The sequence below is a fragment of the Mustela lutreola genome, chromosome 3, assembly GCF_030435805.1.
Source record: "Mustela lutreola isolate mMusLut2 chromosome 3, mMusLut2.pri, whole genome shotgun sequence".
NCBI lineage: Eukaryota > Metazoa > Chordata > Mammalia > Carnivora > Mustelidae > Mustela > Mustela lutreola.
Window position 1 is genome coordinate 145,646,158 of NC_081292.1, and position 288,358 is coordinate 145,934,515.

At 40.6% G+C, this 288,358-nt stretch overlaps 2 protein-coding genes and 2 pseudogenes across 3 annotated transcripts; 1 reads left to right on the forward strand and 3 right to left on the reverse strand.

Moving 5' to 3' along the window:
* The first annotated feature begins 35,242 nt into the window (after positions 1 to 35,242).
* On the forward strand, positions 35,243 to 235,996 carry LRP2 (LDL receptor related protein 2). Its single transcript, XM_059167105.1, has 79 exons — positions 35,243 to 35,477; positions 73,300 to 73,413; positions 75,596 to 75,718; positions 83,025 to 83,141; positions 96,521 to 96,631; positions 96,964 to 97,077; positions 98,478 to 98,594; positions 100,008 to 100,160; positions 101,527 to 101,646; positions 107,641 to 107,769; positions 109,593 to 109,762; positions 111,329 to 111,546; positions 112,624 to 112,830; positions 114,857 to 115,059; positions 116,893 to 117,033; positions 118,712 to 118,915; positions 125,783 to 125,975; positions 127,600 to 127,725; positions 128,777 to 128,907; positions 131,464 to 131,601; positions 131,987 to 132,268; positions 133,734 to 133,973; positions 135,145 to 135,264; positions 135,378 to 135,494; positions 137,476 to 137,853; positions 139,064 to 139,312; positions 140,686 to 140,897; positions 141,645 to 141,829; positions 142,860 to 143,088; positions 144,378 to 144,555; positions 146,617 to 146,742; positions 152,011 to 152,177; positions 153,264 to 153,407; positions 157,479 to 157,588; positions 159,549 to 159,726; positions 163,019 to 163,232; positions 164,324 to 164,557; positions 166,614 to 166,802; positions 168,476 to 169,396; positions 169,529 to 169,694; positions 170,027 to 170,185; positions 171,258 to 171,547; positions 172,292 to 172,495; positions 173,403 to 173,645; positions 178,036 to 178,161; positions 179,447 to 179,566; positions 182,131 to 182,262; positions 183,647 to 183,848; positions 186,500 to 186,795; positions 187,853 to 188,369; positions 188,872 to 189,024; positions 189,539 to 189,709; positions 190,979 to 191,202; positions 193,793 to 193,970; positions 196,136 to 196,332; positions 197,031 to 197,276; positions 197,968 to 198,090; positions 199,094 to 199,213; positions 200,529 to 200,645; positions 201,352 to 201,468; positions 202,319 to 202,456; positions 203,941 to 204,063; positions 207,045 to 207,173; positions 211,914 to 212,045; positions 213,160 to 213,291; positions 215,010 to 215,153; positions 216,632 to 216,797; positions 218,431 to 218,559; positions 219,741 to 219,961; positions 220,708 to 220,884; positions 223,271 to 223,390; positions 225,635 to 225,725; positions 226,545 to 226,612; positions 226,801 to 226,918; positions 227,429 to 227,558; positions 228,629 to 228,730; positions 230,278 to 230,385; positions 234,129 to 234,200; positions 234,390 to 235,996. The coding sequence occupies exons 1-79, from the start codon at positions 35,387 to 35,389 to the stop codon at positions 234,546 to 234,548; spliced, it is 13,953 nt and encodes a 4,650-aa protein (XP_059023088.1). The 5' UTR covers positions 35,243 to 35,386; the 3' UTR covers positions 234,549 to 235,996.
* Positions 39,594 to 40,299, reverse strand: LOC131827126 (transcription factor BTF3-like; annotated as a pseudogene).
* LOC131827713 (large ribosomal subunit protein eL8-like) lies at positions 176,708 to 177,554 on the reverse strand (annotated as a pseudogene).
* A 30,057-nt stretch (positions 235,997 to 266,053) lies between the features above and the next one.
* Positions 266,054 to 286,362, reverse strand: DHRS9 (dehydrogenase/reductase 9). 2 transcript variants are annotated; one of them, XM_059167107.1, is made up of 5 exons: positions 286,202 to 286,362; positions 274,929 to 275,302; positions 273,331 to 273,589; positions 269,503 to 269,666; positions 266,054 to 266,706 (listed from the first exon to the last, which is right to left on the reverse strand). In XM_059167107.1, the coding sequence occupies exons 2-5, from the start codon at positions 275,239 to 275,241 to the stop codon at positions 266,483 to 266,485; spliced, it is 960 nt and encodes a 319-aa protein (XP_059023090.1). In that variant the 5' UTR covers positions 275,242 to 275,302; positions 286,202 to 286,362; the 3' UTR covers positions 266,054 to 266,482. The 2 variants fall into 2 exon arrangements, with proteins under 2 accessions (XP_059023090.1, XP_059023089.1); XM_059167106.1 differs by having other exon boundaries at positions 274,929 to 275,309.
* Between the last annotated feature and the right edge of the window lie 1,996 nt (positions 286,363 to 288,358).

The window sequence follows — 288,358 nt, forward strand, 5'->3', positions numbered from 1 at the left end:
TTCTTTAAGTCGTTATTTTAGGGAGATAATAGGGTACTGTGTGTGTTGCAACTAAGGCAGGCTTAGATGTGAAACATGCTGGAACCTCAGGAACATGGGCTGGCAAGAAACAAAAGCTGGCATTGAGATGAGACAGAAATGAAAGTGTGCTGGGTCTAAAGGGTGTAGCAATATGAGCTTGTCAGGCAGTTAGGGAATTGAGGTACATATATGTGTAGCAGAGTGCTTCTGTGGGCTCTAATATGTGCTCTACTTAGTAAGTAAGTCTAGAAGCAGGAGGCTGTGTGTGTCAAGCCAGTGGTTCCTGGCAGGACCCCTGCAAGATTATAATAAAAAGGATCCAGAATCTAGGGATAGATTAGGCAGGAACTAGGCAGGAAATCATGATGTGAAATATTTTAGATTTGGAGCCAGACTCAAATGGTTACCCAGGCATTTTCCCTTCTTAGCTGTGTGACATTAGCAAGTTACTTAAGCTCTCTGAGTCTCAATTTCTGTACAGTGGAATAAGAATCACCACCTCACAGATTATTGTAGGGATTGGAAATGCCACCTGTAAAACACCCAGCACAGTAGTAGATCCACAATATGGCATTCATTCTTAATTGGTTAGGATATCAGTCCTAGTAAGGGATGAGAGCTCAAAACAGTTGAACCTAGGCAGATGCTCAGTCTTAAGGACTGAGATGACTTGGTTAGGGAGAAGTCAGGTCAGAAATGCTGTGACCTGGCTGTCTGGGATTCCAAGGCTCCTTCCAAGCAAACCATACATCTTTTCTACAGGCTGAAGGGCCTGGGGCTGCTGATAAAGAAGGGCTCAAAATGGGCTGAGGACAAGGGCCAGCCCATGTCATGGTCAGAGGACAAAAAGGGCAATCAGTGAAGGCAGAAATGTCAATTATTTTTGTTGGCAAAACCTGTAGCCTAGTGGAATTGTCTATGGTCTTGTCTCTAAAGGGACCAGATCTTTCTTTTGGTCTGGGAAGATACCGAATTCTCGTGCGCGCACGTGTGTGTGTTGCAATTTTACTGTTGCAGGAGGAGAGGGCATTAGCAACAACGATTGTTATTCATGGGATCCTTTCACTAACTTGTATTATCATTTATTGCATGCTATCCTTGTAATAAGTGTGAATATTATCATTTTTGCTTAATACATGAGGAAAACAAGATATAGGGTGATCAAGTGATTTGTTCACATCCCATTTGGAACTAGAATCTAAGTAGCATTGCTTCTAGATCAAAGCTTTTCCCCTTGTAGAGATCTAAAAAGATGTTTTGGAGGGATTTTTGGCACTGGTAATTTACAGGACATATTTTCCTCTCTAACTTGTGTGTGTGTTTGTGTGTGTGTGTGTGTGTGTGTGTTTTAAGCTGTATAATGAGAGTAGATTAGTAATTGTACCTTTAATTGTAACTCTATTTAGATTACAGGTGGGTACAATTTATGGGGAATTTTATGGCAGAATTTAAATTGCCAATCCCAGAGAAAACTTTCCTGACAGCACACTTTTTGAGGTAGTTAACAGCTCAGTAAAGAGAACAGGATTGTTCTGGATTTGTCTGTAGCTAGCCGGGTCCCAGACTTAAAAATCTGGTTTTGGACTGTGTCTTCCTAGCATTAGTGGCCTAAGTGACCTTTTGAAAGCTTCTTTCACCTCTAAGGAATACTAATACTGTGTGCCAAGCACTGTGTTTTATGGACAGTCTCATTTGTGGGTATAATCATGTCTTTGATGGAAGAGGATCTGGAGCCTCAAAGAGATTTGCCAAGGCCGCACCAGCCATAAATGGAAGAGCAGTTTCCAATGCAGGAAAGGATTGGGTCTTCAAAGCCCTTGCTTGTTGCACTGTGCCAGATCACCAATCAGTTAGTTTCTGTCCTCTTTACTGGTGAGAAAACTGTTAGGGTAACGTTCTCCAGAGCAGCAGGGGTAGGGGGGTGTCCCCCTCCCAGGTATGTGCAAAACACTCCATTGTGAAATGAAAAGAATGTCTCCACTTTGACTGGTATTTATCTCATACTTTAAGCATGTTTTAATTCGGGCATATTTTATAGTGTCCGTAAGTCATCATTGTATGTCTCTATGATTTATAAGTAATTTACATATATCATGTATGGAGGTTTATAGGATATGAAGTACACCTGTTTCTTCCTAGAAGGAGAAAAGTTTGGAGAGCCCTGGTTTTCAACTTAATTTAAATGCTTGATTTAAAAAGTGATTGTGAGGGTAAATAGGCCATAAAATAATTGTGTAATAGAAATCCACTTGTAAATATATTATTTAGATTATTTGATCTTTTGGGTTATTTATACTTTCAGCTTATCTAGGGCCACTGTTCACCTGCAGCAAAACAGGTAGCTGGAAAATTGATTCAAGGAGAGATAACCTGCTTCACATGGGTTTGACTTTAGTCACCTTGCTGTTTCTGGTATTCTGATAGTAATAATAGATATTGTTACATGTTTACTGTGCCAGCTACCATGACAAGTATTTTAAGTTGTATCTCATTTAATCCTCACAACAGCCCTGCAAGGCAAGATTAATAGCTCTATTTTATAGATAAGGGATTTGAAGTTCAGCAAAACTCTTAGACTTGCCCAAATTACCTTGCTAAAATTTGCACTTTGATATTTCTGACTCTTAAATTCACAGTTCTCTTGTGTGGTAATCTGTGTTAAACACGTCATATGTATTTGCTAAAATATTAACTTCCTAAAAATCAAGTTTTTTTTCTTTCTCTTCTTTAGAACCATTAAAATGGATACCACAATACACATCTTACCTAAACTGTATCACAAAACTGCTAAAGTGCTCATGAAGAGATTCCTCTACAAAATTATATATTTTATGCATTTTAAAAATCCTTCTCTTTAAATAGAGGTACAATTCAACTTTGATAGGGCTCCCTAATTAGCATATTTTTAAACAATTATGTCACCCTCAAGATTTCAAAATTAAAAACATTAATGTTTAAAAAATCATTAATGTTTAATTATATAAGTAACTTACTAATCAGAATAGGTATTTTTGCTATTTGATACAGAAAAAGTTAAGGACATAAATTATCTTGTTGTCTAATTAGGTTTGCTATATAATTCTAATTTGTTCCATTAGTTCCTACTAGAAATTGAATACATTGTTTTGTCAGATGAGGGCAAATTGCTTTTCTTTCTTTAGTTGGAGTATACTTTACATTGGTGTCAGGTGTACAACTTAGTGATTGGACAAGTCTATATGTGATACTATGCTCACCACAAGTGTGGCTACCATATGTCATACATACAGATGACATACATGATGTCATCTGTACATCATATGATACATCATACAATACAATACATCATACAATACATACATACATCATACATCTGTTACAATACCATTGACTATATTCTCTATCCTGTGCCTTTCATCCCTAAGACTTATTAATTCCGTAATTGGAAGACTGTACCTCTCACTCCCCTTCACCCTTTTGCCCATCCCTACACCCTCTTTCTCATTTGGTTTTTAATGTTAGGTATAAAAATGCAACAACAGGGCGCCTGGGTGGCTCAGTGGGTTAAGCCGCTGCCTTCGGCTCGGGTCATGATCTCAGGGTCCTGGGATCGAGTCCCGTATCGGGCTCTCTGCTCAGCAGGGAGCCTGCTTCCCTCTCTCTCTGCCTGCCTCTCCGTCTACTTGTGATTTCTCTCTGTCAAGTAAATAAATAAAATCTTTAAAAAAAAAAAATGCAACAACAAAAAGAGGATATAAAAATAAATCTATTAATTATGTAGGAAATAAGACTAATTTAATCTGGCTTTATAAGTTACAATACACTCTCAATAAACAAGTCATAGATTTCAATAACATTTTCAAATGAAAACAGATAAAGGGAGATTTTAGAAAATGGCAATTTACACAGAGAATTTCAGTGGAAAAAAAGGACAGGATTAAATTTGGCCACTGGGTGTCAATCTTGATCCATATTCACAAGCAGTTAGGGAAAAAGAAATAAATCTTTAATGACTTCAGATTTTCTTTGTAATTCTCCATCCAGAGAGTAAGGGGAACAATTTTATTTAATAACTAACACAATAACACGCTTTCTCTTTCACCACCATGAAGATTTTAATCTTCAGAAAATCGAAGGAGAAAATAAAGACTAAAAGCAAAAGAAGCAGGTTTATTGAAAATGGACTGACATTTGCACTTTTAAAATCTTCTTGGGCTAAGCTTGACTAGCTGTGTAAGACCTCTTTGGGTGATTTCATTTCTGCAGGGTACTTTGTGTGAAATTTCAAAGTTCTATTGGTCAAATATTGGTCTGAAAAATACAGCTCTCAATTAAATGTTGCATTTTATTTCATGAATACCTTTTCAAACCAGAAAAAAGATAAAACTACAAAAGGCATAGAGTGTATAGGTGGGTATCTCAGTCCACTGATCCCCTTATCTTTACCTTCCAATGTATCCTTCTAGAATTTAGACATATGTATGAATACAAAAGCATTTATGTATATGTACCTTCTCCCTTCTTAAAAAATATGCAAATGGCACAGTATACACATGAAATTCTGAAATTTTGATTTTTTAAAATGTTTTGATAATGTATCTTGGCAGTTGCTTCATATCAGTCAACATAGATCTGCTTCATTTTGAATTGAGAACATCCTTTTAAAAATATAATAGTGCTCTGATGTTCTCATGTCTTAGGATTTTAAAAGTGGCACCGAAGGCAAGAATTCGGTCACACATGCCAATCCAGATTAGGGGAAATGGAGCGCAGAGAAGTTGGACTTCCTTACCTCTGATGGTGTGCAAGTCTTTGATGCACCTTCTCCTCCTCCTTCTAAACCCATCCAACAACTGAGAACATACCATTGACTTCTGTCTATCTTACACTCCCTGATAAATCTCCTTAGAAGCTCGTGGTTCACTTAAGCCAAGCCAGGGCCATATTATGGCCCCTAAGACAAACCGTAGCAATGTTAGGGCCCAGAATAAAATATACCATAAAATTGGATAAAGTTAGGTATTTGTGACTAACATTTTGAGAACCTCATTTGGACAGAGACAATGCAGCTTGATTTCATGCATTTCTGAGCTACTGACTTGGATTGTGCATATTTTCATTTGTTTGAATTTAGCAGTTTGAGACTTAACTCTGTCATAAACAGAAAGGTCTCAGGTGAGTCTCTGTTATTATTGCGGGTGTCTGTGGTCCCCAAATTTATCCTTCCATGATGTTGAACTGAAACCGAAACCATTCTGGACAAAATACCAGTAATCTTTCTGAAACCAGTGCAATCATCACATGCTGAGATACAACTTCAAAGAGTAGCGAATGATCCCTAACTTTCTGGAGTTACTGCATTCTGCTGTGGGATTCAACATCCCCTCCCATTCCAAGCACTGTGGGAGGCTGTACCCAGGGTTTGAACTCATTTGGGTTTGAGCTCTTTTAGAATATTGCTCATAACTTTTGGAATCCTGAGGCATTAGAGATGCCCTGAGGGTTAAGTGCCAGGAGATACCTGTTACCAAGCTCGGTTCTCTTTCTCAGCATTGAGAAATGCTGAGTAAATGGCTCTTTGAAAAACCTCAGGGCTTTACTATTCTACCAACAGTGTGAAACAGGCCCTTTGGAGTGTCTGCGATATTTCCTTCTAAGAACTAGGAGACATGGTTGGTGCTTGTGTTCAGAGGGGAGTGCTGCAAGTTTTTTGCCCTGTTAGGATGTTCAGAGATTGCTCTTGATTTGTAGCGAAGTCCCTGCTCAGAAGGTTCTTTAACACATTGGCTGGGAATGACTTAAAGTTAGGGCTGCCTAGCAGGTTGATCTGTAGGCCTCTGGGAGCAGTATTTCAATGCCCCTTTAGAATCTTGTGGCTCTTACTAGGGCCTTGAGAGCATTAATGCAGCTTTGGAAAGGATCTCATACAGAGGAGGAAGGCCAGAGCTGCCAACAGCACAAAAAAGAGTGGCTGTATTTCCTTGCCTCCCAGGCCTTCACCACCAATGATCCAGAAGAGTGAATTCCCTTCCTGGTACTTGCGCCGAGGAACTTTGGCCTCTACTTTTGCCTTTGGCTGCTAACTGCTGCCAAACCCAGGGTCAGGCTGGCCTTTCATAAAGGCACATGTGGGATTTAATGCCATTTCTTATGTGTTGTTGGGGTAGGTACTAACAGGGTTTTCATCTGTGAAACACAAACGATAATGATGTCTGTGGAAATAAACGAGAGGATGTATGTAAACAGGCTGATGCAAGGTCAGTTTGTTGTGAGCACCCAGATGGCGGCCACTAATATTAGGAGAGAAGGTTGCTTTAGTGACTCCCGGAATAGGGTGATTTTAGTTGTTCCTTGTCTTCGAAAGGTCCTGCTCTCCTGACTCTCTGATATGTGAAATTCTGTAGCCAGATATTCACTCCTTAACATCAAAATGTCTTGGTCAGTGTAAACACTTCTGTGAGAGAGCATATTCAGGCTTGGCAGCCATTTACACATTACAGGGAATAAATTAATCTTAATAACAGGTTTTGATAGGGAGAGATAAGGGCACTGAGCACTTTGGGAAAGAGAAGAAGTTTTCACTGAGTAGAGAAAAAGCAAAGATTATCAAGACTCAGGACACTATAGGTAATTTCTATGTAGGGCTCTCTTATTTTCTTGAATTCTGTGTCCCTTTGGGAAGAAATGACCCATAAGTATTTAGTCCCATGGTTCCTTCTTTTTGTTTGTTTGTTTTAAGATTTTATTTATTTATTTGACAGACAGAGATCACAAGTAGGCAGAGAGGCAGACAGAGAGAGAGGAAGGGAAGCAGGCTCCCCGCCGAGCAGAGAGCCCAATGCGGGGCTTGATCCCAGGAACCCGGGACTATGACCTGAGCCGAAGGCGGAGGCTTTAACCCACTGAGCCACCCAGGTACCCCCTCCTTCTTTTTGTTATTAATCACTCATTAACTTCTTTGCTTAACTCAAAGTAAGACTGGAACCAGCATGAGAGCAGGGACCCTATATGTGTTCTTATCCATGTATACTGCCATAGTGCCATGATAAATAATTCTCTTTGAAGTAAGGTAAAAAGGCACAGTATTTTATAAACCTCTCTCTATAAAATTATAAGTTATGTATATAATTATATACAATTGAATTAAAGTATGTATTTATAGTCATATATAATTGAATACATGTTCAACTGAAAGTATATGAACATATTTGAATATACACACACACAAACACTTGAAATTGATACGTCATTGAAAGTGTATATCCATATTTCCGTTCTATTGAATATATTCTTTCAGAAGAGATCTTATATCTTTTCTAGTTAAATGTACTTACTTTACGAAGAGGAATTAAAGGGCCGAAGTGGAAAGTTATTCCCTCTAGATTTCACCACTAATTAGTGGCAGAGCCAGGATGAAATCTGGGGTTCTTTGTTCCAGAATGGTATTTACTATGTAGTACTCAGAGCAGCTGAGCAGTCAATGAATGCTTAAGATAGCTAGATTGGTTCAATACATATGTGCAGATTTTATCTGGAGCCAAGTACTCAAAAAGACATAATTTAAGTTCATTAAAATATATACTTATTAAAATGAACCTATGTGGTTAGAAATCAGAACAGTGGTTACCCTTCGGGGAAGAGAGTGACCAAAAGGGTCGTGAGGGGAGCTTCTGGGATGTTAATGATCTGACTCTTGATCTGGTGCTGGCTACATAGATTAATTTATGAAAAATTCATCAAACTGTATACTTAGTGATTTGTGTATATATTTTACTCTTTTAATTTAAAAATTTTACTTAGAGGGATGTAGATTGGCTAGCTGCCATCTATATGTAAGACCCTGAATAATATGTTTTACGGATGTTAAAGTAAGAGTTGAAGCAAGTAGTGATGGGGCAGGGGTTCACCTCTGCCTCCACCTCTGTCTTTCATTCTCTCCTGGTTTCTCCAAAATAAGCAAATTTGTTTAAGAAATGTCACAGATAAACATCTATCCTGCGGGTATTGCCCGAATTATATGGAAAAATACTGGGCGTGTAGGTTTGTGATTATTGCCAGGGGCCCAGGGTTAGAAATGCCTGTCTCCTGTTTGGTCACTCTATAACCTTTTTATGTGCCCTTATCTGATGTTCTTTCCACCCCAGGCAGTTAAGAGGATGATCATTTTTCCTTTGGGCTTTCCAAGGACGTTGCTCGGAGATGGAGGCGGGTGACAGATACACAGCCATGAGCTGAACTGAGCTATTTCAGATGTTCTGCCTGTTTCTACACTTCTGTTCCTCTTCGCTGTGCAAGGCAGGTCCAAGCATATTTTTCATGAATGTTAGCACAGAAGGGAGTGGGAATTAATGGGTTTTTATCAAGAAATAGGAGGAGGAAGTGGCTGAATGCTATTGATGTAAAACTGACTATAACCTGCCACCTATTTCTCATCCTTTGATCTTTTGCCATGATTTTCACCTTTAAAAGTTTTATTTAAGGCTTTGCCTTAAATAAAGAATGCCATGGAAATATGGCATTCTTATAGGCCCACTGGCGCAAGTACAGCTCTTGCAGTTTTATAGATTTTTAAAATCTAAATTAATTATAGAAAATCTGGGCCATTTTATATTTAGCATAGCTAACAGCGTTCTATAAATATAGTAATAGCTGTCCCAAGGTTCTGTATTCCCATTCATTAGCCACTTTTTTTTTTTTTTTTTTAGATATGACTACGCACCATAGGAAGCTGCTCTTTTTCTTTGCATCCAAAGTTGCTAAAAAATTCTTTTGAAGTGCAAATTCCTTTGATTTCACTCTCCCTTTTTGGTTGAAATAAGAAAAACATTAATTTAAAAAAGTATATATGCCAATTTTAGCAATGAAAAATGTTCTCCGTACATAATCTGAAGCATTCAGAAATAGGAAGACCCTTGTCAACATTTTAACTTGGTTCATATAAGCATTCACTACCTTTGGCTCTCTCTTTTTTTTTTCCAGCTTTATTACAGTATAACTGACAAGTAAAACTGAAAGATATTTAAACTTTACAATGTGATGATTTGATATACTAGACATTTAAAAAATATTCCCTCCATGGAGTTCATTATTACATCCCTCACCTCATGTATTAATCTTTTTTTTAAGAACATTTAAATTATACTCAGTGGATTTCAGTTATACAATACAGTGTTATCAACTAAAATGATCATGTTCTACATTGAATCATTACATCCTCAGACCTTATTCATCTTATAACTGAAAGTTTGTATTCTTTTACCAAACACTCCCTATTTCTCTTATGCCCCAGCCCCGGGCACCCACTTTTCTGCTTTGTCTTAATGAGTTTGGCTCTTTTTTGGATTCCACATATAAATGATTTCATGCAGTATTTGTCTTTCTCTGTCTGGCTTATTGCACTTAGCATAGTGTTTGAATCCCTACTTAAGGTGTGCTAAAATTCCTAGGTCTCAGCTCCGTGCATCTCAAGCCAGACCAAAGATACCTATGAGTAAATAAAAAGACAGAAGTTCAAAGAGTAAACATTTGAATTAAGGCTGTTTAAAATTCAGATTTTACAAAATATTTGCTATATAGTTGCTCACATAGTTCAGCAATTCCACTTCTGGTCAACTCAAGATGTATCAAGCTCCATGTTGGGCATTACACAAAATAAGGACTTTCAGAGTTGCATTTCTGTAGAAGGGAGGTCATTCTCGACTTGAGAATGAAATCTTTGCATTAAATATAAATCCAAAGAGAAAATGGATCTCGGAAACTAATTTTGTTCTGCACTTTTAGTCTTTCAGTACATATTATTTGAAAGCCATGTCTTCATGAATGTAAGGCTGCATCCATGATAATTGAAATTACAAAGCTTCAAACACATTCACTCTTTTAAAAATTATATAAGCTGAAAGGGGAAAACAAGAAGAGACAAATGAAAATATTATAGTTACTAATGTGAATGTTGTTGAAAATGAAGTGGAGACACAGAGTATTGGCTCAGTATTTATTTTGAGGCCCAGAGATTAATTTTTTTTCCCAATTGGGTGATAATGGGAAACTTCTTTTAAAAATTTTGTGCTTAGAAGCACATCCATTGAAAGATTCTGGCACTTCTACTCCCATCTACATCCACATTCCAACCCTATCTCTAGTTCAGAGATCTGAGAGTCAGAGTTAAAGAGAGATTTTAGAAAATAGGTTTTTTTTTTTCTTTTTTGCTGTAATTCAACCTGAGGGCTTTTCATTTAAGTTGTTGTTCCTGGGGGAAAACAAAAACCTACCACCAAACCTGATAATGCTCTCTTGGCTGGCTGCAGATAAGAGAGTTTTTACCATAAAGGAATGAGTTGATTTGGATTTGGCTTAACATTACTCCAGTGAATTTGTTGTCAAAGGAGATATGCATGAATTTAATATAATTTCCAGTAACTGGTACACAACATTTTTATATGTTTACCCTTGCTGTCAAGGAATAAAATCTGATTTAAGATCACTAAAGGTTATATCATATACATATATGATATGTATATGTATATATATCTCCAATTAAGTAATGAGCTGTTTTTCTACTACCATATACTTGTGGGCATTATTCCTTTCTCTTACTGTGTAGATTAGAAAGCCATTTACTTTTACCTAAATCAGCAAATGTCTATCAGCAATTAAAATGTAAGAATACTGAACAAGTCTTCCTTTTCTCCCTGAATCATGGTACACATAGTTTAGCCTGTGCATATTGTCCCATGTAGTGTTCTTTTTTTTTTATTAAAAAAATTTTTTTACTTCTTTATGTAGTGTTCTTTAAAAACAAGTACATGTCGGGGGCGCCTGGATGGCTCAGTGGGTTAAAGCCTCTGCCTTTGGCTAGGGTCATGATCCCAGGGTCCTGGGATTGAGCCCCGCATCGGGCTCTCTGCTCAGTAGGGAGCCTGCTTCTCTCTCTCCCTCTGCCTGTCTCTCTGCCTACTTGTGATCTGTCAAATAAATAAATAAAATCTTTAAAAAAAAAAAAAAAAGTACATGTGGGGCACCTGGCTGGTTAAGTTGGTTAAACGCCTGCCTTCAGCGCAGGTTGTGATCTCTCAGGGTCATGGGATCAAGCCACGAATCGGGCTCTTCTTTCAGCAGTGAGTCTGCCTCTCCCTCTGTGCTCTCTCTTGCTTTCGCTCTCTCTTAAATAAATAAATAAATACAATCTTTTAAAAAAAATAAATAAAAAGCACATTTATTGCCAACATTTGAAAATTGGGTGTTTTTCATAAAAATCCAGATTACTGGCTTCTGTTATAAAATTAGGGGCTGGGGTAATACTAGGAATTACTTTTTTCAAGACAATGATTGACTGAAGCTGAAGAGTAGCCAAGTTATACACTGTGGAACAACGTGTTTTTTTCTTAAATATGACCCATATTAACTTATTTGTGTTACCAGCCTGGGCCCTGTAGACTTTGAGTTTGAGACTCCTGTTTGAGGGAGGAATTGGATTAGGTTAGATAAGAGTTTAAAGAGGGCAAAGGATATTTGGTGCTGCTGTACAGAAAGCCCGAATGACCCTAGAGCTTCATTACTGAGTCTAGACTTTGGTTCAGACAGATGTAGTCCCAGTCTTGCCTTGCCATTTCCTATATCTTGCAACTTGGGGCAAATTCCTTAAATATCCCTAAACTGCTTCCTCTTATGTAAATGGAACTAATAATATCTAATAATCACTGTTAGAGTGATTATTTCCAAAAGTCTGGCAAATCAATAAATCCCCTAGCTATTTTTAAGAAATTGTTTACAGACCATTTACTAAAATTCTGAGAAAGGTGGTACATTTTCATATTTTAGTTGCTCATCTAAATATTATCTATGTTATCTGATTATCACTTTTAATCTCCAAGTTAGAATTTTATTTTTTAAAAAGATTTTACTTTTAACTAATCTCTGCACTCAACATGGAGCTCAAACTCACAACCCTGAGATCAAGAGTCAAATTGTCTATCAACTGAGCCAGCCAGGTGCCCCTCCAAGTTAGAATTTTAAACCATTTCCCCTGCAATATAATTCTTTCCAGAGAATCGTAGTGATGGCTTTTAGGCTGAATAAAGCTTTCTACATTGTTTGGCTAGATTTCTGTATTCACAATAGCCATGCTTAAAAGTCAGCATGCAGTGAAAGTCATTGTAACTTCAAAGGTCATTCCTAGAATGGATAATAAGAGAAATGTTAAAAACAAGACAAAACAAAACAAAACCCGAAAATAAACTCACAGGAAAGGGGTAAGGATCCTTTGTATGTGTGTATGCAGAAAAGGGTTAAATCAATTTTCCTGGACTAGAAAAATAGACTTGACCTAGGAAAAAACCCTTTCATAGGTACATATTTTACAAAGGAAACTTATTATTGCTAACATTCATGGAACTATTCTTATTCTTGCTGGCTGCAGTGAACTGAGCCTTCACTTATTTAAGTGAGAGAGAGATGATGTTGGGGCAAGTGGTTAGTCAACTCTCCAGCAAGGGAAGTGTTTAGTTAACACTCTAGCAAGTCTATCCTAAACATGGCTAAGAGTATCTACAACAGTATAAAACATACTTGAAATGCCCTTCATACTTTATATAGCATATCTCACTTGGTTATAACAAATATCTCTGAGACAGATGTTATTATTATTTCCACTTTATGGATTAGTAAAGGAACCGAAAATAGGAATGAGTTTTTCCTAACAACTTATCATGTTGTTTTGATATTCAAAAGAATATTGAATCTATTTCTGAATTCTTGTTTGACAAGGTCAATAAACAATTCAGTAAAAATCACTCACCTGCTGTTGGTTTGCATAAGAACTTTGGCCTTATGGATATGATGGGGAGGGTTGGGTCTTTGGACTATAGTGGTCACCATTATCAATCTACTTTTTTTGCTATCTGATGCCTCTGTCACAACCTGGACCTTCACTGTTTGGTTCCAGGTAGACCATTGAGCAATCCTTTCCTGAGGCCCTCTCTAATTTCTGCAGACTTGGCCATGGAGATCCCCACTGCTGTTCCAAAGCTCTTGTCTTCCACAGGCATCCCTCTACCCAACCACCTCCTTCAACATCTGAACTACTGCAGAGAAGCTAGTGGAGGTTTCCCTTCCTCATAGAACTCCATCCGTCTCCCAGTCTTGTAAGAATCAAATACCTGGGACTCCAAACAGATCTTCTCTTTTCCTTGGAAGCATAGAAGCCTTAATTTCATTTCCTTGCATGGGCCAAGCCTTCGCAAAAGAAAGCTTAGGAAACACACAAAACACTATTATCTCTCCTGAGGCAAAGGAACCTAAAACTCAAACACAAAGACTTGGCTGTATTTCTAGACTAGAAAAAGGGATCATTTTTTTTTCCTTTTCTTTTTTGTTGATGAATTCACAGCAACCCAAAAGACAGAGATGAATGATTTATAATTCACACTGGTGCAATATTAGAAAGCTTCCAAAGCAAGTGAGACTGCTTTCTGGATGCTTCTGTTTTCATCAAGATTAATCCATTGACCCTAATGAATTTTGATATTTCATGAGTCAAAAAAAAAAAAAAAAAAGAAGAAGAAGAAGAAGAAGAAAGAAAGAGAAAAGACATCTTCGGTGAAGATATTTGAAATTAGACACTATATTAGTTCTTTGATATGTAAAGACAATACTACTTAGCTCTTAATGAAGCTCTTTTAAAACAGCTGACTTTTCACAGACAATTCTTTTTTTAAAATTTTTAATTTTTAGGGACGCCTGGGTGGCTCAGTTGGTTAAGCAGCTGCCTTCAGCTCAGGTCATGATCCCAGCGTCCTGGGATCGAGTCCCATATCGGGCTCCTTGCTCGGCAGGGAACCTGCTTCTCCCTCTGCCTCTGCCTGCCATTCTGTCTGCCTGTGCTCGCTCTCTCCCCCTCTCTCTCTGATAAATAAATAAAATTAAAAAAAAAAAGAGTCTAAATTTTTAATTTTTAATTTTTTATAAACATAAAATATATTTTTATCCCCAGGGGTACAGGTCTGTGAATCGCCAGGTTTACACACTTCACAGCACTCACCAAAGCACATACCCTCCCCAATGTCCATAACCCCACCCCCCTTCTCCCAACTCCCCTCCCCCCAGCAACCCTCAGTTTGTTTTGTGAGATTAAGAGTCATTTATGGTTTGTCTCCCTCCCAATCCCATCTTGTTTCATTTATTCTTCTCCTACCCCCTTAAGCCCTCATGTTGCATCACCACTTCCTCATATCTGGGAGATCATGTGGTAGTTGTCTTTCTCTGCTTGACTTATTTCGCTAAGCATGATACGCTCTAGTTCCATCCACGTTGTCGCAAATGGCAAAATTTCATTTCTTTTGATGGTTGCATGGTATTCCATTGTGTATATATACCACATCTTCTTTATCCATTCATCTGTTGATGGACATCTAGGGTCTTTCCATAGTTTGGCTATTGTGGACATTGCTGCTATAAACATTCGGGTGCATGTGCCCCTTTGGATCACTACGTTTGTATCTTTAGGGTAAATACCCAGTAGTGCAATTGCTGGGTCATAGGGCAGTTCTATTTTCAACATTTTGAGGAACCTCCATGTTGTTTTCCAGAGTGGCTACACCAGCTTGCATTCTCCCCAACAGTGTAGGAGGGTTCCTCTTTCTCTGCATCCTCGCCAGCATCTGTCATTTCCTGACTTGTTAATTTTATCCATTTTGACTGGTGTGAGGTGATATCTCATTGTGTTTTTGATTTGTATTTCCCTGATGCCGAGTGATATGGAGCACTTTTTCATGTGTCTGTTGGCCATCTGGATGTCTTCTTTGCAGAAATGTCTGTTCATGTCCTCTGCCCATTTCTTGATTGGATTATTTGTTCTTTGGGTGTTGAGTTTGCTAAGTTCTTTATAGATTTTGGATACTAGTCCTTTATCTGATATTTCCTCTGCAAATATCTTCTCCCATTCTGTCAGTTGTCTTTTGGTTTTGTTAACTGTTTCCTTTGCTGTGCAAAAGCTTTTGATCTTGACGAAGTCCCAGTAGTTCATTTTTGCCCTTGCTTCCCTTGCCTTTGGCGATGTTCCTAGGAAGATGTTGCTGCGGCTGAGGTCGAAGAGGTTGCTGCCTGTGTTCTCCTCAAGGATTTTGATGGATTCCTTTCTCACATTGAGGTCCTTCATCCATTTTGAGTCTATTTTCTTTTCTTTTCTTTTTTTTTTTTAAAGATTTTTTATTTATTTATCAGAGAGAGAGAGGGGGAGAGAGCGAGCACACAGACAGAATGGCAGGCAGAGGCAGAGGGAGAAGCAGGCTGGCTCCCTGCCGAGCAAGGAGCCCGATGTGGGACTCGATCCCAGGACGCTGGGATCATGACCTGAGCCGAAGGCAGCTGCTTAACCAACTGAGCCACCCAGGCGTCCCTTGAGTCTATTTTCATGTGTGGTGTAAGGAAATGGTCCAATTTCATTTTCCTGCATGTGGCTGCCCAATTTTCCCAACACCATTTATTGAAGAGGCTTCACAGACAATTCTTAAACAACAATCAGCCCCTATTCCCATCCCCCTTTTAGCTTTGTTTTTATGACATTTCTTGAGTACTGAAAGTTAGTGGTTTTTGTCATTGATTCTTTTTCTTTTTAACTTTTTTTTATAAGATTTTGTTTATTTATTTGACAGAGATCACAAGTAGGCAGAGAGGCCAGCAGAGAGAGAGGAGGAAGCAGGCTCCCTGCTGAGCAGAGAGCCCACTGCGGGGCTCCATCCCAGGACTCTGAGATTATGACCAGAGCCAAAGGCAGAGGCTTTTACCCACTGAGCCACCCAGGCGCTCATGTCATTGATTCTTAATAGTCACATATCCAACTTCTGAGCCAGAGGAATATCTTTAATCAACAAGGGCTTACAGATTTATGGGGACTCTTGGATGACCTGAGGGTATTTTTGGCCCCACTCTCAGCTATAAATATAATTCAGACAATCGGTAGCTCGACTATGCAGTAATAAGTAGAGACCTCTCATAACACAGTTCTAGCTTCCTCATCCTTCTTGCAAATTACAAGGGCAGGCCTTTTCTGAGGTTGATGTTCCCATCTCGTTAAGGACCTCAATAGGTTCTGATGAATGGTGGTGAGAAAAGAAGGTGCACAGAAATGGCAGTTTACACTATATGGTGAAAAATGGGGGGCCGTTAATAGAATGAGCCCTGGGGAAGACTGAGGACTCTGACAGGAAGAGAAGAATGAGTCTGTTCTATCTCTGAGGAACTCAAACAGGAGCGCCATTAATACTGAGTAGAGATGGGATTTGAAGCAAGGCAGTGTAGGTCTTGATTGTGACGGTTGCCTGTGATCGGCTCATCAGCTTTATCACTGGGAGGATCTGGGGGAGCTTGCTGAGAATGTTTCTGTAACCCCCGTAAGGCTTCCCTGTGAAGTTCTGGCAGCGTATGGCTAAGCAAAGCTTGTCCACGAAGCCCCCAGTGCTCTGAATGCCTATAAGGGCAGCCGCAAGAGCTCAACATTTCCTTCTCTGACCTCCCCCATGGTTTATCAAGTAAAACAGTTACCTTAATCATCTCAAGTTCCAAAGGTTGGAACTTTGCTTTTCCCTAAGAGATGATTTTCTGAGAAGATTCTTAACTAAACAAACACCTTGGTGAAGGGGTAAAAAATTGACTACTTAGTGACCATCCATCCAGGGGGCTCAGGACCTTTGGATTACTGACACAGTTCATCTACTTTGGCAGTCATATAGGATTTCCAGGGACAAGCACATTTTTACAGTCTTTTGAGCCACCAGATATGCGGTTGTAGACTTGAGATATTAAAAAACAGGTACAAAATTCTGGGGCATTTTTTTGGGTCCAGTGACACATCTGAAGAACACATTCATAAAAGTTCATGTCTGTTTTGTTCAAATTACCAATAATGTGGCTGTTTACTAATCCAATGTAAGTCCTTCTATTTCTTGGAATATACATTTATTTTTTAGCACACTTTGCTCTACACTGAATTCCACTGCAATACACTGAATTCCAGAGAAGAGTGTGGAGTCAGAATTAAAATGCTACTGTATTTAAAATTTGATGTTTGTGACTGTTAATGATTGTAATAAAGAGGGAGCAACCCCTAGACTATTCACATTCTTCCTTCCCAGTAATTCCTTCCGGTTATAGAGTTGGACTGTCTTATCTGCAAAGCCTTTTTTGACTGCACACTCTTCCCTTTGTTTGGAATTTTCTTTCCTAAATGATCACTTATGGAAACCCTTTGCCATTCTTTTTTTTTTTTTTTTTTTTTTTTTAAAGATTTTATTTATTTATTTGTAAGAGAGAGAGAGAGTGAGAGCGAGCACAGGCAGACAGAGTGGAAGGCAGAGTCAGAGGGAGAAGCAGGCTCCCTGCGGAGCAAGTAGCCCGATGTGGGACTCGATCCCAGGACGCTGGGATCATGACCTGAGCCGAAGGCAGCTGCTCAACCAACTGAGCCACCCAGGCGTCCCAACCCTTTGCCATTCTTCAAGGACCAGTTTGAAAGCTCCTTCTGTCCTGATATCTTCTTTGATCACCCTCCTCCTTTGCAAGCTCCCTGAAATCAGCCCCTGGTGGGTGTCACTCACAGGGTGTTTACCCCAGCCTGCCTGAACTTGCTGCTGTTTCCCTATGCATTTCATGTCACTTCCCAGAGCAGGGGGTTGGCAAGGTCTTTCTGTAAATGGCCATAGAGTAAATACTTTAGTCTGTGTGGGCAACGTGTTCTCTGTCAGAGCTACTCAACTCGAGCACTGTAGAGTGAAAACAGCCACAGGTAGTATGTAAATGAACTAGTGTTCTAATGAACTTGATTCTTGGACACTGACATTTGAATTACACCTAATTTTCACATGTCATGACATACTGTTTCCCTTCTGATTTTTTTTTCAACCATATCAAATTGTAAAAAATTGGGACGCCTGGGTGGCTCAGTTGGTTAAGCGGCTGCCTTCGGCTCGGGTCATGATCCCGGCGTCCTGGGATCGAGTCCCACATCGGCCTCCTTGCTCAGCGGGGAGCCTGCTTCTCCCTCTGCCTCTGCCTGCCATTCTGTCTGCCTGTGCTCCCTCTCTCTCTCTCTCTCTGACGAATAAATAAAATCTTAAAAAAAAAAATTGTAAAAAATTCTCCTTAGCTTCTGTGCTATACAAAAGCAGGCATCTGGTAGCTCTGGCCTGCAGTTTGAATCTGTACAAGATTGTTAGTCCCTGGAAAGCAAAGACAACAACATTAGACAGTTTTGTGTCCATCTCATACAACGCTTGCCATAAAAGCTTTCAGTAGCCAAGTCTGTATTATTTACAGAATTAATGTGGAATAAAAGAAGGCACATCTACATCATTGAAAAAAATCAGAAAACTTGCATGGTTTTGTGACCATTTCATTTATTCTCTTATTCTCTCAGCTACAAGGAAGTGTGGAGAAAAAAAAAGTGATCGATTTTGCTCATGCAACTTGGCAGAAGCAGAGTAAAATGCCAAAATACAGTACATAAAGGGCCCCATGGGTAATGTGGCAATCACTTCACCCTAAGGTTTATTAAAAAAAGAAACAGCACTGAGTTCATTTGGAGTATGCATGCTTTAAATTACACACTGGCTTTTGAAAAGTGGATGTGGAGGCGTTTTTATCAGTGTGCAGAAAAAGAGCAAGAAATGCTCTTGAAAACATTATGCATAGTGAGGCCCCTCAGGAGGATAAAAACTAGAGTGCCTACCTGGCTTAGTTGATAGAGCATGTGACTCTAGATCTTGGGGTTGTGAGTTCAAGCCCCATGTTGTGCATGGATCGTACTTTTATTTTTTTTTTATTTTTTATTTTTTTAATATTTTTATTTTTTTTATATTTTATTTATTTATTTGACAGAGAGAGAGATCACAAGTAGGCGGAGAGTCAGGCAGAGAGAGAGAGAGAGAGAGAGGGGGAAGCAGGCTCCCCGCCGAGCAGAGAGCCCGATGCGGGGCTCGATCCCAGGACACTGAGATCATGACCTGAGCCGAAGGCAGTGGCTTAATCCACTGAGCCACCCAGGCGCCCCTGGATCGTACTTTTAAAAAAATTAAATGTAAGGAGGACAAAAGCACAGAAAGCTCTGAGATACTTTTCAGTATATGTTGATTGCCACATAGATTTTTACAAAAAGCTAGTAGAGTAAACTGGCTCTCTATTGTTGGCTTTTCATTTCTTTTTCTCTTATTGACTTTTTAAAAATTGTAGTAAAATATATTTAATGTAAAGTTTACCAATTTTAGTAACTTAAAGTGTACAATTCAGTGACAGTAAGTACATTCACAGGGTTATACAACCAATACCACTATCCGTTGCCAGAATTTATCATTCCAAACAGAAACTCTGTACATGTTAAGCAATAACCCCGCATTCCCCTCTCCCCACAGACCGTAGTAAAGGCCATTCTGTTTTATGTCTCTCTGAATTTGACTTCTGTATGTAGGCATCTCATATATATGGATTCATATAGTATTTGTCCTTTTGTGTCTGACTTATTTTACTAAGCATACTGTTTTCAAGGTTTGTCCATATTATAGCATGTATCAAAACTACATTCCTTTCGGGGTGCCTTAGTGCAGAGTCTGATTGAGACACTCTCTTCCTCTGCCTCCCCCACCCCGCCCCAGCTCTCTCTCTCTCTCTCTTTCTCTCTTAAATAAATAAATAAATCTTAAAAACAAACAAACAAACAAACAAACCTTTTTTTTTGTGGCTGAATAATATTCCATCATATGTATATATCACATTTTGTTTTTTCATTCATCTGTTGATGGACACTTGGATTATTTCCACTTTGGGGTATTGTAAATAATACGGAAGCGAACACTGGCATACAAGCATTTGTTTGAGTCTCTGTTTTCAGTGTTTTTGGTTATATCCAGGAAGGGAATTGCTGGTTGTATTACATTTCTATGTTCGACTTTTGACAAAACACCATACATAGTATTTTCCACAGTGGCTAGGTTGTTTTATATTCCTGCCATCAATATACTAAAGTTCTGATTTCTCCACATTGTTAATTTCTGGGTTTTGGGTGTTTTGTTTTGTTTTAATTATGATCATCCTACTATGTATTGAAGTGGTATCCCATTGCGGTTTTGTTTTTCTTTCCCCTAATGACTAATGACATTGAGCATCTTTTCATGTGCTTTTTGGATATTTGAATATCTTCTTTGGAGACACATCTATTTGTGTTCTCGGCCTATTTTTGAGTTGCTAGTTGTCTTTTTGTTGTAGAATTGTAGGGGTTCTTTATATATTCTTTATCACATGTATGATTTGCAAATATTTTTTCCTATTCTGTGGGTTGTCTGTTCACTCTGTTGACTGTGTTCTTTGATGTACAGAAGTTAAAAAAGTTTTTTTAATTGAAGTATAGTTGACCTATGGTATATTAGTTTCAGGTGTGCAACATAATGATTTAACAGTTCTATGCTTACCACTATAAGGGTAGTTACCATCTGTCATATATGTTATTATAATATCATTGACTAGATTCCTTATGCTGTACTTTTCATCCCCATGACTATTTACTTTCATTTATAAAATAAATAAGAAATTTCAAAATTTTTGATGAAGTCCACTTTATCTATTTTTTCTTTTGTTGCTTGTGCTATTGGTGTCATATATTATTTTATTTTATTGTTACTTTTTAAAGATCTAGGTGGTAAAGCACTTTTATAACAGATCTTTTAAAAAATATTTTATTTATTTATTCATGAGAGACAGAGAGAGAGAGAACTGGATTCCAGGAGCCTGGGATCATGACCTAAGCAGAAGGCAGATGCCTAACCAACTGGGCCACCCAGGCATCTCTCCATATGAATTTGAGGGTTGACTTTTTCATTTCTGTGAAAAATATCAGTGGGATTTTGGTAGGATTACATGGAATCTGAGGATTAATTTGGGAAGTCTAGCCATTTTAACAATATTAAATCTTCCAGTCCATGATGTCTTTCCATTTATTCTTGTCTTTTTAAGTTTGTTTCAACAGTGTCTTGTAGTTTTCTTTTTTTTCTTAAAGATTTTATTTGTTTATTTACTTATTTATTTATTTAGTGCAAACAGGGGGAGGGACAGGGGAAGAGGGAGAGAGAGAATCTCACAGACTGCCTACTGAGTGCAGAGCCTACTGTGTGGCTTAATGCCACAACCCTGAGATCATGGCCTGAGCAGAAATCAAGAGTTGGACACTTAACCAACTTAGCCATGCAGGCACCCCTGTAGTTTTCAATGTACAAATGATTTGTCCCCTCTTAGTTAAGTGTATTTTTTTAATTTATTCTTTTTGATGCTATTATAAGTAGAATTGTTTTCTTATTATTTTTGGATTATTCTTTATTATTATTTCTTTTTATTAATTTTATTATTTATTTAATTTATTTTAATTTATTATTATTTCTATATATTCTTTATTATTATTTTTTATTATTTTGGATTGTTCATTGCTAGTGTACAGAAATACAAATATCTTTAAGTGTTGACTTTGTAGCCTGCAGCATTGCTGAAATCACTTATTAGCTCTGTGTGTGCATGCTCATGCACGAGTGTTATTCTTTTTTTTTTTTTTTTTAAATTTTATTTATTTATCAGAGAGAGAGAGGGGGAGAGAGCAAGCACAGGCAGACAGAATGGCAGGCAGAGGCAGAGGGAGAAGCAGGCTCCCTGCTGAGCAAGGAGCCCGATGTGGGACTCGATCCCAGGACGCTGGGATCATGACCTGAGCCGAAGGCAGCTGCTTAGCCAACTGAGCCACCCAGGCGTCCCACGAGTGTTATTCTTTAGGGTTTTCTTTTTTTTTTTTTTTTTAAGATTTTATTTATTTATTTGAGAGAGAGACAGTGAGAGAGAGCATGAGTGAGGAGAAGGTCAGAGAGCGAAGCAGACTCCCCATGGAGCTAGGAGCCCGATGTGGGACTCGATCCCAGGATTCCGGGACCATGACCTGAGCCGAAGGCAGTCATCCAACCAACTGAGCCACCCAGGGGTCCCTCTTTAAGGTTTTCTATATACAAGATCATGTCATCTTTGAACAGATAATTTTTCTTCTTCCTTTCCAATTTGGATGCTTCTTATTTCTTGCCTAACTGTGTTAGTCAGAACTTCCAGTACTATGTTAAATAAAAATGGTGCGAATGGGCATCTTCGTTTTGTTCCTAGTCTCAGAGGAAAAGTTCTCACTTTTTTCACCACCAAGTATGATATTAGCTGTGGAGTTTTCATATATGATCTTTATCATGTTGAGGAAATTTTCTCCTACTCTAGTGTATTGAGTACTTTTCCAATCATGAAAAATTGTTGGATTTTGTCAAACTCTTTTTCTGCACCAATTGTGATTATTATGTGGTTTTTATCACTCATTTTACTAAGGTGATGTATTACATTAATTAATTTTTATATGTTAAGCCACTCTTGCATTCCAAGGATAAATCCCATTTGGTCATAGTGTGTAATTCTCTTATTATGTTGCTGAGTTCAGTTTGCTAATATTTTGTTGAAGAATTTTACATCAACATTTATAATGGATATTGGTCTATACTTTTCCTTTCTTATAGTGTCTTTGGTTTTTATGTCAAGGTAATTCTGGCTTCATAGAATTAGTTAGGAAATGTTTCCTCCTATTCAATATTCTTGGGAGAGTTTGAAAATGATTGGTGGTAATTTTTCTTTAAACGTTTAGTAGAGGGGCACCTGCGTGACTCAGTGGATTAAAGCCTCTACCTTTGGCTCAGGTCATGATCTCAGATTCCTGCGATCGAGCCCTGCATCGGGCTCTCTGCTTGGCGGGGAGCCTGCTTCCCTTCCTCTCTGCCTCTCTGCCTACTTGTGATCTCTGTCTGTCAAATTTAAAAAAAAATAAAATAAACGTTTGTTTGATTTCACAAGTGAAGTTGTCTGGTTCTGGGCTTTTCCTTGTTGGAAAGTTTTTTTTTTTTTTTTTAAAGATTTTATTTATTTATTTGACAGAGAGAGATCACAAGTAGGCAGAGAGGCAGGCAGAGAGAGAGAGGAGGAAGCAGGCTCACTGCTGAGCAGAGAGCCCGATGTGGGACTCGATCCCAGGACCCTGAGATCATGACCTGAGCCGAAGGCAGCGGCTTAACCCACTGAGCCACCCAGGCGCCCCGAGTTTTTTTTTTTTTTTTTTAAAGATTTTATCTATTTATTTGACAGAGAGAGATTACAAGTAGGCAGAGAGAGAGAGGAGGAAGCAGGCTCCCTGCTGAGCAGAGAGCCCGATGCGGGACTTGATCCCAGGACCCCGAGATCATAACCTGAGCCGAAGACAGCGGCTTAACCCACTGAGCCACCCAGGCGCCCTGTTGGAAAGTTTTTTATTACTGATTCAATTGCTTTTTTAAAAAAAGATTTTATTTATTTATTTGACAGAGAGAAAGGCAGTGAGAGAGGGAACACAAGCAGGGGGAGTGGGAGAGGGAGAAGCAGGCTTCTTGCTGAGCAGGGAGCCTGATGCAGGGGACTTGATTCCAGGACCCTGGGATACTGACCTGAGCCGAAGGCAGAAGCTTAACAACTGAGCTACCCAGGCGCCCCACTAAAAGGGTTTTATGAAAAACAAATGAACTTGTTTGGGGTGCCTTGGTCGCTCAGTGGGTTAAGGCCTCTGCCTTTGGCTTAAGTCATGATCCCAGAGTCCTGGGATGGAGCCGCACATCCGGTTCTCTGCTCGGGGGAAGCGTCTTTCCTCCTCTCTCTCTGCCTACTTGTGATCTCTGTCTGTCAAATAAATAAATAAAATAAAAAAAAATGAACTTGTTTTATTAATTTTAATTTGTAGGGCCCTATTTATAATACCCTTTCTCTTCTGTTGTAAGCAATTACCTAATTGTTGGTTGAAATAACTATGTGAACAAGAAGGTACAGGCACCTGGGTGACACAGCCCAAGACTTTTGGTTTCAGCACTGGTCATGATCTCAAGGTCATGAGATTAAGCCCTGCCTAGCACTCTGCACTCAGCCCAGAGTCTGCTTGGGATTCTTTTTCTCCCTCTCTCTTTCTCCCCTCAAATAAATAAGTAAATCTTAAAAAAAAAAAAAAAAAAAAAAAAAAGAAGGTATAGTAGAGAGAAGCCTTCCCTTGACTGGTGAGTGAAGATAGGAGCCCAGATGAAAACCAGCCAACTCTGAGGCAGCAGAGGCAAAGGCACTCAGGTATGGAGAACCCCCTTCTCTTTATCTGCCCACTGGAAGAGGCTGTGTTGGAAGAAAAGAATTTGCAGTTCTCTTTTCCAAAACCTGCATTACCAAGGTAACCTTTCCTTTACAAAGGAAAACCTCCGATTTTCCCATTTGAGAAATAGTGAGGATTTTTATTTTAAAGAGTTGTATAAGTAATAAAGAACTTATTCTTTAAAGAAGTTTTTTAAACAGAAAGAATTTTCAGTTTAAAATTAGATTTAAAACTGAAAGAATTGTTCGGTTTTAAAGAACAATTCTTGGTGCTCTTCTTTTTTTTTTTTTTTTTTTTTTTTTTTTTTCTTCTTGGTGCTCTTCTATCAAAAAGTTTTCTGTCTCTTTACCCACAATTACGAAGATCACTGGGATGAGATGGGATCAGGGGCAATGTCCCTTTGCAACTCACCCTCTCAAACATTATTAATGGTAGGTTTTATTTTATTATAATTTTTTTTCAATTTAGGGAACTTTAGCTGATTTGGGGGGATGGGTAAGCAAAGGTCATTGCAATGTGTTTCTTTCCAACGTGTTTCTCCCATCAGCTATCTGCTTCCATGTCACAAAATTCAAGTGGACTTCATCCAAATATAGCCAGTGACAGTGTAATTTATAATGGATATGGGGAAAAGTAAATGGCCTTTCATAAGATTTCAAAAAGACCATATATAATTGCTATGCTTTTACTATAATTAAAAAAATTTTATTTGCCTATTTTTCCTTTCAGTTTGAAATATTTCTAGACTTAAATATTATTTTAAAGTTATCGCCTTTATGATGACCAAATGTACATATTCTGGAGCATAAGTACATTTTTACTTATACCTTTTCTGGTATTTTATCCAACTGTTGTCTAATAATATATTCAAATATAGTGTGTTTTTATTTTTGTGACATATTTGTTAATAAAGTGGTTCCTGTTAAAACAGGAAGAGAGTATACTACAATTATTAGGCAAGACATCTTATGCATTGAATTGAAAAATTAGAATTTTGGAAAACTTTATCTGCCTTTGGGAATGTGATAGCTTAATTATACTCAAAGACTTTTTTGTGTGTGTGTGATGAGTTTTGTGGTAATTTTAACCAATGTGATTTAAAACATTCTATAATGAAATACATCAATATTTAGAAGAGCTGTATAACAGTGAACTAATATTTTTCAAATGACTAGAGTATAATGTTACCAAATCCATTCAAAGTTAAAGACCAGTAGATTTTATATAATTGAGGGTGGGACGTTCATTGATATGGTTTCAAATTCCTTATTGTACTTAACTCTTAGAAACACCTTGTTGAGTTTTGGTGTAGTATCATAGAATAGTTACAATTATATATGAAGAATATATTTTATTTTATTTTTTTTTAAAGATTTTATTTATTTATCGGGGGGGGGGGGAGAGAGCGAGCACAGGCAGACAGAATGGCAGGCAGAGGCAGAGGGAGAAGCAGGCTCCCTGCTGAGCAAGGAGCCTGATGTGGGACTTGATCCCAGGACGCTGGGATCATGACCTGAGCTGAAGGCAGCTGCTTAACCAACTGAGCCACCCAGGCGTCCCGAAGAATATATTTTAAATTTTAAAATTTGAAATAACTGTTTAAAGGCATTCGAGAATAACAGCACATTAATCATTTGAGAAAACAAAATCCAAGAAAGGGAAACACTTGAGAAGGCTGGAAATTTTCTGCTACTTTTTTCCTTATAGCATTTCCAGTTTGTAAGCTCAATTGATCTGAGAAGTCTGATATAAAGTGGATGCTAACATGTTAAGAGTTTAATGAGAGCTTTTAGGAATATCCTGCTGCTGCTGAGATACACTGGAGTTCCGAGCCACTAAGAAGTAGTATCCTGGAAAATGCTCAATATTTTCTATTGAGATATTTAAAGAGGTTCAGGCTAGCAGTAGGACAAACCAGGACTAGTTCAGACCTTATAAAGACTGAAATCCAGTCTTGAGACCTCTCATTCTGGTTAGATCAAAGATTTACCCCTATCCTAACTGCCTACTTGAAGGAAAATAAATTCTCTTTGGAAGAGAAAGCATCATCTATAGCTTACACAATTTGTTATACTCACATGTATTCAATTAAAATTTGCCAGGCATACCAGGAGCTAGGATGAAATGACTGAAAAATAAAAAAGATAAACAACTGATAGTTTTAAATCTTTTTTTTTTTTTTTTTAAAGATTTTTTTATTTATTTATTTGTCAGAGAGAGAGAGAGAGTACAGGCGGACAGAATGGTAGGCAGAGGGAGAAGCAGGCTCCCCGCCGAGCAAGGAGCCCGATGCGGGACTCGATCCCAGGACGCTGGGATCACGACCCGAGCCGAAGGCAGCTGCTTAACCAACTGAGCCACCCAGGCGTCCCAACAACTGATAGTTTTAAAAGATATGATCCATATATTAGAGATGACAAAATAGACAATTTCATGTGAAAGCAGGGCTCTTTTTTTGTTTTTTAAAGATTTATTTATTTGACAGAGAGAAATTACAAGTACACTGAGAGGCAGGCAGAGAGAGAGAGAGAGAGAGAAGGAAGCAGGCTCCCTGCTGAGCAGAGAGCCCGATGTGGGACTTGATCCCAGGACCCTGAGATCATGACCTGAGCCGAAGGCAGCGGCTTAACCCACTGAGCCACCCAGGCGCCCCGAAAGCAGGGCTCTTGAAAAAAGATTTGTATGGAAATTCTGGAACTGAAAACATAACAATGGAAATAAAAAATGTAATAAATGAGCTTGACAGTATATAAAATCCAAAGTCACCAGGAAGAAGAAAATAGTGAAGAAAAGCGAAGATATAAAAAAAAATGCAAAACAGAAATAAAAATATAACTGATTCAAAAACAAACCCAAAGTTGGCTCTTTTAAAAGACCAGCAAAATTGGCAAAACTAATAAGGAAAAAAAAGAAAAAGGAGGAAATAATCAGTACAGTAATAAAAAGAGGAATAATACTACAAATCCTGCAGATTCCAAAAAAGATAAGAGGATATAATGAACACATTTATGCCAATATATTTGAAAATATGGATGAAATGGAAAAATTCCTAGAAAAGCAAAATTGCCAACACTGACACAGAGAAAATAGAAAAATCATTCCCTTGGTGGCATAGTGATTATATTGGACCCTTTATATATGGCGGGAGAAGCGATTTGTTCTTTCTAGAATCCACTGACACACAGAATGTGGGTTTTGTCTGCCTTCTCACAGTGCTTCTCTCAGCATCATAAGGCTTACAAAATGCCAGATTTACTAACGTGGGATCTTGAATAGTGATGTCTTCAAAACAAGCAACTTATTTACAAGTGAAGGGGGTTTGATACTGGGTATTTGACCTTGGAATAAGCTTTAGTTTTATTACACAGATTGTCCGTGACTTATGATTATGTGACTTACGATTTTTCAATTTTATGATGGTAGAAATAGATATGCATTCAGTTAAACTGTATTTCAGATTTTGAATTTTGATTTTTTTTTTCCTGAGCTAATGTATGTAGTATGATGCTCTTATGATGCTGGGAAGTGGAAGCTTCAGCTCCCAGTCAGCCTCAGCTCCCAGCCAGCCACAGGACGCTGAGGGTAAACAACTGATTCATTCACATGCCGTATTTGATACTTTATTGCAAAATGGATGTTGCATTAGATGATTTTGACCAACTATAGGCTAATGTAAGTGTTCTGAGCATGTTTAAGGTAGGCTAGACTAAACTATGCTGTTAAGTAGGTTAGATGTACTAAATGCATTTTCGATTTAGGTTATTTTCAACTTTCGATGGGTTTATCAGGAGGACATAACCCCATAATAAGTTGAAGAAGATATGTTTACCTTATCACACAGGAGGAGCTACCTTAATAGTATAATAGAATGATCTATTAAATTTTGATTTAAATTACCAGCTCAAGGACAAAACTGTGGGGTGGGAATATTATCTTCTAGGATGTAGTATGTGGCAGATATATGATGCTCTGTCCCCACAGGGTGGAAGAAAAACTGGTGTCTCTCATCATCACCTTAAGAATTTGCTGACAAGAATGTCATTTAGGTTCTGCTGATTACTAGATGGAATGATTCTACCAGGGGACACAGTAAAAGTACCACAGAACACTAGAGTATGACAGCTGCCTGGTCACTTGACTCCTTATACAGGCTTCATCTTACCTTATACTGGAATCATTATGCTTCTGGTGTCCTTGGCATATCTTTTACTTTGTGCCCCAGAGCTTTTCCATTGCTGTAGACTCTGGTGCATTCAGCAAGCACATGCCTACCCCAGGTGACAGGGAAGGTAATGCCCCTGATGATAACTTTTTTTTTTTTTTTGAGAGAGAGAGTGTGAGAGAGCATGTGTGCGTGCACAGGGGGAGAAGGGCAGAGAGAGAAGAGAGAGAATCTCAAGCAAACTCCATGCCCTGTGTGATCTCATGGCCCTGAGATCATGACCTGAGCCGAGATCAAGAGTCTGACAAGTGAAGGGGGTTTGATACTGGGTATTTAACTAACTGTGCCATCCACATCCCCCCGCCTGATGATAACTCTTAACCAACAGGGTATGGAAGCTAAAGGATAAACACTTCTCTCGGTTGATCCATGTGGATTATTCTGAGACTCATTCTAAATTCTCCCTAGAGGATCTTGGGATAACTAAGTGCCAGATACTACAGTGGTGACACCAATACAGCACACCCTGAGGATGCTTCCTATAGTGGACAGGATCTCAAGAAGAAGTTGCATCTTGTAATGTCTCATTTGAGTGGAATGCCAGAAGCCAAATGCAGAGTTTATGGTGTCCTATGCCATTCATTCCTTCATTCATCAAACATTTATTGAGGGCCTGCTATGTATCAGGTCCAGTGCTAGGTTCTGGGGATTTGGTGATAGAGACAAATCCAGCTCCTTTAATGGGGATCCTGGTTGAATTCTGGTACAGTCCCCAAACTTTTGTAAACTGAAGACTGGATTTACATATAATTATGTTCCTGAGTCCTGACTTTATATAGGCCTTTTCTTCATGCAAATACTGCTTCTTAGCACATATTTTTCTACAACCTCCAGCCCTTTCACAATCTCTGAGATAAGAGATGGACTGTGGGACTGATGGAATTGTATTGAAATTCTGGCTCTCAAGAGTCATTATCCAGGCAGATGTTTTTCACTGACCTTTACCTGCAGGAATTGCTCCCAAGAGAGAGGAATTCAAAAGCAGTGAGGCTAACCATTTTGACGTGGCTGCTGTATTCCTAGCCTTCCTCACAAGGCCCTGTGAGGTCCCCCTGCACAGACTCTTGCCTCTGGGACTTAATGAGAACATTTACATATGATCAAGTCTTTAACTCCTAACATTTTCAGCAGAGTCCTAATTTTACTGAACGTTTTTATTTAGTCGGTGAGACTTGCTAGATTCCCTGTTGTTTCTTTCAAGCTCTGCCAAGACTTTTCACGTGACTGTATTTGCAAATCAGGAGGATTCTCCTGTCTTAGTCTATCTGGTGTCTCCATGTTTGTTTTGGATACCATGGTTCCGGCATTCATTGTCCCTTTAGATCTTGCTGTAGCTTTCCTGGCCCTGGCTACCTACAGGCAGGCTTATGGCTTCAGGACTTGGTGGGGGAGGGTCATCAATACAATGTTCTTCCCTTTTGGATTGCAGTTACTACATCAGAAGCATACTGGTAGGCAAACTACCTTAAGATGTCTTTTTGGTGCTTTTTGATGGTTTCATTCTGGCTCTGTTTTGCATGTGGCAGAGATCCACTCAAGCTGCAAGCAAAAGGATGATTATTTCAAGGGTATACTAGGTTAGGAGCTAGAACTGGAGTCAGGAATTTAGGCAGCTTCACGAGCCTCTGCCTATCTCTCTCCTAGGCCTCTTAATCTCACCCTCGAGGCTGGGAAAGCAGATAATAAGTTTGAGGAACTAAGAGGAGGCCAGTGTGTCTAGACTGTCATATGAGAGTCAAGAGATTGCCAGGGGCCAGATCATGCAGAGGCTTGTAGATTATGCTAAAAATTTTGAATTTTATTCCAGAATAATGTGAAAACTACCAAAATGTTATAACCAAGTGATCGATGCAGTCTGCATGACTGCGATATATTATTCTGGTTGCAGAGGGAAAAGCTTTGAGGCAATCATGGGAATACAAGTGGGATTAAAGCTGGGTGAGGGAAATAAAGAGAGCTATGAGGACATGTGGAAGGGACCCCTAAGTCACTATCGGGGGTTTTGGAAGTCTTCCTGGAAGAAGAGATATTTTAGATGAGATTGGAAAGTTGAATAGGAATTAACCAGATGAAGGAATGAAGGGAAAGCATGTTCTAGACATAGGGAATAATAAGAGTAAACACAGGAGGCAAGAGAGGAACTGTTGATGTGGAACTTCAGATTTTTCAGTTTCTCAAACTTAAAAGTAAGTCACTTGATTTTAATATAATTTCAAACTCACATCAAAGTGGCGAGAATAGGGCAGGAAACTCCCACATACTTGTGGCCCATTTGTGCTCTCTATTTGTACACATGCACACACACACCTTTTTTTTTTTCCTGAATTATTTCTCTCTCACATGCACACACACACATTTTTTTCCTGAATTATTTCAGAGTAAGTTGCAAAATCGTATTTCTGTACCCCCCAGTACTATAGGATATATTTTCTAAGAACAAAGACCTTCTCTTTCCTAACCAATGTCAGACAACTTAACACAACGGGATACTATTAGTATCTATAGTCCATATTGAAATGCCTCTGCTTTTCCCAATAGTGTCCTTCAGAGCTATTTTCCCCCAGTCCAAGTCCAACCCAAGGCCATGTGTTGCATTTAATTGTCATACTTCTAAAAAATTCTTCAGTCTTTGTCTTTCATGACCTTGCCATTTTTGAAGAATACAAGTTGGTTATTTTATAGAATTCCCACCCCCCATTGGGTTTGTCCGATGCTTGCTTATGGTTAAGTTACACATTTTTGTCAATAATACCATGAGGCATCTGCCATATTTACCAAGTTTCTAGCTTCTGTAATCTTAAAATGCTTTTACATCTGCCCTGCAGGGATATGCTAGATACACCTTGTTCTGGACAACCTGATAATATGACCCAGTCACCTTGCCTTGACCTCCTTACTGCCTCCCTCCTTTGAGAGTTGGCCCAAGGGAGGGCTTTTCAAATACAAACTGGTCAATCCTAAGCCAGTTTACACTGTTCCTTCCAGCTGGAACCACAGTAAAGGTGCTTGTGCACTTTTCCCTCCTCTCTCTGGGAGGGTTCACTCACTTCTGTGGCCCCCCAGTGGTGTGACCTGTATTCCCTCTCTTGGGGATCTGTAAGTATAATAAATGATCTTTCCAGTGGCAGCCATCTCCTAATCTATTGACCTTACTATACCTAAATAGTAATAAAACCTATTAAGATACCTGCCAGATTCCTCCATGTTTCTTACTACTTTCTCTTTTCAATCAAGAAATAATTTGTAGAGAGATACTTTAAGCTTTTTTTAAAAAAAGATTATTTATTTATTTATTTATTTATTTAACAGAGAGAGAGAGAGAGATCACAAGTAGGCAGAGAGGCAGGCAGAGAGAGAGAAGGGGAAGCAGGCTCCCTGCTGAGCAGAGACCGCCCCCCCCCCATGTGGGGCTCTATCCCAGGACTCCGGGATCATGATCCAAGCCGAAGGCAGAGGCCCAACCCACTGAGCCACCCAGGCACCCCACTTCAAGCTTTTTTGACTGAGATCTATATAGGGTTGACACAGCACACAACACACACACACACACACAGACGCGTGCGCTAGACAGGAGTTTTATAAAACAATACATATCCTTTCCACATGGAAGTTTCTATTTAATTTGAAAATAATTCTTGTCTAAACTACTAAATTGATTTCTTACTCTCTAATTAGTAATGACCTCTGTTTGAAAGCACTAGTCTAATGTAAATATCACTTTGGATCATCTCATTGCAGAATGGAAAAGAGATGGACAGATGGTAGGGGCTAAAACTGACAACAAGGAACTTGGGAAGACTCTTGCCACAATTCAGGTGTGAGAGTCTAGGTTGCTGCGGGCAGTGAAGTTCAGAGAAATGGGTGGGCTTGAGAGAGAATAAAGTGGATTTAAGTTTACAGAAGGTCATGATTGATTGCATATAGGAGTAAGGAAGAGGGAGGGGTCAAAATGACCATTCAGGCCTTGGCCCCTGGGCTGGAGGGTGGTGCCTTTTTCTGAGATAAGGAATAAGGAAGGTTTGTGGTTCAGGCTCCCTGTGTTGAGTTTGAGGTATTAAGGACAATGGATTGGAGCTGTTCGGTGGGCAGATGGCTCTACCTCTCTTAGGAAGCAAATCTGGGCCGGATTAATAGAAAACTGAAGTTGAATTTTACTCAAGCAGATTTTACAACTTCATACCCACTGTAGGAAGCACAAGTTGGTTCAACACAGGAACAAATGCTCTGAAAACATTTTTAGTAGTTTGTTGTTGATGCGGAAGTAAAATAAATATACACAAGTAAAAAATGTAACAAAGTAAATTACATACATTTACTAGGATAAATTTCACTTTTCAGCACTTTCCTCTGTCTCTGGTTAACTGTAAAGTCTTTTATGCATTTATGTAGAGTGAAATGCAAACACTCGTGCAGTATATAGAAAAAGTCTGGCTTAAATCACAACTTTGCTAACTTGGGTTTTCCCAGATTCTGGTCCTTAGATTTAATCCTCCAAAACTAGCAGCAAGTTTTCTCAGGTATGGATCGCAGATAAAGAGGCGCATGGTACGGGCTGCAGAAGATGCTTGTTTTCAAGAGACATGCGTTTGAGGTTGAATCTCATTGAAAAAAAAATAAGATTTTTCCAGTAGAAAAGAGTGTGGATGTGCGAATTTACATCCACAGTGCTGGGAATAAGGGACCGGACTCCGTCAGTGGACCCTCATTCCCAAGCCCACCCTTTATCTGCTCCCCTCCCTCGCGTTCTCCCTCCATTCTTCCCCTCTTCACCCGCGTTATTCTGGGATTAACGGCGGGGTCGGCCTCAGACACAAGCGCAGCTGGCTCCTACGGTCAGCCTGAGCCCTGCTGTGCAACCACGTCAGGAATTCCAGTAAGTTGGCAACACTGGAGCACAAAGACAACAACAATGAGGAAAACCCTTCAGTGCAGAAAGGAATGTTTGGAACCCGGGCTGCTACAGTGAAAGGACACACACACACACACACACACACACACACACAACACTCACGCCCGCACGCCGGCGCTCACCCTCTTGCACTCTCACGAGACCACGAGCGCATTGGGAGCCGCCCAGCCCCTCCCGCGCAAGCCTCCCCCGCGCCCGCCGCAGGTCTTTGTAACCCGCGGTGCGGGGACGCTCATTGACTATGCAGCGCGGCCTGGGCGGGCGTCGGAGCCGCCTGACCCCGGCGCGGTCTTGTACCACCGCCCCGGCCGCCCGGAACCGGCATAAATCAGTCGCAGAGACTGAAGTGCCCCTTCTCGCCCCCTCGCCTCTTCCCTCCTCCCACCCGCTTCATCCTCTACACTTCCAGACCTCTCTGCCCCTCAGTCCCCAATCCTGTCTCCTCCTCGGCGCCGGACAGGGCTGGTGTAGTGCTGGGGAGGCAGGTAACCTGCCAGTGACTCCGGTCAGAGCAGAGCACTCTGGATTTCCAAATCCAGAAATCTCGGAAAGCAAGCCGCGAAGTAACTGTCGCCCTTTCGCACAGCTCTGCTTTTTTTTTTTTTTTTTTTAAGTCTAAGTTTTCTCTCTCTGCGTCTATGTCTGTTTCTTTTTTTGTCTTTCTAAAGTAATACCTGTCTTCCCCCACCCTCTTCCCCGCAAAGCTTCATCAATCACCAAAGCCCATGGAAGGTACGCGCGATCCGTACTTTCAGGGGTCGGTCAGCAGAGCCCCAGACGGTCGGTGCTCCAGGACAAGGGGTGGCAGTAACGGGCAGGTTCTCGCCCCTGGAAAGGGCGAGGCGGTGGGCCCCTGCACAGGTCTAAGCGCGCCCAGGACTGTCGCCTCTGCTGTTACGGCCCCTCTGGCTGGGGGAAAGGACTCCTGTGGTCCTGCTGCCGAGTTAATCCAGAGCCCGGGACCTTAGATCTGGGGGCGACACCGGTCCGAGAACGGCCCCTTCTCACAGACAGGTATCCCAGGACAAAGAGATAAGTTGCATCATCCTCCCCCTTTTTTTCTGTCGGCTCTAGCGTCACGTACGGTCCTAGGACGATGTTCTGAGGGTGAGTGTAAGGTTCATTCGAAGGGCTCTTGGGGGCCGGAGCCCCCGGCAATCCGTCTAACGCTGCCTTATAGGAGGGAGCTGTAGGGCTTTCTGAAAGCACAGAGCACCCCATCTCAGCGTCTCAACTCTATGGGAGATACCAGGCTTTCCGAGAAGCCTAGGGATTTCAGGTGGAATGGTCACAAATCTCTCCAGGAGCTCTCATTCCGTTCATTTCCTTTTCCCTTCCCTTCCATCTCTTATTTTTTCTTCCTTTTAAAAGACTATCAGTGGCAGATTTTTCCCGCGGACTGCCTTGCAAACTTCGGTGCGGAGGCAAATCCCACAGAGAGGCTAGGGCAGAGCACGCCTGTGCCTGTGTCGGGCAAGTGTTCCCATGTGAGTGTGAGACTGCGAGGAGTGTGTAAATGTAGGATGTGTAACTGAAAAGTGTGCGTGCACATGTCAGTGTTTGTGTGAGTGTGGACTACGCGCACGCGTGTCTTAGGAATGTGTGTGCCGGCGCGCCTGTGAGCGTCCGAGGCCGTCAGGTTGTGTGACAGTGAGGAGTTGGACTGCGTGTGTGAGGCTGTATGAGGACGAGTGTGAGGCCGCGCGCGGGCGTGTGAGAACGGTGCATGTGTGAGCGCACGTGTGTTCGAGTCCCTACTCCTCCCCGCGCTGCAAAGTGCAGGGGGCGGGCCCGGCGGCAGGGGGCCTGCCCCGCTGGATTCCCGCATGCTAGTTCCGGGGCGGTCGGGTCTCCAGGACTTTATGCACGATCTGGAGGGTGGGGACTAGCGCGGCTAGAAAACGGGATGCCTCGGCGCCCGGCTCGGCTTTTCCCCACTAGGAGCCTGCCGAGGTGCAGGCCTCCGGGAGCGCGCGCTAGCAGAGGCGCGGCGGGTGCTGTGTGTTACGCGCGCCCACCTTCTGGGGAAGGAACCGCAAGGCCCGGGCCGCGGATGGTCGCGGGGATGGAGCGCGGGGCGGCGGCGGTGGCGTGCGCGTTGCTGCTGGCTTTTGCCGCCTGCCTGGGGCGGGCCAGGGGCCAAGGTAAGCGCTCACTGTCCGGAATTCCGCGCGGAGCTCCGGACTTCAACCGGCAGTGGCAGGGGTCGGGTCCGTAAGCGCACTGAGGGGACCGCGGCCGGACAGGGGCCAGGGCAGGGCGGCGGCACTGGAGCGGCTCCCGGCGGGGCGCTCAGGTTGCTCAGCGAGGGGCGAACTGGAGCACCCCTCCTTCGTCCGCCCGGCAACTGAGCAGCCGCAAACTTGAGAAAGTAGCTCCGCCGGTTTCGGTGACAGCGCACAGACGGGGACCCCGTCTTTGTTCCCACGGGACTTTCTCCCGACCCTCCCGAAAGCACTCCGCAGTTGGAACCCGGAGACTAAGGTTCTCCCAGCCAGTGCGCAGTCTGCCTCCCATACTGATTTTGTTTCTGGGTGCCTGCGGGGCTTCGCCGCGGTTCTCCGTGCGCGGTGTTCCACCTGCAGCGCTCAGCCGGGGAGATCCCTTGGCGGGCTAGAGCACTCCCCCCTTCTCCTCAGCGAAACTTGGTCCCACGTTGACCCTCAAGAGACCGCATCTCGATACAGATCATTTACGAGCCGAGATAAGGCCCGGAGGCGGGATTGGCCGAGAGAACAGCAGATATACTGGGGCATTTTCTTTGAAGGGTTTTCCTTTTCAACTGGGAGGTGGGGGCTTTTGTGTTGATGAATGAGGCCCCGTCTGTGCGGCCAGAGATTTGAGGGCTCGGATGGAGAAAGTTTCTGGGATGAAGCACTTAAAATTTCTCTCAGGTTGCTAGAGTTTACATTTTTACAGATACAGGCAGAGAAGAAAGGGAGGAAGAAGTGGAGGGGATAAAAACAGTAAGGGGGAAGAGGAGAGAGAAGACAAGTAGGAATGAAAAGGGAGAGAAGGAAGGGAGAGAGGGAATTTGAAGACAGATAGAAAGTAGCGCGCGGACTGGGGTGGGGGTGGGGGGTGGGGGAGACCGACCAGGGATGAATGGGAAGGGCGAGGAGGAGGCAGGGGAACCCGCGAGCTCTCTCCAGGCTTTGCGTTGCTAGGTAGCAGCCCGGAGCTGCGTGTGACCGACCACCAGACAGACAGAACGGACGCGGCTGCCTCCGCAGGGACTAATCTGTCTGTGGGGACGGGAGAGTTCTCCCCCCCACTTCTTTCGCCTCCTGCTCCTTCCCTCCCGTCGGACAACTTAATTGCTCTACAATGAAAATGAAACCCCTATTGTTGTAGGATTAGCCAAAGCAATAAATTGATTTCCCTGGATCACATATTGGGGTTGACGGGTAGGGACTGTAGAAGCCCCCATTTACGAAGGAGAGGGAAAAGCCTGTGGATGGGCCATGGCATGTATTCAAATGGTTAATCTGCTTTCTTTCCTCAATTCTTAGTGTAAGCTCCTTAGAGGGAATCAACTAAGTAATTATACAGCAACTCCTAGCAGTACCCATTTCAGACTTCCTGAGAAGAAGTTTGGAAACGCCAACAAACCTCACTGGTGTTGTAAAAATCTTTGGAAAGGGAGGGGAGGCAGGGGGAGACTTAATAATAATTCTTGTTTTGAACACCTTTTCTCAGTGTTGTTAACACAGAAAGAGGATTTATTATTATTGTGGTGGGTTTGCCGCAGTGCTTAGGGTGATAACATCTTACGTCCTAAATATAGTCTTAGGATTTACTATATGCTCCTGTCGGTGCCTGGCAAAAAGAAATCTTGTCGGGGTTCATCTGGGATACATCTGGATTGTCCCTGTATAATCAAACAGATACTTTATCCCCTGGGTTGATGGTTTAGTCACCAAATAAACTATTTACTCTTCTTAGTAGGTTACATCCATACGTCTTCTTTAATAATATTATGTACAGTAAGAGTTAACATATCATAAACATACATATGTGGCAGACCCTGTTCTTAGTGCTTTATACTTACTGATATTTAATCTTTATAATGATGCTTTGATATCAGTATTCTTAAAATCCCTATTTTACTAATGGGAAATGGAGGCACTGGGCAATGAAGTAATTTGTCCCAGGTCATACTGTGGGCAGAGTTGTGAGGCCAGTCCAAGAGAGGGTATAATTTCACTGCTTATATAGTATGCGACTCTCTCCTCTATTTCCCTCTTTTCTTTTGTACTAAAAATGTCATGCTCCCTAGGTTACTACCCATATGTAAGGTTTCTGAAGAAACTGACTGGCATTTTATGTCTTTGCCACAGAAGGTAAAATCTACCTGCTTTGCCATAACAAATTTTTTCAGAAATTCTTTTCAGGTTTCTATCACTTTATCCCAGGAGTCCTCATTCTCAGTCTTCCTACTTGTCCTCGGAATATCCTCAGCCTGGAAGGTTAAGGAGATTTCTAGATTCCTGTTGTATTGACACTGTTCAGATAGAGTGTGATGACCTTGTAAATGTCCTTATACCACATTTTAGGTAAGCTCTTCCTGCAAGGTTTGCATCATTAGATCTTGGAAAAGAACTCTGGGTATTTTATGGTTAGTCTTTAGAAAAATTATAGCATATCTATAGCTAAGATTATTTGTGTATTCATATTTTGCATAATGCTTTGAAGAAAAGTTTGGAGACCCTGACGGAGCTCTGGGGCCAAGCTGACAGGATTTCAGCAATGGCTCTCTCCACCTTCTGGCTGTGTGACCTTGGGGAAGTCAGGAAACTTGCATGGCTCAGATTGCTGATCTGCCAAATTGATGGGATAACAGGAGGAATCTGTTCTGTGGCATTTATTAACATAAAGAGATAAAAGGGCGGAACATGTAAGGCCTATAGACAATGATCGTAACTAGCAGCTATTATATTGACCAATACTAAAGGTAACTTTTTGGGAGGGGGATTACTATTCATATTTCTAATCTCTCAATGTGCATAAGGAAGTCTTAGGCATGTTTCACTAACATTTATTTGAGGAATTCCCAGCTCTCAGGATACGACTGGAAGGTTTTTTGAGAAAATGGTATTGATCTTAAAGTTACATTCTTTCCTCCAATAGAGGCTTGGTTATGCCTTTTACAGTTAGTATCAGCTTTATGACAATTACATCTTCAGGTGAAGTTTACATATTTGAAAGGATTCTGGGGCCGGTAATAAGCATGCAACATTTTGTGTCTGCAACATTTTGCTTCTATTACATCTCTGATACCACTGCTGCTTTTACTTCCCAACAGTTGGCTTTTTTCCCCCTCTGCTTGAAGTTCTTACTGTCCAGTTTTTATAGGGCTTCTGCTCAAACTCCCTGATGCAATCTTGTGCCTGTCCTGTTCTAATAGAAACTTACACTTTTACAGATGGAGGAAATTTTAGCTATCAGCTGGTCTACTTGGATTATTTTATAGATAAGCAACTAAACCCTGGAGGGAAGAAGAAGGGGCTGAATGGAGTGAAAGGGGGGTGGTGAAGCCCTTCACCTAAGGGCATGTTGCCAAGGTTAGAACTAAGATCTAAACCCGTCTCCTCTTTGTGACCTCCTAATTGATCATTTTTAGATACACGTGCTTGGACTGTCCTCAGCCTGGTTGGTTGAGGAGGCCTGTAGATTGCTTTTCTGTTGATTCTGACCTGACATACGAGGAAAGTGTGATGAAAAGATCACCTTGGTCAATCCCTCTTAAAAAAATTGGATGGGTCACATATCTCAGTTCTAAGAGAAATCTCAAGTCTAAGAGGATAGGTTACTATAGCCATGTCTTTTCATCTTGGTCCAGAATTTATTCCAAGTTGGTGTTCCAGCTTCCAAAGACCATATCTGTAGATCTATTTTTCAAAAATCTTGGGTCATCAAAGCATATTCCTAGGTTTTCAGGTTTCGTAGTATAGACTGCTACATGAATAGGTTTTTAGTCTTAATTCATGGTAATTGATCATTGTCCATGTTCTCTAAGCAGGTACTCTAAGAACACTGACAGGTTTTATTTTATTAAAAAAAAGTATTTAATAAAAAAATTTACAATAATGGTGTCAAGTTCTAAGAACCCCCTGGCCAGGATCTCACCAATGTTAGAAAGATTTGACCTGTTTCAGCCTGAGTTTTAAAATGGTCAGATTGGTGGTTGTTCTGAAATATCAAGAGACATTTCTTTCTTTCTTTTTTTTTTTCCCCTAAAGAACTTTATTAATCTTGATTCAAACTTTATCCCTAGACTTCTTCAGCTTAATTAGCTACAAAGAATGAATTGTATATAAGCAAAAACTGAAAAGAGCTGCAGTGTCCAAGGGGCTTAGGCTTAAAAATATTAGAGATCTAGATTTTATCAGATCCATGCACAAAATTTTAAAGAGCAGTCATAATATAAAATAGCGGCTCCCAGTAACTTCTTTAAGTTTTATCTTCTTCAGAAGTTGACCCAATTCAGTTTGCTTCATTCTTGGAAGCTTCATCAAAATTCTCCACAAGATCTGGAACTTCATCATCCTCCTCTCCAGTAGCAAGTGGTGCTTTTCCATCCACAGATTGTTTGGGCAGAGCTTCAGCCAGTCATCTTCAGCTAGTTAGACTGTCTGCACCAAGTTGGTTTAAGATACAGGGTAGCATTTCTGTCAGCTGCTTTGTCTCAGCATGGCCTGTAATGGTGAAAGTGTTCGCTGCCAGCAGTGCCTGAACTTTGGGGTTGTTAAAGTGGATCACTGTTCCTTGGTTTGTGAACATATTCACTTCTTCAGAACCAGAGATACTGTTTACCCCTAACTTCTTTAAGGAGAACTGAAGTTTATCATCTGCTGTAGCTGTTCTATGAACCACCTTCTTTTGGTGAGCAGTTCTTTTCCCACCAATGCACACTTGTGCTTGCAGTTTGGTGAGTTTCTCCTGGTTCGTGATAGTTTCTTTCATCTTGTTGGAGTGGAAATGGGACCATGTTGGGGGACGAGGGGTTGATGCTCAGGGGGTCTCCTGGCAGACCAGCTGAGATTAGGTGCACATATCTGGGGATGCAAGTGGCAGCTCCAGAGACATTTCTTTGATGCTTCATGTGTTCTGTTGGGGTCCATGGAAATGTTTCCTAAGCAATTTTTTCACAATCTCAGCATTGTGAAATGAAGTGGGAAGAGTGTGAGATTTTAGAGTTAGAAGATCTGGGTTTGAATCCTGACTCTGCCGTTTACTATGTGGGAAATTCAGGACAATACTCAACTGTTCAGGTCAGTTTTCTTATTTGTAAAATGGGCACATATCTACCTTAAAGGGCAGTTATGTCAATTAAGTGAGATTAGTGTGAAATGTTTTACAGATTGTGAGGTCTCACATATATATTTCTATCCATCTTTATTAACCTCTTCAAGAATTTAACTGTTTTTCAAATTTGAGAAGAAGATAATGTAGTATCTTGTGGGTTTGTTTTTGTTTTTTTTGTGTGTGTGTGTTTTTTTTTTGTTGTTGTTTTTTTTTTTTTTTTTTTTTTTTTTAAGATTTTATTTATTTGACAGATCACAAGCAGGCAGAGAGAGAGGAAGGGAAGCAGGCTCCCTGCTGAGCAGAGAGCCCCATGCGGGGCTCGATCCCAGGACCCTGGGATCATGACCCGAGCCGAAGGCAGAGGCTTTAACCCACTGAGCCACCCAGGCGCCCCTGTTGTTGTTTTTAATACAGGTGGCTCTTTGCATCTGTGCATGCTGGTTTATCATTTTATTTTATTTATTTATTATTTATTTATTTATTTATTTTTTAAAGATTTTATTTATTTATTTGACAGAGAGAAATCACAAGTAGATGGAGAGGCATGCAGAGAGAGAGAGAGAGGGAAGCAGGCTCCCTGCTGAGCAGAGAGCCCGATGCGGGACTCGATCCCAGGACCCTGAGATCATGACCTGAGCCGAAGGCAGCGGCTTAACCCACTGAGCCAGCCAGGCGCCCCTATTTTATTTTTTTAAAGATTTAATTTATTTATTTGACAGAGAGAGAGAGAGAGAGATCACAAGTAGGCAGAGAGGCAGGCGGAGAGAGAGGGGGAAGCAGGCTCCCTGCTGAGCAAAGAGCCCGATGTGGGGCTTGATCCCAGGACCTTGAGATCATGACCTGAGCCGAAGGCAGAGGCTTAACCCACTGAGCCACCCAGGCACCCCTGGTTTATCTTAGTGGCCACAACTTGACATATTAGTCTAGACACTTAGGTTTGTAAATGACAGAACTCTAAACTGCTTGGAGCCAAAAGGAAGTTTATTGAAATACGTAATTGAAAAGGTAAAGCTCTTAGATTGAACTGTATGGGATTGCTGTTTTTCTAGACAGCCGAATATTGGCAATTTCTTTTGACTCAACATAATATAAAATGGGGGCTCAGACTATGTCAGGCTGATTTGTTTTCACTATCTCCTAACTCTGGGATGACTCTGTTCTCGAATGTTTTCTTTGCTGTTCTAAGATGGTTGTCAGTGGCTCCTGGAGCCGCATCCTTTCATGGAATGACCACTAGGGAAAAGCAAGAGTTTTTGTCTTAATTGTTCCCAGCAAAAGTCTTCGTTGCATCTTGGACTCTTAGGTTCTCCTTGGAGAACCAATCACTGTATCTATGGTATGAAGTGTGGTCATGGCTTAGGCTTGGATATGTGCTTGGTCCCAGAAGTCATGCACTAAGGTTGGACTGTAAAGGGAAATTGGGGAGAGTGACCAGGTGACCAGAGGCTGGGCTCCAAAAACAACACGTGTCTAGGACACCTCATCAGGTATAACCAACTGATGTTATTTTTCATGTAGTTTTTTTTTTTTAAATTTATTTATTTGACAGACAGATCACAAGTGGGTAGAGAGGCAGGCAGAGACAGACAGAGGGGGAAGCAGGCTCCTGAGCAGAGAGCCGGATGCGGGGCTCGGCTCGATCCCAGAACCCTGGGATCATGACCCGAGCTGAAGGCAGAGGCTTTAACCCACTGAGCCACCCAGGCGCCCCTGATGTTATTTTTATTTTATACATGAGGGCAGACTTACAAGGCTATAGAAATTTCTCAAGAGCACACTGTCTTGGGATAACTCAGTGAATTGAAAGGGGAAAAGTATTGAAAATATTAAGGCAAAAGACATAATGCTCTGTGTTCCTGTGATCATGTTACAGCTTTAAGTTTAGGAGAACAGGGGAAAGAAGGACTTTTAGAAGGTTTACCTGTAGAGGTTTACTTGTAGCTTAAAGTAGTGTTACTTGGAGCAGAACTTGTGGTGGACAGGAAAGTTCTGGAAAATAAACTTAAAGAGCAGAGTACAGGAGCTCTTGAGTCCACTGTGTGATTTCATTTTTCAGTGAATCCTAGGCCCTTTCTCCTTTCCCAACTAACTCTGCTCTCTTGTTTATATTCTTAAGACTTTGTCCCTTTTGCAGGCAGGAGGCCTTGGCTATGAGAATGGGGTGGAAAGAGAGGAGAGGAGGGTCTGGAGACATACTGAAATGCTTCTATGGAGACAGAATACATCTTGGTGCAAATCCAAGGGTCTTTAGCATTTAACCTAAGGACTGCTTCTTTAAATGGTAGAGCAGGTGTCTTTCACACCTCCTTGGATTAATTCAGAAATGCCAAATAGATGAATTCCATGCCAGTGGTTATTTTGCTGGTCTTTTAAGTTTTATTTCTGATAGCACGGGCTGAGAAACATTATCATTCAAAAAGTAAGATATGGGTACTTTTGACTTAGGACCGTGCCAAAACACAGTGTAAGGAAATAATAAGTCTCTCCAAGAAAGGTGACAAGTTAGACAATGAAGTTTCATGTTGAAAGCTCTATGCTTTTAGTCATTAGCCCTCAGGTCATGCCTGACTCCCAAGGTTATTGGGAACAGGGAGAAATGAATGAAAGGAGGAAATGTAATTACCATTCTGTGCATTGAAAAGTTAAGCCACTGTTACCATGGATACAATGGCTTGTTTATTGTCCAGATCTCCAGATCCAGGTTTGTAAGCAATCCTAGAGGTCTCCTTTAAGTTTATGTACTATCAGTCAGTAACAGATGAAGATTCTTTCTTAGTAACTTTGACAATAAGTCTTGACTCACTGATTTACTGATTGACATTAAGTAACAACATACCTACTTTTGACTGCCCAGCAGGTGTTAAGGAAGCATGAAAAAGGGGAAGAAGACAGTAAACTACAATTCTGTTATGCTAGACTTTCTTGAATTCCTATATAGAAACATCCTGTCCTATCTGTCAGATTTGCTTGCCACTTTGGGCCCAGTTTTTGGTTTTTATCTTATTAACAAGGAGAAGCTTGGTCGAATAAAGGCTGAAAAATCAAAATAATTTGTTTCATAGGAAAATCTTCAAATAAAGTTGAATTAAGAATGGAGGTTGTTGTTATTGCTATTGTTGTTGTTGTTTTTTAATCTGAAATATGTCAGTCTTTTTTTTTTTTTTTTTAAAGATTTTATTTATTTGATAGAGAGAAATCACAAGTAGACGGAGAGGCAGACAGAGAGAGAGAGGGGAAGCAGGCTCCCTGCTGAGCAGAGAGCCCGATGCGGGACTCGACCCCAGGACCCTGAGATCATGACCTGAGCCGAAGGCAGCGGCTTAACCCACTGAGCCACCCAGGTGCCCTGAAATATGTCAGTCTTAACCACGATATAATCTCATTAAAGGAGAGGAGAAAATGTCAACATGTGCTTCGACACTGGTTTTAATTTTGATGTGAGGAAGGGTGTGGAGGATACTCTTTTCGTTGTGAGAAACCAGAAACTGAAAACCCACCTCAAACTGAGTTAAACAATAAAGGGTATTTATTGGCTCATGTTAACTAGAAAATTCTGAGGCAGAGTGGGGTTCAGGTGTGGGGCATTCAGGGCTCCAGTTCTCTTTCTTTGTGTTTTTCTTGACTCCACTCTCTTCTAGGTTTCAGCTTTGTTTTCAGTCTGGCTTCCCTATTATTATCATAGCTGCCAGAGCAAATGGGGCTACATGTTGTCTGGATCATATCTAAGGGCAGTTCACCTGTGAGATTTTGGTTATGTTCGCAAAAGCATTATTTCATAACAGCTTACGGAATGCTCTAACTTCTAGAGACCCTAGATAGAAGTCAGTCAGCTCTCACAATCACCTAGGGAGCTTTGAATCTAGGCCAAAACCCATACTTACTAAAGCAGGAGGATGGACATGTTTTTAAAGAGTTTCTGGTTGATTCTGAGGACAGACAATTTGGGAACAACTGATCTAGGTAGCCTTTCATTTTTTAGGTTTGTAACTAAAGGTATACTAATGTGCCACTGAAAATTTCTTCCAGTGGCAATTAAGGACACTTTGTTAAATCCGTGTTTTCTTTTGGGTGGGATGTTACAAGGTAGCTACAGTAAGAAGGGAAACTAGTCTTTCATACCTAGAGCCTCCCCCATTCCTGGGCATCTCCTTTCCTGGCTGACATGACTGCTGCTCCCTAGAGCCTCTGTTTGTGTCTTAATTGTGTTCTTTGCTCTTTCCCTGGACACCCTTGAAGTCCTTCCTCGCACTCTAAGAACCTTAGATTCTTTTAGATGAACGGCGGCGGTTGGAGGTCTTCTAACCCTTTCTTACCCAAATCAGACAGATTTCTCTATAACCACTGTAATCGCTCTTCAATTTATCCCAGAGTATCCCAACAGAGTCTGCTGGTGTCTAAAGCAGCCATCTATCCAATGGTTGGAATGTGAGTGTCAGAAAACCTTGTAGCTTGTTTCTTTTATATCCTAAGCCCAATTCTTTGTTGACCCCACTGGGACTTAGAGTCGGTGATCCTACCACGTCTATGCTATCCCTCAAATCCTGCATTTTATTTATTTCCTCGGCTTACATTTTTATGACTCATCATTAACATCACTTCCTTGCCTAGAAGGTCCCCTTGTCTTGCTCTCCTGTGCTCTGCAAAAGCCCAGTCCTGGTTAAATCTAATATTCAACATCTGCATTGCTGTAGCTAAATGTGGCAGGAGAAAAACACAAAACTGTGTTGACTGGTCTCACGATAAATTTATGAAACTAATTTCAACCTCAGACTTGCTTCCTGGCTAGGACATTTGCTTTCCTACTTCCTTACATCTCTCTCTTCAACCTTGCAACACCACCTGCTCAGATGACATTGCTTCTTATAAATGTGAAAGTAGAAGCAGCCAAAGGAGAATTCCACAAGCTCCCATAACTCAGCCATCATCACCTGCATGCATTCTGTCCATCTATTCTATCTTCCCGCCCGTTACTGTGGATGAAGTTTTCCATGCTCTGAAGTTCAAGCCATTTATTCATGTTTTAGATTGAATTCCATCTCATCTCACTAATTGTCTCTTCTCTTTGACCCACATTCCTTTCTGTCACCCTGTTTTCTTTGTTGAACTTTATGGCAAAATTCCTTCCCAGATTTGTCCATATCCACTATAATTTCTTCCTCCAGTTTTTCTCAAATCCCATACCATTCAAGTTTTAGCTCTCACTTTTGATAGATAACATCTTTCGCCATGGTCACTAATGATCCCCATGTCGTTAAATCCCAATAATCCATTCTCAGTTCTTGTTTTATTTAACTGATCAACAGCATCAGACACAGTGTATCCTGCTTTCCTTCGCAAAACATGGAATTTGGCTTTTAAACTATATTCTCTTGGTTTCCATCTTTCCTTGCTTGCCTCTGCTTGCTGTCTTTCTGGTATCTCACGCTTGTTCCTGTCCATCTCCCTGATTACTTTTCATCTCTATCTACCCTGCTTCTTTGGAAACTCATCCTGTCTCATGGTTTTATCATCTGTATGTTGACAACTTCTAAATTTATGACTCTCATCCAGACCAGTACCCTGTATCCAGACCCATATATACAACTGCGTATTTGACATATCCACCTGGCTGCCTAATAGTCGTCTTAGATTATACCTAAAACTGAACTCCTGATCTTCACTAATGCCCTAAACCTGCTTTCTACATAGACGTTTCCATCTTAGTAAATAGCTGCCCCATGCTCAGGCTAATTCCAAACCTTGGACTCTGGTTTAACTCATCTTTTTCTTTTATGCCTCACATCCAGTTCATCGGAAAATCCCATTGTTTTCATCTTCAGAATGTATCTGGAATCCATTCACCTTTCACCATGCTGATCCAAGTCACAGTCAGCTCTTACTTAGATTATTGCAACAGCTTCCTTACTGATCACCCTGATTTCCTTCTGTCCCTCTTCTGTCTACTCTCAGCACCTGTTCAGAACATCAGTTAGATCATGTTACTCCTCTGCTCAAAAGCCCCAGTAGCTTCTGTGACACACAAACTGGGTTGTTCAGAAACAGATGCTGATGTTTATTACGATCATTACTTTTGAAGGGAAAGGAAGAAGCAGGAATAGCAGAGGAAGAAGTGAAACTGGAGAAGGCTGCAGTCTCAACCTTGTGGGAAATCTGGAGCAAGGGTTGGCTCTGAGTGTTCTGAGAACACTCAGAGTGTACTGCAGAAGGCTGAAATGGCCTTCTGCAGTTACTAGATGTGGCCTCCCCCTATAAGGGCATAACCTTGGACAAGGTGCCCTTCTGTAACTGAGGTGGACCCCAGCGGAGCTGAGTGAATGTAGAAAGTTCTTGAAGGGGACTTTGGATGACCCAGCTCTGGGTCTTTGTTTCTTCCCATCTCATAGAGTCAAGAGTTCAAATCCTTAGAGTGACCTACAATTCCCTAACCATCTATCCTTCACATCAGTTCCCTGACCTCACCTCTTCTCTTCTCCCTCACTCACAGTGCTCTAGGCATGGAGATAATTCTTGCTTCCCACCCTCCCCCCCAACATAGCGCGTTCCTTACTTACAGCTTCTATACTAACTTTTCCTCTTTCTGAACCCTCTTGCCTCAAATTGTGCATGACCTGCTCCTTGCCTCTTCCAGGTGTTTGCTTGTAGGTCACCTTCTCTGTGTGGTTTTCTCCAGTCTTTCCTGATTAACTCTCTTCACCATCTGACATAATGTATGTAATTTACTTGTTTACGGATTTACTTTTGTATTTCCTTCTCTAATAACTCAATTTCATGAGGTCAGGAACTTTTTTTTTAATATCTCTTTTGTTCATTCTTTTATTCCTAGTATCCAGAATAGGGATAAATAAATATAAGTTGAACAAATGGATAAATGCCATCATGGACTCTATGAAGGGGCATTGTCAGCTCCTGGCCATGTCCCTGGTATTGTCAGCCCTTAATTCCCCCAGGCTCCTGGGGGCCCCATCAGAGACCCAATGGAGAAAAAAAAAATGCTATCTCCATCAAAACAAGTGGCTTAGCAACGCTGTTTCTCTCCATTTGACTCTTCCCTTTCCTCCGCCTTGCTGACCCCCAACTACTGATGATTCCAATTCATTTGAGAGTAGCTGTGCAGCAGTCTAACTTTTCTAACTTTCACTTAGACACTTGGTTACCCTGTGAGAGTCTCCTGTACACACAGAATGGGTCATGCTAGTTTTAGAACAGATTTGATACAGTAACTTTTACACAAAGATAAGCCAAAGTTTTTAGACATTATGTTAGTGGACTGTCATTCTGTGTTTAAACAACACAAAAGAAAGCTGTCTGAGACCACAGCACAGTGAAAACAGCCTTGATCAGACAAAAGGGCCTCTGAAGAGGGGAGTGATTTCCCAACTCAGGGAGGCAGCATGGACTACTGTGGAAAGAACATTGCATGTCAAGCCAGGACATTCATGGGCCTTGTTCCTGATGAATGAAGGAAAAATGAGCTCAACCAAAAAAGGCTCAGACTGCTGAAAAATGCCCATGGCTGCTTGTCCTGTGGGCACAACCTTTCTCATTCCAGATCCCATTCTTTTGAGGACTCCATATGCAACCATGACCAAGTAAGTTAGAGGCAGAGGAATGGCTCAGTTACATCCCTGAATGGGTAGTGAAATTGCAGGAATGAGCTAAAACAATTATGGATAAATATTTTGGAGTGCTTACGTGTCTTTCACTGTCCGAAGGGTTTTATAGGTATTAATTTACCTACTTTGCCATTAACAGTCTGAATTTATGGATAAAGGGTCAAGGCAAAGACAGGTGTGATAATTTACTTAACGCCTCCAGTTACTAAGTGGTGGAACCAACTTTTGAGCCTAAAGCCTTTATTCTTAGATATTGTGACTGTGGATAAGTTGGAGCAAGTAGAAGATAGTGCCTCTGTACACAAGCAAACAAAGCCTCTTTTAATGGTTCATATTATATTAAGACGATGTCATTTCAGATGCTGCTACCTTTGCAACCCAGATGTGGACATTTCTTGCTACTTTGGCAGTCATTCATTCAATACATGTTGATCAAGTGTTATGCTTCAGGCATGATGTAACTAGTTATATATTGCAGGATAGAGAAGAGAGCCTGGGTGGCTCAGTCAAGTATCTGATTTTGGCTCAGGTCACGATCTCAGGGTTGTGAGATCAAGCCCCACGTGGGGCTCAGTGCTGGACATGGAGCTTGCTTAAGAGTCTCTCTTTCTCTCTCTTCCTCTGCCCCTGCCTCCTGCTTGCTTGCTTTCTCCAAAAAAAAAAAAAAAAAATTCCTGTGACATAGGCCTGTCCAAAAGATCTTACTGTTCAGAAGAGTATGTTTCTAGTTAAACCTACTTCTTCCTCTATACTCTTTAGGTACCCCTTGATTTTTTCCTGCTGGCTTCCTCCTCTGCTACCATTTCTTATCTAGTAATATTCTATTCTCTGTAATTACTTGTCTTTTAACTCAAAAGATGACACCCAATTAGTTCTGTACTAACTTCCTTTTAGGGGTGGCAGTGAAGTACAGAGTTAAAGGTTGTTGTTTTTTAATATGGATGGAAAAAATTCTTACTAAGTTCTTTTATTCAAATCCTAGAAGAAAGGAATGAACAACCAAGTGAGAATGGAGTCTTTCTGTGTCTGAGGAGGCTGCTCCTGTAGAGATGCGGAAAGCATTTGCCTGTGGCTGGAGGTGCTGAAAGGTCTCTCGGTCCCCAAGCATCTCTCACCCTGGCCAAAGACATCTACTCAGGCACCGTTACAACCAGTCCTTTGGAATAAGACATTGTTTCCCCCTGAAACTCTTCTTTATTTTTATTTAAAAAAAATTTTTTTTTTTTTTTAGATTTTATGTATTTATTTGACAGAGATCACAAGTAGGCAGAGAGGTGGGCAGAGAGAGTGGGGGAAGCAGACTCCCTGCTGAGCAGAGAGCCCGATGTGGGGCTCAATCCCAGGATCCTGAGATCATGACCTGAGCTGAAGGTAGAGGCTGAGCCCACTGAGCAACCCAGGTGCCCCTGAAACCCTTCTTTAAAATGCAAAAATGTTTATACCTATAGGTAAAGCCTTGGTTTAGATAGCAATGCACTGTCAAAGTTTTCTAGAGCAAGGTTCAGTGAGAATGAGACCCAAAGCTAGTACATTATGATGTGGGAGAAAGAAAGGAAGAAGCTGTCAGAAGGTGAGAGATAAAGTCTTGAAAGGGAGTCAACTTCATCTCATAATTGGGTTGCCTAAATCACCTTTTCTAGAGAAAAAAAATATTATTGCTTGTGCCTTTTCTTAGGACGACTGTATGGAGATTTCTGCTGTCAGTCTGTAAAATGGATTTCAAAGATAGAACTTCTTAACTTCTAGTATGGTTCTCCTTCCTCAAGGTAGCTCTAGTTGAAATAGGATTGTTAGGAAGAAAGGAGAGGTTGACCCTAAAAACAGAGCTGTAAGACTCTCTTAGTCAGTCATTCCTTAGTGATCCATCAGTGTCAGGTAAGATGGAGAGGAGGCCTTTGGGTTTAACGTGCATGGTAGTTCTACTTTTTGTAGACAGCATGATGACTGCTGATAGGAAATTCTGGTTTTGCTCTTAGTATGCAATCAATAAAAAGAATTTGCAAATGAGTGAGGTAAAATACAGAATTTTTTTCAAGTCAAATTGCCAAATAGTTAATTTTTATGTACCAAAACTGAATTTTTTTTTTTCCAGCTCACTTCTGCCATAAAAATTTACCTCTTTCTAATATTTGGTGCAGTGAGGTGTTGAAAGAATTTGCAAAGTAATCATTGGAGGCTGAGATTCTGGAGAAAAACAAAATTCATGGTTTAAAAATTGAATGTACTAACTGGAAGACAGTGGAAGTTAGAAGATTCTTGCTGTAAATAATTAAACCCAGCAGTGCAGACAAGAGAAAGCGTGGGACTCAAGCCAAGGAGGGTGCATCTTATATTGAATGCATTCACTTCCTTGTAAGGGAAATCAAAGAGCTCTTTAATAGTTGTTGCTGATTGTGAATATGTGCAACAAAATCCTACTGTAATCCAGATTTATTTTTCAAATACTTGGCAGTGATGGAAGGAATGAAAAAGTGAAGGAAGGGGAACGTTGTTTATGAAGGCCCTTGCACTCTTTCACTTGACCGAGTGCAAGCATGATTTGTCACCGTGACCTGGGACTTTGGTTCCCTCCAGAGCCCTCTTGTGCTGTGGGTGCATTGACAGATCAAAGACAATTGGCTTTTTTAAAGATTTTTTTATTTTTCCGAGACAGGCAGTGGATCTACTAATTGAGGACTGGGTAGCCACAAGACTCAAGGGATGTATTCTTTCTGATCTTCTCTAACAATGTTGGCTTTCTTAGATTCCTCCCCATCTCCTTTTTATTGAGGCATTTGGGGTGAGTGGTTGGCCTTAATTTTTCTATCTGTAAAAAGGGGAATAAGGTTTCCCAGTTCTCACAGAAGTAGGCTTGAATATTGGCATTATGAAGTGCTTTGCTTTATTTTATTTAAAAAATTTACATAGACTAAAATGGACTTTGTGTAGTATACAGTTTTATCAGTTTTCTGCATGGATGTATTTGTGTAACCATAACCACAATCAAGATTAGAACAGCTCAGTAAGGGACGCCTGGGTGGCTCAGTTGGTTAGGCAGCTGCTCAGGTCATGATCTTAGGGTCCTGGGATCAAGTCCTGCATCGGACTCCTTAGTCAGCCGGGAGCTTCTCTCTCTCTCCCTCTGCCTGCTGCTCCCCCTGCTTGTGCTCTCTCTCTCTCTCTCTCTGTCCAATAAATAAACAATCTTCAAAACAAACAAACAAACAAACAAAAACCAAACAGCTCAGTAAAACCCTGCTCTCCTCCACCCCTCCTTTCCCTCACACAGTTTTTGTGGTCACGCCCTCCAAATAAGTTTTGAAGTTAGTTTTTTGAAAACTCACTTCTCATATGAAAGTTTCAGTTGCTGTTGCTTTGTTTATTTTTATTCAAAAAGTGTTCTTAGTTCATTTTTGAAATAATTCAAATGTCATGGATGGTAAAGTTGCAAGGCTGCTTTTTCTTTATTATAAAAGGAAAAAAACTCTGGAAAGATGGCAATTCTTTCAGTATACCTATATAAACACACACACACCCAAACTTGGCTTGTTGCTAGATTGGAATCTGCAAAGAAAACATGCTCAAGAACTCTCCCTTGAAGAGGGGTACAGAGGTTTATTTTTTATTTAACGGTTTACCCCTTGACACCTGGGAAATGATTAGTTGATGTTTTCAAAGAAGATTAAGTCAGTGTGGTTAATTAACTGTGGTAATCAGGTGACTAAAATCAATTAACTCCTTGTTAACAATTTCCATCAATTTTGTAAATAAATGGCAAAATGTACTCTTGAGATTAAAGGCTGTTTTTCTGATTTATTTTATTGATGACAAATTAGAGATTTTCTCCTTCTCATCTCTTTTCCTCCCTGCCCACCTTACTTTTACAAATGAGAACTCTCAAGGTAGCTATAGTTTGAGAGGAACATACCGGGGTATCTCTTAATACATGGTTTAAAGAATAGTTAGGCTGAAGGACAGCTTTGCTCCTTCATCTTAGCAGATTTTGAAAGAATCATTTAGGGAAATGAAACTTATAAGTAAATGTGTATATAGTAACATTAAGGGAGAATGCAAATAGCAAATGATCAAACTCACTTTAGGATAAGCTCTTACTTTTAAGTTCTTTAATGTTTTATTTTCTTTCCTTTTTCTAACTTAAAACTGATAGGTATAATAAGATGAAAAACTTTGGCTTTTAGCTAGAAGTAACCATTAATGGATATCTTAGGTGCTCTAATATTTAAAGGGAATTTATAAAAAACACTGGGATTTATCAGTTGTATTAGTCTGTAAAACTTGATTGCAGTTTTATTTTTTTTACTTTTTATTTTTTTTAAAGATTTTATTTATTTATTTGACAGAGAGAGATCACAAGTAGGCAGAGAGGCAGTCAGAGAGAGAGAGAGGAGGAAGCAGGCTCCCTGCTGAGCAGAGAGCCCGATGCGGGACTCGATCCCAGCACCCTGAGATCATGACCTGAGCCGAAGGCAGCGGCTTAACCCACTGAGCCACCCAGGCACCCCTTGATTGCAGTTTTAAAATATCATAGAAATATACAACTAAATGTTGTTTTTAGACTCTTTGTAATTGAAAATTTTCTTCCCCGCTTACATGATTTTGTTGGTGTGGGTCTCCAGTGAAGCAAATGAGCTGGCACATTAAAAAATGGTTCCCCCAGGACTTAAAATATGCCATCACAGTTTCTGAAAGGCATTGAACAGTCTGGGGATTTGTACGGTAGGACGGATGATTTAGTGTTGCTTAGGATCGCTTCAAAAAGGAATATTTGGCATCTTGAATAACTTCTGAGGAATTAGTGTATATTTTTAAAACTTCTGTCTTAAAATAACCCACATTTTATGATGAGAAAATTCTTACAGTTTCCTTGAAGGTGTAGAAGGTAGCCTAAATTTGGGGATGAACCGAAGCCAGTGATAAAAACTTAAAGCCAAAGTAAAACTTTGGGCAGCCCTCTGGCCATACCCCCACTGCCCCTTGTCCACCTACTCAAGGATTCTTAATCTCAAGGGCCTACCCTGGACATGGTTAACCTGCAGCCAAATCCTTTCCGGTGCTAGGACACTGCTTGGAGTTGGAGTTCAGATCATTAACTTGATCACTTTCCAGATGTGCACCCCTGGACCACTTGATCTCTGTGAGCTTCAGTTTCCTTAGACTCTGCAGTAGGTATTAGTGATTTCTACCCTTCAGGCTCCTGAGAATAGTTAAAAGATGTTGTGAACATGTAAGGTCTTGGCACTTGGTGAGCATTCAGTAAACATTTGGCCCCACAGGGAACCTGGTGTGAAATCATTCATAGTTGACCAGCTCTTGGTTAGGTCAGTGCCGCAGAACAGTGACCATGCTGTGGTCTTTTGAAATAAAGGAACCACTTGTCAAATAATCTATCCAAATAACTTGCTGGGGAGAAATATAGCCCCCCCCTTTTTTTTTTCAAAGTAGGGGAAACTATGAGACAAGGAAGCATTAGAAGACAGGCCTTAGAACCTGTCTTTCTACCCCAAGAACATTTTGTTCTTCACTTCTCAGGTCTTCAAAGCACCGACCTAAAATGTCATGTTATGGAAAATTCCAGACTTCTGAAAGGATGCAGTATTTCCATTTCATGTGTTCTGTATCTGCTTCCTGTAAACCTGGTCCCATGCAGAGTTTACACAGGTGGAGAAAACATGTTAAATTTTTGTGCCACAATGACGGCAACAGGTGCTATAATAGAGGTTTGGGAGCACAGGAAAGGAGTGATGAAGGCAAGTAGACCTCAGGGGGCCAAGAGATCACAAAGATTGCTCTTTGAACTGAGTCTTGAGGAGGGTGCGTCCGCAGGAGATGGAAGAGTGGATCTGGTGAGACTTTGGAGGACTTTCTATGTCACGAAGTTTGGTGCCTTTGAAGAAATGTAAGGTGTAAGGTGGGAAGTGCAGCGATCTGGCTTTGTTTTGTAAAGATGATGCTTGCTGCAACGAGGGAAGGCATATCAACCAGCTAAGTTAAAGGACAGATGGTGAGAGTGGAACTAAACTTGTGGACCAGGATGGGATGAGAAAGGTAGAGAACCACCATGGAATATAGAGAAAGCTTTTATTGGTGGCTCTTTTTGATAATTCCTATTATTTGTTTTAGAAGTTGAGATGCCTTATCTATAGGAATATTAGACATATCTTTTCAATGTATATGCATGTTATATACATTCATAACTACCCCCCATGTCTTTTTTTTTTTTAGATTTTATTTATTTGACAGAGAGAGAGACAGTGAGAAAGGGAGCACAAGAAGGAGGATGGACGGGGGGCAGAAACAGGCTCCCCACTGAGCAGGGAGCCCAACATGGGCTCGATCCCAAGACCTTGAGGGATCATGACCTGAGCTGAAAGCAGAGACTTAACAACTGGGCCACCCAGGCACCCCTGAATCCCTGTGTCTTAAGCAGTTCTAGCTTATTGGCCATCTGGGCCTGCTGTGTATGTCTTAGGTTTAGCTCATTGATTCCTGGTTGGTACAGCTCCCTTAGGGAGCATCTGGAAATGTGTAGCCTTTTTTTTGGGGGGGGGGGTGTCATCATAATGCCTGAGTATCACTGCTCGTAGCGTTTAGAGGATTAGAGGACAGGAATGCTAAATCAGATGTTATATATAGGACAGTTCCATGCTACTAGGAGCTGGCTAGCCTTGAATGCCAATGTCTCTGTGAGGGTCATTGTCTGTATTGAGGGTCCATCTTGGTTGACAGCTAGTGAAGGAAGGCATAATACTACTACTAAGAGCTGACATTTATTGAAACCTACTATATGCTTGTGATATAGTCAGCATAGCTTTAGTGTTCTAGTCCAGGGAGGTTCTATCCCCATTTACAAATGAGCAAACCGAGGCTCTGGATCTTACATGCTTAACTGTAATAGTCTATTAATTCAACATGCCTTACTCTCTCAATTCTGTAACTTTTATTGACTACGTACTCAATACAATCAATCAATCAATTATAGGAGGAAAAGGAGAAATACATCTGTATTGTGTGCTTATCGTTTATTAAATCTCAGAATACGTCTCTTGGAAACATTTATCTAACTTAGTAGAATATGGGCAAAGTATCACCTCTGAGTGTTTTTTTAAAATATGGAAAATACTTGATCACATTTACGGGTTAGGAGAAAACTCTTCATGAGAAACTCTTACTTGATGGCCAAGCAGTTGGTGCTCTATAGATGTCTTGTGAATTGAACTGATTCCGTGGAGGCACTAAGTGGCTTTAGAGGGTAATATGATCTTGCAGATTTGTTTTTTTTACTTCACATAAGAGGGAATCTGCTTCAGGCACTCAAGATCTTCGTAATTTGAAGGCATATGTCAGTGATATAGGATGAAGGATGTGTCTCTTTCTTGGACATGCCTTCCACCTTCTGGCCTCTGTGGCCATTTCAGCTTGTTTCATCTGCCAGGCGTGCCCTCCCCTCGACCTGCGTATCATAGCTTCTATGCTCCTTCCTCCACAGGGCCTTCCTCCATCTCATCTGAATGTTCTCTAAACCTCTCTTATCATCGTACAGTGAATTACAATTATTTATGTGTGTATTTTATTGCTTCTTCTAGAATAGGACCACTAATGCTGAGTTATGCCTGCCTCCTCTGGTATCCTGTGTCTGGCACAAAGCCACATGGAAGCAGGAACTCAAGAAGGCTTTGTTTTAGTGGAAAGTCAAAAAAGCCACATGAGCATAGTAAAGGGACTCCGTCACCGAGGGAAGGTGATAGGACTGTTGTTGTAGAGATTTTGTTTGGCTTGAACAAGACAAAAACGTTTGTTCCTCTCATACCTAACTAGTAGCAGAAGGCTGGTTTGGTACTCCTGTGGTCTTCCTGTTCCACCATCCTGTGGTGGTGGCATCCATCCCTAAGGTCACCTCATTGTCCGAAACAGCTGCTGTAGCCACAGCCATCCTAGCTCCATGCTAGTGGAAATGGAGGAGCAGAAGGAAGGGTGTGCTTTCTGTGTTTAAAGGAGACTTCCTAGAAGTCCCGTACAATCCTGCTGCTTACATTTCATCTCATTGATTAAGACTTCTAGTCTTGATCGTGACCACAGTTAAAACTGACTGCACTTTGCTGAGGTCTGGGCAATGTAGCTAAAAAACCTTGTTCACCTGAATCAAATGGAGATTCTGTTTCTGAAGAGGAAGGGGAGTGAATCCTGGGGTAGGCTACTTTGGTCCAGGTGACACTGAGCATCTGTTCAGCTTTGCAGATCGCATTTTGGGAGGGACATAAGACTATTTCAACTGAATTTGGAGGAGAGAAACAAGGATGATGAGAGAACTGGAAACTATTCATAGGAGGAATGATGGAAAAACTGGGGCTGTTTCTTTTGGAGAGCAGAATCAAGGGAACAATGGTTAGCGCTCTCTAAATATTTGAAGGACGATGATGTGGATAAGCCTACTTTAAAATCATTCTAGGGGATAAGAGGGAAAATTGCAGTCACATAGCATGCTCCAACAGAATGTTGGAATTCAACTTTAAGGTCTTTTTTAACCTTCAGCCTTACACAGTAGAGATCTATTACTGTGTTATATGCATCCATGAGTCTCTGATTTTGCGGCCAGAAATACTCGTGTTCTCTGGTTTCTTTACACCAGAATCCCCCTTTCTTAATGGTTGTAGTGCTGATACAGCCAGCGGTATATGTATGATGAAAAGCTAAGGATTTTCCCTCTTGTCACACGTGGCCTCTGTTTCCTTCACGCTTGACTTTTTTCAAAATGTCATTGAGTCAGAAACGATTTCCACACTGTAGGCAAAATGAGAATTTTTAGATTGTAGACACTTAAAATGAGGGTTTAGTAGTTCCATATTGTGTAACTCCATCATTCAAGAAATATTGTCACTGTCAACTTCTTTGGACTGAGATATCTGTGTATAGGCATGTGGTATTGAGTTAATAAACAGGATTTCTTTTTTTAAATTATTGCTAAACATTTTAAGTACCCCTAAAATGTAATTGTTGAAATGTCTTAAAAACAGTTACTATCAACCAGAGAAATAAGCTTGCAGAGAGTTAATTTATTTCACTAAGTAGTAATGTATTTTTCAAAGTGCATGGAATAGATGTGTGCCTGAAAACTTGCCTATCTTTGTGATTTAAGTTCTATTTCTCTAGTTCAGGTTCATTTTGAATACGTTTTTTCTTCCGGTATAAAAGCCACCCAGGCACCCCAGGAGAGAGTGTAATTTAAAAATAAAACTGATAATTTAGTAATAAGATAATATTTAAACTTTTGTATTAGATCTGATTTTTAAAAATTTAGCTATTATAATCAGGTTAGTTTTAAAAAGATTCTCAAAATGGGTTGCAGCTATGAATATGGATATGCTAGAGTATAAACAATTGTGTATGAAACAGAAACTATAAAATTCCAAGGGAGACAGTACAGGGTTTTTTTTTTTTTTTTTAAGTTTTAATTTATTTATTTGACAGAGAAAGATCACAAGTAGGCAGAGAGAGAGAGAGAGAGAGAGGGAAGCAGGCTCCCCGCTGAGCAGAGAGCCCGATGCGAGACTCGATTCCAGGACCCTGAGATCATGACCTGAGCCGAAGGCAGAGGTTTAACCCACTGAGCCACCCAGGTGCCCCGAAAATACAGAGTTTAAAGGATCAGAAAACACTTGCCTGAAACTATAACAATCACGAACATTTGTTGAACATTTAGTAACGTGCCACGCTCATACTCCTTTCTCTATCTCCATATTAACCTTACGAAAAGAGCTCTTATTATCCCATTTTTAGATGAGGAAACTGAGGCATAGATACTTAATAACATGCCGGCCACAGTGTTGGTAAAGAGAGCATACACAGGCTGTACAACACCAGGGCCTTAACCTCTGGAATGTTTCTTGGCTTCTAAACAATCTTCCCTTCCTCCCTCCTTTTTTACAGTACTATTATCAAGCGCACTGCTCTCTGGTTATTCAGGCTTTGTCTCTTAACCTTCTATGGAATAGCTGTTACCTTTTAGACACACTGTGTTGGATGGAAGAAAGGAAATATACTTAGATTTTATTCCTTCGTCAGCCAGTTTTGTAACGCTGGGCCTCCCTGTGTGTACGTATGTGTATGTGTGGGTACATGGACATGTGCACATATATTCCCCATTGGTGGAATTGGTAAATCGTGCATTTCTAGTAGGAGTTCTTTGAGTTACAAATAGTAGAGTAAGGGGTTTCAGTTTACAAAAGAATCCAAACAGCAGTATTTCAATAAATCATGCTCATTTGTTATCTGAGTCTCTCTAGGCCTTTGGAGTCATTGCTTTTGTAATATTTCTTTAGGACCTTTTTCTTTTTTTCTTTTTTTTTTTTTTAAAGATTTATTTATTTGTCAGAGAGAGAGCGAGCGAGAGCGAGCACAGGCAGACACAGGGGAAGGCAGAGTCAGAGGGAGAAGCAGGCTCCCTGCGGAGCAAGGAGCCCGATGTGGGACTTGATCCCAGGACGCTGGGATCATGACCTGAGCTGAAGGCAGCTGCTAAACCAACTGAGCCACCCAGGCGTCCCAGGACCTTTTTCTTTAGCCAGAGTAATTGAAGACACATTTACTGATGCAAAGATGTCACCAAATTCTCCTGGGAAGCCCTTTGACTGTATTTTAACTGGCCTGTGCATTTATGGAGAAATGCTGTCTCACTGCTGAGAATTTTGGCACCAGCAAAGATGGCGGCGGACACGTACCACCACCTGTGTGGTACGATATTAGGAGTCCTGATAAGATACTTTATCCTCCAAAAATCTGCCCCACCAAGCTGGTGAGGAAGGTATTTGTGCATTAGAGAATACTTAAAATGCCACAATTAGAAAATTCATTCCTTCGAGGGCTTCCTACTTTCTGCTGAGAGTGCAAATACCCACGGAAGGGCTTTAAAAATCACTTAAACTTTGCTGTTAATAAGTCACTGGGAGCAGATTTTGGGGTCAGGGTCGAGAACCATGAAAGCTCTAGCCATGTTATGGGAACCCAAGGGACGGAGAAGGAAAGGATTTCTAGAACAAGAGTGCGGGAAATGAAGCAGAGGTTGGGCCATTGAGTTAGATAAGGCCCTAATTGCCTCATTCCTGGACTATCAGAAGAGCCTTTCAAGTTTAAGTTGCTTTTCCCCCTTTGTAACTTTACCCACTGAGTTTAGTGAAGTGTTGAGTGCCCTTAGTAAACAGTGAACAGAACCCTGCACGCGGAAGAACTGGCTTTGCCTCGTTTCTGGCTGGAGATGGGATAGCTGTTTTGGTTTGCTTGAAGAGAGCCAAATTGTTGTGGGCTTGTCTTTAGTGTGGTGTCCCGACAGCTGTTAAGTTGACTCCTTAAGAGCACACAGATTCTGTGAGGTGGAGGGTACTTAGGAAGGTGATAAGGTCTGAGGGAAGCCTAAGGCTGGGGTCATGACACCACGATATTTTACTCTTTTTTTTTTTTTTTTGGAAGGGTCAGATACTTAGGTTTACATAAAGCCCTTCCCATTGAACTGGAAGGTAACAACTTTATCATCTTAAGTTTTCTGTGAATGCAATATAAAGGCACAAATTATTTTAGTCAGTGTGTTTGCATTTTGAAGCATTTCTCTATTATACAGGAGAAAGTCTAGAGAACTAGGATAATGAGTATTTCAATACTTTTAAGAAAAATTTAAAAGATCTTTCTTTCAAATTTAGGACGTAGAAAATTTCTGAACCTTCTTAATGGAAAGCTTTTTAGTTTAGTTTCAGTTGGTTAAAATCCTGAATTTATTTACATCTTCCATTTCTTTATGTCCACATATAGATGCAAAAACTGAGGTCAGTAGGAAAGTTGTATGACTGACTCTAAAAAGATAGTTCAGGGGCGCCTGGGTGGCTCAGTGGGTTGGAGCCTCTGCCTTCGGCTCGGGTCATGGTTCCGGGGTCCTGGGATGGAGCCTCGCGTCGGGCTCTCTGCTCAGTGGGGAGCCTGCTTCCTCCTCTTTCCCTGCCTGCCTCTCTGCCTACTTGTGATCTCTGTCTGTCAAATAAATAATAAAAAAAAAGATAGTTCAATGTGTAGTACAATGATTCAAGGTTCACTGTGTGGAAGCCTTTATATTTATCATCTAGTGGGTTTATATGTATGTGTTTGTGTGTTGAGATGATAACCTTAATAGTATTCCACATACAAATTCCAGAGACTCACCGGAACCAGTGATTTTATAATAGAAGAAATAATAAAAAACGTTCATTGTTGGAAAATAGAAAGATGCATAAAGAGAATCAGTGGCAGGCTTGGTTTTGGGTCTACCTTGACCTTTATTTCCTAGAATAAATCTTGATTTTCAGTCTTGTCCTTGACTCCAGACTGGGCCAGTGGATATTTGTTCTTGTGCAGGAAGCCAGGCAACCACTGTCCAGCCTTGCTCTCAGTGCTGAGCTTCCTACAAGCAAGGTGGGTCAGGGTTTGGAATGTTTCTCTCCATCAGAACAAACAGCTCTTATCTGGTGGAGGTATTGATCCCCGAGTATTTTATTGCTTAGACTTTTAGAATGTTCAAGTTGGATGATGGGTCAGAGTACCCAAGGGGGAACCAGCCCTCATGGAAGGACTGCTGTACCTCTAGCATTGTGCTGGTGGTTTACAGGGACCTCTGTAGTCCTCACCAGAACCTGATTTGCAGGTAAGAAATTTTGCAGGTAAAGGAACTGTGTATCAGAGAGTTTAAATCCAAGTCCACCAAGCTCAGCCAGTTAAGCAACAAATATTTATTGAGTGAAGAGTCAATAGTCAATGAGACAAATAGTTCCTACCCTCACAGAATTTAGAGTGATGTGAATACAGTCAGTACTATTGCAAGGGTTGACACCCATGTGTGTCTCTTGGCTCTTAATCTAGTATTTTCTTTATTAATACCTTATTTTAGCTCTTTCTGGTAAAATCTGAATTTCTTATTAAATTTAATTGAAATATTTTTTAATTATCTTAGTATCTTAGGACTCATTCTGTATATCGGCTCATTCATTCATTGCCTCAGGACTGTAACCATAGATACCCGATTTCTAGAATTGAGACAGACAACTAAAAACTGTTAACTATTATTATTATTTTTTACCAAATCCCTAATACCAGTTTATTTTTTTGTGATTAATATAGACAAAATTCCAATAAGTGATGGATTTAATTACTTGTGTGTCAGTAAAGGTTTTGTTGTATATATTCTCTAGTGTAGCTTATTACTGGAACCATTACTTTTTTCCAGCATTAAAATTCTAAGATTTGGGGCGCCTGGGTGGCTCAGTGGGTTAAGCCGCTGCCTTCGGCTCGGGTCATGATCTCAGGGTCCTGGGATCGAGTCCCGCATCGGGCTCTCTGCTCAGCAGGAGCCTGCTTCCTCCTCTCTCTCTGCCTGCCTCTCTGCCTACTTGTGATCTCTCTCTATCAAATAAATAAATAAAATCTTTAAAAAAAATAAAAAAAAATAAAATTCTAAGATTTTATTTTAATGCATAGTTAAAAATTTATAATGACAGTAGCCTTTTTTTTTTTACTGTCATTACTTAACAGTATTTATCATACAGATTAGGTAAAATCTTAGGAAATAGCTCCACATTGTTTTTCCTGCTTCTGACAAACATCACAGATGGACTTAAGCTGCTCTTAATATTATTTAAGCTACTCTTAATATTAGGACATTATAAATTCACCATATGTAATCAGAAACCCAGACACCATTTTATTACACACGAGTATCAGTTGGAGACAATATAATAATGCTGATTCTGTGTCAATAAGCTATTGAGTTGTTTCAAGTCATCATAATCACATAATAACACAAAGTGATGACATTTATAGAGCCTGAAAGTGATTTGGAGATCTGTCAATGCTCCTTGAGCCCAGGCATGACAAACTAGGGCCAGGGGACTGCTAGCATAACAGATAACCTGCTAGTGAGGCATGTCTTCAAGTTCTTTTTGCTCAGTCTTTAAGATCAGTATAGCAGAGGAGACAGGATATTTAGTTCATTCAAACATGCAAGTCTTGGGGCACCTGGGTGGCTCAGTGGGTTAAGTCTCTGCCTTTGGCTCAGGTCATGATCTCAGGGTCCTGGGTCCTGGGTCCTGGGATCCCAGGGTCCTGGGATCAAGCCCTGCGTCGGGCTCTCTGCTTGGCAGGGAGCCTGCTCTCCCCTCCCCCCCACGTCTGCCTCTCTGCCTACTTGTGATCTCTTTCTGTCAAATAAATAAATAAGATCTTTAAAAACAACAACAACAACATGAAAGAAAGTCTTTGCAAATGTAATGGATCCTATTTTATAGATTGCCAAGTTAACAAACTCAGCTCTACCTTTGACTCTGTGTAGGGAGACCGAAATCATGGTTCTGTTGTATTAGCAAATCTTATAATAAAAATTACAAATTTTGATTTGTGGAATCAGATGTTCTTGTTTTTAGCCTTTTTTGGGGTAAGTGGTGCGGAGTACTTTTTTCGCTTCAGAGTAGTGCTGGATGTAAATGTAATGTTTTATATAACGTGGGGTCCCATCCTTTACTGACTAAACAGAGAATGACCCAAACATACACATAGGCTCCCAAGGATTTGGGGTTGACTTTGAATCTTTCTGGTCTCTCACGCCAGGTCAATAAGGGAGATGATTGTTGAATTGTTAATTAGATCAGAAGAAACAGTGATAAATAGCGGGATCCATTATCAAAGTCCACAAATCATCAAGATTTCAAGCCTTTATCATTTTTTGGTAATCATCTTGGATTTACCCATGTATTATTCTAATGCCTCACATATTGTTTATTTATTGAGCAGCATCTGGGTACTAGCAGGTACTTTACTGCGCATTAGGATTACCGAGGTATTTATTCCTTCCACTAGAAACTCACAGTTTAAAATAAGGGCTCTGTTGATGGTAGAATCTTTTATTTATTTATTTTTTTAAAGATTTATTTATTTATTTGACAGAGAGATCACAAGTTAGGCAGAGAGGCAGGCAGAGACAGAGGAGGAAGCAGGCTCCCAGCCGAGCAGAGAGCCCGGTGTGGGGCTCTATCCCAGGACCCTGAGATCATGACCTGAGCCGAAAGCAGAGTCTCAAACCACTGAGCCACACCCAGGCGCCCTGACGGTAGAATCGTCATCGAATCCTGCCACCTTGCCATCACTCTTCTTTTGGTCACTTAATCTCATCTACTTCTGTTTAATTTTCGTGTATCAGGTTATGGTGGGAGGATTTTGAACATCTGCTTATAAACTTCTTTCTGAGCTATAACTTGTCATTAGAAAGGGAAAAAAAACAAAAATATTGTGTAAAACCAATTAAAAATATGTTTTTATTAAAAATGTTAACTTCAGTTTAGCAGATGATTAATTAACAGCACTTCTTGCCCAAGAACAGGCTTTTAAATTAATTGGTAGAATTATTTTTACATTCTTGATTTTCACTATTTAAGAGTTTAAGAAAATTCTTTTTGTCAGAGATCATACATGCCCATAGCTACGTCATCCCTCTGTGTACCTCAACTGGTCTCCTAACACATGAACTGTGATGAAAGTCAGTGTTTGTGTAAGTAACAATGTAATGAGCCTTATAGAAGCATCAACATTCCAGATCATAGTTGTCAACATACTTGCTTATTGACCTGGAAACATTGGTTACTTCAGAGTAACCTTTATATAAACTGATCTTTGCTTTCTGAAAGTTTACACATTTAGAATGAGAGGTAATTTAGGTCCTAGCATGAAATTTGTGACCTATAAATCCACTTAGCAATCATGTACTAGTCCAGTCGGGGTTTGGGCCATAACTAAATAAGAACGAGTTACCATTTTGTATCAAATTGAGATTAGGGTGCAAGATGCTAGGTCTTGTTAAGTTCAGTGACTGGACACTGTTTTTTTTTAAAGATTTTATTTATTTATTTGACAGAGATCACAAGTAGGCAGAGAGACAGGCAGAGAGAGAGGAAGGGAAGCTGGCTCCCTGCTGATCAGAGAGCTGGATGCGGGATTCGATCCCGAGACCCTGAGATCATGACCTGAGCCGAAGGCAGAGGCTTTAACCCACTGAGCCACCCAGGCACCCCTGGACACTGATTGTTAACCTTAACACCTCCCCTTGATGTTCCTAAGTAACATGGAATAAGGGAGGAGGAGTAGAGTAAGGTGTTGGTATGATTCAGTCAAGACTGATGTAATTGTTACAACTGATTCAGTCTGTGACTTAGAGAATCACCAGTTGAGAATCAGTTTCTCCTTCTGCTGCTAATTGTCACAATTTCCAGTATCAAATGCCATTGTTCATTTGATAACCTGGTGATCTCATCTGCTTGTTAAAATGAGCCAGTGGACATCGATGTTTGCGGCTTTAACACATATGTATCAATCTGATTTATGGTTCAACACTTGGACCTAATGAATCAGAAAAACCCGGATTCCCTGATACGATGCTGTCTGTAAACACTGCGTTTGGGTTGAGAGCAGGTCTGTCGCACCCTTTATAAGCCTTAGGCGGGAAAGCTGCCTGCTCGCACATGTGCGTAGTCCCTTAACTTCTCACAAGGGCTTGTTTTCTTTCTTAGTGTTTGATTCCATTCAGCCAATTTCCAGTAATTTACATTTGCTAGTCGTGAAGCCATATAGGAGTACTTTGGGCTGTTGGGGTTGGAAATCAGTGCTTAAATCAGGGTGATTTATAGTTTTTGTACAGGGCCTGTTAAATTATTAAGTGCTGAAAGGTGTTTTACTCTTTTCTTATGTATAGTTTGATTCATTAGTTCCTTATTTACCCGAGAGCAGGTGACTTAAATTTTCTTCTGTTTGGATAGTGTTCTCGATAGCGTCCTGTAAGTGTTGCTCTTTGGCCAGTAAAGAGGTAGATAACCAGTCAGGCCCTTCGGAGGGAGTGGGGATGAAGGTCTTGGGCTTAGTTTTCCTCCACGTGGAGGAGTCGTCCCTCCACAGCAACCTCAGTGTCTTAGCTGATAGAGAAAGCATTACATGAATTATTTGGGGAAGTACAGAAAAGACTAACACAAACACAGCGTCCGGATTTTGGTACTGGCTGACAAGTTTTCATGGCTGAGTGTTCTTGGTAAAAACTTGGCAATTCTTTTGAATGTTTTAGGCATTCATGGGCTTGCCAGTTTATTTTGTAGTTAGCAATTTTAAGTGTGTGTGGCAGGGGTTGGGAGAGGACAATGGAAGAAATTATTTCTTGTTATGATCAGTGTACCGGTGGGAAGAGTTTGCCCCATAAAGCAGGTGGGTCAGTGACTTTGTTTTTCATGACCATGATCCTTTTACATTAATGAACTGCTTCAGGCTTTCAGATTTTTGGCTTGTTTTTTTTTTTTTTTTTTCCTGTGGGACTCCCCCTCCACCCCTGAAGGGTAAGCCTGTGGACACATTGTGGAGCATTCCAGGGGGAAGCAGGCCTCCCTGGAACTGAGATTCTTTATCACACTCCCAGGGGAGTTCGTTTCAAGTTGGTGGTACTAGGAGCTGCGGCATGATATTGCCCAATCCCAGGCTCCCTTATTGCTGGGTGGGAGGGAGTGGGATTGCTGTTTAAGAAATTTTTATTATCTTTAGGAGGGAAGAATTTATTATAGGGGTTTTCTTAGAAGATCTCTTTCATGTGGGTTAAGATGTTTTGAGCTCTGAATCTCCAAGCTGCTTACAGATTCTAAGTTGTTCTCAACCGGGGGTGGTACCACCACTCTCCAGGGATGTTTGGATACGTGTGTGGCTGTTCTCTGCTGTCACAGTGTCCCAGGCAAGGGCACTACTGCCATTCCACATATGGGGGCCAGAGATGCTATACATCCTGCTTTGCCCAGGGCAGTTAAGTTACTCTAAATGCCAGCTGTGTCCTCTCCAGACCCCCCCGAGAAGTCTGGTTTTATTTGTAAGCCTTTGCAGTGCTGATCCAGAGTCTGGTTGTCAGGACAGGAGGGGCTCAGTGAAAATGAAGTGGAATGTGAGAGACCAGGGGGAAGGAGAAGAAGGCAGGTCGCTCGTGTTTACGTGAAAATGGGGAATTGTTAGAACAGGTGGAAACAATTTCCCACTTCTCAGATTGAGAGGCTACTCTGATGGCATGTCACATTATTCTGCAGGCTTTCAGTCATTGAAAAGGAACTTTTTTTTTTTTTTTTGAGGATTTTATTTATATGACAGAGATCACAAGTAGGCAGAGAGGCAGGCAGAGAGAGACGAAGAAGCAGGCTCCCCACTGAGCAGAGAGCCCCATGCGGGGCTTGATCCCAGGACCCTGAGATCATGACCCGAGCTGAAGGCAGAGGCTTTAACCCACTGAGCCACCCAAGCGCCCTGAAAAGGAACTTTTTAAAAATTATGCAGCAGTTTTTAAGATCAGCTGTCTTGGAGGCTGACTGATTTCTTTAGGCTGGCTGCTCAGAAATATTCAGCTTGGTGGGGAAAGGACACTAGGGTACCTTGGGTGTACCTGTAGAACCTGCTGGTCATTTGTCATGCAAGTGGACTAGGCCTGGGACCACTGGAGGGACTGCAAGATGAGACCCGTCATTGCTAGCAGCTTTTTTTTTTTTTTCTCTAAGACTGATTTATTTATTGGAGAGCGAGAGCATGTGCGTGCATGTGATCAGGGAGAGGGGTAGAAAGAGAGGGAGAGAATCTGAAGCAGACTCCCTGCTTAGCAGAGAGCTGGTCACCGGACTTGACGTGAGGCTTGATCTGATGACCCTGAGATCGTGACCTTGAGATGGTAACCTGAGCCAGAATCAAATCAAGAGTCAGAAGCTTAACCAACTGAGCCACCCAGGTGCCCCATCTGGTAGCAACCTCTTAGTGAATCACTGACCAGCTTACTCAACTGAGCTCATTCATACTATGTGTACAGACTCAGTTTCTCGGGAATGAAGTGGAGCCCCAAGCCGTTTTCATGACCAGAGTTTGTATCCTCAGGCTTAACGTTTACCCAGAGCCACTGGTGAACTCTAAGCTTTCTTAGAGTCAACCCACTCTTTTGCTTCATATTTATGGTACTTTATTCTCCATCTCTCCAACCAGGTCCTCCACTCACAAAAGGTTCCTTGCACTTGTCCTGCAGAGGCCTGCCCCTTAGGCCCTCACCTGTGCTGGGCTTTTCTCAAATTGTTCCGACCCTAAACAAAGCGCTGGTCCCTCTTCTTTGCTTATCCTGCTCATCCACAATGGCCCAGTGCGGTTTTACCCTCCATCCGGAGCCTTCTCTAATTACTCCAGCTTGTGATGGTAGTTTTTTTTCTCCTTGAGACCAGTTAATTCTTTCTGTCTGTGCTGCTTATTTGGAACCAAATCATCTATAATCTTATGGCACGGCTTCAGAGCCTGACTACCAAGGTCTGAATCCCTATTCCTCTGCTTACTAGTTAGTTGAGAGATTTGGTCAAGCCTCAGGCTCCTCATCTGTGAAATGGGGCTATTAATACTAGTCCACAGAGTTGTGGGATTATAATGAAGAAATTTTTGAAAACACTTAAAATACATGGCTAACTTATATAATAACTTCCGTCCTCAATAAATTTGTAAGCTCTGTTAAAAAAAAAAAAAAAAGGACCATATCTTTCTTTGTTTCTTCCACAGGCCCTAGAACCATGTTTTGCTCATAGTAGGTATACATGTTTTTCTATGGCTTTAGTGAATCTGACATCATATGCTTTCGTTTTTTTTTTTTAAGCTGCACTTAAGTGATGTGTGTACATGATCACTCATCAAGTGGCTTCATGAGTTTTGCTTCAAAGTCCTTGAATTCTTGAAATGTGTCCTTAATGTTGGTTTGCTCTAATCAGACATCAGGGCTCTGAGATAATAATTTGGGGAAAAACAGTCAACTCAGTGGTTTGTAAACTGGCTTAAAGAAAAAGAAAAAAAGAACTCTGGCCTCCTGTGTGACAATCTTTTAGGAAAACCGGGCAGCTAGAATGTTGTGCAGAAAGAGAGGTTTGCTGCATATGTCTTGCTTGGGTTCCATCAGTTGGTCTTGCCGCCCATCAGTCTGGTTGATGGTTGATACGCTTGGCTATCATGACTGCAGTGTGAAGTTTGGGAAAAAAGCAAGTGACTCTCAGTCTTTGAAGGGAAAAAGGCATTGTGGGTATGGATAAGGTGTGAGAATTGTACGGAATCTTCACCCAACTTATAAACATCAAAAGTATGTCAAGGCAATAAAAATCAAGTACAGAAAAAGTGAAGTAAGAATTACGGATGAATTAAGGAATTGCCTCTTGCATTTGCTTTTTTGAGCTCAGTGAAGGTAGGACTATTAAAATGTCATGTAATTGAACATGACACATCTTAAAAAAGGCACATGCGCTCCTCAGGTAGACCAACTGTCTGGAAGGACCAGCACATGTTAAGAGGATCTAATGGGAAAATAGGATTTGCCATAGAAATTACCTTACTCTGTTAACTTTGGACAATGTTTCATTGACTATGACTTGCCTTTCCCTTTAGAGAAAAGAATTTATGAGAGAAGAAAAGAAACTCAGCTAGAAAAGGGTAAAAGAATCAAACCTTTCACTATGACCCAATATTTTTCTTTTTCTTTTTTAAACTTTTGGGGCATTCCTTTTTCAAAGTAATTTCAAATTATTCCAGATTTTATTTTCCTTTCTGTGGATTTAAGATAGCAAACAAAGTCTTAATAAAGTATTACTGTTTGCCTTGACGGTTTTATCTATGTAATGGTTTTATCTATATAATGATACCAAGAGGCTGAATTTTATGAAGAGAAATTTTCATTATCTGATGAATATGTGTTGACTATCCGCATGTGCCTAGCACTGTGCTATGGGCTATGAAGAATACAGAAGTAGTGTACTTAATTCAGTACTGTTACCTGCACTGGAAAAATGAATGACTTCCTCCTTCCTCTAGGCATTAATGGTTTCTTTAATATCTTAACACATTCTTAGATCAGGAAGCTTGGGATATGCTATTTATGCTAGGATTACTCTCGTTTTTCTCCATTTTGGGGCTTTAATATGTTTGGAAAACAAGTTTATTCCTGTGTCTAGTATAATTTTTCTTGAAGATTGAACCTCTTTTTTTTTTTTTTTAAATTTCCCTGGGTTGCTTTTGATTGCAGCAAATTTTCCTAAGCCCAAGAATTATTATGTGCAATCTTAGTTGCCAGGTAGACTACTCTTCTCCAACTGAATTATATGAGCATATGGGATGAGATGGATTCCACACCAGCCAAGTTCATGAATTCAGTTAATGTGGATAGCATCTTTGGAAAATATTTTTACATTTATTCTTGAGCTTGGTGAAATCCTTTCTTTTTCTTTCTCTTTTTGTTTCTTTGGTGTAAGGGGACACAGAGCAGTGGTCATTACAGCACAGATACCAGAACTAGAACTGTTAGGTCCAAAGCTTGGCTGTGCATGTTTGCTGTTTGATCTTGGGCAAGTTACTGAACTGCTCTGTGTCTCAGGTTCTTTGTGTGTATAGTGTTCATAATAATGACATCTATCTCATAGGGTTTTTGTGGAAGTCAAATGACTTGAAGTTTTCCAGGTGCTTAGAATGGTGCATGCCATTTATGTGCCCCATGAGTATTCTTCATCTTTGTACCATCTGTTTTGATTCTTAGAAAAGGCCAGGGCTGGTGCTGGGAAAGTAAGTAGGGTGTTCATTTGTCTTAATGGTTTCTTGTCAATGCCTTCCTGGTTCTTAACAATATATACATATTAGGGTGGGGGTTGTGAAGAGGGGGAGAGAGAGGGAGAGAGAGAGAGAGGAGAGCCAGAGGTAGAGAGAGAATCTTAAGCAAGCTCCACTCCCAGCATGTAGCCAGATGCAAGGCTTGATCTCACAACCGTGAGATCATGACCCAAGCTGAAATCAAGAGCTGGACGCTTAACTGAGCCACCCAGGCACCCCTTACTTAACAAAAGATTTTTTATTTCAGTGTGGATTATGATGTTTTCCTCCTTGGCTCTTACTAGAGGGAAACTATTTTAAAGTTCTGAAAGTTATTCTTTGCAAAATTACCTCTAGGTTAAAACTGGATGGATTGGATATAGATGTTTAGAGAACACTTGTTGAAAAATAATTTTCATTTTGCTCTATTTAGATTTTTTATTTTCCTCCATAAACTGTTTAGCTCCAGTGTGTGAATCCCTTTCCCTGCTTTTTTGGATTTCAAATTATTAAACTGTAAGGAGTAGATAGCTTTGGTGGGGTTAGGAATAAAGGCTACTTATTTAAAGCAAAACAAAACAAATACGGGGCATACAGATCAAGTGAAATCAGGGCCACCTGCAATTGTTATCAGACCTGACCCAGAGCTTTTCACTAGTAATTTGCTTTTAAATAGCACATACTCCCTTTGTAATAAAATGAATGACAGGCTTCTGACACAAGTGGAGCATTTTGCTTGATTGCTGGGAGGCCACCCAGCAATGATGAAGCATTGGTTTGTTTTTTCTGGAGAGGTATTTCCAAACAATAGTCATTTGGGAGTTATAACAGGCGTGGAAGGGAATATTGAAAAGGTGAATTTGACAGATGAATTATCATGGATCTGTTGATAAATTGAGTAAATCCAGCTTGATATATTATTGTAGATAATTGATTTGGGAGATGAAATGTGAAAAAACACTAACGAGGAAGAGTTAATTAAAAAATTTCCCCCATCAACTTTATTTTTTTATGTGTTTTATGTAATTGGCTTTGAAGTGATGTAAAAAATGACTTCTGGGTATCAATTTTGTGTTCTTTTTATGATGTGTTTAACTTCATACTTTAGGAAAAATAAAATCTGACTTGTAATAAAAGTTGCTTAAGAATTGTATTTATTTTATAACAGGCAATAGATTGTTTTGAGAAGTTATTTTCTTCTCTCTACTCAGTTTCTAAGTTTATGTTTTTCTTTTTTTCATAGCAATATGAAACTTTTTGTAAGTAGACTGACCTTTAGATTGGTACAGTTTTTCAGCCAGATATTATTTGATACTAAGGGAGACAAATGTACTGAACTTACAAATGTATTACGTTGAATTACTAACAATAGACCTAATTGATAAAAATGATTTAATATATGTTGTGTTAATAGCTAAACCTCCAAAGCCCCTAATCTCCCATGGAAATATTGCTTTGTAGAACAAAATCCAATGAGAAGTTCTGGGATTCCAGAGTGAATTTGTACATTCCTTAGGGGCATTTTTGCAAGGGAGGTTGTTGTGTTTTGAAGGTAGTTGATAAGAGACCTGCACCACCAACCCCAGACCTGCACCACCAACCACCATCGTGCATTAGTCTCTACAAGGTATTTGGGTGTATGTATTCCTGTACCACTCGGTACCACCATTTAGCCACGGGAAGTTTCTGACCATTTGCAGCATACATTATAAATCAGGATGTCACTACCAGACAATCAGATTTGAACATTCCATGAACAAAGGAGCCTATATCCCCTAGGAATAGATCACTTAACTGTGTTTATGTCATGCTGTTGATATGCCTGCATTTACACAAGTCAGGATAGCACATTGTTTATTTACTTTAGGAGTAGATAATTGATTTGTCTATTTACCTAATTTTGGGTTAATTAGCCAATAACTGAAATAGGTAATTTAGCACGATTGCTTAAAATACATAGGGGAAAATAAGTGTATTCTTCCAACCCCTAGATGACTCCTCTACCACCTTGGGCTTGTGAAGGAATGATTTTGAGTCTTCTCCAAGTTGGGCTGATGTTGGCTGCTCTCTTTAAAACAGTTTCCTACTTGGCACATAATACATGGGGAAGTCGCTGGTAAATATTGGGGAAACTCAGAGGATTTCCAACTCTCGAATTAGTCCTCTGGGGGACCTGGGAAAATTGCTGGATATATTGGTTGAATGAAATAAAAGTATTTAAGTTAGGTTCTCTTTCTGGTCTCACTATGGTCTCACTAGGAGATATCACTGCTACTTGGGAATGTAGTAACTTTGGGGGCCAAATTTGTACACTCTGGTTGGGTGCAGAGATTTTTCTTTTATTTTTTTTTTTGGCTTTAAAATTTTTTGTTTGTTTGCAGAGATGAACTGAGAGATCTGGCATCTTACAGAGTAGTTAAACAAAACGCCAAAATACTGGTCTAAATCTAAGAAAAAAGAGCCATAATTGCTATATATTATTAAGTATTAAAAAGGCACTTAAAAAAATAAAGGTCAGGGAACTGAAAGAAATAAAAATGCACAGTCAAGCAAATGAAAATTACTCACGATGTTATCAATCAGAGATAACCAGTTAACATTCCAGTCTTTTCCTACACTTTTTTCTCAACATGTAACTCTGTTCTAGGTAAAGTTATATATCCTCATCTTTGTTACATATTATAAATATTTATCTAAATCACTTAAAAGTACTACATAACCATTTTAATGAGTTCTTAATATGTCAAAATAAAGATACAAGAAAATTTTAATCCTTTCCTTATTATTGAACATCTAGAAAGTTTGCAACTTACTGTGATGTTGTGATTAAAAACTCCAGACATAAATCTTTGTCTAATTCACTGATTAGTTCCTTAGGAGGGGGGGGGGAATATCTAAAAACAGAGGAACTAAAGGGGATGCCTGGGTGGCTTAGTCAGTTTAATTAAGCATCTGCCTTTGGCTCAGGTCATGATCCCAGGGTCTGGGATCAAGTCCCTCATCCAGCTCCTTGCTCAGCAAGGAGCCTCCTTCTCCCTTTTCCTGCTTGTGCACTCTGTCTTTCTGATAAATAAATAAATAAATACATAAAATCTTTAAAAATAAAGGGACTAAGAATAAGCAAGATATATGCTGTCAAATTTCTTTTTAGATTGATTACATCTAGGTACACTCTGTAGTCAGCTGTGTACAGAAATGACCTCTTCCCGCAGACCCTAAAATGGATAAAATAATAATCATTATAAAAACATTTTCCTGATTTTGTAAACAATTCACATTCCTTTGATGACTAATTCATTGCATAGTTTTTCATTTTATAAAACATTTGTATTTCTTTGGTTAAATATCTGTGTGGGTAAGTTTTTCAACTGGTTTTCTTTTGCTTGTGAAGTTGCAGAATGTGGAAGTGAGCATTTCCGCTGTGAAGATGGGCAGTGTATCTCTGCATCCTGGAGATGTGATGGGACCAAAGACTGCTTAGATGATTCGGATGAATTTGGCTGCCGTAAGTGAGGAGGGGCTCTTTTCAAATAACAGAAGTACTTCCTGGTGAATTCAGCTGTATCAAAGGCAAAGAACTGTGCCTTTAGTGATAGATAGATTTGGGACTGGGCTTAAGTCTTTTGAGATCTCTGTGGTTGAAGAGAACTGATGGCATTAAGCATTCCATTAGTTCCTTTTGAGGGAGGGGTTCAATTCACATCAGTTTCTCTCTTACCCATGACCTTGACCATGGCCATGACCATGACCATGACAGGAAACAAATTTGTGAGTAGTTTTCTGAAGCCTATAAGCCTGTTTCAGATTATTCACTCTGGAAATTTTGTGGACCAACTGTGATTTGTAATGCAAGGAGGAGTCTGGTTTTGTATAAAGGATGTAGTATAATTTAGGTAAATTGCACAAAAAGATCACAGAAGAGGCTAGTGTGATTTTAGGTTTAAAAAAATTATAGTTCTCATAACTGGAGGAAACGGACTGAGGGCTGCTGGAGGGGAGGGGCTGGGAGAGATGGGGTAACAGGGTGATGGGCATTAAGGAGGGCATGTGATATAATAAGCACTGGGTGTTGTAGATGAATCACTGAACTCTACCTCTGAAACTAGTAATACATTATATGTTAATTAGTTGAATGTAAATAAAATAAAATCTAAGAAGAATGAAATCCATTGAACTTTTCAGAACCTCAAAAATTATAGTTAAAAGCATAGTAGTATTATAAACCCAAAGTTTAATGAAAAAAATCACTTTTTTTAAAAAAGATTTTATTTATTTATTTGACAGAGATCACGAGTAGGCAGAGAGGCAGACAGAGAGAGAGAGAGAGGAGGAAGCAGGCTCCTGCTGAGCAGAGAGCCCGATGCGGGACTTGATCCCAGGACCCCGAGATCATGACCTGAGCCGAAGGCAGCGGCTTAACCCACTGAGCCACCCAGGCGCCCTGAAAAAATCACTTTTACATGTATTTCTTCATTTAGTTCTCTTAATATTCCGGGGTAGGTTTCAGATTAGGAAACAAAGGTATAGTGAAGTTAATTCATCCATTGAAGGCTTCTTTCCTGCACAAATCCCAGCCCTTAATATCTGTTGCTTTCTCAGCTTGCTGTATGTGATTAGTTGTAGTCCTGTAATTTCTTTCATTCTGATTTTGTGAAAGACAAGGGTTATCATCCAACACTCAAGAAATCAGGTGAAAAATTTATTAGTTTTGAATTGTTGGTCATCTAGTGGACAACGGAACAAACTCTGGTGTGTCGTTTGGATCATGATGCATTTGAAAATGAGAGAAGGATGAGGAATAGGTCTGTACAGTACTTCTCAAACTTCCATGCACAAATTGAGTGCCTGGGGATCTTGTTAAAGTGCAAGTTTTGCATCCATGTTTGGAGTGGGACCCGAGAGTCTGCATTTCTACAAGCTCCCACGTGATGCTAGTGCTGCCAGTCTGTGAATCACATTTTGAGCAAGGGAATAGCTCTATTTGTAGAGACATGGTTATGTGTTATCCATTCACTTCCTCTGGGCTTCCCAGGTTCATTTTTAGGTTAAATACTAAGAGCAGAAAAGCAAGAAATGCGTATTCTGGGATAGAGGAATAAATGAATAGGTATACAAACATTACTTTAGAAATTGTTAATGTAATAACTATGTTCCGTAATAATGACCATAACAATGGTGCCAATGACAGTAGAGATAGCAACTAACATTATACTGCACTTCCACGTTTATTATTTAACTGATTTTTTATAGCAAAGAATGAGACAAATATAGTTCCCATTTTACGGTGTGTACATGGAAGCTCAAACTGCCAAAGATCATAAGGCAAGAAAATTGTAGAAATAATAATTATTCAATTCAAAACATTTCACATAATTTAACAATAACTCATGGTTAATTTTTATTTAAATTTAATATAGTTTGTCATAGCTTTGTATGGATATGTTTTGGCTTTTTGTTTTATTCTTTGTAGTTGTGTGTTGCTTTGGATTGTCAGTTTGTTGTGAGGCCATTGCTGAGATTATTTGGCATTGAATGCAAGAGTCCACAGATTCTTGCAGGGGATTGTTTATTATATATAGCAAATAGATTAAGCTGGAGTTAACATAGATTCTTTTGAAATAAACACTGCTTGTTGGCATAGTAGGGTGACTGTTCGACATAATGAGTCCTTTTCTTAATTTTTTTAGCTCCCCCTTCTTGCAAGTCGAACCAGTTCCTGTGTCAGGGTGAAGGTCTGTGCATCCCTAACCTCTGGGAGTGTGACGGTGACCAGGACTGTGAAGATGGCTCAGATGAACATCAGCATTGTCGTAAGTGTTTATAAGAGGGATTTTGTTTTGGCCTCCTAGACACCTAAAATCTAACCTGTTATAAAAGCAATAACAATGGGATGATTTAAAAATGCTGAGTTGGAATTTAATCGACAGAAGAACCTATGCTGCCGTCGCACTCAGGGTTAGAGGATACTGAGAGTCTGAATGTGCCGAGGAGTTATAAACGTACCCCAGCTGTTTGGAAATAGGATAGGTTCCCAATATATATATATTTTTAAAAACTTTATTTATTTATTTGACAGAGAGAGATTACAAGTAGACAGAGATAACAAGCTGAGCAGAGAGCTGGATGCGGGCCTCGATCCCAGGACCCTGAGATCATGACCTGAGCTGAAGGCAGTGGCTTAACCCACTGAGCCACCCAGACGCCCAGGTTCCCAATATTAAATTAAGATTGTGTTACATTCAATAAAGAGACAAAACATTTCATGGTATCTATAGGTGGGGTCTTCCTTTGTGTGGTTGGCAGTGGGATGGATCCTTTTGCTCCTGCAGTGCACTCTCCATTAAAATCTCTCCATTCTGCCTCAGTGTTAAACTATCTTCTTGGTGATCAAGTGGAAGTGGAGCTAGTACTAGGTCTGTTGGAGGCAGTGTTGGTTATTGCTTCAGGGACTGCTGGTAGAGTCTGCATAGGATGAGCCGCAATGAGAAGGAATGGTAGCCATCGGGATGACCTGGGCAGTTGCTGCATTCCGGGGCACTGAGGAGGTTTAGGGCAGCAAACTGGGAGAAACTCTTAAATTCTGATTCCTTTGGGCTCAGACTGGAAAAGGATTTGACATGGGCGTAAATAACTTGGATGAGAGAGTCATCTTGGGGAAGCATTGTGAGAAATAAGCCATGTGTATCATTCTTTTGCTTTCTCTGTTAAGGATATTTATATAATTTAAAATTATTCTGTATCAATGGGGATGTTTTTAGATGCAAAGAATTAAAAACACTACTCCAAAAAGTTAAGCAAAAGGAGAATTTATTATCTCACACAGTAAGAAACCTAAATCTAGTGTTGTTTCAGGGTTGATTAATTCCCAGTTTCAGTAACATCAGCCAGTTTTTCTCCCACTTTTCTGCTCTGCCTTCTTCAGTCGGCTGGCTTTCTGTGATTGCGTGAAGGCTGTGGAAGTCCTGGATTTTACATCCCTCTAATTCTAATCTGAATATCTAGAAGAGAGAATATGATATCCTTCCTCCATGTATATTTTTAAATGATACTCCCCTCCCCAACAAAAAAGAAGACCCCCAAATAAAAAAACCAAAGCCCTTTTTAGAAGTCTAGGTTGGACTGAGGTGGAAATTGGAGAGAAGATAGCACTCTGTCAGGAACCACCTCAGGCTCTTGACCCCAATTGTCCTGTGAAGGAGTCCAACTCGTCATTGTGTGGTGTTTACCTTTGAGCCTACTGCACATTCTGTTACAGTACATGCACACCCCACAAAATCATGGACACTTGTTTTCACTTTGTGTTGATTTTTAAGATGTCAGCCAAGATCCTGTTGGCATTTTTATAGTAATTGCTGACAAAGATCAAAGAAGAAACATGTTTTTGATGACTGCTTCATGTGAGAACTTGTTCAGTTGTTATGTGACTAGCAGTGGAGATTCTGTCGCCTTAAGTAGGGCCTGGATACATTTATAAAAGCTTGGAATTTAGCCCAGGCCTTTGGACTCCAGCATTGAGTGTGAACTCTTTTCAGTCAGGCCGAGGGTCTTTTGAGGAAGAGACTAGAAATCCCCAAAATACCCATGAGTTCGACTTTGATTTAAACCTAAAATGAAAACTGTATGATTAAGCAGCCTGTTAGGGCTTGTCAGTAGTGGTCAGGGGGTCTTTCAGCAAAGGGATGGTGATATTTGGGACAAAATGTTGAAGGGGAAACTAGCAAATTATGTAGGGCAGTGGAGGTGACAAATGACAGTTCCGAGGAAGGCATGGGCAGGAGCTAATCAAGGCCAATCAGGAGCATGGCATGTCCAGATGAGGTCCGGTTGTGTGTCAGGATGTGAGGTAGAATGGCGAAAAGAGAGACCCGATCTGAAAGAGGGAGATGGGGCATGGTATCTCAGAAATACTGACCAGTGGAATCGAAATTGTCAGGCATAGTAGGGCAACGGAAAAAAAACCTGTGTTTGTAGGAAACAATTTTCCTACCCCCTCAGTGGTCCTCCTGGGAAGAAGGGATCATCTGCAGATAGTGAGTACTCAGTGGGAACAGGATGGGGCTAGATCGTGAATGTCAGGAGAGCAGTGACTATGCTTTATTTAGATTGCATCTTTAAGACTTGTTATTTTGTCTAGCGGATAGTAGGTTCTTGATGGGTACTGAATGAATTAATGAATGATGGGTTACTTATCGTTTGGCTAGATAGGCCATTTTGGTTCCATTTTTCTCTTGCTTCCCACACAAAGTAGGAAGAAAGCTGAACTGTAGATAGTGATACTATGTAGTGGATGACCCCTTGCTAATAATAATACTTTTCAGAGGGGATACAGATTCCTAAGTTAGGACAACTTGGAATAAAGATATTTGGGAGTAGAGATGGAGAAAACTTGATGGCAGTAATTTATAAGCAATGTTACATACCACTTTAAATGACTGTGGATTTCCTGAGATAAATCTTGCATTTTTTTTTAAAGATTTTATTTATTTATTTGACAGAGAGAGAGATCACAGTAGACAGAGACACAGGCAGAGAGGCAGGCAGAGAGAGAGAGAGGGAAGCAGGCTCCCTGCTGAGCAGAGAGCTGGATGCGGGCCTCCATCCCAGGACCCTGAGATCATGACCTGAGATGAAGGCAGCGGCTTAACCCACTGAGCCACCCAGGTGCCCCAAATCTTGCATTTTTTAAAAGAAGATTTTGTATTTATTTGGGAGAGAGAATGAGAATGACTGTGGGAAGGTGTAGAGGGAGAAGGGCTTGATTCCAGGACCCTAGGATCGTGACCTAGCTGAAGGCACATGCTTAACTGACTGAGCCACCCAGGTGCCCCTAATTCTTGCATTTAAATTTTTTTTTTTTTTTTTAATTTGACAGATCACAAGCAGGCAGAGAGGCAGGCAGAGAGAGAGGTAAAGCAGGCTCCCCGCTGAGCAGGGAGCTCGATGTGGGGCTCCATCCCAGGATGCTGGGGTCATGACCTGAGCCGAAGGCAGAGGCTTTAACCCACAGAGCCACCCAGGCGCCCCATAATTTTTGCATTTTTAATGATAGAAAATTCTTCATTAGACATCCGTTAGCTACAAAATATGCCACTGCTGTATTCACTAAGGTCACTAGAGAACTCCTGATTATCAAGCAGAGTGTATACTTTTTCCTTTTTCATCATTGGATGAACTTTTCTGTTGCATTTGACTCTGGCAATCACTCTCTCCTTCTTGACACTAGTACCTTGACTGTCGTGACTCCTCACTCTCCAGTTCTTTCCTGAACTGCTTTGATCTGCTACCAAATCTGTGAGTATGGCTGTTACTTAGAGCTGTGCACTTAGCAGCTCTTCTTACTCTCCACTTTTCCAGGATAATTTCAACCAATCTTACGATTTCAGTGACTCTGGATAGGCTGATGTTACCCAAATCTATGCTTATGACCTAGATTTCTTGCCCTCACTTCAGTCTTGCATATTCTTGTATAGCTACCTGTTGGAGATCCTCAGGATTCTTCAAGTTCAAGTGTCCAAAGGAGTTAATCATCTTCTCCCCTGGCCTGGTTTTTCCTTCTATATTTTCTGGTCTACGTGAATTATCTTTTCATAGAAATTAACTTCAGAAAATACAACATCAGCCTCAAACTATTAGAAGTAGGCAGATCTAAGCCATTTTCCTTGTTAATCTGGAATATTATAAAACATATTTCATAATGAAGGCATCTTATTGGAGGAAATATAAAGATGGCTGTCAGTGACATTAAAGATGTAATCAGTTAGCATGGAAAGGATATCCTAATCCCTTAGGCACCCGAGCTAGAAATTTGGAATTATTCTTCATTCTTTTACCCATATTTAGTCACCAACTCTGGCCTAACATCTCTAAAAGTTCACCTCTCTCCTATTTTTATCATTACTGCCAGCAATCTTTTTTTTTTAAAGATTTTATTTTTTTGACAGAGAGAGAGAGGAAACACAAGTAGAGAGAGGGAACGCTCAGCGGGGAGGCTGGTGCAGAGCTCCATCCCAGGACCCTGGGATCATGACCTGAGCCAAAGGCAGACGCTTCATGACTGAGCCAGCCTGGTGCCCCATTGTCAGTTATCTCTTATCTGGGCGACTTCAACAGCCTATGGATTGGCCTCCCTGCCTCTAACCCTGTGCCTTCTCGGGTTCTCCCTGACAATGATGCTAGAAAGATTTGACTAAATCCCTAAAACATTTTTGTGTGTATCACCTCAAGAAGAAACCTCCAACTCCCTAACTTGGTTTATGGTGGCTTCTAAGCTACAGCTGGTGCTTACTTTTCCATGTCTATCACTTGGCCTTTCATGCCTTGAAATTTCCATGTGGGGTCACGTCAGTGCTCGTAGTTCCCATGGGCATGTCATGCAGAGTCCCTCTTTGAGCTCTGTGCATGCTGCCTGAATGCTCGTTGCTGGAGAGTCCTTTCCCCCTTTTGACCTAGCTAACCTAGCCGCCTCTCCTGTAGGACCCAGGTACGGTGTTACCTCTTAAAGACACTGTCCCTCTTCATGCTCTTATCTCAGAGTGAATTAGGCGCTCCTCCCTGATCCTTCTATAATTAATTCCTTGGATGCCCGTACTTCACTTTCATCATTGTTTTCTCATTAAGTCTTTGAAGTGTTTTCTAGAAAATAATGAGCTCCTTGAGGGTAGGGACTGTGCCTCATTCACCATTGTATTCCCATTGTAGGTATACTTTGTGGTGTGTAATAGGCCCTCAGTAGATGTTTATGTAACGAGTAAGTGACTCCTAGCCTCAGACTGGTTGATGGATCCATATAATTTTAATTTATCATTTCTCTATGTTTGAATGAGCTTTTATTTTTTATTTTTTTAAAAGATTTTATTTATTTATTTGATAGAGAGAAATCACAAGTAGATGGAGAGGCAGACAGAGAGAGAGAGAGAGAGAGAGGGAAGCAGGCTCCCTGCTGAGCAGAGAGCCCGATACGGGTCTCGATCCCAGGACCCTGAGACCATGAACTGAGCTGAAGGCAGCAGCTAAACCCACCGAGCCACCCAGGCACCCTTGAATGAGCTTTTATTTTTAAAAGATTTTATTATTTATTTATCAGAGAGAGAGAGAGAGCACAGACAGACAGAATGGCAGGCGGAGGCAGAGGGAGAAGCAGGCTCCCTGCTGAGCAAGGAGCCTGACGCGGGACTTGATCCCAGGATGCTGGGATCATGACCCGAGCTGAAGGCAGCTGCTTAACCAACTGAGCCACCCAGGCGTCCCATTGAATGAGCCTTTAGTTACTCCCTCCTAAACTTACCCTTTGAAAGTGTAAGCACAAAGTATAGAATTACTTTGGGCTTCAGTTTAAGAAGAAAGCCAAGAGACTTCAAATAATATTGGCACTTGATTTAGTTTTTCTTCATATTTTGTTTGAAAAGCTGTTTGGGAATAAAAAAAAAGTTCTTTAATTTTATGTGGAAATTGGCAATATACACTTAAGTATTATAGGGGCATTTTATGAGGAAGTATCCATCTTTTAGCCTTACTTAGATAAAACTGCGTCTACTCGGGGCAGAATCCAGATATGTAAGTGACTTCTAGAAAAGTTGCTCCATCCTAGTTTTATTAATACAAGGTACTGGGAGAAAATACGAAGTTGCACTGTCAAAGTGTCAGAAGTTGACTAGAAAAAATCTTGTTTGCTATTAAAGAATTACATAACAATTTATAATGAACTAATTTTATTAAACAAAGAAGGAATGAAATGACACGAAAGGTATAATCAGTTAAGCGTGGGAAAGGGTGCTAATTATGGATAGTTTTTAATGTCTTACTTATCACATGGTAACCTTTATATGTTTGAATCTTCAAGTATCAACTCTAAAGCGGTGATTGATTATCCACCTGTCTTTTACAAAGGTTTTTCTTAGAGTTAGATGATGGCATACCACTTAACTCATGCTTAATTTCACCAGAAAACCAAATTTTTTTTTTTTCAGAAAAACAAATTTTGCTGAACTTGAGTATCATTTCTCTTTAGAAGTATAGGAAACTGTGTAAAAATTCAGGGGAAAAAAATTTTACTTCCATTCGATGATTGTAATTTTTTTTCAGTGGAACACATTTTCCCCATTCCCCAAATCCCATGATAATTCCTGCCCTGGGCTCACAGAACAGCATTCACATGATGCTTGTACACTCAATTCCTTAGATGTGATCTGTTTTATCCAGAGGCAAATTTGTTAAACTACCGATGACTTGCTTTTGCGTAGTGTGATCAACATAGGATAAAAACAGGCTAGTTAAAGTTGTTTATAGAAGTGATGCACCTTCAATGTAGAAAGTACTCTAAAGACTACTAAAGTACTCTAAAGAGTACTAAAGAGATTTTTAGTACTCTAAAGAGTTCTAAAGAGTAGAGAGAACTCTAAAGAAAAAAATCACCCATATTTTTATCACTCAGAAATAATCACTGTTATAACCCTTTGGCATATATCCTTTTTGTTTAAACAAGTGGGGAATCTTACTGATCCCCAGCTCCTACATATATATGCAAATTTTTTCATTCCTTTTATCATATAGATTATTGTATTCTCAACACATGTTGATAATATAATTGTCTACACTAACATGCCTAAGTGTTGATGGGATTCCATGAGCATTTTTTTAAAAAAGATTTTATTTATGTATTTTAGAAAGAGTGAGAATGAGAGTGAGAGAGAGCACATGTATGCATGGGTGAGCCTGAGTGGGCGGTGGGGGGCGGGGGGAGAAAAAGGAGAAGGAGAGAAACAAACTCCCCTCTGAGTGTGCCCTCTGAGTATGGAGTCCCTGCTTTGGGGCTCAGTTTCAGGAGTCTGAGATCATGACCTGAGCCAGAATCAAGAGTTAGATGTTCGACCAACTGAGCTACCCAGGTGCCCCAATTCTGTGAGCATTTTAATAGTATCCTGATGATACCTTTACTTTTGCATTGTGAGCTGTCTACCTTGGTGTAGCTGGGTAACCTGCTTCCTGAGCCTATGAATTTTATGCTCAATATATTCTCCTGCCTTTGCTTTCACATTTCCTCACTCATCTTTGGTAAATGTCAGTGGATTGGTCTGTCTTTGGCAGTAATTATAAAGTAATATCTTTTCCCTTTCACAGCTGGGAGAACATGCTCAAGCCATCAAATTACATGCTCCAATGGTGAATGTATCCCAAACGAATACAGGTGCGACCACGTCACAGACTGCTCAGATGGAACTGACGAGAAAGACTGCCGTGAGTCCCTTACAGTCTTTGCACTGTATTTGCTTTCCCCCTTTGTCCCTTTGGCATTTTAATCAATTTGTTAGATTTGTTGATGGACAGAAATGCCTACAATATGCCTCTTGTTATTGAAATCTCTTGGCAGATTCTTTTGTGGATTAGAGGTGATCTTCTGATAGGAGGCTATTTTTAGCAAGACATTGTAAGTGTGTCCTGCCTTAGCACATCAAATTTCTGTATTTTTTTGAAGTAAGGGACTTTTAACATTAACATAGAATCCTGAGAGGTCACCGAATACATTGAATATAAGATCCAGTTTTGTCAGTTTGGGTTTTTAAAAAAATTATGATGGTGAATTTCTGGGTAAAACGTCTCATTAATTTTTCTGCTCTTACGGACTCAGCAATTTTTCAGTTTGGAAAACAGTTACATTTTGAAAATGGCGTTCTCCATTGGCGGCTTATTACATCAGTTTGCAGCTGATCACCACAAGATAAGGCATAGAAATCCCAGTATTCTATGGTCTAATGTTGAGATTTTTATCATAACCAAAATACGAGAATGCAGTCATGGTGTACCATGAACATCTTAAGTTTTAAGTAAGGAGTAATCTGTCCCTCTTGAGATTTATGGGGAATTATTAGATTACAAGAATATAGAAATGATTCTACTGTGTCAGTAGACCTTGTAGTCAGTCTAATCGAGGTCCATCAGTCCTGTGGTCCATCTATGTCTTTAGCTTCAGACATACCTAGTTTTGCTTAAAAGCCCTTGCAAACATATCACTTACAAGTTTATCCAGAACTCCCTTGAGTTTTTATGCATTTTTTCCCTGAATTTCATTTGACAGGCTGCATTTCATAAGTTTACCATGAGCTGAGTGATGTTACTTTCTTTTGCTCTTAAATTTGTGCTTCAAGCTTAGGGAGTTGTCTTAATATTTGGTATTCCAGTAATCAGTGGCTAGACTTTGTGTACCTCAGAAAACTTGATCACAAACTTCTTAGTTATTATGTCTCCCACTGAGATTTTAGTTTTAATTCATCCTTACGGGACACCTCCTCTACTGTTTGGTCATTTTGATTTGATTTAGTTTTCTGGCCTGTTCCTAAATTTCTTCCTTTGGTTCAAATGGTTTATTTTGTTTCCTTTTTTTTTTTTTTTTAAAGATTTTATTTATTTATTTGACAGAGATCACAAGTAGGCAGAGAGGCAGGCAGAGAGAGAGAGAGAGAGAGGGAAGCAGGCTTCCTGCAGAGCAGGGAGCCCGATGCGGGGCTCGATCCCAGGACCCTGAGATCATGACCCGAGCCGAAGGCAGCAGCCCAAACCACTGAGCCACCCAGGCGCCCCTATTTTAAGTTTCTTGATGAGAAGACCATCTTCTGTATATTTTGTTCCATTTCTCAGTCAGGTGCTATGCCCTTGGGAGGGAGCTAACATAAACTGGTTATGAGCAAATCATTCCACTATACTGTTCAAACTGTACTCTTCATGGAAGAAATACTAGTATATGTGAAAAGGAAAGGTCTGGGTCCAAACAGGTCCAGATTCATGTTGGATCCACATCATTATCACAGAATGCATTTTATTTTACTTTTTTAAAGATTTTATTTATTGAGACAGAGAGAGAGAGTGAGTGAGAGAGAGAGCACTAGGAGGAGTGGGGAGGGGTAGAGGCCAACTCCCCGCTGAGCAGGGAGTATGATCTGAGTTGAAGGCAGTCACTTAAGCAGCTGAACCACCCAGGCACCCCAGCACATGGAGCAGTTTAAGAAACACCTCTTCTCCTTCATGCTTTCTTTCTTTGAGTCTATTTTCCTTTGAGAGGACACTGTGCAATTTGTCTTTGTGTCTCTATTTCCCAGCAGAATTGCTGGTACAGTTGTATAATTTCCAACTTAAATGTTCTCTCGGAGAGAGATTATGTTGCCTCTAATTTGGGTCTCTTTTCTTTTTTTAAGATTTTATTTATTTATTTGACCAAGAGAGAGAGACTGCAAGAGAGGGAACACAAACAGGGGTAGTAGGAGAGGGAGAAGCAGGCTTCCTGCTGAGTAAGGAGCCCAATGTTGGGCTCGATCCCAGGACCCTGGGATCTAAGCTGACCTAAGCTGAAGGCAGGTGCTTAACAATGGAGCCACCGAGGCGCCCCAGGTCTCTTTTCTTTTTTCCTTCCTTCCTTCCTTCCTTTTTAAGCTTTTATTTATTTGACAGAGAGAGAAATAACACACAGGTAGGCAGAAAGGCAGGCAGAGAGAGGGGGGGGGCAGCAGGCTCCCCATGGAGCAGAGAGTCTGACAGGCGCTCCATGCCAGGACCCTGAGATCATGACCTGAGCCGAAGGCAGAGGTTTAACCCACTGAGCCACCCAGGTGCCTCCCCCCACCTTTTCACTTTGAAAATTTAGACTTAGTACTGGCTGTTATAAAGATGGTAGTGTCTGTCTGGATGTCACAAAATAACAAGTCCATGAGTCAAGGCCTCTCAGTACTTTGTAAAGCAAACAATAGGTTCTTCATTGTGGCAAGTGAAAAAATTATTTTTGATTAATAATAGTTGGGTTGCCTGGGTGGCTCAGTGCGTTAAAGCCTCTGCCTTCGGCTTGGGTCATGATCCCAGGGTCCTGGGATCAAACCCCGCATCAGGCTCTCTGCTCAGTTGGGAGCCTGCTTCCTCCTCTCTCTCTCTGCCTGCCTCTCTGCCTACTTGTAATCTCTGTCTGTGAAATAAAATAAAAACAAAATCTTTAAAAAAAAATAGCGATGGTTCACATATTTTATAGTATTTTATAAACTGCTAAGTGTTATATGAATTTTGGTTATTATTCTTAATTAGGTTCCTCAATGAGGACAATAGGGCAGGTGTTAGTATACTCTCACAAATAAAGAAACGGAGACTGAAAAGAGCAGAATGGCTCGTTCAAGGTTGTACAATGTGTGGCAGTGCTAGGGCTAAATCCAGCTTCTGGTTCCAAGTCTGGTGATCGCTTTTCATGAAGGACTTTATTTACAAAAGGAGAAAGTTCTAGCTTTTGCAAGTTTAAGAGAGAACCAGAGGCTGTGCCACAAGCCAACAGTCTGTGTCTTTATCCCTAATTTACAAGTGGATAAAAATGAGTGCTTTATTGGAAATGCAATGGGAATGAAGGAAATACTACTTTGGGGAAAATAAAAGGCAGCTGAAACAGACTGTTTGGATTTATTCCATGTGAACACCCTGCAGCCAAGTCTAAAGTCACCAGTACAACTGCCCCACGGCTTTGCCAATAGACCTTCCGGAAAAAAGCTGGCAGTGTATGAGTATGCCAGCAGCTGGTATAGAAAGGAATGAAGAAAAGGAAGTGAGTGAGCTTTATAAAATATCTGAGCAGGAATTTTTAATCAAGTTTTTATTTGTTTTTTTTTTTAATCAAGTTTTTATTTGTTTTTTTTTTTAAGTACAAGGAATAGGTGAAACAAGGATTTGTTATTAAGGAAAGAGAGCCAGATTTAGATGATAGTTAATTGCTCCTAGAATCCTACAAGTCATGAATCCTTCAGGACTCATAACCCTGAGATGAATCTGACACATGTAAATGGGTTTTATAATGAAGTATTCTTTCCTGTTTCTCTTCGCCTTGTTTATTTATCACTATGTGTTACTGATGCAGGAATACCAAAAAAAGTCTAACCAATCAGGAAACTAAGAAAAGAATCTTCATACTTCTTTGTGCTTTGATCTCCTGGCCACAGCCAGTTTGGGACAAGAAAGAAATGAATGGCCCGGGTCAAAGTCTTCAGAAAGTGCTAATATAGAGAGACAGATTGGCCTCATTTTGTTTTCCCTCTTTGTTCGGAACACTTGTGGAAAATGGGGAGGGAAATTGCCATGCACTGGGCACCAGTCCCTGGTTTGTACGATTTTTACATTAATACCACAAGGTGGGTGTGATGACCATCTCTTTTACAGAGATTATAAAGATTGTCAAGAATCAAGTGTGGAGGAGCCAGGCTTTTAACCTAGGTGTAAACCCTATGCTCATGCTTTTGTAATACTTTCTTTAGTAATGGGAGTTTACAGAGTATTTTTGCCTGAATTACTGTTGAAAGCCTTTTATTTTGGAAGGTTTTAAACAAAATCAAAAGGCAGGGTGAATTGTAAGATCAACTCCTTTGTACTCATCACTCAAGTTATATCAGTTACCAACTCTTAGCTAATTTTGTCTTATCTATAAAACTCTCTATTCTGGGATGCCTGCGTGGCTCAGTTGGTTAAGCAGCTGCCTTTGGCTCAGGTCATGATCCCAGCGTCCTGGGATCGAGTCCCACATCGGGCTCCTTGCTCAGCAGGGAGCCTGCTTCTCCCTCTGCCTCTGCCTGCCATTCTGTCTGCCTGTGCTCTCTCTCTCCCCCTCTCTCTCTCTGATAAGTAAATAAAATCTTAAAAAAAAAAAACAAAAAACCTCTCTATTCTTCTCCCCATTATTTTGAAGCAATTCTCACAAATCACCTTAATTTTATCTTTAAATGATTATTTATCTCCAAACATACGGACGAAAACCTAGCATAACATGACAATCTCATGACCATACCTAAAAGTTAACAACTGTTCTTTAAAATAATTAATTTTTAAAATTTCCCCAGTGGCTTGTTATTTTTTATAGTATTTTAAATCAAAGTCCAAATAAAATTTATGCATGGGAGTTAGTTGCTGTCTTTAGACTTGAAAGTTTGCCTTCCATTTCTGTTTTTAACTCCTTGCAATGTTTTTGTTGAAAAAAAACAAGCTACTTGTCCTGAGTTTCCCACAGTCTGGGGTTTGCTCATTGCAACCCTTGATGTCCTTGAACATGTTTATCTGTCCCTTATATTTTTTGGAAATTGGTAGCTAGATCTAGAGCAAGGTTTGTCAGCCTTGTTGCCCATGGCATAGGGGCCAGATAATTCTTTACCACCAGGCGGTGTCTAACACATTGTATAATGTATAACCGTAACGCTGTCTTCTGTCCACTAGAAACCAGCAGTCCTCCCATTTATGACAATCAAAAATGTCTCCAGACAAGGCTAAATGTCCTCTGGGAGCCAAATCTCCCACCACTGCTCCAGCTGAAAGTAACATTGGTTTAGAGGCTTGAAAATGCAAGGATTTCTCCCTCTCTCTCTCTGTGTGGAGGGGCAGAAATACTTTGAATATAGGCACATACTTCCACTGGGAGGCACATAATGTCTAACTCAGCCATTGAGGATGGTTGTTAAGACTCCTTTGGTCATAGAGATACTTAGCTATTTTAAACATCCCTTCAGGTATCTAGTAGCTGTTTATTAGTTTTAAATTGGAATGTTAGAATATGTCTCACATCATTTTTGTGAGACATGACACTTTATTCTGTATTCTGTTGTTTCTGTGTCCTGATACATGGGGAACATTACTGGTACACAAATGTACGATCAGCCTATGAGGGTGACTTTCATTTTTCTATTGCTCAGAAATTAGGTTGTCTATAGGAAGGGGTCTAAATATATTAGCCACCTAGAAACCACTTAAATATAGGAATGGTGTTGGAAAAACTCCAAAGAAGGACTTAATTCTTTTCCCCCAATACTTGAAAGGATCAGGAAGCTTAACCCTATCGTTCATAGTCCTGCCTGTCAGATCAGACCCCTAGGTTATAGTGCCTACCCTTTCAAGCTTCTAAGATCAAGGTCTTGAGCTCCAGCATAGAGCACCTTGTGTCTGTCGCAGGCATTCCTTGAACAGAACAAAGAGGAGTGTGTAAGAGTTCTCTCAGAGAGGTAGGGGGATGGGAAGGAAGAGAATGGGTGAGACTGCCAGGAGGGCAAGCATAGTGAGAGCCCTCTGAAAAGATTATCCTTGAGATAAATTTTGGGTCGTATGAAAGCTGCTTTTATTACGTGTGATCTTTTTGTCTGCTCTGTTCCTAAATGCATAGGATATTTTCAGTTATTCTCGTGTTTGAGAACTATTTCTAAATGTGTAGATGTGAATGGGTGTGCGTGTACATATATATTATAAAAAGCTGTGAAACAGGTAAAAGTTCATTTTCCCCAAGTTATTTTATACTTCAGTCCAGCCATCTCTAAAATGGTCCCTACTATGAAATAGCTTGTCAATTAATTTTTTCCCCCAAAGAACAGGAGATTCAAAACTGCAGTCCATTTTACTTCTAATGGGATTAGCATCAAGGAAAAACCACTCATGCGGAGTCCAAGATAAACATCAGAACAATGCAGCAATTATGGGTCATTCAGTTAATATATTGCAGTGACTTTCGGTTGCTCAAAAATTGTACAGTTTCTTCCAGTTAAGCGAAGAGATTATTTTGCTTTTATCAAGTACCACATTAGAGTGATTTTGGTGTGAGTAAAACTATAGCTAATTATCACTGGTTTGCAGTCCTTCTCTTTTGATACTTCGGAAGGCCAGAGAAAGGGTAAATAAAATCCCTGTTAACAATGAAGGCTTTCTGGCTGGTAATCAGCAGTATTTGGTCTGCCTGCAACTAGGGCTGCTTTGTCTGTGAAGTTTTATTTCTATTGACTTTCTGTTCTTTAGAATTCACACATTTGCCTTTATATATCTAATTGCTGAAAACTCCAGACGGGGAAACAGAGGAATAAAGAGTCATTCTGTGGACCAGGATGGCTTGTGAAGAATGTGCTTTTCCTCAAACTCAGTTACACATTTATGCTGCCCAGGAAGCCTTGCTCCCCCTTGTCCTCTCTGTACCGCAGGTGAGAAAGCAGAAGCAGGGAGACTGACCCTGTCTTATCTATCATATCATGTCCCACATGTACCTTTCTAGTGTTCTTACAGTTCAGGTAGAAGTCAGAGCCCAGAAACCTTCAGGAAACAGAAGTTTCCTGTTTAGATCCCCATCATACAAGCACATTGTTTATTCAGAGACCCTAAGGCCCCTCTCAGCTGTTGCCCAACTTCTTGGCCCCCTTGTATAACCAAGTTCCATAGAGTTGTCTTTAATATCCCTGTCTCCCGTTTCCTCTCCTTTTTCTTTCTTGGACTCACTGAAAACAGCCCTTGGCCACCAGTCTCCTGAACGCATTCCTGGCAATGCACCTTTGCCACCAGTGACCTTCGCTTCACTAACCCTAGGGGCTCCTGTTAAACCCTCACCTTATCAGAGAGGGACTCCTTTGTCATGCTTATCATTCTGCCCTGCTGTATTTTCGTAACATTTTTCTCTATGGGACATTTATTTTAATGTCTGTCCTTCCACTCTCCCAGAGAAAATGTTGGTTCCATGAGAGCAGGGATTTGATGCAGTTCGTCACTTCTCTGGGACCTCGTACTCCTGTAGGCGTGCACTAATTATTTGTTGAATAGAACATTTTTTAAAAAGCTGTGGGAATTTCTGCTTCACTCATACTTACCTCTTCAGCCAGTTCTTAGCAAAGTGTCAAGGAAGGTGGATTTCAATAAATATATGTTGGGTAGAATGAAATCCTATTGAAAAGGAAGGTAGTGCTCTGTAGGATAACTGGTTTTTAGCACAATGGCTTTCACCCAGCAATGATTTGCCAGTGAGTCCTAATCTATCTGGAACCCGGTTCCTGGTAGGAGAACTGAGCCACACCATTTCTTTTTCTTTCTTTCTTTCTTTCTTTCTTTCTTTCTTTTTCTTTTCTTTTTTTTTTTTTTTTTAAATTAACATACAATGTATTATTTGCCCCAGGCATACAGGTCTGTGAATCTTCAGGCTTACACATTTCACAGCACTCACATAGCACATACCCTCCCCAAAGTCCATAACCCAGCCACCCTATCCCTACCTCCCCACCTCCCAGCAACTCTTAGTTTGTTTTGTGAGATTAAGAGTCTCTTATGGTTTGTCTTCCTCCCAATCCCATCTTGTTCCATTTTTTTCCTTTCCTACCCCCCCAAACCCCCAACCCCCTGCTCTGCCTCTCAGCTTCCTCATATCAGGGAGATCACATGATAATTTTCTTTCTCTGATTGACTTATTTTGCTTAGCGTAATACCATCTAGTTCCATCCTTGTCCTTGCAAATAGCAAGATTTTTGTTGTTTTTGATGGCTGCATAGTATTCCATTGTATATATATACCACATCTTCTTTATCCATTCATCTGTTGATGGACATCTAGGTTCTTTACATAGTTTGGCTATTGTGGACATTGCTGCTATAAACATTTGGGTGCACATGTCCCTTCGGATCACTACGTTTGTATCTTTAGAATAAATACTCAGGAGTACAATTGCTAGGTCGTAGGGTAGCTCTATTTTCAACTTTTTGAGGAACCTCCATACTTTTCTCCAGAGTGGCTGCACCAGTTTGCATTCCCACCAACGGTGTAGGAAGGGTCCCCTTTCTCCACATCTTCTCCAACGTCCATTATTTCCTGACTTGTTTATTTTAGTCATTCTGACTGGTATGAGGTGATAGCTCACTGTGGTTTGGATTTGTATTTCCCTGATTGAGCCACACCATTTCTGGTTATGGTTTCAAAGTGGCCACCCTCATAAGTCCGTGGGGCAGGTAGTCTTCCTCATGTTCAAATTTGCTTGTTCGTTCTGCCTAGATGAGTCATGCAAGTAACATAGGGAAGAGATAGGTGTTGTGTACCCCGAATGAAAACCCACAGTCTCATAGTTCCTTTCTAGAACCAGTACCACTAAGTCTGGTGCACATTATAAACATTCGCTCACCCATGAGAAGACACCATACTTCTTTGCCCTATTCCTTGGAGGGTATGGTACACAATTTTCCATCCATTTTGTTGTTCAGTTGCTCTTATATTAGGGCTAAAGTACGATTTTTATTATTTTTTTAAGAATTTAGAACTATAGGGGCGCCTGGGTGGCTCAGTGAGTTAAAGCCTCTACCTTTGGCCCAGGTCATGATCTAGAGTCCCACATCGGGCTCTCTGCTCAGCAGGGAGCCTGCTTCCTCCTCTCTCTCTGCCTGCCTCTCTGCCTGCTTGTGATCTCTGTCTGTCAAATAAGTAAATTAAAAAAAAAAAAAAAAGAAGTTAGAACTACATAAGTCTTTGCAGATTTGGGTGGTAGTTCTGTGCATGGGAAGGAGGAGGTAGTGTAGTTCAAAATCTTTGCAGAATGTGCCTCTGAGGCACATTTCTAATTTCGGTGTAAATCAGGTCCCTGTGGATAGAGAGGAGATAGGGATTTGGGACTTAAGACCTAGCAGTTCAAAGAAAGCAGGGTAAGGAAAACTAGATAACTTAATGCGTTTCCTTTTTTTGGCTTGGGTTCCTCAAAGTGGCGTAATCTATCCTTGCTGTTAGTCCAATTATTGTAGCCCTTGGGATGACTGTGTTTGCTTTTTGTTCCTAAGGTGTTGAATGGCTATTTCCATTTTATAAATCTTACTATGTCTATGCCTTTAACTGAAAGCCATTCAAAATTATTTTTGGGAAGAGACTTTTCTCTTGAAAGATGCTTTACTCTTGTTCTCTTGTATATTACTATAGTTCCTTGGTGCTAGTCTGTGATGGCACTCACTTCAGGGACTTGAATTTGACTGGGAGGGACTAGAGTGGATCCCCTGCTATTTTGTGGTCTGTTTTTTGGTACTGACTCTCTTGTTTGTTCTGGTCCTCCCAGAAAGCTCTGTTTCCCAGCAGAGAGGTTCACGGAATTCCTAGACCATACCAGGCTAAAGTCCTTTGTAGACTATAGCATAAATCCAAGTTGGTCTCACCTCTCCAGACCCCGAAAGAGGAATGGGAAACTAAATGGAAAAAGGGAAAACTTTGTTTTTTTCTCTTGCTTTATTTCTCTTTCTTTTTAAGCTACATTTTTTTTAAGAGTTTCTATTTCCTTACATTCAATTTCCTTTTGTTTCTGTAACTTTTTTTTTTTTTTACATGCATTGTGTAACCAGATTGCCTGAATTTGAATTCTGACTCTCCAATTTACTGGTTGCCAGAACTTTTTAAAATTACTTAACCTCAGAAAGACACGTATATGAAATCTATAAAATGAGAGTAATAGTACCGACCTCAGAGGGCCGTTATAAGGATGAAAGGGGTTCATATACACTGAGTACTTAGAAAATTTCTGGCACATAGTTTTCAATATATATTATTGATGACTGTTATTGTCATTGCTTATTTTTGTGGCTAGTACCTGCAGGTAAGTGCTGGTTGCCACACTGGCAGACTTTTTTTGGCAAATCATTCTTTCACAGGATTAGCGCTCCTTAGACCCAGAGTAACTTAAAAGGATGAGGCTAGGACCTTGTAAAGTCTCGGGTATCTCAAGCAGGACTTTTATCAGTAATTTCTGGTTTTCCTTTAAATCTTGGCTTAAGTTTCATAATCTACCTTCTAGATGCCTTCCCTTTCTTTGTAATCACTTTGTCGTCTTTTCTATATGCTTTTTGGCCGTTTTGCTGAGTTCTCAGCATAGAATGTATTTAAAGACTTCTTGTCAAGATAATAGAGAAGTAGTGTTAATATTTATATCTTGCTTTGCTGTGAATGATTTCCATTCTGGAAGGTCCACGAGGTCTTCAAGTCATTATGTCCTCCTCGGTTATCTAAACAGAATTATGGCATGGAACTTTCTTGCTCCAAATAAAGTCATTAGTAGAGAAAAAAATCTTTAAAATCTTCAAGCATTTGTCTTGTATGTATATTTATGGGAATTTCCCAACTTGGGGGAACAAATATATACATTTGGAATGTGGAGAAAGTAAGGAAAGGAGAGGGAAGAGATGGTATGAGCAAGTGTGTTCTTGCATTTAGATGAAAGTTTAGAGTTCTGGGGCTAATTAATAGTTACCTGTCAATCTTTCCATTGAGACAGAACTTAGAAGAGCAAGTTTCTCTGTTTGTGTGTGTGTGTGTGTGTGTGTGTGTGTGTGTGTGTGTGTATTATCTCTTCTGTTACGCTTCTCTTTACTTAAACTCTTTCAGGACATTTCACCTACCTGATGGATTTGCTGCATGGGAAAAGGTTTACAAGGTTAGACTCTGACCTCCTCAGCAAATAAACCAAAAAAGATTTTAGTTATCTCCCAATCCCAAGGTATTATGACTTCTTATTTCCTGGGGTAGATGAAAACTCATTAACCATTTTGTAATAGAAATCTTTGAGGGAAATAGAATCTGTTCATTTCTTATTTTGCTTAGTGTGAATGATGTGGAACCATTTCCTCTGTGAACCCTTTGGAGAGTTCCAAATATTTTCAGTATTTAGTCAAGTCAGGTAACTCCATGCAGTGTTTCCTATGGGCATATACCTGAGTTAACTACATGTAGAAGAGACCAGAAAGCTTGTAGGAGTTGAGGCAGGTCCTTCTTTGGCTGATTGAGAAGAGATTCATTATCAGCGTGGACAGAGACAAGAAAGCTATTTGCTCCTCATTCCGGGTGTCTAACTGCTGACCTCTGACCATAACAATACTCTCCCTGATGACACCAAGCTGGCCTTGTCGTTTGTTGGGGGGAATGAGGCGTGTCAGTAAACTTTTATCCTGTCAGTGGATACTGCTGTGGTTCTTCCCTTCTCAGTTTTATGGCACTGGCTTTCAAAAAGCAGAATGGGGAGAACAAGCGATCCACTTCGTGTATTTGTCCCAGATCCTTTGTATCTACCGTAATAACCTCAAATGAGGTAGTCAGCATCCACGCTCAAATAAATTTTCCTCTATACACAGATACCTTACCTACTGCAAAGATGGTTTTTTCTAAGATCTCTCTCCTGCTTGCTTCTGCTCTTTAAAGGCTAGACAGCATACTGACTCTAGGAGCTATCTGGCTCATGGGGGAGGGTGACTGCTGGCCAGACTCCACTGGTCTCTTGCATCTCTTGAAGTGAGAATTCATAAACAGAGTTGTGTGACCCTTTGAAGGCACATTTGTAATGCATACCATCTCAGTGATGAAAAGACAGCAATAACCCTCAGCACTAGCTGGTTCTTGGACTTTTAAAAAATAAAATTCAGAAAAAATTTAAAATCTTCATCAGCTATTTTTAAATGCATTCCATTTTAATATATGATTGACTAAATATAACTGGCAGTTTAGGTATTTAAAGACATAGTCCAGTTGAACTTCTGGAGATGAGAATAATTGGGCTGCTTCTTTAAGTATACAAAAAAATGGAAAAGTATCATTTGAGAGTCCATCTTTTAGTAAAGTGTGAGTTAACACAGTACAAGTTTAACATATTTTCAGCACAGAATTTTTTATGCACTGCTCCTACTTGAATGCATATTTGAGACTTTCCAAGAAATTACCCTCTGTGTCTGTGAAACCTCAAAGTAGGTTCTTCAGTGCAAAATTGAGCCTTGAAAGTGAGACTGTACTGTCTAGTTTTTGAGACCTTTTCCTTTTCCTCAGGTAAAGAGGAATTTGAAGATTTATGAGAATCGTTATGAGAACAATCTTGAATGACAAGAAAAATCGGGCCAAGAAAGTATCAATTTGTGAGGAGGAGGATGTTAAACACCATAAAAGGCAGAACTTAAAATATTTTGAAAGCTTTTTAACTAAAAAGTTCATCTGTGATAAGTCAGTAACAGTATCTAACATTTCAAGAGTACCTTGAGTAATGGCATCCATTCCCCACACTAAGGCTTGGGGACTCTAAAGTGGGTAGGACAGGATCCTAGATCTTTAGAGGATGTCATGTGTGGTGGGGGAAACATAAACAACCAACAGAATGAAGCCTTTATTTGGGATCATGAGAGATACCCACTTCAAGTCTGGGGACCCATGAGGGCAGGACTTGAAAGGACATCCTGATTTTTCCACTGCCACTTAGAAAACCCGAGTTAAGCATCTGTTTGGTAGCATATATGTATAATGTGCTAACAGTTATTGGTGCTTTTGAGAATGCTTTAAGAGAAATGGTCTTTTGAGGTCCTTCTACCCTGTGAAGTGAATTACCCAAATGTATGGATAAAGAAGTGGTCACCGAGAGGATAAGCAGCTTGAGTAAGAATAAACAGGAACTAAGTGCTGCCCCAGGTCCCAGCCTTCCTGACCTACAAGCCTGTTTACTTTCTACAGCCCTCTAGCAAAAGAAACAGCCCTTCATTTCTCAAAGCACGTGTGGTGGTACACTGGCTTCCTGCGATGTTATCTGCATTATGTAAAAGAAGGTTCCCTTTGGAAATAAGTTAAATTCCTTCTCATTCCTCAGCTCTGAGCTCATAGGTCACTTCTTCAAGGAGACTTCCCTGGGCTCCAGTCTCCCTCCACTATGCATTCTCCTAGAACTCCCTGCTTCCCGCATTAGCATACCACCCCCTTTGTAATTTTGCAAAAGGGTCATGTTCAATATATGCTCTGCATTCAGTGTCTCGCATGTAGCAATCACTTAAGAAGTGTGTGCAGAAGAAATGTCTTTATTTAAGATTTGTGTGCTGTTTCCATTCTTTTAGACTACCAGACGTGTGAACAGCTCACTTGTGCCAATGGAGCCTGCTATAACAGCAGTCAGAAATGTGATGGGAAAGTTGACTGCAGAGACTTCTCTGATGAAAACAATTGCAGTAAGTAATGTGTACAGATCGTGCGGTGGTGTGCTGGGGCTTACTCATGCTGGCAGGTTCCACAGCCTCTTGCCGAATTTGCGTTCAGTGAATTCATGTTGGTAGCTTGAAGTCAGCCGCGGTGGGAGTATTTGCACCATGGAAATTGGCAAACACTCCCAAGTCAGGGCCTTTTTGTTCCTGGAGGATTGGTGGTTAAACATTTACCAGCATGCTGCTGCATAATAAAAATCGCTTTTCAAGCTTGAGATAGAAATCTTCCCGGGAAATGAAATGACTGCAGTGGAACTGAACTTCTCTTTCTGCTCTCCCTTGCTACCCTTGTGACACAGCTAAGGTATGTGCATACCACGAGTTCCAGTGCGACAGTGGGGTGTGCCTTCCTCACTCCTACGTCTGTGACCATTATCTGGACTGCGAAGATGGCAGCGATGAGCATTCTTGTAGTACGGTGATTTCCTTACACTGGGTTCGGTTGCTAGGAGTCCTCCTGTTGTTACTTTCTGACGACTGTACTACTCTTTTTGAACAAAAGGGTCACTATGTCTGATGGCAGATGGAGCCAGAAGATCATTTAGGGCCCGTGGCATGAGCTTCAGTAGCGAAGCGAGACCTGGACTCCTTTACTGTCCAAGAGTGTGGAAAGTTGAAGGATTGCTGATGGATAGTGTGCTTTTTTTTTTTTCCTTAGACCACAATGGGACAGGGTGAATTGTGTCACTCGGCTCTCAAATTACCCATACTTCAGGAATGGGTCTGATAACCTTGATAGGAGAGTGAGAGAAGGACTTGGAAGGGAGGGGAAGTTCCCTAAGATATGTGGTCCCAGCTCTCCCCTTTACTTTGAAATTTCTTTTCTTTTTTTTTTTTTTTAAAGATTTTATTTATTTATCAGAGAGAGAGCGAGCGAGCACAGGCAGACAGAATGGCAGGCAGAGGCAGAGGGAGAAGCAGGCTCCCTGACGAGCAAGGAGCCCGATGTGGGACTTGATCCCAGGACGCTGGGATCATGACCTGAGCCGAAGGCAGCTGCTTAACCAACTGAGCCACCCAGGCGTCCCTACTTTGAAATTTCTTACCACACTGAAATGGGAGGGATAGGCAAGTCAGTGTGGTTACAGATGGCTTTCGTTGCCTCTGCTTTTTAACTCTGACCCAACTTTTTTTTCCCCGCAAGTCGTTGCCTGCAATGCAGCCCACCTCTCACTGTTGCCAGCTCTGGACTCATTTTGCTGGAATCCGTAGTTTGAAGTCTCTTTGAGAGAGTTTTACTAATTTCACAAAATTAGTTGGCACCTTTTTGTGGTCATTTATTTACTAGTATATTATGATTTGTCACCACACCCGTTTTGATTGGTTGGCACCTCTGCCTTGTTAAATATTTTCAACATCACTCTGAACTTTTTATGAGCCATGCCTGATTTCCCTTCTAGCCCCTGGGCTTTTTTCAGTGAGAGTATTAGAGAGAATGTGACAACATGGAATGGGTGACTCAGAAGCGTTTGGTTGTGGATAGCAGTTCACTGCTTGTGATAAAGTAAGGGCGCGCTGGGCATCGCCATGCCTGAGGCACGTTTATCAGTCTGTGTTCTTGTGTCAGCCTACAGCAGACCACCTTGTTTGTGATCTTGAGAAGAGCGTAGACAGGCACCTGAGTTTATTTCCTCGACCCACAGGTGCTGTTCTATTTTCTTCCTTTTCTCCCCTTCTTTGTCCTTCTCCTCCCCCTTTTCTTTCCCACGTCTTTCTGTTAAGATACTTGACAGAAGTTTAGGCCGTGAGGTGAACTCTTTGATTTTTCCCAAGCAGTTTTTGTCTTTGGAGTGCAGCTGTTGTTTCTTTCCAGGCTATGAGACCTGCAGAGGCAACCAGTTCACTTGCCACAGCGGCTACTGCATTAGTCAAAATGCGGTTTGTGACGGAGAGAACGACTGTAAGGATAACAGCGATGAAAACGGATGCGGTAAGGAGGAGAGATTCTGACTGAAAAGCATTTTCTTTTTCTCTCTCTGCCTCTTTTTTAAAAGTATTACTTATTTGTCAGAGAGAGACAGAGAGACAGAGAGAGAGAGGGAGAAAGCGCAAGCAGGGGGAGTGGCAGGAAGAGGGAGAAGCAGGCTCCCCTTTGAGCAAGAAGCCCAGTGTGGGACTTGATCCCAGGACTCTGGGATCATGACCTGAGCAGAAGGTAGACATTTAACCAACTGAGCTACCCAGGCATCCCTGAAAAGCATTTTCTTAAAGTGTTTTCCAGAACTTGTATTCCTACTTCCCTTGTTAATTTCTATCTGTGTGGATTATCTATGTTAAAAATTATCTATGGATTGGCTGTAGGTTAATTAACTTGGTGGGGAAGAAGGAGGTGACTTCACCAGCTTTTCTTAAAAAGACAGTGAACTCAATTACAGTATGAAATATAATCTCTTCCTCTTACCAATGAAGTAGAGTAGGTGGGGCAGTCTGTCTGCCTTCTACAATACATGTTGACTTATTTTACTCAGAACATGTGAGGAAGAAGTAGGGACTGGTAGTTGCTGGAAAGGCAGCTACTCAGGGAATTGTTTCAAGATTCTCTGAGAAGGAAATTCCAATAGTATCACCTCCTTCACCAGTAGTGCCTTGAACAGTTCAGAAGTTCCTAATACTCACACCCTAAAGCAAGTATAGTAATGGGAGTGATGCTTGGGGAAAATCCATTGGTATTGGTTGTCCAAGAAGTAGTCTCCCTACAGTTAGTCACAGGTTTTCTTAAATTATTGACATTTCACTAAAGGAAAAAAAAAATTAAACAGCCCCACCCCCACCCCAACCCACTACTGCACATCCTGGTCCAAAAAGATGAAAACAGATGAAAAACTCAGGAATCTTGGCATCACCTCGATAAAGTCTAGTTCTGTAATTCATGATTTAAATAACTGAATTTTCTTCTAGGGTTTATTAATCTAGTTTGATAATTCAGGTCCATGTCTCTTCTTACTCCTGTAACCTGGCTGAGAACTCCCCACCTTAGAAAGAATGGAACTTAATATCATTCATCACTTCTTTTTTAAAAACATATTTTGTTTATTTATTTGATAGACAGTGAGAGAGGGAACACAAGCAGGGGGAGTGGGAGAGGGAGAAGCAGGCCTCCCAGAGAGCAGGGAGCCCGATGTGGGGCTCGATCCCAGAAGCCTGGGATCAGGGTCTGAGTTGCAGGCAGGTGCTTAATGACTGAGCCACCCTGGTGCTCCCCATTTGTCACTCTTTAGAATCCCAGTAAAAGATCAGTGTTAGAGTTAGCACGTACCAGTTAGGTCATTTGTAGACCCATGGATCAGAAAGAGCTGGCTCCACCCGTGATACGGCCTGTGATTCTTTTATTTCTCCCCTGCAGAAAGCAGTAGTCACCATATTCGTGAATGCTACCCAGGTGAATGGGCTTGTCCAGAGTCTGGAAAATGCATCCCAATCACAAATGTTTGTGATGGGACTTCAGATTGTCCAGGAGGAGAAGATGAAAACAATAGCACGAAAGGGCAACACTGTGGTGAGTATGGAAATTTATCTGGGTGGCTTTCAGATCAAGATCGATCTTTCTTTCTTTCTTTCTTTCTTTCTTTCCTTTCTTCCCTTTCTTCCCTTTCTTCCCTTTCTTCCTTCCTCCTTCCCTCCTAAGATTTTGTTTATTTGACACAGTGAAAGAGGGAACACAAGCAAGGGCAATGTGAGAGGGAGAAGTAGGCCTCCCGGCTGAGCAGGGAGCCTGATGTGGGGCCCAGTCCCAGGATCATCCCAGGACCATGCTCTGAGCTGAAAGCAGATGCCCAACTGACTGAGCTACCCAGGTGCCCCAATGTTTCTGTTTTTCTATAATAGATTCCCAAATACAGAGAGTATCAGTATTTGCATATCTATCCATCCTGAGGCTTACTGGCTTACACAAATACTTACTATTTATTTCTCTTAGTTCTGTGGGTTGGCTAGGAAGTTCTTAAGGCCTAGACCAGCTTACTCACATGTCGAGGATGTTGCAGTAAAAGCTTAGGTTGGTATCTTTCTGCAAGATAGTAGAAAAGGTGAACCTTAGTGTGTAAGCTCTTTTAAATCTCTTCTTAGGTCATGTTTGCTAAAAGCGTTATTGGCCAAAGCAAATCATTTGGCCAAGCCCAGATTCAATGGATTGATGAAACAGACTCCATCTCTTGATGGGAGGAGCTATAAAATGTTCATGGTGTTTTTTCCTAAACTCAGACAGAGTGGTTTTAATGGCAATTTCCATGATTTTAAAGATATTGTGGAGATTTATTTCCTGGCTTATACTTAATGGAAAAGTCTTAACCTGGCTGCACTCAGTAAAGAAGCTTCTGGTTTTTGAGACATACACCTTGAACTAGTTTTTTTTTTTTTTTCTTCTATGACTGTACTCCATTACTCTGTCAACTGTGTGGACAAGTGACTGTCCTGTAAGGGAATACAACTTAAGACCTTGACTTCATCAATAGTGCACTCTGTAAATTATCTAGAAGTTGTTTAGAAGTAGCCATGATTAACATGTTTAATGTTATTCTCAATCTAGTCACTTGAGAATTCTTGACTTTTTCTATTATGTAGACAAAAAGATGGACTTATGATCTGATTTTTCAGTAAAGAGCACTTAAGATGGCTTATACTTGCACAGTTAAAATTTTAAAAGGAGTTGTATTTTTTTTTTTTTTAGGGAGTTGTATTTTAAAAATATGAGTTGAGCTTTTCATGCATAATAAAGAAGGAAGGCTTGAAGGCTGATAATTTCTGTGCCTCTACTACATGCTTTCTTGGGTTTTAGGTTTGGTAAAAGACATTCTTACATTATAGGTACATCAGTCTTGTCCAGAGGTCACCATTCACTTAACAAAGTGTTTTTCTCTGTTTAGATGGGAATTTGTGTTCTCTGCTGAGCTGTGAGTACCAATGCCACATGTCACCAAATGGAGGAATGTGTTACTGTCCCCCAGGTTTTATCGTTGACCCGAATAATACCCGCAGCTGTGTTGGTAAGTGACAAGTGGCAGTGTCGAATGTTTTGTCACCGTGCTGTGGCACTGATGGCTTCTGTGATCTCTAATATCAAGGTGTTTGTGCTTGTGGATGGGAGTGGCAGTCATTATTACAAAGAGGGACATAGTCCCCATAGAAAACCTGGACAATATGAAGTTTTAAGTTGGAGAAACTTGCAAGGGGCACAAGGCAAAAAGAGTGGTTCTTTTGAGTGAGTTGACCAGCTCCATGGATACCTGTGTACAGCCTGATGAAGGAGGAAGTCTTTGATGTTTCCTTCTTAAGTGTTCGGAAGCAGGATTGGTGTGGCTCTACTGGTTTTTCAATATTGGAATACATCCATGTGATTGGTAATAACTGCTGCCTGAACCCATCAGCTATCCTACCCTGCTCGCCTGGTCTCTTCTCCAGGGTGCTCCAACCTCCAACAAGCACCTAAAGAGTGGTTGCCTAAGAGGAAAGGATCATCAGCTCACTGCCCCGCTGACCATAGTGGCCAATCAGTGCCCATGCCATGCTGTTTGTTAATTCCCCTGATTTTGACCTCTACTTGAAGCTTCTTGAAGCTTTGTTCAAGGGCAAACACTATTAGTTTGGCTGGCATTGAATTGGATGCTGGTGTACCAAATAGTTCTTACATCTCTCTTATCTGAATTATAAGAATGATTTCTCCCACTAGGAAATTTTTGATTGTGATGTGAGCTGGCATTGTGGCCTTCTGTGATCAGGATGGGATCTTCTGATGGGAGAATTACTATGGCCAAGTATCAGTTTTTAGTTTTTTAGGATTTGAACAATGAGTTTTTAGTTCTCTTATTTCTTTTTCCTTCTTTCTGATTTTTTTAAGGGGTGGGGGAGGGGCAAAGGGAGAGGGACAGAGAGAATCTTAAGCAGACTCCATGCCTAGTGCCAGCTGGACATGGGGCTTGATCTCATGACCCTGAGGTCATGATCTGAGCTGAAATCAACAGTCAGACTCTAAACTGACTGAGCCACCCAGCTGCCCCTGCTTCTTTCTGATTTTTGATATGTAAACAATAAACCTATTAGTAGGAAGTGTCCAAAAGGGTTAAAAAAAAAAAAAAAAACTTCATTTTTTTAAAAAAAGATTTTGGTTATTTATTTGACAGAGATCACAGGTAGGCAGAGAGGCAGGCAGGGGGGGTGGGGTAGAGCAGTCTCCCTGCTGAGCAGAGCCCGATGGTGGGGCTCAATCCCAGGACCCTGAGATCATGACCTGAGCCCAAGGCAGAGGCTTAACCCACTGAATCACCCAGGTGCCCCGAGACAACTTTGTTTTTACTGGTGCTGTCAAAAAGGCATCTGGAAGGCAACTGTAATAATTCATTAAAACTAAATTTGGTAGGGGTACTTGGGTGGCTTAGGTGGTTGGTTAAGTGGTGAATTTGTGGTTTCACCTCAGGTCATGATCTTGGTTGTGGGATGAAGCCTCAGCAATGGGGCTCTGAGCTCAGTACAGAATCTGCTTGAGATAGAGAGAGATAAATTAATAAATAAATCCTTTAAAAAAATTCAGTTTGGTAATCATCTGTGGATTTCCAAAAGATAGATGATTCAGATTTTTCCCAGGGTATTTGTGTTCTTTCGATATTCCTTAGAAATAAGCTATTCTTCAGGGCTTTCTGAACAAAAGCAGACATGGCATACATAATAAATAAATTCACAAAAGTGCTTCTTCTGAAGTAATTTCTAAAATATTAATAAAACTTCGTCAACAATATTGAATTTGGATAAATCTAATGAAGTTATTCGGTCTTCAGTCTTAGCTCATGGCTTCCAACTTGATTATCAAATATCAAAAGCTATTCACAGCCAGAAGAAGGTTTCATGCCACAAATTAACTCTGGTTTACAAATTGGAACTTCTGAGAAAGTTTATTCCTCAGTGTATTGAGAACCATAATAATGGAACTCATTATATGTCATATGCCAAGAAAAACGAGACTTTTATATCTAGTAAAGTAATCCAAGTGAGGTTGTCCTTGTGTTGGAAGGAGGCAGTTTCAGGTTTTTGGTATCCGGACCAAGCCCAAAGTTCTCTCAGGATCTGATTGCTCCTCTCAAGTAACAATACAGTTACTTTTTGGATGGAAGACATGTTACAAGACAAGACATGACTATGAGACACGACATGGGCTTTATGTAAGATACCCCAAGAGATTCTGAAGCCTCAGAGACAATTCTGAAATACTTAAGGAAGCCCCCCAATTTCTAATCATTTGAAAACTTCTGTAAATAAGAGTGTGACCTGCCACAGGCATTGAATGAAATCAGGACACTTTTTGTGTTTATTACTAATATCATCATTATCGTCACCATCATCACATTGGAGATGCATTTAAGTGATTTGAAAATACTTTTCACATGAATATCCTCAGTTGTTAGGCGGTATTCTGATGCCAGGACCTCTGCCTGTGCTGCCCCGCATTGCTGCGAAAGCAACATCTCCTTTTCTTCCTAGTGGTGCTTGTCAGTGGGTGTGAGCCTGTTCCTTTGTCTTTGGCAAATGTCAGGCTCCTCCGCTGCCCCCCTCCCCCCATTGCCACCCAGCTGCCAGTTCGATTTCAGTCTTTTAGTTCTCCAGGCATTTCTCCTTTCTCTTACTAGAAAAGGAATTCCAATAGAAATACCAGAAGCCACATTCTCAGTATTCCGTCAGCTTCTCTTTTTTTCCTTTCTCAGCCCTGAGAGAGGAGATGGGGCTGGGCTGCCTTGCATTTGGAACTTGATAGGCCGTGAAGTCTTTTCAGTAAAAGTGATGGCTCTTTTAGAATCCCCACTTTAGTCTTGTGATGCCCTACAACCTGTTCTTAGCACCCCCCTCTTTTGGGGGGGCACTTTAGCATCTAGATAGCACATTTTCCAACACTTTTTTCCCAAGGTCTAAGTCAGTGATGAGCTTTGGGTTAAAAATTCCAAGTGTCTAGGGCTACTTGTATGTCAGAGGTCTGGGGCACTTCGTTTTGCAATCTGAAATAAATGAAAAACTGTCACCACAAGTTTTTTGTACATTTAGCCTATTAATAAATGTAATATAGAAAATTCCAGTATTATGCTGCGGCATAATTTCAGGACTTACAGAACACACCCAGTTCACATAAGAGGTGGTGTGATCTGATACTGTGTCACTAGTTTTAACTCTCATAGTGGACATTTTTAATCCCTGCAGTATGTGCCTGGGACGTTAGTGCATTAGCTTCATTTGGAGATGAGCTCAAAAGTCAGCGATTTGAGGGCTTTTGTGTTAGGCCCCTTGCCACCTACAGAGATTTCTTCTGTGATTCTTCCCTGTTTTCCAAAGAAGTGTTCTTTGCCCCTGAGTTTTGAAGCTGAGTTTATTTCGCATTTATTTCAAAGAAGATTATCTTTTGCTTTCTTGGTAAAGAGAACTCGTTAATTTTAATAGGTGACATTATAAAACTGGTTACACTTGTTTCAGCTGGGGTTTTAGGGGAAGTAGTTCTTGTTTGTTCTTCGAAGCATTTCAGTTCTACAGATACTCTCACTATGCCTGTAATACTCTACATGGCTTCAGGTGTTGGAAACCTATGCGACATCTGTCATCTTAGACATGGCTCCCCAGTGAATGCCTCGGTGGTAATTAAGAATAAAATTGAGTAATCCTGACATGAAGTCTTGTGTCCTTCTACCATTCATCTGCCTCTGGTAGTCTTGACCTGGCCATGGAGCCTCTGAGGCGTGCCGAAGCAGTTTACCCAGGGTTATTGTTTCTGATTGACGGGACATGCTGTTTGGTGACGGAATGACATCGTGATGCAGAGTTAGGGCAAGGAGGTCATTCAGCATGGGGGGATTTCAGACAGCCAGAGGGATCAGAGATGTCCAAGGGGGTCCAAGCTAAAAAGGGTTTTTTGAACTATTTTCAAAGTAGTATCTGTTGGTGCAAGGCAACAAAGAATGAAAAGGAAAATAGGTAAAGGTAATGGGATGGGAGTTCGTATTATAAAGTGGTGTTTTAGGGATTTATACAGTTTCCTCCACTACTATTCTGTTCTCAGGAAAAGCCTCAAGTCTACTTTCATTTTTCTTGTTTTCACTTTGGCTAGTGATGGATTTTAATTAGCCTTCATTTTCCTCCATAATGGAGAATATACTCTTACTCAGTAGTTAAAAGTGACAGTGATTTTATACTCATTCAGATGTTAAAGTACTTGTAGCCCAGGTGATAGGACGGGTGCTTGGACCCATGAATTCCTAGTTATGACTTCTTTACCTTTTGTTTTCTTCTGCTTGACATCAGAACTGCTGCTCCCAGGGTGGCTTCAGACCCTTTAGCATATTCTCATCAATCTTGCATTCAAAATGAGGTCATGACATTCTGGGAATTTGAGGATGAATATCCTGTACTTTCGTTTCTACTGAGGCGAATCCTCAGGTGGTGCTTTCTCAGGGCTGAGGCAAGGACACAGAAGAGATAAATCAGGAAGGGCCTTTTATTTATACCCATGTGCCTTTCACCTTGTCATGTCCAAATTGGATTAATTTTTTCCTTTGGTTAGTCACAGTTCTTGGAAAGAAAGATACGGAGGCCAGTGTTGTTACATCTGGTCTTGAGGGAAAATTGGAAGCAAGAGCTTGATCCCAGGACTTTCTTGAGCTTTGTAACTAGGGAGTTGTGAGGTGGTGGGCCATCCAGAAAGTAGGGTAGAACCCGATTCCCAACGCTGACATTTGCTGCAAGGGTATTCAGATTCAAGTAATGTGGAGAATTTTAGACCTGAGGGCACAGTGCTTTCAGAAATTATAATTTACTGAGAACCTATTGGTATAGACTGTGATGGTCTTCCTCCCAGGGAAGGCCACAAGGTGAAGGAGGGTGAAGAGTGGATGTGAGCTGGGAGGGTCAGTGAAATATTTGGCACCAGTCTACCAAGATAGGATATTCTTTGTACCCCTTAAGCTGTACGATCTCTGAGAAAGACCCTTTATATCTTGCGTTGTCCCACTCTCTCTCCCATGTTGTATTGTTTGTATGTTAATTTTACTGAACTATTTTGAACTGGAACTACTGTGACTATAAACACCCCGTCATGTAATGGCTTCTCAATGAATACTTATTAACTGAATGAATAATAAGTTAATGAATAAGTAGAAGAGGAGATACTTGTCATGTCTTAAGACTAATCTAAATTTAATTTTGGTTGTAAGTTTTGACATCAGAGGAAAGGTAGCTAGCTGGGGAAATGAATCTTTCCAAATACTTCATGGCAGTTACAGTTTGTCTTCTTGAAGGGTTGGATATAAGGCAGGTCTTAATTTATTCTGATGCAGCACTGTTCAGTAGAACTTTCTGCAGTGGTGGAAATGTGCTGTACCTACATTTCCAGTATGGTAACCACTGATCCCATGTAGCTTTTGGTCCCTTGAAATGTCGTGAGACTAAGAAACCGAATTCATTTCATTTTAGTTAATCTAAATACAAATTTAAGAAGCCATAGTGGACGAGTGGCTATTACACTGGAAAGCACAGTTTTGAAGGGAAGAATTTACAAATATTTTCATTCAGCCATTTTGTAAAGCATTGAAATATTTTATATATTAATATTAATTTTATTAATTTATCACAGAATAAATAGTATTTCTATTAATATTAATAAATATTAATATTTGTATTAATATTAACATTTATTAATATGAATAAATCAAATGCAATACCATGGGGCTGTGAATCTAAGCAGTGCTGTGCATCTTCTGTAAAATTAATCCTTGTGTAGATTTAAAAAAAAAAAAAGAACTTGAAATGCTTTTGGATTTTCTGTACTGTGAAGATGCCTGTTCTGAATTCCTACTTTTTATTGTATGCCTAGAATCTGTGCTACCTCCAGAGAGGGTGCTTATTTAGATATGAGCCTCAGCACATTCTTGTATAGCTGGTCAAAGGTTTTTGTCATAGTGCACTCAAAAAATGCTGGTAAAGGCAATTACAAATGTTTATTTTCCATGTGGCAGATTTTAATGATTGCCAGATATGGGGAGTTTGTGACCAGATGTGTGAAGACCGAATTGGCCATCACCAGTGCCACTGTGCAGAAGGGTATGTCTTGGAGCATCAACGGCATTGCAAAGCTAATACTTCCTGTAAGTAAATTCAGGACACTTGCCATACCACTGAACAGGAAACTTAAATGATGAATATCCTCCTTCCATAACAGATGACAAAAGAAATATCGGCATTTATGTGGATAGTAGGGTTTTATCATCACAGATTAGGAGTGGACCCTGCTGCCAGAAGAAAGGGTCCACATTAATTTTGTATTTTGATTATTAGGACCAATTTATGGATTAATCATGACCATTTGTCATTTTTTTAAAAAAAATATTGTTGCTTGTTCACTTTGTTTCTGAGCTTTTGTGTCAGCTGCCACATTTAATTGTGGAATATATTTCTTTTGCCGATTTTAGATGACTTGGACATTTACATTTTAATTAAATTACCACAAACATGGGTGACAAGTATCTATAGAAATAATTTTGGCATTGTTTATGAAAAATTTAGGATTGATTCAAAATAGACCTCTGAAATTTGGGTTGGAATTTTGAGGAATGCCTTCACTCTGGGTGTTTTGTTGGAAATAGTCTAAATACTGTAGTACCAGAAAGTCATGGGGAAAATCTGTTAAAAACTGATACTCCCCTCCCCACCCCCTTATTTTGTCATACATTTCTGGATAAGATGATCTTTATTCCTTTTTTCCAGTTTTTTTTCCCTTTTTTTTCTTCTTCCTTTTTTCCTCACACATGATCTTGAAGTTCCTTTGGTGGCCTTCTGAAATTTATCTGCTCATAGAATTGATGAATGGCCCATTTCCAGGTTATTTTTGTGTTGAAATACCTGATTTACTGTCTATTAACTTTTTGGTACAAGTGATTTTTAACAAGTAAATGTATTTACTTTTGAAAGGATAATAAATTCAAATGTTCAAAAATTATAAATTACAAAAATGTCTTTCTCCATCTCTGTTCCTCTCTGACCAGTTGTCTCTACTTCCCCTCTCCCATGATTAACCATTGTTTATTTTAATTCTAGAGACTGTTACATTCATAAATAAGAATGTACAAATACAGGTATCTAAGTCTATTTTTTGTTTTTGTTTTAGTTTCTTTTTTCCCCCCAAGTTTTTCATTTAATTTTCAGTTAGTTAACATACAGTGTAATATTAGTTTTAGGAGTCTAATTCTGTTTTTCGGATTATGGGAGTATACGACACATGCAGTTCTGTATTTTGCTATCAGTGTGTATCCACATAGAGACCTCTTCCTCATTCTTTTTTTTTTTCCTGGTGGCATAAAATTCCTTTTTTTTTTGATGTACATTATTTATTTAACTAGTCCCCTACTGATGGGCTTTTGTATCATTTTATTTTTATCCTTTGCTATTGCAAATAAGACTGCAATGAAAACCTTGATATTCCTGCATCATTTTACATGCTTGTGAGTATGTAGGTAAAGCTTATTTGGATCCATCATTGCCATATTTTCACACAGTGATTTTCCCAGAAATCCATAAAATACGTTCTGTGCTTTATACAGTCTGAAGTTCCTGGGTTAGATGCCCATATCATAGAGGATTTTTGAAAATACCTGATGTATTCCTCTTTGTGTCACTGTAAGTATGTTGGACTAGCAGCCAGAGCACTTGAGTTCTTGGTAGACTGTTCAAACTTAACTGTGATTCTGGACACTTCATCAAGCATCTTCGTGCCTCTCTGTGCCCATCTGTAAAATGGGTAGAATGACATCTATATGCCTGCCTCAGAAATTCATTTTAAAATCAAATAAGATAACATAGAAGAAGCATTTGAAAAGGCAGGAATGTATCCGTTCTAAGTTTGCCTGAAAGGGTGATACGCGTACGTTTGTTCTCTTGAAGGAGTGATAATGCCTTCCTTCTTCACATTTAGCTGAGCAGGCCTCCGTTATCTTCTCCAATGGTCGGGATTTGCTAGTTGGTGATATTCATGGAAGGACCTTTTCGATGCTGGTGCAGTCTCAAAATCACGGAGTGGCTGTGGGTGTGGATTTTCACTATCATCTACACAGAGTCTTTTGGACTGACACTGTGCAAAATAAGGTAATTAGAAATTTCAGGAGTATAGCTTGGGAGCTGATAGAACCCCAAGAACAAAGTGTTGATAGCTTTTCATTTTTGGGGGGAGTGGAAAGGAAAGTTCTTTTGTTTTCTAACAAAAAAGGCCCTTGAGATATTTTATGTTAATCAGCACCTTTTCCATGCTATACTGTTACATGTGACCTATTAAACAAAGCAGTCTCTTATATGGATTAGCCTTGAGCAACTTTTAATTTTATTCGAAATGGAGTCCAAAAGCCTAATTAAAAGAAAGAGTAGACATTCTTTCAAAACTGGATAGACATTTGGTAGTAATTTTTGAAACTTGATCATTTAAAATGTAAAAAGTGCTCTGCTTCCTTGGATGATAAAAATCAGATTTTACCTGCATCTTCTAAATGGAACTGTAATTGAAGATTGGGTAACAAATATTGATGGCATTTTGTTTAACAGCCATGTTTCAATACGCTGTCTTATTTGGAAAGTATGATAGATTTAATTGCAACTTGGAGTGATGCAACAGAGATTTTTAAAACATAAATTTTAGAGAACTGTAAAGGGTTATGACATTTTATTTCTTCCTCTTACATTTCCTTGTACTGTTAATAAAATTTTAATTCAAATAAGTGGTAACTTGCATAGAATTTATAAAAGTTGCAAATTTGGATTATTAACAATTCTGACTTGATTACAGCTAAAAATCAAACCATCATCACTTCCTCCACAAAAAAATCCATTTTCTTTAATTAAACTTTCAATAGCTACCAAGAATTAGAAATGCAATATTAAAAAAATCCAAACTTTTTTTTTTTTTTAAAGATTTTATTTTATTTATTTGACAGAGAGAGATCACAAGTAGGCAGAGAGGCAGGCAGAGAGAGAGAGAGGAGGAAGCAGGCTCCCTGCCGAGCAGAGAGCCCGATGCGGGACTTGATCCCAGGACCCTGAGATCATGACCCGAGCCGAAGGCAGTGGCTTAACCCACTGAGCCACCCAGGCGCCCCAAATCCAACCTTTTATAGTTGCCTTGCATATTACTTTTAAAGAAACTCTTTTGGGGCACCCGGGTGGCTTAGTGGGTTAAAGCCTCTGCCTTCGGCCCAGGTCATGATCCCAGGGTCCTGGGATCAAGCCCCGCATCGGGCTTTCCACTTGGCTGGGAGCCTACTTCCCTTCTTCTCTCTCCGCCTGTCTCTCTGCCTACTTGTGATCTCTGTCAAATAAATAAGTGAAATCTTTTGGGGTGCCTTTGGCTCAGGTCATGATCCCGGGGTCCTGGGATTGAGGCCTGCATCAGGCTCTCTGCTCAGCGGGGAGTCTGCTTCCTCCCTCCCTCTCTGTCTGCCTCTCTGCCTACTTGTAATCTCTGTCAAATAAATATATAAAATCTTAAAAAAAAAATTAAACTCTTTATCCCCCCCAGTAGCCCAGAATGTAAAATAGTTTTATTTATTTATTTATTTAGTCTAGATGACTGATTGGTACAACATAAATAGCTGTACTGAATGAATATAGGAAAACAATGCCAAAGTTAATGTTTAAGAAGTGTAATTTTGGGTTTTCTTTCAGGTTTTTTCAGTTAACTTTGATGGCTTAGACATCCAAGAAGTTCTTTCTGTTGATGATCCAGAGAATCTAGCTGTGGACTGGATTAATAATAAACTTTACTTGGTAGAGACCAAGGTCAGCCGCATAGATATGGCCAATTTGGATGGAAGCCATCGGATTGTCCTTATAACTGGAAACTTGGGGCATCCTAGGGGAATTGCTGTGGACCCAACTGTTGGGTAAGTGATATGAAAACATACTGATTTTAGTATATTTGAAGCTTTGTCTCTTCCTATAGGTAAAACATCCATTGGATTAATTAAAGGTTGGTTCTGATTTCTTGTAGGGTCTGTACTCTCAAACCCATGATTATTTTATATCTCCATTCATAAAAGCTTTCAGTGAGTACATCTATTGGTGTACTAAGCATACATGATTTTTTGGGGTATGGATTTTATTTTTGGTGTTTGCCACATTTGCCTGGCCAGGAGACTGGACTCTGTGTTCTGACTCAACCTAGTCATATGGTTACAATTAAATGTTACTTTTGATTCACCATTATCAAGATGATCATTCTACCATGATTTAGCTGCATTTTTTTTTTAAAGAGGGGAAAGAAGATGGGAGCTATCCCTTTTATCACTTCCTGTTACAAACTGGGATTGAGATGACAGTGAGAATACCTCATTACCTCAGTGTGAATCACCACATCAGAATTGATAATGGTCAGTCATCTCCAGGTGTAAATTCAGATTTTCCTAATGTCCACATTTGAGTGCAGTTACAGGAGACTTAGTTCTTTCCTAGATTTTCAAAGTTGGTTCTTAGAGTGTTTATGTGAACTTCAGGCTACTGAAGGGTTGGTGAATGGTGCTTATTCATTTCACCTTCATGATATCTTGCTGTCTTTCCTTGAAAATAATGGATATGTTCTCTAGACTATGTCTTACAATGGGGAATTAAGGAGGGAAATGATTTGATAGCTTATTTTAAAATTCATTTGTAAAATTTCCTGGATTTAAAAAAGAGAATGAATGGCAGAGCCAGGGGTCAGGGGAGAAAGTTAAGAAGATGGATATGAATTTTGAGGTTGCTCTATTAGTGCAAAAAATTTTAATAGTTGCTACTTGGAGTTGTTGACTCTCCTGATTGGCCCTCATAGTTTCTGATTTTTTTCTTTGCTGTTCTATACTGCCATGTTCTCTAATCAGCTAGAGGAAATTTCCATTGATCCAAACATGCAACCTAAAAAGCAACATTTTCCAGATAAACTTGTAAAATAACTGACTTTCATCATTTGTTTGTCTTTTTTGTAGTTATTTATTTTTCTCAGATTGGGGGAGCCTTTCTGGGGAACCTAGGTTGGAAAGGGCTTTCATGGATGGCACCAACCGTAAAGACTTGGTAAAAACAAAACTGGGATGGCCTGCTGGGATAACTCTGGATATGGTATCAAAGCGTGTTTACTGGGTTGACTCCCGTTTTGATTACATTGAGACTGTAACCTATGATGGAATTCAAAGGTAAGAAGTACTTTTTAATATTAAGCTTTATAAGTTTGGGGGAAAGTACATAAAATTTATGGAGAGGGACACAGAGGGACCAGAATTAAAATACTGCTTTGTTGATTGACATTACATCTTGAATGACTTCCGTGTTGACATTTGTGTTAAGTGACATTTTTTAGGGGGGTTGTTGTTAACTTTCTTCAGGTCCATAATAGCATTCATTAAATATTACCTAGAGCATTTGTTCTTTGATTTCTCCTCCCCAACTTCTCCCCAACTCCCAGATAAAGCACGTTCTTTTCATTAACTCCTGAGTCCATTTATTTCTCTGGGTCCCTTATGGTTTATCTCCAAAGATCACTTTATCTTTTAGCTTACTAATTTTCTCCCAGTGAATAAATGTTTTATTATTATTATTATTATTTTTAAAAGACTTTATATGTTTATTTGGCAGACAGAGATTACAAGTAGGCAGAGAGTCAGGCAGAGAGAGGTGGAAGCAGGCTCCCCGCCGAGCAGAGAGCCCAATGTGGGGCTTGATCCCAGGGCCCTGAGACCATGACCTGAGCTAAAGACAGAAGTTTAACCCACTGAGCCACCCAGCTGCCCCAATAAGTTTTATTATTTATTTAACATTAGCTGGTGGGAATTAATCGGTCTTTACGTATTTACAGTTTCAAAGAGAGGAGTACCTGGGTGGCTCTATTTTGTAAGGATGGTATCACAGCCTGCCACTGGATTTCATATTCTTAGAACAATTTCTACTTGGTTAAATGAAGTAATTGGGTATTAAGACTACCACTTCTCATCATTCAAACTGGTTCCCTGAATGAGACTGTGAAAAAATTTATTGAGAAAATACCAACCCAATAAGTCATACAAAAACAATGAGAAATTTCCTAATTTTTTTTCTCTTCCACAGATATTTTACATTATTTTAGATAGTATAAATGTTCTTATTCTAAGGTTAAAGTAAAACATAGAAACCTAACAGTCAACGGAATTTTAGAAATATTTGAGCGCTTTGCTGGTGTGAAGAAACATCAAAGAGCTATTAAAGCTCATGAGTACAGCTGAAATCATAAAGTCACTGACTATTGGCTTTGCCAGCAGGTGGCATTCAGGGTTCTGGAATTTGCTAACTGAAAAGGAGAAACCATTCTCTAATCTTAATGTACCATGTCATTATTAAGTGTTTTAAAGTGTGGGCTAACTTAGGTTTCTCCCCCCCACTCCCCATGTTTTTGATGTGTTTCCCAGCCTTAGTATCTTCAGTTCTGTTCTTAGAGGCCTGTTGTGCTTTTTAGTTTTCAGAGGTGTTCAGATTTTTCTTTAGGGTCTTTGTTTTTGCAAAGAGGAAAAAAGAGTTTTCTTCTGCCAAAGCAGCATTGTTCACCCGTACCTCCACTGGAAGTAGGATGCGTGGACGGTTTTACCAAGCACAGGGGAGCAGTGGTAGCAGTATTTTTCAGTTTCCCAAAGTGACATCAGGAATAGGTCTGTGTGTTTGCTCTGGGTTCAACTCTTCTGCTCACTCTCCTGCTTCCTTGATGCTAAGAAATGGTTAATGGTACAGTGTGTGAGATATGTTGAAGTTACCTGCTACGACATTTACATTCCCTTGTTACCCTCTTTCATCTGTGGATTACAAAATGATATTTCACAGCTTAGCCATTGCTCGCTCTTTCTTTCTTTCTTTCTTTCTTTCTTTCTTTCTTTCTTTCTTTCTTTCTTTCTTTTTCTTTTGGTGGGGTAACCTTACTAGAATGAGAAGCATGTAAAGAACAGTCATTTTTCAAAAAAATCTGGAACAAACTAGGACTGGGACTGAATTTTATTTTCAAGGGCTTTTCCCAAGAGACCACATGAAAATCTTTCTATCAAATGGAGGTCGAAATATACCCACATCTTAAAATGTATTTTTCTGTATATCCTTGTAACAATAAATTACTTAGCCTTTTAGGCATTTACTTGAATTAATTCCACCTTTAATCAGAATGAAGGAAAACAAAATGTTTGTGATACACATCTTTTGTAACAGGAAGACAGTAGTCCAAGGAGGCTCACTCGTTCCTCATGCCTTCGGAATAAGTTTGTTTGAAGGTCATATATTCTATACTGATTGGACAAAGATGGCTGTAATGAAGGCAAACAAGTTCACAGAGACCAGTCCACAAGAGTACCACAAGACTTTTCTGAGGCCCTTTGGAGTGACTGTTTACCATTCCTTCAGACAGCCCTACGGTATGGTATACCCAGGACAATGGAAACCCTGCTTAGTACTGACCTTGGTAGAAAGGTTTTCTCAGTGCTGTGGATGTTAATGATGAGTGATCTCATGAGATCTGGGTGGCATTTTCAAATACATGATGGGTTATCTAGAGTGTTAACCTCTGTGAAATTGGCTGCATAGATCATGGGGCCTTCTGAAAAAAATTGATGTATTTCAGAGTTACAATGCCAAATCTACAGGAAACTTAGAGATGTATTTTACATACATTTATTGGCACCTGCAATATGCCAGGTTCTGTCTAACTGCTGGGGATGGATAGCACATGAACCGAACCAAAATATATTATACCTTCATTTTACTGGGAGAAATCTTGTATTCAATCGGTTAATATTTAGGTTAAGGAAACTGAGGCCTAGAAGAAGAAACTAACATGCCTAAGTATTTAAGGTAGTGTCAGAGCCAATTTCTTCCTCTTCTTCTCTGTTGAATATGTATGAAACCTGTTACTTCACTTGCATCGGGACTGTCATAGCCGTCGGTGTTTGACGTCTCATAGGTTGGTGACTTATCAAAGTAAAGAAATACTTTGATTTAGACACCATTTAGTCTTCTATTATTTTATAGCAAGTCCTGTTTGTGTTTCAAGGTTTTAAATTGACAGGACTATTGCAACTGTATAGAACTCTTTTCTGTATTTGCTCATGCATCAAAACAAACAAACAAAAGAAATATAAACTGTATGGATAGAAAGTTCAGTATCATTAAAGAGTAATTCAGGGAAAGGCGGATTTTACTTTAAAACTCCCATATTGAGTGGTGGGGTCTTACTTTAGAATGGAGAAAGACCATAAATTAATTAGGTTGGTATATATATATTTTTAAACAGAAACCAACCACTAGAACTGATACACTGAACAATACTCATTTCAGTGTAGTCATCCTGAGATAAAGTGTTCTTCAGCTGAAAATCCATACTACACCTGAAAACGTTTTGGTAGTCTCTATTTGGATTAATCAGTTCATGAGCTACTAATTCCTGTTTGCCCTTGACCAAAAATACTACCCAATTTTATCATCCAAATTATTTGTTTGTTGTTTCCCCAAATCAGTCCACCTGAGAAGGTAAAGAGACTTGTTTTGTTTTCATTTATTACTGTTGTTGTTATTATTATTTTGTAAAGAGACAATTTTAAAGAATAAGTCAAGGGCTAAGAAGACAGTTTTCAAAGCAGATAAGACTTTGTTGGCTGAGACAGGCTTTGTGTACAATGAGCTTTTTGAGTCCCGCTTTGAGAATGTGTTTTAGAAGTATAAACTGGTTTATATTGCAGGCTTGTAGGGTTTTGGATTTAGATCTGGATTTGAGTTCTGGTTTAGCTGCTGAATAATATTGGACAAGTTGTGTTACCTTCTGAAACTTTGGTTTCCTCTTTTATAAAGTTGGGATAATAATACTTTGCTCTTAGAGTCATTGGTTGTAAGTTGCTTTACTTAAAAAGCACGCATCCAGTGAGTTACAGCTACTTACTCTATCTCATGAATGTCCAAATAACACTCAAGGTTTTTTGGGGGAGGCAGTTGTTTTTAACCACTGAGGCTAGCAGATGTGATTACCGTGGGGAGAAGAACTCCCAGAGTTACACAGCTGTGGGAATCCTGTGTGTTGCCACGACCAGTTTGAGGGTAGATGGGAGAGCTTAAATGGGGTGTTTATAGCAGCAGCCAGCAGGAGCGTTAGAGTTCCATTATTTTGTTTCATGTACCTGGCTCAAAGTGGTTTCAAGTATCTTGGGTAATCATAACATTTCTAATTGAGATTTAACCCTGTGTATTTTTTCCTCTAGCTAGCAATCCATGCAGAGATAACAATGGCGGCTGTGAACACATCTGTGTCCTCAGTCACAGAACAGATAATGACGGTTTGGGTTACCGCTGCAGGTGCAACCTCGGCTTCAGCCTGGATGTGAATAACCGCCACTGCGTTGGTAAGAAATCCTTCGAGGCTGTGTCTCTGGTAGGCAGCAGAGTGGTATGTGCAGCTTTTGGACTGGGTCGCCTTCCTGTCCTACTCCTTCATGGTGAATAACCATTTGGTAGCTGAAAGCGTCTTCCTCTGTGGGGGCACCATTCCCTTGACACACAGGGTTTGAAGATGTAAATTTCTGTTCTTTGGGCCTTTCCTTTAATTGCACATTTAGGATTTCCTTGGGACCCCCTTTCCCCTTTTCTCCTTCCGGAAATATTTGTCTCCTTTCAAAATTATGCTTTTGAAATTCCATACAATTTAATTTTGAGTTTTCTCTGCTACGTATACCTTTTCCGCTTTAGACGTTAGCCTTCCCTTTATTGGGAAGTACTTCCCGTTCCTTCTGTTACCCTCTCCTAGTCAACTGCTTCTGCCCCTCCTGGGACGTGGTTGCACCTCCATCCCGCTTGGCTTTACTGCTGTGTGCAAAGTTTGAACTTACTGTTGGGGTGGCCCATTTCCTCATCCAGTTTTTCACTTTTCAGCTCAGATTTTCTCTTTTTATATCTGCCTCTGTCTCCAGGATTCAGTTATTCCCTCACGCACTTCTTGTCCTCCTCTTGGGTTGCCTACACATCTGCTCGGGAGTGGGCTGTTGCCGTGCCTCTGCTGATGACGAAGTGTACACTCCTGCAATATTTGGTTTTCTTTTCTTCCCTTTGAAAACTCTCCTTTTTAATGCCTTTGAAAACTTCTTGCTCCCCAGATGGTACTGCTTTGGGCTTGGTAATGTAAGTTCTCTAATTCTAACTGAAACTACTTTGTTCACTTTGTGGGTGATTCTAGATTCATGTAAAAAACACTGTCTCTGGCTACTATATGGACACCACATTGTCTAATAATTTTACTTTTAACTTTCTGCAGTTTTTATCTTTGTCTTGGGTACACCTCCTTCATCTCTCTCTCTCTCTCTCTTTTTTTTTTTTTAAAGATTTTATTTATTTATTCGACAGAGAGAGATCACAAGCAGGCAGAGAGAGAGAGGAGGAAGCAGGCTCGCGGCTGAGCAGAGAGCCCGATGCGGGGCTCGATCCCAGGACCCTGGGATCATGACCCAAGCTGAAGGCAGCGACCCAACCCACTGAGCCACCCAGGCGCCCCATCTCTCTCTTTTTGATTTCCTGACATACTCTTACTATCTCCTTCTTTGATTTTTAAAGTCACTCCTTTTCTCCTGTTTCATCTGTTTTTCCTTTCTCCTCCCATCTTTCCTCCTTTACCTATTTTTAAATAACTTAGCTGGTTGCTCTTTCTCGAGTCTTAATACCTTAAAAACTACAGTAGGAGTCGTGATGTAGATCTCTATAAAAAAGTTAACCCCAGTCGAATTTTGATGAAATTACTCTGTAGTTCATTTAATAATAAAATGGATCACAGGGACCATGTTTTATATAAATAAATTTTAAGGATAAATTTCTCAAGAAGAAGTAAGATTATAATCGTTGTATCACCTTCATAGCTGCTTATCTTTTCTTCCCTCTCCCCATGATTGCCCACATTATTTTTGACAGATTAGTTTTTCATGTTGTTTTCAGAATTACAAAATTTGCTTTATGGATATATAAATAATTTCTCTGGAATTGAGGGAGGACAAGAATCAGGCTATGGCCAATTGCGTTGTGTTCTTCTTCCTACAGCTGTTAAGCAATTCTTGATCTTTTCGTCGGAAGTGGCTGTTCGTGGCATCCCATTCAACCTGTCTACCCAGGAAGATGTCATATTTCCAGTTACAGGAAATCCTTCTTTCTTTGTTGGGATTGATTTTGATGCCCAGGAGAACACTCTCTTCTTTTCAGATACATCAAAAGACATGATTTTTAAACAGAATATCAATGGCACAGGTAAGAATACATTAAAATTTTTTTTGCATGGTTTGTGCATTTTTAAATAAGAGTACTAAGAACTTATGTAGCTTGCTAAATACTTTCAGTTCAGAAAAAATCCATTGCTTTTCCCATGACTTCAGTTAAAACAAATACTTCCTTTAAGAGTGTATTTTTAACAATGAGAAATAATAACATCAAAGAAGCTGACATTACATAAAAGAGTCAAGTGTATGAAAGTCAGTAATGGGTTAGTTGACTAGACTAGGTGCTTGATATTACAATAATAAAAAAACCCCATGTTTATATGGGAATACAGATTTACTATAAATTTTCAGTTGATTGGGATTCTGTTAATATCTTTATGATCATCACAGATAATTATGGAAAATCACTCTTTACTGCCTGATACCTTATTGAATGATGGCATAACTCAGTATTTTGATTTTTTAACTTACTGGAGAATTCTACCAAACATTGAAAGAAGAGTTAGTATGATTCTTTTAAAACTCTTCTAAAATATTTAGGAAGGGGGAATACTTTCATAGTTATTTTATGAAGCCAGCATTACTTTGATACCAAAACCAGATTGGGATACAATAAGAAAAGGAAACCATAGACCAATACCTCTGATAGATATTGATGTAAGAATTCTCAACAGAATATTGCAAACAGAATTCAAGAACATATTAAAAGGATTATACACTGTGACCAAGTGTGATTTATCCCTGGGATATAAGGATGGTATAATATATGCAAATCAAGAAATGTAATATGTTACACCAGTAAAATGAAAGAAAATCACATGGTCATCTCAATAGATGGAGAAAAAGCATTTGACAAAATAAAGCATACTTTCATAATAAAAACTCTTAACAGAGTGGCTATAAAAGAAAAATACCTCAATATAATAAAGGCCATGTACTGTATAGACATAGCTAACATTATACTTAATGGAGAGAAATTGAAGGCATTTCACCTAGGATGAAGAGCAAGGCAAGGATGCATCTCTGTCACCACTCCTGTACCATATAGTACTGGAGGTCCTAGCTAGAGCAGTTAAGCAAGATAAAGAAGTAAAAGGCATCCAGATCAGAAAGAGAGAAATAAAAATGTAGGTATTTGCTAATGATATGATCCTGTATATATATAGAAAATCCCAAAGGATCAGTCAAGAACTGTTGAAATTAATGAATTATTTCCACAAAGTGGCAGAACACAATCAATGTACTGAAATCATTTGCATTCTTTTACACTAATGATGAAGCATCCAAAAAAGACGTAAAGAAAAAATTCCATTCACAGTAGCATCAAAAATAGTAAAATACTTAGAAATAAATTTAACCAATGATGTGGAAGATCTGCACAATGAAAACCACAGAACTTAGGTAAAAGAAATTAAAGAAGACAGAAATAAATGGAAAAACATCCAGGTTCATGGACTGGAAGAATTAATATTGTTAAAAAGGTCCTACTACCCAAAGTCATCTACAATTCAATACAGTTCCCATCAAATTACCAAAGGCATTCCTCATGGAAATAGAAGAAACAGTCCTAAAATTTGTATGGAACTATTAAATAGCCTGAATAGCAAAACCAATCCTGAGGAAACAGAACAAGGTGAGACATATCACACTTCCATTTTTCAAACTATACTATAAAGCCATACATAGCTACTGTAATAAAAACAGTATGGTATGGGCACAAAAATAGACACATCATAGAACAGTGGGACAAAATAGTCCAGAAGTAGACCCTAGCATATATAGTCAACTAATATTTGAAAGGAGATTCAAGACTAACCAATGGGAAAAGTTTCTTCAACAAATCGTGCTGGGAAGACTGGAGAAACACAAGTAATAAAATGAAATTGGACCCCTATTTCCAAAGGCCCACATAAGTCACAAAAAATTAACCAAAATAGATAAAAAACTTAAAAGACTGATACCTGATACCGTAAAACTCCTAGAAGAAAATGTAGGGAAGGAGTTGATCAGTTCTGGTCTTTGCAGTAATTTTTTGTGTGTGATGTCAAGCACAAATAACAATAACAGCAACGATGAACAAATGAGACTACCTCAAACTTAAAAGCTCCTGCACATTAAAAACAACGAAATGACCACCTACGGGATGGGAGAAGATATTTGCATGCTATATATTATATAAGGGGGTCAGTATCTAAAATACATAAAGAACTCAGTCTCGCTCAATAAAAACAACAACAACAAAAATCTAATTAGAAAGTGGACAGAAGAACCAAATAGACAGTTTCTCAAATGGAACATCAAAATGACCTACAGATACATGAAAAGATGCTCAGCATCAATAATCATTTAGGTAAATGCAAATCAAAACTATAATGAGATAGCACCCGAAACCAGTCAGAACGACTAATGTTGAAAAGACAAGAAATAACAAGTGTTCATGAAGATGTGGAGAAAAGGGAACTCTGAATTATTGGTAGGAATGTCAATTGGTGCAGCCACTATGGAAAACAGTATGAAGTTTCTTTCAAAGTTTCTTTCAAAGTAATTCTATAACTGATATTTGTCTAAAGAAGATGAAAACATGGGTGCCTGTGTGGCTCAGTTGGTTAAGCCTTGATCCAGGAGTCTCAGGATCAAGTCCTGCATCAGGCTCCCAGCTCTTCAGGCAGTCTTGTTTCTCCCTCTGACCTTCTCCCCTCTCATGCTCTCTCTCACTCTTTTTTCTCTCAAATAAAAAAATCTTAAAAAAAAAAAAGGATGAAGAGACTAATTTGAGAAGATACATGTACCTCTATTGTTGCAGCCTTATTTATAATAGCCCAATTATGGAAATGGCCGTGTCCATCAGTAGATTAATGGATAAAGAAGATGTCACACACACACACACACACACACACACACACACACAAGCACACACAAGCACACACACAGAGGAATGATATTCAGCCATAAAAAGAATGACATTGTGTGATTTGCAACAACATGGATAGAGCTAGAGAGTATACTGTTGGGTGAAATAAGCCAGTCAGAGGAAGATAAATACCATATGATTCATTCATATGTGGTATTTAAGAAGCAGATGAAAAAGGAAAAAAGAAAGAGACAAAGTAAAAAATAGACTCTTAACTATAGAGAACAAATTGATGATTACCAGAGAGGGGATGGATGGAGGGATGCATGAAATAAGGGAAGGGTAACCAGATAAGAGTGCACTTATCTAGTTGAGCGCTGAGTAATATACAGAATTGTTGCATCACTATATTGTACGTGTGAAACAAATACAGCAGTGTATGTTAACTATACTGGAATTTAAAAAATTCATCTTCCTCTGTTTCCTTTTTATTTAAGTTCCTTTTTGAAGACTTTATTTATTCATTTTAGAAAAAGAGAGAGAGAGAGAGTGCATAAGCAGGGGAAGAGGCAGAGGGAGAGGGAGAAGGAGCCTCACTATTGAGCTGGGAGCCTAGCAGTGGGGCTTGATCCCAGGACCTAGAGATCTTGACTTGAGCCAAAGGCAGGCACTTTAACCATCTGAGCCACCCAGGTGCCCCTCCGTCTTCTTTTTTAATTTCAACTTTTTTTTCCCCATGGTGGAAGCTTTCTTCAAATTTCTGTGATTCTTGTTTAATATCTTATTGCTTAATAAGGGCACGTCTATAAAAGCTACCAGAAGGTCTGTCTGTATGTATGAGTCTCATTAGTTGGTGAACTTCCTGTGATGAGGCAGCCTTTCTGTTGGGGAGCTTCCAAACATTGATATTAGTAAATGATGTTAATGAATCTTTTTCTGGAGATAGTCATTTGTCATTAGTAGATGTCTCCATTCTCCTTGGTGTGGGGAGTAAGAGGTGGTGAGGGTAGCTTGCAGTCTTATGTTCTAGAGAAGTACAGAGGACAGGGAGCTGAGGACCCTTCAGTTTATGAGTCACACAATCCTCCGGTATTCAGTTCTGTTCCATCCCAGCATTCCCTTGTGCACTGTAGTATCCTTGAGCCCACAGCATCTCTGCATCAGTTCCTCCAGAGAAGATGTCTGATCTGGTCAGAGAGGTAGGTGGAAGGGAGTGGCATAGAAGTTTAGGCTCTGAGAGGGATCTGGTGGTGTAATTGCTCTGGATACCAACTTCTAAATAAGCCCCTCAGTTCCTCACCCCTCCTATTCTCCTAATACCTCTGAGAGCCCATTTGCTGAGGCTTCTGCATGTGTGTGTGTGTGTGGGGGGGGTCTTCCCTCTGCTGGCACTGAGTTTGCAGCTTTCTCCCCCAACTTAATTACTATCCCTCTAATCACTTTGTCTTCTAAACCATGGAAATCTCTTACCAGTTGTCCCTGTATTATCATCTTAAGAGTTTGGAAGGAAGGGGCACCTGGGTGGCTCAGTGGGTTAAGCCTCTGCCTTCGGCTCAGGTCATGGTCTCAGGGTCCTAAGATTGAGCCTGGGGTTTCTGCTCGGCAGGGAGCCTGCTTCCCCCATTTTTTCTCTGCCTGCCTCTCTGACTACCTCTCCGCCTATTTGTGATCTCTCTCTCTCTCTGTCAAATAAATAAAATCTTAAAAAAAAAAAAAAAGAGTTTGAAAGGAAGAGGAGAAAATGTATGTGGTCAGTCTTCTACTTTGAACCAGAGTGCATCTTCTCTGGGGACCAGAGTTAGTTCCTCTGTGGTTGGAAGACTGCAGGCAATCTTAGTTCTCACCAAAAGTCAGTGTTGGGTCTCACAGCCCCATCTAAGCTCAGTCTCCTACCGGTGTCTCACAGCTTAGCTCCCTTCTGCTTTGTCAAACTGGAATGCTCATCATGCTTTTTGTCAGTTTCCAGTCTACATGTTGAGCAAGTTACCTTTTAAAATATTCTGTAGTCAATGGTTAAACTTTCTATGCTTTGGTGAGGGAGGTATTGCATTGCTCTTTTCCAGGGAGAGGAATAATTGTTGGTGAAAACGTGTAGAAAATGAGTTGTCAGAAATCAGTTAAAGTCAAGATCAGTTGAATGAAGCTCAGGAACTCAGATATGCTCAAATCTCTCATCCTAAAAATTTAACCCACTTGCCAGTTCCTGTGTCTCTCTAGTTACTGCTCTCTCCACTGTTGGTTTACATGTTCCTGTTCTCACTTCCACATTTGTACTTGCCACTTATTTCTCATGCCATCTCAATCTGCCAACTATGTCACTTGAAACCCTTCTCATCTTGGTCACCTCCAGTCTTGTTTTCTTCTCTTTCTTGGCCATTTTTTTTCTGGTGCTCTTTACACGTCTTTCCTTCTTTTCCTGTTTCCTAAACAACTGTATTCTCTGGTGTTTAGCATTGGTTCTCTTCTTCTTCATCTTCTGCATGACTTTGCACCTTCCGTGTCTTTGATTACTGTTTATGTAATGATTTATCAATCAGTGTGGGGAGACTTATGATAGATTTTCCTCCTAACCTGGGGAATGAAGGAAAGATCAAGAAGGCTCTTTCAGTTGATGATATAAATCTCTTTCTGAGCTCTCTAAGGTTCAGCCGTATAATGCCAACTGCCTTGGATATCTCTCCATATATCCCACAACCACCTCAAAACCAAGAGGTCTAAGTGGACACCTGGACCCAGTTTCTCACAGACGTCCTGCCTTAGCATAGAGCATGGCCACTCTCCCTTCCCCTCTTATTCTTCCATTCCTCCCAGGATCTGGTGGTTATCTAGACTTTTCCCTTTCTTTTAGCCTATGTCATTAACGTGTTAACTTTGAAACGTGGAGTTCTCAGTCTGTCTCCCTCTCACCTCCAAGCTTTCGCTTTCCTATAGTATCCAATTCAACACTTCTTTGGGAAAGTTTTCCTCATCTCTACATTGCCATACGCTTCATTTGGAGTCTGTGTTTCATATCATTCTGTGCATACCTCTGTCATAACACCCATTACTCTTTGATTTTTGCCCCCTGGCTCTGTCCCACTTCATTTATAAATCCCTTGAAGGCAGTGTCCACACTTCTTTCAGGCTGCTTCACTTTTCTAGGACTCAGTTTCCTCATCTGCAAAATAGAGATACTAGTAATACCTTGACTGAACTAATGTAAAGGTGGATGAACCCATGTAAAATTCTTGGACCACTTCCTGGCTCATAATTAGTGTTCAGTGAAAGCTATTATAATACTGTTAGCAATACTATGTTTCCTAAGTATCTAGTTACGGTGTCTAGCACCGAGAGGACTTTTCTTTTTATAATTCACTAAGTAGATGAATGGAAAAGGCAGTAACATTGGTTGTCCTACATCAAAAAAAGAGTTGTCTTGTACTGTGACTTAGATTTTCTTTAGCAAAAATAGGAAAAAGAAAGGATAAGACAGAAAAGTTTCACAAAGAGGAAAGTGGTCTTTTTTCTCCCAAACCCAGTTCTGGTTTTCTTTTGGTATCTTCACTGGTCTTTTCAAAACGTGGCAACTTAGAGTTTTTGAAATGCCGTTGATGAGAAGGTTGGGCCATCCCACCTCAAAGATCCCTCCCTCCCCCAGTCGTACCTGTCGGTGTCAGCTTATCAGAGCTGTCTGTGGGTGGTGTTTGTGAGTATGTGAACTCAGGTATCTTCTCTTCAGATGTTCTGCAATGAGAATTTTTAAATTTTTTTTCTAGAAGGTTGACCAGGGGAGTAAATGTAGGGCATATCATTTCTGGTTCTGTTTATCAGAATCATTTCTGTTCTTTGAGATCCAAACTTCGGGGAATGGATAGATTCTAGGTTGAGAATGAGATAGATTCTATCTCATGTTTTTGCTCAGCAGTTTAGGTTTTTTTTTTTTTTTTTAAAGGAATTCCATATAGGTTACTGAAATATACTGTAACTCTGACACTATTTAAATATGCAGTAGCAGGAAAATGTATGTCATAGAATATGCTTAAACTCTGTCCATATTTCAATTTACAGGAAGAGAGATTCTCACTGCCAACAGGGTGGAAAGTGTTGAAAGTTTGAGTTTTGACTGGATTTCAAAGAATCTCTATTGGACAGACCCTTCTTACAGGAGTATCAGTGTCATGAGGCTAGCTGATAAATCGAGACGTGCAATCATCCAGAATTTAAATAACCCACGATCAATTGTAGTTCATCCTCTCGCTGGGTAAGTGTGTTCATGTTCCCTGAAGATCTTGGAACGGTATGTCTTTTAAAGTTACGGAAAAGTGGTGCCACAGTTTTTTGGCAAGTTTAGCAAATGTAGGATAGAACTATATAAATTGAAATCACCTTCAATTTTATCCCTTTAGCATAAGCTTACGTAATCACTTTATCTCTTTGAAAACACTTTCTCCTTAGTTTCAGCTTTCCCAGTCTTCACTAAAATTTGGATTTTTTTTTTTCCACAATTGAAGAGGACCAACAATGTGATACAGATTGAGTAGAGAAGGATTGAATGTACAGTGGAATTATCAGGAAAGGCTCAAATTCTTCCCCTGCTTTAATGTATTGATATAAAGCGTAGCAAAACTTGCTTAATCATTCAGTAGTTTTCAGACTAAAAAGTCTTTCAGACTACACACTGATTTCATGTTTAACCATTCCATGACTGGCAGTGTCAGACAAAAACAGTTTATACTATTCTTTCTAGGTTCTAATCTTTCTAATTTAAATATGGTTTATAGCTAATATGTTTGTTTTCAACAGGTCTCAGCTGGGTAGTTGTAGTTGAGTGGAATTTAAAAAAAAAAAAAGAAAGAAAGAAAATGTGTAGGAATTCACGAAAGCCTGACTCATGGAGGGCGCATAGTGAGCACTTCACATAATCTTGTCTAATTCAAAAGCTGGTTTGTGAGCCGGGTAGATGACTGCCTGTTAAGCCATAGTTAGGATTCAGATTCCAGGCCTACTTTGACTACAAAACCTTTGTGTCTAAGAACTCTGTATGCTGCCTCTAGAATGTTTATTTTGTATTTAAATTTTCTCCCTGTGAAATAATGTAAGAAACATTTAAAAATTGGTGATACTATTAATAAGAAATTGTATTGCCGTGTAGAGAGTTGATTTTCTAATGAATTTATCTTAAACCAAATCTTTGGCATTTGGTTTTGAAAAGCTGTTAAATTCCTTTCCTACTGACTCTTCCATTTAAAAGAATATGAAGTCACATTTTAGAAAGTTACTTTTGGAAAAGATCAATTTTAATTTCTAAGGCTCACATGAAAGAGAAGTTTTTTTTTCTCCTAGATTTTTCTTTATGTTACTCCTCAGAATAACACACACATGCCTTGGGTAGAGATTGTATGAAAGTTATGTTGGTTTGGGTGCACTCTTCAGTTGGCGGAGCATGTGACTCAGTCTTGGGGTTATAGGTTCGAGCCCCATGTTGGGTATAGGGATTACTTAAAAAATAGAATCATAAAATGTAACCTGAATTATGTCTTTTTATAAAAGAATCTACTTGATGACAATAGTTTTAGCTCCTAGGTTTACCACAGTGGTTCTCTCCTCTGGATGCCCATTTTAATGCCATTTGTATTTGTGACTTTGGTTATATGTCGATAACCAAACTTTTAATTAAGAGACCCAAAAAACAAGAGTTAGATCAGTTGTATACTCAGTCTGCTTAATAGGCAGATTTTATTTTTTCTGTATAAGCCCAATAGCATATACAGAAAATGAAATTAGTTGTAGCAAGTCTCTGGAAAATCTGAGTTTGTGCTAAATCTCTCCAAGTCCTGTAGTTTGTCCCAGTGTTAACATGTTTGATTTATTACCTCTTTTTTTAGGTACATATTCTTCACTGACTGGTTCCGTCCTGCTAAAATTATGAGAGCGTGGAGCGATGGATCTAACATTTTGCCGATAGTAAACACTACTCTTGGATGGCCCAATGGGTTGGCCATTGATTGGGGGTAAGTAGGAATCATCCCAAATTACTGAGTTCCCACTTACTGTGACATAATTATTAAACAATATAATGTAGTAAGGAAACTGGTACTACTTGCACTCAAGATATTTTCACATCATTGATTGGTGCTGGGAGAAGGCTATAGAATGATACAAGGATGCAAACATAGTTGGCCAACTTCTCCTGGGATGAAAACTAATGCACTGCATGAATATTCTGAGGGAATTGATAGAGGAGGCAGAATAATAGGACCTTTGAGAGGTCAGTACAGAGGAGGCAAGACCCAAATCCCTTTAGATATAAGATAGAGATTTGATGAAGTTCAAGTCGTGTAATTTTCATAGAGGACATCTTGAGGATAGGCAATCTTTTGTGTCAATTAATCAACAAATGCATATTTGCACATGTATGTACTCTGGGAGAATTTTGAAGTATAAGAGAATTCTCAGGATATTAATGATCTTAGAATATAGCAAAAGCTATCAGGGTAAAAAAGCTGACAGACATGAAATGCCAAAGTAGTTTATAGGAGAGACCAAAGAAAGAAGTATATTTAGCCTTTTAAACATGGTTTTCTTAACTTGTGGACTTAACCAGGAGAAAAATGAAATACCTAACTTGAAGATAACAACATCTTAAGTTTTCTTTTTCTTTAAAGATTTTATTAATTTATTAGAGAGAGAGAAAGAGTGCATGAGCAGGAGGGAGGAGCGGAGGGAAAGGGAGAAGCCGACTCCACACTGAGCAGGGAGACCCATCTGGGGCTCGATCCCCGGATCCTGGGATCATGACCCAAGCCAAAGGCATATGCTTAATGAACTGAGCCACTCAGGCACCCCCATTTTATGTTTTCTAAGATAATTAAAAAGCACTTTGTGAAAGTACTTGTGTCAGGGGGGCATACAACTATTAGATTTTTAATGAGTATAATTTAGTTTTTAAAAACTTTGCTTAATAAATGTTTCAACTGAACATACCATTTATGAATGCCCTCAGTGTAGAGGATGCATTACTAGTTTCTGGATGACAGATAACTAAGTATTTTATCATTTTAGTGCTTTACGGTTATACTGGGTAGATGCCTTTTTTGATAAAATTGAGCACAGCACCTTTGATGGTTCAGACAGAAGAAACCTGGGCCATATACAGCAGATGACTCATCCATTTGGACTTACTGTCTTTGAAGGTATGCTTTGAAGCAATAAAAGTGTGTTGTTTTATACTCTGCAAATTGTTGACAGTGGACTCATCCTCATTTGACAGTCTCACACTTCCAGAAAAGTTGGTTACTTTAGAATATGAAAAATGAAAATGGTGCTATTATGTATAGACTAAATATTTGGGGGTTTTTTGTCTAAACATTTCACTGTTAAGGTGTATTTTTCTTATAGATGCTTTTAGATAATAATTGGTAACTAAGTAGGTATAGCATTTTGTAGGTTGCATGTATTATAAAGTTTAACTCCCTGAGTACTCTTTTACATAAATATCCCACAAGGAAATAGTAAACTACTGCTTTCATCATTTTCAGGAATAATACAAGAGCGTTTGTGGTAACCTGTAATGTTTTGTTGTTTTCTCTATGAATGTCCTCAGATTCGCTGTGGAAAAACCATTACACATATTTACCAACTGCATAGTTACTGAATGACTCTGAAGCTTTTTAGACACATGTTGAGTAACTGATACAATTGTTACGTAGAAATGTTAGAACATGGCTTGTGTAAAATAGCAAGATGTACTTGTTTTTTCATCAACCTTTCTAACAATTGACTGCTGCTAGTAAAGATTGTTGGGGACATGGAATTCTGGGAAGCTACAGCCATCGGGATCACACTGATGTATCCTTCCCTCTTGAGTGAAGGCATGGTATTGTGGGTTGAGTTGCTGGGAATAAGAACGTGGCTTGGCACTTGTGAAACAGGTGGTTTGTCGAGTCTTGAAAATAAGGTTTCTGTGAATGATTGAAAAGTTTGTGCATTGCACAAAAGTGCCAGGTCAGGAGGGTGAGGGGACACTAAAATCTACCATGGTTCTGTTTGAAAAAACCAGCATTAGTCCAGTTAGAGATCCCATTTTGGGATCCACCAGAGGCCTTAACCCATGGGCTAGTTGTGTCCCTGGTTGAAACTTCCTACTCTGAAAAATCAGCCAGGTGCTTTTAAAGACTAGACACTGACTGTAAATCAAAGACTTTCTCCCACACATACAGTGTGGAATGATAACTAGTAAATATATTGCATGTTCCATCCTGCTGTCCATTTATCTATGGAGGAGGGCATGGTATTTAAAAATATTTTAAAAATGCTCTTGAAAGAGTAAGATTTTTGATGAGATGAGTCAGTTATAAATACTCATCCTTCCTCTTTATGCCTTCCCATTTATTCACTCCCTTTTCATTAATGATGTCAGACAGCCATTTGCTGTTACACCGGAACATTATAACAATGTTAAATTTTCTCTGCTCTTGATAAAATGCTTTGGGATTGAATAAAAATGCAGCTTCAATACCTTTTTGCTTTATCAGTATGAAAAAAAATTTGGTGTATACTCATGAAAAAAACACTGTTTCCCAAATAATAATAATAGTAATAGTAATAATAATAATAATAATAATGTTTCTCAACACTGCCCTCATTGTGAATTTTTTGTGGAAAATTCTTTGATTGCATAACATCACAGAAATCATCATTCTTTTGAATGAAAGGCTAGATCTGCTTGACTGTGCACCACACAGGAGTGAAAGGTTTATTGAACTTCTTATCTATTTAAGTTTAGTAAGATACCTTCTTGAGTGGTGGGACTCAGTCTAGATAAGATTTAGTAAGTCAGTGACTGATTAGCCATTGATTAGGCCACAGATAAGGAAAACTGGTCTAATGATAAAATTTGTGGCATTTTAGGCATTTTTTGGTTAGCTGGGAATTTTAAAAGTATCCTTAAAGAGAAAAATTCACTGATTCTTTAAAAAATGTATACGTTCCCTGCTTCAGTAGTTAGTGTAAAGTGAATATGACTAAATTTTTGAAGTTTAGAGTCTTATGAATCCTCTTTCTCACATTTTGAACTTCATGGAAAAGGACTATAGCCGTAGAGGTAGGCACACTACTGTGAATCATTTTACTGATCTCCAGAGCTACAGCAAAAGTTCCTTTTTGTACCAGATCTGTATTTTACCATTTCAACAGCTTCCTAGTAAAGTTGAGTGTAAAAAAAAAAAAATTAGTGTCCTCAGTGAAGACATAAGATATATAGAATGGTCGATCTGAAAGGGAGGTTAGAGATTTAGTCTGTTTTCTTAATTTTACCAAAAACAAAACAAAGCTAAACAAAAAAACCCTCGCACAGTTAAGTATTTTGCTTGTAAGCACTCAGAAGTCTAGTGCTTTAGCTAGAATAAGAACTCAGTCATATGAGGCACATTCAGTGCTCTATTGAATAATCCAAAATTTTATTTTTACTTAGGGAAATCTAAACCTAATGTCTATTAAATGCTGTCCACATACTCCATGCATGCCTGCCTGAACTGGAAACCTGGTATCATTAAATATATCATCTTTGCCTTGTAAAGAGTCATTCCTAGAAAGTAACAAGTCACGGAAAACGATCACAGAATCCCATTACAGATACTTACTGGAAAATCTTCTTGCATTTGCAAAAGTGTTGCAAGCATGTTGTATTTCCCAAAAGGATTTATAAGGGAGCTGTGATGAAAATACTAACCACTGGTGTTTCTTCTTAGACTATGTGTTTTTTACTGACTGGAGATTGGGTGCTATTGTTCGTGTCAGAAAAACGGATGGTGGAGACATGAGGGTTATCCGAAATGGCATCGCTAATATAATGCATGTGAAATCATACGATGCCAACATTCAGACTGGTAAGATTGCCACGTTTTTTTCACCTGATTGTATTTATTTAACATGGTGGCTTCTTTTATCTTTAGTACTTGCAGTGTAGGATAGCTCCTGATTGTTACACATTCCTGTCACCTAGATAGTTAAAGAATGTAAGACTTAAAGTTTCTTTTCAGCTCTGTTAACCCTAGAAGTATTGCTGGGAAAACATATTTTAAGGACTTTTCTGTGTTTGTACTGAATGTTATATTTGGCATGTTGATTTCCAGAAAGAAGCCACTTCGTAGTGTTGAGTCGTAGTTGTTTTCCTTCATAGACTACACCTGTGATCCACCCAGTGGAAGTGTACATAACTCACTGTTGTCCCATCCGTGCCCCACCCCCCCGCCCCTGGCATTGCTTTTTCAGGTTCTAACTACTGTAATCAACCCACACATCCGAATGGTGACTGCAGCCACTTCTGCTTCCCGGTGCCAAATTTCCAGCGGGTATGTGGTTGCCCGTATGGAATGAGTTTGACTTCCAATCACTTGACATGCCAGGAAGACCCATCCCATGAACCGCCCATGGAGCAGTGCGGCTCCTTTTCCTTTCCCTGTAACAACGGCAGGTGTGTGCCCAGTCACTACCGCTGTGATGGAGTAGATGACTGTCACGATAACAGCGATGAGCACCTGTGCGGCAAATTCAGTAAGTAACTTACACCCAGGAGAGACTTCTGTGATGAGCAGAATACAGAGAGGTACCCCCCTCCTTTATTTAAAGGTTGGGTTGTCTCTGTGGGAAAAAAATCATCTGGAATTTCACATTTTAATATGTAGTCCAAGGCCTTAGGAATCTAGGTAATAAATATCATTAATAGATAATGTTACCAGTGATTTCTGCCATTGATTTGGACTATATTGACTAATGGTTTTTTCCCCCTGACTTTGCCTGTTGGATCACCAGTACATCATGACATAAGGCAAGCACGTCAAAAAGTCATATCAAAATAAATAGGCTATAATCTTTCATATATATCTGAAAGGATAGTATTTCAAAATAGGTACTTGGAATCATGGCATTTGAAAAAAATCTATGTGCTACTTTCCCTTTCCCCCACTTTGGAGTAAAATAGGGCTGAAATGGTGGTCTTAACATTTATATTTTTCTTTAGTTATAATCTAGTCTACAACCTTTGGGGCCTAATGAATGCTATTGCAGAAAACAAAAGCATCCCGTTAAAATGTAAAATGTAAAAAAAAGAAAAGTAAAAAAGAATTGAAATCTAAGAAATTTCTATCAAGGTGAGATCAATGGTAATAATCTGATTTTTTTGGAGAGAAAGAAGAGGGTCAGATTTGAAAATAAAAGTGTGCACTTGCACTTATCTGAAATTTCTAAAATTTTCTCTCTTTTGTTTGTTACTTCCTGTCTCTGAAAGTACCCATTTTTGCCTGAATATTTTATGAATTTGCATTTCTTGGATGGCACATTTTCAAGGTTTCTTCAGAAACTGTGATTAGAGGAACTAGCTTAGAAGTAAGGGATGGGCCTCAGATCACACCAACTAGAGATTGAATATGGGGCTGGGTCCTAAGTCTCCCAAAGCCTCAGTTTCCTCATCTTTAAAATGCAGATAATTCTGCATACTTCCCAGTATTTATGTGAAGATTAAGAGAGAAAAAAAATACGAAGCACTTAGAGAAATGCCTGGTGTATGATAATTGCTAAAGAAATGTCCGCTAGTGATGATGAGGCTGATGATAAGGACTTGCACATTTCTTCCCTTTTTGAATTTTTACTTAATTGATTTATTTATTTATATTTTAAGATTTTATTTATTTATTTGACAGAGATCACAAGCAGGCAGAGAGGGAGGCAGAGAGAGAGAGGAGGAAGCTGACTCCCCGCTGAGCAGAGAGCCCAATGTGGGACTCGATCCCAGGACCCTGAGATCATGAACTGAACGAAAGGCAGAGGCTTAACCCACTGAGCCACCCAGGCGCCCTCTTTTATCTCTCTTTTTTTTTTTTAAATTAAGTTCCGTTAGCCAAGCTCCTCTTCTCATTTGGTATATTGCTCCCGTTGAAAAAGAAGAACTGGGTCTTTCCAAGCTAAGAAGGCGTCTGACATAGAAACAAACATCTTGGTGACCAGTTTATTTTCATTGTAGATAATTCCTGCGCACCTTCCGCCTTCACCTGTCGAAATGGAGAGTGCATCCCCGCACACTGGAAGTGTGACCAGCAGTTCGACTGTGTGGACGGCAGTGACGAGGAGAACTGCCCCTCCCAGGCACCCGTTTCCTGCCCTGCATCCTTCTTCACCTGCGATAATCACCTGTGTATCCCAAGGAGCTGGCTCTGTGACACAGATAATGATTGCTCAGATGGATCTGACGAGAAGAACTGCGGTAAGTTCGGCACGGACTTCCGTTGGTGGGTCAGCCTAGCGAACAGATGTCAACAGTCAGGAGGCCTTGTGCACTTTCCTCCAAGGCTCACAACAGTTTTCACGATGTCGTTGTCACGTCTGTTGTATCTGTCAGTTCCCGTATCAATTGGCTGTAAGATCAAAGACACCAGAAACTTTTGATTGCCCCTGAGCCTGGAGTTCTGTGGATGCAAAACAGGGATCTGGGTCTGATGTCTTAACATCCAGACTCGAACTGGGAAAGAACTGCTCCACTGACTTTTCACATATTTAAGGCAAATTTGTTTTTTTCTAAATCATATAAATGATCCAGATATTTGGCTACTGGTTTTTCTTCTCATTTCATAGAGGCAAAAAGGGGATAAAATACAGAGGCATGGGAAATTTAAATTTCCATTAGAGCTGTCTGCCTGCTTTTCATCTTGATAGTTCTGATTTCTTTTAGGTTACTGTTTTTGTGTCTGTAATCATGGTTTAGGGTGGAATTCCCTGGAGGAACGTCTAGTCTTGGTTGCATGACTTGGCTGCATGACTTGGCAAGTCACTTTCCTCTGTAGCATTTGGACTTTAAGACCTCTTTTAGCTTTCACATTCTGTGAGTCTCTCTTTAATACGGCTTCATGAGGATGGGGCAGCCAGCAAGCACATCTGACTCAAAGGCTATGTCTCTTCCACATGGTGAGACCTTGGTTTCTAGAATTAATTGTTCTGCTTAGACTTTGGATTAAATGCAGTCGTGACCTGTCTGTATACTGTGGCTGCTAGGCCTGTGGGTCTTGCCAACCGTGATGCCTAGTTGGGCTCCATTGCTTAGCATTGCTGTGGAGCCACAGACTCTGTCCGTAATACTCATGAGGTGTTGTCCAGTCCAAGTTCATGATGCTCACTCTGAAAGTGTCGTCTGTTTTTCAAAGTTTAATCACAGATTATAACTCTGACCTATCATCTTTTTATTCCTCTTTCTAAAAAACTGTCCTGGCTTTGCGTGCTCTTTCTGGGCTGACTTTGGCAATGTGGCCAATTTGAAAGAATTTTGGACACACATACAAATGAGATGACTTGTGTATCTCCTTAGTGTTTTGCAGTTTGGCTCTAGTAAGCACTGAACAAGAAATAAACCGTTACTTGATTTTGTTTTTGAATGACATTAGAACTTACAGAGACATGCATGCCTACTCAGTTTCATTGTCCTGATCATCGCTGTATTGACCTATCTTTTGTCTGTGATGGGGACAAGGACTGCGTTGATGGATCTGATGAAGCTGGTTGTGGTAAGTAGATTGCTTTATTTTTATTCTTGATGTTTAAAAATAATCTCAGTGTTTAGTGGTTTTCTCCTTGAGCTAATTTCTAATGCTTTTTTTTTTTTTTCCCTCATTCTTAGTAATTAATTGCACTACTTCTCAATTCAAATGTGCCAGTGAGGGTCGATGTATTAGTAACATATATCATTGTGATGGTGTTTTTGACTGTGATGATCACTCTGATGAGATAGACTGTCGTAAGTACCATATATCTATCTGCATGTATCATTTTTCTTAAAAGATTTTATTTATTTTAGAGGGCAGGGGAGAGAGGGAGGGTGCTAGCAGGAGGAGGGGCAGAGGGAGAAGTAAAGAAAGATTCTCAGGTAGGTTCCATGCTGAGGCCAGAGCCCAGAGTGGGGGCTGGGTTTCAGGACCCTGAGATCTTGACCTCAGCTGAAGTCAAGATCAACCAACTGCACCACCGAGGTACCCCTGCACGTTTCAGTTTTATTGGCATTGATACTACTGCAGGTTTTCCCTAATTTGGATAAACTTTGGAGGGAAGACAGCCTGAATTACAAACTATTATCAAAGGATTATGGTATTGAACACACAGTAAAGTTGACTAGGTATTTCCAAATAATGACTTAAAATTTGTGAATCAAGTGGTTGTATAAATGGGCATGTTCTAATAGTTCTTAAGTAGGTTAAATATTTTTTAGATATTTTTGTTCTTACTATTAATTTTTTCTAGGATATCCTAAATTAGTGGGTTTTAAGTTTTGGGGGCTTCCTATACATAAAGATGTCTTAATGGTTTCTTTGAAATCTCAGTAGAGAGATCAAATTATGGTATAGATATGGTGTGAAGTGGTATTTAATATTGACTCAAATGAATTCATTTCAGCTAGTATTTGTTGAATATCTGCTGAGATGTTCCTTAGAGTAGGGTAAGAGAAATTATGTAATATAAGAGATAACTGAAGCAAAGTATACAGTTACAAGGGCCTTAGAAATGGTACAAGTAAAATTCAGTTGAGGTTCACAGAAAAGAAATTCCTTCTGGTCCTATGATTCAAGGAGAACTTCATGAAATATAAATCTGATGGATCTATAATCTCCATGGTCCGGAGACCTATAGTGGACGGGAACTCTTATTGCTCACTTTTTGTGTTAAATAGATTTTATACTGTAAATAAATGATCGTTTGTTAGAATAATGATGTTTTGGATCATAAAAAGTAGATTTTTATTAATTTCTTTCTCCCCAGTAAGGAAAAAAAGTGTTTAAATCTATGAATACAAAGAAAAGTTAAGGGGGGCCTGGGTGGCTCAGTAAGTTAAAGCCTCTGCCTTCAGCTCAGGTCATGATCTCAGCATCCTGGGATTGAGCCCCACATCAGGCTCTCTGATCAAGAGGGAACCTCCTTCCCTACCCTCTCTCTCTGCCTGCCTCTCTGCCAACTTATGATCTCTGTCAAATAAATTTAAAAAAGAAAAAGAAAAAAGAAAAGTTAAATAAAATGTATATTACTTTATAGATGTGTACTGCACCCAGAAATTCTTAATCACTGATTTCCTGTTTCATGTTGAAAACATGAAAACATGAAATTCTTCTGTGATGGTTTGTGGTTAAACTGTCAATTGCTGTTAAATTGTCAACTGGCTGTTGCTTGACAAGGTCCCTGGGAGGAAGCTTGGGTTTACCCCTGTGAGATAGGGAAGCAACTTTTATCTCTCCAGGATTGCTCAATGAATAGTGGAAAGTTTACAAAGAAGTAAGGATTTACTGTCACCTTTTGTTTACATGATTTGTGCTGGTTTCATTGGGTATAGGTTGCTTGAGGGTAAATTAATAACATCGAAATATATGATACTAAACAATGAATTCAGAGTAACAAATTAATGGCTGTTTAAGCTCTATTGAAATGCACTGGTGATTATTTAATAAAGAGGCAGACAAATTTTATTTAACCTGTAATTGAATGAACATTAAAAACATAGGAAACAGAATTTTATTTTGACTCAGGAACTTCTCAGACACATAAAGATTTCTCTTTACCACAGTGTTTGAAAACCCTGTATCATTTGAGACTTTGCTGTTTTAACTTGTCATAGTCATTATCATAAACCTACCATTGATCCAAAATCATTCCCTCTGAATCTAGGAATTCTATAAAAAGGATTATGAATTCACTGCATTCACAAGCCCGTCTCCCCCTTGCATTTCTCTTAGCAACTAGGCCTCCTGGGATGTGCCACCCAGATGAATTTCAGTGCCAAGCAGATGGTGTCTGCATCCCGAAGAGCTGGGAGTGTGATGGGCACCAAGACTGCATCTCTGGATCTGATGAGCACCATGGCTGTCCCCCCAGGACCTGTCCTCCTTCTCACTTCCTGTGTGACAATGGAAACTGCATCCGCAGAGATTGGCTCTGTGATGGGGACAATGACTGCAGGGATATGAGTGATGAGAAGGACTGCCCCACTCAGGCCTTTCACTGTCCCAGTTGGCAGTGGCATTGCCCTGACCATAACATCTGTGTGAATCTGAGTGCAGTGTGTGATGGCGTCTTTGACTGCCCCAAAGGGACAGATGAATCCCCACTATGCAGTAAGTTTCCTGACCACAGTTTAATGGCCATAAATTCATTCTGAGCGCACAGTAGCCTGTTGGCCATCACCGTTGTCTCAGTCACCATATAGCTTTAAGGAAGGGATTTCGGTTCCTCTAAGAGTTCAAATCTGTGTAGGATAAGCATCATGGAATTCAAATAAATCACCACTGGCTGCTATTTCTCATTAAATCCTTTGCACTTGGTTCTGTGTTTTTACTTAATTTTTAAAAAAATGAGACCAAATGAGGCCATTAGATTGTCAAATTAAAAAAAAAATTTTTTTCGGACTGTGGTCCTAAGGTTTTCTAACTTTAATATTTTCTAATTTCAATCACAACTTGCCACAAAACAAATGAAGTTCGGGGATTTGTGTTTGCTGTGATTAAAATCCTGTGATTGGCATGTGATCCTAATTGCTGTCCTTTCTTTCTTTCCTTTTTAATCAATGCTCACTCTCAGATGAACCCTGGCCAGGTATGATTGCAAAATATTTTAGATTCCTATGATTTTAAATGAGTTACGTTTGTGCTGAAGATATTCTAATCATTTTGACTGACTTCTCCCTCTAGAGCGTGTTTCATATCAGGACTCTGAAAAATAACTTTAGAGTATACACATGACAATGGAGGGCATTTGCATCCCAGGCATAAGACTGACTTTGTTCGGGTGGCTTCAGGCATTGCTGTTTTGGCCCGGAAAGGAAGCAATGGTGGCTTGCTGGTGGATCTGTGCCCTCTAGTGTTCCAACTGCCTTTCCCTTTTCCATTTATTCACTTTCATAGATCTCTGAGCTCTTGCTCTTGAATGTCAAAGTCTTACCTTCCATTTCTCTGTAGGTAGAAGAACGTCAGGAAGCAAGTGGGAAGTAATTTAAGTCTCTTTGCATGCTTTATCAATGACGGTTCTGTTTCTTGATGCTAGCAAGATTTTCCCAAGATTGTCTCACTGCACCAAATGGAGTTAGAATAGAGGGTATAGTGAAGAAAATGGTTTAAGTCTAGTAATTGTGAAGCACAGTAAGTCCTTGAGCAAATTAGAGCAGATACTGATGAGCCTATGGGACTTATCCAAGTGAGTGCTTTTCTTAGTTCTTACCTGGGTATTGTGTTGAAGGTGTCAGCAGGCTGTATGACAAATGTTACAATAGACTAAACCAAAAAAGCAAAGATTCCTGACTTTTCTCCTTTGTGATTCTCTTTATTCTAGACCAGGATAGCTGCTCAGATTCCAATGGTGGTTGTACTCATCAGTGCATTCAGGGCCCCTTTGGGGCTCAGTGCCTGTGTCCATCAGGATACCTTCTTGCCAACGATTCTAAGACCTGTGAAGACATAGATGAATGTGATGTCCCAGGCTTTTGTAGCCAGCATTGTTTCAATACGAGAGGTTCTTTCCGGTGCTGGTGTGATGATGAATACACATTAGACACTGACAGAAGGACTTGCAAAATTACAGGTAATGACTGAACTTGAAAGTGAACTAAGTCCAGCCAGTATAACAGCACACTCCAGAATTTAAGATCAAATGTTGCGTGCTGGTGTTTGACAGTGTTGGGAGTCAAATGGACTTGAATCTTAGATGGGTTATGTAACCTCTTTAAACCTCAGTTTATTATGAGGATTAAATAAGTTAATACTCATAAAGATCTTGGCATATTTTGGAAAATGGAAGTTTAAACATAAGTAGGTAGATGATTTTTCTATTATTTAAAGTACTATCAATGGTTTTTGTATTTTTTAAAAATGATGTCTATATCACATGAGTCAGTTCGACCAGTATTAATTCAGTTTCTATGATGTGAAATTGATTTTAGTATGTGTGAAGCTATTGATTTGACTGCTTCAAAAGGGACCAAATAAAGAAGTAAGAAAAAAATAGATGGTTCCTTTCTTTTTCAAGTAGGAATGTGGATGGTAGACAGTCCAGAGGATAAAGTTAGGGGTAACGGCTGTGTGCCCTGCTAAAACTTGGCGTCATTCATTACCAAAAAAGAAGTAGAGAGGGGATATTGAGAGATAATTAAAAGTCTCTGCTACAGCTCAGTGCCTCAGGCAAAACAAAAATATTTTAAGAATTAATTCCTGTTGTTAGGAAGCCTGCATTCCAGGAGGGAAGATAATATTCAAAAGTAAGTACAAAAATAACAAATAATAACCGGGAAAAATGCAAGGATAGTTCGTTCCAGATTGATAGTGAGACAAACATTGCAGTATAATTATGCAAGGAAGAAAGCTATTTTGGAAAAAGCTTATATTAAATACTCGTGGAAATCAGCTATTAAGATAAACATGAAATGAATAAATTATTTTTATAGGGACTTCTCTTTGTTTTTCCTAGTACTATAGTTTGGAGTTAAGTCTTCCTTCTATTATCAAAAGTATTGCATCAAATATTTAAGAGATGGTTTTTTTTTAATTTTTAAATTTTATATAAACACATAATGTATTATTAGCCCCAGGGTACAGGTCTGTGAATTGCCAGGTTTACACACTTCACAGCACTCACCATAGCACATACCCTCCCCAATGTCCATAACCCCACCACTCTCTCCCTATCCGCCACCCCATCCCCTGCAACCCTCAGTTTGTTTTGTGAGATTAAGAGTCACTTACGGTTTGTCTCCCTCCTGATCCCATCTCGTTTCATTTATTCTTTTCCTACCCCCCAGACCCTCCTCGTTGCCTCTCAAATTCCTCCTATCAGGGAGATCATTTGATAGTTGTCTTTCTCCGGTGACTTAATTCGCTAAGCATAATACCCAAAGAGGTGTTTTAATTGTGGTGGTTTCTCCCACATTCATTGACATTTTTCATCTTCTTCTTGGGCAGGATCTGAAAGCCTGTTGCTGCTTGTGGCAAGTCAGAGCCAGATTATTGCTGACAATATCACCTCCCACGTTCACAGTATCTATTCAATTGTCCAGAATGGTTTTCACATTGTAGCTCTTGATTTTGATTCAGTCAGTGGTCGTGTCTTTTGGTCTGACGGAAGTCAGGGTCAAATCTGGAGTGCGTTACAGAATGGAACAGACAGAAGATTAGTAAGTACATTTCTGTTGATCTTCAGCCTGACTAGTCCCCCTATCTTGGGTCTGTTACTCTTACTCACCCAGGAGAACAGGTCCTATCTCATCCTGGGTAGCTCTCCTATTCCCCTCTGGGCTGTATTGCACCCCAAAGGCCTGGATGTTCATAACTCCCAATATATACGGATATTTTAGAAAAGAATGTGGCCTCCAAAGGCAGATCTGTGATTCTGAATTCCAGGTCACATGATCCTGAGACTTCACAATTTTTTCCCCCATAGTCGATGAGAGCAAAGGAAAATATGTGGGAGTTAGTGGTTGCTTTTTCTTAGTTTTAGTCTGGTTATGTTTCTCGATCCATCTCCCACAGTTTGTTTCTTAACACTTGATGGTTGTGTTTCCTCAGCCCTGTAGGACTTAATTTTGTAATTGTTGGCATTTAATCAGTAAGGAGATTATTTTGGCATGTGAACATTATAAAGTTTCATAGATTTGCCAGCTTAGCGAATGGATAGAGCTTTTGTTTAAATGCAGAAGGTTTAAGCAGTAGAAGTATCCTAGAGTATTCAATCCTACAAAATGTAGTATATTTTTCTTGGAAAGCCCTACTGTTGATTTGGTGGTTAGCTACCTGGAAGACAAAATTTTCTCATTGTCATAAGCAATCATATGAGTTCAGTGTCTTATTATAGATTTTCATATAATTTCAACGTCTGTATCTATTATCTTTAGAATTCACTTTGTATTCATTTTTGTCTTTAGATACTTAACAGTGGTGTCACTATGGCTGAAAGTATTGTGGTAGATTGGGTAGGTCGCAATCTTTACTGGACAGACTTTGCTCTGGAAACAATTGAAGTATCTAAACTGGATGGTAGCCACAGGACCGTGCTGATCAGTAAGAATGTATCAAATCCAAGGGGACTAGCATTAGATCCCAGAATTGGGTAAGGCTTTTTTTTTCTTTTTTCTTTTTTAATGATACTGCTGTGACATGATTATGAGGGAAAAACAGTAATAACCTGATGTGGCTGACATGCATACCTCAACATTTGAAATGCAGCCTTGTTTAAACATCTCTGTAGAAATGGTAACCATCTAAGGGTTAATTGGTATCCTTCCTTTATCTGTTTAGTCTTCTTCATAAATCATAAGAGCGATTGGTTGTTCACTTGAAGAACACATGGATTCATTAGCTTGGTGATACAATTATTGAACCGATTGTTACAGAATTATATAATTAGGTCTCCAATGAATGCATATAATAGTATCCCATAGATGGGCCAGTTTATAACTTTGATATCTCATTGTTATACAACAGCAACAACAAAAAGCAAGATTTTCCTGCTTTAGTTTTATGTTATTAGAGTTCCCTTTTAGGTCATATAGGGAGGAAAGAGTTTGCTTGCTGGTCAAACAATGGGAAGGAGAAATTCTCCCATGTGCTTTGAAACGTTGGATGGCTTCCTTCCTTGAATTTACTTCAGATTCTCTAACTTAGATTCTCTTCAGTAGAATTGTGAGTTAGGCAGATGATACTCGATGGCAATGATGACTTTTAGGTATTGAGAAGTATTATACACCAGTGAAATTTAAGATGGATCTCTGACGATGAACAAGTGACTCTCTTATCTTAAAAAATGACAGCATAGATAAACAAGGCTAGATGGATGTTTATAGATCAGCTATTTGTGGATTATACAGAAACATGAATAGACATTGAGACATTTCATTGTCATAATGTTCTGCATGTTTTATGAACATTATAGAAACCCCCAGATGGCTTATGACTGCATTATGATCACAGTTTTACTTGGGGACACTGAGAGGCAGTCATACACTCTGTACAGACTTTCTCAACTGGAGATGATTTATTTTAAGCAGCACATAATGATGACTTTGTCTTACTTAAAGTGGCAGTTATTTTCCAGATTGAAATAATATCCTTTCCAGTTGGTAACAAATTTCATTTTGCAGTGACCACTTGATGTTCTGGTCTGACTGGGGCCACCAACCCCGTATCGAGCGAGCCGGCATGGATGGCAATCTGCGCACTGTTATTGTCCAGGACAAGATTTTCTGGCCCAGTGGCATAACTATTGACTACCCCAACAGACTGCTCTACTTTATGGATGCCTATCTTGATTACATAGACTATTGTGATTATAATGGACAGCATCGCAGGCAGCTGATAGCCAGTGATTTGGTAAGTTGACACAGAGGAAGACTAAACTTACGAACCCATAAGAGTAGCTTAGTCGAAAGCACATACAGTAATAAGAAAACTAAGAAATGAATTATTGTGTCTTAGACATTACCAGGTCAATCCAGGGACTGTCAACAGGAGTCAGGGCTTATCCATATTTTCTTACCAACAGAAAATAAATATTTTCATTCCAGTTCATGGTCAGATTGTACCATGTACAGGAAGGATTAATTGTTTGTGTGATTTAGTTGACCTGTAGATGCTTATCTGTTGCTTCTACGGTTTAGATAAGTGTGTTAAGCAAAAATTAATAATTTCATATTTAAATTCCTCAATTAATTCATAACCTGTTACATATTTCATATCTTTCATTGGAGTATAATTGTTACACAATGCGATATTGGTTTCAGGTGCACAACTTACTGATTAGACAATTCTGAATGTTAATCAATTTTTATTCAGAAAATGCCAGTGAATTTACTTTCACAAGTTAAATGGGAAAATACAGAAAACATGTATTTTACCAAAGAGCTGTTCCAGACTTCTATTTAAAATTGTCATTGTTGGAGTGCCTGGATGGTTTAGATAATTAAGGTCTGACTCTTGATTCAGCTCAGGTCATGATCTCAAGGTCCTGAGATCTAGGCCCACATTGGGATCTGTGCTCAGCATGAGTCTGTTTGGGTTTCTCTCTCCCCTTTCCCACTGCCCCTTCCCCTGATCATGCTCTTTCTGTCTCTAAAATAAGTAAGTCTAAAAAAGTAATAAAAAAATAATACAGTTGTCACTGTTGATAGTTCTGTTGTCTTAGGAGACCCTGGCAGGGCCTCCCTACCTTCAGAGAATAGGCATCTACTATCAGATTTATGTGAATCTGTGACTGGCAGAGATAGCACTGGATAAACAGTGGTGATAATGGGCTGGGGGCTGAGGCTTGGGAGTAGGAGATCCTGATAAGTCATCTTACTTATTTTTAGACTAAAATGTTGCTTTTGTTCGTAAATTGGATGCCCAGAGTAATTACCAGAGTAAAAAGGAAGACTAAATGACACACACAGGTGAAACAGTTTTGAGTAATACAATGGGATATAATACAATGGGATATATATATAGGTCAAGCAGTGCATTTTTTTTTATGTCTCTTGCACAATGGCTTCCCCATGTCTTTATTAAATAATTAAATGCTAAAGGAAACCATCTTCTTGGACAGATACCCTTTTCCTTTTGTATATTAGTCACCTTGTTTTTTATTTCTGGGTGAAGTCTCATTGTTCTCTCTGGCTTCATAGATTCTGCGACATCCCTATGCCCTCACTCTCTTCGAAGATTCCGTGTACTGGACTGACCGTTCAACTTACCAGGTGATTCGAGCCAATAAGTGGCATGGTGGGAACCAGTCAGTCATAATTCATACTGCTCAGCAGCCCCTTGGGGTTGTTGCAGTCCATCCTGTGAAACAACCAGAGGGTAAGTGGTATAGAGACACATGCCTGGGACTAGCTTGGAAAACACGTGTGCAGGGAATGCTGAGTGTACAGTGTTGCAGACCTGTTTGAGCAATACATTTTCCTTTCCTCTTCACCAACCACCCCAGTCCTAACCTTTCCATTACTTTCATTTACTGTGGTAGACAAAAATCTTGTGTGTAACAACAGTGACTTGAAATTGTGTCCTTTTATTCAGCAGTTGGCGTCTGTCTCTGGGACGGTCTCAGAATCCCCATTTCCTTGGCCGACAACTGGAACACAGACCAGATAGTCTCTTCGATCCTTTTCTTGCTACCACTCTGGGGTTTGGAGCAGCTTATTCTTAGGACTTGTTTATTATGGCACCGGTGTCCTGAGGGTTCCGTGCTGCGGCTTCCCCAAGTCATCCTAGACGTAGGGTGTGCATGGCTGGGGGTGACTTACACATTTGGCATTGGTAGTGTTCTTTCTGGTGGGAAGAGGGATAAATTGCTTAATCCTCACTTAATCTTCTCTCTTAGAAAAACAAACAAGAAACCCTCCCTGTAGTACTTTCTCATCATGTCTCAGAATCTGGCCCTTTTTCTTCCTTGTCTCTTCTTCCTTTTACTCTTGCCACGCTGGACTTCATTTTGGTCCCAAAGCATACCAGGCTGCTTCCTACACTGAACTTCTGTACCAGTTCTTTCTACTACCTGGAACACCCCTCTTCCAGACTTCTGCTTGAGTTCTTCCTTCAGGGTCATTTTGGATTCTCTCAAATACTCCTTGGTGGCCCTTGGCTGCCCTACATCCAAAATAGCGTGCCTCTCTCATAATGCTTCTGCTCTTCACCTACACATCTTGAAATCACATCATTTATGAGTTTAGTCCTGTCTCCTTTGTTAGAATATCAGCTGTATGTTTACAGTGTTCTCAGTGCTTAGAATGGTGTTTGGAACATAGTGAACATTTTTTTGAGTGAATGAATCTAACGCATTATATGTAATAAGGACACAGAGGATCCAGAGAACATTCTGTGAGTTGGGGATGCACACAGGATCCCTTATTTTTTAAAAACAGAGACACACAAACATGTCATCAATAGAGGAATAAAAGATGACTATCTAACCAAAACTTGGACGACAGTGGGTAAATGTCAAGGTCACAAAGGGAATGTGCATGTCAGTTTCATTTAATGTAAAAAGATCTCTCTTAGCTCAGGCAAAGAGACATGTAGTATTTGGCATCATGTATCTATTACTAAGCTCTGGGCTACTCAGTGGCTGTTTGTTCATAATCTGGTTATAGACAGGATTGATCTGTGACCTTGGGCAAGTCATTCCCCCCTCTTCCCAATTTTGTGTTAAAAGCACAATGCTAGGGAACATGGGAAAATATAACCCAAACCAACAGGGGTATCTCCACTGGAGGTCTCTGGGAGGACAGTAACAGCATGACTGTGTGCACATTTAAAAAATGTATTCATTTATTTTAATTGAGAGAAATTTGACATACGAGGTTGTATTTTTAGGTTTACAACATGATTTGATATCTGTATATATTATGAAATGATCATGACAATAAGTTTATTGTCCCCCATTATATGAAGTTACAAAATTTTTGTGTGTATGATAATTTTTAAGATCTACCCTCTTAACTACCTTAAAATAGATAATCAGCATTGTTAACTATAGTCATCATACTGTATATTACATCCTAGGACTTACTGATCTTTGTAATTGAAAGTTTTCACTTTAGACCACCTCCCCCCATGTTTCCCACCGCCTACCGCATGCAGCTGGCAACCGCCAGTCTGTTGTCTCTAAGAATTTGGTTTTTCTTAAATTTCACATACCACTGAGATCATGTAGTATTTGTCTTTCTCTCTGATTTCACGTAGTGTAATGCTTCCAAGGTCCATCCGTGTTGTTGCAAACAGCAAGAGTTTCTTCTTGTTTATGGCTGAATGATACCAATAGTGTGTGTGTGTACCACATTTCCTTTATCCATTCATTCTGTGCACTTAATGTGAGAGGTCTTCGATTCACCAATGTTTTTGTCTTTCCTTTTTCTGTTACAGGTGAAAATTCATGTGCTTTTTCCTCCTGCAGTCATCTGTGCCTGCTTTCCCATGGGCCACACCTTTATTCCTGTGCTTGTCCTTCCGGTTGGATTCTTTCTCATGATTCTGTGACTTGCTTGAAAGGTACAGTATGCCTGAAAGGGGAGCCCACCGTAGTCTAACAAAGCAGTGTCAGCTCTAATCCACTTGCTAATGGAACGTGGGCTGTGTTCCCTTCCGTGCAGCGAGTGTCTGGAGCACGTGCTCTCTGGGGTGATTGAGGTGAGCCCCTCAGCTGTAATATGGTTTCTGTATGTGAAGCTCATAATGTACGCATGTACTTCAGCAATCTTTAACCTCATATTTTGTCTTACCTGGTTACAGGTAGGCAAGCTGTGAAGATAGGAAGTTCCAGATTCTGTGCCTAAGAAGTAACATTTAAAAAAAAAATTTACTTATTTATATGACAGAGATCACAAGTAGGCAGAGAGGCAGGCAGAGAGAGAGGGGAAAGCAGGCTCCCTGCTGAGCAGAGAGCCCGATGCGGGGCTCAATCCAAGGACTCTGAAATCATGACCTGAGCCAAAGGCAGAGGCTTTAACCCACTGAGCCACCCGGGCACTCTGAGAAGTAAAAATTCTTTAAAAAAAGGGGGGGGGGTGGGGAGTAAAAATTCTTGACACTTGTGTATGGCTTTATTTTTCAAGTTCCTTATCTTATTTTTATTGTTAACAATAGGAGTGTTTCAGTGTGAGTCTTCTGACACCAATTTCAGTAATTAATATCTGATATTTTAAAAATGAAAATTTTCTTTTTGTGATAGACTGTAAGCGACTCTTGGAGCAATTTAATTTTGTTTCACTCTAGATATTTTTAGAAATGTATGTGGAGAATTATACTAAAGTTCTTCAGGGAGTAAGAACAAAAGGGAAAGAGAGAGTCAGTCCACTGAAGAGATTTCTGCTGGAGTATGTACTAGATGTATAATAAAAAATCATTCACCTTTTGGTCAAAAATCTAGAATGTTATCTAAGTTCCAGTTCTTTTCTTTTCTCAGAGGAGTGAATGTGTTTTGGTACTGACAGAAATGGTTGCAGAGAAGTTAAATATTTAATGATAAAAAAATTCTTAAACTGAGCTAAAGTAGAATCCTAGTCTAGAGGGAAGTTAGTTTTCAAGTGGAAAATTCATGCCGAGTCCAGGAAATTAATGGTGTTTTCAGATTTTGCAGATGGAGGCTTACTGAAAATCGAATTCCATCAGGATATAATATTTTGCAATGATACTTTCATGATGAAAGATTTTAATTATTGGTAATGCTTACAAAGGGATTGGCATTTGCTGTTTTTCTCCAGAGACTTATTATGCACCTAATCCTTGTTGACATTGTTCAATTTAGTGTGTCCTCTGAGTCTTTCAGCAAGAAGATTAAACTGGGGCTATAGACATTTTGGATACAAAGCATTCTTTCACCCCGCAAAGGTTGTTGAACTGTGCATTAGGGATTGGTGTAATCAATAATACTATCTGATGGTGATTGATATCTAAATAGTAGCTTTTGTTGTTTCTTAAATAATTGCACTGGTTATTTTCCATGGGCTGACTTTACTGAAGTGGAATTTTTGGGGGTATTTCTCAGGTGATTTCTGAGCACCAGTTGGGTAACTTAATGCCAATATATGTTAACTAAAAAAGAGTTCCACTTTTTTTTTTTTCAATAATAAGCTTAGAAGACTTGTAAACACTTAGGATAAGAACATTTTTCTTGATTTACAGGTTAAATAACTTTTAAAATATTGCTTACTAAGTATCTAGAATATCTTTGGAACCGCTCATGGATAAGGTAAAGTGAAAAAGTAGATACTGTTCAGTATTGGCCATAGGAAAAAAACGCATTGAAAAGGTCTGGAAGGAGCGCTTAGGTGGCTCAGTCGGTTTGGCGTTGGACTCTTGATTTCGACTCTGATCAGGATATCAGGGTTGTGGTATTGGGCCCTACATCGGGTTCTACACTCAGCATGGACTCTGCTTGAGATTCTCTCTCTCTCCCTTTCCCTCTGCTCCAACCCCTCCCCCAGCATGTGCTCTCTCTTTCTCTCTAAATAAAATAAATAAAATATTAAAAAAAAAATAAAAAGTTTGGAAAACAACAGACATGAACATCAATAGTGGTTACAGTTCAGCAAGGGAATTACGATGTATTTCTATTTTTTCCGATTCTATGTTATAAAATTAAAAACTGAGAAGTGTCTCTGCATGAAATAGCTTTTTATTCTTTAGAAAATATGTTCTCTGCAATGGCAAAAGACCAAAAAATAAACAAAAAGCAAACCAAAACATCTCCCAGCATCCTCTACAATAAACAACCTAAAATCCAAAAGAGGTTTCTGGCTCAGACTGAAGGACACAGGGAACTTTTTTCAGTGATTATATGCAACTTAAGAAGAAAACACTGCGTGCACACACTGTTGGAAAGTTTGCAGGCACTGATCAGTTAGTGCAAGGTCTGAGTTAATTAAGGAGGACCTGGTTACGGAGAAATAAATGTTGCTTTTCAATTACATCATCAATTTCCAATTACATCATCAATTTCCTGTTTCTGACTGCTGTCTCTGCTTCTCTGCTCTGCTAATATTAATCATAATGGGATCATGACATAAAGAATAAAAATGAAGAAATGATTTTTTATTTCAAAAGACAGACAGGTGCACCTGGGTGTCTTCGTTGGTTGAGTGTCTGCCTTTGGCTCAGGCTATGATCCTGGAATTCCAGGATTGAGCCCTGCACCAGGCTATCCTGCTAAGCAGGGAGCCTGCTTCTCCCTCCCTGCTTCTTCCTCTGTCTCTCCACCTTCTCGTGCTCTCTCCCTCTCTAATAAATAAATAAAAATCTTAAAAAACAAACCCAAAAGACTGAGACATGCTGTCCTAGGATGGCTTAAATGTCACTTCCTCCTGAAGTCCTTCCCATTCAAGCCCAGTCTATGCATATTCCTTCATTGGGACTCATAAGCATCCATGTACTTTCCCTTGTTTTGTAGACTCTTAAGTTCCTTGAGGATTTAGTCCACCTGATAGGTACTCATTGCCTGTGGCACATGGCAGCACTGAGTAAATGCTGAGTGAATGACAAGCCCTTTAGTAACCATTTTTTCTCCTTCAGTTCTGTATTTTGAACCCATTTGCTCCTTTATAGCTGTGTAATGTCATAAAATCACTCCCCTTTTTCCTTTACCACTGAGTACTTTTTACACCCCCCCGCCCTATGCCACTTGTCTCAGTGGTCAGTCCTGCCTAGCTCTTCCCTGGCATCACCCTTCACCTTGACTCTCACGCTTCCTGACAGCACAGCTTTGAATGACACTCCCCCTGTGGTGCATGGCCCATAAATATTCCCAAGTGGTCAGTCCTCTCAAATCCAGCAGCAGCCATCAGATCAAGGGGCCCGAGACATAGCCTTGTGAAGGAGTAGTGGCCAAAGGAGTAGATCTGGGTAGGGCTAGAGAGGAGCTGCTTGGAGGAATCAAGAAGGCCCATGTTTGATGGATGAGAAATGCAGTTTTTAGGTGCTCTGGTTGAGAATCCTCCAGTTAAACAGAAGGAAAATATGTAAAATACATATTTACAAGAGCAGCATTAAGTTCTGAGTAAGTAAAATTTAAAAATTTCCCTGTGGTAATTGGAGAATATTTCTTGTTTTTACTGAACAAATGAACACTTATAATGTATAATGAATATCTCAATATAATTTCAAATACATCGGAACTCCTAATATAGCTTTCTTACTGCAGTTAAATGAAGTGAGTGGTAATTTGATACTCAGCCTGCACTTTTTGCAGAGTAGTGCTTAGGAACATAAGTTCTGGAGTCTGAAGATCTGGCTGTGTGACTTTGGTTAAATCACTTTATTTTTTGTGCCTCCTTTGAAAGTTGGGGTGTGGGGAAGTGTTATGACCTAACAAACAGGGTTATGAGGCTTTAGGGAGATAAATTAAGTGAAATAATATTTGGGGCATAGTATGTGGCACATATTCTCAATAAACTGGGACGATTATTACGGGTTTTGCATTGGTTCAGAAGAGAGGCAATGTGGAGCAGTTGAGAGAGGACAGGCTTATGAGTTAAACGGCCGTTAGCCCCTGCAAGTTGCCTTGGCCTCGGTTGAAAACAACTTTGCAGGTTTATTGGGAAAGACTAAAGCTATATATAATAGCTTAAAATATAATAGTTAGTGGTTGCAATATTACTTTAAATGTTTACTATGTTAATAAATGCTAAGTTATTTTTAGTAATAGAAATGCCAGGAACAAGGAAAAGCTAATGCGGTGTTAAAATAAGTAAAGAGCCAAAATAATCCCTTTGAAGAGCTAAAACTTTCCAGATTATTAAAATAATGCAACCATCATTTTTAGCAGGTGAAAATTATGCAGTGATTAATCATTTTAATTTTACTTAATATGTGATATGCTCATGTAGATGTTTTTTCATACCACAAAACTCAAGTTGCAGTTTTCCTTTTCTGAAATAGTCATAAATAAAACCCCACTCTTGAATTTCATCGATTTAGATTTTTTTGCTAAAAGGACTACAGATGGGATAAAGGTTATCTTTGAAAAAAGACCTCTTACTTCCTGTTAAGGAGATAAAGTGAACTGATAGAATAAGACACTATGAGGATGTTTAAGTTGCAATGTACAGATACCTTTGAGGACTTCAGAAGATACTATTTACATATTCATTTATGCTTCCATCTGTTTATCCATTTATGGTTCTTTCATTTGGTTAGCAGATACTTATTTGGCAACTATTACATGCCGGGTTTAGGGACATAACAGTGAGTAAATCAGACATAGTTACAGCTTTTTTGGGAGTTAGAATCAAGCGCAGAAGACAGCTGCTGATCAGAGAACATTTGGAGAGACAATACATTGGATTTATTTAGTAAAGTCTCTAATAAACACTAAGCTACACTTGATAATATTAAAACTAATAACTTGCCATTCAGCAATAATAGTCCATATGTTTTCTTTGACTTTTTTTCAAAATCCTTTTCTTGAGTTATTGGGTATTAGGTTTGTCTGTGTGTTCCCTGTGATGCTTAATAAAAGCAGATGCTTTATCCATGTAAGCAAGGGCTTCACGAAGAGTAAGGGAAATACCGACCTGCCTTGTTGGGGGAAGTCCAGGAGCACTATATGTAGAATTGGAGGTCTGGTGCCAGGGAAACCTGCTGAAACACCCAATCCAAGGCCTGGGTTGTCTAATGAAATGTGTACCATGTATGATATTAACTGCTGCAAAACTGCAAGGGCATTTTATCCTAGGAGGTGATAACAATCCACTGCCTTCCATTACTCTACATGTCTGGGAATAGTGGGGTATAATTTTGATAAGTATTTTTCTGTTTTCACAGATGATCAGCCTTTCTTAATAGTCATGAGAAACAGTATAATTTTTGGAATCTCCCTTAACCCCGAAGTGAAGAGCAACGATGCTATGGTCCCCATAGCAGGGGTGATAAATGGTTACGATGTTGAGTTTGATGACTCAGAGCAGTTCATCTATTGGATTGAGAATTCAGTAAGTTTTGAATAACATTGAAAGTGTATAACTGGTTCTTGGAAGAGTCTCCCTGCACCGATGCCTTCTTAAAAGCAAACATTTGTTGGGTGGATAAAAGGGAAGTGGTTCAGAAATTAATTTACCACTCAGTTTTTTAAAAAAAATTACTTGATTTAAATTCAGTTAATTAACACATAGTGCCACAAGGTTTATTTTGGTGAATAATGTACATAGGAGGCTGGCCTGGAGCAGTCAGATAATAAGCATATTTAAGCTATTGGATGTTATTTATTCATCCAGCAAGTATTAAGTGCCTACTCTTTGCTCTGCGCTGAACTAATGACTTGCTTCTGTGGAATACACACCGAAAAGAAGGAGCAACAAGGCTTGCTCTTGGGAAGCTTAACCTAGTAGAAGATATTAGACGATCATAAAAATGATCATAACAAGGCTTGCTTTTGGGAAGCTTAACCTAGTAGAAGATCTTAGACAGTCATAAAAATGATCATAACAAGACAAAAAGCAATAGTTCCCTGAGGAAATTCCAGCAAAACATTTGATGCTGGGGTCTTCATCAGCATATTTGCCTCCAGGATTAAAAAAACATTCTTCAGTTCCCTTCCTGTGGGAACTCACCCTTTAGAGGAGAAGATCTTTAGATCAAGACCATCAAGATCTTTAGAGGGAAGATCTTTTTGTTTGATGCTTCTCTCCTCTATGTAAATAAAATGGGCGTTTATGGCTGTTTTGGCCTCCTAATTTTCACCTATGACTTGGGTTATTTTTATGACATTTTTATGACTCTGGTCTGTGATAGTTAAGAAATGAATCTCTGTAGCCAGTCTCAGGAGGCAGCCTAAATGATGAGACTTGAACAGTCCTCAGACACACTTAAAAATCAGTGTTTTCAAAGTATTGCTGATGTTAGTTAGCATTATACAGTATGTGCCCGCTCAATGGTGCTGAACCTTTGCCTTGTCTCCAGATGTGAGGAGTGTTCAAGAAACATGGCAGCCAGCAGTAGCCACAGTGCAGTGAAGAAAGTGCCTCCATATAGAAACTGTGGGCTTGAAACAGCTCACTTCTCTTCATCTTTCTTTCCAGGGTGTAATTCAAAGAGTGAAGACAGATGGTACCAACAGGACAATATTGGTTTCTCTATCTAGGGCGGGGCCTTCCATGAGCCTGGCCTTAGATTGGATATCAAAAAACTTATATTACACCAGTCCTGGAACTTCATCAATTGAGGTAATGATTCCATAATACTGTTTACAGGAACACTGGTTTTTGATGCATCTAAAATCTGTTCACAAGAAATATTTTCCTAGATTTTGAACTTATTTTTCAGCAGAGGCGAAAGGGAGGAGTTTATCAGTATGAACTATCAGATTTAGAAGTGAAAGAATAAAACCACCTTAGAAATAAATTATTTGGAACTTCCTACTGCCTTACTTTATTTTCCTCTTAAGCATCAATATTAGCTTGTTCATATAAAAGGATTTTAGATGATCTATAAAAATATATAAAAAGATAAATGAAAAAATTACATAAGGAATTCAGCATTAAGTATGAAAGAATAGAGTAGGCTGGAAATTTTCCCTATCTTTCCTCACCAAGTCTGTAACGTATTTCAGTACAAACCAAATTTATAGGTTACTTCTATTCTAAGATGGAAATCTTTCTATGGCTCTATACAGTTTTTCTAACAGTGAAACAGAAAGTAGAAACTTGATTCTAATTCCTTTGATACTTTCCTCGATGTGATAAGTATTCTTTTTACTTTAATTCCCAGAAGAAATTTTAGATGGGGTACTGGTATACAATCACATGAAGTAAATCAGAGGTAACTCAACTAGTATTGGTTTGCTCCATTCTGGGACAAGGTTAAAATATACAAGGGATTATTAAAGATTTTTATTTATTTATTTGTCAGAGAGAGAGAGAGAGCACAAGCAGGGGGAGCTGCAGAGGGAGAGAGGGAAGCAGGCTCCCTGCTGAGCAGGGAGCCCAACACAGGGCTCCATCCCAGGACCCTGGGATCATGACCTGAGCTGAAGGCAGACACTTAACTGACTGAGCCGCCCCGATTTTCCTGTAAGGGATTATTAGTTCATAATAATTTGAAAGTGAAAATTTCTAAAGCAAGGGGAGGGTCTTGTGAGCGGGGCAGTTAGTGAGGATGTGCAGAGTGACAGTTCACAGCTCAGGGTGAGGCACCACCTGCTTAGCTGGTTCTCTGTGGAGTATTCAGAAAGACAGATGCCGAATGAAGGTGAGGAAGGCTTCTAACAGTCAAGTGGGTAAGTCAGCACAGATTGGACAGGGGAAGTGCTTATTTAACGGTCAGAACCATGCTTTTAGTTTACAACGGTCTTCTACAAACAGGATCTCGGTAAATTATCACAGCATTCCTGAGGGCAGGTAAGGGTAGTGCACATTCACAATTAGAGGGACATTTGAAATATGTACAAATGCTAACCTAAGCTCTTAACATGAGGGCGATCTTCGAGATTCATCTGGTTCAAGCCCTTTGTTGTTTAGATAAAAGCCTGAATTTTACATAATTTGAGAAACTGGCTTCAACAGTTAGCTTCCCTGCCCTGATTCCCAGGAGGTGTTTTGAGTTTGCCTTGTTAAAAAAGGACAATTCCAGCAGTCCAGCCTGCTGTAGCCCCCTTTGATAGTGACAAAATACATTTTTTCATAACCTCAACTACAAGTGTCACTTGTAGTTGCATGATTGACTGCCTAAAACTCTTAATTCCAAACTCACATCTTAGCACATCTTCATTCTGAATGACAATGTGTTCCTACTCTGTCTTTTGTTTCTTGCTTTGTAAATAGTTTTCCGAAAGTAGGGAGCATGTTTCCTCCATCAGTATTAAGTACAATGAAAAGGCACCAGCTGATGGATACTGTGTGAGTGAGTGAATGAACGTGTGTGTGTGTGTGTGTGTGTGTGTGTGTGTGTGTGTGTGTATGCACGCAGTACTGGTAAGGCCTAAAGTCTAATTGTGTCCAAATGCAGTGAGGCACGGAGGAAAGATAATTTGCTTTGGATTCCAAACACCTGCTTTGAGTCTGGCTTACTGACTTCCTAAACACATAGTACTAAACAGAGATCAGTCCCACGGTTAGTCCTGGATCTTCAAAGATGAATAAAATACTTGTTTCTTCCTTTAAGTGGTTCACACATCTGACAGACATGCAAAGAAATCGCTCTGTTCCAGTGTGTTAGGTATAATAGGAGCAGTGACTGTAAAGTGTTCTGTGACTAGGGGAAGAGGTAAACGTGTGAGGCGGGAGAATGGCAGGAGAACCAATTTCCAGGGAGCTGTGTCCTGAAAGATGACTCATACTGATCTCTGCTAAATGAAGAAGTAAGGAAAAGTCTTCCCATGCGGAGAGAAGCACTTGATAAGGACTTTAAGATACAAAAATGCATTTTGTGACTGGGGACAGCACTGTATTTCCTCCACTCCCCGGCTATTTGACCTTGGACAAGTTACCTTTACTTCTCTGAGCCTCTGGTTCCATACTGTAAAATGGGGTTCTGGCTCAGTAACTAAAAGTACTTCTGGACACTAAGGTAGCCCGTGAATACAGAGTCCGGTTTCCCTCAAACCACCAGTATGTTCAGAATAGCCACAGAGGAGCTATGAGAACAATGATCCAGAGGTAAATTGCACTTTTAGTGTTTTTTATTGGTTTTCTCCTCTGGTGTTGTCAGTAGTGACTGTCTCAGGGGAATGTTAGATGGAGTAAGGATGCAGAGATCGTGTTCGCTTACTGTTTACACGAACCCAATAACTTCCGGGATAAGAATAACTCATACTTAGTTCAAATTTGAAAATAAGAGAAATACTGAATAAATTGTTTTCCACTAGGGGTAGCTGTGTGCCCATTCACTAAACGCAGTTATGTTGCTGGAGAATGAGGCATACAGAATGGTTGTGTGAGAGAGAACTTGATACAAGCCAAAAAAAAAAAAAAAAAAAAAAAAAAAAAGGGAAAAAGAGCTTTCCTTTGAATTTAAAGAGATCCAGTAAAAGTAGAGAAATTTTGACAGAAAGAGGCAAATTAAAAAGAAAGATACCAGGAAGGAGAGAGAAAAATTTAGAAGAGTGAGGGATTAAAGAGAGGTGTGTATGGGGGGGGGGATGAGGAGGAGGAGGAGGGAGTTAAAAATACATATAGAGACAGAAAGAGGGCAGAGATAGAAATGTAAACACTGATCCACAAATAATCTATTTGCATTAAAAAACAGCTTTATAGAAAAACCTTAATGCCAGTCAGCAATCAACATACATCTTCTAATCTCTTACCTCTCTGATGGTCTTAAGTGCATATTAGAATAGCCTCATTCCTATAAGAAGGTATTTGTAATATAGTAACCCATATTTTTCTGTGATGTTTCAAGATTCTGCTAACATTAGTTTTCACAATTTACAGCGATAATAATTAAAAATAGATAACACTGAGAAAGCCACTTAAGGTCTCTTTCATCATATATAATAATATATAGTATATATGATATATAATAGTTTCTTCATATATAATATGGGCATTCATAATATGGTATCTGTCTCACAGAATTATTGTGAGGATTCAATCCAACAATGCTTACTATAATGCCTGCTACATAATAAGTGTCCAGTAAATGGACCAATAAGAAAAATAGGAAACACACACTGGGTGCCATGTTTAAGGCTTTACATGTATTATCTCATAGTTCTGTGCAGAATATCCCATTATTGTCCACATTTTACTAATAAACTAAGTTCAAAAAAGTGAATTTACTTGCCTCAGGCAGATCTAGATGGTCAGGGATTTGAACTCTTGCATTTTAACTTGACTGTTAACCTGTCACAGATTTCACTCAGAATAAATTTGGACTGTTTGGTCAACTGTATTTTCGATGATGGGCCACTGGGTGCCAAGTCACTGGAATTCCGGAGAGCTCTGGGGCTCCTATGTTTTTTCCAGAGTTTTCTCCTGTTTCCTTTTCTGAAGACATTTTTGTAGTTTCTCTCAGGTGATGAGTCTGCATGTTTACCCATTTGAATCCTTCTTTTATCCATATAAATTTCCTCTCCTGAAACTTGAGGAATTTAAGGGATGATTTTGCTTTTCTTACTTTCTATTGAGCTGATTTCCTCATAGCCCTGAAATGCAATTAGGGATTATCTGAATCTCACACAAACCCTCCCATTCATCTCTAATTGGGCTTTGGAATTTGTTGTGTAAGTTCTCCTTCATCTCAGTTTTCTTTGTTTCCCCTTATGAAACTCAGTTCTAATAAGTGATTTTGTGCTATAGGTTTTGAAACTGCAGGGAGATATCAGATACAGAAAAACACTGATTACCAATGATGGGACAGGTTTTGGAGTTGGTAGTCCAGTTGGCATAACTGTTGATCCTGCTAATGGGTGAGTGTTCATAAATGACACGTATCTTCTATGCAGCACCATTCTTGTTAATATTATGACCTGATAAAATGGAAGATTTCAAAGTTAAGACCTTTTCTGATTTCATATGCCAACATTTTGAAAAATACAGAGCTCAGTGAGAAAGAGAAATAGCTCCGAGTTAATGTGAAGCATATAATTTGTGTTTTGTTCTATGTTCTTTAAATTAGCAACATTGGATAACTGGATAACATTTGAAGTAGAACTTGAAGAATTCAAGGCTTCTCATAGGTAGAGAGTGGGTTGGAACTGGGGAGTGGTTCTTGAGGTCAAGTGAGCAGTGAAGGCATAGAAACATTTCAAGGTTTTAGCATGATTATGTGGAAGGCTGGAACCAGAGGTTTCGAGTTAGGGGTGGTTGACAGGATGGGAGCTAAAGGTATTTGGGGACAAATCCTGGAAGGACTTTAATGTCATTATACTAAGAAGGTGCATTTTATTCTTTTGAGAAATAAAAAGCCAGCTGGGAATTGGGAGGAAAGGAATTATGATAGAATCAAATACGTATTTCAGGAAGATAGGTCAGATAAGAGTGGAAGAAACCAGGAGCAGGGAGACTAGTTAGGAGAAAATGTTCAGCTAGGGGAGAGAGTTCCCAGTTAAGGTTTGGTAGCTTAAATTTTTGGTCAACTCAGAAGTCACAAGAGTTTTGTGACTTTGTCCAGCAAACTTTTGGTAGCCTGGAATTTGAGAGAAGAAAGAAAATTATGACAGGAACTCAGGGCCAATGACTAACAAGTTAAGCACAATGGGAGATCAAGAGAATAAATAAGGATGTTGGTAAAATGCTTATGCATTAAGTCCAGGCAGAGAGGAACCAAAGGTTTGGAAGCTCAGGCAAGTTTTAAGGTTGACGAACAGACACAATAGAAGAAATAAAATAGGAGCAGTGAAGAGATGGGAGAGTTTGGTCAAAGCAGAGAATGTCAGAGTTTGAGAACTTAGAAGTAGGGAAGTTTAGATTTGAAGATGAGGTTCATGGACAGGCATATGGAGGGTGCAAGAAGTTTGCAAATAACGATTGAAATGAAGCGTTTTGAAGACTTGTGGGAAAAGACCATACTCTCCTGAGGCTGTTGCAGCAGATGAGGTAGAAGGAATGGAAACTTGGATTCATATCCAGAAGGTATGTCCACAGAGGACTTGGAAAGCAACCCTTCATATACATTAATGAAATTTTATGTATTATGTATTTGGCAGTTGGAGATTAGGTTTATGTACAATATTTCATTTTTCATCACAAAAATCAGAAAAGAAAGTAGCTGGTCTTGTGCCAGATGATGATTTGGAGAAGAGTTAACTAACAGGTCTGAGAAGTAAGCAGGGAGGTACCAGTGTCCTTCCCAGTCCTGCATATGCGCGATTCTTTGAAAGGCATTGATTGTTGATGTAGGCTCGCTCTTAGTAATAAACTTTGAACTTACCTGATCAGGGTTAAGGATCCTCCATCAATGTAGGTTGCTAGCATCCTATTTTAAATACCATTTTCTTTCTTTCTTTCTTTCTTTTTTAATAAGATTTTATTTGACAGAGATCATGGTAGGCAGAGAGGCAGGCGGGGTTGGGGGGTGGGGAAGCAGGCCAGGGAGCCTGATGTGGGGCTCCATCCCAGGACCCTGAGATGATGACCTGAGCCGAAGGCAGAGGCTTACCCCACTGAGCCAGCCAGGCGCCACTAGATACCATTTTCAATAGACTCTATCCTAATAATAACAAGAAAATATACAGACATTGACAAAACGCCAGCTAAGTACTCCTCCATCTTATATGTCACAAGGTACTAACAGTTCCGATTTCCTCCACTGAACTGTGCACATTTCAAGGACAATCAATAACACTTTTTTTTTTCATTTAAATATTTAATGTAACTGTTTTATGCCTGTCTGTTTTGTGAAATGCTGGTGTTTTTCCATGGTTGAAGGAAACTGTACTGGTCAGACCAAGGAATAGACGGTAGTGTTCCGGCCAAGATTGCAAGTGCTAACATGGATGGAAAATTTCCAAAAGTTCTCTTCTCGGGAAATCTTGAGTACGTGGAGTTCATCACCCTTGATATTGAGGAGCAGAAACTCTACTGGGCGGTCATGAGCTCGGGAGTGGTACGTGCACTCTGTTGATCTTCATTGCCTAGCTTGTGTAGCTGATACTGATGTTCCTTGTCTGTCTGGGGTTCCTGAATAACCTCCCTTGGCCACTTGGACCAGTGTTTTATTGCCCTTTCTTCCTAATAACTTTTTTCCCTAGAGCAAATATTGCCCTAGTTGAAGTCATTTTTCACTAGTTTGTGCATAGTTCCTTATAGAATAATTTTCATTGTCGTTTCCCCGATCCTTTGCTTTTCTTCAAGATAAAAATATTTCCATTTTTCATTTCTTATTTGTCCTTGAAGAGCCATTTCTTTCATGTTTTAGTGATTTCAGTGATTTTCTTTGAAAGCTATCCAGGCTCTCCAGTTGTAGAGACTAAGGGGATAAAAAAGTAAATACCAAGCCTTTGAGCATGGCATCCCCTCCTAGCTATGTGCCATTCTCTAAGGTCTTGACATGGTTGATGCATATGGGAAAAGTCCCTTTGGTGGTAATTTTAAACTTCAAGGTTGAGCTCATTATTTTCTGCAGTAAGATGAAGAAACTATATAATTACATCCATTCACAGAAATAATGTTTGATCATCACTGTTGTGCTTATGCAATTGAGGTGTGACAAGGCATGTAGAAGGTGCTCAGTAGGGCGCCTGGGTGGCTCAGTGGGTTTAGCCACTGCCTTCGGCTCGGGTCATGATCTCGGGGTCCTGGGATCGAGTCCCGCATCGGGCTCTCTGCTCAGCAGGGAGCCTGCTTTCCTTCCTCTCTCTCTGCCTGCCTCTCCATCTGCTTGTGATTTCTGTCAAATAAATAAATAAAATCTTTAAAAAAAAAAAAAAAAAAAGAAGGTGCTCAGTAATAACTATTGATCAATTAAAATATTGCTGTGGATATTGTATTGAATATGTGTCAGTCTCTTCCCTGTTTTTTATTTTTTTAATTGGTATTTTTTTCTAATTTAAAATCATCTTTAGTAATTTGTTTTTATGAAATTTCATCATTAGTATGTATCTGTTTTTCTGAAGAGCAGACTGTGATCCAGTCTTTGCATTGGTAAGTTCCTCTCAGTGGTTGGTAGTAAATGAATCCCTGTAAATATTATTATCATTACCATTATTATTTTCAGTTAACCAGCATTTAGTACCTCACAAGTTTTTGTTGTATTGTTCAACAGTTCATTAGTTGTGTATAACACCCCGCATCATCCCAACATGCACACTCCTTATACCCATCACCCCGTTACCCCATCCACCCACATCCCTTCCTTCTGTAAGCCTCAGTTTGTTTCCCAGAGTCAAGAGTCTCTCATGGTTTGTTTCCATCTCTGATTTTTTCCCATTCAGTTTTCCCTCCCTTCCCCTGTGGTCTTCTGTTTTATTTCTTATATTCCACATATGAGTGAAACCTTATGATAGTTGTCCTTCTCTGCTTGACTTAATCTCACTTAGCATAATCCCTTCCAGTTCCATCCATGATGATGCAAATGGTGGGTATTCATCCTTTCTGATGGCTGGGTAATACTCCATTTATATACAAACCACATCTTCTTTATCCATTTGTCTGTTGAAGGGCATCTTGGCATCTTGTGGACATTACTGCTATGAACATTGGGGTGCATGTGCCCCTTCTTTTTACTACTGTATCTTTTCTTCCCTGCTTTTTAAATAGTGGTGATTTCAGATGTTTTGGACATTTCAGATGTTTTGGACATTGGTCCTTAATGTTGCACAGTAGGTCCGATGTTCAGTTTGTTATTAGTTCAGCAGTGCCAGTTTCAATCCTAATATGGACTTAACAGTGGTGATAAACTAAGAACACTGAATAGAAGTAGTGATGAGTGAAAGCACTTCGCGCACTTCAGTGTCTGTATGCACTAATGAGGGAACTCTTACCACATGGTGTGATCTCTCTGGCAACTTAATATGTCCCAGACAGTGCCCACAACCTTTCTCCCTTCCTATTTTCACATCTGCTCTGCCCTCCTGAATGGGTGGGCTTTCTGGAGGTGTGACTCTCCATCTTTTCTCCCAGGTCAGAACCCTCATGTTTCCCTCACTCTAATATCCATCAAAAAGTGCTGGCCATTTGTCCTCTGCCTCTTTTCTCAGGTGCAGCCTTTCTCTGCCACTTCCACCCTTCTGGGTCTTGATCGGATGATCGCTATCATTAATCAACCTTACTTTCACGATGGAGGCATGTTGTCTTCATAAATCCACAACAAATAGGTCTGATCACTGCTCAGCTTGAGGAATAGCTCCAGACACCTCCCTCAGCTGAGCTTGGACAGCTAATCTGGTCCTGGTCCGCTCCTTCAAAGCTCCCTTCCAAGCTTATCTTCCCTCTGCTCTGACTTTCTGGAACTTCTGTCAGTTTCTAGGGCATAACCTGCTCTTGTAACTGCTGGGTTTCCTTGTCCATTGAGGTCGTGAGCCAAACCTCATTTGTCTCTCTTGCCAGTACTCGGCTCAGATCCTGGCATAGAGGAGGCCTTTGAGACAAGTTTCTGGAATGAAATCAAACCAGCTGTGTCTACAGTTTATTTTTCTTCTAGAAGCAGACTTGCCATTTCCCATTAGGAACTTCATTTGAGTTCTTTTCCAGCTTATCACGGTCATTTTGATGAAGACTTGTTACCTGTTTGAATACAACAGCACCATTCAATACACCATTCGAATACAACCTTGTCCCGTTCAGTCTTGCTGTCTTGTCATTGAATAAAACATGTTTCCTAGTCCCATTGTAGAAATCGTTTGTGAAGATGTTAAATGCAGGGTCCATCAGCTCCTGGGTAGTGATCTACAGTTCGACACTAAATGTGTATCCTTGTCCAGAATATGACAAGGACTAGCGAGGTTTAGTTCCCCTTTTCGTCACCATGTCGTCTGAGAATGTTAGTTGTCTTAATTGAGCTGAAACTTCATTGTCAGTGAAATGGGCATGATGACATTTGCCTGGCCTACTGCTCCATGCAGTTGTGACTATCAGATCCTAAAACAGATCCGAAAAATGTCTGTGAAGGATAGAGTGCTAGATAGATGTGATGTATTTTTATTAAGAGAATGTAGTTTGCTGGAGGGGAGGTTGGTGAGGGGTTGGGGTAACTGGGTGGTGGGCATTAAGGAGGGCCTGTGATGTGCTAAGCCCTGGGTGCTCTATATCCCTGATAAAGTACTGAACTCTGTATCTGAAATTAATGATGTACTATATGTTGGCTAATTGAAATTAAAAAACAGAGAGATAATGTTAGTTTTAAATGTTTCTCTCATTTCACCATCAATCAGTCAATCATGACAATTCTGATGTTTTAGATCGAAAGAGGAAATGTGGATGGTACAAATAGAATGATCCTGGTGAACCATCTTTCCCACCCCTGGGGAATCGCTGTCTATGGTTCCTTCCTTTATTACACGGATGGACACTATGAAGTCATTGAAAGAGTTGATAAGGCCACTGGGGACAACAAAGTAGTCTTGAGAGAGAATTTTGCAAATTTGAGGGGTCTTCGAGTTTATCACAGACAGGGTAAGTATTTGTCCCTGAAACACACATGTTCATGAATGTAAAATGTACATTCACACTTCTGCACACTGACATATGTAAGTTCACACCCGCACATAGACCCGTGTACACATACATGCATGTGAATTGAAATTACCCCAAATATTTTTGAAATGATAGCCCTGTCCTAAGGTTGGCTGAGTGTCAGAGACTAACCTGGCATCTGAGAGGCCAGGCTGACTTCAGAGTAAGCTTAGTCCCCATTCTTTCCCCATCATTTTAAATTCCTTACTTTGCTTTGCTTCATAGCGGTCCCTGACATCTATCAGTTTGTTGTCTGTTGTTTCTAGTTAGAATGTAAACTCCATAAGGACAGGCATTTTTTTCTGTCTTGTTTCTTGCTCTCTATCCAGTAACTAGATGAGTTCCTGGCACGTTGAAGGTGGTCAGGAAACATTGGTCGGGTACCTGATGGGGAAGTGTTAATAGGTTAGAATTTCTAATCTTAAAGGGAATACTTGGCTGTTTTCAGCATTTTTTCGTAGATAATCTAACTTTTGATTTGCCCCTTAAACTAGCATTGTGATACAAAAATTACATTTGGAAGTTTTGACATATTTTGTAGCTTTTAGTCTCTAACCAAAGTTGACTAAACAGTTTGCTGTCTGTAACCTAGGTTTGTCACATGGCCTTTGTTTTTATTGCATGTGAAAAAAACCTTTAAATGTCCTTAATTAATATATTCTAAATCAAATGCCCATCACATTGTTGATCATATAATTAAAACTGATATAATTTTAAATGCCAGTACATAGGTCAGAAGGGTTAACAAAATTAGAATTTGCACACTGATTTCCCCAATTCTTCTAATTTCTCTATGATTTATGGAAGAAAAAAAATGGATGTTCCATTCTCTATAATAGTTGTGGTACCTTTGTGTGTTAATTGTTCAAGCTGTAGTCTCTTCAATGCTGTTTTTAGATTGTTAACCCAGGTGCTGTATTTTGTTACTGATTTTTTGTAATGAATTATTCGGTGACCCAATACAAGATATTTGAGGTAGAGTGTCAAGTATGTGAGGTCAAAAGTTACAAACTAATTTTGATTTCATTTAGATTCATCCTCCAATGGCTGCAGCAACAATGGGAATGCCTGTCAGCAGATTTGCCTGCCTACACCAGGAGGATTGTTCTCATGTGCCTGTGCCAGTGGACTGAAACTCAACCCTGATAATCGGACCTGTTCTCCATATAGCTCTTTTCTTGTTGTTTCAATGCTGTCTATAATCACAGGCTTCAGCTTGGAAGTTTCAGATCACTCTGAAGCCATGGTGCCAGTGGGAATCCCAGGTATGCCAACTCCAGTAGATGTAAGATTTCACTCTGCTGCCATGTGAAATTCTTGGTGCCATAAAGCCATTCTCCATGTTTGGATTTAGCATGTAATGAAGCTGGTCTTTCCCTTGAGATACACTAGCTCTGCCTTGAATTGTTCTCAAACGTTAGTGTACATCCGAATTGGAGAGCTTGTTAAAACTCAGATCTTGGCCCCATCTCCAGATTTCCCCATTTAGTCATCTGGAGTAAGGCTAGAGAATCCACATTCCTTTTTTTAAAAAATCATTTTATTTTCTGGGGCGCCTGGGTGGCTCAGTGGGTTAAATCCTCTGCCTTCAGCTCAGGTCATGATCCCAGGGTCCTGGGATTGATCCCCACATCAGGCTCTCTGCTTGGCAGGGAGCCTGCTTCCTCTCCTCTCTCTCTCTGCCTGCCTCCCTGCCTACTTGTCATCTCTCTGTCAAATAAATAAATAAAATCTTTAAAAAAATTTTTAATTTCTAAAAATTTAAAAAAATTTTAAAATTAAGTTTAATTAGCCATCATTAGTTTTTTGTTTTTTTTTTTTTAAGATTTTATGTATTTGACAGATTTATTTGACCGGAGCCAAAGGCAGAGGCTCAACCCACCGAGCCACCCAGGCACTTCAACCCACCATTAGTTTTTGATGTAGTGTTCATTAACATTGGTTGCATATAACACCCAGTGCTCATCAGATCATGTGCCCTCTAATTAATGCCTGTCACCCAGCAACCCCCACTCCCTTCCCTTCTTCAACCCTCAGCTTGCATTCCTAGCAAGTTCCCAGGGCATGATGATGTCTCTGGTCCATGGATCACACTGAGAATGAGAGGCCTAGAGCAAGATAGAATGTAGCATGAGACTGCAGGAAGTATGCAGAGTTGGTGTTTAGAAGAACAGTTAATGGATATTTGGGATCAAGGTTAGACTCTTATTTAGAATAGTAATACAGTAGTCCATAATCTGGTTTATTATATATTTGATGAGTTGAAATAAATGAGTTGGCCATATTAGAACCTTCTTAGTAACTGTATTTTTGCAGTATTTTGTGTTTGTATACTATGAACATAGAAAGTGATCACTGTTACTGTAGGAGGAACCAAGTGTTCACTACCATCACAAGGGGTATGTCACAGGTAATGATAGAAATAAAAGATAGAAAAGGAAGAAAAAGGGTGAAGGGAATGGAGGGGAGGAAGAGATGGCCAGAAGAGATGACCATACACATGGTGGAAGGAGTCAGGGGATGTCTGGTACCATGTATGCTCTTGGCTGATGGTGCTAGGCACAAGTACGCATGACTCTGCTTTGTTTTCCCCACATCTGAAATGTTATGTCTCTAAATTACCATCTTATAAAGATCATAAAATCAATTATTTTTTCTCCCAACTTTTCATTTTGAAAAATTTCAAATCAGAAAAGTTGAATGAAAGGTACAGTGGCCATCCTTACATTGTAAACCTAGATAGAAAAATTGTTAGTTTTAACACATTTGAAATTGTTATTTTAACATATTTGAATGCTCAATCTGAGTACATGCACATGCATATATGTACATTTAATGTTACTGGTTTCAGGGGCACAGTGTCATCATAGATTCAAGTTTTTATTCATTTTTAAAATTCAGTGTGTTAAAACGTTTACCACAATTACTCTTGATACTGTATTGGCCTCATTTTGGCCAAGTAGATTTTCTGTTGGAATCAATGACTGCCTGTATTCTTTTGACATGATTCCGTGAGTGTTTGAGTGCTTCCTTGCTTCTGGGTCTAAGAGCTTCTAGGCTTACCTTGTACCTTCCCTTCCCAAACCTAGAATCAGCTATTTTTCTTGGGAGCCAGTTCTCCTTATTGTGGGAAATGGCTTTTAGAAACCCAAGATCTGGGCGCTGGGTGTACTCATTGCAACTGAGAAACAGTTTTATTTTGTCACAGGGACATGGTCAGAGCAGGGGGTTGGGAATGACAGATGGAGAGGAAAGGCGGGAATGTCAAAGTTCTAGTTCCAGTTAGAGCATTGTTTAATGAACTTGTCTTAAATGTTTCAGGACAAAATGCACTGCATGTGGATGTCGATGTGTCTTCTGGTTTTATTTACTGGTGTGATTTTAGCAGCACTGTATTAACTCATAATGCAATCTATAGAATCAGACCCGATGGGTCTGGTTTTTGGAACATCGTTGCAGATGGGATAGGAGAAAACGGAGTTCGGGGCATTGCAGTGGATTGGGTAGCAGGTAGGTAAGCTGTATAGGGATTTCATTGAGAAATATTTTGGTGTTTACATTTTATTTTATGCTTGAAAGTTTAATCTAACGCTGTAAGTGCTATAAGTCTTTTTCTAGATAACTATTGGTATTATTTAATGTAAATTGAATTATGCTTTTAGACTAAGCTGTATGCCTATTAAGTTAATGACAATGTGTTTCAGTGGACAGAGTCCTAACAATTCATTTTCTTCCATTATTAACAATCAAAACTATAGGCAGAATGGCTAGGAAAATTACGTTGATTTTTTTTCACACTTAAATTAGCACCTAATTTCTAAATTAGAAATGTCTAAATTTTCAAAGAGGAAGGGATATTAAAGTAAGTGAACCATGAAATGACAATGATTTATTTTAAAGCTGAGCAGTTTTAGTTGACAAATTCTTAATTGCTTATCTCGTTAATGTATAAAAATTCTTTGATCATTAGGCACTTCTTTATTATAATTATATTGAAATGCTTGACCCAGTATTACATTAACTTAGTCGTATTGATTCATGTACCTAATTATATTACTTTTATTTTTTATTTTTTTAAATAATGACATATACAGCATACACTTATTAATATTGTAAACAACACTAGGAATAAAATGTGATCTCCAGGTGGTAACAGAACCCGTCACCACTGACTTATTCCCTCATTAACCATTGTTGCAGCTCCTCATGAACCCTGCCTGTTCATAACCCCTGTCTCTCCTTTGATGTACTAAGACATTGAATTGGTTGGTCATTACCCTCATGTAAGACTCGACATGTTTCCACTCTTGCATAACAAAATTCTTAAAAAATTTTTAACTTAAATTCCAGTTAGTTAACATACAGTATAATATTAGTTCAGGGGTCATGTACTTAATTTTAAATTACTATTTGTTTTTATTTAATGATGAACTGAGAAACAGATGTATCAAATGTATTCTAATTTTGAGACTAGACTCTTAGTACTAAACATAAAGGAGGACTTGAAGACATCAAAATAAGCTGAGAAGCTCTTGGCTCTCCCTCTTTGCTCATTTTGTCGTGTTGGGAGTAGAAGTTATGCTATGATAATGTGTATTAGAGTGTTTGGAGATTTAGGTGTTAAACATTCAGGTGGAAGAGGAAGAACATTCTGGAAAATGATTTTTCAGTAGCAAGTGGGTTATGGCGTTTGCTATGAATTCTGATCTGATTTAGAAGCTGAAGGCGGGCACTTCCTCTTTCAATGTGAAGAAACAATATTTTTCAAAGGGATTTACTCATTTATTTGAGAGAAAGAGAGTGTGTGAGGGTTGGGGAGAGGCAAACGGAAAGGGAGGGACTCTCAAGCAGACTCCCCACTGAGCGTGGAACCCCACATGGGGCTTCATGCAGGCTCTTCACAGGGCTGGGTCTCCCATCCCCGAGACCATGACCTGAGCCAAAACCAAGAGTCAGATGCTCCAACAACTGAGCCACCCAGGTGCCCCAAAACAGTTTCTTTAGTTCCTAAGAGTAAATATTTATTTTTCTAACTCTGAACTGGGACTGTTTACTATCTTGTAAAAGACAGCATTTATTGACCCAAACCTCAGCTTTTTATATTTTGTTCTGAATTTGAAAAGTTTCCCTCTTTTTCCTTCTTGGTTTTGCATTTATCATCACGTTCTTTCATTTTCCTGCAGGAAATCTTTATTTCACCAATGCTTTTCTGTCTGAAACACTGATAGAAGTTCTGCGGATCAACACCACTTACCGCCGTATTCTCCTTAAAGCCACTGCAGATAGGCCCAGGGATATTGTTGTAGACCCCAAGCATAGATACCTCTTCTGGGCTGACTATGGGCCGAGCCCAAAGATTGAACGTTCTTTCCTTGATTGTACCAATCGAACTGTGCTTGTATCAGAAGGCATTGTCACCCCACGGGGTTTGGCAGTAGACCATAGCAATGGCTACATTTATTGGGTTGATGATTCTTTAGATATAATTGCAAGGATTGGTATTGAGGCACAGCAATCTGAAGTGATTCGTTATGGCAGTCGTTACCCAACTCCTTTTGCCATCACTGTTTTTGGAAATTCTATCATATGGGTAGACAGGAATTTAAAAAAAATATTCCAAGCCAGCAAGGAACCAGGTAACAGTGAGCCACCAACAGTGATAAGGGACAATCTCAAGTGGCTAAGAGATGTGACCGTCTTTGACCAGAGTGTTCAGCCTCGGTCACCAGCTGAGGTCAACAACAACCCTTGCTTGGAAAATAATGGTGGATGCACCCATTTCTGCTTTGCTTTGCCTGGACTGAACACCCCAAAATGTGGCTGTGCCTTTGGAACCCTAGAAGGTGATGGCAAGAGCTGTGCCATTGCAACAGAAAATTTTCTCATCTTTGCCTTGGAGAATACCTTGAGAAGCTTACACTTGGACCCTGGCGCCCATAGCCCACCTTTTGAAGAAATACGTGTGGAAAGAATTGCTGTAGACCTGGCCTATGATGGCATAACTAACAGAATCTACTTCACACAATCTTTAGGATCTGGAAATGGTCAGATTTCGTATGTCAATCTAAATTCAGGGACCAGGTCTCCTACGACCATTATTTCAGGTAAGGGCACTCCAGGAGCAGCTTCTCTTGGAAGTTGACGCAACATAATCAACACATGTGTTTGACCCAGAGATTCTAAAATGCCTTTGAGACTCTTAATGCCTTTGTGTGTGTTTGTTGGTATATATCCAGGTAGAGGGACTCCTGAGGGCATTGCCTTTGACTGGATCAATAGAAGAATATATTATAGTGACTACAGCAACCAGACAATTTACTCCATGGCTGAGGATGGTTCTCAGCGCACTGTGATTGCCCATGTTTCAAAGCCAAGAGCAATTGTATTAGATCCTTGCCGAGGGTATGCCATGGTCTTATTTATCATATTTCTCTATGTTTATTTCTGGAAGGGTTGGGGCCTGAAATTGTGTTATGTCCATAGCCAATATTTTACGGGCTTGAAACCCTGTAGCTATATGTTCAAAAGTGAAAAAACACAAGCAGTTTTTAATGGGAAGTAACTCTTGTTGTTGCTAGAAAGGTTGGCTTTTGGGCAAGTTGTGTAGATGAGAATGGAGTGGGTTTCATTTGCCATATTAAATGTGAGATTTTGCAGTTGAAGAGGGCTGCCATTCTTAAGTAAAAGGTATTATGATCCTTGTGAATTAATTACAACTCCATTTGGATGACTAGGTACATGTACTGGACTGACTGGGGTACTAATGCCAAAATTGAGAGAGCTACACTGGGAGGAAATTTCCGGGTACCTATTGTGAACAGCAGCCTGGTCTGGCCCAATGGGCTCACTCTGGACCATGAGAATGACCTTCTCTACTGGGCAGATGCCAGTCTGTAAGTTCTTTCATTCTTTTGTGGGTGCTGATAAGAAGAGTTCTTGCTTTCACTTTCAGAGGAGAGATTTGCATAACATGATAAAATTATAATATGCCAAATGGAAATGGCCAAAATGTAGAATCACAGTTTTTATGAACTGAATTCTAGCTTGGTAGATGTACCTGTCAAAATTGACCTATCATGAGATTGAATAAGAACTAGAAGGCATCTAAGGATACATTACTAGATGAGTTAATTTCAGTTATAATTACAAATGTAATCACTCAATTTATAATCTCCAGGCCCCATCTAAACTATCAGAAAATTAACTACCAGAAAATGTGGACAAGTTTTAAATGCACATTGGTACTAAGTTTTCTCTCGGCTTTATTTAGCCTTCAGTTAAAAACATTTTCCTTTAGTCTTTGTCTATTGGTCATCTTCTCAAATAGATTTTTCTTAGCCAATTTAAGAGTATTTTCCTTACAAACTTCTGTTGACTCTAATTTCTCATGTATCTTCTTTAAGTAGCCCTCAGATTACTCACATTCCAATCATCTTAATGGAATAAGGATTTCATTTATTATTGCTGGTGTCTACATGTCAGGAATCTCAACTTAACTTTGCTTATTTTCTTAAGATTGTGATTTCTGCTTGTGACACTAAGCACCTAATGATCTCATCTTTTATCCTCTCATTTGGAAGCAAGCAGTGATATTTAGTGTCTAAATTTGGATCATTATAGGTAAATATCTCCAAGTACTAGGTAAATGACAAATCGAGAAGGTCATTAAGGGAGTGGGAGGAAAAAAGTAATTCACATTTTATTGAGACTACTGTGTGCTAAACACTGAGTTCCGTGCAATGTGTGTATTATTTCATAATCTCCTATTTCTAATTTTGGCCTGGTTACCTTTCTAGGATAACTTACAGGTTATATTAATACTTGGAAATCAGTGATTTATGTAGGCCATATTGAAAAGAAAGTTGGGGGCTTGTGAAAAGAAGTGGTTAGGCCCAGGCATTGGGCTGCCATTTGAGGTGCTTATTCTTCTTGAATTCCAGCATTTTCTTTTATACTTCATTTTAGGCAGAAGATTGAACGCAGCACTCTAATCGGCACGCAGCGTGAGGTCATTGTCTCTACAGTCTTTCATCCTTTTAGCATGACTGTCTATGACCAGTATATTTATTGGACTGACTGGAGCACGAGAAGAATTTATCGAGCTAACAAATATGATGGGTCAGGTCAGATGGCAATGACCGTGAATTTTCCCTCCCCGCCTAATGGTATTCGTGTTGTTGTGAAGAATCCTCAGCAACAGTGTAGCAACCCTTGCAGCGAGTTTAATGGAGGCTGCAGCCATATTTGTGCACCAGGTAAGACATTGCCAATGAAGACTGAATCATGTAGGGTAATAATGATAATGATTGGTAGGGAAGGCTGAGGGGATATTCAGCTCCAAGAGGGGTAGAAAAAATCCAAGTTCTCCTTGCTTTCAGGATAATTCATAAAATAGATTTGGGTATTTGTAGGTTTAGAGGAAGACTTTGACAGATTTCTTTTCCATTTAATGTGGAGCGCTCCCATCAGGCTTGATGGGAGTAGAAAGAAAGATGGGGTCTTTGGATGCCAAACTTAGTGACTTGGATAGAAATTCCATCAAAGAGCTTACCTCCCTTAGGAAGGGATCTAGTTCTTCCACTTAGGAGGTACTATTTATAGTCTGAAGTATTTCTGATCATACTTGAAAGTGTGATTCTTATGTATCCCATAGTGTGGTTTATAGATAGCAACAGATTCGCAGAAAGATGTATCTTTTGATGCTGTTGTTTTACAGATGTTCCTAAGAAGGGAGGATCATTTCTATTGTTTCAGTGTAGGCAAGAGCTAGTTGTTAATGATTAGGGTAAATTAGCCACATTTCTTGGACTTGGTGGTGGTTCTTCATGGACAAATGACGCAGAATGTAGTTGAGAGGCTGATGGGAAGAGTTTCTATGGCTTGCCTTACAGTGCCTTTACTATAGAAATTTTGCCACTGCTATTCTGGAAGAGAGAATATGAATGGGTGCTCCACAGATGTTTTGCTTTTTGGGCCAACTTTTTTTTTTTTTTTTCCAGGTCCAAACGGTGCTGAGTGCCAGTGTCCACATGAGGGCCACTGGTATCTGGCCAACAATAAAAAGCATTGCATCGTGGACAATGGTACACGGTGTGACAATTCTAAGTTCACATGCCTCAATGGACACTGCATCTCAGAACAATGGAAATGCGACAATGATAATGACTGTGGTGATGGCAGTGATGAGTTGGAAAGTGTCTGTGGTGAGTTGGATTCCTGGAGTTTTTGTTAGGCTATAAACTTGTCTTTATGCCAAGTGTTCGGTACAGAGTCCTGCTGTGTGTGAATAGCTGTGAATTTTGTGCCTATATGTCCTGTTTGAACTGAAAACATTTAGTCCAAGAACACAGACTGTTAAATCCCATATAAGCTGATGTACATGCCAGGGATTAGTGTTGATGCTTTATTAGAAAGCACCTCTGTAGTGGTTAAGAGCAAAGGGGCTGGATTAAAATCCTAGCTCTTCCCTTTATAATCTGTGCAGCCTCAGGAAAGTGACCTAACCTATCTGAGCCTCCGACACCTCATCTGTTAGATGGAGATATTCCTAGGATTTTTGTGAGGAGTGAGAGAAGGAATACATAAAAATCACAGCATGGGGATTGGTGCATGTCAAGCATGACTTAGCATGGAACTGGGAGCTCTATTCGATGATTGTTATCATTTTATTAATTTTCATAGCAGAAGGATCATTAGTAATTTACTGAAATCATTCAGTATTCAGCTTCCATCTGGATGGGGTGAGTCAAACACTAGAAATTAGCTACATTTTTCCAATAGACTATAGGAGCTAAGAGTTTGATTTTCCCCAAAGACATTGTATTTGCATGCTTTTCTGGGATTGGGGTAAAATTTTAAATTGAGATGGTAGAGGAAGCAAAGCGACTCCAACATTCGCTTAAAGTACCTAATTTGCCTAAGAAAAGTATACAACATATTTTGTTTGATCTAATTTAAAGTTTATTTCACTTTGCACGCAGTCCGTTTTGCAGCCATTTTTGCTTTAGAAGGTAACCTCAAAGAATCCATTTTATTTGATTGTACTCTTTTAGAAACTAGGATGATGCTCTGTGATCGGGAACTCTCTTCAATGTTTTTTCCTCCTTGTAGCATTTCACACCTGCCACCCGACAGCCTTCACCTGTGCCAATGGGCGATGCGTCCAGTATCATTATCGCTGTGACCACTACAATGACTGTGGTGACAACAGTGATGAGGCAGGGTGCCTGTTCAGGGACTGTAATGCCACTGTGGAGTTTACCTGCGGTAATAAAAGGTGCATTCCTCTTCAGTTTGTCTGCAATGGCATCAACAACTGCCATGATAATGATACCTCAGATGAGAAAAATTGCTGTAAGTTCATCAAGGACTTATTCTGCTTTGTGGGTCTGAACTCTCTTTGTTTGCTTATTTGTTTTGGGTTTTGTGTGTGTGTGTGTTTTGTTTTGTTTGGAGTCTCTTTCACCTCATGGGAGATAGTTTTTATGTAGAAACAAAGGCTTTCTACAAAAAAAAAAAGAACCCTAAGTATTCATCTAGAATATAAGTTTCATTTTATTATATTCTGCTAAATGGTTTTGTAAAAACAAATCTAATATATCTAATTATTCACCTAAATTTATGGACCCACATGACCATTGAATATTTTAATCTCGACTATTTTATCCTTGGTTTATTTATCTGCCAGATAAAAAACTCACTTGACAAAATTTTTGATTGTTTTAAGACTTTACCAGTAGTTGCTGACAAAAGCTATTGTCTAAATGTGATATGGTTAACCTTTGTTCTGCACAAAGCTAAAATGATTTCTTTCTTTCATTTTTCTGGTAAATTGTTTTATTGATTTTTCCAAAATTTCTGGGATTTGCTCTTTAGCATGTAGGGAAAAGAGAAGAGCAGTGTGTAAATTCAAATACATTTCAGTTTGGATATATCTACTTGCTCTGCTGCTTTTGTAGGTAGAATTACATACAATATTTCTTCGGCTATGCATTTTAAAAGAACTCCTTCTTATGGAAAATTTCAAACATACACCAAAGTACAAAGAATAGTAAAATATATCCATTATCCAACTCCAACGTTTATCAATAAATGATGAGTCTGTTTCCTCCATTTCCCCTGACTCCCCTTCCTTTGAATACTAGAAAGCAGCTCTCAGACATGCATGTCATTTATGAAGACATTTTGACAACTGACCATCATGCGGTAATAATGTCTGGCAAGACTGACAGTACTTACTTGACTACTCAGTCCATATTCAAAACTTGCAGTTATTCCCCAAATATCTTTATGCAGTTGTTTTGTTCAGATTAGCATTCAGGCAAGGTCTACACATTGGTTTTGATGATTATAACTCTGTAATCTCTTTAATGCCTCAGCAGTGCCCCCCCCTTTTTTTCCAATGCCATTGATTTGTCCTGTGGAATTTCCCGCACTCTGGATTTGACTAATTTCTGAATTGAGCCATCTATTTTGTCCCTCTTATTTCCCATTAACTGGAATTTGTACCTAGTGGTCTGATTGCATTAGGTTTAATTATTTGGGTAAGGATTATAGAGGGCATGGATTGCATGGAGCACTGGGTGTGGTGAAAAAAAATAATGAATACTGTTATGCCGAAAATAAAAAATAAATATATATAAAAAAAAAGAATTCTCCATAGGTGGAGCTGTGTATTTGCTGTTGCATCACATCATGAAGCATGTAATACTTAGTTGTTCACTTTAATGATAAAGTTAATTAGTAGATTTAGAAGTCAGCCTAAATCTTCCCTTAAGAACATCCCATCAACCTGCTCCCCAGTGGTTTTAGCATACATGGATGGTTGTTCTATAAATCCATTATTTCTTTAAGAGTTACAAAATAGGCATTTAAAAATTCTGTTATTTCTTCTACATGTATTAGGTAACGTTCCACAAAGAAGAAATTTTCCTGATCAGCTATTTTGTTACCCTGAAGTAAAATTCTGTAGGAGAAATGGCTTGATTCCTTTCCTTTGTCAGTTTTCAGAGTAATGATTTGGTGACCAGTGAGCACTAATTTTTTGTCTTTTAGTATTGCTTTTAGAATTAGACTGATGAATTTCTACGTATTTGATGACTTTTAGTGCAGTAAAGTCATTTAGTGTTTCTGGTGGTCAACTTCCCTCTCTTAGGCCAGAGGGAGTGCTAAGTTGGCTTTTCTGTTATGGCCCGTTTGGTCCATTTCCTGTCTCGGACCTTTTGGAAAGGGGAACTTGTTCCTTTTGCAGATTTAGAGATTACCACAGTGTCTGGTTGACCATTTCTATTTGGCTCTCATTGCTTCCAGCACTTTTCAGTGTACAGAGCTAGGAAATAGAATTTTTAAGGAAAAAAATTTATATTGGTCTTTCCCATTTTAATTTAAGATTACAACTTCTTTAGATTTTATAATCCTGTCTCTTGCATGCTTAAAATATGCAATGACGTAATGATGACATTAACACAAATGCTTATTTGCTTTATTCTACCGTAATTTCAAAATGCCTATAGTTTCAAAATACCACACAAGTAATACTACTACCAGTAAATTTACTAGTGATAATTCAAGATTTTTAAGTCTCTCTTGTTCTTAGATTATGTCCTGCTATGTAGTACTGGTTTTAAAGTCACTTTATTTTCAGCATAACAGTATTCATTGTTTTTGTACCACACCCAGTGCTCCATGCAATCTGTGCCTTCTCTGATACCCACCACCTGGTTCCCCCAACCTCCCAACCCCCGCCCCTTTAAACCCCTCAGATTGTTTTTCAGAGTCCATAGTCTCTCATGGTTCACCTCCCCTTCCAATTTCCCCCAACTCCCTTCTCCTCTCTAACTCCCCTTGTCCTCCATGCTATTTGTTATGCTCCACAAATAAGTGAAACCATATGATAATTGACACTGTCTGCGTGACTTACTTCACTCAGCGTAATCTCTTCCAGTCCTTTCAATGTTGCTACCCCAATGTTTATAGCAGCAGTGGCCATGGTCGTCAAACTGTGGAAAGAACCAAGATGCCCTTCAGCGGACGAATGGATAAGGAAGATGTGGTCCATATATACCGTGGAGTATTATGCCTCCATCGTTTTTTTTTTTTTAATTGTTGTGCTATTAACTTGATGTAGTACTTACTTCTGTTACTATTTCCAAATTTTAGGAATTGCTTTCCTTTTCCCATTTTTTTATTTCATTGTTTACATTTATACAAAATAATATAAAATAATACGTGGTTCTGTGGTCAAAATTATATGATGAGGTATATTCACAGCAGTCTTCCCTCCTTTTTTTTTCCATTTTCTCCAGTTTTCTCCATTCCACTCACTCTGATCTATTCTCAATCTATCCATAGGTGTGACAACTGTCATTTTATTTTTTCATTATTTTTTTTGACACTAGCTGAAAGAGAGCTTTTTATTACTTTTTATGTACAGAAACTTCAACCCCATCGAGTTCTTTAACCTTTGCCTTTTCTAGCTTTGCAATGGATTTTGGACCCAGGTCGTTGCTTCTCCATCAACCATGGATGTCATCGTAGCTGTCATTGTCATTGGTTCTGATAGCTTCCACTAGCTTAGCCAGAGCTCCTTAGTGTTCTCCGTTAACCGATGTGAAAGTGACAGTGATGCAGGTCTTCTATGCTCTAGACGCCCAGCCTGGCCTTCCCCTTGATAATGCAGAAGGGAGCGCCCATCCTACAATACAGAGCAGGCAAGAAGACAGCCAGCTCAGTGGGATCCACAGCATGTTCAGTCACTACCAGCTGAGCCGCCTTGTTTTAAACCAAGGGTGGTGACAGTATTAACCCCAACTTAAAGGACAGGCAGCTGCTTAGTGGGGACATCCCCTTTGCCAGCAGCTGTCTCTCAGCCTGGGCCAACGGTCTCTGCTGCTTCTCTTGCTTTGTCCCTGGTCTGTATTTATGGGCCAACTTAAGTGGTGGAGAAGCTCTCTGGCTGTCCAAAGCCTGCATGAGGTGATTAATTGTGGGAGGTGCTTCTAGATGTTCACTGAGAATAGCCCTTTGCCACTGTGGCCAGGTGTTGCCAGGCCATTTGACAAAGTTAGTGAGGTCCCTTTAGGGCTACATGTCCTGTCCGATGCAAGAAATCTTGAACCTTTTCTCAGATGGAAGACTGACCACCACCTTGGCTTCCTGCTTCTTTAGAATAGAAGGGGCTGGGACCACCTTCTTCCCATAGCCTTCTTTCCTTTCAACATCTTGGAAGCCTGGAGATTCATTATTGTTTTTTAACATAAGCATCTCTCTCTGTTGTTACACACACAAACATACTGTTTTTTTCTCACACAAAAGATAGTCTGTGGTTTTTTGAATCTTGCTTTCTTTCTGTTAACAACATGTGCTGGAGATCATACCATCATTCCTTACCAGTGTTTAGAGATCTTCATTCCTTTTTATAGCTACGTATTAACCCATTGTGTGGATACACTATAGTTTATTTAACTAAGTGTTGAGACTCTTGTTGGTGCTATTAAATAATTAAAATGGATGACTTAAACTACAAAGTAAGCATACCCCCCCGCCCCCCCATAGCTGGAAATACGTCCTTCTACTTTAGAAGCGATGGTAGGAAATGAATGTTGTGGATGATGCCTTTGTGAGAGCTTTAAACATGCTTCCCTTCTGGTGTTTTGAGTCCAGTAGCTCTGTTAGCATGGACATTTTTAATGTTCTGTGTATGGCGTGGATCGGTTCCAAATGTTTCTCTTTTATCTTTTCAAAGCTGATCGCACATGCCAGCCCGGCTATGTAAAATGTCAGACGACAAACATTTGCATTCCTCATTTTTACTTGTGTGATGAAGACAATGACTGTGGAGACATGAGTGATGAAAGCCCTATTTTCTGTGGTAAGAGAGCCAGGCTGTTCCTTCTGTGGTTCAGGGATGCCTATCTGGAGCTAAAGGTCTTTGGGCTACTAGTCAGCATAAGTTGACTGAATCGGTAGATGGAGTAGGCAGTTACTTTAGTATGTGATTGGAAGAGTGTAAGCAGCCCCTGTCTCTGTTCTCTGGATGGATCCCCTACTCCAAATATTTCTTCAGAGACTTGCTGTGGTCCCTGACTTTTTATAATTGCAGAGCCATTTCTCCCAGAGTCAAGGGCCTTTTGTCTTCAGGAACCCCAGGCAGAATGTGCTGGTCAAGCCCTTACATTTGCACTTCATTTGATTATAGTTACTATTTAGTAACTGCAAGAATTTTTGTATCTTTTTAATATGCTTGAATTTCAGAAAACTTTATTTCATTTTCAGTCAAGCATTTTCCTGTATTTATAGATCAAATCAGGAGGCCTTTCTTAAGCTCAGTAACTTTGAGTCTATTAGTTTAATAGGTACATAATTAAAGAATTTAGTAATTATCACCAGAGGAAGGTATAGGCCAAGAGCAGGCATCGGTTGTAATAACAGCCGCAGGAAGAAGCAGTATTCAGGATGTAGCCATCAGAATGGGACATATAGATTAGAGACAGCACTGACCTTTCAGGGGCCTCTGCTTCCTGATCAGTTTTACCCCTGGCAAATCATCTGATATCTTGGGCCAAAGTAAGGGGCCTTGCAGACCAGAAGAATTGTAAGACCTGTTTCTGGTTTATACTACCCACGTAACAGTTTAGAAAATACATCTGATCAGGGTTACGTGAATTAATCAACGATCAAACATAGGTAGAGTCATTTTTGCTCAAATAAAGATCCCATAAGAATGAATAAGAGCACAACTTTCTTTTTAGAACCATGTGTGCTGAGCTCAGATATGGTTATATGTTGTTTTTGCTTTTCATACTATTTCCATAGAATTAATCCAATTTTAGGTTACTGCAGACAACATAGAGCCAAATCTTCTTATCCATAACTTGTGGTTTCATGTATGAAAGAGATATTTCTAACAAATACAATTTATTGTTGGGTTTCTAGAATCTAGAAAGAGAAATTCTGGAAAACTGAAACAGTACTGTCCGCCTTCTCTCCCTGCACCCCCATCCCTTCCTCCCCATACAAATCTTATATAAAACCCTTTTCCAGGTCTCAGCCTTCCTTCCCTGGCACCAGTTACCTAGTTCAGAGCTGTGGGCAGATGGTTAAGGTTGACGGGAACAAGCTTGTATTTTACTCCTGGGTTTTACCTCCATCCTCAGCTTCTCACACGTGCAGCAGTGACGAGTTTGCTTGCACATCTGGACGTTGTATCCCGAGACACTGGTACTGTGACGAGGAAAGAGATTGTCCTGATGGCTCTGATGAACCTGCCACTTGTGGTAAGAGAGCAAGCAAGCAAGCATGCCAAGTGTTATGATGCAGTGATAGAAACTCTTTCACTGCTTCCAAGTACAGTCTAGGACCAGAGCTGACTACTGTTTGCGCTCTCTGCTCCTGCTTTCAGCTAGGAGGGTGAAACCACTCAGCAGAGAGTCATTAAAAACCTGTTAGTGTGAGGAGGGATCAGCATATAGAGGCTGCTGACTGATGTCCATGAAATGAAATTATGTTGGTGATGCACCTAATACTGTGCCTGGCATGTAGAACTCAATTAATTTTAATTGACTGTGAATTGGGATTTTTGAATTTGGTTCAGTTGTAGCCCACAAGGCTATGGGAGGATCCAAAAGAGACTAGAATGATTGTATCCAAAGGGAAGAGGCATATTATGGCACACATCCTCCTCCTGGTCTGTGTGCCAGCTTATGAGGTAAGGTCCCATTGCCATCTGAGTTTCCCAAGAAGTTATAGAGCCCCTCTGGTTGTATTCCTGGAGGCACTTCTACCTATTTGTATTTGGAGGCTGCTGTTAACCTTTACAAGTTCTAATCTATATCCATGCACATTTTAAAAAATGTAATGGTCATTGCTTTTTTTATCTGTTAATAAATCATTCTGCAGACTACAGCCATGGCCAGCTGCCTGGCTTTATAAAGTTTTATTAGAAGGCAGCGACATACTGTCTGTGGCTGCTATGTGCTACAGTGGCAGTATCAGGTAGGTGTGACAGAGAACATTTGTCCTATAAGCCTAAAATATTTGCTATCTGGTAAAAAGAAAGTTTGCTGATCTTTGTTACACAGTCTTCATACTTGTTTTTAATGGCAGTATAGTATTCCATCAAGTGGTTATATTTGAATTAATTGCCTCAATTTTAACCACTTGAATGGTTTTTATTCCCCCGTTGTTATAATCCAATCGTCTACAATACAATCCTCATATATAAAACTTTTTATTTGGGGGATGTTTTCTTAGTACCGTTTTTAGAGTTTTATAGATGAATTCAGACTATTTTCTGTCCCTGTTCTCTCTCAGGAGAGTGGTATCTGAAATTCTTTGCCAAGTTCTTTTTCCCCAACACTGAAAGTTTTGTGGAAAGCAAAGAACATGTAGAGTTTTGAGGATCTTAATATAAATATATAACTGTGAGTAGAATAGTGTTAGGGAATGATTTAGACATGTGAATGATGGGTTCAAAAGTACGAAGAGTAAGTATACTTTCTGAACTTCTCTATGGGAACAAGAGTCAGTAAGTGGTACCAACTGCATGTCTTATTTATGAATACATTCTCATAATATGTAAGAGTATTACAAGTCATAAGGTGTATACAAAAAAGCAAAATTTACATTTTCTCAGCCTTCTCTAATCTCACTCCCCAGAGATAATCACTGCAAAGGGTGAGTGTGAATTCTCCTTACCTTTTGCTGTATATTTTCATATATAATTTTTAAAACACAAATAGAGATCTTACTATGCATCTTTTTCTGCAGCTCTGCCCCTTACAGCTTAACTGCACCTTGTCAGCTTGTTAGTGAACACAGATCTACTCATTCCTTGGCACTGCTGAATATTACTCTGAAGTGTGGGTGGCCCAAGTGACTTTTCCTTTGCCTATGTGATGGATGTTTAGCTTATTTTCATTTTTTCACTATGAAAAGTAATCCTGGGGTGAAGACCTATTTATTTATTTATTTATTTATTTATTTATTTATTTATTTGAACATCCTTTTAGAAACTTCTTTGTGCATATGTGGGAAGATTCTTCTGGGCTAAATTTCTAAAAGTGGTGTTTTTGTGTCAGAGTGGCTTTGTCTCTTAAAAAAGTTATGGTGTTGTACACTCCTTTCTTAGCAGCTAATTTTCTTTTGCCTTAGGTTAATTTTGAGGGGACCCTGTGTGTATGGGCCTATGGCAAATAGTTGATAAGGACGTGTAGGTTTATGATGAAAGAATTTGAGTCAGTGATGACTAATTTAAAGCATAGCGTATCTTATCAGTTAAAATCAACAAACATTTATTGAGTGCTTATGTTCTAAGTACTTTGGGGCCCACGTTGGGCTTATATTCTGGTGAGGGGACACAGGCAGCAAAACAGATAAGTAAATTATATAGCATGTTGAAAGGTGGTAAGTCCTATGGAGAAAAGCAAAAAAAGAGAACAGGAAAATGGAGATCAGGCATGCTGGGGGGGTAGTCTACATCAAATAAAATGTTCTGGGATGAAAAGTAGACTTAAAAATGGAATGTGTGAAGTAGTAGTTTATATCCTCTTGGGAAAAGACTGTTAATTCTCTATCATACCTGTAAGGAAATAGCAAATCACATCCTAGTAACAAAAAATAGTGAGGGCTTTCCACCATCAATCAACTGCTTCAGTCGCAGACCATTGGTCACTGGTATCGGTCTCCTTGGAGGACCCAGCAGAGCTGTACATAGCTAGGGAATGCTCTCCTCGAGTTTTTTAGACAGCCCATGTGATAGCAGGCTTCTTCTAAGATTTTTTAGACTGCAGACCACTTTCTTTCCCTGAGACTTTTTTTTTTTTTTTTAATCTTTTCTCAGAGTACCATGAAGCAACATGCTTAAGTAATGAGTTCAAGTGTGACAGTGGGAGGTGCATTCGAAGTGAATGGATCTGTGACGGAGATAATGACTGTGGGGACATGAGTGATGAGGATGAAAGGCACCACTGTGGTAAGAGAAACCGTTTGTTCCTCTGCAGAGTTACCTTCTAAGGAAACTCAGGAGATTGGTTTTGTGTCTTTGGAGAGTATGACTGGTAGATTCCTCTTTAATTGAGTGCATGCTGATAAATTGTTACCTTTATTTTTCCACTCTGAAATGGTTGGAGAGCATCTACTTAAATGCCTTAAAATGATAGAAAATGATTTTATTGTTTATTGTCTTTCTCTTGCATTTAGCTGACAGGAATAATGTCTTAAACTTCTTGAGCAGATAAAGAGAACTCAATTGGCCAATCTTACTAGTAGCCTTAAACAGTGTAGCAATTAACTGTGCCTCAAATTTCATTGATTACCTTGTTGCTATTATTTTGAGGAGTGGGTAGTGGGAGGGTTATTTCTTTTGTGTAATTTGTGGAACAGACCATGGAACACCATTTTCCATTACCGATAGAACATGGAACTCTTTTAACTGTGATGTCTTAGAAGAGTATCTTTTCATGATCAGCAATGAAAACAATGGCTCCCTGATGTTTGCATTTCATTGCAACCCCATATGTCATTGACGTTGGTGGCTGTCTATAGTTCCATGTGTACTCCATCCATTGAAATGGGCAGTTGGCAGCTGCACAAACATAGACTATAGCATGTACTTCTCCCATCTCACCTCACCAAGACACCCCCTCTTTTTTTCCCATTCATTCACAGGGTGATTGGATAAAATGCCGGTTCTTTTATTCTGCAGGCATTAATGATGATGTGTTAGCATCTCTTCTCTTTCCTGACAGTGTCAGGGTTTCTGACAAGTCTTGGTGATATATTCTGTTCCTATATATGCTTATTCTACTTGGGTGTAATATAGTTGAAAAAGCCTAAATTTGGAGGAGAAAGACCTATGTGTAAAGCACTAGGTCTTCAGAAAGTTCTATGACTTGGAGTCATCTAGTTTGAGCTCCAATTTTTATCTGTAGAACTGGCATAAAAATACCTATCTCATACTGTGTTTTTGTGAGTACACTTTATAAACCAAACATTTTTACCAAGTATGAGGCATTTTTGGTACACAAATAACAAAATGGGAGTAGGTTTCTGAAGTTCTAAGGGAAAAGTATTATTTTACATAAATTTTATAGTAAATTAATGAGATGCTTTATTATGTTTTATTTCTTCTTAAAAAAAATCCAAGGTCTAGAGCAATTAAAAAGGAAATTTGAAGGTTTTTTTTAATTATATTCTGTTACATGAAAGCGATGTGACTTGTCCACGTGTGGTACTCTACTTTCCTTTCATCCCTCTCACTAGTACGTAACGTAAAGCAAGGGGAATGGTTCAGAATGAATTTGACTACTGGAATGAGTTTTCATGTGGTTTCTGTTTCTTGTGTGCTTTGGTTTCAGACAGCCACAGCTGCTCAAGTTCTGAGTTTCTCTGTGCAAATAATGAGCCTCCAGCCAGGAAGTGCATTCCCCAGTCTTGGGTCTGTGATGGTGATGCGGATTGTACGGATGGCTATGATGAGCATCAGAATTGCACCAGGAGGTCTTGCTCTGGCAGTGATTTCACCTGTAGTAATGGATTGTGTGTTCCACACTCATACAGGTGAATTGGGGCTTCAGATTTTCCAGTTACCTCAAATATACAGAGGGGCAGGGCTAACATCCATTAGGCATGGTGGCCACAATGCCTAAGATCATAGTACTTTTAGTGGTCCATGAAAATATTTGGATTCCTTTTAAAATCAAAAGAAAAAAAGGAAAGTTTAGATCAAAGAAAGTATTCTAATGTGTAAGATTAATATATCTGCCTTTATCCCAATGTGGTCATTAAATATAATTTTTAATAAGCTCCTGGAGGAGGGAACCCATGACGGTAAAAAGGCTTATGGCTCATGAAAGGCTCAATGTAACCTTGGCGCGAGGGCCAGGGAAACAAATGAGGTGAGCTTAATAGAAGAAAACTCTTTCTTAAAGTAGGTGAAATCTTGGTTTTCCACTTGGAGTAGAGGCAAGGGTACAAGATACTTGATTTCCTTCTCTTTGCTGTAAGAAAAAGAACAGTACAGGCATGATCATGAACAGAGCTTGGCACTTAGGCTTAGAGCCAGTGAGACATTGGGGAGAAGCAGGTGAGGTGAGCTGAGAATGCATGTTGTAGCTAAGAGATGTGAATGCTGTTCTGCAGTGCACAGGAGTGTGTTTTGGTGTTTTTTTTTTTTTTTTTTTTTAAGATTTTTATTTATTTGACAGACAGAGATCACAAATAGGCAGATAGACAGAGAGGGAGGGAGGGAAGCAGGTTTCCCGCTGAGCAGAGAGCCTGATGCAGGGCTCCATCCTAGGACCCTGGGATCATGACCTGAGCTGAAGGCCGAGGCTTTAACCCACTGAGCCACCCAGACGCCCCATGCTGTTCTATTTAGTACCATCAGTCTGAGATATATTCTGAAAACCTAGCCTTATAGTCTACAGAAGAGATTTCTATCAGTTCTTAATGTTCATCAGATTCTAGATTTTGTCTACTTCCTTTCTGAGCTCTTTCTTCACAATGCCATGATCAGTGTGATCTTGTAGCTGACTTACTTCTGTCCTACCAAACAAACCTTCACTGCTTCTTTTCTTTTCTTTACTTATTTCCTCTTTTCTACACTCCTTTCCACCTTCCTTCCCCTTTCTCTCATCCTAGTTTTTTGTTTGGTTTCGGCTGAGCTTTCAGAACTGCTTTAGCCAAGGGCGATGACAGAACAGAAAAAATACTGCTTCTCTGTAAACCTGAGCTACAGGTTCTAAACTAACTGCAGATTCTGTTTGCTTGGGGGTGCCACTAGCTGCTAATAAGAGACCTGTTCATGTGCACTTTTGCTTGCTTGGCACAATGTGTTTTCCCCTATTTGAGAGATGGTCAAGGGGATCATTTTTCCTTTTGACTTTTTTCTTCCTAGCTCATTACTGTTGCTGCCGAGGAATCTGGATAAGACTGAGTTGTGAGCCGTTTGCTGGAATAGTAATGTTCAATTATGTCCAAAAACCTTCTGATTTACTTTACAAACTGACTTTTTTTTTTTCTTCCTTTTGAGTGGGATCTAAGCTAGAGGAAAAGAAAGCGTTTGTGTTTCAGATCATTTGGAAATGAGTTAAGCAGCTCCTGGGAGAACAAATGGGGCTGAACCAGCTTGCTCTGATCACAACTTTCTTTACTATTACACACACACATTTTGTTCTAAGTCACTTAGCCAGTGCCCTAGGTTTATGGATGGCATTGCTTGTTAGTGACCTGACCATAGATCAGTTATAAAACTGACCACATTCAGCTTTGGTACCTTGATGTCTTCTAATGCTAAGCCTCTAGGCCCTATGCCCTCCATGGTAAATCCTTTTATGAATTGTCAAGCACAAGCTTTGCCAATCCCTATCCAAGGTGCTTTTATACTTAATTCCTTGCTTTTGACTTCCATGATTCCTTTATGCTTATGTTTTGTTACTGGCAGCAGGAACCCCTTCAGTAATCATAACTTGCCAAGGATTTTGGAATAATGTAGAAAAGAAATAGCAGTCTGGCTTACAGAACTTCAGGGAACCTTATTGTCTTTGTGATGCCTGGGAATGTTAGGTCCCCAAATAGGACTAGGAAGTGCCTTGTTCCTTTGCCCACAGCCTTGCTGTTCTGCTGGTTCTCCGTCTTTCCAACACCATGACTACTCACAGCTCATGGTGGGTGGCAGGGTATTACGATTAAAGGTGGAAGGAACAGGACAATGTAACCATTACTCCGAGCGGAAGATACATACATGTTCTTGGAGGACACATAGTGATCTTCCTATGTATAATACATGTTCATTTGGATGTGGGCACTTCTGTCATCTGGCTGCCTAGGAATTTGCCTGTGCCCATAAGTCATCTCATTGTCTCATGAACAGATCTGATGAACACCAGAACTATGAGTTTATGTTTAATTTGTTGACTGCTTAAAAAATGAATGCAGTTATTTTTAATATCTCTAGATTGCCATTTCTAATGGTAGCCACCAGCACCTGGAGAGATCATATAGAATGCTAAATATTAGATTCTTCTGGAACTGGAGATTGGTGGGGTAGATAGTGATTCCAGGAGAGGGAGAACTAAGGACATGGGTAACCTTGCGACTGAAATGCTCGGTCTGACATTCAGGTAGACAGAGGAGGAAGCAAGGCCCTGAGCGTGTGATAGTTGGGACTTGTCAGCCTCTCCAGGAGTGGTACTGGTCTCATCACACAGGTGTGACTGGCGCAATGACTGTGGGGACTACAGCGATGAGAGGGACTGCTCCTACCCCACCTGCAGCGAGAACAAGTTCACCTGTCAGAACGGGATGTGCATTTATAAGCAGTATATGTGTGACGGGGAGAACGACTGTGGTGATGGGTCTGATGAGCTGGAGCACCTGTGCCACACTCCAGAGACCACGTGCCCCCCTCATCAGTTCAAGTGTGACAATGGGAACTGCATCGATATGGTGAAAATCTGCAACCGCCTAGATGACTGTTTGGACAACAGTGATGAGAAAGGATGTGGTGAGTATAACAGAGGATTTGGGAAAAGGAAAACCAGGGAACTGAATGTGGTTTCTCAACACTTCATGACTCACCAGGACTTTTCCAGTTGTCCTCTAAGTAGAATGTTACCAGAAAATGACTATTGCTTGTCTTTGTTCTTTTTATCAAAAGGCAAGCGTTTCTTAGTATATGAAGTTAGTACACAAACATTTTTAGGCTAACTCATCAGTTAGGCAGTCATTACAGAAAATAGAAGATGAGTAGATTCATACCATTAGTAGCTAACACCATTGTTAAGCAGGACAATCACTTTGAACCCTTGAAACGACTTCTCTGAGGTCTCCCTCTACTAGGATTCCTTCCCCTGTTCATTTTCATCTTCAGGTGATGGGAGAGTTTTAAACTCCCTCTCACTCCAACCTTCATGGGTAAACCAGTTGGGCATTTATAAAATATAATTACTAGGAACATACTCTCTTCCCTATGTAGATAGTTTCTGGGTGAGCTTGGCCATGTGACACAGGACCAGCCAGAAGGACACCCAGTGGACTGCTGGGTGGCTCATCCTATCTTGTGGGAGCCAAATGTATGCATCTCTTCCAGCTCTGTGTCCAGTGAGGTCACTCTGGTAACCTGAAATTGGCCATGGTATGAGAGTCACATGGCCAAAATGGAAGATGCTACAAATTAAAGCATCTCCCTACCCCTGAGATCTGTTTTACCAGCACACCACTGGCCAGGCGCTTTTCTTCAGCTCTACTTTCTTCTCTCTCCTGCCATGTTACTTTTTAAATTATTGGTTACAAGGAGATTGGCAGCTGTAGGATTAGAAGTCAGACATAAGCTTGTTCATTATATTAGTTGTTAAAACCACTGGTGAAGGATTAATTGGGGAGGAAGTTGAGAAATAGGGAATTTTGAGTATCTCTGGCTTTTAGAAAACCCTTATTGTCTGTATTCTTTTAGCATGTTTCATTAATAAGTAGGCTGTCCAGAGGGAAGCTTGACTTTGGACCACTCTGGTGGGTATATTGTGGACATTTTAGCATCTTTAATACCTGTCTTTTACTTACAGGCGTTAACGAGTGCAGTGACCCTTGGCTCAGTGGCTGTGACCAAAACTGCACGGACACCCTCACCAGTTTCTATTGTTCTTGTCTTCCTGGTTACAAGCTTCTGGCTGACAAACGGAGTTGCAATGACATTAATGAATGCAAGGAGACACCCTTTGTCTGTAGTCAGATGTGTGAGAATGTAATGGGCTCCTACATCTGTAAGTGTGCCCCAGGCTACATCCGAGAACCAGACGGAAAGAGCTGCCGGCAGAACAGTAACATCGAGCCCTATCTCATTTTTAGCAACCGTTACTATTTGAGAAATCTCACTACAGATGGCCATTTTTACTCCCTCATTTTGCAAGGACTGGGCAATGCTGTGGCCCTCGATTTTGACCGAGTAGAAAAGAGATTGTATTGGATTGATACGGAGAATAAAGTCATTGAGAGAATGTTTCTAAATAAGACAAACAGGGAGACAATCATAAATCACAGACTACCAGCTGCAGAAAGTCTGGCTGTGGACTGGGTGGCCAGGTAAGAAAACACTGAGGAGCTCTCTAAAAGTTGAAATGGTTTTAAAAAGTATATTATAACCAATAGAGAATCAAATCTAAGCTTGTGGCCATAATTCAGAGTTCCTTCATGCAGTCTCAATAATTCACTTAGATAAGTCTGTTTCCTTGGCTCTACCATTTAAACTGTGGTTCACAACACTTAATGCCTCTCTCTTCCACATCCCTGCTCCTCTAAACTCTTACCTTGCCTGGGAAGGATGCTTATGCTGCATTAAGAAAGTAAAGCCAGAATCCTTGTGTGAGGTGTGGCCCCAGAATTCCCTATGTGACAGTGGGAATTATAGCTCGCTCTTGAATCTTCTGCCTCTTTGCGGGGAAGTCCATTTCCTGTTTCCCCCACTGTTTTCTTGGGGGAAGTGCTTTGGGATTCCACTGTAGCTTGGATAGGAAGTTCAGTGACTACTATATACTGTTTCCCAAGCAAAACGTCTGTCGTCGTAACTCCTGGCTTTCCATTTCAGAAAGCTCTACTGGGTGGATTCCTACCTGAATTGCCTCTCTGTCTCTGACCTTGATGGTCGATACCGCCGCAAGTTGGCTGAGCACTGTGTGGATGACAACAATACCTTCTGCTTTGATCATCCCAGAGGAATTGTCCTTCACCCGAGATACGGGTATTGTCTCCCTGTAATCCTGGGCTCTTCTCTCATGCCCATATTCTGCCTCTGTCACCAAAAAGGCTGTTGACATAGTTATCTCAAGGCCAGTATCTTGCTGGGATTTGTCTTCTGCTCTTCCTAACTGGTAAATGGTTTAGTTGTAATGGGTAGAAGCATGGCATCCTCAAATGATATTCATCAGCTCTTCTGTTTTCTTTGCCATGACACACCATTTCACTTTTCAGATTACCTGTTTTGGCTGCATGCAGAGAAATTGTAGTTAAAAACAAAAAAACAAAAAACAACCCACCTTTACTTGACTCTACATGTCAAATCCACTGAAATGCCCAGTTAATCATGTTCATTCTTGAGCATTTCCTATACATCATCCACTTTTAGATTATTTTCTGTCATTTTTTTTTTTTCCTTTCTGAGACAGTGTGTAGAATTCTGATTGGAGAAGAGTTATGTCTTTTGGCTACTGACTTTTTTAACTTCAGGGACTGACCTTTTGTGTTTCCTCCAATAGGCATGTCTACTGGGCAGACTGGGCTGACCGAGCCTACATTGGGAGAGTAGGCATGGATGGAAGGAATAAGTCTGTGATTATCTCTACCAAGATAGAGTGGCCCAATGGCATCACCATTGATTACACCAATGATCTACTCTACTGGGCAGATGCCCACCTGGGTTACATTGAGTACGTAAATAGAACAGAATAAAGTGAACCAAGCAACTATTTATTCCAAATACTAGGACTTGTATTGCTAATGTGTTATTCCCATGTAGATTCTAACTGGTCTCCGTGTTAGAAGTCACTCTGAAGTCCTTTTCAACTAAAACTGCCTATAGGAAATACTGAGCTCTGTGGTTATGGTATAGTAGAAAGAGTATGAACGTTGAAGCCAGATCCATCAGGTTTTTGTCCTGGTGCTTTTACTTCTTTTATTTTCCTGTAGAGAATAGAGGTAGTAATCTCTCCTCTATTGCAGACAGCTTAGTCCTCAACTCATCTTAATTTCCTTGTCCTCCTTTTAAACTGTTCATTTCTAAAATTGAGATCTAATTGTCCTGTAACATTGGCCATGAAGGTCTTGAAGTTTTCCTATGGCTTCTATAAGTTCACATAAATTGTCATTTTTGGACAGCCTTTTTAATTTTTTATGGCTAGCATCAAATTTATTAGCTGCTAGCTCTCCCCACTTCCTTTTTGGATTTTAGGGTCTAGTCTAAAATTGTAAAATATTAAAATACCAGTATTTTGACATAGACTCATAGAATGAGTGAGATATTGGAATTGGAAGGACTGGAAATCTGGCCATGGATGCTCTGTGATACCTTGAAATCAGAAAACCTCCTCTGGAATTTTAATTGTCTGGAAAAGTATTCAGAAATAGAGCCTAGGGCATGATTAATAATAAATGTGCTGCCACAGTAAGCAGAGTGAAGCCTGCAGGCCTGTACTCTATCTGAGTTGGCATATTCCTCGCATGTGACACCAAGAATCTTGGTATTTCCTAAGAACAGCTTCTCCTCAGAAATGTTCATGAAAAGGCAAAATTCCAGCTTTGTATTGCCCTCCTCTAATTTCTTCCAGTGACTTAGGAAACGAAAATGGTGTCCCAGGGATGTTGAATGGAGAACATTAATCGGAGCGGTTATAAGCCTCTAAGAGCTGAACCAGCTGTATGTCCAGCAAAGCAGCTGTGGTTAGGAATTAAGAGATGGTTGAACAACTGTGGCTATTACAATTCTTTGAGCATGGCTTTTTCAATTTTTGCATGTTTCGTTTAGTCCAAAATATGTTTTAAGCTTAGCTTTTGTTTTAATTAGAGTCTAGGAGTTTGGGGGAGGATCTGGGCTGTAGGTACCCTGAGAAGGTAGAATTTTATTGATTTGTCAGTGCATCTGTCATTAATGTCATTGGAAGAAAGATTAGCTTGACTGAGTGACTCTTCTTCTGCCCCAGGTACTCTGATTTGGAGGGCCGCCATCGGCACACGGTATATGACGGAACGCTGTCTCACCCCTTTGCTATCACCATTTTTGAAGATACTATTTATTGGACCGACTGGAATACAAGGACAGTTGAAAAGGGAAACAAATATGATGGATCAGATAGGGTTGTGCTGGTGAACACAACACACAAACCATTTGACATCCGCGTATATCATCCATACAGGCAGCCAATTGGTGAGTGTGTGGAAGTTTGGCCCAGTTGCTTTAGCTTCTCCGCATGCCATTCTTATTTAAGAGTAAACATGATGATTTACAAAGAGAATGTTGTTAATGTGGTAATGTTTATTACGAAACATATGGGAAAACCTGCTTACAACTTTTTTTCCCCCTTAACACCTGGTTTACTCTTAAAGATCAATCTGGGTTTTCATTTTTGATAAGAATTAACAGTTGTTGTGTTGCTGTATTTTCTGAGCTGAAGTGACTGAAGTATTTTAAAGTGCGCCAAACCAGTCAGAATGGCTAAAATAAAACCTGTAGAAACAATAAGTGTTGACGAGGTTGTGGAGAAAGGGGAACCCTCTTACACTGTTGGTGGGAATGCAAACTGGTACAGCCATGTTGAAAACAGGATGGAGGTTCCTCAGAAACTTAAAAATAGAACTATGACCCAGAAATTGCTTTACTAGGTATTTATCCAAAGGATACAAACAGTGATTCAAAGTGGCACCTGAACCCCAATGTTAATAGAAGCAATAGCCGAACTACAGAAAAAGTCTAGGTGTTCATTGACAGATAAATGGATAAAGATGTATATATACACAATGGAATGTTACTCAGCCATCAAAAAGAAAGAAACTTTGCCATTTGCAAAGATGTAGATAGAACCACAGGGTATTATGCTAAACAAAATAAATCAGAGACAAATATCATGTGATTTCACTCGTATGTGGAATTTAAGATACAGATGAACAAAGGGGAAGGGTTAGAAAAATAAAATAAGATGAAATCAGAGAGAGACACAAACCATAAGAGATGCTGAACGCTAGGAAACACACTGAGGGTTGCTGAAGCGGGTGGGGGGGGGTAATCAAAGCATGGTACTGGAGTAAGAATAGACTTAAGATTGGAGAAAATAGAGTCCAGAATTCGATCCACACATACATGTCAAGTGACTTTTGACAAGCTTGCATTGTGCATCTTCCCTGTCCATGACTTCTGACTGCTCCTGGCAACCACTGGTCTGAGGCCTATCGCTACGAATGAGATCTGCCTGTTTTAGATCTGCTTGTAAATGGACTCAAAGCACAAGGATTTCATAACTGGCAAGTCAAGGGCATAGTTTGATTTGGGAAGTGTTCAAATAATTCGATTAGGCATTAATCGATCCCTTGGCTCCTCCATCTTCTAGTTGACTTCACTCACAGTGTATATTCTTAAGTGGTGGCAAATACGGCCAACAGACGCTCCTGTACTATGTTCTTTCTTTTTTAAGATTTTATTGATTAATTTGTGAGAGAGAGAGTGCACAGAGGGAGAGTGAGAGGGAGAAGTACACTCCCTGTTGAGCAGGGAGCAAGATGGGGGCCTCCATCCCAGCACCCTGGGATCATGGCCTGAGCCAAAGGCAGACACTTAACAACTGAGCCACCCAGGTGCCCTGAAATAAAATCTTAAAAAAAAAAAAACTATCGTGATATTCCACTCCTAAATATTTAAGATAACATCCTTGAAAAATAAGGGCATTTCCTATGTAACCACAATAAATTATAACAAGAGATAAACAGTCATTCCCTAATACCCAGATTAATCCATTAAAATGATTGATTTAAAAGAAATGTTTAAAAGAAAGTGAGAATAATTATAGAACACAATTTAGTAAATTTCTATTTGAATATTAAATTTTGTGTGTTAAACATATGCTTGTCATCTGGAAGGTAATAATGTTAAGAGCAACACAGTGTCTCATTATATTTTTTTTCTTGTGAACTTATATTCCTCATCATGTAGTTAAAGCCATTTCATGATTTATAGATAATCTAGCAAAAGTTCAGAATTTACTCCAGAATGGATTTTTTTTGGCCTCCTTTGTTGTGTTTTGTTTAAAATGGGGTAAGCTTGAAAGTAAGGAAAAATGAGAATTGGCAAAATAAAAGATACTCAGGGTCTCCCCCTACCCCGGAAGTTAATATTCTTTATATTATTTTAGTGAAAATTCGAATTAGGAGCACGTGGCTGGTTCAGTTGGTAAAGCATGTGATTCTTGATCTGGGATCATGAGTTTGAGCCCCACGTTGGGTATAGAGTTTACTTAATTAAAATATATATATACATGCATACATGTGTATCTATCTATATCCATTTATAAAGAAGTTCAAATTAATTTCCATCTACAAGTGGTGACCCAGTAAATTAGTAAAGATGCCACACAGTTTACCTGTCCATCTCATTCTTGGCCATACTTCTCTTGCCCATATTCTTAGAATGAGAGAATATAGCATCTGCTAGAAATTAAAACTGTTAGGTCTAGCCACATGAATGTAAGCTAAGTTTCCCATCCACTCTCCAAAGATGTTGAGAAACACATCTTTTCTAGCCCAGAACACCAGCGGGTATGTCTCACTTCTGGTTGCACATAGATCCGTTTTCTCAAAGCACAGCATTGCTTACACTTCTGCCATCTGTCCCATTTATGAATTTTGCGAAAAAGCGTGAAACTTTGGTATGATTTTTCTTACTGAGCGATGACTAGTTTAATGAGGTGGGCAATCAATTCATGTGTGTTGGATATTCTAAGTGAACTAACATATTTTCCTTCGACTAGTGAGCAATCCCTGTGGTACCAACAATGGTGGCTGTTCTCATCTCTGCCTCATCAGAGCAGGAGGAAATGGATTCACCTGTGAGTGTCCAGATGACTTCCAAACCCTTCGTTTGGGTACCCTCTATGTCTGCGTGCCCAGGTGCTCCAGCACCCAGTTCCGGTGTGCCAACAGTGAAAAGTAAGGCTTGCTCTTCCCTCTGCCCACTGCCTCTCCATCCCCTTGGATGGACACACACAGAACTTTGAGGGTCCAGGGGATGGGAGTTTCCTAATGAATTAAGATTTGGGATAGTTAATGTGGCTCATTTGGAATGCGCCAAGACACTCAAGTCTCCAATCTCAGATAATTTCTTTCATGGATAGAAGCAGTTTGTTAAGCAAAATGTATGCAAGTATTTCTTTGTAGAGAAGGAGCTAGAAACTACGTGGTTTTTTTTTTTTTTTAATTTCTAATAAATTGTCTTAGGTGTCAGGATCAAGATTGTGTACACTGAAAAGTGGACCTTAAGAGTGGTAGAATTTCCAGTAAAGGGTCAGTATCCAAAATATCCAAACTTATAAAACTCAACACCCAAGAAACAAATAATCCAGTTAAGCAATGGGGAGAAGACATGAACAGACATTTTTTTCCCAAAGGATACATCCAAATGGCCAGTAGACATATGAGAAGATGCCCAATACCACACATCGTCAGGGAAATTGAAACCAAAACATAATGAGATACCACTTCATACCTGTCAGAATGGCTAAGATTAACAATACAGGAAATAACAGGTGTTGACGAGGATGTGGAGGAAGGGGAGCCCTCCTACACCATTGGTTGCAATACGAACTGGTGCAGCCACTCTGGAAAACAGGATGGAGGCGCCTCACAAAGTTAAGAGCTACCCTATGACCCAGCGATCACACTGCTAGGTGTTTACCAAAAAGATAAAAAAAGACTGATTTGAAGGAACACATGCACCGTGAAGTTAAAGCAGCCTCATCAAGAATAGCTAAATTATAGACTGAGGAATGGATAAAGAAAGATGTGGTATACATATGAGAGAGTATTACTCAGCCATCAAAAAAGAATCAAATGTTGTCATTTGCAGTGATGTGGATGGAGCTAGACTGTATTATGCTAAGCAAAATAAATTGGTCAGAGCAAGACAAATACCATATGATCTCACTCATATATGGAATTTAAGAAACAAAACAGGTGAACGTAGGGGAAGGGGGAAAAAAGAAAGGGAAGCAAAGCCTTTAAGAAACAAAACGGAGGATCATAGAGGAAGGAAGGGCAAAAGCAAGATGAAGTCAGAGAGGGAGACAGACCATAAGAGACTCTTAATCATAGGAAACAAATGGAAGGTTGCCTGGAGGGGAGAGGGTTAGGGGATGGGGTATTTCGGTGATAGACATTAAGGAGGGCACGTGATGTAATGAGCACTGGGTGTTTTATAAGACTGATGAATCACTGAACTCTACCTCTGAAACTAATACACTGTATGTTAATTAACTGTATTTTTAAAAAGACTTAGCTGAGGGTTTCTAGAGGGGTGGTAGTTGGGGGTGGGCTAAATGAATGATGGGGATTAAGAAGAGGACACTTGAGCTGAGCACTGAGTATTATGTGTAAGTGATGAATCACTAAATGCTACTTCTGAAACTTACAGGTACACTATATGTTAACTAAATAGAATTTAAATAAAAATCTGGAAAAAATAAGTGGTAGAGTTTCTCTGTCTTTCACACTCATACACTGGCCTAGCTTCTTAGTATTATGCCGGAGGATCCAGGATTACACATTTACATCCACTTTTGATTATTTGTATCTGTTACAAAACATGGCCACAGTGGCCATAATCCATTGGTGACTGGGGATACTGAGTCAGAGGGAGGAGACATTAATGCAAACCATTGCATTTAAGATCCAATGGCAGATTGTTTTGATGATTAAATAAAATACCTTAGATTAAGAATCTAGCATTTATTGATCTTGACCCAGGCTTTCAATAAATGTAAATGCCTTCTGCCTTCCCAACCAGTACCCACCAGTCTGTTATGTCACCCCAGCCGACAGTCCCAACCATTTCCTGCTACCAGAACCATAGCCCTACACACATAGTCCACTGTGTTCTGTGGCAGGAATGTAATCATTAGGTCAGAGCATTTTCTCAGCATGAATTTGGGTCTTAACAAACGTGGTCCATCTCCTCTAGTCATGTTTTCTCTGAAAATACACCACAGTAAAGGAGCTCATGCGTGTAATTACCTGGAATTCAGTTTTGATGTCTTCTCTTCAGGTAGCCTCTACCCCCTGTGCTTTGCTAAGAGAAACACTGTGTTTTCTCTGTGCAGGTGTATTCCTATCTGGTGGAAGTGCGACGGGCAGAGAGACTGCTCAGATGGCTCTGACGAGCCGGTGCTTTGCCCGCAGCGCTACTGCCGGCTTGGACAGTTCCAGTGCAAGGACGGCAACTGCACCAGCTCACATTTCCTGTGCAATGCTCACCAAGATTGCCCTGATGGCTCAGACGAGGACCAGATTCTCTGCGGTGTGTTCAGTTACCGTCTTTGGCCCACTTCTGTAGTAGATTGTGAACAATCCTGATTCTGTGGGGATTTTCTGCACGTCCTAACCCCCAGACCAGTCTAGAGTCCTAGGAAAAAAGTCAAGAGCCCATCCTATATTTTTATGAGGTTCTTAAGATAGACTAGGGTCTCCGCAAGGCAGAGTGTTGAGGTAGACGGTGTGTTGTCTTTGGTGGTTTGGTGCCATGTGCTGTGCATGGAATCCTCCTCAAGAGTGAACACTGGGGGCCAAAGGAGGGCTTCCTACTCTCATTTTAAGGATGCTTATGTGATATTTGTTAGTGTTTCCATTTTTTGAAAAGCAAAGGGGGAAAACCCGCAAAACTGAAAACAACACACTGACAATAGCAGCAAACACAAAGTTTGAGAAATACTGTCCATTAGGAGAATAGGGATGGGAGGTGGCCATCAGAATTCAGTAGGCCATCAGTGACACTGTCTTTAACCCCTAATTCTGCATGCAAGAGAAAGATATTTAAGAATTTAGGAGTCAGTAATAGTCAAGTGAATAACTGACGTTGTCGTGGTATTGGCTGATAATAAGTGCATTAGGACAAAAGTACTCTAAAAAAGAAGTTAGGATGAAGCTCTCGAAGATCCCTCCATGTAAATCAGGAACGTCTGTCCATAACACCTCGCAACCAAATGCCCCTCCTTGCAGAGCATCACCGCTGCCAGTCCAACGAATGGCAGTGTGCCAACAAACGGTGCATCCCCGAAGCCTGGCGGTGTGACTTGGAGAACGACTGCGGGGATAACTCGGACGAAGATGTCTACAACTGTGCCAGTCGGCTCTGCCGGCCGGGCTACTTCAAGTGTGCTAATAATCACTGCATCCCTCAGCACTGGAAGTGTGATGTGGACAATGACTGTGGCGACTACTCGGATGAGCCCATGCCCGAATGCTGTGAGTTCTGCGGGAGGGACATGTGGGAGCACGGATGGAAAAGCAGGAGGACCCGTGTGGATTGCGAGATGACAGGGAAGCCCCTACTTCAGCCCCGTGGCACCCTCCGTCTTGGCTCTCCCTGCTAATTCTGGCACTTGAGGAAAGTATAGCTGTATGGTTGGCAGGTGGAACCAGACCTTGTTCCAAAAGAGGCTCATTCCTCTGTACTCTGGATATCTTAACTCTCCAAAATACGATCACAAGAACTTCCATTTGTGTATGTCTAGCACTTTCTCATTTGAGCCTCAGTGAAACACTGCCCAGTAGGGAATGTACATTTACCAATTTCCATTTTCCAGGTGAGGAAACTGAGGCTCACCTTAAGTAGTTGGTCACGTTTCTGTTGAGTGGTAGAGCTGACACCCAGGTGTTTTTTTGCTTCAAGCCCAGGCCTTCCCCTCCTCCACCACCCCCCTGCCCCATAGTTAATCCTGTAACACAAATGAAGGATACTTTGACAGGGAGGAAACTTAAGATGCTTTCTGCTCTGGGTAAATAGATCACACCTAAAACAACACACGTGGCCAGAATCAATCCAGTTGGTAACACGGTAATTGCCTCCTCAGCACCAGGTCCTTCATATGACAATGCGAAGGTGTCTTTTGGACTGAACATTCAGTTCCAACTTTGCTTTTTTCTGTCTTTTCAGTGAGCCATCGCTGTGACAACCATACAGAATTCAGCTGCAGAACGAACTACCGCTGCATCCCACAGTGGGCTGTGTGTAACGGTTTCGATGATTGCAGGGACAACAGCGATGAGCAAGGCTGTGGTAGGAGGGGCTGCAGGGGTGTGGGGGAGGGGCAAGAGCCCGGAAGCGTCAGGTGCGCTCTGGGTGAGGAGAGTGCCTTTCCCATGTCCTTGCTCCTCCAATTACCTCTGAAAAAGCATCATCTATTGATCTTTCTAGTAACACGTTACTTTTTTTTTTTTTTAAGCATTTAGCGGACTTTGGGGGAGTTTAATTTATATCCTCTTAAATGAAATCCCATCCTGAGGAATGTTGGAATTGGGGAAGACATTATTAAGATACTAGGAACTTACATAATTTCTCCTAAATGTGGAATCGTTATTTGCACTTGACAAGTTTAAATTGTCTAATTTTATAGATTTATTGAAACTGATGGAAGGGGGTAGAGAAAAGATTTGATACCTATCTCTAAAAAGAATAATTCAAAATCAGAACATTTCTTATTTGGAGATTTTCATATTCCGAATGTCTCTCTGTCCGTATCTTCTACGAGAAAGCTGTTAAGTCACATTGGCAACATGGAAAGAACTTAGGGACAGAAGGTCAAATGAATTAATAGAATCTGTCAAGATTAGCCATACACTTCAACTGGAAACCTGAATATCTGTGAGTGCATATTAGGTTTAGTTGGCAGAAAGGCAGATAATGGGTTATTTTAACACTGAATTTAATAACACTGAATTTAACCAACTGAAGGCAGTGAGATGGAAATGTTCTGTTAGCATCACTTAATCTTCCTCTCCAGGTCTTTGTTGCAAATTAGAAGCCAGATGTCAATTCATTTTTTGAGCAGTTGCTCCAAAAAAGAATGAATCTAGTTTAAAGCAGTTTAAAGTTGAAGTAGGATAGGTTCAGGTTGGCCAAAAGAGGAATATTGACCGTGAATGCTGTTAGCATTCCTCTCTCTGGAAGCTTTGAGAATATGGGAGCATAATTCTCCAGTTGTCTCACAAGAAAGCCAGTGCTACCTTGGCATTTCTTGACCTCCAGCTTCTGAAGTCTTTGCAATGACTGTGCTTTGTAGAGGAGAGGACGTGCAAACCTTCCGGGGAATTTCGCTGTAATAATCACCACTGTATCCCTCTTCGCTGGAGGTGTGATGGGCACAATGACTGTGGAGATCACTCAGATGAGGAGAACTGTGGTGAGTGTTCATGGTTCTCCTGTCTTTATGTGCTGCCAGAGTTGTGCTTTCTGTTCCTCGCCCATAATTCAGTTCTCTATGCCATTCTTCCTAAACGGGTAGGGTGACAATTACCTGATTGCTTGCATTCTCCTGACTAGTACATTTCCACTTTTTCTTTGACTAAAGACAGAAACATCTCCCTTTAAGATGCTTATAATGAAGTTTTGGGAGAAGGGTGTTTACCCAAGTATATGTTTTGTTTGTTTATATCTAACTTTTTTTCTAAAAAGAGTGTGAGGCGACTTGTAATACAGGACAATTACAGTAAGATAAAGAATAGAAACAAAAAAATAAGGACCAAGAGAAGTTCTAGAAGCAAAGGTGCTAACCCAAAGAATTTGCTTCTTAAGTGCCTCAAAATGGTCTTAATAGCAGAGGAAAGAGATTTTGTATTTAGGATTGTCCTCCCCTCTCCGCCCACCCCAGAATGTCTGACTATTTTAGGAGGGCTAGTGATTAAATGACAGGTCAGGCTTTAGTTTCTTTCTCCCAATGAAGGTGCTGACTATAAGGAATTGGACAGGGAGGTCAAGGATAAGAAGCCAAAGATTTGGGTCACATCAAACTAGATAGTCCTGAGTAATTGGATATATTACCCTGCTCTAAACATAGGTCACTGATTCATGTATATGTCAATTTCAGATCGATTAATATGGAATACGGTTTTTTTGTTTTTGTTTTTGTTTTTTTAAGTAGGCTCCCAATGTGAGGCTTGAACTCACAAGCCCAAGATCAAGAGTCTCATTCTCTACCAGCTGAACCAGCTAGGTGCCCTGTAATATGCAATACATGATAACTTTAGTCACGTTTTGGAAGTAAGAAATGATTGCCACTTTCCATAGGCAGTTGAGGAAATATATCAGTTGACTAAAACTCAAGACAAAAGTGTGATCCAGTGGAATTTTAAATTTGAGAAAGTTAATGTTTAATCCTATAGGAGGATTAAGATAATTGTTGTAAGATAATTGTTGCTTTCATGATAATTGTTGCTTTCATAACCTCCTATAGGTTATCTAGACTATCATGAAAGCAACAATTATCTTACAAGTAAATCACCTTTGGAGAAAAGGCTTAATAAAGGCCCTTCTTCACATTCTTAAAATTGAGGTAGAAGGTCTAGTTTTGGAGGACGCGTAGTCTGCCTGCTCAAGGAGATGGCTAGGACTCGGGACACAGGAGTGCCGGCATGCTGAGGATACTCAGGCCCTCACCAGTTTGTCTTCTGTGTATGATTCCTGGTTCCCACTGATGGCTGGGTGGCTTTCCTTTGCAGTCCCTCGGGAGTGCTCGGAGAGTGAATTTCGATGTGCTGATCACAGCTGCATTCCCTCTCGATGGGTCTGTGACCATAACAACGACTGTGGCGACAACTCGGATGAGCAGGACTGTGGTAACTGTCGGGTCTTTCAGAGGCTTACCACGGGGTGTAGTACCAGAGTCGGCATAGTTAACAGAAGAAAGGACTTCAAGTGAGAGTTCGTATGTTTTTTTAAGAGTAAAACAATTTTTTTATACTTTGTGTAATACATAAGCCTTCCCAGAGCGCAGTACCTTCCCCTCTGTATTTTCTATGCTTTATTCTTATAGTAGTCTTAACTTGTAATAGGCGAAAAGGGCAAGAAATTGTTGAAAATCTCATTTTACCTTAAATATTTCCTAGGAGCAGACTTGAATCTGCATTGTTCTTATAAACGACAACAACAAAAGCATTCATTTTTCCTACTGTTCCCTGAAAGTGTCTGTGGGGGATATATTTCTGTAGCTCCATGGTGTAGGAGTCAGGGGCATTAGACCAGGAATCATAACCCCCAAGTGACTTTTATAGCTCTTGACTCATTAAGGGTTGGGTCTAGGAATTCAGGTTTCCGAGAAAATGCTAGAGATTATGTAATAGGGGAGAGAGAGGTACTTCCATTTCCATATGTTGAATGTGGTTTTGGTGCACTTATTCCTTTTCTAGACACAGCTGTGCATTTGCCATGCACTAGTCATAGGGTTTGGATAGGAATGGGATGAAGTCGTTAGTTCGTTAGTCTGTTCCCCAGACCTGTCTGAGAAGAACGAGACCTTTTGGAATGACAGTCTTTTCTCTTCAGAGATGAAGACGTGCCAGCCTGGGTATTTTCAGTGTCAGAGTGGACACTGTGTGCCTGAGCAGTCGACTTGTGATGGAGTGGCTGACTGTCTAGATGCCTCCGATGAAGCTGCTTGTCGTAAGTGTCTGGGCCCCCAGGGCCCTGATCATCTGAAATGCAGCAGATGGCCTTTTAGACCCCACCTCTCTAGCAGCCACCACTTCTTAAATGGCTAGGATGCAGGGATTTTCTCCTTGGCGCTCATTGGCGTTCACTTAGGGGTCTGAGTCATCATACCCAAATAGTCCTAGTAGTCATTCAGATGCATTTCATTGACCATATTTTAAATAGAGAATATAGTAAATATCTGTGCTAACAAAAATACTATCACCTGCAATACAAATTCATTGATTGAAAAAAAAAAAAACCCACCTCAGGTGAACGAGAACATTCAAGCAGTGAATAGATGGGTATAAAAAACTTGGATTGGGTATTAGAACATACTGAATTGACAGCATTAACACCTTTCTGAATTTTGTGATGGCATATAAAAAGCTTAAAAATGAAGGTCAGTATGATCATTCACAGTTTAGTCTTTATGAATCACTGAATAAATATGGACTGTTTTTGATGATCTGTGATGGGTATTGTTAAGGATGTAGTTGCCACATCTTAAATCCTGGTTTCAGAGAAACTATATAAATGGATGATGGACAGGGCCAATGCTGACACAGCTGAAGAGGTGCCCTTGCCTATGAAGAGGAAGTCCAGTGCCATCCGCAGAATGACTCATGTCTTTGAAAACTGGGATGGGACAACGGTCCTGAAGAGGTAGTCCATCACAATTTCAGGCAGTGGAAGGTGACAGTCCATCTCGAATAAGGAAGACAGGCTGTCATGGAAAGAGTTACGGGACGAATAACAGCCTACCTTTTCAAAACTTGTTACTTTTTCTAACAGTTGGAATCTGTCTCCTCTCTACCAACAGCCACTCGCTTCCCCAATGGTGCGTATTGCTCAGCGACTATGTTCGAATGTAAAAATCACGTGTGCATCCCGTCACCTTGGAAATGTGATGGCGATAACGACTGTGGCGATGGTTCTGATGAGGAACTTCACCTGTGCCGTAAGAGGGAGATGAAGGGCGGGTTTGGGAGTGGTGTCATCTGGCAAAATCTCAATGCTTTTTCCATGGGGCGTGTGATGCCAGAGGCCAGTTGGACAATGTTTGAAAACTGGATGCATTTTACTTGGTCTTCTTTCCCAGTTCGTTGTTTGGAACATGGGAATGTTAGAATGTTAGACAGACATTCATCCCTGTCCTTTTTAGCCCGGGGATTGGACAAAAATGCCACGTCAGTATTTCCTTCCCTTTGGAGCACTTTAATTAGGGTCCATTATATTTTCACAGCAGCATCTCCACATTTTCTTGCCACATCTTTTCTTGTTAAGAATTAACCCTGTTCTGTTTTGCTTTTAACTTGATGGATCTTGAAAAATACCTTCACCCTGTGGAACTTAGGAAGTTGCTCCCTCAATGAGATAAAGTGCCTGCAGCCCCATTAAAAAGTGGAGAGGCAGAGACACAGCCCCATTAAAAAGCGACTAGCACTGTTTTATAATGTGCGCACATCTTTCACAACAAAGAATTTCTGCAACAGTTCTGTTAACAGTACTTCTAAGAATCAGCTCTTAGGTCTGACTTTTTTATCCCCAGCCGATCTTATCATGAGTTTCTGCTTTTGTTCCTGTGTGTGATGCAAAGGCAGAAGGAGAAATCAGATAGCCAAAGCCTTCCATGTGGAAGACATGTGTATGTTGAGATTACCCAATCTCTGGGGCCTGAACAGAGGACAAGTAAGGGACCTGGGTTCTACCTTTGGGTTCCACCTTTGGGTTCCTCACAGGTGCATAAGCATCAGCTAGAAGTTTAACTCTGGACAACAAGATGAGTCAGAGGTCAGTTGTGAAATAGCAACTTTAAATGTAAGAGGTAAGCACATTCAGGAAGGAAAGTCTGTCACCGTGTGAAATTTCATGCTCTGGAGGGTCAGTGACAACTGCAGTCAGAAAGATCACAGCAGCCTTCTTAATATTAGGATAAGTGTTCATGTATGGTCCCTTCCAGTCTCTCCAGCCTCATGGCTTGTCATTGTCCCCCTCATTCTGTGCTCTGGCTGCAGGGATTATAATTCAGGTCCAAACATGGGCTGTGCTCCTTCCTGACTTCAAATCTTCCCCCAGCCTCTTCTGATCTCTATCAGCACCACGTACCCTACCCCCAACTCCCACCCCTTGCCACCATAGATGCCATGATAGCAGGTCTGGTTTGTGGCTCTTCTCAAAGTTATAATTGAATGGTTAATTGGCAAAGTCTGTTTTCCTGTTAGAATGAAAGTTCTGTGAGTTCCAGGACTGTGTCTGTCTTGTTCTGCATCGTTTCTGGCTCCTAGCACAGTGACATGGTGTGTGCTGGATCCTCAAGGTGGATTTGTGGATTGGTTCATTGAATGAACAGATGAATGGATGAATGGAGCGAGCCTGGTGCTGGCACAAGAGCATTTAGATACTACTTCTACTCTCAACTTGCTTGTCTGTTTTGCCTTCCAGTGGATGTTTCCTGCGAATCACCGTACCGGTTCCGATGTGACAACAATCGCTGTATTTATAAGCATGAGCTGTGCAACCATGTGGATGACTGTGGAGATGGGAGCGATGAGAAGGAGGAGCAGTGTAAGCAAAGTGAAGACGAGGGAAAACTAAGGGCCCCAAGTCTTCTGCAGTTTGCAGAATGTACCTCTGGGATTTCAGTTTGTTTGGTAGAGGCTGAGCTGGGCCTACGGCTGCAGATCCCCTTTGACAATTGTTTTCCAGACCATATAAACACACTCACTACTCAAATACATCCCTCCCCTGCTTATTCCCGCCTCGTTGGAGCAAGTTGTCTAATTTTTTAGTCTTCATTTACGTAGTCAATAAGGGTTTTTTTGAGACATTGAGAACAAACACTAAATGCTAGTTGACTTACGCTTCACAAATTAATGGTTTATTTATTTTCAAAAATGAGTTTTGGTCACTCTTCAGCCTCGAGTTGCTAATTGTTAATCTAGGCACGGGAGCTGCTGAATGCTCAGCTGAAATGATCACGCTCAAAAAGGCAGCACCGGTGTTAACAGAGCTGGTCCTATGTGCATCTTTAAAGTGGAAATTCATTTCCCAGAAGAGTTAAATTCTGGATTATTTTAAGATAGAAGTTTCAAACCGGTGGTGTTAAATGTTACAGATACTGGAAGAAAAAAATCTGCGCATTCCCCTTGTGAGAATGTTTTAAAATCTGTCCATTGAAGGGGAGAGTTGATTAATTTGGGGGTAATTTATCTAGAGAAAAGTCAGTAAGAGAAATGATTTCCCCTGACTCCAATTACTTTTCTTCCTAAAAAGATGCTCTTTGGGAAAATTTAGATAAATGACTCATTTTTTTTCCATGTCCCATCCTTTGTATTGCTGTGGCCTTAGAATGCTCACCGACAGCTCTGTGTCAGAGAGGACGAGAACACTCTGGCGGCACTCTGGCTTGTACCTTCGTACCTACAGTATTTGGGTTCTTTTTGGCAGAGGTGGCCCTGTGGTTTTAACATCGTTCCTAGGTTTATTTGAGGCCTGGTACAAAAGGATGAAAACCAAGAAATAGGACATTTTAAAAATTTTGAGCAGGTTTCGCCTTCTCCCATTTTGTTTCCATTTCCCTTATTGCTCTTTCCCTTTCTTTCTTTCTTTCTTTTTTCTTTAATGGAGCAAGACAATTGGAGCATGTGGTCAAATTTGAGAGTGGATAAAAGGGGCAGTAAGCTTACTCTTCCCAAAGAATTGGATGTTAGAGGAATCACTGCTTGCCATCAAAATAGACAAACCACAACATTTCAGTGGCTTAAAGTAGCAGAGGTTGAATTTTTTTTCTTAAGATTGATTGATTTGAGAGAGACCATGAGGCAGAGAGGGGCAGAGGGACAGGGAAACCCCAGCAGACTCTGTGCTCAGCACAGAGCCCACTGCAGGGCTAGATCGCACAACTCGGAGATCATGACCTGAGCTGAAACCAAGACTTGGATGCCCAACCATCTGCACCAGCCAGGCGCCCTGGGAGCAGAGGTTGATGTAAAGTTTGATGAAGGTCAGGCAGTTCTCCATCCTGTAAGTATGTCACCTGCAACACGTAGTCTTCAAGGTTGCCAAGCAGGAGAAGACAGAAATGAAGGAAGCATGCAGATTTGTATTTTCCTGGGCATGGAAGTGATAGATCTTGCTTGTGCTTGTGATCCTTTGGTTGGAACTGGTCACAAGGTTCCAATCTCACTGCAGGGAAGTGCAGGGGTTTTTAATGAATACCAGTGATTTTGCCACAATTTAACCTTGTGTCACTAAGAATCCATTTATACTTTTCTTCCTATGCATAGAACACCCTGAACCTGTCCCCAAGGGACATGACTCATAGTCCCATTCAGTAACTGAAATCCAGGAGTCCTGGGTAATAGGCTTCAGTCCTGCTGTCAGTTGCAGACAAGGTTCCTCTTGGTTTGAAGAAATATAAACTAGTTAAACAAGTTTTATTTATGCCACTCTGCCCCTAAGAGATAGTAGTAGATCAGGGGAAGCATAATAGAAATAGATCCCATTGGGCAAGAAAGAATGAGAGACTCATCACATTCACCAGCCTCTAGCAGTTCCAGAGGACCAGTGGGCACGGCTGTTTCCTTTGAGACATAGCTTTTGAATCTGCTTATATCTTTGTTTTTCTCACGCACCTTTGTCTCAACTGATAATCGGTTACATTCAGCCCATCTAGGAAAATAGATGGGCCATTATTTCATCCAACTCAGAGGTTTTACTGGTTATTTGTGTCTCAAAGCCTTCTAAACTTCATAATCTCACTGTTCAGGATCTAAATGGAGTCAGCTTTTCCCACACATCAAATTGCTGGGCTTTATTTCTTTTCTGCTTATAAATCAACCGGCTCTTCCCTGAACTTTTTCTCTGATTGATACTCCCCTGCCAAACTCAGGTAATGGCAAGCAATGCACACTACTAGCATCCCGTTTTCTCATCTCTTTCCTTAGATCAGCAGGTTCAACAAGCAGGTGATCTGCAGGTGATCTGCTTTCCAATTTTTCCAAAGTGACACTTTCACCAAAGTCTTTGCCTTTGCATCATATGGGTCTCCATCTTTCCTATCTCCAATATCTCTTTCCTCATTGCTTGCCTCCTGACCATGAAGACAGCATCCCATAATTTACCTTTTTATTATGAAAGTACCTTACATTTTTACTATTCAGGGTATCTCATGCCACCTCTGCACCCAACACATTTGCAACTCTCAGGGGTGATACCTTATGAAGACTCACTTCTCACCCATGTAAAGCCCAGTGCATGTTGCCCAGCCCCTCCAACTTGTAGCTGGGCCACCTGAAACCCATGACTTCCAAGGTTGCCAAAGCGGGAGACACAGAAGCTTTAATTGCTTCAGTCATATCACTTCCTACTCGTAGCCCATTGGCCAGAACTAGTCACATGGTTCCAACACAACTGCAAGGGAGACGGAAATGTAGGGAAGCACAGGCTTACCTGTGAGCAGTAACTGTCTGCCACAAAGGGAAGCATCTTGTTCCACAGAAGAGAAAGTTTTGACTTTGACTTGAACTTCTGTTCTTAAATTACAGGTTTAGCTTCAACCTCTAGACCTTGTACAGAAAACGAATTTAAGTGTAGCAATGGACATTGCATTTCACAGTCTCTTGTATGCGATGATGTTGATGATTGTGGTGACCATTTTGATGAAACTGGTTGCAGTAAGTAAATATTGATTATTGTATTTCATCGTAATAACTCGGGTTTACCTAACAAGAGTGTGCAATAACGTAAGAACATGATAACCACATATTTCTCTTTATTTTGTGCTCTGAATTGCAATCAAGCCTGTAGCTATCTGTTATTGAGCACGTACTCTGTACCAGACATTGTGCTAAACACTACAAGGATTATCTCATTTTACCCTTGTAACAACCCCATGAGCTGAGAATGTTCACCAAATTTTTTAAAAAGATTTGTTTATTTATATGAGAGGGAGAGAGAATGGGGGTGGGGAGGGGCAAAGTGAGAGGAAGAGAGAAACCCAAGCAAACTCTGTGCTAGGTGCAGAGCCGGACGTGGGGCTCCATCTTACGACCCTGAGATCATGACCTGAGCTAAACCCAAGAGTTAGATGCTTAACCAGCTGTGCTAGCCAGGTGCCCCTGAAGTATTTTTTTTAATGAGGAAACTGGCTTGCAGGTATGAAAAACCTGCATGTCTTTTTGCCATCAAGAGGCTGAGGATTTAAACTCTGATCTGCCTAACTCCAGAGCATCTCCCCCCAGTTAACTAGGTGCCTCCCAGCACCTTAAAGCTGTGTATTGTGTTTACTAGTCTGCATATTTTTTTCCGCCTTAAGCCAAATGCAGTATCCTTCAGCACTAAGGGGAAAAGCTTAACCCCATAAAGATGGAGTTGTCAGGAGGAACATTTATTTTTAGTTTTAAAGTAGAGGGACTACTTTGTGTAGGAAAAAGATAAGGAACACAAGGAGTGGTTCTAGTTCAGTGTTGTGATGGAAATGTTGGAATGGCATGTTAATTCACACCTTTTTAGTCCTTTAGAGCTCTTAGGAAATCCTTGCACATACATTATCTAATTTGTCACTCAAACAAACCCCACTGGGTTACTACTACTATGTCTTATCTGTATAAATAATCTCAGAGAGCTTAAGAAGTTGCTTGAGGTCATACAGTGTGGCAGAGGCAGAATTTGAATAGTCTTGTGACTCCAGGTGACTAGAGCTGGCATCTAGTTTCTTTGGCCACTACCTGTGCCCCTTTGGGCATCAATTGACCTCTCCTGGCCTCAGTTGCTTCATAGGAAAACCAAAAAAAGTTCTTCAGACTCTAGGAGCCCATGACTTAGTCATCTTAGCTCCACATATTTTTTAACTTCTTGGGCTTTAATGTTTTTTTTCCTGAGGCTTCCCAGTGATTTCCGGGCAACTTTTCTCCTGTGTGAGTTACAAAGGAGGGTAACTAATTGATCATTAATGCATTGATTTGTCCTTTATTTTACGCACTTGCCTAGTGGACCTTGGAATTTTTAATTTAATTTAATTTTATTTTATTTTTAGATTTTATTTATTTATTTATTTATCAGAGAGAGGGGGGGAGAGAGCGAGCACAGGCAGACAGAATGGCAGGCAGAGGCAGAGGGAGAAGCAGGCTCCCTGCTGAGCAAGGAGCCTGATGTGGAACTCCCATCCGAGGATGCTGGGATCATGACCTGAGCCGAAGGCAGCTGCTTAACCAACTGAGCCACCCAGGCGTCCCGGGGCTTGGAATTTTTGACATAGCAATGTGACTTGATTAAATATTTAAAAATGCATGATCATGACAGGATTTGCAAAACTGGGTGTTAGATTTGAGTTCTGGTGCTGCGACGGATAAGTAAGCTGTTCCAAGAGTTTGGAGTATTTTCTAGTTGGGCTTGGGTCAAACCTTAGTTCCTCTTTTAGTTAGCCATTTAAAAAGCTTAACAATTGACTACAGTCCTTTTAATTCAAATAACATTCGATTGAAAGCAGGACTTATTTAAAGAAATAAGTAGCATAGGTATTAATTTAAGGTATAGAAATAGCATTTGTTTTTAGGTATTAAGTGAATATGTGATATTGTATCAGTCTTACTGCTGTGGGTCGATAATTTGAGACACAGAATTCTTATTTAATAATACCAGTTCTTGGGGCACCTGGGTGGCTTAGTGGTTGAAGCCTCTGCCTTTTGCTCAGGTCATGACCTCAGGTCCTGGGATCAAGTCCTTCATCGGGCTCTCTGCTTGGCAGGGAGCCTGCTTCCCCCACTCTCTCTGCCTGCCTCTCTGCCTGCCTCTCTGCCTACTTGTGATCTCTCTGTATGTCAAATAAATAAATAAAATCCTTTTAAAAAATAAAATAAGATACCATTTCTTGGATGCTACTAATCCCCTTGCCTTTCTCCTCTTCTTACTATTTAAACAGGATCTCTGATGTACGGTGCATATGTTTGCTTTTTAAAAAGTATTTTAAAATCAGGAAAGGAAAGATACGAATATTTTTAGAATGTCATATGTTTGGGTTTGGATATGATCTGTTGTTTGTGGATTAAGATGGTGATTGTTACTGAAATAAGTCATAAGTTCCTCATATTTGGGGAAGAATCTTACAGTGTTAAATGGTTTCTGCTCTTGTTTGAAGGACTCTTGTTTCATAAGAGTGTAACTCACTCAGGGGGGCACTTGGTCCAGAAATATTTATTTCCTGGGATCTTTAGTCATGTTGTAGATTTTAGAGCTAGGAGAAGATTATAGAGTCTAACATGCACATGAGACCCAAGGAGGTTATGTGACTGTCTAAAGGCTATCCAAGAATATAAAACAGGCCATATTTATTAACATTATAGAGGAGACATCACTACCAACCTTACAGAAATTTAAAAGATTATAAGGGAATAGTATGAGAAACTTCACGTCAAGAAATTAGACAAATGACCAAATTCTTAGAAAGCCAGAAAGCAGTGAAGTTGACTCTGAAGAAATAAAAAAATCTAGATAGATTTATTTAGCAATGTGTAGTTCTTAAGAGCTAAACTGAGGTTTTCATGTATATGCTTTGAAGTTTGAGCTCCAAGGGCAGCATTTCATTGAATGCTCTTGTGCTTTATTTTGTGATTTTTTTTCTTTTTTGAAACTCAGTGTTTTTAGGGTATTCAAACCATATATACTTAAATATCCTTAAAGGATCCTCATTTCCTACTGTAGGAGACAGACAGATATAAGTCTGTTTTGCTTGGGAAGAAATGAGCAGGAGATACTACAGTCTCATTGGCTAAAATATTCAGAAGTCTGTGACCTAGAGATATTTTATTTGAAATGCAGATAAAGCTTAAATCCTTTATGGGGATAATCACCACACTTCCCCCACCTTGGCCTCCATTATCACTCATTAGGTGTGTTCATCTTTGTCTGCTTCCTTGTAAGATCTAGGTTTGAGGGTAGATGGAGACTCAGGATAGAAGAAGCAAACTTACAATAATAACAAAAATGAAAGCCAGATGGCTTTGACAGATATTGGCAGAGATAAGAACTCAGGGCAGTGATAAGCAGTGAAGTGTGAGGATGGAATCTGAAATGTTAAAAGTCTGTCCTGGAGTGTCTGGACCCCAGGATAGCACAGATAACAAGAGTCATTCATATAAGCCCTATAAAAATGAACCATTGTTGAATTTTTTCTTTGTATTGCGAAAGCTGTGAAATCCAGAAAATATATTGATGATCAAAAGTAAAAATCACTGGACTCCCATAACTAAAAGCAAACTAATCTTAAGTTTGGTGTACTTCATTGTCTTTCTTTGCACATATACGTGCAAAAATGAATTCTTAATATTAAAAAATTTAAAGATATATTCTATATTTAGTATTACTATATTTCCCTCCATTTTTGTTAATAGATATTTTCCATGTAGATCATAACTCATTGATTGTAAGATGCATATTTATTTTCACATTTAAATATCTCTGAAACAAGAATAGTTCTTCAATTGATAACATGCCAGAGTGTAAGTCCCAGAGTGTTTCCATTTTAGCATTATATAAAATAGGGCATCAATGGTGTCTTACTTGGGTTTGATAAAACACAGTAAACGGTAATTGTTCAAGTTGTTTTCAGAATTTTATCAACAATTTATAATCCTTAAACATAAATTATAGTATACCTTTTTTATTCCTTTTTGAGGGAAAATGCATTAATGTGGAATAGCTGTATAATAAAGTGAGTATTTTTAAAGTCCTTGATTCATACATGTTGTTGTGAAATTTCTTCCCATGTGTGCCACTTTATGGTTCTTACAGCAGTTAGATGACTGATAACTATATGCATGTTACTGTGCCCTGGCCAACACTTGGTATGTGTACACATACCTCAGTTGGTCGTCTTACAACATTATAATTTCCTCCTGTTTGTTATGTTGCTTTAAACTGTACCATTGTTCTTTATTACACACATAACAGGATATATATTACACATACTACATCTATCTTAATCCCTATTTCATATATATGTATACATACACATATATGTATGTATGTATGTATACACATATGAACCATCTGCATCATACATGTGCATGTATACATACATGTATATATGTGTGCGTACACATGTATGTATGTATGTATGTATGTATGTAGCAGATGGTTACAGTTGTAAAGAGCCCCAGACTTCATAGTTCTGCACTCTGGAATTGGATGCTCTGGGAAGCCTAGCAGTGCTGAGTATAGTGGGAAGATTGTCTCAAGCATCTAACATTATATACAATTACATAAATGGCATTTGCCCCATTGCCAGATATCTGAATATACAGAAGCCTTCAGTCTTCTACAAAGACTTACGGAAAGGGATGATCTTGAGATGTCTTACAGTAGACTGTAGGTAGATTTATACCTTTTATTTGTAATGCTAAGATTGTTTTTCCCAGACACAGGAAAAGAAAGATCATGTGCAGAGAATCTATGTGAACAAAACTGTACACAGTTAAGTGAAGGAGGCTTTATCTGCTCCTGTAGACCTGGGTTTGAAGCCAGTATGTTGGACAGAAACTCCTGTGACGGTAAGTATATTTACTCCAATTCCCATTAGGAGATGCTCATACGTCAGGTTATCTACTCATTCCCTTTTATTAAACCACTGTTTTATTCCCTTAATGGGGCTAAACTCTTAGTTCTAGTTCATTAAAATACTTAAGTGCACAAATAATTATACTGTTAGAGGGTGATGATCAGTTCTGAATGAGAGTGTAAGCTGTAATTCAAGACGTATATAACCTGTGATGACAAATGTTAAGATTTTGTGTCTTAATTTCTTGGGTCATGGAACAAAAAACAAAACGCAATACTCAGGGATGCAAGTTACCTTTGTTCCATGCTCTCTTGCCAATCCCTAGCAGATGGCTAGGCAGTAATGTCTGTGGAATTGATAAGACTCACAAAGTGTTAAGAAGCAATGCCTGCTTATTTTATCAGTGTGGGAGATCAGATTTTTAAAAAATAAAGTTTTACTTTCTTCATCAAAGTCCAAAGTCCAATAGCACACCTACTTTATTTATTATACATCTACTTTATTACACACCTACTTAGGCCAGACGTAAGTGAGATCTAAGGTATGGAGTTGGAAGGTAGCTTATCAAGATGGTAAGGAATGAATAGGATTTCATTATTTGAATTTGCTCTTTCTAACTCATGACGTGTCATGCTCAGGTGACTGAGAGAGTTCTTTCAGAAGCTGAAGCTTAAGAACTCAGTGAAGAAACCGAATGAAAAAAAGTCCCCCTCCTGAAGCTAGTTAGGCCAAGGGAAGTGATATACCAAACAACACCAACATCCAGCAGCTTTCCAAAAGTGAATGTTTTGCTTTGCTGTTGGCACAGAATCACTCTGTTGTAGTTGAACCCTGTCTTCATCACTTATTAGCTTTGGGACTTCGGGTTTAGGCATAGTCCATATTGCAGAGTCATTTTGGAGAATTAAATGAGCCACAAACATGAAAAGCATGTGAAACAATGTCTGAAGCTTAGGAAGTGCTCCACAAATGATCGCATCATTGCCTGTCTTCCTCTGCAGCCTTCTCCGGCTTCATTGCTTATGACTTTGGATTTCAGTAGAGGCAGGGCCTGGAAGGAATGGTTGGGAGCAGATGTTGCATATTTGCTTTTGTTTTATCTGCAGACATCAATGAATGTGAGCAATTTGGGGTTTGTCCCCAGAACTGCCAGAATACCAAAGGAAGTTATGAGTGTTCCTGTGCGGAAGGCTTCAGGTCTGTGAGTGACCAGTATGGAAAACGATGCGCAGCTGATGGTATGATGGGTTCATGTTGGGATTAATCAGTTGACTTTCAGAGAACTAAATGCTGATGAGTTCAATAGACCAGAAAGTGAACTTCAGACTCCAAAAGTCTTATTTTTAATTCACCAGCTACTTGTCCTCCAGTGCTCATCCAGGCTCTTCTCTCTCCTCTCCTGCCAGATTAAAACAATAACTGCAATACTGCAACAGATATGCAGGAATTAAAATAGGAGTCAGTATTGTTTATTGTTCTGGGCTTAGGCTCTTGTCCGCCTTGATAAAACTTCAAAAAGTGAACAAGATGTCGTCTTCCAGAATATTCAGACAACAAAAGCTTGCCTAGAGAGTGGTAGGGTGGTGGTCAACAGAAGGAAATTAATGAAGCCCTCCAGCTCCCACTGTAAGATCAAGGTTTGAGGCCCTGTGATTCAGGATGTGTTACATTCAGTCAGGGCAAATCAAGGACATTGTGTTGATAAATTTTTTTGATTGTTCATGGGCTGCCGATCACAGGTGGAGGGAGCATGGCTCATTAATAACTTCAATCACTAGTTCTGCATTTTGGGTTAATGCTGGTATCTGAGAGTCAGGCCTGATAGAAGGCAGTAGTAAGTACTAGATAGAAATGACAAAAGACTACGTGGCAGAAGTTTTATATAGTCCAAATTTCCAGAGGTCTGATCTAAATCAGGATATCCCCGTCAGGGGGTATAGGTCTTTATGAGTCTTACAGATTTGAAGTTTGTGCTAGAGTTTAAAGAACATGATATGGAAGATAAGAAAATAACATTTTACTTTGCAAATTAAGGTTAAAATGGCTGTCCAAGTTCTTCATACAAATTGGGTTTTAAAGCATACATCTGACAAGCATTCTTAAATTGTTTTACCCCCCGCCCCCAAACATTTTGACAGTGAATGAAAACTCGGGTAAAGGCATTTGAGCAATTGGTCTGGTAATTAGGCAGCCAATTAAAAACTAGTTAACTAACTCCTTTTAACTAAGGAGATGACTGAAATAAATGCTCATGGTCATATAAAACACAATGCCAAGACAGAAGAAATATATAAAGTGAACTTTCAAAAGTTACTTAAATGAGATTCGATTGACCTTATGCAAGTAAATTAAATTTTAAAATTATAGACCGTGCACCTCAGGATGAGTCACCATTGAAATCGCTACTTTGTGTGAGAACAAGAACAAGCTGTTTTTTTGTCATTAGCTGAGAGATAAATTGAGTCGTGGAGCCGATTACCTGCTAAAAGAATCCAAATCTGTCAGTAAAGAATAAGAAATGAGGACATTCTGGTAAACTTCTGGTATCACTCTACATAACTGTGTTTCTTCCATCAGATTGTCTGCAACCTTGTCTGTTTCATTGTCAGTGAATAAGGGCAAAAAATCAGGGGAAAAGAGAGACTCTGTGGGGGTCTCCGTCCTGTCTTGTTCTAAACCATTACCTACAGAGGACAAAGAAGAAAGAAGTGATAACATCCCTAACAGAAACACTAGCTTTCCACCTGAGAATGGAGACAAGAATGTCCAGTCACAGATTTTGCACCCCAGTTGGTAGTCGTTAGTTCCGTTGATGAGCAGAGGTAGTCAGATTCCTATAAAAACTCGTGTTTTTTTTAAAGGTGGGAGGATACTTACTATTTTATATCTGCTTCATTTTAAAGAAGAGTTCAGATAGAATTCAAAGAAATATAACCGCCCTTGTCTTTTTTAATAGGTAGCCCTCCTTTGTTGCTACTGCCTGAAAACGTACGAATTCGCAAATACAATCTCTCATCTGAGAGGTTCTCAGATTATCTTGAAGGCGAGGAACGTATTCAGACTCTTGATTATGATTGGGACCCCGAAGGCATAGGTCTCAGTGAGTATGAACTTTGGCAGCTGCCGTTGATATTAATTGAATTACAAGGTTTTAAACTTTAGGGCATCTGATTTTTAGTGAGTAAATTTTGTTGCATGAGTGGAGGATAGAGCTCCTCCTATCCAGTGTGCTCAGGACGCCTTAATTTGGCCATGTGTCCCGGCAAAACATTCTCAAGTTTTAACCGAATCTTCTCCCATCTCTGGGGACTATCCTTTTAGGACCACCTCATATCCCTTTGTTTACTATTTCTTCATCTCTGCTCATGAAGGGATTGTTCTCCCCTATCCCTGTACCCTTCAAAATTTCTACTCAAACTTCAAAGACTCGGTTCAAATGTCCCCTCCTCTGATATCTTCTATAACCCTTCCTGGGCACAGTTCCATAATTGCTCACTGGGTGAGCCTGTAGGGTTTTATACATGCTTTCACTAAAGCACCTGTTAACATTGAGTTACAGGCATCCACATAATTTTCTCCCTGTACCTTAACCATGGGCTCTTTGGAGGTAGGATTGAATCTTACTCAATTCTGCAGGGCTACCATCTGACCCAACATCTGACCCAGCATCTGACCCAGCATCTGACCCAACAGTGTATGTGCTGGTTGCTTGAGGTCTTTAGTTCAGTGAATGAAAACATGAAAAATGTTTATTGTTGAGTCTCTCATGGCTCTCTGGTGTGTGTGGGAGATGGTAATGGGGCAGGAATCAGAAAACTCATCTTAGATGCCTCTTTCCCTCATGTACTGAGCTTTATAACTAAATAATTGTAACGATTATAACAATTCTCTGGTTCTCCTTTTCTTAACTGTAAAATAAGAACAGTAATCTTGTCTGCCTGCCTCCCTGGAGAGTTCTTTAAAGATCAAATGAGATAATAGGTGTGAAAATGTTTTGCAAACTAGCAGTAACTATGCTATGTAAGATTTATTATGGCTGTGTTTTCACACTCGTTTACATGATGCAGTAAACTTTTCAAGAATGGCAAACACCTAGGAAGGTATATCTTTTCTTAAAAAGTCTGCCTTAAAAGTTGCAGTCTTCCTATGCATTTTAAGATGCCTGCTGTCCACTTTCCTTTGGTGTACACACAAAATAGGACTTCTCATCTACATAGCTCCTTTACTGTAAGTTATTGACTAACCTGCCCCTGGCTTATCTATACATTTCATTTGGGAAACTAGAACTTGAGAGTAAATACAGACTCTTGGCTGAAATGTATTTTAGTAAGTTGCCTTTGAAATAGAGACACCCAAGTCTGTATCAATAAGCTATCAGTTGAAGTATTTGTAGTTAGTAGCTCAAGTATGATGTCCTGAGGTTTGATCAGATCAGTATAATTGAATTATTTGTCTTATAGGAACAATGAGGAAGTAGAGATGTCAGTAAATGAACAACAGTTGACCTACTTAGACCCCCATTTCCTCCCTTATCTGATGTCCTTAACATGAAACTCAACTGTGTGTCTTGCCTTGCAGGTGTTGTGTATTATACTGTGCTAGGGCATGGCTCTGATTCTGGAGCTATCAAACGTGCCTACATCCCCAACTTTGAATCTGGTACTAATAATCCTGTGTCGAAAGTTAACCTGAACCTGAAATCCATAATGGAACCAAATGGGTTAGCAGTGGACTGGGTTGGAAGGTAAGTTTAGTGGCATTCCTCTCTTGTCTCTTCTGTTATCCTGGCCAGACCCCCTACAGCTTGTCATAAGCTGTACAGTGAGTTATAAGCTGGCCCAGATAAGGGTAGCCCTCAGCGCTGGTGCAACTGTGTGATGCCTGGGCTTGGCGTATCTAGCTCCCTCTGCCACCTCTGCTTATCCCAAGGTGTCAAATAAACATTATCATTTCCTATATTCTGTGGATGCCATGGAAAGGTTTGGGAGCGCACCAAGGTCAAGATCTCATATTATATCCAGGAGAGCGTTCTTGCCAACAAAGTTTTGGATTCCCAAATCAGAACTCTCAGTATGGCAGCACTAGCCATTTTGTGAGGAAGTGGAACAGCCTCCAGTCCTACCAGCAAGGCAGTTGAGATGAAACATTTTTCTCTATGGTAATTATTTTGAGGGGCAGCAATCCACATCCTGTGTTTTCAGCAGGGCTGTTTCGTCTGAACAGATTGGAAATTTGACTTTCCTGTTTAATGTTTGGTTTTGAGTTCATAGTGGTGTCAGCTTTGTTCTGCTCTTTCAGATTTTCTAGAACCCCAGGGACCAGAGCCAGACATTCTGTGTGATCCCTAAATATGAACCTTAAGTAGGATACAGGAGATGTAAACTGATGTGGAAAAGTTCATAAGCTCCTTCTTCAAGAAAGAGCCTTGCATCAGGAGTGACATTTATGGGAAAGGGATTACATTAGGATCTGAGCTCAAACATTTATTGAATTCCCCATGTCCTTGAAAATGAAGGAATAATGAAAATATGTTTGAGAGGAAAGGCTCAGGGGCTTGTTGCCCTCTGGGATAATGGAGAGTCATTTACAGCATAAATTAATTTTCACCTTTTAACAAACTTGTCTGGTGCTTCTGGAAGACTTGAGCATCTCTGAAGAAGTTAATTAGGTCCCTGCTGTGCCCACAGGCTATCAGGGCACTCATTTCAGTGTTTTCTGTCAGAAATCAAGGCCTTTGGAGAGTCAGTAACTTGAAACTCTAGACTTCAGCACTTCCTTCTGAAAATCAACCAGGCAATTCATGTTTGAAGTTTCACTTCTTTCTTAGCCTTCATGAGTGAGTGCGTGAAGAAACTGATGGAAATCTTTCTGCTTGTACGGGACTGAGACCTGCAGGATAGTGGAACAGGGCAGGATGGCCTTGCTGAGTTTGTTATTTTGGAAAGGCTATTTCCACTCATTCCTGGAGCTGATGCCGGACTGCTGCTGATGCCAGTGGTGCTCTTCATTAAGCAGAAGCAGGGTCCCAGGGCAGTTGGAATTGGCCAGCTCACCAGTGCCTTATGACTTCCACCTGGCAGTGCATGTCTCCTAGCACAATGTCAGATGTGAGTCCATCATCATCACTGATGCTGGCAGATGAGGCAGGAGTCCCCCCTCCACTCCTTAGGCTTCCACTCGTAACTTTCCAAAGACTCTTGGCGGAAGATATCGGGACATTCCCCAGAGAAAGAAACTCTTCTCTGACCACTGGTTATCTAAGTGGTTGTCTTCTTGGCCCCAGCTTCCAAATTGAAGGCTCTCATCTTTAAACCTATTTCCCAGAAGTGACCCACTGAGACTTTTTTAGATGTTTAATTTTGTTTTTTTAAATTCAGGCATATTTACTGGTCAGATGCCAAGACCAAACGGATCGAGGTGGCTAAACTTGATGGGAGGTACAGAAAGTGGCTGATTTCCACTGGACTGGATCAACCAACTGCAGTGGTTGTGAATCCCAAACTAGGGTAAGTACTCGGAGGGGTCCTTCACGTTCTAGATGTTTTCCAGTGGATTGTCAAAAATTTATATCTCAATTATTTTTTCCTAATTGGACTGAAATTGTCCTTGGACTATTTGGAGTGGCATCTATTACTAACTTAAAGAATTACAGTGTTCTCTAAAGATCATTTAGAACCATCCTAGCCTCGGACTAATACTGCATAAGGGGAGGGCCTCTGGTCACATTTTTTCCATAGCCCAGTTTGTCTAAAATCCACACATTTCTCAATAGAATTTAAGGGTCGGTCTCAACCTGATGATTAGACTGGAGTCTGCAAAGTGGTGGCTGGTAGCCTAAATACAGCCTACAGACAGATTGGACTTGAACAAAGCAGAGTTTTAGGGTTTTAAAAGTTTAGTTACAAACACTAAAAAAAAAGTTTAAGCTATGTTTTTGGCTTGAAAAATCAGAACAACTGATAACACTATGTATAATGACTTCCTTACCTAGAGGGGGAGAGGGAGAGGTTTCATGCCCAGTGCGGAGCCCGATGGAGGGCTCGATCTCATAACCGTGAGATCATGATCTCAGCCAAAGTCTATAGGCGGACTCCTAACCGACAGAGCCACCTGGGTGCCCCAGTAGGGATGCCTTTCTTGCTGCAGTGTTGCCTGGAACTTCTAGACAGGGCTTTGCTCTTACCATCACTTGATGTTTGTAACTGTGATGCACCACTCATTTACGTCTCCTGCCTGGTCCTTCCAGGTATTTGAAATCGTGCCATCCCTGGTCTGTGCAGTTCTATAATTATTAATTGGATGCAAAATAATCCATTTTAAAGTTAGAATCCTTATTCTCTGATACATCTCAAACACAGAACAGTGCTGCTAACACAGAAGGCATTCAATAAATATTTTATGAAGAATGAACAGCTTTTGTGATTATACATTTTAAAGTGTCTGAATATATATACTCAAACACGGCTGGGCAATCTTTATGGAGGAAGTTTTCAGGAAGGATAGACCACAGATGCACTGGCTCCTCCTTTTCTCACCCTGTCTTCTAAAGTAAAGTGCAAAAACCGCATCACTTAGCACCCAGATCTCTATGACACACAGCAGATTTCCCTGCTGGAAGGTCATGTTCTGCTTCGGTGGAGAAGCCTCACTAGATGAAATATTAAAAAGAGAAAACCTTCTGTTACAGGCTTATGTACTGGACTGACTGGGGCGGAGAACCTAAAATTGAGTCTGCCTGGATGGATGGACAACATCGGAAAGCCCTGGTGCAGGGGGACCTCGGTTGGCCAACAGGCCTTACTATTGATTATTTGAATGATGACCGGATCTACTGGAGTGACTTTAAGGAGAGCAATATTGAAACCATAAAACATGATGGGACTGATAGAAGAATCGTTACAAATACAGGTTAGAAATGGGTTAGATTTTAATATGTTCTGTAATCAAGAAATATATTTCTAGTGTCTGCCCTGATCTTAGGTGGATACAGTTTCTTAGCTATCACTCCTTCCAATCCCCAGCTGCTCATTTAAATGCAAATGAATCCATTAGCAATAATTAAGGTGTTTTTCCTTGTAACATAATTTTTAAAAGTTGCTCTTAGCGACAGATATTGGAATAGCTGAATTTCCTGTTAAGTCGGCCTGATAGAGTGGCATTTCAGGTGTACCAGTGGAAACCCATGTCTAACCACTTCTAGAGCCATTTGTTTCGATTTATGCTCAATTGCTTACTTTGTACAACTGGAAACATCTAGAAGGAGAGAAGCATTTTGTTTTCTTCTCCAGATTTCTGCAGAATTGCAACAATCCAGTACCTGTTAGCTCTGTGTGATAAGCGGTGTCTTACGTTCAAAGGAAAAAAAATAGAATCTCTGCCATCCAAATTGTTGTGCAAACATAAAATTAAATCAGCAACTTGAAAGTGGGCAGGTTACCTGTAATTGCCATCAACCAGTAGGCATTAATCTAGTTCAACATCTGTCATCTTGATCTCCCAACATCGCACACTTCTGTGGTCACAGTAGAGAAAGCCTGCCTGAATGTTGTATTAGGGATTAATTCAAGCATAATGATATCTGATATAAAAGAGGGGTAGGGTATTTTCTGTTCAATAACCTTGTTTTGCTTTGGCTTTCCTCTGTGGGTAAACAGCAGTGAACCCATATAGTCTGGACATCTTCGAAGGCCAGTTTTACTGGATATCTAGGAATAAGGGAGAAGTGTGGAAGCAAGATAAATTTGGGCGAGATGAGAAAGAGAAAATGCTGATGGTGAACCCGTGGCTCACTCAAGTTCGAATCTTCCATCAACACAGATACGATCACTCAGGTAACACCAACCTTGGAATAAGATGTTCCTTATTATCTGGAAACTTTATTTCAAATTAATGGCTATATTGTTGGAAAGTGGTAATGGATTATAATAGTCTGATCTCTTGGTAAATGAAAGGGGAGTGTGTGTGCGTGTCTGTGTGTAGACCATTTTGACCAGAGAAAGATAAAATTGGAGGTCAGATGCAATTATGTACATCACTAGCAGACATGAAGTAAAAATATTTCAGTCCTCATTGGAATTGCAGGTTTATACTTCTAGGCCACAGAATCCAGCAGGCATCAAAATCCTGCTTGGGGGGGGGGGGACGCCTGGGTGGCTCAGTGGGTTAGGCCTCTCCCTTCAGCTCGGGTCATGGTCTCCGGGTCCTAGGATCAAGCCCCGCATCGGGCTGTTTGCTCAGTGGGGTGCCTGCGTCCCTTCCTCTCCCTCTCTGCCTGCTTGTGATCTCTGTCTGTCAAATAAAATCTTAAAAAAAAAAAAAAAATCCTGCTCAGTGGGTGTCAGGTGGGTTACAACAGGTTTCCTGGATATGGTTGGTGTTCCACACCCTTACAATTCCAAGGCTAGGTGAGTCACGTTATCCTGAGCTATGAGAACCTAGTTTAAAATTGTCAGTCATATGCTGTCTCCTCCCGTCTTTCCCATTTTCTTAGTTGTGGGTCCTATTTCATCAGGTTAGCTGTGTTCTAATGCATCCTCACCGTTGAATGGAGTAAGGTGAAAGGGAAAGGAAATTCTTCTTATTATTATTTTTTTTAAAGATTTATTTATTTATTTGAGAGAGGGGGTGGAGAGAGAGAGAGAGAGAGCAGGAGAGCAGGAGGGTCAGAGGGAGAATCAGACTCCCCGCTGAGGAGGGATTCCCAACCTGGGACTTGATCCCAGGACTCTGGGGTCATGTCCCGAGCTGAGGGCAGACATGTAACCGGCTGAGCCCCCCAGATGCCCTGGAAGGGAAATTCTTGAAGAAAGGAAAGGAAATAAACGTTTATTAAGCTCTATAAGTCAGATTGTCTCTTCAAGTGTTAATTCTGACAGATGGTTACCTCAGTTAATCTCCAAAACTGTGTAAAGAGGTTTTATGTTCCTCTCACGTATAAGGAACCCCACTGATACAATAGCCCTTATGTCTTCCGTGTAGCTGGGACTCTCATCCTGGGCAGTTTTGAAGACAGGAGGAGAGAGCACAGTACACATGGTGAGCCCACTCTCTGGCCTTTGTAGAGAAGGCTACCTAGGAGTTAGAGGAAAATCTGGAGTCAGCTGGGCCCCCTTAAGAGAGGGCTGATGACTGTGTATGCCGGGGACCTAGCCCAGCTTTGTCAGATGAGCATTTACTCTGCACAAGTAGTTCTACCATTTGAGCATGTATCAGAATCATCTAGAGAGCTTGTTGGGCCCCACCTGAGGGGTTTCTGATTTAATAGACCTGAGGTGGCCTAAAAATGTCCATTTCAAATAAGTTCTCAACTGATGCTGGTGTTGCTGGTAAAGGAACCACATTTGAAAAGTCCTGTCCAGGCCCTACACAAGAGTGGGCCATGGACGAGTTGCACTGGTATCTTAAGGGAGTTGGTGAGAAATACAAGACTGTCAGGCCTCACCCAACCTTTTGGAGTCTCATTTCCTAGGTGATTTGTATTACATTCAAGTTGGAAAAGTTCTGCTCTAGAGAGCTGAAGGAATGGGCAGATTTTGTGTAAGTCTTGGGAAATGGTTTACAATTTTATAGCCATGCCTTGTGTGTGATTCCACATCGAATGACAATGAATCAGGATCACTTAAAAAATAAGTCTGTGAAGGAATTTAGAGATCATCTATATCTTGGAGATATCATAATAATAGGCTAGGATAGAGTTCAGAAGACTCCAGAATTACTTGGTAAGCTTTTAATGGTAACACTTTTGTTGTATCCTAGACCAATTAAAATCTGAATTTCTGTGACTGCGCATCAATAGTGGTGAAATAGCTCCCAGGTGATTCTGATAATCACAGCCTTACGTTCCCTTGTCTTGCAAGTAGGAGAACCAAAGAAGTCCAGAAGAAGGTCCTCCTATGAGGGTAGGGTAGAAATCATATCTAACATTTGATCTGGATACATTATGATCTATGGTAATGAGAAATCTTGACATAATAATAGGGTCTTACTGGTCTTTTGAACTATCTTGTTTTGCACTGACTAGGTTTTGAGGTCATGCAGTGCACTAGACACCTACTTCCACACCTGCCAGGGCAAGGGCAGAGCTAGGTAATGCCAGGAGAACATGTGAGCCGTACAGGAGTAGGATGGAAGGGCCACAACTCAGTTGATGAACATATCCTTGGTTGGCGTTCTCATTTCCTCCTCGGATCCTAACCGCTGTTTTCATGTGCTTTCCAGTGCCCAATCGCTGTAAAAATGTCTGCAGTCACCTCTGCCTCCTGAGACCTGGAGGGTATAGCTGTGCCTGCCCCCAAGGGTCCGCCTTCATCGCGGGGAGCAGCACTGATTGTAATGCAGGTAAGGCCACTGCCTGGGCAGCTACGGAGGCTTGGGAACACTCCCCTGCTTTCCTCAGTTTCCCTACTCAGTTACACCTTCTGCGGGAATCTGAAAAATCCCTGTGCTGGGTCCTTTGCAGGATAGAGTAGGGGTGGCTTGAAGGAGGGAGGAGATAGGGAAATACGAACAGAGCTGAGTGGGACTTAGGGAGCCCAACAGGACTGGTGTTCCAAAGATTACTGAGAATTATTTGCCCCCATATCTACAGTAGTGTTGTTTTGTAGGTATTTGGAAGAGTGGGTTCTCTAGAAGGCTTCCACCTCCTTTCTCTACCCCATACCAGATGTCAGTTGCTCTGGAATCCATTCAGCCTTACCTGGAGTTCAAGTGGGGCACTAGGTTTCTGTGGTGGGAGGGCCTCACCCACTACAGATGGGAGGGTAGGAAGAGGGTCACTGTTTTCCTCGCATGCTCATTTCAGAGTTTTGATAAATGGAAAAGGGCCACATGGTAAAAGGCATTGTACACTGTTGGGAGACAGAGGCCAGATAAGGATGCAGTGGTTTTTTTTCTCATCCGAAATACTGTGGCTGACCTCTGCCTGGCAAGACTTGTCTTCGATGACTCTTCTCAAATTAAGAAGCGTATCAACCATAGGTGTCCACTGGTGATCCTAATTAGTGTCCAGTTCTTAATATCCACATTTAAAAAATCATCATGCAGTTCACCAGTGGCCCATTTTGTGGCTCACGTTCTTGTTTTTATGTTTTAGTGACCATTTTATGGTTCCCATCCCTCAGTTTTAGCTGATGGGGAGATGCTTAACCACCGTTGGCCACCAGGGGGAGCAAGTGGTCAAACCATGCACCACCTTTTGGCTCTTCCCAATCAGGCTGGAAAGTTGGCAGGTTTAGAGAATGAACTCAGGGAGAGAAAACTGCTTCCCCAGGTTCCCTTCCCGAATCCCCACCCTTTCTGAATCCCCACTCTCATCCCAAGGCTACTGGAGAAATACTGGCAAGCTTACAATATTTAGCAATATTTTGAACCAAACGATTTCAGGCTTTTGACATTTGTTCTCTGCGGTAGATGGACGGTTCTGACATTTATTGCGATTTCACACTCGGGAGTGGTGGTGTCCAAATTGTCACCCCGTGGACTACTTTCCTCATTTACATTTTTTGCCAAGTGCATTATAGTAAGATTCTTGGTTAAAAGAACTTAACCAAAGCAAGCATGCTAATGGTGGTAGTTATTCCATATAGGGTCTTGGTTTGGTATATTAATTAGTTAATTTGATAAGTTTTTGAGTGCCTACTACATGCTAGGCATTAGTGCTGGAGGTAATGGAAGTGAAAAAACAATGTTTGCTCTTGTTGGGTTTATATTCTAGTAGGACAGTAAATAGAGACCCACCCACCCCCGTATATAATATCAGGTCGTAAAAGCAAAAGGAGAAAACCAAAGCAAGGTAAGAGGGTTGAGGATAGGGCGGGAGTTGGGTTGCCTTTAGCTAGAGTTCCAAGAAGGCCTCTCTGATGAAGCAGATTTTGAATAGACTTTCAGATTGAGGGACTGAGCCAGGAGGACATCTGAACTCCTTAAGTAAGGGCACAAGTTCTAAATACTCACTGAACATCTTCTAAGTATGAGACATGGCAACACTAACAAGCCCATCAGGCACATCCAGGGAGTACGTGGGGGCTGAGCTGGAACAGGGGCCCAGAGTGAGGGCAGTTTTGGAGGACTTAAAAAAATAAGATAGCTCTGACTAGCTGTCTTATCCGGCATCTGTGCCCCTGCATTGTGTGTCTGTCAGTTGCTTGATGGGTCCCTGATGCTTTGGAACCTTCAGTTCAAGTCCAGGTGTCCCCAGACTGAGCTCTTGTATTTAACAGGGCTTGTGGAGGAGAATTCTGAAAACTTCCAATGAGAACGTGAATGTCCTAAGAGATCCCTTTACCATAAGCGTCTTTTAAACATTAATGTATGTTCTGGAGTATAGTGTCTCTCCACTGTTTGGAGGGGAAATACTATAAAATTGCCTCTTTCCTTCCACCAAATGTGCATTCCTTTCAAAAACCTTATTATTAAGGAAATTTATCTGACTCCAGGGGAAGGTAATGTTTAGAGAGGGAGGCTAAGTAGCTGCCCTGCCCCACCCACTCCCCACCCCAACCCTGGGCCTGAACAGATCTGCATGGTTTGGGTGGCCTGCAGAGTGTGGCTGACTAATGCTTGCATGCCTTTCCCTTTCTGCAGCCATCGAAAGTCCTATCACCATGCCCCCCCCATGCCGGTGTATGTATGGAGGAAGTTGCTATTTTGATGAGAACGACCTCCCCAAATGCAAGTAAGTCTGAATCTTGAGGTCCAAGCTGTAGGCCTTGTGTCTCCTGGAGGAATTTTAGACCAAGTGGCCAGAAAAATAACAAGAACCTTGCCACTTCACTAATTTTCTCGTCTTTGCCAGCTTGCCCTCCCTTGGGAGAGTCCACAGAGAACCAAGGCAGTGTGTCTCCACCTGTATACTGTTCATAAGAATCTTCTGGATCAAATGGCCTACCCCCTTCACAGGGATTCTGCATTTCCCATCCCGCCTCCCCAGGAGATGCCACAGGAGTGTGGGCCAGCTCTAACAAGGGCTTAGAGAAGTGACAGCCCCATTTTTTCCCTACTCATCTGGAGGTGGTAATAACATTAGGATTGTGGGAGATCAGGTGTCAGCAGTGGTGCTCCAGCCCAAGCCCTCGTGATGAGCAGAAACTGGGCCAGAGATGTGGAAAAAAGAGAATTACGGAGAAAGCTCTAACACGGAGCAAGATAAATGGAGGTCTCTGAAAGTACTTAATGAATACGTGTCAGAGGAAAGAACACAATGGTGATTTTCAGTTTTCTCTTGAAGGAAGAGTTCTGGAGGGTAAATGTGACACCATGAGGTTTATTTGATATCAGGGTCACAACACCAAAAGTGAATTTCAAAGTCGGATTGCCATCCTTTCTGCTCATCGCCCACTGGCAGAGCACAGGAAGGTCGTGCAGGACACATTGACTGTTCTGCACATAATTTGCTCAGTCTACCCTCTCCCTACCCGAAGACGGGCTTGTAAGAGCTATGACTCTGGAAGCCTAGGAAGGCCATAGCTTGTGAACCATTCTTCTTCTACTTCAGGTGTCCCAGCGGCTACATGGGGAAACACTGTGAAATAGGGCTTTCCAAAGGTGTCCCTCCAGGAACAAGTAAGTTCTAAGAATATGAGCAGCCTGGAAAGGCCACAGCGCTCCTAAATTCTGAATGCTGTCTAGATTCTGTTTAACTCCGTCTTGGGAGAATGAGTGGTTCTACCCCGTGCTTCCACCGTAAAGTCTTCCGGTGCCTTTCCCTTTCCACCTGCTGATATGGTCCCTTCTCCCCTCTTTGACGACAGCAGTGGCTGTGCTCTTGACCATCATCCTGATCATCATCATCGCCGCTTTGGCGGCTTTAGGATTTTTCCACTACCGGAGAACGGGCTCCCTTTTGCCTTCTCTGCCCAAGCTACCAAGGTCAGTTTCAGTATGGGGAAGATTGATGTTGGAAGCCTGGGTGATGGGACCGTTTGAATCAGTTAGGTGTTTTATTTATATATATTTTAAGCACAGTGTGCAGCTTGCTTTTTCTGCAGAAACAAAAAGTAGTGAACTTGAAGCCATCATTTCAGATGACAACTTCTGAATCAAGTGCTTCTTTGGAAGCCTAGGTGCAGATCCTATTTTATAGTTTAAATGGTTGTGCCCACTGGTGGGCATTTGGGTCAGACTGGAACTCTCTCTGTGGGATGGACCACTCTTTATTCCTGCAAGTTACCGGTTGGCTCTCTCTCAGATCTCCCACCATTCGGGAATGTGCTTTAACACTTCCATGTAGCTGAGGCAATGTCCTACCATATTTGATGTGGAGATTCATAGTGGGAATCCAGCCCTTCATTGAAGGAAGAGTTTGCAATATGGAGGAGAGGGCACTGTTGCCAAAGGTTGTTTAAAAAATTGCACATTGTTTCAATTACTTCTTTTCAGCTTAAGCAGTCTAGTAAAATCCTCTGAAAATGGAAATGGGGTGACCTTCAGATCGGGAGCAGATGTTAACATGGATATCGGAGTATCTGGTTTTGGGCCTGAGTCTGCTATTGACCGCTCGATGGTGATGGTGAGTGTGGCTACAAGGGACAGTTTGAAGGTTTTCATTTTTACTGTTTTTTTCTTTTTTAAAGAAAAGAAATACTTTTATAGAGAATAAAATTAACCTAGTAAAAAAAAGATAAAGCATTGTGCCTCTCAAAATAGTCTACAAAATCAGGAAACATTGTTTGTTGCAGAAAGTTCTCTAAAAATACTAGTAATACAATTGAACTCTACCTCTGCTCTAAGTCACAGTTGAATCCTGAAGAGTGTTGAATTTAATGGGAATCTTAAGCAGCCTTGTGTGTTTTGGGAGGGGGAGAAAGAGAGCATGGTGTTGCTTTAATTTGGTGACTCCTTGTATGTGAAAGGAAAGAGTAGGGAAATACGTCTCCTAGTCTCATATATTTTCCCACCAATGTAAAATATTGACAGAACAAGCAGTGATTTTTAGAGTCGGTGGTTGGTTCAAATCGTAATTCTGCCACCTGCTAAGGACGTTACAGTAGGCACGAGCTTGATCACTCTGACCCTCACTGTCCTCATCTGTGAAATGGGTACAGTAATACCTCTTGTGAGGATCAAATGGCTACTTTATGAGTGGACTAGTACAGTCTTTATAATCAGTACTGGAAAATCACTTTCAGTATTCTGCTTTCCCCCAATTCTTTCATGTTTGCCCTTGCATAAAAGTACAGGGTGATCGGTTCTTCCCTTTTTCATATCTCCCTCTTCTCCTCTTAGCTCTTTTTCCATCACCCACTCTTTTCTCGGTTGTACAAACCCAATCCCCAAGTGAGTTATTTGTATTAAGGAGCCAAAGACAATGTGGATATAGGGGGGGAATGTTTGCTTTCTTGATCTGATAAATGAGTGCATTTATTAACTTTGTGTAATGGTTTGCCATACGGAAGCCTTATGTCTCCTGCCCCCCTCCGTTTTTTGGGTTGGGGTAAGTTCTTTTGGGGTATATTTGGCATAGTACCTGAAATTTCTTGAGGTATGAGGAGGGCACCTTCCTTTATGTGTGAACCAGATATATATATATATATATATATATATATATATATATATATATAATTTTTTTTTTTTCATCAGAGTGAAAACTTTGCCATGGAGATGGGGAAGCAGCCCATAATATTTGAAAACCCAATGTATGCATCCAGGGACAGTGATGTCAAAGTGGTTCAGCCAACGCAGGTGAGAAATCAGCCCTTTCTTTGAGGAGCTGCTGTTGTTGAATCTTGTTCTATTGAATAAGACCCTCTTAGAGTTCTCCCAACTTACCTTTGAATGGAAGGAAGCAGTGTTCATTCATTCTTCTGCTTGATATATGCAGTCACAGGATGGACCCAAGGATACGACACCAATTTCGCACATAGTTGCTGGGGTTTAGCGGCCCTTGGGGTGCTGACCAAGAGCCTTTTCATTCTGAGTGGTCAGGGCAAGAACTAGGAATCCATTCAGGGGCTTGGCAGGCAGTGCTAGGCACACACAGGCTCTCTGTAAGTATTTGTGAAATGGACAAGTGAATGATCGTCAGGTCATTATATAGAGATTTGGGGGACTGGATATACTCTCTGGGTTCTTACTGATAGCACAAGGGTGTTATTTGAGGTGACCTCCCTATACTTGCCTTCCCCATACATCTCTGAAAAGTACAAAAGTCTCCAGAATAGATAGGCAGCTCTCTCAGTTTCCTGTGGTGCAGCCCTATTACTCACTCCCTTCAAGAGGAGCAGGGAGACAACATAGGTGTATAGATGAAGGAGAAGAGGTTTTCATGGGCTTTGGATCAGGAGCTCCCATACCATTTCTAGTGCTTGTCAACTCTTAGTCTGTCCTTCTTGTCTTTGTGAAATATGGTTTCGTTGTTAATACCTAAACTTCTTTTGAAATCATAAGATATGCTACCTCTTAAATACAGAAGTGTTTATTTTATGAATAGCTTTCCTAAGATCAGAAATAGTTGCATCTTGAAAGCATTTTGTCTGATCCTTTGATATCAATAGCAAAAATCTAATCACATGATAAAACAGATGTGACATCTCAGTTGGCATTTTCACTTGAAATAAAATAAGGCCATGTTTATAAACATACCCACATTTGAAAAGAAATGAAACAGTGAATATAAAAATACAGGAAAAAGTGGATTTTTTGCCTTGTAATTTGTTAATTATATATTGATAGTAATTTGGGCTTAAGAGGGGACCTTGGAATCACATGAATGTTACAGAAAAATGTCTAGAGGGTTATTAATTCCATTATACCTTTGTTTCAGATATTCAGCATCTTATAAGCAGTCCTCTCAGATTATTAATTTTACTCTAAATATCCAAAGATTAGATTCTCAGTTCTGATGAGTTTGGGAATAATTCATGCTGTTCCTCTAGATTTGGTGGCCAGTGTACAGCCAGAGTTGTTGATCGAAAAATACGGTCCGCAGTGGGAATACGGGAGCACAGACAACACAATAAAATTGTCATTACTGAGAGTGTAAGCTGTGATACGTGTGTTTGCCTCCCAGGATTAAGGCATGACATGGATGACATAGTGGTGGTGCTTCTGATTTGGGGAAGATGGAACAGTGTTTAGTCGTGGGCGATGGGGTTAGGCTCATGTAAGAGAAAGAGTGCCTGGCTATGTCTGTGGGAAAGCAAGGCTATGAAGAGAGCCAAAGAGTTAATAAGAAACTTCACAGCCAGGATTGTTTCAAAACTGGATACTGTGCTTTAATGTGCACACAGGTGACTGTATCTGGAAATGTGGATAACCAGAACTATGGAAGTCCCATCAACCCTTCTGAAATAGTTCCAGACACAAAGCCGACCTCCCCTGGTGCTGAGGGAACTCAGGTAACAGTGGATGGCTACTGAAGGGACGTGAGATTTGCAAAGGGCTCCAGAGTTGCTGGGTTTACTAATGCTCAGGGTAACTAGGGAGACCCTGATAAGCTCGTGGAACCTATAGATAGGCAGTTAAGAAAGATAATTTTTTTAAAAAAATAGTAAATTGAAAAATTTTCCACAGCTAAAGCCACATTTCTGAAACAGGCATGATACTCCTGGTGACATGAGAGACCATAATAGAAAAGAAAGGCAACAGACTTCCAGATCTAGTCTCTTTAGACCGAGGTGCTTGATTTTAGAGAATGACTTCACTATGTCATTGTGTCACTGTGTCAAGGATACATGTAGAAGACTCTTTCCTTTTGTTACATAGTGGAATTTTTCTACAGTGTACATCTTTGTTCCCTGAAAAATGTGCTGTGTTCTTAGCTCCTCTGCTGTTAACCTGTATTCACCACGAGATGGCACTAGTTGATACTCTCCATCTATCCATGTGGCCATCCAACCAACCAGTGTTTTCGCCCTCAGTGTGCCAGGCACAGTGTTTAACAACCAAAAGTAAAAGAAAAAAGACCGCTAATGGAACTTCTCTATCATGCCTTCAGGCACTTTGAAATTTTTAGACTATTTGGTCTACAGAGAGAAAGTCAGTAAATAAATCTGATAGAAAATTTTGTGTTAATGTTTAATCAATCCCTAGTTTTAATGGCTACGTATGAAGCTAAATAAGATTCAGCTCTCTGATCCTGGGCCAACTATTTTACCTCTGGGTTCTAGAGTCTTCATGCTTCTCCTTAGGGCCACTGTTGGCATATGAAGTGAAATATTTGTGGTACAAAAGTTTGTCTCTGCTTACCAGGACATTTTCCCATTCTGGACCCTGTCCGTGGAGCATCAGCTTTCTGTCTCCCTCAGTGCACTGTGGCCCCCCAGATCCTCTTCCACTCTGCCTCCCCCCATATTCCCAGTGGAGGACAGAAGGATCTGGCATGTCTCTGTCTTAAGGTTCTGTGACTTCTTCTGTGAAGTGATGTAAAAAATCAAATCCAAGGGTAGTTAGAAATCTGGCCACTTACATCATCCTTATTTCTCAAATTGCACCATCTCTGTGCATAACTGGTATCTGCCAAGTTAACTTGGAAGTCGTGTTGGATTTCCAGCACCTCAGATACTGGTTCCTGTTCCGCTTGTTTGGATCAAAATAAAAGTTGAACTAAATTCATGCTCATGAGGGATACCTGGGTGGCTCAGTCGGTTAAGCCTCCCTGACTCTTGTTTTTGGCACAGGCCAAGATCTCAGGGTCTTGAGATCAAGCCCTGCGTCGGACTCCTGTGTGGGCATGGAGCCTGCTTAAGATCCTTTCCTGTCCTCCCTTCATGCCTCCCATTCTCTCTCAAAAAAAAAAAAAAAAAAAAAAAAAAAAAAAAAAAAAAAAAAAAAAAGATGCTAATGAAGAACTTAGCTCTCTGTCTACCTTTTTTCTTCTTCTTTTTTTTTTTTTAAGGTTTTATTTATTTATTTGACAGAGCGATCACAAGTAGTCAGAGAGGCAGGCAGAGAAAAAGGCAGGGAAGCAGGCTCCCAGCTGAGTGGAGAGCCCGATGTGGGGCTTGATCCCAGGGCCCTGAGATCATGACCCAAGCTGAAGGCAGAGGCTTTAACCCCCTGAGCCATCCAGGTACCCCTCTCTGTCTATCTTTTTATATTTCATGTACTAATTCCTTCTCCTCCTGACACACACACACACACGAGACACATACAAATGTTGTCTTAGAAAGGAATTTTCAGTTTCATATTTTTCAAGGGACTGAATTTCTTTCTTCAGGCTACATATAAAAGTGGATTTTGGAGATTAATTTTCCACAGACACCAAAAGACTTGAATGTCACAATGCTGTGTGTCTTGAATGTTCCCTGAGCCTGACTCAACCCCAAGGCAGTGTCAGGTTTATTTTATATTCTCACTTACTTTTTCTTTTCAGTCCATTTCAAGTCTAGTGATCTCTTCACTACACCGAACTCTCTCCCAGCCTGAGCAGGAAGGGAATGTGGGGTGGGGCGTGTGCTGCAGCCTCTGACCTGCACGCCTGTCATCAGAAACAAAATGAACATGGAAAGACTTCAAATGAGAGATCTTCACCCATTATAGTCCCTTCTTTCTCATCTTCCTCTTTGCAGTATGTCTGCTCTTCCTCTTCTTTTTTTCTTTTATCGATTGAGGCTGAGACTCTCTCTTTTTTTTTTTTTTTTTTTTTTAATTTATTTGAGAGAGAGAAAGTGAGACAGCATGAGCCAGGAGAAGCTCAGAGAGAGAAGCAGACTCCCCGTGGAACTGAGAGCCCGATGCGGGACTCGATCCCGGGACTCCAGGATCATGACCTGAGCTGAAGGCAGTCGTCCAACCAACTGAGCCACCCAGGCGTCCCGGGGCTGAGACTCTTTTAAGGTCTCTTCTGCCCGGCATATCTAGTGATCTCCTCATATCAGTCATGCCCTAGGCACTGGAAGGGGCAGCCAGTGTGGCTTGAAGCCATAGAGGCACTTGGTTAGGATCTCCTTAGGTTAGCACTCATGTGCCAGAGAGGCTCACAGATCTGTCATTCATCAGTAAATGGGCTCAAAGGACTCAAATCTAGGAACATGAATTCCTGTAACTCCGTTCTGTCATTTTCCAAAAGTTACATTGATCTGCATTGGGTTTCCCAATGGGTTTGCAGTGGAAATCACCATGGTTCCTCTTATTAGTAATTGTTTAACCCCAGGTAGTCCATTCCACAGGTGTAAGTTTCCCGCTCTTGGCCTGAATGAGTCATCTTTCTCTTGGTGGCGATCATGTACGGAGTAGGTGCTCACTTACATACAGATTACAATGAATGGTCTTCTGTGGTCATGTGCCCCCCTGACTCCTTCACATATTGGCCCCCTACTTTCACAGAGCAAGAGATACCCCTAAAATAGATGGGCTGCCTTAGCTACCTGCTGGAGTTGGGTATCTGCTCCCGGCCTCCACTGGGTAGCCAGAGCTGTGTCCAGCAGTGGCGCCATGGACGGCTTTTCAGCAGGCCCCGGGCTACCCGCCATCATCGATGGTGATTCCTCTTTCGCTTCTTCGGTCTATGGGCCTCAGAGTCTGTAATTACTGCCTACTCTTCCACCTACAATTCAGTTACATGAGCTTGCTGTGACTCTGTTTCCTCATCTGTAACAAAAGAGCACCCACCTCACAAACCTGCTGGGAAGGTAAATTGCAAAACTTGTAGGCTAACCCCTGATACCTAGTGGGCTCTTAGTAAAGACTCATTTTTGGTATCACTATGGCTGTTCTGATTATAGGAAGAAATGACGAAGGGAGAAGGGATATGCTTGCATTGACCAAGGATCAAAACCCCATTTTAGGAAATGGGAGTTACCATCTGGCTTTCTCTTTACATTTTTGGCAACCCCCGAAGAAATCTCTACTCTCTCCCAGGGCTTCTAGATTCTAGAGGCACAGATTCTGTCAACTCTACATGTCAAATCAAGGAAATATTTTGAAATTTATTAGACGAAAAGAGCCAGAGACTTCTCAGTTTCAGTTTGGGGGCCGTCTGAGGAGGAACTGAACAGTTTACCCAAGGGGCAAGTCACATGGTCCCAGGTCCAAATTTGCTTTGTCCTTTACTAAGAAGACATTTTAAAGCTTGAGGGGACCAAATCCACGCCAGAGAATTCCATTACTGAAGGTTTTCCATTTCCCCTTTTTCATTTAGGCAACAAAATGGAATATCTTCAAACGAAAACCGAAACCGGCCACGAACTTTGAAAATCCGATCTATGCAGAGGTAATCGTTGACAATTTGTCTTAGCACAAGCATTCGGCATTCTTCCTTAGCAATCCCTTGCTTGGCTCACTGGGATGTATGCTCAGATTATCTTGAGCAAACTGGCAATGATTTGTTTTCTTCACACGAAACTGTTTCTAGTCCTGTTGGGGGAATAAATGGCTGATCCGTGTTTCATTGTGGCCTTAGATGGAGAATGAACAGAAGGACAGCACGGCTGTGACTCCACCTCCAATGCCTTCTGTCCCTGCTAAAAGTTCCCCGAGAGGCCCAGTGCCAACCTATACTGCAACAGAAGACACTTTTATAGACACCGCAAGCCTTGTTAGAGAAGACTCTGAGGTATAGCCATGCCAGCTATCTAGGGAATAATTAGAAACACACTTTTGCACATATATTTTTTACAAGCAGATGAAGAGAAAGTTGACATTCAGTACTTTATTAAAAAAATATATATATTTTTTTTCCCAGTTCGCCTATAGTTGGAAGTGTCCATGGAAACTCTGCCTTGAGTGTCTTTTTTTTTTTTTTTTTTTTTTTTACTTAATGCTGTCTCCTATTTTTACAGATAATTATCACAATGTACTATATGTATATCTTTGCACTGAAGCTCTCCGAAGGTAATTCTATAAATATGTTGTACATTTGTAAATTTCAGAAAGATTATCACATCATTAAATTTGCTGATAAAAGTATCTGCTGAATGGGTGGTGATCATTACCGTAAATGATCCAACAAGGAAAGGAATTGACGGGGCGTGGGGTGGTGTAGCCATGTCTGAAGAAGGGTACCACTCCTGTTCTCTATAGGATTATTCAGGAAAGAGATCCGGGCCCCACTCCTGGGTCCACTTTTACACCTTTGGCACTTAATGAATGTTCCGCATTTGTTCAACATTACCTGTAACCTGGTCGGTAGGCGTATGGACAGAGGGTGCGGTGTGTCGTGCGGACATCTGGATCTGCTTGTCGCTGCCTCCAGTAGCGCAGAAAGTAGAAAACCAGCTTGGTGCTGCCCTTCTGCACGTCTGTGCTGAATGCTCTCACATGTCTTTACCTCGCTAGCTGCCAAGTCAACATTCTTACCTGCGACATCTGTGAGAAAGTCGCGTGTCCTGAGGTACAAGTGTCCTGCAAAGAGTTTGTTATCAGATTGCATGAACCCTTTTGCCTGATGGATCCTAGGGTGATTTCTGTCCTTCCGTGCCTCTCAGGCAGTTCCCTACCCTGGACGCTGGAGCTCAACCGCTGAATTACTAAAACCAAACCCCTGTCTTCATCAAGTATGGTGCAAAACAGATACCAGTTAAGCAAAGCCTCAACTGGGTTTTTGTTTCTGTGTGTGAAAATATCATTATAATGACTATTTATTTCCTCAGTTGAACATGAATAGAAAGGGAAACTGTTCTTCTTGAGCCTTTTTTTTTTTTTTTAAGGTCCTTTTGGCTAAATCGTACATTTGTGTTTTGGAATGTACTGCAGAGCCTAGATTTTTCTCTTGAGTAGTGGGTATAGAACCCACAATGGGAACCATGGCAGGAATATACAGTTTCCGTACTACGTAGCATTCCTGACTCTCTGTGCTAATATTGCACATTTTTAAAACCATGAATGGATGGATGGATGGATGAATGGAAGAAACATGTACTACTGATTATTTTATTACTGAGTTCTCAAAATATTCGTGGCTCCTATTTTGGGAGCTTATTGCAATTTTTTTTGAAATGTACTTTGATTAGAAAAGCAAATGGAAATGATGCTGCTGAGAAATTTCTAATAAATTTGTATTTTATCAGACTACTTTGGTGTGTTTCTTAAGACCAGCTCACGAGTCTGTTGTATTTTTCTGCGCAGAGAACTTGGGGCTTTGAGTGCTAGGCCACCTGAGAACTAAGGGTGCCCAGAGGTGGGGGGGAGGAGTTCACAGCACATCCAGCCCTGACAGGCCTGGTGGGGTAATTAATCTCAGAGAGGAGTAAGCTCCTTAAGTTCCCACCTGACCTCTGGGTGGGCAGCCCCCTTAATTGCCTTTCAAAGTCAATTTCCACCTCTTCTTTTCCTTCCTTACATTCTAGGCTCTGAGCCAGGTCCTCCTTTTCAAATCTAATTGTGCTCCCGAGCTCAGTGAAAGTACCCACTGCTGAGGGGTCTCAGAGCTCCTCCCGCTGAGAGCTGAGAGGACGGAAGAGCAGTGAGGATGGTCGCAGCTGGAGAGGGTTTTGTTCCACATTGGAATTCAAGCTTCAGTGCGGTGTATTTGGATGCATTAACTCAGGGACGGGGGCATCAGCCAGCAGAAAGCGCGAATACAAGAGTGAAAGGAAGCCATGAGAACCTGCGCTTGGAAATGCTTGTAATTTTCAGCTTTGGTTTTTGTCTTGGGCATTAAGCTCAATATGAAATGAGTCTTGGGCATTTCTTTTATGAAAATTCGTGTTCTGCTCGCCTTGGTTTCTGAGTGTACCCCAGAAAGGCATCAGAAAGCTGGCAGTGCCTTCGGGAAGTCAACCTACTTTGGCCCTCCCATTGCCTCTCCTGAGCCATGGCTCTCTTGGTGCCCAGTTCTGACCCTGCCTTTGTTTCCAGCCCGGGCAGCTGTTCGGAAGTTGGGCCAGGGTGGGAGTGCCCCGGGGACAGGGTCCTACTTATGGGACTGAAGTTGGTGTTACTCATCATTTCATCACGTGAAGCAGGGGTCATTTTACTAGCAGGCGTGTACTTACACTGCACAACACAAGATCGCAACCGTAGCAAGTGTGTTCACAGAAAGCTGTCCGGTCATACGGTCACCCATTTTTAGGGTTTCCCAGTAAGTTTTTTATTCGCTCGCTCGCTCGCTTGCTCACTTACTGTGGGTTCTACCAGCATTCAGTTGCAGGCAAAGTTTGATGCAGAGACCATGGGTTTCAGGAAAATAGGGGAGAGGAGAACTTTAAATTGAGAACTCTATCCATTAAATTGTTTTATTTTTTTTCTCTGAAATGGAAAAAGACCATTATTTGATTTTTGAGGCGGTGTATTTCAGGGTGGCTCACAAACTGTGAAGAACTGGGTAGGCCCTGGGGTGAGGGAGGGTTCTGAGGAAGCCAGCTGGAGATGTACAAGCATTCCTAGGGGTCCTGGAAAGAGCCTTTAACTTCGGCCTGGAGCCCTTGACTGCCCTTGACCTGTCATCCTCTGTTCTTGTCTTCCCCTGCACTCACTGTGGTCACAAGCCTGATGGGGATAGTATAAAACCATGTGTTTCCTTTTGGAAAGCTCGCTTAAGAGCATAAAGCATAAAATTACTCTCTTCTTTGAAATAAACTGGTGTGTGTGCTGGGGAGAGAGGGAGGAACAGAACAGATGCAAAGAAATCGGCTGTGAAACGATTCTTGTTGAATCTGGGCATGGGGTCCATGATGCTTATCATACGGTCCTCTCTATTCCTATGTATGTCTCAAACTTGCCTGAAAGAGCTAAGAGCTCAATCCTTCCACTGTACTTGATGTCCTTTCCAAATAATACACATTCATGAATTGTCCCCATAGTACCCAGTGTTCCAGGCACTAGAACTATACTAATAGCTTATGGAACATTAATGTGGCAGGTTCAGGGGTGAGTACCTTACGTGTTTTATCTCACGCATCCTCATAAAAATCCTGTGAGGTAGATACATTATTATGCCCATTTTTCAGATGAGCCACAGAGTGGTTGAAGCCCTTTCCCAAAGTCACACAGTAAGTGACAGGGCTAGAATTCAAACCCTGCTCTGTCTCTAGAGCTTGTGCTCTTCAAGACGCTGCTGTGGCCTCTTCTCTCAGGCATCTGTGTTCACATTGTGTCCATGACATTCTGGAATTAGTGATAGGAAACAAAGCAAACTGGTCGCTAGAGACTACTAGATGTCATTGAGTCCCACCTAGATAATGATACTGCCAGTCACCGAGTGCCTTCCCTACTTAACGCCAACCAGAGACTAGGGGCAGATTTCTGTTCCTTTGGTAACTAGTGCCCCCTAGTGATTGTTGTTTGCCAGGAGGACGAGTTCCCAACCAGCCCAGGGGCGGGGCCATCCTCCTGCTGTTAATCTCAGCCCCAGAGGCTGCTTCTAGAAAACCATGGGAGTCCAACATGTAATGTATGTAGAGAAGGTGTTAAGCCCACTGGCTGGCACAGAGTCAGCCCTCCGTCCATAGTAGACATGCTTATGGTGGTTGATTGAGTGAGGAGAGGGGAAGGACTTTTTCTTAGAAAGGAAATATATTTTTAAAAGCTCAATGGGGGATTTTAATATGTAGCCGGCCTTAGAACTACTGATCTAAATACAAGTAAATGATATTTTTTTTCTTTTAAAAGATTATATATATTTATATAAATATAAATAATAAATATATTTATACAAATTGTGTATATAAATATTATATATATACATATACATTAAGTTTCTTTAAAGAGCAAGTGTGGGGAGGGACAGAGAGGGAGAGAGAGAAAATCTCAAGCAGACTCCCTGTAAGGACCTATTTAGCCAGAGCAACTCCATCTTGGTTAAAGCCATTTTGTTGTTTGTGCAGTAAAACTTAAATTGATCCTGCGCCCCCCCCCCCCCGCCTCCCCTGAGAAACTTACTTAGAAGCAAGTCTGGGAAACCAGTAAAATATGGTCAGCTAGTTCCTAATAACAGAGCCCAGAATACAAGGCCAGGTCGGCCAGTTCTTGAGAACAGAGCCCAGAATACAAGGACGAGTCGGGCCAGGTAGAAACATCCAATCAGTAAGAAGCACACGTACTTTTCCTCTAACCACCAAAGAATGTAAACCCTGCCATTTGGGCGCCAACCTTGGGCACCAATTCTGACCAGAGTAATAGGTTAGGTCAAACAGCTACTATAGGGTAAATTGTAATTCAGTTGGCCACGTGCGTGTGACCTAACATGACTACAATCTCATTGGCCACCTATGTGTGGCCAGACTTTCGCTCTATAAAAGGTAGTCTGTAAGATGGGTCGGGGTCGCCCTCTTCGGAGGCGGCCCTGACCGGTCAGTCAGTCAATTCTTGAGCCTGTAAGCTGGGGGTGGTGGCTCTCTTCAGAGACAGCCCTGGCCAGTTAGTCTGACTTCTAAAACTAGCATAGAATAGAGCTTTGCATAACTTTTGCCTTATCTCTGTCTCGTTCCCCTGACCAATCAGTCTAACTTCTAATACTTATCATAAAATAAAGCTTTAAATAACTTTCACTTTGTCTCAGTCTCGTTTCATTTAATAATGGACCCAACACTTCCCACTCAGTGCAGAGCCCAACACGGGGCTCAATCTCACAACCCTGTGACCATGACCTGAGGTGAAGTCAAGGGATGGACGCTTAACCAACTGAGCCACCTAGGTGTCCCTAATTTTTTTGTTTTGTTTTTAATAAACGATGTTAGGGGGGATGTTCAAGATTTTATCTGGGTCTCTGGAAGAATTCACATACCTTGTCTTTAATGAGGCTGCAGTGGAGGTGATAAAATTTGGGATCTCATATTATTGTTACTTAGATGTAATGAGAAGGCAATTCATACCCTTGAACATGAAAGACGGGAAAACCAAGGCTGAGAAAGGTAAAGTGCATATTTATGTTGCAATGTTCAGAGCCACATTTCTTGTTCCAACAAGGCAGGGGTAGGGCCTTCCACAAAATTCCTGTATCTAGCACCCAGAACTTCACTGGATTAAAGATCAAGTTGACAACAAATTTATTCTTTTATCCCTTTCCATGTTTCCTTAGCTTCAAGGCTTAGCTTCAAGGGGCTTTTCTTTCTTTCTTTTTTTAAATAGACTTTATTTTTTAAAAAAATTTTATTTATTTGACAGAAAGAGAGAGAGCACACACACAAGCAGGGAGAGCAGTAGGCAGGGAGGGGGAGAAGCAGGCTCCCTGCTGAGCAGAGAGCTCCATGAAGGACTCGATCCCAGAACCCTGAGATTATGACTTAACCCGATGCTTAAATGACTGAGCCTCACAAGAACTCCTCTGAGGGACCTTTCACTGTATTCTATTTGTTAGTTTTCCTCAGCCCTAGGGTGGCTGTGATTTCCACAGGAGGCCTCTTAGGGGCTAGAGAACAGGACACTTCAGAAAGCCCTGAGCCTCCTTGACATGAATGACACTTCTACCAAAAGTCAGGTAGGACGTGGTCTCTTTCCAAGAGTGCAATTGTGTGTTTACTACTTCTAGGTTTCCATGGTTTTATTTTTGGGCAACTTCTAAGAATAAAGCATTTCAGAGCGATCCTTCAGTTTTTTTAAGGTAAGCGACCTCATGTTCTTGGCATGGAATTTGCTGCCGTTTTCTGAATCTTAAAGCAACCAAATGCATTTGGTGGAGAGCACTGGAGACTTACTTTGCAGTAGAAACCCGCATTATGCGGGGGGGAGGGGGACGCCTGGGTGGCTCAGTGGGTTAAAGCCTCTGCTTCCGGCTCAGGTCATGATCCCGGCCGCATCGGGCTCTCTGCACAGCAGGAAGCCTGCTTCCTCCTCTCTCTCTGCCTGCCTCTCTGCCGACTTGTGAACTCTGTCTGTGAAATAAATTAAAAAAAAAAAAAAAAAGAAAGAAAAAGAAAAAGAAACCCGCATTATGAAGGTAGCACTTGGGCTTTGGTGGGTGTGTGTGGGGGGTTGTCAGTTTATCTGTTCTTGATCCTTGTTAAGGGCCTCAGGTGTAGGGCTGACACATACCTCAGTCACACTGGAGAGACGGAAACTCTAACTGGCTATATGACCGTGGGTAAGTCTTTTCACCTCCCAGCCCATTAATGGCTATTTCTGGAAAGTGAAGAGGTTGGACACAGTTTTCTAAATTCTCTTCCAGCTTTCAAAGGCCATGGTTTCAATGATTTATCTGAACTTGAGCCTTCATGTGGAGTTGAGTTCATTTCAAATTCACTGCAGCTGTTCTAGTAAGTTCTAAGCTTGTTACAACAACTTCAGAGAAGGCAGATTCAGTAACAGTGTCTTAATTTTTACCCACAAAGGCTGTCTCTCTCTCTCTAGGTGAGCTATCAAAGAGATGCATTGTGGAATACTTTTTTAAGTATCTGAAAGCCTGCCTGTCAGTTTCAGAGCTGGAAGTTGCCACAAGGGGTTCCTTTCTGTAGGAAACTCCTGCAATCCTTTATACATCCAAAGCTGTGGGGCCCTTTCATAGGACTCCAGGTCCAGGCCAAGTTTCCTAGGGTACACGAAAGGACCGTAGCCAGAATGAAGCTGCTGGCGGAGCAGGAAGGCACCTGTGAAGAACCAACAGCATCCGGCCGACTTCTGAGGAGATCTGAGGACCATGGGTGGTCTCTGGATTAACGAACAGATAAATCTGGGACTGAAATGAATCACGTGGTTTCCATTCTTTGAAAGTCAAACTTGAATTTATTTCTGAATTGTAAAATACACACGATAAAAATTTAAACTTGAATTTGTAGTCATCAGCTTGGTATCTGGGGCCTTGTTTTTGTTTTCCAAGATGGCCTTGGAAGGCTGTCTATAATGTCTGAAAATCCCGGAGTCATGATCCTTCCTTCTACTGTTCTGTTTCAGAACCCATGAAAAGATGGCAAGAGACAGAGCTCAGCCCAGTTCAGCCCAGGAGGAAATGCTCTAGTCAGTTATGATGGCCACCTGGGTTAACACTCAGAATGGGTCGAGCTGTGGTATTTGGAGTATAAAGTCACCGATGTTAATAACTTGAGCAAATGGCCACCAAGCTGCAGTGTAGCAGTGAGATTCGGCATCTCAGAAAGTAGAGCTGGAGACACGGCTCTTTACTTAACTCGCTCATGCAAACTACTAAGCTTCACTATACCTCCGTTTCTGACCTAAAACAAACAAACAAGCAAAAATCATGGAGATGATGAACTCCACAGGACTCTCTGGCTAATACTGACTCATTGACTCAACAGCTATTGAGTGAGCCTCTAGTAGTTTCCAGGGCATGGTATCAAATAGGAGCAGCTCACATGTCCTGACCACTTCATGTGAAGGATCTCACTGAGTTCTCCTGAGAGCCTTACATGGGAACTACTATTGTTACCACCTTACAGATCAGAAAATGGAGAGACCACAGATAGGAAGATGCTTTCTAGATGATAACACAACAGAGCATGCTTCGGCACAAGACTGTGACCTAGGAACAATTTTCCTTGACTTCCCGTACTGGAATCATGTGGATTCTTGTACCCTATACCGTCTAGCAACAACAGCAGTAACAGCAGGTTTTCTAGGTGTCAAGACATCTTCTAGGCACTTTCCAAGCATGAACTCATTTAATTCTCCCAACGACACTATGAAGTGGATTATTATTGTCATCTCCATTTTATAGATGAGGAAACTGAAGTCAGAAAGGATTGAATAGCTTGCACAAGATCTTACATCTACTAAATGTTGGATCTAGGACCCTAGCTCGGTCTGGCCCCTCGGTCTGCACTCTGCACCATTTTGCCTCACTGAGTTCTCACATAGGTTGGTGGGGAAATATCCTGTCCTAAGCCACTTAGACCTGATTCCTCTCCGTCTCCACTCCCTTACAGCTTCCCTAACTCCTAGCCAAACTTCCTGTTGCAAGGAAGCCTTCAGGGACTTGGGTTCTACTGAGGGCAGAGAAATCCATTCTGGCCCCTGGTTACTATCTTGTCTTCAGTTAACACTAATGTGATTTAATAAAAGCCCTTGGAAGAGAAGGCTTCAGTCACACAAAGGAACTCCTTGTGCAGGACAATCTCTTGGGGTGCTCCTTCCCTAGGTGGGTGCTGGTTTCTCTCCCTATGAAGGGCCAAGCCAGCCCTGACTAGCTGTGCCAAGCAGCATTAATCCTTTCCTCGTGCAAGTCACTAACGTTTAAATACATAATGAACCAATGCCATGATTTTATTCTGCGGAAGACAGGCTGAATATTCATGGTGTGACTTCTTCTGTGTCCCACAATGCAAGATCCTTCTGTGACTTCTTCTGGTTGTTCCCGGGGAACCAAAGACACAGGGAAGTGTTAAAAGCAGCTGCAGTGATTTTTCTGAGCTCTATCTCAAAATAGGTGGTGGAGTCCCAACGCTCAGACACCTAATGCTAGACTAAATTCTATCTGTAATTTCCTGGTGGGTCTTTCACTAATCAAGTGGGATACACAGCCTTTACCTGTACTGTCATGGCCTTCCCAGCTTGCCTCCATTCTGCTCTTCTGGCAGTGACATTACAATATACTTTATTAAAATCGGTCCTTTCTGCATCTCGCTCCTACTCTGTGTGAGTATCTTAGGGACGACGGCTAGCTTTCTCTCCATCCATAGCCCCTCACACTGAGCCTGGCACTTAGTATAAATGTATGCTAAGTAAATACATGAGAAAAGTTAAAGGTGAAGACATGAGAGAAATCTGCTGAATTCCGTACCCCCAGTGAAAGATAAATCACTTCACGGTACATATTATCCTGCTTACCTCACAGGCTGCTTCAGAGGACTTCAAGCCTGTGAGGGCACTCTGGTCACGATAATGTGGCTCTTTGAATTAACATCTTGACTTTTTTCTTCTAATGTCCTGATAAAGCTTTTTAACTGAATGGAATTGTCAAATGTTGTTTAAAAGACATCTGAGGAGTTTATGCGACTGCGGCAGGTTACAGGAAAGGAAACAGGCTGTTACTACAGGTTCACCCAACAGAGGGAGAGAAGCTCGGTCCCTCCTGGGTCCCCAGATTCCTAAAACTTAATAGTGCCCTCCTATGAAACAGGAGTTGGAGGACCACTCATGAAACCGCCCCGGCTTTCTGGCCTTTTGAGACCAGGCTCAGGAGGAACTTGGGTCCACAGCTGGTGCCTATGGAGCAGTTAGTCTATGCTCTTCTGTACCTGGTTTTTATACATAGCATCTCATTTAAAAAGAGTCTAACAACGGGAGGGAGGTACTATTAATAACATCCTCATTTTCCCAAGGAGGAAACAGGCCCAGAATTAAAACAGTCTGCTCAAAACTACACAAGGAGTAAGTAGCAGAGCCGGGCTTTGAACCAGGAGGGTTCAGTCCAGAGCCACATCTCTAACCAGGGCCAGCCACATTTCTGGGCCCTCTCTGTGATCTGAGACATGATGCTAATGGAAAGATCTCTGTTCTTGGTAGCAGAAGACTCGGGTCTTGATCAGGTTGGCTGGAAATTAGTAATGTGATCTAGTTGTCTGTTTTTTGTATTTCTTAAATGGAGGATTGAGGATCATTTTTTTAAAAAATATTTTTATTTATTTATTTGACAAGACAGAGATCACAAGTAGACAGAGAGGCAGGCAGAGAGAGAGGGGGAAGCAGGCTCCCTGCTGAGCCAAGAGCCTGATTCGGGGCTTGATCCCAGGACCCAGAGATCATGACCTGAGCTAAAGGCAGAGGCTTAACCAACTGAGCCACCCAGGCACCCCCTGAAGATCAGTTTTTTAAAAAGTCTTTCATGGGTGCAACTGGGTGGCTCAGTTGTTAAGTGTCTGCCTTTGGCTGGGGTCATGCCCAGGGTCCTGGGATTGAGCCTTGCGTCTTTTAACTCCCTGCTCAGCGGGGAGCCTGCTTCTCCCTCTGCCTGCTGCTCCCCCTGCTGTGCTCTCTGTCAAATAAATAAAACCTTTTTAAAATATTAAAAAAATAAAAATCTTGCATAAAGGAAGACTCTCTTTTATTAATGCCATGAAGCTTATGCTTTGAAAAGTATCATTTATTAAAAGAATTATATTTTACAAACAATTACTTTGTTTTCTAGTTTTTATTAATTAGGTCCCATCCAAGCTATCGGTTTCAGTGAGGGCCCATCTGTCCCACTTACCTGGCTTCTACCCTCTGTTTTTCTGTGTCACCTCACCAGTTGTTTTTATTTCTTAGTCCCGGCCACTGTATTTTATGTACTAAGTCTGTTTACTGATTTTGTCTCTCTCCCTCCCGAATGTAAACTTCTGTGTGGGCCCACAGTTCATCTGTTTGTTTACCTCTGGAGCCACCTGCTGCAGGCAGGGTGACTCTCAAAGCTGGATAATACAGCAGACCTGTGTTCATGGGGCAGAGACTCCTGTGGAGCAGAACTTCTCTAAAGATCCCCGATACCCCTTCTATTTAGTTATTGGACAGGTTGAAGGTGTTGAAGAAAAGACTATCTTCATCTATCTATACATCTATGAAAGATGCTTGGATTCATCCCTTTAGGAAACTAAATATTAATATGGGACCTCAAGAATGTTCTGGAAAGCTAGTCATGTAGCTATAAGGACGGGTGGGACAAAGGCAGGATGGGGCAAGGGGAGAAGATGAACTCTGATGCAACGGGCATGAAGGCCTCAGTCAATTCTACAGGATGCTCTGGAGCTGGGAATGGTCCTTCTAAGTTGTCCCTAATTGAGGTTGGGCCAAGCCTTTGAGGAGCCAGGCATGGGCCACCAGCCTCCTGTGCTGGTCTGTTCCGGCTGCTCTAACAGAATACCAGAGACCATACCACATCATAGGGTGGTTTATAAACAATAGAAATTTATTTCTCACAGTTCTGGAGGCTTTTCGAAATCCAAATCAAGGGGCTTAGAATGTTGATGTTTGGTGAGAACCTACTTCCTGTTTCTCAGACAGTTGGCTATCTTCTTGCTGTGTCCTCATGTGGCAGAAGGGATAAGGAGGTTCTCTGGAGCTTGTTTTAGAAGGACATTAATCTCATTCATGAAGTCTCTACACTTGTGACAAAATTACCTCCCAAAGACCATACCTCCAAATACCATTACATTGGGAATTAGGGTTCCACACACAAATTTTAGGGGACACGAACATTCAGTCTATATCACACTCTATGACCTTGGGTGGGGCAGCATGCTAGCTGAGGACAAGTCTGTCAAAGGGCATGGCTGTGAGAACTTAGCAGCTGGGGGATGGGTACATAGGCCTCAAAGAGGGATCTGGAAGCCATCCCAGGTAAGTCTTTAATTTCCATCTGATGCTGTCGCCATTACTTAGCATACTTGATTACCAGAATGGAATGGAACAGAAAAATGTGCTCAGCCAGGACTGTGTGGTATTTAGCAAAGGATGAATCAACCTAAATACAAAAATGGCCCAGCCTTTCATTTGCCAAATTTCTAGGCAGAGCAACCATCCCCAGTAAGCACTAAAGGAAGTTTCCTAACCCTCCTCTCTCCTCACCTGTTTGCTTCCCCTTTCCTCTTCTCTCTTCACTTTATTTTCCCTCTAAGCCGACAGAGGCAGCCTTTGAGGGGCATGAAGTTAGTCCTCTTGGCCTTGTCCTGGAGAGGGAGACTTAAGGGGTGGGAAAGGAAGGGGCTCACTTCCGTGTGGGAAGGTAGGAACATGGCAGGGGCGAAGGGAAGGGAGTAGAAGCCCTCCTTCTGGGTCAGAATCCTTTCGCTGACCAGAACTACACACGTCAGAGCTGTTCTAAATGGAAGGAGATGGCCAACAGTTTTCTGAGAACATGCAGCTAAAACTGAGCCAGGTGGAACCAAAGTTCTATATTGTGCAAGAGATGTGTTTTGAGCTTACAGACATGAAAGGCATTTCTTGGAGATCAAATGTTAGCTGAGGAAGTGTGTCCGAGGGTTCTGTCTCTAGTGACCCCAAAGCACTAAACAGATATTCAATTTTAGAAAAGTCAGGTGTGGTCAAGACTGCTCCCCTTGACTTAATGCACCTACCCTCAGACTTCACGGGAACCCCGGCCCCTCTAGAGACCTTAGTTTGTTTCTTTAGCTCATTGACGAGTGAGTGTGTGTATGTCACGCTGGATTGCAAAGAGAGTTTATGTTTCTAAATTTTTTTGGTGATAAAATACACCAATCCTTTAGATCCCAGGTAACAGTTTTTGAATGAACCTGTTATTTTTTTATGTTTTAATTCAAGAAGAAAATATCTAGACAATGACTCACTCCTTTGACAATGACCTGTTCTTGAGGCTTCAAGGAGGCTTGAGAACACCTCTAACTAGACCCATGGAGGCTGTGGTCATAAAGACGACCCCCAATTCACAGATGACCCATAGCTCCCAGCCTTCGTCTCCTGTCCCCTTCCCTCAGCTTGGGGGAAATGTGAGCCTCTTGAGAGTATGTGGGTTCAGAAGACAAGACAAGGGAGAGGCTGACCAAAGCAATAGCCTGGGGCCCCTGAGCCCAGTTCTTGACCCTATCTGTGGTGGGTTGAGGAACTGGGAGCTCTGGCTTCTAGATGGCTGGGCCCAGCAGTGAAGACATAGACACAGGAGTCACAGAGAACCTGGCTTGCAGGCCTAGTTTCATTGCCTAAACCAGCAAGTTCTTGTGGTGCAAATCAAATCTCAAGGCATCTTTTTTTAACCGAATATGACAGTTTCAGGCTTCTAGGTTATGAAAACGACATGAGATAACGGATGAGACTGGAAGCTCCATGAGGACAAAGACATTTGTTTCATTTGTGCTCTCACCCAAATGCTCAGGCTCACACCATTGGTCTCGGCGCTCCAGTATTCACTGGCTAAAGGAAGGAGGCAAACCACTCCGCCTGGGGCCTGCAGCTTGGCCAGTGCCCGGGGCATCACTGCCACTGTGACTCTCCTGGGGATGCTGCTTCCTGGTCGGAACATCTACCAGGAGTTCTTGTGCAGGCTCATGGGGCCCCCACACTCACTTGCTCAGCCCTCCCACTCCAGCCCAAGGTGAGTTTGCTGGTTCCCTTGTGTGACTCAGCAAGACAGCGGATCCACGCAGCAGGGCCTGTGGGCTTGAAACGGCTTATCTATCGCTGGTGCCTTCAGCCTGTGAGGACGGGGCCAGGCCTAGGAAGGGGGCCAAGTTGATGCCTTTCGAACAGCAGGAGTCCTGGAATACTTGAGGCCAGGCTGTTAGGTGCTGAGCAAGGGGCCCAAAAGGGGAGTTGCAGGAAGCCACAGGCAAAACGTCTCTGGTTTGTTTTAAGAACTTTCCCAGGACCAGTCCTGTACCCAGAAAAGCAGAAAGACATTTTTCTTCTCTGTTTTTCTGTATTCTCCTCCCTCCTGATTGTGTGAATTCTGTAGTCCAAACACGTAAGCAAGCCTAGCACCCTTCGCGCTACGGCTGAGCCTTGGTTTAGATTGCCTGGACTCCTGCTCTTAGGAGAGAAACCTGAACGATCCACTGACCCGTTGTTTCCATGAGAAACTCATTCCTAGTTGCACACAGATGATTAATGGTGTCGGTCTCAGAAAGAAACCCCTTCTATACCCTGTCCTGGAATCCTGACAAATCGGGGTTTGATTCTGGTGGCAGGCCTGGGGTGGGGGTGGGGGAATGGGGGGGTGGGGGAAGTGGGGGGCTGTGTTTGCATAATAAAGACTTTGCAGGGCCCTGGGAGTGGGGGTGAAGGCAGACTGGGGGGGGGGGTTGGCTATCAGCTCCAGACAGATAATTCTTGGATTAACTGAAATGGTCAAACTGGAGGCTTCACATACTAGAAAGTGCTCTAGTAGCGTAAGAGCTCAACTTGAAGAGAGAGACCAGATGCATCCACTGGTCGGGAGGGCAGCTGAGTTTCCACAGCAAGGAACATCTTGACCGTGGCCATCTAAGTGTTGTTCAAAGTCTCTCCCAGCCAGATTCCTGAAGGGAGCCTGGAGGGCCTGTTTCTGGGGCAAGAAACTTAGTGAATGAGCAGAGAAAACCATGGAAAAATGTGCTCCACCAGGAGTGTGATGGAAACCCAGAGAGGGGAGTCCTTCTGGAGGCACCTCATCAAAGATTTATCATGCTGGTGAGAGAGCCATGACTGAGGCCATGCCGGGGTTGGAGGGGGTGGGGAGATGACCAGATCACTCTTTGGCAGCCAAGGACTGACCTGTCTGTCACCCAAAGGGGCAAGGGGTGCTGTGAGAGGAGTCCATGGGTAACCGGCAGACTCTTGGTGCCCACAGCCTCCCGGCTCCTACAAGTTCCCCACGCCCCACCCCGCCTGAATGCACCCTTCTTAGCTACGATCAGAACCAGAGTTACATTTATAGAAACTTCTGGAATACACAAGGTTTGAAATTAGGGGATTCAACCTATGGATTTCAGCTTGGGGTCTCCTCCCATCTTCCGTGTAATGAGTAAGTGGAAGGAGGACTCTGAGGAGCTGGGCAGACCCGTGCAAATGTGAAAGGACCGAACAGATTACCCAACTTGTTTCCGCTTAGTTCCCTGACACCCCTTACTAGCTACAGCAAACTGATTTGACAAAGCTTCACCCTAAGGGCAGGCAGATCGCTTTCCGCTGCCTCCCTCCCCTCTCCCTGCCCACAAGAAGAATGCTGGGAACTGTTGCCAAAGGATTGGGAAAAAAAGAAATAGGACATTGGAGGCTGGTGCATTGCATCAGAGCTTTTCACGTGCCACCCAGATGCTGTGTTTCTCTGGAACACTGCTGTTGCTTTCACAGCTTATAAAATAGGATGGTATGTCCAAATTACACTCAGCAAGAAGGCTGAGGGGGGAAATATGCCTAAGGGAAGTTAAAAGGGGATCCCTAAACCTCATCTTCACCCACACCCCTGCTGCCACCCCATCCCGGAGAGTTGCCAGAGAAGACCCAAAGTTTCCATTCCCCAGTAGAAGCTTCTAGGCCCTGAGAGAACTCAAGGGATCTGCAAGGGCGAGGGGGGGGAAGGACCAAGGATGGGAAACGTAAGGGGCTGGTGGAAGAGATGGTTATGCCTCAGGGCTCTCTGACACTGTGCCCTGGGGTGGGCCAGGGAGGGCATCAGTGGTCCCAGCAGCTCACTTTCCCGTCTCAAAAAAACGTGCTTCTTAATACCTGTTTCCATCTCAGTAAGAAGCTAAATTCCAAGCAACGCTAAAAGGTGTTGAAGGCTTCAAGCAGACTTCCACAGAAGGGGCAGACTCGTAAGCATTTGTGTTTCCGGCCACAGGCAAGGACAGCCGTCACACATGGAGGGGAATTAGGAGCGCGGGGGCTGGACACCGTTACTGGACGTGGAGGTGTAGGGTGCTGGTCGTCTTCTGCGGGTCTGCAGCGGTGAGCCTCGGAGAACTCTTTCAAAAAAGATATCCACAAGCGGATTCCTCTCCAAGGGGGCCAGGAATTTGGAACTTGGGTGTAATTCATCTTCTAAAGACTGAATAAGTTTTTGTTTGTTTGTTTTGTTTTGTTTCATTGCCATTCAGCTTTTTGTATTAGGTCTGATTTGACAGTCTTTTCAGGCCTTATTGAAATTTGTCCCCTCCCCGCCAGGCAGGGTGGGTCCGTCAGTCAACACCAGCTGCGGGGCTGCCACCAGTCTCAGAGGGGGAGGGACCCGAGACCCTCACCGCTCCTGTTCCTGTCTCAGGAAGTGATGGATAACAATGCAAAATTCTTCTTTATAATTATGCCAGCAAATTCCCCAAACCCGTTGTCACATTTAGTTATAAAGACATGCCTGCCTCTGAGGTGCCTCCCCCTGAGCCCACCTCCTGGGAGTGCGGTGAACAAAGAAAGAAGTATGGAAGCCAAAGTGATTATTGGGACTAGAGTGACAGGATGGAGAGACTGTAAGGAAATGATACGCACAATTAGTGGGCTGGCAAGTTTACAGACATTACTCAGTAAGCCCCCCCATGAGTTCCCTGAATGCACTGATGGGGGCTTTGTAGCAAACGTTAGTTTTTTCTCCATCTTAGTGGCAATGAAAATAGAGCAAGCGCAATTGATTGACGGAACTGAGTAGACCCTATTGATCCATTCCGGAGCTTTTGTCAAGAGGGGAGGTGAAAATGTCTTTAGCGCTCCGTTGTCTCCGCTCCTCACGGAGACCCCCACCATCTTTCTCCCTCCTCTGAAAAGTGCTTTGGCTCTGGCACAGGGAGGTCAGTGGGAGAAACCAAGTGAAGGTCAACCTTTTTCTTTCTCCTTTATTTTTTGTTAGTCATGGTTAGTGGCTGATTTTAAAAAAAAAAAAAATCCAAAAGCATGAAGTGGGCAACTTAAGGATTCTCATTTGCATATTCATGTCCGACCTGTGTTGCCAGCACTCAGTTATTTCAAAGGCTGTTGCCAAGGGCCCAACTTAGAAGGGCCTCTGACTGTAGGGCGGCACCTGCTCTCTAAATGAGAATATCCCACCACTCTCCTTTCCACAGCGCTCTGCGCTTCCCCCAGTGGAATGAACAGCAGCTTCTTCAAGCGGCTGGCTTCACCCATCCATGCTCCTTTCTCCATGAAGGCATTTAAGCGCCGTGAACTGTGGGCACAGGATTTTGGAGATGGGGGTGATTTTTCTTTTATACCTCTGTTTTTAATCACCTGCTTGGTTTTTTTTTTTTTTAATACATTTATTCACTGATTGTGTTCGGTGTTCTTCTGGGTCATGCTAGAGGCTAGCAATAGCGGGGAGCAGGATGGTTTGCCGGCAGACCCAGGGGACCTGCTCTTTGCGTTCTCATAGCAAGGACGAGAGCAAGGAGTCATTTAGACGGTCTGAAGAAAAGAATTCTAGAGCAAGAGAAAGGTACCAAATAAAGAAATATAGTATACCAAATAAAGAAATGAGTCTGCTTCGAAGCATGGTAGATTTCGATCTATTAGAAGTGAAACTTCTTAGGGACGGAGGGACAGATGGTCCTTGCCAGTCAGAGCAAACCGGACAGCCAGACCCTGCCTGGAATCTCAGGGGTTTTACGAGCATCCAGTGCCCCCTAGCGTCCAAATGGCACCACCGGGTTTGCAGGCTTTCATCTTGACAAAAGTGGAGTGAGGGAGGAGGAAGTTCACTCCTTTAACATTTGTTCCCTGGGGTCTGGGATGTTGCAGGGGAGGAATAGAGGAAGGGAGGGGACCAGCTTCAGGAAGCAGCAGCGTCTTGCCCCGAAACCACTTGGAGAAAGGGCCGACCACGTCTAGGGCTTCCTTGCCAAGTATTGCCAAGTATGCCAAGACGCTGGATCTGGGAACACACTAGAGCTCAACTCCTAATTTAGTCACCAACCAACAGTGCGACCTTGGACTAAGTGCTTTTCTTTTTGATGGTGATACCTTCTTCGTGGTGGCAGGAATAAGTGTATTTCAAGATTTGGAGGAGAATGAGACCAGTACGCAAGGCACGTGCTGCCTCTCAGAAACTTCTGGCCCCCTTTGTGTCTTGCCTGTCCCTCCTCCCCAGTCTGAAACAGCTTCCCAGGTCCCTCCTGTGTGTCACTTGACACACAGGTACATGGGCTGGCCTCATGAATATGCTATTTCTATCTATAAAAATACTAGAAGGGTTTGAGGGTGGTTTTTTTCTTTTTCTTTTTCTTTCTTTCTGTCTTTCTTCTTTTTCTTTTTCTTTTTTTTTTGCAGTTTTAAATTGATTTTGAAAAAATAAATCTTCCTTAAACTTAACCCTAAAAGAGCTCAAGCAACCATTTCCAGGTGAGATCTAGCCATTTGCTCTTTGGCAATTATAAGAAACTGCTGAGCATTCGAGCTTGTGCTACCTGCTGGCCAAATGAGGTGATCCACTAATAGGCTGCCCTGCAGTGGTGGGCCACGGACCTCCAGGCAGAATTCTCCTCTTCCTGATAGAGAGCTTCTGGTTTCATTAAAAGTTGGAAATACGGGACACCTGGGTGGCTCAGTTGGTTGAGCGGCTGCCTTCGGCTCAGGTCATGATCCCGGCGTCCTGGGATCGAGTCCCGCATCGGGCTCCTTGCTCCGCAGGGAGCCTGCTTCTCCCTCTGACTCTTCCTTCCACTCTGTCTGCCTGTGCTCGCTCTCATTCACTCTCTCTCTGACAAATAAATAAATAAAATCTTTAAAAAAAAAAAAAGTTGGAAATACATTTTCCTAGCGATCCACTCCAGTGTAATATCAAAATATTTTCCTAATAAATCTCGAATCTTCTTAGCTTCTAATTTTCTTTTATCTTGGATTGGGAAGCTTTATTATTATTATTATCATAGAAGAGTTTAGATTAATTAGAAAACACTCTCCTGCTTTCTATTTTTACTATGGAGGAAGAAAAGAAGGGTACCTAGGCTACCTACCCTAGTCTAGATAGGAAAACATGAAAATATTTTACAGGCTAACTTCTCTTACCGTAGTCTTTAGTTTTAAGTCTTACTCCCCTAGAAGAAAGGGGAATAAATTAGAACACATGAATAAGTCATTTTGAAAACTTGCCTTGTGTGTGAGGGGAAGGGGCAGGAGGAATGGAGACATCTGTAGGTCATCCATAAATGTCTAACGAACCAGGATCAAGTTCCACATCTGTCCGGGGGGGTGGGGGGGTGGGATGTTTTTGTGTGTGTATGTGTGTATGTGTGTCCTTGGGCATAACATTCAAATCTTTGTTTTTCTCCTCTGTAAAATGATTCATCATAATAGCACCTGCTATAAGGTTGTTGAGAAGATTATATCCGATAATACATTGTAACACACATTCATATAAAAAGTGTTCAAGGGGCCCCTGGGTGGCTCAGTGGGTTGAGCCTCTGCCTTCTGCTCAGGTTTGGGATTGAGCTCTGTGGGCTATCTGCTCAGCAGGGAGCCTGATTCCCTTCCTCTCTCTCTCTCTCTCTGCCTGCCTCTCTGCCTACTTGTGATCTCTGTCTGTCAGAGAAATAAACAAATTCTTTAAAAAAAATGTTCAATAACTGGTAGGACTTTCTACAATTACTCATTCACTTCCTCTCTGCACTAACTTATTTTGGGTTCATAATATACCTTTTGCAAGCTTCTTTGGCAATTTGCAGAAGGAACAGGTGGTCTTACTTCACTTCCTGCTGAAATGGAAGAGCAGTTGCTACTTTAACCATCTAGGGATGAAATGTAGAGGGAGAGCTTATGCAATCCTGCAACAGGACATTTTGCCAGCCCTTGACTTGGCTCTGAAAATAGAAGACACTGAGGAAATGCTTGTCACCTAACTTAGAGCTGTTTCCATTAGGAAACAGGCTGGTACTTACACACCCCAGTCATCCTCAGATGTAGCCTCTTGTCTGGGAGCTAAGGGGGCAGCCTAAGTGGAGGGCCTGCCCCCTGGTTTGTTCTTAGTTTTGGGTTTAAATGGAGACACTTGTACCAAAAAGCCATAAGTCAGGTCCCCCAAATGGTGTTTCTGTTGTCATCCCCAGGCTGTTTTGTCACCTAAAGAAGGATGGGGACCTCCCAATGATGTCACCCCCTCTTTCTTTTTTTTTATTCCACAGTACCCTTGTCACAGTGTTTGCGTTGAGTGTGGTGGCTCAAGTTCAAAACCCAACCACAATACTTCCTGTGGTTTCCACTGCATTTCATTACACAGTACTAAAAAAGTTCACGGGGAAAATGCCGTATCATTACCTCAGAGAAGAGCAACGATCTCAGCTAATTTATGGTAGCACAAAGGATATCAGACCTAAATTCACCAAAGATTTTTGTCTAAGAACCTGCTCTCACATCAAGATGATTGTGGTAGTTATTTTTGATGATAGCTTTCAATAGTTCAAAACTCGGTATGGAAGACCAAGGAAATCTACTTCACTCATGAAAGGTAAGACTTCTCACTGCTGTGGCTTAGATGTTCTAAAAATGTATATGCAGAGAACAAGATGGACCCTGAGCAGCATCTGTGGCTGGTGGCTGCCTCTAGGAGGGGCTGTCCAACATGGGAGCAGATTGTCCTGAGTGCTGGCCCCTAGCTCTGGAGTAACCAACCTGAGCCCTACTCTTCTTCATAATCATGGTGCAAGCTTGTTGTGTGAGGATTAAGTGAGCTACTCATGCATGCAGAATAATTAACATGGTGCCATGTGTGTAGCGGTTGCTCAATATTTGGTAATATCACTATCATCATCTCGCTTCTGCAACTCTTCAGGGATGATGATGGAGTTCTTAGATCTCTATAGCTCACTCTCTGGGGTCAGTCTTCCTTCTCTTATCTTTCTCACAAGAGAAGAAACCCATGTTTTATCTGAGCCTTGCTCTATTGGGCAAATGACAGATAATCTTGTTGTAGTTTCCCTATCTTTCAGGGCTTCTGGTCCTTTTTTAAAATAAAAAAAAAAATTAGAAGATGGGTCAGAGAGATGAAGGGCCTTGCAACTCTGCTACTCCAGTTCTAATACATGTTGAGTAACTGGGGCCTTGTCAGGCCAGTCCTCCATCTTTGTCACAGTGCCTCAGGCAGGCAGAATGGGTAGGAAGAAGATGGTGACCAAAGAATGTTTTGCGTGACTGTTTTTCTCCCCCATAGGTCTTGATTCTTCTCCCTTCCATCTCCCTTCTGCTGTGAGTCAAATCCCTTCTTATCACACTTAACTTATAAAACTGGGAAGAAGAAAAATCAGAATATTGCTCTTGCTCTTGTCTTTGGCCAGTCCATTCAAACCATGGCCAAGATGGGGCTGATGTACAGCTAGGATCTGCCACGAGCGTCAGCTCATTTGAGAGGGTGCCAACGAAGTAAACGAGAACAACAGCTAACATTTATTGAGCACTGTGCTAGTCTTTGACCTGTATTCACTAATTTAATTCTTGTAACTATCTGAGGCAGGTACTCTTGTTATCCCCAGTCTACAGATGGGGAAACTAGGGTTTAGAGGAGTTAAGTACCTGCCAGTGGTAAAGCCAGTGCTATGGGCAGAGCTGGGTTTTGACTCCAGCAGCTTGATCCAAGAGTCTTTGCTCTTAACCACTGGTGAAGCATGTCTAGACAGATTTATAACAGTTTTTAAAAAGTATTCACCTGGGAAAGATGCTTAGAAGCAAGAAGGTGGACTAGATGAGCTCGTAAGGATTGCTTTACTCCATGATTTTGCCCAGACAATACCATGTTAATACCATCATACGGTTCTGTAACAAAGTAGCACAAACTTTGGCTTAAACAACAGAAATTTATTGTCTCCCACTTCTGGAGGCTAGAATTCTGAAATCAAGATGTCCACAGGTTTGCGTCCCCCAGAATGCTGTGAGGGAAGGCTCTGGTCCTGGCTTCTTTCCTTGGCTGGTAGATGGCTGTCTTCTTCCTGTGCCTCTTCACATTGTCTTCCCTCAAGGTGTGCTTGTCTCTGTGTCCACATTTTCCTTTTTATAAGTTCACCAGTCGTATTGGATTAGGACCTCACCTAGTGACCTCACTTTAGCTTGATCATCTCTGTAAAGACCCTATCTCCAGAAAAGGTCACATTCTGTGGTCCTGGGGCTCCAGCATATCTATTTTTGTGGGGGGACAAAATTTAATCCATGACAGTCCCCCTCTGTCATTCCAAAGTGATGATCAGCATTGTGACTCCATTTCAGGGAGTGGTTTGCTTAACAGAGAACTCTCCAGGAGGGTTAGTTTTGGAATCCAACAGGGCAACTTTGTTAATGCCTCATTTGCTACTTTTAGCCAATAGTCAAGTAAATAGATCTCTGGGTACTCATCCACAAAACCCAGAAAGGATTGGTTTAAGAAATAAAGAAATAAAGGAAAAGAATTTTAGTCAGTGGCTAAATTTTAGGAGCTCTTGACTGTTGATGATGTGTAAAAGACTCTCAGTGAATCAAAGAACATTCGGGAATCAGATATCTCCCCAAAAGAGGCTGCAACGATTTCTAACTGGTTTCCTAAAAGAGTTAATTAACCTCTCATAGAGGAGCAACTTACCTTCAGAATCACTTACTAATGCATTGGAGATTCCACTTGTAATCACTAGTATTGATAAATAACATTATACTCTTAAGAACTGCTTATAATCAATATAATCATCTCCTTTCTTCTTTTATCCAGGGCAAGGATCAATCCTGCATTAAATTAGAGAAGAAACAAGGGTGTAGGAAATACAAATTTTAAAATATATTTAATGAAAGAATAATAGCACCATGATTTAATGACATTATACATTAGTTAAGTCAAGGGATGATGAAGTAAAATGATGCAATCACAGCTGTCTATTGCCTCAGGCTGGGCCATATATAAAAAGGAAACTATAAGCATTTGTTTTAAATATTGCTACTCTCTTGTTCACTGAAATTTGAGCATATTATAGAGAAAAGTAGACCAAAAATCTGTAGAGTCTAACACTGCTATCACTTGTTTAAGAATGAGGGCAAGGAGGATATCTATGTATTAATATTTATCTACAGGTCCTAGGAAAGATACACAAGAAGGTCCTAGCTAGGCAGGCAAACTAGGTTTTCACTATGTAGTCTTTTGCAGAGCTTTATTTATTTAAGCTATATCCATTTCTAAAAATCAGTCCTTGTTTCGGATAACTGCACATGCACAGCTAAACTAAATTAAATTTTTTTTTAAAGACATGAATTTTTTTTTTTTTAAAGATTTTATTTATTTATTTGACAGAGAGAAATCACAAGTAGATGGAGAGGCAGGCAGAGAGAGAGAGAGAAGCAGGCTCCCTGCTGAGCAGAGAGCCCGATGCGGGACTCGATCCCAGGACCCTGAGATCATGACCTGAGCCGAAGGCAGTGGCTTAACCCACTGAGCCACCCAGGCGCCCCATGCACAGCTAAACTAGTCAAGGACACATGGTTCCAAGCTCCTTCCAGCCTGCCCTTCCCTGTGCTGGCTCTGGGGCTACCTCTGGGCACCATCTGGAGTATAATCTAAGTTCATCTGGAAGTCTATAAATGTGGCTTTGAACACCTGTCTCCTTTGTCCTTGTAAGGTTAAAGTGAGCTTTCAAGGCTTGAAGAAATGAAATTTCAGGCCTTCTATGAGGTGGGGTGAGAAGCATTAGATTTGTTGCTCTGTCAGACTTTAGGGACTGGACTGGAAGTTCTTAGCTGTCCATGCACTTGTATATGTCATATCTGGGGAACACCCCTTGGCCCAATCATAGAATCTGAAGTTTGTGAGAATCTTGAGATGTCAAGCAAGTTAGCCACCTGGGCCCCCTTGAATCCCTTCTCCAGCATCTCCATCCCAATGGCTGTCCTCCCTGTGATTGTCTACCCACCACGCTTGTTCTTCAGTCAAGCACTCCTTGGCAAAAACAAAAACAATAAAACACCTCCTCCTTGATACTGTGGTGAACTTGAACTCTACATAATTTCCACCCATGACCCTGGCCCTACCATTCTATACTTCCTGGAATGAGGTTAATTTCTGCTTCACAGAGAGGATCCTTCAAGTAAGTGGCTGCCCTGTCCCCTATTTCACAGAGTCTCCTTTCAAGTAACATCAGAGTCTTCAGCTCTCCTTCCGCTAAGCTGGCCTTCAGGTAACCTTGATTTCCTGGCCACCCTCTTTGGAATGTCTGTAAAGGACATTCCAAAGAGGCTGGGTTCTCAACAGTGGCTGGGTTCCCAACAGTAAAGGCAACATTTTCCCATGGCTCTGAGCAGTTGCGAGTACACAGCTATCACCAACCTTCCTCTATATGTTGCAAATTTAAAATTTAAACCAAGATCAAAGCATCATTTACTTATTTTTTCCCTGCGGGAGTGGCAGGTGGGGGCGAGCAGTTTACGTCATACCATTACATCACACTGTTGACTCTCTTTGAGCTGACTGTTGCATAAAATGCCTTAGTATTTCCACAACATGGCTCTGAATGCCATGCTTGCTTTTTTTGGAACCATAGCAGAGCCCTGCATCTTTCCCTATATCATTTTCCTGTATTAGCCCATGGTTAGAACTCAGATTTCAAACCCAGAGTCTATCTTCTCAGGTATTCCCCTGGTGCATTAACAAACCTGCCTCTGTGTCTTCATCTAAAACGATGATTAAAAAGTGCTCCTCTAGGGGACAGAACTCAGACCAGATTCAATTCTAAATTGGAAGTGAGTGGCCACTGTGGGGAGGGAGCCCACACAAAACTTGAGTACTTGAAGAGTTTCCCAATCAGATACTTAGGTTTATCTCATTCAGAATGAGCACTGGAATTTGTAAAGCATGGAGATAATTGTTCCTATTTTAGGAAGAGCCCTATTTCTAAAAAGGTGTTAGCAGTTAATGGTGGAGAGCGTGTGGAAGCATGAGAAGAGCCTGCAGATCCCTGCCTGTCGTTTCTCTCAAGGCTTCAAGAACAGAGCAAGGGGGCTTCAGGGTCTTTGGCCAAGAGGTTTGTCTTGTGCTTTCAGCATACAGAATTTTAGAGTTTTTCATTTAGGATGGCTGCAGAGTTCCAGGAAGAATTTTAAGTAAGTATTTCAAGTTTTAAAATCCACTAACTTTTCTTTCTTTCCTTGGGAACTCATATTTAAGGACTTAGGGAGAATTTAGGAATCATAGGTTATTAGAGTTGAGTGAATCTTGACTATTAGGCTCATTTGTGAAATGGGACAGTAAAAGTATGTGTTGTGTGAAAGTTGTAAAGACATGAGAAAATGCATGGACAGTACTCTGAGTAGATGCTGGCTCATTTTAAAGGTTCAGTGAACATGAACTGTTGTTATCATAATGGTTTCAGAACCAGCAGCCCTTTCTCCCCTCTCTCCTCTCTACTGACAGTCTAAAGTAAACATTCTATTAACTACAGCTAATCAACAAGGTAATTAGGAGGTTATGACCTTACCATTCTTCAGTGGTATTGGAGCAGAAACTTGTCATACTGGGAATGTTGTTAGAGGAAACATCTCTTGAGACATACTGGGCTGCATGTCCTCTTCCAGCCAAGCTGGAATGTCTGGCTACCTATGGTATTATCTTGGATTTCAGTGTGTTAGCTCTAGGAGGCCCTGACCCCAGTCTGCTAAGATCCCCTTTTTTCTCTCGTTAGTATTTCCAGGGATAGTTTTAGCCATGGTGACTAGGACAGTCCAACCCATTACCTCCCAGTGGCACTTCTGGCATCACTTCTCTGCACTGACAAAAAAATACAGCCATAGGGAAACAGTATTTGTGGGATCATGGCCTTCTGTCCTTTTTCCTTTTTCTGATCTTAAAAGCTAAAAGATTCAAAGAGCTGGTCTTGGGTCAAGACAGATGATGTAAGTCCCTTACTGAGATTAGCAAAAGCTGATTACATATAAATTCTTGAAACAACCAACAATAATATTAACAATAAATAAAATCAATAATAACAAAAAAGAAGAAAAAGAAGGAAAGTAAGAAAATCTAGACAGAAAACTTCAAGGACCTGAAAAATGGTGTATAAGTGCTCCAGTTATTTTATTGTGAGAAAAGTTTAAAATTAGAATGGGGGAAAACAAAAGAGTCTATATTTATATAAGCTCAAAATTAGGCATCATTTTAATGCATAATATTATTATTTTTTTAATTTTATTTATTTATTTGACAGAGATCACAAGTAGACAGAGAGGCAGGCAGAGATAGAGGGGGAAGCAGGCTCTCCTCTGAGCAGAGAGCCCAATTTGGAGCTCGATCCCAGGACCCTGAGATCATGACCTGAGCCGAAGGTAGAGGCTTAACCCACTGAGCCACCCAGGTACCCCCTTATGCATAATATTATTGCCTAGGCAAGACTCATGTTAGATTAGTAAAGTTTTTTTTTTTTTTTTTTTAAAACAGGCCCAGAATTGAGGTTTAGAAAAGTACCCTGCTTCTATATAGTGGAGCTCAGTGGTTCTGAGTGTGAGCTCTGGCATCAGACAGTCCAGGTTTGAACCTTGGCCCATACTTACATGGAGTATGAGCTTGTGCAAATTGTCCACCTCTTCGTGACTTCATTTCTCCAACTCTAAAAAACATATCTAATATCCAAAATATAGAAAAACTTCTTTACCTCAATAATAAAAAAACAAGTAACCTGATTAAGAAATGGGTAAGTGCCTTGAATAGATGTTTCTTCAAAGAAGATATCCAAATAGCCAACAGGTAAATGAAAAGATGCTGAATATCACTAATCACTGATGATCAAATAATGCAAATCAAAATTACAGCGACGTATCAACTTACACTTGTTAGGATGGTGATTATCAAGAAAGCAAGAGGTAAGTGTTGGTGAAGATGTGGAGAAATGGAAACGCTTGTGCACCATTGGCAGGAAAATGAAATGGATCAGCTGCTGTGGAAAACAGCATGGAGGGTCCTCAAAAAATTAAAAAAAGAAGTATCATCCAACAATCTCACTTCTGGGTTTTTATCCAAAAGAAATAAAATCAGGATCTCAAAGAGGTGTATGTACTCCCATATTCATTGTAACATTATCCATAACAGTTCACATATGGATACAACATAAATGTCTACCAACAGATGAACCAACAAAGAAAAGGTGATATATAATGACAATGAAAGATTACTTAGCCTTAAAAAGAAGGTATTTCTTCCATATGTGACGACATGGAAGAACCCGGGGGACAGTATGCTATGTCAAGTAAGCCAGTCACAGAAGGACAAATACTGCATGATTCCATTTACATGAGTTATATAAAATATTCAAACTCATAGAAGCAGAGAGTAGAATGGTGGTTTCTAGGGACTGAGGGCAGGGGAAACGGGGAATTGTTGTTCATAAACTTCATTTATGCCAAATGACTAGGTTCTAGAGACCTGCTGTACAACTTTGTGACTTCACTTACAATCCTGTGTTGTACACTTCATTTAAGAGAATGGATCCCATATTAAACGTTCTTACCATATTAAAAACAAATAAGTGAAACAACAGTAACAACAACAAAACATACCTGAGATATGGTTAGGGTTAGATGAAATCATTTGTGCGATATCCAAATGCATTAAGAACCTTACACATACTAAGTATTAAATAACCATTGATAATATTTTCTTATTATACCTGTGGGAAGCTAGTTTGCTTGGTTTACTGATCCCAAACCCAAGCACCACCATTCATTGGGTGGCATCGTACTGAAGTTCCAGCTGCCATAGCTAAGAGCAAAAACAGACCCAGATGGCTGAGAGTAATTAGCAACCCCCCACTCCTGCCTCAGGATAGGACTAAATGGTTTTTGCCCAGGGCTTATGCTATGTATCTATAGTGGAATCCTTTCCATGTCCAGTTTCTCAAAAGGGACTGAAATGGTACTGTTCAGGGCAGTTGCTGGTTGTAGAGTGTGACAGAATGCTACGTTGCCTTGCCTGACCCATTTCAGGCCAGAGTGCTATTTATTTCTAGGGACTAATCAGCCAAGAGCTGTGATCTGGTCCTTTCTCAGGCAGGTGCTGTGTGCAAAAAGAGCTCCGAGATTCAGCTAAACTAGATCTGCACCAGAGCCCTGACTATTTTAGTGCCTCATATATATAGTAGGATGGAAATTATTCATATTTTCTTTTTGAAAATGAGTCACAGGGTTGAGGAAGAATGTCAGTATTATGAATATCAACAGAATTGTCTTATTTTTTAACAGGCAAAAATCCATGAAATTGTCAACCAGTATAGTCCTTATAAACTGTGGCTTAGTTTAGATTGTTACAAATAATTTCTATACATTACACAGCTTTCCAGTTTGAGACTGTTTAACTATTTCCTCCATCCTGATGGGACTCTGATCTCTCACATTTCTGAGAATTATTGGAATTAATAGAGAATAAAGCTAAAATTCATCATTTTTCTTAGAAGCTCCTGGCTATTTTCTTTATTAAAAATTGGCCGGGTTTCCCAAAGAAGTTATGGATTTCTGAAAAGATTTAATTTAGTATATTAAAAAGTTTTATTTTATTATTTTTAAATTTTTTTTAGAGGAGGGGAGAGACAGAGAGAAAATCATAAGCAGACTCAACGTCCAGCACAGAGCCCCACCTCATAACCCTGAGATCATGACCTGAGCCAAAATCAAGAGTCAGACACTTAACCAATTGAGACATCCAAGCACTCCCAGAGAGACTTTAAATTGAAGTGGTTCTCTTTAGCCTGGCTGGCTTGGCCATATCATCCTACAGGCAGAGAGGTGGATGAAATGATTCCTGATGCTCCCTGTTCTGTGACCACGGAGCCCAGAATGGCTCAACATGGACAGAGGTTCCTTCACAGTGTCTCGGGACCAACAGACCGTTGGCGACTCATTTCCAAAGGGAGGCTTACAGAAAAAACAGGAGGTAAGGAGACTTAAGGAAGTTATAGGATTTTAGTCAAACTGATTCTTTAATACCACAATCAATGAGATTGGCAAGCCCTATCTTAAGTGATAGATTGCCCCCTAGTCAGAAAGGCTCAGAGAGGCTGATTTCTAAATTCATTCAATAAATATTTTTGAACAGTGATTCTGTGTGCCAGCACTGTGCTAGGCAAGGGAATACAAAGATAAGTGAAGAGTCATGGTTCCTGATTTCATGAAACTTAAAGTCTGGTTGGGGAGACCCATAGTAACAAACTAATTACACAAATATGTAATGACAGATTGTGATAAGGGTCCTGTACAAGACAGAAACCAATTTGGGATACAAAGACTGTGGTCAGAGTTTGGAACTGTACAGGCTTCCTTGAGGAAGGGTCTGAGATCTACAGGATGAGGAAACTAGATAAACAAGAAAAATGGAAACTTCCTAGGCAAGAGCATGGACGAAGGGTCTGAGGAGGCTAGCTGAGGAGAAGAGCCTCAAATGAGGCTAATGAGAAGTGCTGGGGCAACGTCATTTATGCATTTTTGTCCTTAGCCATAATGCAATGGAAACCCATTGAAGGGTTTAAGAAAGTGGTGGTGGGGAAAAGAGTAGAATAATTAGATCTGAATTATGAATAATTCTGACTGCAGTGAGGAGAAATCATCGAAAAAATACAAGGGTAAATATACTGCCATTGAGATAAGGGATGATGAAAGCTTGAATAGATGATTCCCTTGGAGAAGAAAAGTAGTAGACGAGGTATCTCCTTAGGAGATCAAATTGATAGTAGTTGGTGCTTGCCTGGGAAAGGGTAGGTCGGGTGAGAGTGGTAGGAACTCCAGATGTGAATATCTTGTGGATATCCAGATAGAGCTACAGAGGATGTAGTGGGATTTTTTAGGTCATATCAGAGGAAAAGTCTGGGAGGTTCTCCTTGTGCCTCCAAACTAAGTGAGGAAAGGGTCCCCTAAACGAGAGGTGGTAGAGAGACAACATCTCACTTTAACTTGACCACAGATTCCTGGAGAAGCTACTCTAAGGCATCCCAAGTAGTAATCTCAGCTTTTGGATTATAATAAGCTTTATGAAAGAAGGGGCCGTGTCGTTCCTTACTGGCCAGGACTTAGCGGAATGCCCAGTATATGTCCTCCCAAATAGTATAGATAAAAAATATATTATTTTCCTAAGAGCACAGAGAATATCAGAAGTGATGGTGAGATGGAGAGAGTTGAGACAGTCATACCTCAGACTCCTGGGGCAATGACCTTTTTATGCCCCTCCCTTCCTCTCTCCTTCTCTTTCTTCCAGGTCTTGTGCTTTTGTTGAGACTATACCTTTATATTCCAAATACTGCCATCTTCTCATTTAGTTTTAAAAGCTTACAAGGTTGCTTGGATGAATATACTTGATTTTGTTTTGAGATGATATCGTATTTGGGAGCATTCATTGGATCGATGAAACAGGGATTTGACAATTGTAGTTACGTGGAGAAATGAGCAAAGAACTCAGGTCCAGGTGAAACAAAGGAAATAAGACCATTAGGTAGACCCCACAACACAACTGGAATGGTTGGACGTCCAGCAAAGCAGGATCCTGCCGATTTTAAAAGTCCTGGAAGCAGCAGAGGACAGGACGATCAGGGAGAGTGGGCCCGACATTTTTAAAACAATGTGATGAAGCCAGGACCTGGGAATTCAAGGTGAGAAGGAAGAGCCTCAGCAAACAACGCTGATGAACTTCGGCTCCAAGGACAAGCTGTGCGAGGGTTCCCTAACCTGCGGGCGCTTACTGGCAACAAGAAGAACTCAGAGATCTTAAAGGTGAGCTGTCAATGGGACCCCAGGATGGAGGTGACTTCCCGGGGTTGGTAGTGACAATAGCTTAGATAACTTTGCCTGAGAATTCTTCTGATTCCTGCTGTGATTTTCTTCATTTTCATGCAAAAAGGATGAGTGTATTTTCCCTTGAAATAATGACATGTATGTCCAGGTGGACTGACACCATTGAAAATTTGTTTTTTCAAAGTCATTAATACATTGCAAATGTGAGAAGGGGAGACTACCTCATGAACAGATGTTTCCAGAAAGGTGGATAAAAATGAATAGCATTACTGATCTCTTCAAATGGGTATGGTTTCATGCAGCAGATATTAAATATTTTCTTCACAATAAGTGTGTGTGTGTGTGTGTGTGTGTGTGTGTGTGTCTGTGTGTGTACATGATACAATTTTTCTGGCTCTTTCACCCTATATAATTTAGCCACAAATATTGAATTTTGACACTTCAGGCTTTTCATGTGAATTGTCAACCAGCCTACATGAGTGATACTGGGTGCTGCTATCTGGAGAAGCAACCGTGTAGAGAACTTGTTTTGGGATGAGGTGTGGGACCAGGGTCAGTCCAATAAGGACCACGAATATGAGCAAAGAGCAAGTTACAGCTGTCACTGCAACTGTAGGCTAGAGTCTTAATTTAGTTCTATGTCTTCATGGGGCTTCAGAGACACCTCAAACACAGGCTTTCCAACCTTCTTGGGTGTAAGTTGTTGCAGATATTCTGGGTCTTGTTATATTTACAGTCATCATAATGACATGAATACCTTCTGTTTTTCTTCTTTGGAACGAGTGGTTACTTTTGTTACCAGCTTTCCATAGACAGCTGTGTGGGCATCTGTGTTCACAGCAGCCTTGAAACGGCTGTTCAGCCTCCACAGCTCCCTCTAGAACAGGCAGGCTTGTCTTGGACTCTCCCTCCCTCCACTTCCATACTTGTTTCTTCTTTACAGTCCTCTTGTCCTTCTGCTCCTCCCCTATCCTCCTACTTGCAATCCTCCCTAGTGTTTCTCTGTTCTAGTTCGTTTGTATGAGTCACATGATGCTTCCTCACCCCACCTTCCCTGACCCACCACAGGTTAGAAAACTGAGTTCCAGTCTTTCTGAGTCTTCTTCTCAGCAAATAAGACATCCAACCCACTCATGAAAGTATTCTACTTTTCTCTGAACATTTTGATACGGGACAAATAACTAACATTCTGGAGTTCAAGGTGTGGGGGCTAGAGGCAATGGGGCTGGCAGTGGCAGAGATCATGTTGGATGGGAAAGGCTTTCAATTTCCCTTACATATATTAAGCAGACAAAACCTAAATATTGGGCAGGTGCTATCATGGCCCTTTATGGGATAGGTCATTGCTGCCCTTCTTCTCAAAGAAGGCTTAAGAAGGGACCCTGGGACTTTCCCAGTGTGGGTAGGACTCCCTCGTGTATCAAAAGCAGCACATCTAAATGATCTAAATGAGTCTGGGTTGAATTAGGTAAGGAATGAGACCAAAAAGGAGATATGCCCTTGAAAGCAGCCAATCTCATAGCCTGGGGTAGGCATTTGTTGTCTGCTGAGTCACACCGGTCACACCGCCTTGGGATTAGCCAGCTCTACTTTCTGTTTCAACAATAAGAAGTCTTGCAAAACTGCTGGCATGTGAGACAGAGGTATCCAGAAGGCCTTGGCATCTCTCCCAGCAACATAATGGGTCTTTGGGAAGAGACTTGTGAGCGCATGGTCCATGCACTCCACCACCAGGGAGAGGTCCACGTTCACAAATGAAGTTGTGCCTTTCAGCTTGTCTAGACCTGCAGAAAGAGACAAAAGTACATGTACTCTTTGGAAGAAGGGGGAAAGGAGTGTATGAGGCCAGGGTGTAAAGGGGAGGATGTGTGTGTGTGAAAATTTCTTTTGAATTTGCTGTTATAAATTGAGGCCCCTGTGGTGGGTTTGAAGGATGCAGCAATGTTTTCGTTCGACTGCTCGCTCTCAAACTTGAGTAGGCAGCAGAATCTCCTAGAGGGCTTGTTAAAACCCAGTTGCTGGGTCCCACCACCAGCTTCTGACTCAGTAGGTGTGAAGTGGGACCCAATAATTTGCGTTTCTATCAAGTTTTCAAATGATGCTGTTGGTGCTGGTCCAGGGAGCAGACTTTGAGAACCACTACCTTAAAGCAATGAGAGAAAGATACTTTATAAAGTCCATGAGGCCTCTGAGCCCAAGAAGCTATGGGTTTGATCCTAAATTTGTTTTAAGGGACTACTATATGCTTAGGAAATGGGGAGGGGCTGTGCGAGTATGCATGTGTGTGTGCGTGCGCTCACATACCTTGTGTCTCTGTAATTCGGTGAATAAAGAGGGAATCATCCCCAAAAGTATTGACTCAGAAAGCTAAACATATCCTGGTGATCAGGCAGCTGAAATGCTTGAGTAACGTTCTAGGGTCATTTTAGAGAAGCAGGTATTTTATCAGAAGATTGGTAATGGCTTGGAGCATTCCTGCAGTGTTCTTAAAACATACCTGAGTTGTGTCTTCCTAAGAGAAAAATCTATGATTTTAAATCTCTTTTTCAAGTTAAGGCCCCTATAGTCACAAGTTGTTCAAAGAACTTACCTAACAAGTCTTAGTGGCTATTTTAAACTTTCACAACTATAGTCTAGGAAATGAAGAAGGGTGAGCTTAAATTCGTGGTCTGCTTGGGAATTATGAGTCTGGCTGATGTTCAAGTCCTAGTTTGAAAAAATAATAAAAACAACCAGTGCAAAACTGTGCTCAAAGCCTTCTGGTATTTCTGAGAGGGAAACACCTGAGCCAGGGGCCAAGTCAAAAATAATTTTGAGATGGAAGTTGATGACCTATTATAGGCATTTAGAAAGTATCAGTGTTAATATCAAAAAGAGAAAGCTCTTTTAAATGAAGTATTTTTTAAAAGATTTTATTTATTCATTTGAGAGATGCAGACAGCACGATTAGGGAAGAGAGGGAGAAGCAGGCTGCCTGCTAAGCACAGAGCCCTATGTAGGGCTCCATCCCAGGACCCTGGGATCATCACTTGAGCCCAAGGCAGATGCTTAACCACTGAACCACCCAGGTGCCCTTATTTCTGAACCTACTTAGAATTTTGAGTTGATAATGAGTGAGAAACACAAGTATTTTATAGCAGAGGTTCTCAGCATCTAGTGATATGATAGCACTGGGAGGTTTGTGAAACCAGACATTCTCCGTACGTGTGTGCGCGCGTGCGCAGTCGGGTCAGGTGGCTGGAGGAGTCTGTCATCCTAAAAACCTCCCAGGTGGATTTGACTTGGCTCTTGGCTCCCTCTTGAAAACTTCTGGCCTTGAACCTTGCCACACTTGGCTCTCTCGCCAAATTTCCAGGTGAAGAAGCAGGACCAGAGTTTTGAGGTTACAGTGACACAAAGTTAGGTGGGGCCCTGTGTGGCTTAATGCAGGAGCCCAGTAAGTGTTTGAGGAATGTCGACTAAGCTTTAAACATGACCAGGAAGTTTGAGGTGGAGGTGGAGACCTGGTACAGGAAGTTCCACCAGCTCCTTAATGCCTCGTTTCCATGATCGCGCAGGGCCCAAGACTAAATGGCAAAGTCAGGCTGTCTGGGTTCAAAGCCAGCCCTTCCACTTACTAACTGTGCAGCCCTGGGCAAGCAGCTTCTCTGTGCCTCTGTTTCTAGACAATTCAGGGAATATCTCCTTCACAGGGTTTATTTAGACATTTAAAATGAGGCAGTCCATGTAAACCACTTAGAATGATGGCAAGTACCAAATGTTCACTATATGTTAGTCATCATACACTAATCTATTATTTCCATCCCTGACTCAGTATGACTTAGGCTGCTGCTTCGCCTTCCATCTCCACCCCCCGTGCATTCCTGCTCTGGAAGCCTTCCACCCAGATAATTCCTTCCTGGCCTTTAGGCCTTGCTCAAACCTGACCTGTCTCAGAAAGGCCACTGGCCAGCAATGCTTTCATCCAGTTCTGAATTCCTTTGGGCAATTAGAGACTGTACTGTCTAGCACCCCTTCCGGGCTTTTGGGGTCTGTCTAAGAATTACAGGATCAATTTTCTTGCATTCTGCACAGTCTCATTGTTTTATAATCTCACTGGTTACTTTTTCTCCTCCACTAAACTAAGCTGGTTAAGGGTCAGAGTCTGAGTCTTGGTATTTTGTAAACTCCATAAATCCTTAACCAATGTTTAGTGAGTGGTTGGTGTTTACCAAAAAGAGGAGGCTTGTGTAGAAGTGAAGACTGTGGGCTCGAGTCTAGGCATGACCGGGAGGAGTTGTACAGCTGTGTATAGAACATTCACCTTTCCATGCCTCTGTTCACTGCTCCTATGGTTCTTTTGAGGAATAAATGATAGAATTCATAAGGTAGGATTTGGCACGGGGTAAATGCTCAGTAAATGTTTGTAAACACTTGAAGTAAGAGATGGCACTGGAATTAATAGGGATCTTTAATCCATATGTTATCTCCCTATTGTATATCATTAACAAAACCTTGTTTTTTCATTTGTATTTGAGTCTTCTTCGTGTTGCCTAGAACAATGAACTCCGGAGGAACCCTGGGCCCACGCAGAGACTTACTTTTTTGAATGTAACCTTCTCCATACTGTTGTTTGATATCTGGAGACAGATGCTTCCAAATGGCAAGTTTTTTTTCAGTGGCTTTTATTGGATCTGATAATCCTGTTTTGAATAATCCTGGTTCAATACATGAAACGTGTACACCAAAAGCTTTCATGTCCCGTCTGTGAAAGAACACATTGATGATGTTTAATCCAGGTTTATTTGGAGAATGTTTGCTATTTGGGTGATTATTTTTGAAAGAATTTTTTTTTTAAGATTTTATTTATTTATTTGACAGACAGAGATCACAAGTAGGCAGAGAGACAAGCAGAGAGAGAAGAGGAAGCAGGCTCCCTGCTGAGCAGAGAGCCGGATGTGGGGCTTGATCCCAGGACCCTGGGATCATGACCTGAGCCAAAGGCAGAGGCTTTAACCTGCTGAGCCACCCAGGCGCCCCTCGAACGAATTTTTTCATGGGATCACAGAAATGCATGGGTTGGAAAGGAATATTTAGTTCTACACTCTCAGTTTGCAGTGAGGAAGCTGAAGTTAGCGTGGTGAAGGCTGGTTTAATGGCAGAATGGGAAAGGGATCTGGGCAGACCCCCTCCTGGACTAGTGTTCCCCACTAAGTCATACTCTCTTATTAAATTGACAAGCAGTCGGGTTAAGGACAGGTTTCTTCTTGGAATGCAAAAAACCTTATGGGAAATGGAGTGATGACTGGCCTGAATGGACCAGTCTACTTCTATTTTAGAAATGTGAGGACATTGCGACACAAATGAGGACAGGCTGGGGACACAAGTGTGACAATCTCTGATGTGGCTCACCTGCTCCCTATCCTGCTCAGTGAGATCTTTCATTATGTGGCCTCAGATTTACTGGGCCACAAGGTTTTAGGGGAATCATGATGCACTTCCCCCTTTTAAAAGCAAAACGAAGAATTGCAAACTGTTATATGAGCAATTATTTCCTAAATTTAATGTATATTTCCACCAAGGATCTATGAGAAAGTAATTACTCATTTTATATAAGTCTTTACCACATGATTTTTAAAGAATTGTACCAATGAACTTAAAATATGAATTATCTTACATTCTGCTTTCAGCAACATGCCTATTGTTTAGTTTGCAGTGTAGTTTACTAAAAATGCAAATTAACTTGATCTTGAAAGATTTTGAAAAGTATGTTGCTTGCATTAAAATTATTAAAAGTTATTTTCTAAATTTACTTTACTCACTTATCTTCTGTGCTTCTTTGGGTTTTGGAAAGTATTTGGAAAGATTTGTCACCCCATCTACTAATGAAAGAACATACAATCTAGGGACAAATGGCTTTAAGTCACCCAACTAAGTTTACCAGGTAAGTCAAACCAGTATGAACCCAGTTATGTGTGCTGTGTTGGGCAAATACAGCTTTGAAGAGCTCCAGCCTTCTCCCAGTTGGACCATTGACCCTAAATCCTCCTATATATAGAAATTCTGGGACCACCACTGGACTGGGACCTGCACGCACAATACCATTCCCAGTACCAGCTCCATGATTTAGAAAACAACAACAACAAAATGAAACCATTCTTTACTGGGTAATTTCAGGCATGGTATAGTGCATTGCAAACACATAAGTCCTTCAGCTGAAATCCCTTTTTATTTTTATTTTTTAGTTATTTATTTTTTAAAAGATTTTATTTTTATTTATTTGAAAGAGAGAGAGAAATCACAAGTATGCAGAGAGGCAGGCATAGAGAAAGAGAGGAGAAAGCAGGCTCCCCGCTGAGCAGAGAGCCTGATGCGGGCCTCAATCCCAGGACCCTGAGATCGTGACCTGAGCCGAAGGCAGAGGCTTAACCCACTGAGCCACCCAGGTGCCCTGAAATCCCTTTTTTAAAGTGGTTATTAGTCTCCAAGAGGGTGGGAAGAAACCCTGGTGCTTTTTGTCTCTCTCTTTCCTCCCATCATGTGGCCCCATGCCCAGCATATGTGTGAAGTAGTTGGCAGAATGGAGTAACTTCCAGCAGGAGGGCAGTCCCAGGAAACAAGAGAGAACTGGAAAGATGAGAGAGAGAGGAGCTCAGGAAAGTGCGCCTCTAACATTGTTTATGCACAGCACACGTGCATGTGTGGGTCTGACTTAGAGAAGCGAACTCTGGGACAAGCATCTTTCATATCCCAGATGGCTACTGTGTAGTACATCTGCAGAACAGATTTGAATACCACAGCAAAGTCTTTAAAAATCAAGCAAACATTGAAATCTCAAAGTACAGAATGATGGTTAGCAATTGTGACCTGAATGCAACCTCATCAACTGTCTGCTAAAACAAAAATACTGGGGCACCTCGGTGGCTCAGTCATTTAGGCAGCTGCCTTCAGCTCAGGCGGGCACCGTCCCTCCCTCTGCCCCTCCCACCCCACTCATGCGTGCTCTCTCTCTCTCTCAAATAAATAAAATGAAGCAAAAATATCAACATTCTCCATAGGACTTAAATAAGACCCATAGTCTCATATCATTCCAAATACTCAGCATAAAAAGAACTGGCACATTCCAAATGTTCAGCATAAAAAGAACTGGAAAATCTCGACTCACATGGGAAAAGACAATGGCAGATGCTAATGCCGAAGGATACAGATGTTGGAATTACCAAAGTCTTTAATGCAGCTATTATAAAAATGTTCCAAATACAAAGGAAAATACTCTTGAAGTGACCGGAAAGTTAGAATATTTCCCAAAGAAAAGAAAAGACAAAGAAGAACCAAATGAAAATTTTATACTTGAAAAACACAATAACCAAAATAAAATATTTTTTGATTGGACTCAATAGCACTGTGATGATGGAGGAAAGTCAGTGAATTTGAAGGTAGACCATTAGGAATTATCCAATATGTATAGCAGAGCGAGAAAAATGAGAAAGTGAGCAGAACCTTAAGGATTTATGGGACAAAGTCAAAGGTCTAACATTTGTGTTATAGAGTCTCAGAAAAAGAAGAGAAAGACTGGATTGCAGAAAAGAATGTTTGAAGAGGCAATAGCTGAAAACTCATCAAATTTGACCAAAGATATAAACCTACAGATTCAGGAAACCCAGTGAATATCAAATGTTACAAATCCAGAGAAATCCATGCTTGAGGGCACTGAGCTGGGGTCTTTATTTGTTAAATAGATTCTTTGTTTTGAGCTCTGGGGTTCTCTGATAACAGAGTGGTTAGTGCTTTCTTGTGGGAGCAAAATCTTCACCTCTGATTAGTAAATTCCCCCCCCCTTTTTTTTGGGAAATGGACGCATCAGAGGAAATCTGTCTTTCTTGTCTTTGCGGGGTGGGGTGAGGATGGGAAAGTTATCATCCATTTGGCTGTAGTGTCTGAAATGTATGGAAATTTGAATCCAGAATTTGCAACAAGAGGGGGACAAAAGCTGCATAGCTGAGTTATTATTTTGTGATAATTACATTTACCTTATCAGATAATTTTCTACTGAGGGTTTAAATAAGATGGTACTATTGTTTCTGCAACTGACGGTTATACCAATGGAGAGTTATACCCTGCCTTAGGTTTTCTATATGATTCCCTGATTATATAACACACCGACCTGTAGAATATAAATTTACCATCACTGTCAGTATCATACATTAATGCAAAAAAGTAAAAAAGACTTGGATAGACTTAAGTTCAAATCTCAATTCTACCACTTACCAGCTGGGTGACCTTGGGCAAATTGCTTAATCTCTTTGTTTCAGTGGTATTGCCTACAAATTGGGAATAACTTAAAGCACTAACTAGAGTGTCTAGTACATAATTAACATTCAGTAAACATTAACAGCTATTATTTCCTAATATGTCAATGTTTGCTTTACCTTAAGCTGTCATTGAAGCCTTCTACTGCATATTTGGATGGATTATAACCCCCTCCACTGAACGCCAGCCGACCTCCAATGCTGGAGATATTGATAATCCTTCCTTGAGCTTTTTTGACCAAGGGAAGCAAATTTAGAGTCACATTGATGAGGCCAAACAAGTTCACTTCAATAGGTTCTCTGTAGTCCTCCACTGTCAGCCAATCGGTGGGAGCCAGCACGCCGAGAACGCCGGCATTGTTGATCAGACCCCAGAGACCTAGATCAGAGTGGAAAGGAAGCAGGTGTGATGGAAGATGGCACTTATATGGGCATCCTTGATGGAAATACAGTCCCTGCTTTACACAACTCTGCCATTTCCTTCTTGTAGACACATTCCTGCTCTGAAATGCTTTACAGTTTTGGGAAGGAACTACTCTCTAAGAGGGTAGGGAGGCGAAATTAAAACAGTTGGAGCTCTGTTACTGGAAGCCAGTCTCACAGTAACTCTATTTCTGGTTCTGCATGTAAAATACTGACACTGAATGAACCTTTTGCTTTTTTGTCTTTTTCTAAAATATTTTTTTATTTTTTATTAACATATAATATATTATTAGCCCCAGGGAGGGGTACAGGTCTGTGAATTGCCAGGTTTACACACTTCACAGCACTCACCATAGCACATACCCTCCCCAATGTCCATAACCCAACCACCCTATCCCCCTCCCCTCAGCAACCCTCAGATTGTTTTGTGAGATTAAGAGTCCCTTATGGTTTGTCCTCCTCCCTATCCCGTTTTGTTTCATTTATTCCTTTCCTACCCCCCAAGCCCCCCACATTGCCTCTCAAATTCCTCATATCAGGGAGCTCATATGATAATTGTCTTTCTCTGATTGACTTATTTCGCTATTGCTTTTTTTATCATAGATGCAGAGTAAATTGGTCTATTTTTTCCATTTACTAGATTGCAAAGCCAGAGATTATTTATTTATAAACTACTTTTTACAAAGAGCAATACAATCTACTTCATATCTATTTTTAGTAAAAAAATAAAAAAATCCAGTCATCAATTGTTTTATGATGGAAAACATTTAATATTGTTAAAGTTATTTGGAACTCAAGCATTAAAAATCGTCAGGAGCATTATTAAGCCATTGCTTTTGTGGTCTGGAGTCTCAACTAAATGATGTAGATATGATAGAGAAAATTCACGTACATTGATTGCTTGCATGATCTCCTGTAGCTTTAAGCCCCAAGTTCCTTCACTGTGAATGTAGCTAAAATGTAGCTAATGTAGCTAAATGTAGAATTTTATGTAGCTAAACTAGAATTTTATGAGAGAAGTGCAGGGAAAGTCAATACCTCAAACTTACTTCGAAATTCACCCACTGGGACTTAAGACTGAGGATAATGTGGGCTGTGTCTCTCATGCAAACAGTGAGCTTGCAGCTCAAAACTATTGAGGGCTTTATCCTAAGATTTTTCCAAGATTCTCCAGTACCATAGCTGGTATTTAGGAGACATTTTCTTGAAAGGTCATTTAAGATCCAAACACATTTTATTTAGCTGTAGCTAATTTACAACACCCCCTCCATTCTTCCCACCCCCACATCACTCACCTTTCTCCCCAACTTGATTTTTCACCCACTGGGCAGTCCTCTTGACATTCTCCGGGTCAGTTACATCCAGAAGCACAGTGTGAAGCCTTTCTGAGGTTTCTGCCTTTAAAGCTGTTGACTCTGATTCAGTCAGACAGGCAGCAATTACACGAAATCCTTTTTTATCAAAAGTTCTGGCTGCCAAATTTCCAAAGCCAGTGTCACAACCAGTTATGAAAATATACTTATCTGTGATGTCTGCAATCTTTAGTTGTCTTTTATAATTCCATAGAAAACCACAAAGGATTAGGAGGGCTAACACCCAGAAGAACATTTTTTTTCTTCTGTATAGGATAGGGACTCTCCTTCCTTGAACAATAAAAGAAGACAGGGACCTGAAAGCTCAAAATTAGAAAGAAAACTCAAATTAGAACAATCAAGGTGCTATAACCCAACACTGACGACTTCAGATATTTTAATGCACTTGAGTGAATAGTTAAAAAAGAAGAATAACTATTATTTGGCTAGGAAGATGGCCTTTTAAGTGCTCAACCATTCCTCTAAAGTAATGCAAAAACTAACCAAAACAGCCAGAAAAAGTGAACAGGAGAGAGGTTCCATGGCGAAGCTGACGCAACTCTTGTGTTGATATGAATGAATGTATGAATTTATCCGTCTGAAACAGAGACTGTCACAGTAAAATCTTATCGCTTGTGACCTTGTGAAATTCAAGAGTAGAATAGGCGAATCTATTAGAAAATGTTCAATTTCAATTGATTGATTAGATTCTTAATTATTTTTATACTGTCAGGTAAAGTAGTTGCCACTATGAAAATATTTCCAAGTTGGTTTCCATTTTCTTATTTTCAGTGGGTTATTGTCATTCTTCAACCCAACTCTGAGATCATCCCAACTCCATGCAGGGATTATGCAAATGCTTGGCCACCAGGGAGCGCCTGGACAGAGGGTGAGATGAATGGGAAGAGATTGAGGGATGATGGCCAAAGGCACAGCATCCCAAACAGAATCAAGAAACCTCAGATTCTGTTCTCTTTGCACACTAGTTTCTGTGAGAAAAAGAATCACATGACATAGGATAAAGGAATGCAAATTCTTTCTGGAAAATCATGAGGCTTTGACCATAAGTGCAGCAGGATGACCTAGAAAACTAATTAGTCCAGGCTAGAGGTGGCCTAGAGGCAAAAAATCAAACAGGTGGAGGGTTTCAGAAGATTACCACTTGAATTTTCCCTCAGCATGTATTACTTTTTTATTTTTTCCTAAATAAAAAACAAATTACTATTTCATGTAGGCTGACTGTACCAATTTAGAAATATCACAGTTGTTTTGGAAATGTTAAAGAAAGAATACTATGTTAATTTTATAGTTTTTTTTTTTTTAAGTAGGACTTGATTTCATGACCTTGAGTCCAAGACCTGAGACAACTGAGCCAACTGAGTTAACCAACTGAGCCACCCAGGTACCCCTATTAATTTTATAGTCTTGACCATTTAAATGCATATGCCATCTTAAAAATTGTACTAATTATTATACAATGTTTGGCTGCAAAATAACATTTGTGAATAAATCAAGCAATTGTATTATTGAAAACAAGTGTGATACTAATTTGGAAGCATAATATCAAAAGTATCATGGAGTGAGACTTCAAACTATTTGGGATATAAAATCCCATATATATTGCAATGTTTGTCATTTACAATGACAGCCTATACTATCACTTTTATTGTGGGTACTGATTGCTTGGGAAGAGCAAGCTATCCCGTAGTAGGAAGTGAACGAGAACCAGGCAGAGATGGGAGATGAGTGTGGGGGGTGACATTTGCCTGTTTGCTTCAGGTCTGAGCATCATGGCAGCTCAGACATCCTAGCTCAGTCATAGGCAAACCAAAGGAAAGAGATCATTAGGTCCCACACCACATAGGAGCAGCACTGGGTCTGCATTGGCTCTCTCTGCCTTTGGAAGCAAGAGGAGTCACAGACAACATCACCTGCGGGAGAGACCTTATTTCCTTCCCTTTTGATGCAGGAAGTTTCCTTGCTTTGCCCTGTGTTCACACATGTCTCTGCCCTTGATCTGGATCCATCCTTAAAATCAAGAAGGGCTTTGAGTGCTTCACAGAGGACAATGGATAAGCCTGGAGTTGAAGTTTAGACCTCACAGATGCTTTGGGAATCATGACTGTTCATGGACCCTATGTTCAAAATGCTTGCAAGGCCAAGCAATTTTATAAGAGTGGGTTTTCTTTTTTCTTTTTTACAGCTATTTCCTGGTTTTTCATTTGAACCATTTAAAAAAATTGTTCATCTTTTTTCTGTTTGTAAAAGTAACTTACGCTCATGGTTAAAAAAATTGGCAGATACAGAAAAAAAAAGAATTGAGTAATGATTATCACATTTGACTCTTAATATTTTTGGTACATATTTTCTTCCAGTTTTTTTTTCCTGTATATGTAAATATTTCTTTCTCTAATAAGGAATAAAAATATACACACAGATAGAATTATACACATACACTCATGTACTCACTTTCATGCAACTTTGTTTCTATTGCTTTATAAGGAACAGATTACTTCAGATTAAAAAAAAATCACTTGATATAATATATCATCTTCACTTCTCAAGGAAATTTTGGTCTCTGATTTCATCTTTCTTCCTGGCAAAAAATCTTTAGCTAAAGAGAGAAGAGGTAAGAGACTGTCTTTGATAAAACTAAGTCAGAGGTAAAAATTAAAATATAGTGGGTTTAAGCAAACTGGCTGATTCTTTTTATATGGCTGCGTCTATTTCTAAAGCCATCAAGTTTTTAGACGATCATGCCTTAATAATTTGGGTTAGTTTCCCAAATCTTTCCTGTGTAGGAGTTTCTTATTTATGGAAAATTAATGCCCAACTAGTAGAATTTTTCCTTCTTAAATATATAAATACATTAAAAAGCGTATAATTTTGAGGTAAGGTGTTGGTGTAACTATCTCTTGGGAAATTTCATTTTTAGAAATTTTAAGGAAATTTTGTATTTATAAATTTAATTAATATAGTGTATTGTTCAACTCTAGCCTCAATAAATTGAATAATTGAACAACTAAATGTTGAATTATTTTCTAAATGGATTCTGTAGCCTTCATTGCAATCCAAATTTCATAGAGTTATTTGAAGAATGCAAATGCTCATGGGGTTTATTGTGTCCTAGATCAGAGAGTGGAAACTTTCTATGTCATCATGTTTTGCTGGGCAAGCAGAAGGGGAGGAATAGCAAAAGAATGGTTTGCATTTGTGAAGCATTCTACACTGCACTTTTAAATATAGATCTCATTTGATTCTCCCAACAACCTTTTGAGTTAAAGGGGGCATGTTATTTGCCTCATTTTATAGAAGAATTAATAAGCCAACTAATAAATGTAAAAGAAATGATAGAATTAGAAAAATCACCATTTGGCAACTGTAATAGTAACAATTACTTCAGGCAAGAGTGATCAATGGATGCTAAAATTATTAGGTGAAATTCTGATAAGAAACAATAATTATAGAATCTCAAAATATCTCCCCGTGAGAAATGTACTAATTAAAAAGAGAGCAATAACAATTTCACAGCGGAGAAATCTGACAGATACCACCTTAATCAAGTAACAAAAATTCACACCACTAGTTGTGGGACAAACCAACATCATGGGCCCCCTGGTACTGTGCACTGGGAAGGACACAGAGGCACTTTCCTGCATACATGGAAGCTAATCCTGCATGAAGACATATCTCCCAACTCTGCACAATATATGGCCTATACTCTTTAAAAATGTCGAAGTCATGAAGGAAAAAAAAGAGTGAAGACTGCTCCAGATAAATGGGAACTGAAGAGATATGATAACTCGTGCAATATGTGATACTGGGTCAGAAAACTATTTTTTTTTTCTTTTGCCAGAAAGAACATTATTTGCTCAGCTAGTGGAATTTGAGTAAGATTTGTTGATCTGATAAATAATATTGCAACTCAAGAAATATTCATTTCTCAATTTTTATAATTTATTATGATTATGTAGAAAGTGCCCTGCTTTTGGGAAACACACACTGAAGTATTTAAAGATTAAGTAGCACCGTGTCTGCAACTTACTCTCAAAGTTAAGAAAATAATAACTATATTTATATAAATAAGTAAACATGTTAAGGAAGCAGTCTAAGTGTTCGTCAATAGATGAATGGATAAGGAAGATGTGGTTGCCAAGCCACAAACAGGCAGTTGCTGGGGCAGTGGTGGTCAAGGGGTGGGGGTGAATGGGCGAAACAGGTGAAAGGAATTAAGAGTTACAAAATTCCAGTTAGAAAATAAATAAGTCCCAGAGATAAGAGGTAGACCATGGGAAAAATAATCAATAATAACATAATAACTTGTATGGTGATAGGTAGTGAGCATTTTGTAATGTATACAAATGTCAAGTTACTATATCGTACACGTGAAATTAATATAATATTGTATACCAATGATACTTCAATTAAAAATAGAACAACAGCAACAAAAACCCTCCATACATATGGATATAAAGAGAGAATGACAATGCAGATGTGGTAAATGTTAATATTCGGGGATTCTAGGTTGTATTATTCTTTCAACTTTTCCATAAGTTTGACATTATTGCAAAATAAAAAAGTACAAATTTGACAGAGGAAAATAAAGTGGTTTTTTTTTTTTTCCCTAAGAAAAGGCTTCTTTTAATCCAAAGGAGTTTCATGCATGAATCAAGAACTCCAGCACTTCAAGATCTAGTGACCTTGGACTTCTAATCTTTGGTAAGTTCACCTTCACAACCACTAGAGAAAAGCAAAAATTCAAACTTAAACCGTCAGGCTCCCTCCTCCCTCCTCATGCTCTCCATTTCCTCCTTACTTCCTCTTTCATTAGCCAAACTCATTTTATCCTTGGTGACAGGCAACAGAGAAGAGCTTTTTAGTTGTCAAGGATGGGCTCACATTAAAATGTGTGATCTTCATTATGTACCCCTCTGGGCTGAGAGTCATTTCAGATGCTGGTGTCCCAGCCTGCAGCCTGAATCCAGGGGACTACCAACATCGACCGAGAGTTTCATATAGCCTGTTCTTACCCCAAATACTATTGTCCAAGAAATAGCAGTTCTTCTTCATTCCTAAGGTTCACATTCCTCTAGGTCATTGCATTGAGTCAATCACAAACCAACACACACAAACCTTTGACTTCTATCTTAGCCAGGATTCCATGTGTGGTCGTGTTTCCTAGCAGCAGCCCTTGGTCGGAGTCATTGGGAACGCGATGCGGACGCAGAAGCTGATGGATGGCCGATTGGTTCATCGACCACAGAGAAGTAAATGAATGACTGTGACTACTATGGCCGCCTCAACCATATTCTGCCAGCCTGGCTGCCTCCGCATGGCCCGTTGTTCCCGATAATTCAGGCTGGGGGCACTGACCCTAGTTGCTTGGGTCGTTTGCTTATCAGCTTTGTCTTCCAATTTATCTCTCAACAAAGCGTTTAGCAGGGGTACACACCACTTGGCTGAAAGCAAGAGCCCCTCATCTGTAACAGTCTTCTTAGGACCCAGGGGCTGTGAGCCCACGGGCTAGTCAAAGCTGAGGACAGAGTGAGGGGAAGCAGATCTGCAGGCCCACACGGGGCGTGAGGGCTGGCGCAATTCTAAATATGCATCCTCTGAACTGGCCTGGAGATTTTCCCTAAGCTAGTAAAAATAAACCTGGGAAGACAGGACTGAGGCCACACACACACACACACACACACACACGCACACACACCCCGGCAGGGCTGGGGTTCGGAACCCAGGTCTCAGAATCAGGCAGATAGAGGTCCAGTGCCCGCTCCTCGATCATCAGAGGTTTTTTGGGGAAATTTATTTATATTTTCTTAGCCTCCATTTTCCTAGCTGTAAAATGGAAATAATCACTTCTCTGGTGGAGAGTACCTGGTAAAGTAAAGGGATCAATGCCTGCTGCACAGGAAGAACCTCATCATTAGGGCGGGATCAGTCGTGTTCACTCGTGAGGGGCCTGCTCTGTGTGCTGCTCAGACCTCGGCAATGGGTACTTTTTGTTCATTGAGGTGAAACAATTATTTGTTGTGCGGTCTGTTCTGAGTATTGCAGGATGTTTAGCAGCACCCCCTGGCCTCTACCCCCGTGATGCCAGGAGCACCCCCTCCCCAGTTGTGACAACAAACAATGTCTCCAGACATTGCCAGATGTCTCCTGGGGGACAAAACAGCTCCCAGGTGAGAACCACTGGTCTAGAGCTTCCTTGTGTTGGGAGTCCAGAACCACTTTTCTGGAAACTCAGTCATCAGTTCCTTGGTAGGGCCACACTGATAAGGATTATTTTTTATGGCCTTACCAGAAAAGTTTTATTACTTATAAATATTGCTTCTAGGCTGCTACTCTATGTGTTAGTTTCTGTGATTTTAAAAAAGTGCCTTTTTTGGGATGCCCAGGTAGCTCAGGGTTTAAGCATCTGTCTTTGGCTCAGGTCGTGATCCTAAGAGTCCTAGGTCAGCCTCCCTGCTCTGCAGTGAGTCTGCTTCTCTCTCTGCCCCTCCCCCAACTTGTCCTCTCAATCTCTCCCTCAAATAAATAAAATAAATAAATAAAAAGACTTAGAGTAAAATTATCTCCATTATATAGAGTAAGAAACAAATTCAGAAATGCAGGCTACACTATGGAGTATTATGCCTCCATCAGAAAGGATGAATACCCAACTTTTGTATCAACATGGACGGGACTGGAAGAGATTATGCTGAGTGAAATAAGTCAAGCAGAAAGAGTCAATTATCATGTGGTTTCACTTATTTATGGAGCATAAGAAATAACATGGAGGACATGGGGAGATGAAAAAGAAAAGGGAGTTGAGGGAAATTGGAAAGGGAGATGAACCATGAGAGACTATGGACTCTGAAAAACAATCTGAGGGTTTTGAAGGGGCAGGGGGTGGGAAGTTGGGCCAGCCTGGTGGTGGGTATTGTGGAGGGCACCTATTGCATTGAGCACTGGGTGTGGTGTATAAACAATGAACTCTAGTACGCTGAAAAGTAATTTAAAAAATAAAAAATTTAAAAACAAAACAAAACAAAAAGAAAGGCAGGCTAATTGTCTCAAGATAGGATCGTGGCGCTGTTTTGAAGACTGATACCCGGGCCACTCACATTTGGTTATTCACCATTTCTTCCTCTGCTCCACTGCCACCTGGTTTCCCGCTCAATCCGGGAGTCTGGGCTATGTGTACACTTCTCTACAACCACCAGTACTTGCATGAACCTTGGCAGTAGGTAAAATAAATGCTGTCGAAGGAAAGAAGGAAGAGAAGAAGGAAGAAGTTTCAACTCTAAGCCCAGGGTTCCGGTGGTAACTGGATTAGTCTCCGAGCCCTCTGAACCATCAGACAGAAGGTAATAATAGCAACATCATATTCACACTTCCAATTTAGAGGAACTTTAAGAGTTTTTGAAAAGTGTTCGAGGAATATTTATCTCATTTAATTGTCAAAATATTTCTGTGAGCTAAGTAGAACAGGTTTCCTAACAGAAAGTCATTATCCAGAGAGTGGTTAGAGCTAAAATTCTGATCTCTCAACTCCCAACTGTGTAGGAGCAGGAAGAAGTGCAAAGAAATTAAAGCAGAATCAGTTAACAGGAGGAATAAACACACTTTATCAAAAGTCTTGATCATGCCACAAAGATTGAAAAGGAACCAAGAAAGGAGAACTAATTGTCTCTTTCATTGCCATGCAAAAATGCTTAAGTGTAAGCACGTGTTTGCAGCTGTAGGAAACTATTGCAACTTGATTGCCGTCCTTGCTCACTTCTGCTTTTTTTAAACTTTCTATACCTGGGTGTCTTTTCCCCCATTAAAAATAAAAAAATAAAGATCCTCTGATTTCACTTCTCTTAATCACATTCCTCACTCTTTAAAAATAAATGACAGTTACAGACAAACAAAAAGAACTGAGAATAATGTCTCCATGTCTCAATGTCATGGTGAGCCCCATTTTCCATAAGAAATACAGAATTCTTTCTAAATACTCCCTCTCATGCGACTTGATTTTATTTCTGCGTAATTCCACGAGGGGCTTTGTTTTAGAAGGTGATACTACAACTAGTCAGTTACACTGACTGATTGGAATGTGTAGAATTTTTATTTACTTTCAATTTGTTGTAATCACAACGCAAGCTGAATCAACAACTAAATAGTTTCTTTAAAAAAATCAAAGAGCATTTAGCAGTAGCTTTCTCAAATGTTTTCCTTTTGAAGTTCTCTTTCACAACTTTCTTAATACCCATGGCATTGGGAACATGTATGTCCTTAGTACACTTAAATTTTGTTAACCTAGCTATATTATACCAAATTCCTTCTTATTTTGACATTTTCCTTGAAGTAAGAAGTTCTGTTTGTTTTTTTAACCCAAGTGAGCTTTCACAGATTTTTGCCACACCTCTAAGAAAAAGAAATAATTCGACCTAATGCAAAACTAATTTATATGATGAATAACATTTCTGTGAAAAAAAGTGTGCAAGTTGGGCACCCAGAAATCTAAGGAAATTTTTTTTCAGCAGAGCCAAGGGATCCTATATAAAATATGCTTAGAAAGGCTTCTCTGAGGGTCTGATTAAAATAATAGTAATAATAATAATAATAATAATAATAATGGTTATGATGCTGCTGCTGATACAATTGAGGTGGTCTTCGTTGTCATGGAAACAGTAAGTTCTCTCACTCCATGGAATAAAGAAGTTCCTCCACCAGTTACATTCCCTTGAATCCTGCTTCCTTCAGGAGGGAGTTAGTGTGGGATACCCAGAGTGTTATTTGTGTGGTGGGACCAGTGAAGTGTGGAAGAGTGTATGTTTCCTCTGCAGATTCATTCATTCAGAAAGTCTCCTAGGAGAGGGAGGGCAGCCACTCCTAAAGGAGGGAAGGCCTGATGGGCTTACACTGGTATTTTTAGTTCTAAGGATAAAACTATCTCTAATTTTCTTTTGCCTTCTCTCAAACATTTTAAATTATAATTCATCATAATATCCACAATTATTAATTAATAAATTATTCCCCATTCCCCTCAGGTTGATTACTTTGTCAATAGGCTTCCTGATGGTATTGGCAGGTTAAGAATTACTGTGAAAGCCATGGTTGCTTTACTTAAGAGATGATATATTGTATACGGTTATAGCTTGTCATTACAAGGCTTCAAAGAAAGCTTACATGGGCGCCCGCTGGCTCAGTCAGAAGAGCATGTGACTCTTGGTCTTGGTGTCATGAATTCAAGCCTTATGCCGGCTATAGAGATTACTTAACAACAACAACAACAAACTTAAAGAAAACCAGAAAACTTAGTGTTGGGTCCATGGTCAAAGGAGCGAGACTGATACAAAGCGAAGGTCAAGCAAAGCTTTATTTGGTGCCAAGCATCAAGAATCAAACTGACCAGCCAGGGCCGTCTTTTGCAAAGAGGTGACCCTTCTCAGCCTCACAGACTAACTTTTTTTTTTTTAATTTTTTATTTTTATAAACATATATTTTTATCCCCAGGGGTACAGGTCTTCACAGACTAACTTTTATAGAGTAAAGGCCATGTGGTTGAGCCTGGCCACCAGGTGGCCAATTGAATTACAATTCACCCTATAGTAGCTATTTGAACTAGTCTATCACTCTGGTCAGAATTGGCGCCCAAAAGGCAAGGCCCACATTCTTGGGTGGTTAGGGAGGTACTTTCCTGATTGGATGTCTCCACCTGACTTGACTCATCCTTGTATTCTGGGCTCTGTTACCTCCCCCTGACCTGACACGTCCTGGTATATGGGCTCTGTTATCAGGGGCTGGTCAGTCATACTTTACTGGTTTCCCAGATTTGTTTCTAAGTTCCTCTGAGGTGTGTGTGTGTGTGGGGGGCAGGGTCAATCTAAATTTACTGTATAAACAACAAAATGGCTTGCTCTGGCTAAGTAGGCCCTTACATTTAGAATATGGAGACAATGTTATGTATAGATGCTGAAAGTATGTTCAAAACTTCAGTGTGTTTCTTTTGTCTTCACTTAACTTTGAGCAGAAGGAATGCTCTGAGGTTTTAGTCTGTACCTTAAGAAAGTAACATTTGTTATAAGGATTTTACGACCAATTCCCCCTTTCCTCATTTAAAGTGTAGGAGATAACTATTTTTTTCTTGTATTTAAGCACTGGGATTTATTCTAAAAATTGGACACACTTTTCAAATCTCAAAAACACAATACAAAGATGATATGACATTTAAATTTCATTTTATGCAGCATCTAACCACGGACATTCTTAGAGCATCTAGCATATGCCAAAGGATTCTAAGATAAATAAAGCATAATCATTACCCTTGAGCTAGTGTGTAGGGGGACATTTCAGAGCTATTTGTACAACCCAAGTTGATTTTTAATTTAAAAATATGTTTTATTTAAACTTTTTCTGCAACTGCTAAAAATCAACCTACTGAGGGAGTGCACCACACACCATTTAAATCCTAAAGCCTTTAACAGGGCATGCTGGGATTAACTGGCAGCAAAGCCACTAAACTACCCACTGTATTTTGGGAGTCAAAGTGAAAACAGACTTGGACTTGGGAGAAAGCTCAATGTCTTCTTGGTAAAATGTCAATCATAGGATCATACATCTGAAGCAGGTTTACTGCTGTCATCTTAGTATCCAGGAACCCAATATTGTGCATCATATGCATTATGAGGAAGTTCCCTGATTCCTTCTGACCTAGAAGGAATTTTTCTCACTCACTGAGCATGCCTGTGTGCATTCGCCTCAAGGGACGTCTGGTAACACTGGCAAAGCAGGTAGACAGACAGATCAGACCCATAGTTTGCACAGAACCCCAGTAGCACATCTGCGGTTCCAGTAAGAAACTCCACTAAGATTCCTACTCCTTTCGGAGCGCCCCCCCATCCAGTTTCCAGTTCATTGTTAGATTTACAGATGGTGTCAAATAGGCACAGAGAGAATAACTAGATATAAATTTGGTTGTAACTATAAGGTGTCAAAGAACATTGAAAGAGAGACCTGGGGATGGGGAGTTCCAGGCAAGGACCCGGGTGACACTGGCATCACGTCTATGGTAAGATGGACTCAGTGTCCATCACAGCCTTCTAATAGTAATATTATTATTACTATTATTACTTCATAGCATGAAAAATAACTTGATTAGTTCTGTAAGAGTGAGGAAAATCAAAGGCAGTTTGAAGATGGAGAAACGAAGGGATAAATGACAGAATTCAGTCACTGGTTACCTTTGGAGATGAACTGGCGTAGAGAAGCTGTGGGGACCGGCTAGGCAGAGGGTGGTTCTGTCCACTGTACTGAGGAAGGAAGGATTGAGCCACCTGACCACACCAATCCTCTGGAGGAGGAGATTCCCCGGGCTTCCGTCCAGCTCCGAGTACACACATGTGTGAAGAGCCCTCAGGTTCCTTCCTCACTCTGAGTCATTCTTTTGTGACACCAGCTGATGACTAAATCTCTCTCCAGTGGCTGAAGGAAGCCAAACAGCTGTGGGTCATGTGTTTTTGGAGGAATTGGTAGTACCTTCAGTAACTTAAATTTAACAACTTTCAGGAGGGACTTAAAAAGGATGAATAACATTCCTTTATCTCTGAGTGCAATCTCTTGACCAGATTCAGCAGTTGAAATAATGTAACGTGGAAGCATTTTGTAAACTGTCCCATGCACATTGTTTTAATCAATTAATTTTTTTAAAAGATTTTATTTATTTATTTATTTAACAGACAGAGATCACAAGCAGGCAGACAGGCAGGCAGAGAGAGAGAGAGAGGATGGGAAGCAGGCTCCCAGCTGAGCAGAGAGCCCGATGCAGGGCTTGATCCCAGGACCCTGGGATCATGACCTGAGCCGATGGCAGAGGCTTTAACCCACTGAGCCACCCAGGCACCCCTAATCAATTAATTTTGAGTTGTGATTACTATTCATAGTCTCTGGGTTTTTGTTTGTTTGTTCGTTTTTTCTTCCTGTTAACTTGTCTGTTCTGATTTAGTACTCTTTGCCTGCTAAGAGAGTAGGTAGGGGACACCAATCTTGGAGGATTCTTTTTCTCTCAGTTTTTCAGCATTGATGAGCAATGAGATGAAAGTGATTTAATGCAATGAGGTTCTGTACTTATTTATGAGTTTTAATTGGTGTTTGAAGGCATGACAAGGAGAGCTTACTGAAGTGGTCCCTGGAATGGAGATCCCTGCGAAAGGAGATCCCTGCCCAGAGCCGGTCTGTTTCAGAGCTTGTCACGATTGACCTGCCATATCCTGGGACCACAGGTGAAGAGGAGGACAAGACAGTGCTAATCTGTAACCCCCCCTCTCTCCCCAGGCTACCACCTCCCTCTTAAGCACACAGCCAGGTACAAACTCCATGGATTGCTTACTTTCAGTTTCCCTATATGTCAGCTTATTGCTGTAGGTCTCAGGTTTCCCAGGCTTCTCTCTTCCCTCCTTGAAAATGCAATTTATTATGGTTTAGCTGGGATGAGTGAATGAATGACTGTATCTGTCTGGGTAGAGTTTAGACACTGCTTTCATCCTATAAATTAAATGGGGATCTTTTTTCTCCAGAAGGACAAAAAAACCAAGACTGAAATTTATAGAGGTAAGGAAGCAAGGTGCCAAAAATATGCCAGATATACTTCTCCATTATCTTCTGCAAGTCAAAGTAAAGCTTAGATAGAGAGACCTCTTAGGGAAGTAATACATTGACCCCCATCCACATGAAGAAAGGTATGAATGATTGATATCAGACCCTTTCTGTGTTATTGTCACCGAGAGACGTAGAGAGCCTTAAGAACCTGGGTGGTCTGGAGGAGAGAAGGGAAAGGAGCAAAGAAAAAGCTATCACATTAGGTCATTTCTATCCTTTTCAGGTGGTCCCATGTAGAGGTTCGGTTAATGGAATCACTTGTCAACAGTGCCTTGTCTGGACTACATTCAAATTTACATCTTAAGAGCTAAATTTTCTTTCATTATATTCTTTAACAAGGCAACCTTTGAAGGGCTGCTTGTTCAGAACTTTCCCTATATTAGATTTCTGGTCATCAAAGTTAACGTAAAAATTACAGAACCAAATTGCCATTCTATTTTTTCCTAGTTCTTTTTAAAATCAGAAGATTGTGCTGTGGATTTCATTCAGCTGTAGAAAACAAAACACTAAGCAGATGACTGTCCTTTTTCTTTTAAATCTCTATGTCATGAACAGACATTTCTACAAAGAAGACATCCAAATGGCCAACACACATAAAAACGTGCTCAACATCACTCGGCATCAAGGAAATATAAGTCAAAACCACAGTGAGATACCACTCCACATCAGTCAGAATGGCTAAAATTTAGCAAGTCAGGAAACGACAGATGTTGGCGAGGATGCAGGGAAAGGGGAACCCTCCT

Bases quoted from the DNA above. Each gene is read 5' to 3' on its own strand.
- LRP2 (XM_059167105.1), top strand. From the start codon at position 35,387: ATGGTCGCGGGGATGGAGCGCGGGGCGGCGGCGGTGGCGTGCGCGTTG. The intron at 207,174-211,913 runs GTAAGTAAATAT...TGTTTTTCCCAG, and splicing joins TTTTGATGAAACTGGTTGCA to ACACAGGAAAAGAAAGATCA. The intron at 226,919-227,428 runs GTCAGTTTCAGT...ACTTCTTTTCAG, and splicing joins TCTCTGCCCAAGCTACCAAG to CTTAAGCAGTCTAGTAAAAT.
- DHRS9 (XM_059167107.1), bottom strand. From the start codon at position 275,241: ATGTTCTTCTGGGTGTTAGCCCTCCTAATCCTTTGTGGTTTTCTATGG. The intron at 269,667-273,330 runs GTAAAGCAAACA...GTTCTTTCACAG, and splicing joins GGCTTCAATGACAGCTTAAG to ACGGGACATGAAAGCTTTTG. The intron at 266,707-269,502 runs GTAAGTCTCTGC...CTCTTTCTGCAG, and splicing joins AGAAGGTTACATTCAAAAAA to GTCTAGACAAGCTGAAAGGC.